The sequence below is a fragment of the Toxoplasma gondii genome, chromosome VIIb, assembly GCF_000006565.2.
Source record: "Toxoplasma gondii ME49 chromosome VIIb, whole genome shotgun sequence".
NCBI lineage: Eukaryota > Apicomplexa > Conoidasida > Eucoccidiorida > Sarcocystidae > Toxoplasma > Toxoplasma gondii.
Window position 1 is genome coordinate 4512803 of NC_031475.1, and position 220380 is coordinate 4733182.

The 220380-nt window shown below is 51.3% G+C and overlaps 33 protein-coding genes across 33 annotated transcripts; 15 read left to right on the forward strand and 18 right to left on the reverse strand.

Moving 5' to 3' along the window:
• Nucleotides 1–1217: 1217 nt before the first annotated feature.
• Nucleotides 1218–6827, reverse strand: TGME49_256100 (tetratricopeptide repeat-containing protein; the record flags this gene model as incomplete). The annotated part of the gene is made up of 2 exons (XM_018781115.1): nt 1218–2658; nt 3231–6827. 2 exons carry the CDS (start codon nt 6825–6827, stop codon nt 1222–1224), a joined length of 5034 nt encoding a protein of 1677 aa, XP_018636950.1. The 3' UTR covers nt 1218–1221.
• Nucleotides 6828–7990: 1163 nt separating this feature from the next.
• On the forward strand, nt 7991–9094 carry TGME49_256090 (glycerophosphodiester phosphodiesterase family protein; the record flags this gene model as incomplete). The annotated part of the gene is made up of 1 exon (XM_002364875.1): nt 7991–9094. The coding sequence occupies one exon, from the start codon at nt 7991–7993 to the stop codon at nt 9092–9094; it is 1104 nt and encodes a 367-aa protein (XP_002364916.1).
• A 3610-nt stretch (nt 9095–12704) lies between these two features.
• Nucleotides 12705–16009, reverse strand: TGME49_256080 (glycosyltransferase, group 2 family protein; the record flags this gene model as incomplete). The annotated part of the gene is made up of 6 exons (XM_002364874.1): nt 12705–12785; nt 13034–13317; nt 13664–13873; nt 14121–14419; nt 14716–14801; nt 15851–16009. 6 exons carry the CDS (start codon nt 16007–16009, stop codon nt 12705–12707), a joined length of 1119 nt encoding a protein of 372 aa, XP_002364915.1.
• A 1078-nt stretch (nt 16010–17087) lies between these two features.
• On the forward strand, nt 17088–23027 carry TGME49_256070 (CMGC kinase; the record flags this gene model as incomplete). The annotated part of the gene is made up of 8 exons (XM_018781114.1): nt 17088–17571; nt 18063–19282; nt 19932–20041; nt 20630–20793; nt 21187–21320; nt 21614–21726; nt 22135–22574; nt 22942–23027. The coding sequence occupies 8 exons, from the start codon at nt 17088–17090 to the stop codon at nt 23025–23027; spliced, it is 2751 nt and encodes a 916-aa protein (XP_018636949.1).
• A 2719-nt stretch (nt 23028–25746) lies between these two features.
• Nucleotides 25747–30422, forward strand: TGME49_256060 (nucleosome assembly protein (nap) protein). Its single transcript, XM_002364872.1, has 3 exons — nt 25747–28212; nt 28573–28728; nt 29594–30422. The coding sequence occupies exons 1-3, from the start codon at nt 26167–26169 to the stop codon at nt 29828–29830; spliced, it is 2439 nt and encodes an 812-aa protein (XP_002364913.1). The 5' UTR covers nt 25747–26166; the 3' UTR covers nt 29831–30422.
• Nucleotides 30423–31809: 1387 nt separating this feature from the next.
• On the forward strand, nt 31810–33729 carry TGME49_256050 (signal recognition particle 14kd protein). Its single transcript, XM_002364871.2, has 3 exons — nt 31810–32576; nt 32735–32859; nt 32960–33729. The coding sequence occupies exons 1-3, from the start codon at nt 32474–32476 to the stop codon at nt 33248–33250; spliced, it is 519 nt and encodes a 172-aa protein (XP_002364912.1). The 5' UTR covers nt 31810–32473; the 3' UTR covers nt 33251–33729.
• A 432-nt stretch (nt 33730–34161) lies between these two features.
• On the reverse strand, nt 34162–38504 carry TGME49_256040 (PA14 domain-containing protein). Its single transcript, XM_002364870.2, has 21 exons — nt 38206–38504; nt 38057–38140; nt 37940–38001; nt 37837–37886; nt 37564–37782; nt 37344–37504; nt 37230–37283; nt 36926–37175; nt 36770–36862; nt 36275–36711; nt 36061–36216; nt 35958–36003; nt 35828–35898; nt 35672–35772; nt 35484–35618; nt 35045–35428; nt 34931–34985; nt 34758–34876; nt 34532–34699; nt 34302–34468; nt 34162–34241 (listed from the first exon to the last, which is right to left on the reverse strand). Exons 1-20 carry the CDS (start codon nt 38423–38425, stop codon nt 34337–34339), a joined length of 2997 nt encoding a protein of 998 aa, XP_002364911.1. The 5' UTR covers nt 38426–38504; the 3' UTR covers nt 34162–34241; nt 34302–34336.
• Nucleotides 38505–39655: 1151 nt separating this feature from the next.
• On the forward strand, nt 39656–40710 carry TGME49_256035 (hypothetical protein; the record flags this gene model as incomplete). The annotated part of the gene is made up of 7 exons (XM_018781113.1): nt 39656–39742; nt 39796–39848; nt 39908–40017; nt 40077–40103; nt 40159–40196; nt 40254–40279; nt 40332–40710. 7 exons carry the CDS (start codon nt 39656–39658, stop codon nt 40351–40353), a joined length of 363 nt encoding a protein of 120 aa, XP_018636948.1. The 3' UTR covers nt 40354–40710.
• A 1520-nt stretch (nt 40711–42230) lies between these two features.
• On the reverse strand, nt 42231–45140 carry TGME49_256030 (hypothetical protein). Its single transcript, XM_002364869.1, has 6 exons — nt 44528–45140; nt 44194–44406; nt 43924–44059; nt 43482–43657; nt 43270–43378; nt 42231–43105 (listed from the first exon to the last, which is right to left on the reverse strand). The coding sequence occupies exons 1-6, from the start codon at nt 44561–44563 to the stop codon at nt 43005–43007; spliced, it is 771 nt and encodes a 256-aa protein (XP_002364910.1). The 5' UTR covers nt 44564–45140; the 3' UTR covers nt 42231–43004.
• A 550-nt stretch (nt 45141–45690) lies between these two features.
• On the forward strand, nt 45691–48733 carry TGME49_256025 (SPEF1 family protein; the record flags this gene model as incomplete). The annotated part of the gene is made up of 8 exons (XM_018781112.1): nt 45691–45742; nt 46007–46129; nt 46307–46367; nt 46487–46536; nt 46676–46785; nt 47523–47608; nt 47766–47858; nt 48490–48733. 6 exons carry the CDS (start codon nt 45691–45693, stop codon nt 47565–47567), a joined length of 441 nt encoding a protein of 146 aa, XP_018636947.1. The 3' UTR covers nt 47568–47608; nt 47766–47858; nt 48490–48733.
• TGME49_256020 (EFHC1, putative) lies at nt 48289–53053 on the reverse strand (the record flags this gene model as incomplete). Its single annotated transcript, XM_018781111.1, has 17 exons — nt 52714–53053; nt 52353–52547; nt 51976–52100; nt 51770–51842; nt 51549–51631; nt 51358–51449; nt 51156–51229; nt 50975–51051; nt 50554–50859; nt 50235–50330; nt 49931–50117; nt 49692–49856; nt 49446–49574; nt 49248–49333; nt 48980–49095; nt 48446–48540; nt 48289–48330 (listed from the first exon to the last, which is right to left on the reverse strand). Exons 1-17 carry the CDS (start codon nt 52999–53001, stop codon nt 48289–48291), a joined length of 2229 nt encoding a protein of 742 aa, XP_018636946.1. The 5' UTR covers nt 53002–53053.
• Nucleotides 53054–54787: 1734 nt separating this feature from the next.
• TGME49_256010 (hypothetical protein) lies at nt 54788–57859 on the reverse strand (the record flags this gene model as incomplete). The annotated part of the gene is made up of 6 exons (XM_018781110.1): nt 54788–55936; nt 56268–56388; nt 56489–56613; nt 56731–56899; nt 57059–57138; nt 57491–57859. The coding sequence occupies 6 exons, from the start codon at nt 57857–57859 to the stop codon at nt 55829–55831; spliced, it is 972 nt and encodes a 323-aa protein (XP_018636945.1). The 3' UTR covers nt 54788–55828.
• Nucleotides 57860–59645: 1786 nt separating this feature from the next.
• Nucleotides 59646–62593, reverse strand: TGME49_256000 (endoplasmic reticulum retention receptor). The gene is made up of 2 exons (XM_002364866.2): nt 62172–62593; nt 59646–61464 (listed from the first exon to the last, which is right to left on the reverse strand). Exon 2 carries the CDS (start codon nt 61079–61081, stop codon nt 60410–60412), a length of 672 nt encoding a protein of 223 aa, XP_002364907.1. The 5' UTR covers nt 61082–61464; nt 62172–62593; the 3' UTR covers nt 59646–60409.
• Nucleotides 62594–63271: 678 nt separating this feature from the next.
• Nucleotides 63272–63733, reverse strand: TGME49_255990 (hypothetical protein; the record flags this gene model as incomplete). Its single annotated transcript, XM_002364865.2, has 1 exon — nt 63272–63733. One exon carries the CDS (start codon nt 63731–63733, stop codon nt 63272–63274), a length of 462 nt encoding a protein of 153 aa, XP_002364906.1.
• Nucleotides 63734–63982: 249 nt separating this feature from the next.
• On the forward strand, nt 63983–71881 carry TGME49_255980 (hypothetical protein; the record flags this gene model as incomplete). Its single annotated transcript, XM_002364864.1, has 12 exons — nt 63983–64261; nt 64749–64996; nt 65740–66139; nt 66485–66613; nt 66937–67161; nt 68016–68125; nt 68791–68883; nt 69311–69428; nt 69958–70116; nt 70598–70666; nt 70893–70991; nt 71390–71881. 12 exons carry the CDS (start codon nt 63983–63985, stop codon nt 71471–71473), a joined length of 2013 nt encoding a protein of 670 aa, XP_002364905.1. The 3' UTR covers nt 71474–71881.
• Nucleotides 71882–75398: 3517 nt separating this feature from the next.
• Nucleotides 75399–90148, forward strand: SET (histone lysine methyltransferase SET/SUV39; the record flags this gene model as incomplete). The annotated part of the gene is made up of 15 exons (XM_018781109.1): nt 75399–76468; nt 77362–77490; nt 78416–78504; nt 78985–79094; nt 79848–79957; nt 80548–81849; nt 82483–82591; nt 83303–83419; nt 84112–84660; nt 85336–85487; nt 86151–86258; nt 86950–87099; nt 87788–87860; nt 88768–88947; nt 89753–90148. The coding sequence occupies 15 exons, from the start codon at nt 75399–75401 to the stop codon at nt 90146–90148; spliced, it is 4644 nt and encodes a 1547-aa protein (XP_018636944.1).
• Nucleotides 90149–91954: 1806 nt separating this feature from the next.
• TGME49_255960 (hypothetical protein) lies at nt 91955–102126 on the reverse strand (the record flags this gene model as incomplete). Its single annotated transcript, XM_002364862.1, has 7 exons — nt 91955–92048; nt 92678–92752; nt 93249–93353; nt 93756–93899; nt 94245–94372; nt 95348–95582; nt 96245–102126. 7 exons carry the CDS (start codon nt 102124–102126, stop codon nt 91955–91957), a joined length of 6663 nt encoding a protein of 2220 aa, XP_002364903.1.
• A 3008-nt stretch (nt 102127–105134) lies between these two features.
• On the forward strand, nt 105135–106282 carry TGME49_255940 (hypothetical protein). The gene has a single exon (XM_002364861.2). The coding sequence runs from the start codon at nt 105188–105190 to the stop codon at nt 106148–106150; it is 963 nt and encodes a 320-aa protein (XP_002364902.1). The 5' UTR covers nt 105135–105187; the 3' UTR covers nt 106151–106282.
• Nucleotides 106283–106398: 116 nt separating this feature from the next.
• TGME49_255930 (hypothetical protein) lies at nt 106399–107924 on the forward strand (the record flags this gene model as incomplete). Its single annotated transcript, XM_002364860.1, has 2 exons — nt 106399–107569; nt 107776–107924. The coding sequence occupies 2 exons, from the start codon at nt 106399–106401 to the stop codon at nt 107922–107924; spliced, it is 1320 nt and encodes a 439-aa protein (XP_002364901.1).
• A 2898-nt stretch (nt 107925–110822) lies between these two features.
• On the forward strand, nt 110823–114575 carry TGME49_255920 (GINS complex subunit Psf3, putative; the record flags this gene model as incomplete). The annotated part of the gene is made up of 5 exons (XM_002364859.1): nt 110823–111470; nt 112151–112246; nt 113206–113399; nt 114195–114337; nt 114520–114575. 5 exons carry the CDS (start codon nt 110823–110825, stop codon nt 114573–114575), a joined length of 1137 nt encoding a protein of 378 aa, XP_002364900.1.
• Nucleotides 114576–116366: 1791 nt separating this feature from the next.
• Nucleotides 116367–120437, reverse strand: TGME49_255910 (PfMNL-2 CISD1 family iron-sulfur protein, putative; the record flags this gene model as incomplete). Its single annotated transcript, XM_002364858.1, has 7 exons — nt 116367–116489; nt 117174–117359; nt 117893–117952; nt 118206–118289; nt 118570–118649; nt 119414–119602; nt 120370–120437. 7 exons carry the CDS (start codon nt 120435–120437, stop codon nt 116461–116463), a joined length of 696 nt encoding a protein of 231 aa, XP_002364899.1. The 3' UTR covers nt 116367–116460.
• A 916-nt stretch (nt 120438–121353) lies between these two features.
• On the reverse strand, nt 121354–124162 carry TGME49_255900 (Bax inhibitor-1, putative). Its single transcript, XM_002364857.1, has 4 exons — nt 123496–124162; nt 123041–123219; nt 122477–122611; nt 121354–122202 (listed from the first exon to the last, which is right to left on the reverse strand). The coding sequence occupies exons 1-4, from the start codon at nt 123757–123759 to the stop codon at nt 122034–122036; spliced, it is 747 nt and encodes a 248-aa protein (XP_002364898.1). The 5' UTR covers nt 123760–124162; the 3' UTR covers nt 121354–122033.
• A 1459-nt stretch (nt 124163–125621) lies between these two features.
• TGME49_255895 (hypothetical protein) lies at nt 125622–127661 on the reverse strand (the record flags this gene model as incomplete). Its single annotated transcript, XM_018781108.1, has 2 exons — nt 125622–126984; nt 127354–127661. 2 exons carry the CDS (start codon nt 127659–127661, stop codon nt 125622–125624), a joined length of 1671 nt encoding a protein of 556 aa, XP_018636943.1.
• A 3204-nt stretch (nt 127662–130865) lies between these two features.
• TGME49_255890 (pyridine nucleotide-disulfide oxidoreductase domain-containing protein) lies at nt 130866–140677 on the reverse strand (the record flags this gene model as incomplete). The annotated part of the gene is made up of 10 exons (XM_002364856.2): nt 130866–130911; nt 131184–131266; nt 131895–132028; nt 132699–132789; nt 133372–133793; nt 134836–134942; nt 135504–135667; nt 136716–136957; nt 137654–137885; nt 139832–140677. The coding sequence occupies 10 exons, from the start codon at nt 140675–140677 to the stop codon at nt 130866–130868; spliced, it is 2367 nt and encodes a 788-aa protein (XP_002364897.2).
• A 1942-nt stretch (nt 140678–142619) lies between these two features.
• TGME49_255880 (hypothetical protein) lies at nt 142620–156158 on the forward strand (the record flags this gene model as incomplete). The annotated part of the gene is made up of 15 exons (XM_002364855.1): nt 142620–142672; nt 143450–143520; nt 144186–144250; nt 145122–145201; nt 146244–146352; nt 146949–146997; nt 147640–147896; nt 148421–148533; nt 149290–149449; nt 149802–150312; nt 151125–151345; nt 152583–152906; nt 153963–154028; nt 154600–154692; nt 155350–156158. The coding sequence occupies 15 exons, from the start codon at nt 142620–142622 to the stop codon at nt 155539–155541; spliced, it is 2364 nt and encodes a 787-aa protein (XP_002364896.1). The 3' UTR covers nt 155542–156158.
• A 1612-nt stretch (nt 156159–157770) lies between these two features.
• On the forward strand, nt 157771–160308 carry TGME49_255870 (WD domain, G-beta repeat-containing protein; the record flags this gene model as incomplete). Its single annotated transcript, XM_002364854.1, has 1 exon — nt 157771–160308. The coding sequence occupies one exon, from the start codon at nt 157771–157773 to the stop codon at nt 160306–160308; it is 2538 nt and encodes an 845-aa protein (XP_002364895.1).
• Nucleotides 160309–163560: 3252 nt separating this feature from the next.
• TGME49_255860 (hypothetical protein) lies at nt 163561–167475 on the reverse strand (the record flags this gene model as incomplete). The annotated part of the gene is made up of 1 exon (XM_002364853.2): nt 163561–167475. The coding sequence occupies one exon, from the start codon at nt 167473–167475 to the stop codon at nt 163561–163563; it is 3915 nt and encodes a 1304-aa protein (XP_002364894.2).
• A 43-nt stretch (nt 167476–167518) lies between these two features.
• Nucleotides 167519–180131, reverse strand: TGME49_255740 (hypothetical protein; the record flags this gene model as incomplete). Its single annotated transcript, XM_018781107.1, has 5 exons — nt 178941–180131; nt 178003–178396; nt 175505–177539; nt 174730–174911; nt 167519–172385 (listed from the first exon to the last, which is right to left on the reverse strand). The coding sequence occupies exons 1-5, from the start codon at nt 179389–179391 to the stop codon at nt 167519–167521; spliced, it is 7929 nt and encodes a 2642-aa protein (XP_018636942.1). The 5' UTR covers nt 179392–180131.
• Nucleotides 180132–183273: 3142 nt separating this feature from the next.
• TGME49_255730 (hypothetical protein) lies at nt 183274–185176 on the forward strand (the record flags this gene model as incomplete). Its single annotated transcript, XM_002364850.2, has 2 exons — nt 183274–184836; nt 184886–185176. 2 exons carry the CDS (start codon nt 183274–183276, stop codon nt 185174–185176), a joined length of 1854 nt encoding a protein of 617 aa, XP_002364891.2.
• Nucleotides 185177–187113: 1937 nt separating this feature from the next.
• Nucleotides 187114–188490, reverse strand: TGME49_255720 (hypothetical protein; the record flags this gene model as incomplete). The annotated part of the gene is made up of 1 exon (XM_002364849.1): nt 187114–188490. The coding sequence occupies one exon, from the start codon at nt 188488–188490 to the stop codon at nt 187114–187116; it is 1377 nt and encodes a 458-aa protein (XP_002364890.1).
• A 307-nt stretch (nt 188491–188797) lies between these two features.
• On the forward strand, nt 188798–191273 carry TGME49_255715 (hypothetical protein; the record flags this gene model as incomplete). Its single annotated transcript, XM_018781106.1, has 5 exons — nt 188798–189326; nt 189519–189751; nt 190270–190321; nt 190599–190643; nt 191115–191273. Exons 1-5 carry the CDS (start codon nt 189300–189302, stop codon nt 191271–191273), a joined length of 516 nt encoding a protein of 171 aa, XP_018636941.1. The 5' UTR covers nt 188798–189299.
• A 674-nt stretch (nt 191274–191947) lies between these two features.
• Nucleotides 191948–197170, reverse strand: TGME49_255710 (ULK kinase; the record flags this gene model as incomplete). Its single annotated transcript, XM_018781105.1, has 13 exons — nt 191948–191971; nt 192423–192519; nt 192955–193036; nt 193275–193338; nt 193557–193622; nt 194056–194170; nt 194406–194527; nt 194749–194769; nt 194950–195010; nt 195524–195612; nt 196021–196079; nt 196446–196576; nt 196896–197170. The coding sequence occupies 13 exons, from the start codon at nt 197168–197170 to the stop codon at nt 191948–191950; spliced, it is 1206 nt and encodes a 401-aa protein (XP_018636940.1).
• Nucleotides 197171–198938: 1768 nt separating this feature from the next.
• Nucleotides 198939–213455, reverse strand: TGME49_255700 (hypothetical protein; the record flags this gene model as incomplete). Its single annotated transcript, XM_018781104.1, has 6 exons — nt 198939–201451; nt 202982–203123; nt 203579–205918; nt 206262–208489; nt 208615–209781; nt 210402–213455. The coding sequence occupies 6 exons, from the start codon at nt 213453–213455 to the stop codon at nt 199292–199294; spliced, it is 11091 nt and encodes a 3696-aa protein (XP_018636939.1). The 3' UTR covers nt 198939–199291.
• Between the last annotated feature and the right edge of the window lie 6925 nt (nt 213456–220380).

Here is a 220380-nt window from a genome sequence, read left to right on the forward strand (position 1 = left end):
TAAGTCACCACGGGACAGCGCTTGCAGCGCTACAAGCGGAAGCCTCGCACGGGTGTTACTAACTTCATGGGCTTGTTGGCGGACAAGGTTCTCTGATAATCACTTTGGCAGTATCCTCTCTGCTGTTAGTTTGTATGGGATACTTAAGCAAATCTATTTGTATGGACGACGATGGATTTGGTAACGCTCTATTTAAATTTAATAGTATACATTTCATTCATGTTATTGTCGGTGCTATCTGGGGGTGGTCCGCTAAGGGTCTGCGTTGCTTTTAATTGCACGCTTGCCAGTAAATTGATAAAAACCAGATACGCAGCACCAATCGGGAACAACTGAAACTAGACTCCCTGTTACACACTATAAAATGAAATTCCTAGGTTTTTTCCTTGCTGCTGCTCAAAACTAGATGTTGAATGCTATCGAATGCACAAGATCCTTCTGAAGTCTATCTAAATGCTAAAGATCAGTATAAAAAAACTACGTTGGGCGGCGTGTAAGTGTCCCTTGACAACTCACGATCTGAAGCTCTGAGTGATAGCACTGTCGCTTAACGGATAAATGTTACGCTAGGGATAACAGACAGGAAAGTCTTTGCTGTTCGCTTTCTACCGGTTCTCCCAGAACGGAACGCAGAAGAGAAACACCACAGTCGGCAAGCTCTGAGTGTATCGTTTTACCGGCCAAACGGGGTCAGTGTCGGGAATGTCGATCGTCAAATATCGACATCAGTCGATAGTAAAACGCACATTCGCAAAGAAACCAGAACAAAACCCATTTGTCTGCCTCGCTACGGAGGTCTCCTCCGACCAGGCCGACGTGAATGCTTTCCCTGACAAAAAACAGTTGGCCTACGAATCTGCACGAACACTCCCCTCGTGCGAATAGTCCTTCTAGCCACGCATCTGATTTATAGTAGATACGCAGTCACTTCTGACCCAGTTTTATTCTGTTCAATTCAAACACAGACGCAGCCATTCGGCACGCTGCAGTGATGGTCTCCACTATGACAGCTAACCCCTTTTTCTGGGAAACACATGATACGAGTGGCTCGGGTGTCCCAACGTCCAGCCGAATGTTGATTTGTCGCATCAAACTGTCGACAGGTATGTTTTCTTCACCTCCAACATTGGGTTGGCCAAATCGCTTTTTCTGACGTTCGTTTGCTGTTTTGACGGATCAGAACCACTGAAAAGAATCCTTTCATCAGTTTGTTTTCGACAGTTAGGACAAAACACCGTTGTCTGGAGTGGGCAGAGCTTCCCTCAAGTTGCGGACCATCTGTGAAATGCGATGGTGCACGCCATAGCATCTGGTCGCGGACGTTTCAGCTGCCAGAGTGAGAAGCGTGGCTTCTGCCATCGCGCCAGCGTTCCCTGCTAAACAGGCACATTTGTACAACTCTACACACACCTCTGGTTGTGCCCAGCCCAATTCGTACCGCAAGGAAAGGACCCACACGGCGCCGAGAAGCGCCTCGAACGCGGCTGCGTGACTTCCCTCCCCATTTGTCAAGTCATTCGCAAAATCCGGCTCGCACTTCGAGGCCTCTTTGTTCGCAGAAGCGGCGCATGGTGCCTTTGTCCATCCGCTCTCTTCCCACGAATTACCGTCGCAGCTAAACGGCGAGTGTGCACACCCGCTCTCAAGCATAGCTCGAAGGTCGAGGACCTCACAGACTTCGTGTGACAGCTGTCCGGTTGTTCTAACAGCGTCAAGCAAAAGCTCATCGAGCAAATGCTGGACTGTGGCTACACTCAACTCTCCACGAACGGTTTGCTCCCTTTTCCTGACCCGTTCGTTCCTCTCTGGAGGCGAAGACCGCGGTTTTCTCGCGAAAAACCGAAGTGCCTTCTGGACAGCAGAGCGTGCCGCAAAAATGCGGCGGAGAATGGCAGATCGCGGCTCCTCAAAAGACCGAGACACTTCTCTTCCTCCCGTCCACATGTGTTTACAGCAGACACACCGCCACACGGGACCTCCGTGGCGACTATCGCATGAAGGCACGGCCACGCAAGAGTGCCCCAGAAGCGCTAAAGTCGCCGAATCCGTACAGCGCGTGAACGAGTCTGTTGCCAATGCATGCACTCTCTCAGGGGACCCCGGAATGTTTTCCCGTGAATATATCGCATTAGCGACTGCTTCCCTGCTTTCCTTGTTGCCTGTCGCAACATTCGTCGCTCTTTTCATGGCCGTGACAAGCGTACGAAGCAGGAAAGGTCCCCCCTTCAACGCGGCTACTCCATGGAAACCTCGTTCTACGTCTGCTAGCGAAAAAGCCGACTGTCGGTGAGAAGCGTGGCCCTGCTGTGGTGAGCCTTGCACGGCCCACATGCGTTTTTGCATTCGCCGATCCTCTCTGTCTAACATCAAGGCACGCACTGCATCTAAAAGAGCGTCCTTTTGAGGTATTCGACCGCCAAGATTCAAATACTTCAGAGATTTCGCTGTTCTTCCGTCAGATTTTGGGAAACCCGTCGCCCAGTCAACGGAGAGTGCTGCTACCTTGGTAACTTTTTCCCAGGTGGCTGGATTGCTGGTGCATCGAGGACAGGGGAGGCCTCCAAAAAAGTCGGGGTGGAGAGGCAGGAAATGGCTGCCACACCCGAGAGCGTTGTCAGAGCCTCCGAACTCCACTACGGCCGGCCACGTTGTGCAAACCTACGAAAACAAAACAAGCAGAGAACAACAGCATCTTGAAATCATCGATTGGCCACTGAAACACGGGATCAGCAGCGCGAAGCGGGCATCAAAGAAACACACAAATTAAAGCCACCAAGACGCATCCAAAGTTCAAAAAGACACACGGAAACTGCACAGACTTCCCAGCAGTAGTATATGTATCCTTATTGGTGGACATTTCGGTCATTTATTGTCAATGCTATCTTGTGACTCCTTCGTCAGAGAACCCCCCCACTTCGTGCCAAAATCTGTGACAAAAAATTACCCTACCACGATGACTATAGTAGGACACAGAAAAGCCTCCGACATTGCAAACTGATTCCCACCGTGTCGAGAAGATGAAGCAGCATTCGTTCGTCTCGGTCGAGTCGTGGGTTGTATTATTTTCTAGGATTTCTAGTGGGGGCACATCGCATGATGACTGTATACACACGGGCACACTTTTCAGCTATGACAACTACGACTGTCACTACATACTCGCGACAGAAACGAAGAAAGTGACTGAGCTCACGATGGACACGTTTTGACACAAGAGTGCCTCACCGACTTACCTTGCACAGACACTGAAACAACGCCTCGGTTCGGAGCAGAGTCTGTCTTTCTTTCCACCCGTTGCGTCCTCGTCCAGCAAGGGGCCCGTAAGACAGCGTGATTTCTATTTTAGAACGGTTCTTCCCGCAGTTGTCTCGATTCGTAGTATTTTCTTCTTTGCAAAGACGAACTTCTATGGGGCACCCGGTAACGAATGGGTCGCTGTGTCTTTGAGTTGAAACTTCTGTTCCACCCCAGTCGCCTTTTATGTGAGACACTTGTTTTTCTTTCGGTTCTCTCCCGCGGGTGCCAAACACCGCAAGCGCGTTAGGAAGGCAGGAGTGATTGAACTGCGAGGCGTAGAGATACAAACCGCGACCGAGGCTCCAATCACTGTCACTCTCGTCCAGCACTAGAGAAAGACCAAAAGAGTTGCTCCAAACAGCCCCATATGCCCGAAGTGCTGCCCTGAGAAGAAGCGTCCCTGTGTCGCCGGTGAAGCAGTCCATCGATCTGTCTTGTCCTTTCTGGATGTCGTCCGAGAATGCCAGCCCCGCCTGTGTCTGTGCCTCTCCGACCCCTCTCGCTTCCGCTGGTCCTCTCATCCCTCCAAAACTCGAAGAGTGACTGAAGAAATACTCTCCAGCAATCCAGACAGCATTGACGACGAAATCACATAAAGTCTCTGGATCGCGTGGCAAATGCCAGGCGAGAGAGTGCATGCGAGAAGCGGCCCACGAACAGCTTGCCAAGGAAGCTTTCTCCGAGGCCGAACACCTGACAGGGGGAACGAGATAGGTCAAGGCTTCGGCTGCTTCCCCTCGACTGGATACGCAGGGCCTAGTGGTAGTTTTCTCACAGCCCCTGGGAGATGCAAATGCATGAATTTCACAGTCCTTACGAGGCATAAAACTCATATAAAACCCCATTATTTGCCTTGCGACATGACGCGTGCTGTCCTCAAGACACCCACCTGCTGTACGGGACACATGCAAATTCATGAAGCTGGCCTGGCCTTCAGAGGACCTTGCCTCGTAGGTAGAAGGATGAGCAGAAGCCTCCACCTCTCTTCTGTTCCCTTTGACCGCGTCTGCACTAGAGATCGCCCCGGCAAGCAAAATGTGTGAAATGTTGGCACTTGAACAGTTCTGTGCCCGTGCAGGGACAAGGAATTCCCGTTTTCCTCCTGCCTTCTCATTTTCTGTTTTTACCGATGAACAGTCACCTTTGAGTGCAGTAGCTTGAAGGATGGTGGACACAACTTTCTCTCGTGCGACGCCAGCTTCTTGGATCAGCACCTGAGACCGTTCTGCCGCAGACTCGGCAACTTCAGCACACATTTCGGTCGAACTGTGCAGTTCATTCTTCTGGCAGGAACTAGCACGACACGCAGCTGCAGGACAATCTTTAGCAGCCCGCATGCCCATTGCTTCACTCCTCCGCGGATCTCTGTATGGAGAACAAGCAGATTCGATGATACTCAGAACGGCCTGCTCTATGCAGTCAAAGATGGCAGTGGATGCACTTTCTACCTGTGCGAAAACACAATCAGGACTGGCAGCAGGCACGTTGTTCCGAGACAAAGCAGCTCTGTGGCTATTAGTTGCATGATCTTTCAAAGAAGCTGTTTCACCATTAGTTGCCCGTGTGTTAGACTCCAGTTGACCAGCAGTTTCCTGTATATTCGAAGCCCCGAAACTCCGGCGACAGGCAACAACATGGTGGGAGAGGTCCCTACACTCGATGCAGCAGAATAAAACCGAGGTGCAGAAGGCACAAGGCGTGGTGAGAGTGACGGCAGAGCAGAGGCGGTTTGGCATCACATCGTCATTGTCATAAAGACAGTCTCCATCGTCAACCTGCCAGCAAGTGTCAGCGAGAGTGAAACAGCCCGCGCAGACGGCTTTCCACCCACAGGAAGACAGTGAGTCGCTGATAAAGTCTTCCCACAGTTGGCCGAGATCCTCGCTCCTCCCTAACGCAAGTAGAGGAGGCAGAGGCGAATTCTCTGACGGCGAACAGTAGGAAGCGACGGGGTATTCGCGCAGGAGCACCTGGGGTTCTGGCGGTGAGATGTTTGAAAAACATGCGTCGGATGTTCCGGTCTGGACCCGCTTCTTGTTAACGGTTCGCTTGGAACAATGTTCACTCGAAAGCGACAGCATGACTCCACGGCCATCTGTCGCCTCATCCCCATTCACACTCAGTTGCGGGTGTAGATACTTCAGATATGGACTGGTTGCCGGCGTCTGTTCCAGCTGCAGTGAGCATGTATCGCCGTCAATGTGAGTGTTCTGCTTTCCTAATGAAGTCAATTTTTCTTGACGACACTCTGAAAGGCTGGCCTCCTCCGAAAGGCTGCCGGACTGTGCCTGACCGTGCCTGGAGTTCCTTTCTCTGTGGCTACTTCGATGGCTTGGCCTGTACTCCTCGAGAATTTCAGATGGTCTCGCATGCATGCATCGGCAAGCCCCAAAAGTCGAGTTGTCGTCTCCTTGGAGACCGGTGGCTACACTGCTCTGCAGTAAAGGTCGGTCCAAGGAGGCAGTTAGTTCGACCGCGGCGCCTTGAGATTCGTCAGGGAGGGTCTCGGAGTTGCGTTTAGTCTCTTCGCGTTCCCGAAGGGCAGCACAGACACTTGACGCGTATGCGGCTTCTTTCTTTAGTTGCGCCACAGCTTCCTCCAGCAGGCGTGCTTGCTGTCGGATCTCTTCCGACAGAGCACGTTCTGGGGACCGAACGCGGGCCTCGCTCCGTCGCGAGCACTGGTCGAGAGCCGCGGGAAGCTGAGCAATCCGAAACTTCAGACCTTTCACGAGAGCCGCGCATGCAGAGGCCCGGCGAAACCACGCTTTGGGATACGAAGAATCGAATCTGATCGCAGCGGTCCCATCGCGCAGCGCGGCCTGTGCGTTTCCCAGTCGGAGGTGAGCTGCGCTTCGGTTTGACAGAACGACGGCTGAATCGCGACAAGAAGCAGGAAGCTGTCCCGCATGCGGTTGTGTCGCGTCGCTCATGTGCGACAGGAAACGGAGGGAAGCAGTGTAAGCGGCAATGGCGAGACGAGGATTTTCCGCACCTAAAAACGTATTTCCAAGGCGTCTCAACGCGGCACTGATAGAGCTGGACTTCCGCAAGAAGTTCCAGCGAATGCACATCTGCGTGTTCATCGGCAGACTTGCAGAAACTGCCGTTTCTAGGACAGACGCCGATAAATGCCGTATCGTTTCTGCATTTGAAACGAGTTGACCTAACTGAGAGTCTAAATGCTTTACTTGTTTGGATTGTTCAGCTAGCGGATCGACAGAGGAACGTGGCGGAACGGTTGCTGGCAACAGCAACGAAGGTGGCAAGCAGGCCAAAAGGAAGACACGCCGGAGCAGAGGTCCTGCCTCTTGCGCTGAAGCAGACAGGAACATGGCAAGGAGGTCTGTGTCGTCATGTTCAGTCGCTTCGCGACGCTTCGACTGATCGATGTGTGTCCCGGGGTTTCGGGAAGATTGACCGTTCGAGTCGCTCTGTTTCAACAGAAACTTCTCGAGAACCGCTCGCAGCTCGACCGCGGTCTCAGGACTGTGGAGCTTCAGGTGTCGGTACAGCTGGGAGACCGGCCCCATCCTGCCTAAGAACTGGAGTTCCTTCAAGCCACACACGGGAGCTTTCCATTGTTTGTCGGGTGATCAGTTGTCACTCCGAGTAACCATCAAAACAGCTAGTCTGTCTGGGTGTCCGCCTTTCTGTCCAGGGGCAAGCGACACCACCGGCGAAGACATGCTCACGGATAGAGATACGTTCTTAGCGCAAATGACAGCATGCAGATGCGCGTGCGAAGAAATTTGGAGTTCTGCTCAGCAGAACACGAAGTCTCACGTCGATACTAGCATCGAGGCGCTGAGAGTCCCGTATGGAGAAAAGGAGTCTCGCAGATTTGACGGGCAAGACGGCATATTGTTGTAGGCGTTTGCCGCATCCCTGTCTCGGTATTACAGGGAAAGCCAGGTTTGATGTTCACCGTCATAGGAAAACAGTCGGCGCCCGATTGTTCTTACTCGGAGAACGATACGAGTACGATGCATGCGGCAGCGCGAACCGCAACCCTCACTGACTGTAATGATTGAGCTGGGTTGTGTCTACCTCTCCTCGGCGTGCCATAAAATACCTCGCTTCCTCAGATTCACTGCTTTCCCGTCTCCGGAAACTTGTCTCCTTGAGAGAACTAACCACCATCGCGTGGTGGCTGTGACGGCTGTGACTGCTGTGACTGTGTACATTCTTTTGGACTTGGTGGATGTATCTCTGCATACCGTAAGAATGCGAGCATATCCTTACTATTGTTAAACTCTATCGTCTTAGTGCTTCTCACTAAGGGGAAGTTATTTCTTCAGTCAGATTTTTCAACCATCAATTCTCACTGTGCATAAGCGGCATTCATGGTCCTGTCGTCTGCTTCTCCCGTGGTCGATCAGTCTGAGCAACTGTCCCAAGGTACGTTTTCCCGAGTTGTCTCTAGCAAGCTCACACCAATAAAATAGGCATTGGTGTGTATGTATATATAAAAAAAGTCTTTTTCTGTCATTCGGTCTCGAAGTATTGCACAGAAAACGGTTGGAGGACATTTCAAGTCTTTTTTTTCCACTTTCACGGGTAGACTCCCATCGTGGATTGTCCTCCAGTTTAGCGTTCCTCGTTCAAACACAAGCCCAGACACAGGAGGATTTTCCAGCGTGTGTTTCTCCCACTTCTTTCCTCCCTTGCGTTTTAAGAGTGTCTGAAGTGAAATATGATGCAAGGAACCATGGATTACTTGCTGTCGACTGCGTCGTCGGTCTCCCCCAAAGTCTTGGTGGGGGCCAGCGCGTGCACTTGCTTCGTCGCCGCGAGCTGGGTCCTCAACCGGTGGCCTGGCCTTCTTTGGCAGACGAAGCGCATTTTCAGCAACCCGCCAAGGAACATCGCGCATAGAGGAGGACAAGCTGAGCGAGCAGAGAACACCATCTTGGCTTTTTCGTACGCCGTAAACGACTGCAAGTGCAGAATGATTGAACTGGACGTCTGGATGACCAAGGACAAAGTGATGGTGGTTGCGCACGACGATAACATTGAACGTGTTACGGGGCAGAACATGCTGATTAGCGAGACCAATTACGCGGATCTTCCTCCCGTGCTCGACTCGGACCACCTGAAGGACTGCCACATGGAGTTTGTGCCTGGTTTCAAGGGTTTCCCCGTGAAATTCTCGCCCCAGCCACTTCCTCGGCTGGAGGATGTTTTTGCTGAGTTTCCAGACACCACTATGAACGTGGATATCAAGGCCGAAGCCGACCCGCAGAGCGTGTCCAAGACGCTGGACCTTGTGCGGAAGTACAACCGCGTAGACAAGACCGTTTTCGGATCTTTCGACCAGCGTACCCTGAAACTCATTCAGGAGTACGAGAAAGACGCAGTCATCTCTATTGGTCCCACTCGCGCGAAGCTTCTGGTCTTCGCCTACTACACAGGCCTGATGCCATTTCTGCCCATCCCGGAGAGAGTGTGGGAGTTCCCCGTCTGCAAGTACTATTTCCTGTCCTGGCTAGGCAAGTCAACAGGGAAGTGGGAAAGCAGGCTGCCCTGGTTCTGTGCTGGTTTTGTCAAAGGATTGTGTTACTTGTATGCTTGGACCTCGTTCAAGCTCATCACCAATCCGAACTTTGTCGCGGCTCTGAAAAGGCGCGGTCTCGTGACCTTTGGATGGGTCGCCAACACTGCGGAAGAATTCAGCGACGGCTACTACCGTGTCGGATGCGACGGGCTGATGACAGACAGACCTGCTCTCCAGGCAGAGTGGCTCTGTAGCGAGGGACTGGACGACACCGCGCCTGCAGAGAAGGACAAAGAACTGTAAACGCCAGCGTGTTCAGGCTGCCGACGCATTCATTGGAAGATTCCTAGGCAAAAAGAACCCCGAGATAGCAGCGCAACTCGAGTCGGCGGTAGTGAACGCGTTCGGACACGCAGCGAAGAGCTTGAGAAAAAGCGGCCTCCTATTTCGTAGTACCATTTGTCCATTCTTTTGGTCTGTTTTCAATTAGGCTGTCAGCTAAATAGGTACGTGGAACCGCAAGAAGTCAGGGGGACACTGCTTGTACTGACGTCTGCTAGATTCCGTATGGTCTCAAAGTGTACGGGCAGATTCGAAGAATAGCAGAATTATTACATGTTCCAAGCGCCTACCCTTTCGGAAGGTGCTTTTTCTCTACGCCTCTGTTTCTTTAGTGCATGCATGTGCGTATACTTTTTATAAAGCTTTTCATCCTGACGATACCGAAGCCATTTCCCAGCGGAAGGTTCTGCGGTCCAGCGTGCCTAAAGAGAGTCCTTTCCCCGGCACGATCACTATTGTAGCAGAGAAGCATGCAGGAGATGGGTGGTCGCCGGGATCCGGGTTTCCGCGGTTCTGCCAAGCATCTACATCCTTTCCGAATTTGTTGGAGAGATGTCTACGTTCATTCGTAGAACCTTCCATGGTTGCGTGCGTGCAGCAGCTGTAACTTTTTTCTCGAACTTTGTTAGGTGGAAAACCGTCGTTTCTGCAGTTTAGAGAGTTTGTCGATGTTAGTTTGTGATAGTGCTGTTCCTCCTACTCCGTGAGCAATCGTTTGAATCTCGTTTCCAGACTAAAACGTGCTGGTGCAATGCGTACAGAGGAAGTTTTCTGCTTTGTGTTCCTCACGTTTTCCGGTGTGTCCAGTGGACTTCTTTCTGCGTTGTGAAGGGCGAGACACCTCGAACGGTTTTCCCAGCAGAGGACGACAGCTTCCAAGTGTCAGTTGAGCTCTGTGCTGGGGAGAGGATCATCGTGTTGTGGGGGGCCCTAACGATTGCTTTGTGCATTTGTGCCGTGAGAACATTTCGCACGGTAATTGGACTGAAAAGTCTTCCTGATGTATCATTATCTGCGTCCGAAAGCAGGCATGGCAGAGTGAAACAACTTCTATGTGGATCTGAGTTTGAGACGGAAGCACTTCTGAGGCACCCCGAGCCCTCGGGAGTCGAGTAACAAGAAAAGGATTTGTTTCTGGGTCGCACTGCAAGCATCGAGGGAATGCGTTTGTGTGATGCCTTACTGATGAAGGCAGACACAAATACGGTAAAAGAGCGAAACATTTTTTCTCCCCGATTCTGCGTACTTGTGGTCATGGCATTGCAAGTCTCGCCGTCCAGCTAGGCAGCGGCACATATCGTGACCATGACCATTCCTGAAAGCATAGAAAAAGGGGAAAAGTTCACAAGTTCAGCAAGAGCAAACGTTAGCAGCTATTGTGGATAAGATACCGTATCACTAAAGAAACTGTCAGCTTGCACGATGGTGAATCATAAACGACAGAGCTTTGGAATCCCATGCATCTCACCAAATCTACACCCCACACCACAAACAGAATAAACTGAAAAACCCCTCTCTCTTGAAAAACAAAGGCTCCCGAGTGGCATCCGTTTGAGCAAAGGCAACTGCGAATTTGGAACGAAAGTTTGGCATTTTCTCTGGCTTAGTTAAGACCCAGGCCCCACTAGGATGGCATTTAAATGGCTGGGGGAACAGGTCAAAAATGTTCCCTGCTCGTGCCCGACCTGGTAGCGGGTGGTATCATCGCAAGGAAACATTGAGGCAGATTTCGTTTCCCAGACAAAAGTCAAACACTGTGAGTTGCCCAGGTTGCGCAGTCTGTAGTTCTCGTACTTCCACCTGAAAAGAGAAGAGTGAGGAGAGTAAAGAACTATTTGGACTTTCTGTTTGTCAGTGTAAATCAACAGTCACGGAACAGCTTTAACATAACCCTATGCCTTGCAGTTTTTTCTGTGAAACGAGGAGCAGTCTCGGTTAGAAGTGTGACTGACGGGTCTCCGCAAACTGGCCGAACAGCCCAATGGTGTCAATGTACACCTACGGTAGCTATCGTGTTTTAGTGGTTTTTTCTTGACTAATGCTTCCGAGCAGGCATGATTACTGGGTGGGGAGCGTTCCGCGACCATTGGAACCGTACTATTTCAAGAGCCGAAGACTCAGATGGGTCATGCACCGTTTTTGCGAGAATGTGCACATTCCCCCTTCGTCGGGCGAGTCAAAATCTCCCAGTAGCCGAAAAGTTACGTAGCATGTATTCCAGTTCAGACTTACACATTGTAATTTTAACACACTCGATTTGTGCAACGCTCGTGACCTCTGGAATATGGAAGCCTGATGGACGTTGTTGCTGTGTACTCACTTCATCGTTAGGTCGCCCTCTTCACAAAAAGCAATCGCGAGGCTGCCGTTCAAGCAAGCTTCGTCGTTTCGGGCCATCTTGACTTGCATTGTTCGAACAAAATACATGAATAGGGTTCCTGCACGACCGCATGCATTCGTAATATCTGCTGTTTGTCCTCCCGGATGAGGATGGCCACCGTCGAGGCACAGAAATGCGTTCTCTCGCAGGAGGAGCGGGCCTGAAGAAGTAGACGGCTAGACAACACAGGAAAGTAGAGCATCATCTGCGCCTTCTGTCTTTCGTGTGTGCGTACGAAAAGCATTTCCTGGTGGTGGGGGAACCTGCAAAGAAACACTAAAGGGAAAAATTATGTTCTCGTCAGGGATGAAGTTGCTCATGTCCAGTGACGACTGTTAGGGAGCTGTTGCGTGATGACTCCATGGCTGCCTGGTGAGTGTTTCTCACACAGGAGTGGATTCCGATGCCGAGGAATCTGAGTACCACGAAACCACACCCGAACCCCGTACTCTGCAACGGTGAACCCAACGTCACACCGCCAGTGTTTTTTAGAATCCAAAATAGACCTAGAATATGTGGAGGCTGCGCACGAATTGTTGAAACGAAGCAAAGTGGGCGCACGGTAGCAGTGACGATGCTCACGGATCTCAAACCAAAAGAAATCACACGCCGCTTGTTTCGCATTACCTTAGTCGTCTGTGCAGCCTTGTAGCTATGCTTGGCCTTCCTAGGGAAACATCTACTTATCCAGTGTCCCATGTTTTTCCAAGTCGTACCCATGAAAGGCACATCCTCACGGAGGCTTCGGACATCGGATTCGGGCCAAACGTTGTCCAGAAACCATTGAAATGATTTGCACCCAAGCCGCTCTCGCAGTTTTATACGGTCGCTGATGTCGCCGAGAGACACGTGAGGCTCTCCTGTGACCCTCCTTATGTAGAATAAAGGACATAGTGACAGTACACAAAGTGTTCATGGGGTGTCGTGTGCAGTTTTCCTGACGCAGCCGTGTCAGGTTCATAGCCGCAGGTGAGGGTGTGGGACGAGCCCGCGTCTTCTCTCGTCCTTGTGTTAGTTTCGCTGAAGACCAGCCGCGAAAGGTAAGGTGGATGGCAGTAGCCTGATTGTCACAGGAGGCCATAATGAGGATCGGTGTTAGCAAGCAGTCGGCGTGACTAGAAACCCTTCAGAGAAGGAACGCTCCCCGTTTACGGTGGAAACTGCCTCTGTTAAGACTGGTATCGTCGACTCCTACCAGGCGAGGTCTCCGTATTCATCCATCCACACAGCCATCGTCCTCACTTTGTTGGCTAGAAGGGAGTATAAGGGTACCTGTATAGACAAGCGCAAACCGTGACTGATGAGGAGACCAGTGTAGTTCCAGCTATCAACGCCAAGTTTTCCTACCAGATAAACACCTCTGCATGGCGGCGGCGAACGAAAAGGCCAAAACGCCTCATTTCACCGGTACTCATTTATGGGCCAGAGCATCTGTTGATGGAGTCGTTTCTGCGCTCCCGACCTAGTGTGATCTCATAATGGCTTATCAGAACACAGAGGATACGTCTGTTCCAGGTTACCGGCTGAGCGTCGGCGCCGCTTCGAAAAAGATGGAAAACTCGGCTACAAGGAGAGCACTCGAGGCGTCCTCCGCACTGCCACTGGCGTAGAGAGAGTTCGATATTCTCGGCCCCCTCAAATCTCATCCCCTCGTCGTACCCCCCGTGCTGGAGGAAATAGTTTTTGTCCGCTGCAAACACACTTCCCATCATTGTCGGGGACGGGCGGTAAGCTCCAGGAGAGTAGGCAAGACGTTCAGGCGACAAAGGAACAAAGCCATGCTCCATCACAGACCAAATCAGCCCTGAAGGTGACACGGTGCGCAAAATGATTGAAAAAGGCTTTTCGTGAGGTCCGAAACCATATATTCAGAGAAACTGTGGTCGAGTCGCAACGAACGAGTGCTGCTATGCTAAAACACTTGCAATCTATGCCAGTAAACGCTCGTACCATCTTAGTCATGCGCTGCTGTGCATGAGGCATACGAGGGAGACTGCTGCTGTGAAACCCATATGATTTCGATGAATCGCCACCTAAGTCATGAAGGCATTCGATGCTCTAGCATGGAATTCATGTGGTCGCCGGAGACTGGGATACAGAGTAGAAGCTTTTAGAATTTTTCTTGGGACGTGAGCTGCAAATCGTCTTACCCAGGGTACAACCAACCCCGCTACTTTTGAATTCCAGGGTTCGGTAGTCGACAGCATCAACTACAGGAAAGACTATGGTCTCCGGATTTGAAGCCACGCGAGCTACCAGTGGCTCAAGCCATTGGTAACCAACCTCCACGTGACTGTCCAATATTACAAATACATGGCTCTTCGCAGCCCGGATACCGGTTGACCGGGCCACAGTCACTCCTGTTAAGCACAGTAGGCAACGCAAACCCAATAACAGTGTTTTTGTTTCATTACACTACAGAAAGGGTAAGCCGGCACTGGTCAATACAGAGCAACATACCAGTGCAATCAACTGCTCATGAGGGATCAACCAGAATATGCTACCTCTTGTACTCTCTCATTTCCTGCATGAGAGACCTCTCAATTCATTCGGTTCCTACAACATCTTTGTGCACGTGAGAACGATGACCTTCTGCCGTCGTCTTACCCTTCCGAGTCTGGTGGCGGAGTAAGCGAACTTTCGGGAGTGTCTTCACGTATTGAGACAGAGACTGCGGTGCATTGTCATCCGTGATGAAAGGAAAAGTGCTTCCGTCGTCGACTAAAATTATTTCCTCTAAGAGCTGTAGCGGCGTCCGATGAAGAATACTGTGCAGTGTTCTATGCAGCGCGGTGGGATACTCGTTGTAGAAGGCTATGATGATAGACGCGGCTGGGAGAAGAGTAAGGTCATATTTTGCCAGTCTGAGCGCAAAGTCATAAGCGATGGGCACTGAGGCTTGGTGCCTCCATAACGGTCTTCAGCCCTCTCTTCCACCGTTTACTTCAGGATCCCGAGCTGTGACTTATTCTTGCGAAGGTCTTTCAAAGTCGGAACGTAAACAGAGTGAGTTGAAAAATGTGTAGTGAATAGAGCATGTCCCGGCTGTATTCTCATGTGAGAAAGGAGCAACGCCGCTTTCTTTCTCGTGCCCATCTCCGTCTGCGGAGAAGATCTGATTTTTCGGCACAAATAGAAGACAACATTATACCGCAAGAAAGTGGAATTTCGCCTCGTGTGAGAGAAGGGTCCGTCAACGTACTTGCACTCCGGTACTCTCCAATCGGGCGCTTCCAAGCTTATTGAAACGGGATTGGGGAGATTGTTCAATTGTTTGAATGAAGCAAACTGTCCGTCTGCATCGAAATCATCGAAATCCTGTTTTCGAAGAACATGCAGTAGAACGCGCTGCGCACCATATGCGAGAGATTTTTTCCAAAAGAGGGACAGAAAAAACGCTCTGTCGTTTCCTTATCGTTTTGCGTTACGAGATTGGTCAGTTTTTTTCCCTGGTTCCTGCAAACCGTTACACCTAGGCCGATTTCGATTTTCCGCTGGAAGAGTGATGTGCTTCGTGTAGGTCTTACGCAGTCAGTTTCGCCTTTCCTTACGGGTGATGAGAGGGGTCTTGCTTGCGACAGAATGCCATCCTCTCCGTCATTCTCCCCCTTTTCCGGATTCTTGGCTGAATTGCCTGCTTGACTTTCCATACGTGCGCCAGGCTGCTGTCTCTGCCGTTCTTTTCGGCGCCTTTCACACAGCGTTCTTCGCATTTTATCTAGCTGGTCGGCCAACGACTGAATTCTAGTAGCTCTAGGATATTCAGTGAGCATAAAAGGGGAAGGGGATAGGCTGTACAGAATGATGGCGACCAGGACTGTTGTGGCCAGCGACAAACACGCCTTCGCAGAGAGGCACGTGTAAACCGGAAGCAGCTTTTCCGATCTACTGTCGATGCGAAGAGCTAAACCTTTGTTGCCGACTAAGGAGGCATCGGACGGAATATGCCTGGTTCCTGCATTCTGCCGTCTCGCTGCCTTTTCGCCACCAATTTGTGCCTCGTCTACCCCCACAGAGGATGTGCTTGCACGTTCCTCCGTACAGTCTTCATTCCTCACTCGGCGACGTGGTCCTTTTGTTTGTCTCATCTTGCTAGATAAGCACCAATTATCGTCCGCCTCTTCTATTGTACGGGAAAATACAGTTCAAAAGTAGTGCTTCTAGTTCCTTACCCTGTGGCAGTTACTCGAGTATGAAAATAGTAAGAGACGACACTCCTATCGTCGTCTCCACACGCAGGCAGAGAAGGCTCCACCTCGTTGCTCCTATGGAACGAGAAAGACCCGGCGCCTCCTCTGAGCTTTTGTGTGCGTAAGAAGCGTTTTCCTTCCTCTAACACTGCACAAGGATGTCACAGCATTTTCACTGCAGCCGGTGTAGTACGGACCTTCTTCTCGCGATGTTGCTTTCCGGAATTGATTTAAGCCTCCTTCTTCGGACACGACTCCGAAACTGAAACAAAGTGCTTCACTTGTTTCATCTTGGTGAATCTTCATCCAGAAATCTGACACTGGCACAGGAATTCGCCACTGGGGAAGAATTTCCCATTAAGCGCGAGACAAAAAGCTACTACAGGTCTAGTGTGCCTCCAGGAAACACGACTGGATTCCTGAGTTGAAATGTTTGGAAGGAAAGTGCGCTCAACGTGTAGCAACAACTATTTTTATCGCGGTTCCGCTGAAGGCAGTGCCTCATCTGAGCCAAAAGATGTTCGTCCTTTTTGTAAAGGAACTTCCGAGGCAAAGCAAAAACTTGTCTCTCCTGCTGCTAAGTTCGTATCCCAGAAGGTTCTTAGGCTCAGTAACTTTCCTTCGAGTTGCTTTCTCGTTCAGGGACCGGAAGAAAAAACACATGCTAATGGTTACCGTAAAGTAGAAGTGGTGACAGCGTTGGGCGCGCGATCCGGGCTACTAGATAGTGCAGTCGTGGGTTAGAACGCGTCCAATATCCCCCGGCAAATTCGAATAATTTGCTTTCATATCAGAGTTGAAATGCTCTGTGAAACTTTGTTTTCGAGCCACTTCGTTCTCCAAAAAATGCGTAACAGAGGACAGCCGAACCAGCAACCGCCTTGTTGAACCCCTGTTAGTGGCATCTTGTCTTTGCATGCGAATCACGGGTGACAATGCGGCTACCGGATCTGTTTCCTCACTTTGTCGGTGGAAGCTGAAGCTCCACACAGAACAGTTGGTGGTGATAGCCCGTGCTGGTGTTGTGTTGCCACGGCAAATCTCGTAGGGTGGACTCTCGTGGCAGTGGCGGAGCAAACTGTTGTTCTTTTCAGAAACTGCCGTTACTTGGCACACACTGTCTTGTCGGACCACCCCGGCCTCCAAGTCGTTTCCTCCCCTCCTCCCTCCAGTCCAGAGTTGCCACCTCTCCCAGCTAGTTTTAGTTTCGTCAAATATTTCTCACATCTTTTGAACCTGTGAGATCTCTTCTGTTTCTGCTTCACCAGGCACTTCCCTCTCCTCCATGGCTGTGTGAAGCCCGTGAACGCGTAGTCGCCTCTTGAAGCGCGACAATCGCGTTCGACCAGTCTGTCTCGTCTTGCCTCACATATCGTGAGTCAAAATGCAAGGAAATGGCTTCGGAGAAGGCGGAAACTCTACTTTACCTTGCTTATCAACTTCCGGAGCGGTTTCAAATCAATGGGAAAGTGCTGCAACTTTACTTTCTGCGCCTCGTCGCGTCTCTCCGTTCCCGTCTACTGAGGATGGCGGCCTTCTTCCCTGCTCTTCAGCGCCACACCTTCACGATGGTGTGGCGCCTGAAAATTATTCTCCGCGAACAGATGACCATCACATCTTGCGGACAACAGACCAGATTCGTCCGGAACCCATGAACTTGTATTCCACCCCTCATTCCTCGTCTCGGGATGGCTACTATTCAGTTCACGTTTCCGGAGGGAAACAGCGAGACTCGTCGACTTCCTCAGGAAAGCCTGAAATCCTTCTCGGTCCAGAGTCCGCTAACCGCGCTGTTTATCGCGCGATCTCACCCCACCCTGACGACGAAAGCTTCGCAAGCAGTCTAGCCAGCCAACGGAGAAAAGCGGGTATGGTACAGCCTCTCGAGCCGCACGAAGAGATCCTTTTTTTGGTATTTTCGCGCATTTGTTTTTCGGAGTACAAAGACGCTGGTGGACAGAGCGTGCGACCAAGCAGACATGCCCCGCGAAAGGCATCCTACTTCCACTCCTGCCTGCAATTGTACCACAAGTCGCTCCTGGTCGCTGCGCGGGTTTCTATAGACTGGGCAGTTCCAGCAAGACATTCCTTCACCTCGACCGCAAGAAGACCGAAATGCTTGGTCGCCTCTATTAGAGCTGGCTGATAGGAACGTTGATTGCCACAGCTTGAGATTTCCTCGAGAGGCCCTTGCCGCCGTGTTTTTTCACATTTCACCTAACGAAGTGCTCTATGCCACAACAGAAAGAACGACAGCCAGTTTGACTGGCAAGCGGTGCGAACCTTAGTGCGCGGAAGTTCTCTGTTGACGACATGTGTGTATTAACACACCTTTTCTGTCTTTTGCTTCTTTTTGCAGCGTTGAGGCGGCGGGACACGCGTCTGAGCGACTTCTGGGACGACGGAAACGACGCTGAGGGTTTCTCAACATCTGCGCGCGTCTCAGACGATCCTGCCTCCGGTGTCGATCCCCAGGGTTCTTCCCACGAGGCCAGAAGCGACACTCCATGGTGTCCCGATCTCGGACCGTCGGCCGCGTGCATGATTCCAGATCGCTTGTTGTCTGCCTCGAGTCTTCCTCTGGCCCCCGTTAGGCGGTCGAATTCGCTTCACAAAACCGGTGCGTCTCGTATAGGAAAACTGCCTGCCGCTCTAGAAGAGCGGTACCGTGTAGTTCGCAAGCTGGGCAGCGGGGTGTACGGCGACGTGTATGTGTGTTCGTTCATCGGAAACGAAAAACGACTCAGCCAAGCAAGCAGTGGAACGTGGGGTAGACGCGAAGAAGCACTTACCGGCTTCATCGGGAGTCGGACCGTAGACGGAACAGTTTGTGGCGGCACTGAATTCGAACTCAGTCGCGGAGCAGAGGGGCGCCCCCTTTTTGCGATCAAGCGCGTGCGACTGCCAACGTCGAAACTGAAGTCCTTGTTCGGCATGGAGCAACAAGTGCTGCGGGAGCTGACGGTGCTTCGCGGTCTGAACCACGTGAACATTCTGAAGCTCGAGGCCTTCTACTTTGAGATGGAACCCTGGGACCGCAGCAGCCTGTTCCGGGCGGCAGTCAAGCGCGTGACTGAGGCTGTGCTTCGCGAAACCCGGCGCTCTGCAAATCCGCGAAACCCTGAATCGCGTCGAGAGAGCAAAGACGGGAGTAAAATCGTGGCTGAGGGCTTGGCGGCTGTCCAGAGCCATCTGGGCGATGCGGCTTCTGCAGATCTCCCCTCTTTCAAAGACGCGATTGCGCGGGCGGATCGTCTCCGCCACTCTGACAAAGAGATTCGCAGGATCCAAGACCAGGCTGTCGCCGCACACGAGGCTGCTCTGAAAAAAAAGTTGAAACCCGATCAACTGCTTCGACCCACTATCTACATGATATTTGAGCTCTGTGACTGTGACCTGGCGAAGTTCATCGACATGCGATACAAAAATTTCCTTGAATTCTGGCGCTTAGCCTCACAAGAAATCCAGATCGGCGAAGGAGGGCTGAGGAGACAGCCGCTGCTGTCCGGCAACGTTCCCAGCGACACGCCGCCACTTCCAGGAGTAACCGAAGCCGAAACTCAGCTTATCGCGTATCAGGTAATTTCCGAGGCACTCCACGGTTTCCAAGGCTGAAATAGTCAATTTCCATTGAATCCACAAAGTGGAGGACGAATGATACGCGATCCAGAACTGTGCAGCACACGTCGATAAGCAGATACCTCCTAGAACGTAGGATACTGAACAAGACTCCAGTTACGAGGTGCGGACAACCTACGGGTGTTCCACTTGAGGGGAAATGTGCAGTGCTTGTTTTGGACTTTTCCTCTTAACTCCGCAGCGGCTGGAGCGTCAATGCTCGACTGGAAAGCGTAGCGTCACTCTGTGCCAGTCACCCCGAAAAGTGGATGTGTTGTGCGAAACGTATTCAAGACAGAAAATAAACGTAACTACGTGTGTAGAAATGAATGCGTACATGCTCGTGTATACATACGAATGCTACTTACGAGTGAGCAGTCCGTACGCGTATATTCAAAGGCGAGTTCGAGGGGACATAACAAATGCTCGGAACTTGGAAGCGAGGAGCTTGAAGACATGCGAATGCAGTGTACTTGGTGGGAGAAGGCAAACACACTCCTCTTCGTGTGTCCTTGTTCCGATTTTTTGCTGACTTTGTCCAGCTGAAGATTCGGCGCCGATTGCACGTGCTCTGCTCGCAATGAGGCTTTTCTCCTTTTTTTCGATGCAGCTTTTCCAAGCTCTCGCTTACTGTCACTCTCACGGTGTGCTGCACCGGGATGTCAAGCCGCAGAACATCCTGATGATGCGCGATGTCGACTCCGAGGGGACGGAGCACTGGTACGACTATTCTCGAAATGTTCGGTTTCTATCTGGCTCCTTCAGCAAGTAGTTGACTGCGCTTACCACGGGGAATTAGAGCAGAATGTCAAGTTCTTTGCGTGGAGCTTTCTGCGAGGTTCCATGTGTCAAGGAGAATGCGGTCCGTGTGTTTCGTGCGGACTAACGTCAGGAAGGAGACTCTCAAAGTTAATTCCATATCTTTTTCGTGTACGTATATGCAACTGTTGGTTTATAGATTATACTCTCGGTCTATAAAAGGTCTCGACGGCGGCTGCATTTTACGTTCCGGAACGCTGCTCACAGGAGCGACGAGGTTCTGGTGTCAAGATTGACAAACGCGATGTGGAGTCCCCATCGGAATGGGGAGTCTGAACGTTTGGTATTGCGGAGTCGTATCAGTATCCTAGGCTCTATAGTGAATTTCTTCATTTTCTTTGACTTATACAGTTCTGGGTCGCGTAGCACTTCTCCAGAGACAATGTCTACTTCGGCTGTGCATGTGAATGCAGATTCACACTGTCCTGCATGCGATCGGTTGAGTTCTTGCGGGTATCTCTGCCCTTGCTTTTCCGCGTACGTTCACAGGGTTGTGAAACTCGGAGACTTCGGCTTGGCGTGCTGTACGCACACTGCAGATCCCAGTAGAACGGGAGAAGTGGTCACGCTGCTATACCGGGCTCCGGAGCTGTTGCTTGGCCGCACAGACTACGGTGGAGCTGTGGATGTCTGGTCTATGGCGATTGTAATCAGTAAGTTGACGGTTTTGAATCTTCTTTGATGGCTCTCAAAACCTGAAAATGGTCCCGGCCTGTTGAATTGTAAACTCCACGGAAACACTAAGGGACTCTTGGCTAAGCGCCATATAGAGACACGCGTGCACTGGCCCTTTTATCGTCCTGAAGGAGGTGTGCTAAAGTGGAAGGCCGGGCAGATGTCGATGAGGGGTCTCAGAGCTGGGCCCTGCAGGACACCTTTTCAGCAACACGTGTAGGTGAAATGGTTAACGTAGAGCGAGAACGTGTTTGTCAGCTAGTTACTTTGCCTCCCTCATTTCGAATCTCGGGTCGCAACCATTCTGGCCTGTGCTATGTAGTAGCGGTCTATATCCCCCAACCACGCTTTCGTGTTTTCTGTCCGTACAGTCGAAATCGTGGTTGGCCACCCGCCTTTCAAGGCCAGAAATGAAGTCGATATGCTCGCGAGAATCGCTCAGTGCGTTGGTAGTTCCAATGCTCAGGAGCTGCGTGAAATTGCTCCGAATCCGGCCGCTCTTGAGGTACGTTTGAAAGGTGCACGAGCAGAGGCCACACTAGAAGACTGAATGAGACACAGATATGCAGGGCGGCAGATTTCATGGTAAACCCGTTTGCTGATTTGACCGTGTTTCCCTTCCGCCACAGCAGCCGCCGCGTGCGCCAGAAGATAGCCGTTGCTGGGGATGCGGAGCAACTTAGGAGCCGCCGGCGAAGGGAGGGTGGACAAAACCTTTGGGTGTTTTATTGTCGATTTCTCTCTTGTAGATTTGTTATTGTTGGCACAATCGTAGGTGTGGGTGTGCTGCGCTCGCAGGCGGCTCTGCCTCTCATTTTGAAGGAGGCCGACCAGCCAAAACTGAAGAGTTTGTTAACTGACCGGTTTGGGCGGCAGCTTCTCAGCGATCAAGGTCTCGATTTGCTCACAAGGTGAGATCTAAATTATCGAGCTCCGTGAAGATTATAGAGGGTAACATTGTATTTCAAAGACGTGGTGCATGCACATACGTCCCGCTTGGTGCCTCGAATTGTGAGAGCTGCGGCGGGGAGAAACAGAAGCCAAGACGCACACAGAACCTCCCAGGCACGTTGGTCCTATCTCAGAGAAACGGCTGTCCGCGTGGTCACATGTTGCCACTCCAGCTGGCTGTAACGATGCATTCAGTCTTCCGAGACCTGTCAACCTCAACAGAGTCTGCCCCTTTCCACGACTGATGTGTTCACCGAAGCAAGCCGCATAAAGACAGGGGCGTGCGCTGTTTTTCTTTGCGTCATGCTTGACAAAACAGCACCCTCAGGACTGAGTGTCAGCCTGCTCTCGGTTCATACTATTTTCAGGCTTTTGGAAGTCAACCCTGCAAAAAGGTTGACTGCGGTCGCCGCGCTACAGCATCCTTGGCTCCAGCCTGTCTTGGATCGGTTCCCGAACAAGGAAGTGTACATCCAGCCCCTGTCGAAGCTGCAACTCCCGACGTCGTTCTTGGCCGTCGACCCCCTGAGTCACAACTTTTACTTTCTGCAGCGGCAGTTAAAGTCGAGGACGGACGCTGCGAGAGAGAAGCAGAGCTCACCCAGAGTGTCTGCGAGTCTGTCCTTTTCCAACAAGTCGCAAAACCAAGCCGAGTTGAAAGTCAGCGACCTCTGTTCGAATGCCTACTCAACTCTTTCCACGAACGATTCGGAGAATAAGAGAACCTGGAATTCGCTTCGTCTCTTGATGCCGTGGGACGAGGCTCCCCTGCCAAGAAATCTCTTCGGCGTTCGACCAAACCCTCATAGTGAGCTTGGTTCTGCTTTGTCATAAAACGTTGTAGACCGATGGTTTTCTCAGCTCACATACATTGCATTTTTCTTTCAGTCCTCTTGATCTTGGAGGAAAAACCAAAGGTATACATCTGCCTCAGACAGAAGAACGTGTTCTCGAGTGGCTGACATCTCGCATTTGTTTTGGCACGCGAGAACAGCCTCATTTATGAGGCAACGCCTGCCCTAATCGGGGCTGGTGCGGACGCCTCCGAGATCTGCAAGGGCGAGAGCAGAATAGAAAAGCTTAGTCGGAGAGCATCAACTTGGCAAATAGCCACAGAAGTGACCGTGCAAAGCAGAAATTACCGTGTGTATTCTTTTTTGATTGCTCTATTGCAGTGCTGACGGAAATCATTCCCACTATGGTCGCGTCGATCTACAGCCGTTGTGGCCTTGGCAAGTCGCGTGCTACGCCGTGTCAGTGAGAGGCCACCTAAAAGCGGAATGCAGCAAAGGTGGACACTGTCACGGTGTCCAAGCGCACGCATCTGAGACAGGAGTTTCTATAAGCTGTTTCTGGGGTGTTTAGATGTGCAACCTGACAAGGCGCCGTCTGACGGGTCGAGACCGTTCATACGACGACTGGGGCTTTTCGCAGCGGATGGTGTCTCCCAGGGGCTACTGGGATCTGCAGCTAGACAGCTAACGCGATCCTCAAGGACGAACGAATTTTTGCATCTACAGCTTACTATAGGCTGGCTGACAGTTGGAATATTCCTCTTGGTACCGTCTTCTCGTGTGTAATTCTTCAATGACCTTCCTCCAATTAAGCAAGACATGGGGCGATAGGCAAGTGAACTTTCTACAGTGGCAGGAACCAAACTAGGGGATGATACGCGCCAAGTCTGGCAGCTTTACTGTTGTGTTGTTCGGCAGAAGCCGGCTCTCACTTAGGACAAGCGCCTGGTGCCTCGGAGCCGCTCTGCTGAGTGCCTACAGGCGTGTTGTCTTAGAGAGAAGCGGGGTTTTCAGTTGGTGAGACACGTGCCAAACCCATATCGCAGCAGTGGACCTACTAATGCGCTGAGTAGATAGCAAGGAGACGTATCTAGTGCTGGCCCTCAAATGTGCTGTAGAGAAAGGCTACTTGTGGCACACCCGCCGCTTACTTCCGGGACTCAACGAGGGGTCTGTTTTAAAAGAACAGAGCTGTGTGTTGTATGTCGTTGACAGCAATGAGGACAGTTCAGCACCGACTGCCAGACTGTCATAAAGACCAATCAGGAGACTCTTAGAAAGAGGCTGCAAATAACCACCTTCAGCGGCGAGTGTAAGGAGAAAAAGTATGCAGGTTGCGTGAGACACACTCACGTATGGCGTGCACCTGCTGTTCGCGTAGCAGCCGAAAGGATTTTCGAGAGATTTCTGCTGGTGGCATGTTTCGTGTTTACTGCGCCAGCGGTCGTGTGATCCTGAGGAGAGGGATGTGAAGAGGTGCACTGCCGCCATGCACATAGTGACTTAATGCGGCTCCCGAAGTTGATGATGCTCGCTTTCCCTATTCAGTCCGTCACCGTGGAGTAGAAGAACTGTGTACACAGTTTTATGAGAGAACACGCAAATAGCGACCGCGTTAAAGTATATGACTGAACGATATGTGGCAATGATAGCATGTGCCGTTCTATCGAACTAATTGTTTGCCTACGTTATTAGAAGCTGGTGAAATCAGCAGGTTCTTTTACATGTATTCGTCGGTAGAACTTGAAAACCCCCCGCCGGCGGCGTGTCTGTCACGTGGAGCGAAATCGACGCATGAGAACGACGGAAGGAGGTTTCTTAAACGGCTGAAGGAGACAACACTGGATCGCACGCAGAGTCCGTTGACAGTTTTAGGTGTCCGCTGCGCTAGGCGCGTTATGCAGTTTCATCTCGGGCACTGAATAGGTACCTCCTTCACATGCACTGATCAAGACATCGTTACTTCAGGCACGTGCGGATGTCGCGTCAAGAGGCTCACGACACGAGAAAAAGTGCGTACTCGAGAGAAATCCTTATGCTCAGCCGAAGCCCCGAGTAGCACCATAAAGACACAGTGCATGTAGATGCATAGTATATATATATATATATAACCCAGATACACACTCCCTTCGAGCGAGCCAAAGCGTTAAATCGCTGTTTCGGAATCACTGTTTAGCTCCTCATTGCTTTCAGTTTTGCTCAGGCATTCATGCAACAGTTTGTACCATGACCTCTATATGTGACTGAGAATGTTCCAAGTTACTAGAAAAAGGAGTGGGACGACGGTTGGAACCACGAATGCGTGTGAGACGTTCTGAAACACTCATCAATCATCCGCACCTACGCAGTAACACAACAGCTCGTCACAACTAGTAATGACTTCTCACACTCGTAAGCCTTGCTGAAACACTGCCTGAACGAATTTGACAGACCCTACCATTCAATCTTAAAAGTAGAGTGACATTGGTTTTCTGCCGAACGGCACAATGCAAGTGGCGAAAGCTGCCTCTAAGGGTCCGACATCAGCAAAATGAACCTAGTAGGAGGGTTTCCTTTTGCATAAACAAGTACTAGCGGGACGGAATTTAGCCCCCGGTTACTCAAGTGATTCGAGTGTTCCACCTGAAAGGGTGGCAGGTGACTTGTCTCAGTCTCGTTTGAATTGTAACAGCTACGCACACAGTCTGCATGATTCCTGTTGCCGCTGATCTGTTTCATAAAATTAGGTATTTCCATCAGTCACGATGCAAACGCTTTCACGCATCTGTCCCCACTCTATCAGTAATGGACACGCTGGTAACATGGAGAGAAACTTCAATTCCTTTCAATACCTATGCATCGGCTGCTGGCGTTGATTCGGGTAGACCTCGTTGCTACGAGATTCACAACAGCACCCGCCAACCAGTTAGAGAAAATTATGCGGAGCCCGGAATCAGTCCCATAGGATGCACGTCGTTTAGTACGCCGTGAAAATACTCTTGTGACTACTGAGAAGACACTGCTTTTGTTGTTAGCGGCATGAAGCTTTTTAGCACCTTGTTTTGCGCGAAACATTACGAAATTCCCGTGTCTTCCGCTGCTCGTCGATTGTAACGCGGCGCACACAAGAGGCTGGCTGGCCGCACGGACCCACCGCAGCGCCCCGAGTCTTGCCCACTCCTGCGTGGCAAAGAACGATCAAGAACCATTTACCGTTGGTGTTTTTTTCAAAGACAAGTTTCTGCGACTGAGTTCGTAGTAACTATCTTCTGTCGGTGCTTCTTTATCCAAAAAACCACATTTGAGGTCCGCGTGGTGGCCTCGGGTGCGTTCACCGCTAAGATGCATGTGACCGATTTTATCTAGCAATGCGCTAGCCGTCCGTCATTTTTGTCACTGTCGATTTTCGACTATCCACTTTTCCGTTTGATGACCTAGTGATTGCTACTTCTCAGCGCTTTCCCCTTCGCTCCGGAAGAGAGGGATTTTCGGAGCAGAGGAGTCGCATACGTGGCACGTAAGTGGACTACAACGCGTAGCAGTTGAGCGCGGTGTCGGGGGTTTGCTACGATGCGCGGAGACGCCGTGTGTGTGTAGGCGTATGTGTGACACCTTGCAGTCAACAGTATGGCACCTGAAGAGAAGAAAGGCTCGCGAAACAAACAATTACGAAAGAAGGGGTCGGGCAAAGTGACCGTCGACGGTGACAAGCTGAGACAGATGACCGAGGCTGAGGACGTCTTTGGATCTACCAATTCACCAACAAAGGATGAGAAGAAAGGGGAAAAAAATGCAGCCAGTCAGCTAGTGGCAGGTGCGTCCTCGGGAACAGAGGCAGCGGCGAAGCCGAGCCGCACTGGTGTTACGTTAGCTAAGACAGTAGAGGCAAATGAGGGCGGGAGAAGGAAGGATGATGAGACTGTACAGGAAAATGGTGATCGCGGCAAGAAGGCGGGTGAGGCTGTGAAGGTGAAAGAGGAGGGCGGTAAGAAGGATGACGATGCTGTGAAAGCAAATGATGATAGTGACAAGAAGGAAGAAGGGGCAACGAAAGCAAAGGATGATAGTGGCAAGAAGGAGGAAGAGGTAACGAAAGCAAAGGATGATAGTGGCAAGAAGGAGGAAGAGGCAACGAAAGCAAAAGATGACAGTGGCAAGAAGGAGGAAGAGGTAACGAAAGCAAAGGATGATAGTGGCAAGAAGGAGGAAGAGGCAACGAAAGCAAATGACGATAGTGGCAAGAAGGAGGAGGAGGTAACGAAAGCAAAGGATGACAGTGGCAAGAAGGAGGAAGAGGTAACGAAAGCAAAGGATGATAGTGGCAAGAAGGAGGAAGAGGTAACGAAAGCAAAGGATGATAGTGGCAAGAAGGAGGAAGAGGCAACGAAAGCAAAGGATGACAGTGGCAAGAAGGAGGAGGAGGTAACGAAAGCAAAGGTTGATAGTGGCAAGAAGGAGGAAGAGGCAACGAAAGCAAATGACGATAGTGGCAAGAAGGAGGAGGAGGTAACGAAAGCAAAGGATGATAGTGGCAAGAAGGAGGAAGAGGCAACGAAAGCAAATGACGATAGTGGAAAGAAGGAGGATGAGACTCTAGAGACACAGGAGAGGTACAAGAACGAAGCAGGTAGGAAGGAAGTTAAGGCAGCTGTATCAGAGGAAGATCGGGCTGCAGGCGCTTCGGAAGAAGCCCGTGAGGCGTACTGTGAGTTGCAGAAGTCCATTTCACAAGCACAGGAAGCGGAAAGCGAATTTCGGGCTACCCCAGAAGGCAAGAGTAAGGAAGAGTCGCTGGTGTGTATGGAAGAAGCGGAGGACGCTCTGAAGGCAGCACGAGACAAGGCGGAACAGAAGTCGATAGCCGAGGTGAAGGCGATCGAAACCGCTGAGACTGCTGCAGCTACGGGAGCCAAGAGAGAACTTGAAGTCGAGGTCGCGAAATCGAGAGCGTCTGCAGCCGACGAGGCACCTGCGTTCCAGATTCGAGTGACTCCTCCGGATTCTTCGAAGAAGAAGGATGAAAATTCAGTACAGGAAGCTCTCTTTGCTGCAATGGCTGCAGTAGGTCTTGGCGTCCCCGGGAGTCAAGAATATGAGAAGACTGCAGAAGAAGAAACCGTTCGTACCGCTGCAGGCGGCAAGGACTCTGCGGACGAAGGGGAATCGTTAGCGCAGAGGAAGGTCGTGGCGATTCTCGAAAAGAATCAGGATCGGGTGAGGCTCATCGAGAGCCAGTTTCAAGAAGCAGTGATTGTTCTGCGAGAGAAGTTTGACAGGCTGATGGAACCGATTTTTGAAGAGCGCGCCGCGATCCTGAGTACGGAGCCAGAGGAAGAGACGCGGGAAAGTGGCGCCGGCGACTTAGCTGGAAGTGATAAGCTGCCAGTTGGCACTCTCGCCTTGCCTGGTTTTTGGCTGCGCACATTCGAACACAACAGCATTCTGTCGTCCATGTTGGGCGTCAGAGACAAACCCCTTCTTCTGTACCTGCGAAACATCAGGCGAGTTCTTAACACGGAAAAGGAAGACGGGTTCTCCTTGGTTTTTGAATTCGATGAAAATCCATTCTTCACGCCGTGCACCCTTACGAAGACCTTCAAAATGAAGCAAGACGAGGGTACATATATTGTTTCGAGGACCGTCGGGACTTCTATCGTTTGGAGGGAAAACATGGTAAGCAGGAAGACACAAGAGCGGGGGGGGGGGGGGCAAGCTGCTCGTGTGTTGTGTTGCTGCTGTCGCGGTAGTTCCGTTGTGTGTTTGGAAGCTCCTCGGGGTGTCTGTAGAATGGCCAGGACATGTATGTAGATATGCCGGTAGAACGTTATCGATAGATATCGCGGGACCAAAGTTTCAGCACACGTTGTTCTGTGACAGTGATAACCGCCATGAATCGCTACCAAAGTGCAGAAGGCTGCCGTAATTCGTAGTCAAAATTTAATTCAGTTCACTCGATAAGACGTCAGGAGAGTGGCTATTTAACACTCGCTCGCGTGTTGATTGTCCCACGTACTGTGTGTTCCTCTGTGACAGGATGTGACGAAAAGCGCGGTTGTTCGCAAGCAACGCAATGTGCGAACAAACAATGTGAGGACCGTTCACGAGGAAAAACATGAAAAGAGCTTTTTTTCATTTTTCTGTGACAGTGTGGTTCCAGAAGACGACGAATTGGAAGCGATGAACGAGGAGGTAAGCAACAGCGGTGGTACGCACAAGGGTATCGTTTGTGTACGGCATGTGCTACAAGCGATTCGCCTGGAAGAGAACATTCCGTGATATGACTGTTTTGTGGAAACATGTATATTGACGCGCTGGAGGAGACAGTGAGGCGAAGATGTAACTGGGTTTATAGCCCTGTTTTAGATCTCTAATTTCCTATTTCTGCCAACGGAAACTGGAAAGAAAAGCCTCGGAGGAGTGTAGTCTGTAATTCGCAACCGTTAGTGGAACACTAAATGTGGCACTATTTAGATTGGTTTACTACGGCAAAGAAATTGGGTTCAGTTGTTTTTCCGCAAACAGAGAAACGCAGAGGTTTTTTGTAGAGTTCCTTCGAATTCACGATGATACGATGCTGCCAGAAGCACACAACCCATGTGTCAGGATTGTCCAGCATATTGAGGAAAAGCGCCGGTTTCTTTTTAACGAAACTCTGCAACTTCCGTTTGTCGATTAAGGGTGCGGTGCGCGTGTCTGCGCGATCTGTTCGGTGTCCGTTTAACGCTTTTTCCTCAAGTTTGATGTCAACCTTCCAGTTGTTTCGGTAACAAAAAGGTGGCGTTCTTGGTGTCACAGAGTGGCCTATGGCATTCCACATATATTTGTACAATGTATTCGGTTACTCGTATGTGGAGAGACTGACAGTATCTAAGGTGTACCGCGGCCCCGGTGTAACTAAGCGGTCAATTTGAAATGCGTCTTCTTTATCTTTGACACTTTAATGTGGGATTTCTGTAGCTTTCAAGGGTAAGGTATACAAGCTATCAAACTGCGGGCGCTAGACCACGCTTCAACTTGAGCTCTTGCGATGTGGTGTGTGTATTATTTTCTGAAGGAGCAAAGTGAGATTTTCGAGAAGCTAAAGTTGGAGTACGACGCCGGTGTTACCTTGAGGGACCTCATAATACCATATGCCCTTGAATGGTACCTAGGATCAGCTGTGGAGACTCTGGGCTATGACGACAACGAAGAACCTGAAACCAGGCAGAGTGCGAAGGCTGACGACGCCTGCCGACGCAAAGATGGCACGCAACAAGAGGAAGGTAGTTTTGCGTCGTGGTTTGGGTTCTAATCAAGCGCATTAGCTCAAGAGTCTTACTTATGAGGGAAGCCGGCTGTCACCAGAAAGCGAGGGTGGTATCTCACTCATGTTTTGTCTGAGGTTTACGCCTTTGAAAAAGAAGTCATGTCTTCGTTCACAGGTGCCTGGTTCAGTTAGCCACAACGCGTGGCCTGTTGACGTGAGTGAAAGTTCGTGGAAATGGAACTAGTATCAGGTGGTTTTTAAGAAACATGTTCGAAGAGTTTCGCGCTATATCCTTTCGGAGGAGGCGCATTCTAGAATAGTCATTGGTTCACTATGATGAAGACTTCTGTGGTTTAAAGGATGCTGGCGTGTGTTCCTTGACTCTATAGTCGTGACTACGCATTCGTTCTGACGTAATCTGGAAGAAAAACAGCGACACTAGCGCCATGGAGATTTTAGAAGCACCCAACAGCCAGTTTCGAGTCTGCACGAGTCAGCAGCAGTCCCGGTCGGTGCGCGGTAGAGTACAAGTTATCCTGGTCAAAATGGCTTTCGATTCCAGCTCTTTCAAATGTTTTCTTGTCTGATGGTGTGAAATCCATGCGATTACCGTAAACAGCTGTCTCCACGGTTTTTTGTATTCGTAATCGACAAAATCCTTAGAGGTTGCTTTACTCTCGCCTCTTGCCGCGACTTGAGGTCACGAGTGGAGCACTGATTTCGTTTATTATTCTACAAGTCCGCTTCAGAGGTGCTCAGCCGCCTATGAGCAAACTGCTAAATATTGAAGTTCTCGAGAGTGCCGACATCTGGAATTTGGAACGGCAATGGAGAGTAGTTCTGTCCCCCGTAGTGTGACTGCCCGAGTCTCTTGTTGTACGTGTGGGCCACAAGTCGCCACTCTTCTATGTGTTGTCATTTATTTTCTATGAGGACAGGAGTTCAGGCATGCCCTTACAAGAAATAGTTGTGAACACAACGGACGTCCACGAGATAGCAAGTAGCTCACTTTCTTGGGTCTTTTGTTTTGCCACATTTAGCCTCCCGCCGCACTTTGAATCGAGTTCCAGGTGTTTCCTACAGAACCATTCCGGACCACAGTGATTTGACTGAGGTTGGCTGACAATGAAGGGGACGAAACACTTTATTTGGTCTGAATCAATACATTTTTTGCTGTGTGTCCCTTGATGCCCGAGACACGCTATAGGAAACTCCCTGAGTTCACCCGAAGTGGACCTCACGGTCAGCCGAAAAGACACCTTGTTTCTCGAGTGCGGGTATAGATTCATCACCTTCACCACTGCGGAATGGAAATTTGTAGCGGGAAACAACAAAGCATGGGGTCGTAACATCCTCTACAGGCCAGGCAACTCTCATCAGTCGCTGTTCGCGCTGAGTGTTCACGGTTTTCCTAAGTGTTACTATGAGACAAGATGGCCCATGAGGTCCGCCATCCGCTCATGTCTTTTGTTTTATTTTGGCGGTGTTCACTGTTCGAGGGTCACTGAAGCGTGTGGTACACTGCACTCAGACATCTAACGCTAGTCCGTGGCTTTTATGGCAGCCCACTCAGGCACATCGACTTCGTCAGGAGAAATCGGTTTAACGTTGGAAAAAGTTGAAAATCCTGCCCTATAAGACCCTCCTGTGAGTGTTGTGAGCTACAAACGTGTCGCCCAGAGTCCTCCAAGAAGCATCCTCATTTCACGGTCATGCTGTTTTGCAACGAGACATGCGCTACACAGAGTGAATTGTTAGAGCTGGGGGGGATCCTCAGGCAAAAGTTGTTCACAAGTTTTACGATAGAACGACTTTATGACCAAACATACATGAAACGGCTGAATAATCCTGTGTTGTCCACGCGGAGAGGTTTATCGCTGAAAGAGACCCTTCAACTCAAATTGCGGGCTTTTTTACTGCGTCGGCATGCCAGCGGTCGCATTTCTTCAATATTGCATGCAGCGGACCCCGCTGCCACGGGTGAACCGCGTCGCGTTTGCATGCTTTTGAGCCGAGAGACAGACGGATATAATGAATTTGCACACGCCAGAGTACAGCAAGTGAACCAACTACGTACTGCATCATAATACAAGCAATAGAACATCTAGTTTTTTGGTTTGACGCAGCACACCCTCGTCGCACCAGATTCCCGTCGCTTGTGTGTACGATGTGAAATCGTCAGTTGCTTTCGAGACGGATTGCCGCCGCTTGGACGTCATTGATCTTTTTCTGTGCCGTGGGTGGAATAGGCTGTTGTGTCGGTGTACAGCCTAGAGAAAGTGTCGAGTTAATTTTGATCATCGACTCGGGACGGCGTCGTTCAAAGGGAGAAATCGGGACCCTGAAGGCTCTGAATTGTGGTGAATGTTAGCAGTACTAAAGGCACTGTGGCTCGCCTGCCTGATACGGTAGTATCTCTTGCAGGCACTGTCCTGACCCAAAGGATTCTGAATAGCAGCAGCTTCTTTCAGCCATCGTCCCGAACTGCCCACCGAGCCTGCAGCCGCATCAATCCGCTTTCTGCCATCCGCGGGTTGTGTGCTTCGGAGGCGCCAACAGAGCAGCCCCGGTTGACGAGGTTTCAATCAAGTCGAATACTCGCATTCAGTAGGTCTAATTTCAGGTGCAAGCTTCCTATGGGCTACCGGCCCTGTTGACGCCGACTTTTGGATCACCATCACGACCAAAATGGTACTTGCTGATAACAATGTGTTTCTTGAAGAGCTCGGTCGTCTGTACGAGCAAAACCGGAAGACAGGCTGTGGATCCGTCTGGGTGACTCTGAAAAGAAGTAAGTCTCTAATATCAAATTTTCTGTCCTGTAAAGGGTTATTTTTATGCAAGTGGATGAAACGATAACTACGGACAGGTCCGTTTCCTTAATGTTGGCCGGAAGCGAAAAGCTCAAGTGACCTCAACTTTTTGGTGTTATGTTCTATGGCACTACAGCGTTTCCTGCTCTGAACGGCGTCCGTGGGTTAAAGCGTAAAAGAGCTCTTCAGGATGAAGAGAAGCTTCAGACTAGTGTATGTCTTATACGGGCTACCAATGGAAGAAAGAAGATTTCAACGCAGGTGAGCATCACTATCTGCTTTTCCGCATAGAATTGTCGGTATTTATATATTCTTGCCTGCGGGAAAAATACTTTTTGGTGTGTCTCATTGCTGTGTCCAGGTTTCCTTAAAAGAAGTCACTCAGTTCAGCAGCGCTCTGATGGGAGTGGTGAGGCTAAACGCAGATGATTTGCGCCCGTCCCAGCGAACGCATCCCACAACAAACTGTCCCGAAGCAAAGTCTAGCGACGTCATTCAGTCACCAGGAAACAAACGAATGAAGACACAACGAAAATGTTCTTCTGGAGAGGCAGGGAAGCAAGCTGTCAACGCAGGGAGCCGGGCTGTGGGTACGGAGAAACGAGAAGACTCTGCATGCGAAGAGCTAGGCAGTGAAAATGTGAGAAAGTAAATCTTTCGTAAATCATCAGGAAGAAGTCACTTGTTTGTACAGTCCGCTTTGTTCTAGTTGTATGTGACGGGGCGCCGCGCCCCTTTCCGAGGACGGTGTCGTTTAATTTATTCATACATATATGTATATATATAGTAAACGTATAAGCATATGCTCTGTATAAATGGTCTACTCACCCCGTGGCTTATGGTGGGTGCATACGTAGCGGAGGATGTGGCTATATCTTTTGCACGTAGCGCCGGTATTCTCATGCCATGCGACATCCCTATCATGTTTGCTGAACGAGTGTGCAGATTACTGGCTGAGCACCTGTGTGGCTTGCTTTGTTTCGAACTTTGATCCTGAAGTGTGGTTAGGGGGAAAGCTAACGTAATCATTCTTCTCAAAAAATGACTGTACGCTGGTTTTGAAACGTTTCTAAGTACGTGATTGTTTTGTTACGAAAGTTCCGGTCCCAACAAATATCCGAGCTCCCTGTCCCGCAATCGGGTTTTCACCCTGACGAATTTCTACGGGCGTTTCCACTTTCTGGAAGACTCTGGAGGTCAAACAACATCTCACAACGCTACAAGTCAAATTCATTGTGCACTGGTCGCCGTATATGCAGCACACGTGGTCTTAATAATTTGAAGCAGCGCCCCGCGGGACTGGAGTCACCATCAGAATGCAGATTTATATTACGGGACAAGAACAACAACAAGGGCCACTCACCCCATCGTCCATCTATTTTATTTTTGTTCTACTTCCACATTTTCAATACTGTGCCACTGGAATGCAGCTACCAATTAAATTATCGGCACAGGGCTCTTCACCCCAATCAAAATGTTTGCTTTTCAACATGGTAGCATGTTATCTGCGGGATAACTTTTGCATGTTTGAAGGAGGTTCGGTAGTGTAAGGGATTGAGGGAAACCAAAGTTGCTTCCATCATACACGTATGTTTATGAGCGTAACGCGAAAGACGTCTCCGCCATTTGTTTGTGTCATATGACTGTAGCCAAGCCCACGTCACAAAGCAGTTTCTATTACGATTACTGGCCAATGTCCTCACCTGTCTCTTTTCCTTAGCTGCTTATTAGAGCCGTTCTACATCTTCTCAATGATCACGTTCATAATCGTTGTTACTGCGTCCTCGCATAACTCCTTCGTGTTGCCGGTGATGTCGCAGAGTGAGGATAGAACAATGATTTTGTCGGTAACGTCCACATCTGCCGTTGCCTGGTGACAGACGTGTCAGGGTTACATTGAACAACTGTTGATAAAAGCTGTGTTGCTACTCACCACGTAGAATCTCCCCTTCTCCAGTTTCACGCCATGTGCCACCGGTGTGCCGTTGACTTGAAGGTAGTTAGTCGCAGCTGTGGGCGAGCACGGATTTCCGAGCTGAACTTCCACTCTATAACGGCCGTTGTCGGGCACGGAAAGAGACCAGAAGTTAGTCCGACAGTCCTAAAGGATATGGCTATCAGTTATTGGAGACAGTATCGCAGAGACAGCAACTACCCACAGCTCCTCTCTTGCATTCGTCGCTTGATGCGGCTGGGGGAAAGAGTATTCCCTCTTTGTTCAAAGGGTTTGAAAATCCTAATTCAGGACATTTTGTCGCCTCAGCAGGCCGCAACCACCCTGAAAAAGAATTGAAGTTCGCAGTGTGGCAACGAAGGTGCAACATTTACCTACCATACACGACACCCTGTTGGCGTCGTTTGACGCTGCCATTATCCAAGAGCCATCCCTGATGACCTTTGCGTTTACGGCTACAGCATCCATACACGTGCGATAATAAGTGCTCACTGATTCAGGGGCACCCGTTCCAAAGGATATTTTATACTTGATTGGAGCACGGGAAAGCAACGATTCGGTGCATGACGTCTTTGAGAACGAAAGGGAAGAGTCGCTGGGGCCGTGGGCATACGACGAAATGCCGTTTTGTGATGATGCGGGGAACGACTTGCGAGGGCCGGTGACTGTGACCAGCATCCGGCAAGCGCTGAATGCACTGCACACTCCAGAATGCAAGGCAGCCTTGCATAGACTGGATTCAGGAGCGTAGACATCAGTTCCATAAACGTATCCCTCCAGACTCAAGGCGCAAGAGCGAGGGCAAACAGCGAAGAATTGTTCTCCCTCCTGAAGTGGTAGCAGCTCTGGAATATCTTCCATCGTGCTGGCACAGTTCTGTGCAAGTAAATTACAGTTTCTGCCATGACCGAAAGTTGAGGCAGGTGCTTACGTCGATGGCGAATTTAGGTGTTTCAGCTTCCGTGTCGAGACCCTCCTCCGGTAGGCTGCACGCTGTCCCAAGAAACTCAAAAGAACCACCGGAGTCCTCTCCATTGACATACATTTGGGAGATAGTCGCCCGGACCTAAAGACCCGTTAAAGCAAGTGGTTGAACAGGCGTACCGCGTTGAGTCTCACATAATTCGTGATGGCCGGCTGTTTAAGCTTGTATGAATTGTGTTCCATGCTTTGCGTGTGAAGTATTCCAAACGTATCTCCTGCCTCATCATCTCCGTCACCTGAAGTCTTCGCCGTGGTTCTACGAATGTGTGCCATGCGGGGGAGCCCGCCTACCGGAGAAGGATAATACTATTTCCGACGGCCACGTTACTGCGTCGCCCCGAGGCTTGAACCGGAAGTGAGTGCTGCAATGTAGGCAGCCTTGCGACAGATGGCAATGGGTTACCACGTAATAGCAATTTACATCTGCACAGGTCGGTTGAATCTGACGACTATATACTCCCCAACGCCTGCAAGTATCCGTGAATGCCGCTTTGTGATGTTGCAGGACAGCCAACTATGCATACCATTTCCTCCGGCGGTACGCCAGACTCCGTTTTTCACATCCATGTTTCTTCCATTCAGGGCAGCCTGACAACCAAATTCTTCTGACAGCTGTGATGATGCCTCACACTCAGCGAACGTGGGACCGCCGACGAGAGACAGCACTTGCTGCTGGCCGCCTGAAAATGGAGTTGCACTGTGATAAAGTAGAATTGTGTAGATGTGTGGGTTCAGTACCACATGATTGGGCGTTCGCCTTCTTTCCTTCGAGAAACAGCAGGAATGGAACCCCTTTGTCGGTGACGTCGAAAGAAATAAGGCCTCCTTCAGGAAAGCTTATTTGCCATATCTTCATTAGACTGCTATCAAGCGCTGAGCTAAGAGGATTCGTTCCGCGGTAAACCGAGAGGTCGTCGCCCGTATCGTGAGCCGTCCACGGCTGCTTTTCTGAAGGTGAGAGTGGCAGAGTTGCTCGGCCGGATGATGCAACATAGACGTCGACGGGCATGTTGGCTGAGAACTCGAAGTAATCCACTGCGGGATCAGAGGGACCGCGTATTGTCTTCATTCCCTGGTACTTCTGTGGAATATCCGCGACAACAAACTGTTCACTGTCAGCAAACGCCTTTTCTCCGCTGTAAAGAAGCGAGATTTGGAACAGCTGTGGATCAAGTCTGACACCAAACAGCCTGTGTGCTTGTGTCTATGCGACAACTCTGTATTAATTCCTACCCGGAGACTTTAACTGGAGAGCTGGGACTAGACGTGAAGAAATATTTGCCTGAAATCACTTCTTTCTTGACTCCTGGCGACTGCCAAGAGAGTCTGGGTGATGGAGGTGTGTTTAGATCCCAAATGCGATGATGGCAAAAGCATAAAAGAACTAACTTTAAAGAGGCGCTATCTGAGTTTTCGTATTTGAAGTGGCAGGTATGTACCAGCTCCACGCGTAGTTTGTATTTCTCTCCGGCCGTCAGCTCCAGAGGGACCGATTCAGTTGTATGACTTCCAGGGTGCCCCGCAACAGCGGTCAGCGGCACAATTTTGTCCCCTATCGCATCAGTCTCAGTTGCAGGGGGCATTCTATCCACTATAATTGGCTGCTGGTTGAGAAATACGCGAACTCCACTGTCCGTCTCTGCAAAGGGCACGTCGCCTTCACGTGAACGAGAGAAGCGGCTCCACTCCTTACCTATGCTGAACGTGAAGTCTCCTGAACGGGGAGCCAGGAGATATCCGTCCCATCCTGAGCAAAAGGTGGTCAAATGTATTGCTAGGTCTCTTTATTAGAAGCAAGTGTGCATACGGATTGAATATTGTTGCGAGGTGAGACCTTCTACCGGCCCAGCACCAGCAAAAACAAAGTCAATTGCACGGTCAATCCTGATGGCTCGGGGAGCACCGCTAAAACGAGCGTTGCCGTAGTAATAACCCTTGATTCCGTCAGGAAAAGGCTCATCTTCATAGCTGTTATACCACATGTGGGATGCCAGTTGATTTGTTGCAGCTCTGTTTCGAAGTTTTACCCTGGAACTGTTTCGCAGTTTTCTGGCTGCGCAAACAATCTTCTTCTGCCTGTTGCGATGTCATTCTGGATGGCAATGATATCCTTTTCAAGAGCACCAATTTTCCCTGAAGCCTCTTCGACTTTCTTCAAACAACTCCGGCTGTGGGACAAGACTTTCTCGATCTTCTCGACTTGGCGCCCGACCGAGTCGTGTCTAGACCCGCAGGTTGCTGAATGCCTTGGGCCGAGGGTTATTTCAGCAGTTCGGCGTTTGGTGTAACTCACGGCTTACCGGTGCAACATATCGTCGACTCGTGAAATGCTTCCATCAAGACGTGCAATCTAAATGACAGTGTGCGTTTCTAAATTCGGGCGCCACGGTCGGTCTCACTTACCATTTTCTCGGCTTCAGTGGCTTTCATCTCGAACGCCTCGCGGGATTTGCTTCTGACTTTGTCTGAGAGACCTTAGTTGCTCGTTTCGCTGCAATTTGGCTCCATGGATCTGCTCACCATAGTTGATCGGCGGAATACACCAGTTCCAGTCCCTTCCTCCTTTCCCCAAAAGTTGCACTTCGACATAGCACCACTCACCCCCTGGTTTTTTATAAAATCAACTGCCGATTTTGTCGGGCTTTGGCGTAAAGAGTCTCTCGACTTGCCGGCTTTTCCGTCTGGAGCTCTGGCCCCTGTGCAGTCTGTGTACGTTTGGTCGTCCTGTACAAAGGCAGCGGCACACAATCTTCCATCAACTGTTCGACGGTGCTGCTTGCGAAACTGAGTTAACTGTTGGAGTGGGCCCAGATTGTACCCCACATCCTGCGCGAGACATTGCTGCCACGGAATAATTGAGGCAGCGAATAGCAAACGGCCGAGCATCATGGATACGTGGAGGTTTAGTCACAGCAGTCTCCTACAATGCATTCCAAGGCGCCTTGCAGTCAAGTCTGGTGTGTGAAGCACCTTCTTCCGATATACAGAGGCACGATGTTGCTCTGTTCACCTTAGGTGATTAATCCCGGTGTCAGTACACTCACGTGCATCTGGGTCCTCAAGTTTAAGCTTCGCATGTTACTTGAAGACTAAGATGTATCGGTATATAATCTACGCCCTTCGTCGTCTTAATGCACTCACACATCTGCTTTAGATTTTCTTTGAAACACATTTCCCTTTCCGCCGTTAGGATGATCTCACAGTAGCAGGATCATCAAGTGTAGGAGGCATGTGACGAGAAGAAGTATCCTAACAGTGTGCATGCGACCTCCTGTGTCCAAGGCTTTTTCACAAACTTCAGCCGCACAACCAGAATGTTTCGTCGCTCGAGTGTAGCTTAGCTGGATTCCACCCCTAATTTCTCAACTGTCTTGTAAACCGGAACGATTGGTTATTCGCGTTAAATGGAGTGCACGCTTAGAGTCGGCATCGTGACCCGATAGTCTTCACTGTCATTCAGCGGACATCGCATATACCGCGCTGCTGTTGATTCACTCTCGCTTGTTGTTTTGTGGCCTACACCGTCGCACGCGTATATTGCAACATCTTGAAGGCCAAGACGTCTGTAGAATGGTTGTCTGCAGTGGGGTCGCTCTCATGTAAGACCGTAACACAGTAGCTGACGTTGATATGAGTGTCATCAACTACTTCGTGCTCACCCAAAAAAAACACGGCAAAGCTTTTTATACCGCATTACTAAGACACAGAGATAGGTTAGCCACAACTATCTTATGGGCAGTTGCATTTGAGCATTTGTTGTAGGTACGACTTGAAACTCAGCGCAGTGTGCTGCCGACATGTCTCGTTTGACATTATCGTAAGACAGTAGCCACAGCGCATTCCGCTGGCAAGATAAGCAGCCAGCGAGCAGGCTGCCATGCATAACGACCAGTCTTATCTGTGCGTATAACCATCACAGGAAAGAGAAAAGATCGCAGGTAGTTCGGCATCGGCAGGCGATGCCGTGCATAGCTGCTGAGGTTGATCACCGACAGCGAGTGACGTGGCGTGTACATACAGAAGAACCTTGTGTGACTGCATGTTCGCTACGTTCATTCTCCCTCGCCCCTGCTTGCATTCCTTCCGTCGAATACTGTGATATATACTGTGGGCTGTACTATGTCCCTTCCAAAAACTATGATGGCAAGCGCCACTCTCACATGGGTGTGCCTCTGTGCTACGGTCGCGGCAGGCAGTCGCTCGAAAGTAAGATTCGTTTTTGAGTAATTCTAGTTTCGTAGAAAATCACTCGAACACAGGACATGCTACCGGCGCTGCTGGGGGACCTTCAGGTCCCTCCTCACCCAGTTTTGTGAGAAAAAATGCCGGACACCAGCTGCTATGGCAAGACGGCAAACACATTTCTTCCAGGAACATTCACATTGAGGAGAGTGCTGACGACCATCTAGACTCACTGCGATTCGGGAAGGAGAAACGCTCTCTCAGACGTTCCCTGGCAGATTTATGGGCTTTCGAGAAAGGTAGATGGATTCGCATTGGCGTTATCATTTGTGTAACATCGTGTGAACGATAATTGAAGATGATGTGAAGGCACTTCAGGAAGTCGGTACGTCACTGTTTCACTGTACGAGATTGATCGTCAGTAATACAGTTTTCTGCAGCGACGGGCGAGAACGAAGCTTTGAACCAGCTAACGCAGGTATGATAATGTTGAATTATTTTCTTGAGTTTTTGCCACTTCAGAGTGTCTCCCTAGATTGCGGCTATGAATGAAGCAGCACTGTAAGATCATCACCAAATTGTTGGAGCTTCCTCACAAACATGGAGTCAGCAGGGGCAGCAGAAGAACTTTTTAAGGCAACTCGTTCAGCATTGATGCGTTCACTTGCCCTACCACATGTCTTTCGGGTTTCGCAAAAAATGGGCATAGTGCCAATCGGGATAGGAGGAGCATTCAACCCGTCTGGTGTCATCGTCACGTGTTACTGCTTGATGGTGGGAGCAATCGATATCTACCACAAGGGTTGCATTTGTTCTGCATGCGGACCAACACTTCTGGGGCTAAAGGAAGAACCATCCTTGTGCAGTTTCTAAAAGCTTCCACGAACCTGTTGCAAAGCAGCGGGTGGTTTTCGAGGTAGGCGCCCCCAGGGTGACCGAGCAAAAACAAAGTGATGTCGAGGGCAGACTGCTTCTGCTTCTTGTTGCATGCTCAACAGTTGTGTTCCTTACTCTCAGCCAACAAAATCCTGATACACTGAAATCCACCGTAAGCGACAGGCGACCTCCATCAACTAGACCAGCCTTAGAAATAGACATTCGTGGATTCTTGGAACCGCAAGAACCTGTGTCTGTTCTGTATTTTGTTGACATTTTCTTAAGATGGTCACCTTTTACGCGGTGTGATCCGCCACATCAACAGCACAGCTTCTGTTCACAATACCAGGTTCGCATGCAGGTTCAATGTTCGTGCTAGTTAATGTACAAAATCATTTAAGCGATGAAACAACTGAAATCCTGACATCCTTCAATATACTTGATTCTTTTGCCGACTACTTCGTGAAAAGAAATAGTGAAACTTGAAAACAACTTGATGGAAACCGTTTGGGATCACGAACGTGTGGAAAAGCGGAGTTCCATGTGTTAGTCGGTTTCGAAAAAGAGAGGACACCATCTCTTCATCTCTCTTTCGATGTCGCGCGTCGTGTCTCCGCACCGGGCGGATGTGCCCGCTTCGGAAAAGCAGAAACCATCCACCGACGATGGCCTCCAGAGATCAGACTCAAAACGCGGTGGCAACTTGACAAACAGCAAAAAGCGGATGCAGCTTGAAGTTAGTATGCTCCCAAGCGCGCGGCAGCCGGGTCGCCTACTCTGTTGTGGAGCTACCTACGGTCTGGGTCTGCAAATATCGTTGACACGGCTGCTGTTTTCGTTTGTTCTTAGCTCCTTGACGAAATCATGAAGGAGGCGCCGGATATGAACAAACTCAGGTATCCTACAAACCACAGCCCACTGCCCCTTCGCACGCTTTCACCTCACGAAAAATACTGCCAATGGAAGTATGCTGATTTTCACGCTTACTCTTTCAGTCTGCAAAAACATCAGCACCTGATTGTTTATCCTCCTCACAAATCAGCTACTTCAGCCACGAAGCGGCGTAGGAGTGCTTTCCCAACTGCCCGCTTTCCTCACTTTGTACATACTACCTTCACGCCTAAGTGGTTGCTAACTGTTGAGATCCCTGACTCTGTTCCTGGTGAGGTCAGGACCGGCTGAAGTGACTTTGATGCGTCGGTTGCTTCCGTCAAGTAGTACTATGACCAAGACATCATCATGATGGCTTCTTCTTGGGCACTGTGTCACGGTTGCCAATTTGAATCATTTCCACCAGCACAGGGTCTTGCATGTTTCAGGATGCTCCAGACTTTTGATGTCGACTACAGCGTCAAAGATCCTCAGAGTGGAATGACCATCCTCCACCACGGTGGGTCGGTGTTGTTCTCTGCGGTTACGGAGGCCATACCAACGAACGAATGAGGCAAATAACTACTGAAGAGCTCGCGGGGGTGCGAGTTTGCTGCCATGTGCGTTTATTCTGATACAGCGGCTTTTTATGGAGAGGTCGACCTATTTCAGCTAGGACTAGACGCAGGTACACTGATCAGCAGATATCAGCTTCAGTCCTTCCCCAACACCGCTACCTATTTACTTGTTCAACGAAGCCGTCGTCTTCGAATGAACGACTGCCCCTAGGTCTTTCAGTTAACGAGACGACGAAGCTTGGACGAACACCACTTCACTTCGCGTGTGCGGGAAATCAGAGGTCGGCAGTAGCCTTCCTTTTGAAGCACGGCGCAGAGGTCAACGCTCAAACGTGCGCAGGGTAAGGCGGTCTCTTCGCACAGACTCTTGACACAGCCATTCTCATCAATGCATCGACAGATAAACAGATTCGCTGACATCTTGCAAGGCTGAACGGGGGGCATGACCAGTTTGCCAATCACCACTTTGGAGGATACAGCATTGACTGCATGCGGCTTCCTTGCAGGTTGACGCCGCTTCATCTAGCAGTCCGAGAGAATGCAACTGCTGCGGTGAGTTGAAGATAAAACCCTCGGCGCCCAGTGCACCATCCTACCAGCTACTAAAGAACCCGTGAGGCATACACACCTGAGGCTGACTTTTCTTGCTCCTCAGATTAAGTCCCTACTTTTTAGCAAAGAAGCAGAAGGCCTTGTTGTAGAGATTGAAATGGAAGACATGGAGAGGAAGACGCCGCTATCCATGGCAACGAACAAGCAGATCAGAGACATGCTACTTCGGTACAAGAGAGGAATTGCGAAGCAGGAGCTGCCTAATGAGTGACACGCTCCCCAGTTTTCTTGAAAAGTAAGCGGATTGGCAGATGCGTGTTTGTCTTGACGAAATATTGTCCATATAAGAGGTGGTAGAGAAATAACTTGATCCAAAAAATGTCGCATCGACGTCCGATGATGAGCCACCGTTACACAACGAAGAACTGGCTCGGAACCTTTGTTTGCGACTTCTGAATCACCCATTCGCTCAGAAATTTCTCGAGTCGATCGTAAGCTGCAGGTGGTTCTCCTGTAACGCAAAAAACAATGGAAGGGAAATCCTTAATGAAAGCACAAATGCAGCAGCAGTGCTGAGTAAGCAATGATTCCGAAAACACCCCGTTGCAGGAGGCTCTCCGCGTTTGATTCATTGGTCAGCTCACGAGAGATTCGCCTCACCTAAACTAGCCTTACCAGAGGTACACAAGTATTTCGCGCCATCAACAATGTCATCAAGATCGGTGATGACACGGAAATTCTGGTCGAAGATTCTTCGGACCGGTCCAGCGATGGGAGTTATTTCCTACAGATATTCAGACAGCCCACAAAAACTTACAGTTTTAGGTTGCTACCACTGCACGGTGACGCTGGAGAACTAACTTTCATCGAACAGTGTGACTCCGCACCTTAGTGATCTGTTGATAAAGAGACTCCATGGATTTGATGTAGGGGCGGACGAAGAAAGGAGTGCCGTCGTCGTGTTTATCGCCGTTGCGGTAAAGCCACATTAATCTAGGAGCTGGAATTTGAACTCCGAACCGCTGGATACCCAAGGTACCGGGGGTGACAACGGGTTTTCGAGCTGCAACCATGCAGATGTCGAAAGCACCAAGCGGCACAAACCGTCGTTAGTACATCAAGGAGTGGTAGCACCAAACACTACTGCCTTTAGACCGTAACAGATTCACAGCCTGGCACACGTTGAGACCATCAAAGTGTTCCTGTCTTGTTTTAGTCGCGTGAAAGTGTTGATAGCACATACGACGCAGCAGCCGGATCGGAAGCACGGAGAGTGCTGCTGACTTTAGTTCTTCATCAGTTTCAATCAGATGCGCAGCTAAGACTTACGTCGCTTAATGACAGAGGAGTAGACTTCGTGGCATCTACTTGGAGACTCCGTCAATCCGTCGTAGGCATATAAGTATTCTCTACCAGCAATTCCTCTACCATTTCCGAACTCGTCAAACCGTTCTCGGTGCGATCCCTGCACGAAACATGAAATGAAAACATCCGAATTGGCTTGGTCAGCTCCTCACAAGAGTTAAGATAACACGTAAAGTCAGCACGGTCGCGCAGTCTGGCCCATCTGCCAGTGATGGGTCTGTCAGCAAGGCTTACCGTGTAGTAGGCCGTGTCGGTTAGCCGTTCAAAAACATTTTTGTGTCCTGTCGCCTTCTTGGCGGGAAGGCATGGCCTCGTGACGAAGGTGGCTTCAGGGAAATCGTATGCACTTGTCCGAAGCGGCGTGACAACCGTAGGCGGACACGGCGGATAGGGCGGAGGAAAGTACTCGCCCGGTCTTTCTGCCTGTCGTGTCGCCATTAGTTCATCCTGTACGACACGGTGAGTCAAAACTAAAGGCATATGCGTGTACGTTTGGTGCAGCGTTTCCATAAATCCTGCTTTAATAATGCTGCGGGTAGTGCTCAGAAGTGCATTATTCTTCTATTACCCGTCGAGCAAGCTTCCATGGGATGCCGCACGCCATTTCCCGGCGATAACCTGAATTGAGTGACCTCTGCCAGGTTTGGCGTGCTTGAAAGCGTGAACTGCGGAGAGTTTTCCTTGGGACCTCCTGCTGATAGGGACGCCTGCGGGTGGTATTTCCTTTCGATATGGACGCTTGCGGACTAAAAAGTCAGTTGGTACGAACCGGCCAAAATGCTCCGTTAGAGGCAAAGTCCAGCTAGCGAGTGTAGCCAACGAATGTTGGGCTGCAGGGGAACAAAGATACGTAGCATCGCAACCCGGACGCAGAGCCACAAGAGGCAGTAGAAATACATGGAAAGGAGTCAGGCTTCCAGGGAGCCACACGGTACCTCAAGGCAGACACGAAATTAACTCATTGTCCTCTGCGGAGTTCGTGTCCCAACCATGCTGGTATCTCTTCCCTATGCTGTCTTGATGCACAAGACAGACTAGCTTGGGGCCGCGGCTGGCAACAGAAAGCACGTTTCTCGGCGTCGCTGCGCTTCCGCTAAAAACACGAACATGGGGATATTACGCTCCAGAGTCAATGTCGGTCAAAACTATGCTTGCATCATTGTACCAGCAACTGCACGGGGGAGCCCCATTATTCGTAACTGCCCGGTCCCTTTCTCGGATTCTCCCGAACAGGCCAGTTACAACCGGCTGCATCTGAGAAAAGAGACAACAGCACGCCAGCGCTCGCACGACTGTTCTAATGGCGCATGCTGGATCGTTCGCTGAATTTGCACAACCAAAAGGCTGTCACAGAGAAATGTGGTTTTCTCTTCCAAGCTTTTTTTGAAACCATTTCTCCTGACAGAGGTAGCGAGTCTGTGGCCGTAGTCATTGACGTGGTCTGGGTCGGCGGCGGCGGTGCTCGTGGTGAACTACAGTTTTTGCGTCGCTCCCGCCCCCCCTCCCCCCCACCCAACTTGATCGTAAATATTTACATTCTGTTTTGCATATTATCCTCGGGTACTCCGAAGGACACAACATACATAGCTGATCGTGTGCGGCCTTCTCGGACCTCGGAGGATAAGGCGTCGCCACAGTTTTTATACGAGTGCGTCGGGCGTCATTTGTTGCCAGTCCGTACATTCTAGATTCAGCGTAGCAGCAGAATCTTTTCGGGCAAACAGGCCAATCATGGCGAGCTCTGCCTCGCTCCATGCTTCTTTTCCCAAGGGAGCATCTAAAAGTATGCTGAGAGGTAGCCTTTCTTAGAAGGAGCTAGTCAGAAATATCGTAGTGCCGGTTGCTCTGAACGACCGTAGTGCCGCTTCGTCAGAACACTTCCACCAACTGTGTTTCACGTAGGTTTCACATGCCCTTGGTTTTCTGTGGGACGAACAGGCGACGGAGACTACGGATCAGTCGATTACGAAATATGAGTTGTATTGCCCCGGAACGCACAACTAGATTTCCCTAGGGTGCCCATGCGAATTTCCTTCTTCCCTGTCAGGTTGCGTCCCTTTGGCTCCGCCGCTTCCGGGAGACGAAGAGTTAGCTGAGTTGTATCACTGGGTGGATACTATTCCTCTCTCCAGGCCGAAACGAAATATCAGCCGCGACTTTTCTGATGGTGGTGAGGTTTCGACCGGAAGACAAAGCTTGCTATCCGGCAGTGCTTCATTTCCTGAGCACTGCGGACGTTGGCGGTGGACTCATAAAGAGGATCAGTTTGCAATCTACCACTGATTGAGTTCCGCATGCTGTTTTACTGTGCCGATGATGACGCCCCCGGTGTGCGCGTCTCTTGCAGTTCTAATGGCCGAGTTGGTGAATTCATGTCTTCCCAAAATGGCTGAGCTGCACAATTACAGGTAACAATCTAATCTGTTGCACACTGATATACTTATGGTACGTAGTAACACTCAGAGAAGGGCCGAACGGCTTTTCGAGGAACGATAAGGCGGGCGGTCACCGTTCAATTTCTGTTCAGCTCGGCAAACTCTATTGACAAGAAGGCGTACAACTGGCAAACATTGAACCGTGAGCTCGCTCGCATGTGCCTGCTGGTTCACGCGGTCCTACCGATATCCCTTGGACTAAAGAGTTGTCTACCGGGAACCCTGCTTACAATTCCTCCGGATGATAGAGGACTGGATGCTCATATCTTTCTGTGTTCCAGGGAAAGTATTTCACCGGCTAGGCATGCGCCTGAATCCAAAAGATATTGACGATATTGTCAATGCCCGGCCTGGAGCAGTGGAAAGGGTTATCTCACTTTTCCGCAAGCAGGTAGACCGCTCAAGGGTAGCACTTCATATATCAGTAGGTGCTGTGTTGTGCGCATGTCAGAGTTGGTAGAATGACGGGTTAATATGGGTTACCGCTCAGGCTGAGATATTCAAGGCACGCTCCGTTAACCAAGAAGTTCTCTCTTCAGGTAGAATCATCACATCTAAATGAAATTCCACCAAGGTCCGCAGCGCCATGGTCCAATGGTTCGTTTCATGTCGCTTGCACTAGGGTGACCAAAGAGCGTGATTTCACGGTACCACAAAACCGGGGATTTATTCGGCAATTCCGTGTATCCAGGGTGAAGGAATCTTCGTTTTCCTGAGTTGGAAGTTGTTGCTTTATGGCTTCCGTATTTGAAGCGGTCCTCTGTGCTTAGAGCCTCCGAGCACTTCTGTGGATGGTGATGGTTGTGTACACATGTAGCATGTGATGCCATACAGAAAGAAAGACGGAACCATCTGAAGGCCTTTGCGATATCTGCGCACATGACACGATATGTGAAATGGGAGTGCACACAGCAAGGGACCGAAAATGTTTATGATCCGATGCATCTCTGCTGCAGACCGCTGATGGGGCACAGCCTCCGCATCGTGAAGCGTGGATTTGTGTGTGATGCTCGAGTGCCCTCTTAGGCACAGAATCCACTCCTAGCGGTCCTCCGAAAAAATATTGGTATTCTTGTCACAACCGAGAAATGATGTTTTGAAAATTGATGCCAACGAGTATGTGTGCAGGTGATGCGGCAAACACTCACACGTACGCAACAACTCATTGCGTGACGGCGCATCGTAACAACCCTGTGCAGATAGAAGAGCTTCTAGTAAGTCAAATCATCACGGTAACTTTAACGTCGAAGATCGATGAAGTACTGATTTTGCTGCCAAGACCTGTGCATGCAGTGACAATGGATTGCATCTTCACCAGGAATTTGCACGAGCGCAATTGAAGACACAGTTCCCTGTTTTGTGGCGCTTCAGATTGAAAAAGAGGAAACCATACGTGAGCTTCAAGAGACCAACGTGATCATGAAGGAAAAAATTCGTCATTTGGAGCAGCTGATCAAACTGAAAGTGAGGGGAGATAAGCAGAACCGTAGGAGATCACACACGTCAGACCCTACCAGGAACGTCAGGTCTACTTTTCTTCGAAATATCTGTGTGGACTGATCAGGACGAAAGGATAGACATGCTCGCACAGGAATTGAGCCAGATGGAGTCGTTGCCCTGATTTTATGCCCGTTCAGTTGCTGACAGCGCCCCCTCCCCGTTGATTTTGGGATTGCACAGAAGACAGGCTCAGTTTCATTTGGAAAACAAGAGGGATTGCATCATCTCTGAAAATGAGACTTTCCTTGACTACATGTTTTTTGGACATTATACGGGCCCCGTGATAGATTAATGTATGGGGGATGACTGTGTGTTGGCGACGGCCCTGTTCACCAAAGTGTCCTCATCATGCCGGTGTGGCTGATGTCAGTCGGGGTTTCCTGAATGTATCCGGTCACCTCTCAGAGGGAAAGTCGTTGTACGATGTGCAGACAGTCTGATTCCAACGAAACAAAGGCATTGACACATGAGAAGCACATGTCTACAAGTGTCGAAGCACTCAACTCTGCGTGCTTGACATTTCTAAGGCGTCTACTGTTAATAGTTCTCACCTGAATAAATTGATTGTAATCAATGTCCTCAAATTCTTTTTCAGGAAACATGTATGCAATGCACCTCTGGACGGTGCTCAGGGGAAACTCGTGACCTAATAGACAACAAAAGATCGTGTCAAGGGGGATGAAACCAATACTGCTGGAAGACTAGTGTTGTTTTTTTCACATATGACTCAGTTTAAATTTCTTGATCTGGTGCACAGAGTGCTTCCCATTGTTGGTAAGGCGACAGGTGGTTCGCGTGGACTTCAAGCATTCGAACAGCCGTCGGAATCGTTTTGGTTTAGGGGAGGCTCCGACGGTCAAAACACTGCAACTCAGTCCCTGCGACTTCCTGTGCAGTTGATCCTAGAAACACTGGCTGCTTTTCCAGTTTTGGGGATTCTTGTCCCCAACAGCTGAGCCGTGCTCTAACAGGGCCGAATCTTTGTTGACATTGCACAGCAGGGAACAGTTTCTCCTCTAGGACACACATAAGCGGTGCCACGTTCGTGTAACCGCTGAGTGCGTGCCGTAAGCGTCACCACACACCTATTGATTTCAGCGCCTCGCAGACTTGGCTCGCTGTGACGGTTTTCCCAACAGTCATGTGACTGAATTCCTTTGCAAGCTTGTTCAAAAGCCGGGGTTGTTGGTAAAACAGGTGCCTGCACGCACGAAACAAGCGTACACACGTCAACGGATGAACTGCGGTCGCGTATAAAGGGATTTTTTTTCGATGTTAAGGTTCATCGCTACGCCGGACTATTCGCTTGTGTCGTCGCTGAAACACGGGTTACAGAGGAGTGTCGGCGCTTACTGAATTTTTCGGACCGCCTTTTTTATTTCACTTGCCTCTTCCAGCCTTTTGACACAGTGGGCCGCGGGATCTGCAGCGCCCCGCGGCTGCAAACATCAGCATGTATGCAGTTTTTCCAGGGTGCGTCTGTTTTCGTCGGCGATATGACAACAGAACACCCCAGGGGACTCAAGCACTGCTAGGAGCCAATTTTCTTACCGACTTCACTGACAGTGGGCAGCAGCCGGACGTGTTGCAAGAACTTTTGAGACACGAATCGCAGAATTCCACGTAGTTGACCTGATGATCGCCGTTAGTATCGAAATACCTTAGCAAGGTGAGAACCTCCTGACAATCACCGCAGCGTTGTCAGGGCGACATTTTTTACCTTCAAGGGCAGAGGAGGAGCGGTAACAGTGGTTCACGTGTTCTAAGGGTCATGAACTTGCTGTCGTACACGCATACCTCGGGAGACAACTCGTATCCCACTTTTGCCAAGCAGCTTTTCAGTTCCTCCACCGTGACAACTCCGTTTTTGTCCTGCGTCGCACCATAAAAATGATTTGTGGAGTCAAAAGATGGAGCTGCCACGTTTACCCGGAAGGGCACTGTTTGATAATTCAGAGACCACTGAGAAAAAATTAATACGACAGCTTCGAAAATCGAGTCAGAGCGGGTGTGAATCTTGAAGCCTAAAGCAGTACCTGGTCGAGTTTTCGAAACATGTCTCGTAGCGTCGTTAGTCTTTCGTCCAGGGAATCTCTCAAACGCTGAAGAATGCGATGTAGATCTGATTGACTGCTGTCAATTTTGCCAGTCGTCATGTAGGTCCTGGTAAACTGATCGGCGTCGACCACTTGAAAGAAGTGCTTATTGATGCACATTTTTTTCCTGAGTGCAGAGTGGAAAAAGGTATCGGTCAGTATGTGCTAAGCCTGCATCGCTTACGACCATTGCTATTTACAATCGTCTTCTCCTCTGGGTGTACAGGTTTTTTCTGTGACTTACCCAACACTGAAATCGCACGGTCTGAGGGTCTGCTGAGTTTGTTCGTGTTTGTACTTCCCCTTCTGCAAGAACTTCCCTCCAGTGACTCCGACATCCCTGAGCTCATCACAGATTTACATTTCTTCATGGTAGCAACTTCCATTAAAGCTCTTCCAACGGAGAAGAAACAGACAACTTCCAGGATATTGCCCCACCACACGTGAGAAGCGGGTAACAACAAGCAATACGAATTTCACTTCTAGACGCTACTATCACTTACTGGCTTCAAGGAAACAGTCTTATCAAGGAGAATTGGCACCCTTCTCTCCCGTCACTTTACCTTTGATGGATTTCAGTAATTGCAACTTCCTCATCCGCCAAGTGGTATTCGATACAGAAAAGCCGCTTTTTCTGACCGGGGGCAAGGGGCTCCAACAAGTGTGCACGGAAACGGAGACACTTGCCATCGAGTTCGTTTGATTTTTTGTACTGCTCAATTCTCTGCTTGGGGACGATGTATTTAACGGACGTCATTGAGTCACTGTCGGTGCCGTATCCAGTTGGAGGTGGCACTGGAGGATCGGGAGGGGGGGGCAGGTCGATGCGCACGTCAATGGCAGGATCCAGCTCGATTTTAAGCTCTCGCCTGAACAGCCACGAGCCACGATTGCTTCTTTGAACGTGCTGTAAAATGGGTTCAAACTGTGAAGGACAGTGAGGGGAAGAGCTACAGTTCGCGGCACGTATGACAGTGCCTCTACCTGAAATATTCTCTGGTGAATCCGTCTGCGTCGTAGATGAAGAAATCAACGTCTAACATTCGCATCATCGATCCGACCTGCCACACAACAAAGAAGAATATCACAGCGCAGCCGCAAAATAAAACACTGAAAAGACAGGTGTAAGTTTTGAGGTAGACGCGACTCCAGTGATCACTCACACCTTGAAATCCGTTATCTGGAAATAGTCTTCTTTCTTGAGCAAAGGATCACAAGGCCCTAGTGGGGCAACCTTGGCTGAAGAGACGACAGCACAGTCGTCAATATGTGGTACTCGAATGATGGCTGCGGAGTGACCAACTGGCCAACCTCGGGTTGGAATATGATTTCTGAGAGTGCGGTTGACTAGACTTGAACGTGCTCACTCTTTGGAAGTTTGCGTCGTCTGAAGTAGACCGGAAAATGTGGTCGAGAGCTGTTGGTTGGGAGGTGCTCACGGATTTCAATCGTATCGTCACTGAAGGTAAATTAAAACGCAGAAGCAAATGCGTCTGTGCTGCTGACATGTCCGTCGGACATTCGACCGCTTGACAAGTGCTGACTTCAAATTGCTTACCAGAGATAAAACAGTATGACCATCAGCCTTCTTTCGAATCGAGAAGACAGCGAATCATCGTACGAGGCGAAAAATCGGCAGACCTGGAAAGCAGACACATCATGGAATTCAGTGACGAGCGGTCATATGTTGCTCAGCAGGTAAAAGAAGGTGGTTTCTGAACTCGCATAACAGATATCTAGTCTTAACAGAGCTTGGCGCTTTGTGAAATCTTGCCGTACCATTCGGTCTTTCTCCATGAATTGTTGCATGTTTTGATTGACGAAACCTCCTCCAAGCATCACTTCGCGGTATCTGGTGAAAAAAAATTGTTCCACATTCCCTTCACGACACCAATTCAAGGTTCGGAATGCCATGCGTTAAACCGCCATTTCAAGAGTGGCCCGGCACAATCACTGTTTATCCTCTGTCATCCTGTAGGCCTTACTGCTTGTCATAAGTCATGGGAACTTTGCACGTCTGAAGTTCCGATAACCGGCGCATCGTGACGAAGCTGTCCCGTGGAATCTCCTCAGGTGGCGGTTGCTCGTTGCCCGAGTTTTTGTACCATTTCTGCAAGCGTTGTCACAGAGATGTTTCACCTTTATTTACCTCATGAGCCAGCATCTTCCACATGCGAATTTTCAATCGATTGCCCCGCTGGGATATCTCTGGTGTGTGCCTCCCTCCTCGGTGGCGATCAGGGTTCCGACCGGCGTCAAATTTCGTTAGTTTCCTGATCAATGCCACAAGACCCTGCGTGAGCCTGCCTGTCTCAGAACTTCTTTGTTATGCTTCTTGGTTCGCTTCCGGGTGCGGCCATACTCTCGTAAACTCGTCACAGTCAGCCATTCGAATAGTTATGCCGTAGATGGTTATCTCTCTCCCAATGCAAAGATCTGCCGGCGAAATGTAGACCATCGGATTGCTAGCATTTTGAATGCGATGCCGCTTGATGAGAGTCCCATGCCGAAGACCACTGTTGTCAATCTGAGGTTCTTCAATTTGGACTGTGTCGTCCTGCAGCATACGTGAACAGCGTGGAGCGCCGCACCGTATCGAGCTCGTTACCCAAATCGGAACCATTACCTGAGCCGTGATGTGTCTGTTCACAATTCCTAAAGTTCTAACACTGATATGTATAGCAAGGGGAAAAGGTTTTGCTACGCTGTTACAGACATTTCACCTCAAGGTAGTAGTATAGGTTGCATCGCCGAACTCGGATGTTTTGCATTTTGTCTTCTTCGACATGTGACTTGAAAAAGCAAAAGAATCGAAGCACTTGGTTTTCCATCAGATCAGCAGCTGGTAGTTCAACTGTGGGCGGCTCATCACAGGTGTAGTGCTCGCGAGTTGTTGCCTTCGGAAGTGTCGATCCGTCTCTCCAAGGGTTTTTGGGCCTGACCAGAGTTCGGCAGAAGATGAACGTGTGGTTATGCGGCGGCTTGCGAGCAAATAGTTTTCCTGTATCCATCCGTTCTTTTTTCCTACAATTAAGCTCTCCTTCTGACGAGCGAGTGTCCGACTGAAGTGCTTTGATACCAGTCAAAGTGAAGAGCACAACGATGTCTTTGAATGTGTAGACTGGCAAGGATTCCCATATTTAACATTGAAGTCCCTTTGAAATGAACTATCCACAGTGGACAAAAACTGGACAGTAGTTTCTGTAAACTCCGTGTGGGAAGAGACGTGAGGGACAGGGGTCGAAGGCTGCTGGACGACTGGGGTTCCCTTCCTACGGATGCTTGCCGAAAAATGCCTCTTACATGCAGTACGCCATAGGTGGATATCTAGGGTAAACGATTCAAATTGAACTCTCCATTCTCGTTTCAGAAGTCAGATACGCGAGAGCATTTCAGTGCACTGTAAGAGGCTTGGGGAAGGTGAGTGCCATTATTTGGCATACCCTATGCAGAAGGCACTTTTTTGAAACAAAGAGAAAAATTGTGTAAATTGGGGCAAAAGCAAGAAGGCGTCCGCCTGTAGCTGGTATCGGCCTTCAAGTCAATATACCGCATTAAGTACATCTCTGCACTGAAACATACACAGACGTACCGTGGCACTGTTACGAGCTTTTGACGCTTGTCTTCCAGGTTTTCTACACACTGTTTGTTTGATAATCCCCATCTCTGGGACTTGCGATAGTTCTGCGTTGTCACAGCCAGGAACACACGTAAGATGGGCTTTCTGTCGGTGAAACAGCATTGGAAAAGGGCGAGGCGGCTACTGGCCGTAGTCATGCCCATGAGCTTTTCTTAAGCCCTTCCGTTTTGTTCCCAAGAACGAAAAAAATTCGAACCCTTTTACCACTTGTCAACTGACTGGAGACGAGACGTGAGCTATTGGCACTTGCATCGTATCGGGCTGGCTCTGTCGCCAATCCTCTACGCCTTACGTCCTTGAACGTGAACGGTTCAAATCCCGGTAGTTTCGGCACGGCTGAGTGATCAATGGGCACCTCGTGCCCCGAAGTTCTTTTTTGCGAATTCATCGTGAAATGTAGGAGAGAAAGGTGCGCAGGGCCCAGGCACACTTGCACGAGAACGAGAAGGTGAGGGTGCAGCCGAAAAAACACTCTTAACACCAACGTTTTTTCTACCAACCGACTCCGCAAGTAGCATCTAGCGGGTCTTGTTCTATATTGTGTTTGATCTCGTTTATCTCTTGCATGTAACAGCAAAAGCTAGAGTAATATCTCAGCCCCGTTATATAGTTCCACCAGAAAGGCCCCACACGATATGCGCCGATTCAGAAGCAAGCCACCATTGTTGTTACCAGCAACTGAAGAAGACAGAGTTGATAAATGCAACTCAAGATAAACAATCGTCCTTGCGTCGCTCCCTGTTGTACCTCTGTTACGAGTCATTTTTGACAAAAGCTGCCCCTCTTTAGTGTTGGCCTTCTCGGTGAGAAGTTGTGTCTTTCTGCATCGTCAGACGAAAAACGCGCAGAAACGGCACAGTCCGTCGTCCATCCGCCGCTGTTGCTTTCAGCTAGCTCTAGTGTTCATTGGAGACGGGTCTTCGTGCGCGTATGGTCACCTGCTGGCAATGCAAGTGAGTGAGCCCTGGTGAAAATGTGTTATTACCTTTCGAGACAGTCTTCCACGGCCTGTACTTGCTGCGGCTTCGTGGGAGTGAGTACGCGGAAAGTATGTGAAGGATCCAAGAATGATGCTGATTGCGTCAGAGATACATGCTGCGGGATACTGAGCTGTTTGCAGAACGGAAAGAATACACGGCTGTGCCCACTGTGTGAGGTCCAGATTAGCGAACGCCTGCTGCTTTTGCACCAGTGCTGTCCGCGGCATGAGGCAGTCGCAAGCAATGAAACCACGAGTACAGTCGTTTTGACAGCACTCGAGAGTTCTACCAAACCAACGAGTACTGGTGATTGATGACAGGAACCCATTCAGGCACTCTTGCCTCAGCAGCTATCGCGGCCATGGGTAATTTCTTTACAGACAAGGGGGGGGACCATCCGCACCTACCGTGAACGATGCACCCTACGGAGAGGTGCTGGCTCCACCTGCTGTTCGTCTGACACACAGTCCCATTCCAATATGTAACTGAATACTGTTACCAGCATTTGCATCAACAGCAAACAGGTTCAGCAGCATGGCAACCATCTCACCCTGTCGGAGTTCTGTGAATTCTGTCGAGAATCAAGAATGCACAACGACAAAGCTGCCCTCTGTGCGCCTGTCACTTTCTGTCCTTGGAGCAACTTCACGTTGGGGTTCCCTACCGAAAATTCCTAGACTAATCCACCAACTAGACCCTGCCAATTTATCGTGTTTCAACAACTGTGTCAGTGGAACTGACGCTATCTTTGGCGGCTTGACTAAGTCCGAACTACGTGACCGGCTTGCCATTTGACAATAGCTGACACCACGAAACGCACCTGGCACACTGCCAGGTGGCAAGCTTCAGGATAGTTGAGGTGAGACTGGCCCGTCATACTCGCACTATTGAACAGCAGGAACGTGGCTCGAAAGTGAGAAGCCTGTCACCTCCTGATGAATGAAACGTAACTGTTAGTCTGGGACCGTGTCCCTCGTCTGAAGGGTTTAGACAGCTCAATCTCCGCCATTGCGGGGTGGCATCGTTCAAAAAACTTCGCAAATAACGGCTGGCGAAACAAACCCATTCCGCGACTGGTCACATGATGCCGCAACTCCACTACCGCTTTTGTTTATCTTTCCACCTGTTATGTTTTCGAGAGTCTGACTGCTTTCAACAGCGGAAGAATCGCCGAACACTCGAGAAAAACGTACAGAGGTCCGACTACGAACTCTGCTCCTAGCTCCTGCCGCGGTCGGCCGCTTGTGAGGTATCAATTTCAAAACCCACTGTCACCTGATCGTTATCCAGCTGTAAATCCTGCAGACGGCAAAATGAATTAGCAACCTGAAAAGAGAACAAAACCACAGAAGCAAAGACACTTTCGCATTCTACTGTGTCTCCACTAAGTGCGACTGCCTCGACAAGAGTGTGACTAACTAAAATGTTTTCATCGAATTACGTGCATTCCGCGAAAAACTGCGCTAGCACACTCCTCAAAGCCACTGAGTTCCCGACTTTCTGCTTCACGACACCGAATAATGGCCACATGCAAAACTCTATCAGCCTCGAAGAAACGATCCCCTCAGTACGGTCGTCCATATTGTCGGGCAAAAATTGACATCGACCAGAGTCCCACAGTACAATCGCTGCGGAACGAGAAAAAGCTTTTTCTTACCTTGAAGTATTCCGAAGTATGCAGACAGAGGGGTCCTCGTTTATACCCTCCTACATACATGTTTATTGGGTAGTGAAAATCCTTCCAGCATTCCGGAATAGAAATTGCAAGTGAAACAAACCTGACGAGATTTACGCATACGACAAAACAACAGTAGCGTATCACGGAATCCGAAAGCACAGAATTGCGTCCTGGTGTCCCCTGACTCCAATAGTACTCACCCTGGCTTTGCAGACTGGTTTCCTGACGGCCAGAACTGCATCTGCACTGAGTTAATTCCTGCAAATGGGAAGCGGCTGGTTCGCAGTGGAGGTGCGCGGTCACGTCTTTGTCGCCATGCCCATTTCTGAAAAATGATGCATTAAACACAGAGATAACTTTGTAAATGAAAAGGTTTTCTAATTCCGCATCCCAATCTCAGTTTGAGGTTGTGTTGTGTCCACGCCTCGAGCAGCAGTCTCACCCGTCGGAAATCTCTTATTGTCCACCACACCGCATATTTCCCAGCAAACACACTGTCCAAGGCCAGAAGACGCTGCACCTGGACTGTACTTTTCGAGTCTGGACCGGTGCCTCCTAGGGAGCTGCCAGTTGACTGAAGCAAATGTGAAGCCGATGGTATTTGCGGGGACCTGAACACGTGACAACCGCCTCACAGAGGAAGATAATTATGACAGAAGAGCCGAGGTCACATCGTATTTGATGCCTACCGCATGGTGACTCCGCATGCTTTCCCAACTGTTATCACCCGACTACAAGAGTACAGAGAACACACATGCATCAAATGGTACCTGTACGTATAGGCAAATGACGTCGTTTCTTGAAACCAATGTCCAAGACGGTCGCCTCTTGGTTGGAGGAAGCAGACAACCTGCACGGACAGCGAATGAGACAACAGCAGATGTCGCCAATGCTTACAGAATCCGAAGCAGGCGCAGGCGCCTTTACACCGCTGGTATGCAACCATACTACTGCACCCAGCATCGGCACTAACCATAACAATCATCGTCCCGCTCCGTAATATAATATCACGAGATACCGGCACCCGACGAAACGAGCTGAGACACTGGCTGGAGCATCAACCAAAAGCACGCAGAAGGTACCAAAGGCCCCTTTTCAGTTCACTTGGGGATACCGAAATTCGTCTTCTGACTCCGCGTGCCCAATTGTGAGCCAAGATGGCGGGAATCGGTGAGCCAAAGGCTACGCACAGCGAAACTCACCTGGGAGCCATTCAGTACGTGGGCCAGAATGAGGGATGCGATGGCAGGAATGTACGCTGGGGACAAATACCTGCACCGCATCATTCTGTGATCAAACGGCGAACAGTTCGAATTCCTTTCCCTACGGTGGCGTAATCCGTGTGACCTCCGATGTCGGGGTAGCCCGTGCTCGACGAGTGTCACAGGGTCAAAAAAACGCTCAGCACTCCTTGTTGCGTCATTTGCCTGCGAAATAAGCAAGGTGCACCCATGTAGGAGAGGTACAGTTTCATGAACGAAAATTATTTGTGAAACTCGCGAGATTTGTGGAATATCCTCCTCTACGAAGGGAACTCCGGAGAGCACATGCAGACAGCTTCCTCTGTGCATGCGAGAATGGCTATCATCATACTGGCGGTGAAATCGCTCCGAAAAACACGACATATCCCATGGCTCGTCCCAAACGGCTCATCCAGAACAGAAAGACGAGACTCGGTGATATAATGGCGGAAGAAAAACGGATTTTCCATCTGGCCACCACGTTCCAAGGAGGTTTGTGCCAGACTCGGGGTCACAACAGCGACCAATCGTTTCAAGACACCGAGTGTGCACGCGGTTTGTTTCTCGACGAGGATCAGTGTCGAGGAACACGATTTCTAAGACTTTCGGCATGCTGACTGAGCCATGGAACAGAGTTTTGGGTTGTTAGGTGTGACAGACTTTGATCGATGGTTCGATCATTTTGAGGTTGAGTACCGCAGCATACGGGGGTCTGGTGTAGCTGAATATCGCTATCCGGACCGTTTTCTCCAGCGAATGGATTCGCACTCAAAAATTTCGGAATTGTTGTATTGACTCGATCTCAGCCCCACTGAGACGGTGACAGCTTTACGAATGCCTATAATTGATTTCCCGCGACCCTGTCGCTGGAGTTTTCAGAGACTGCTCGTCCTGTAGTGAGAGCTTCGGGTTGGTCAGGGTTATCTTCACTTCCTATAGAAACATATGTCCTGCTTAAGGTTGTTGTTTGCTAACGCTTATTTGTGTCATGAAATCGGCTCGTGATCTCTTTGCACGGTTGATCCCATCAGTGAGGAGACTCTGCCACGAGCCACGAGTCCGTGAAGAGCCGTAGCAGTATTCCGTATGAATGATACAGCACCGCCGAGGCAGTTTGAGCTGCACACATGTGCTCAACTACAGTCCGACTAAAACTTTGCTAGGTCCAGGCAAATGGACATGCTTGATGAGACAGACGCTCCAACATGGGAAACAAACCTGCATGTGGTTTCCGGTAGTCCAAGGACGCAGGCTGATTTGTTTAGTCCTCTTATTTCGGCTGCGACTCGGCGCGCTCAAGGTATCGAGGCAGTGAGGAGAAGAAAATGTTTTCAGGACAATTCGTCACCGTGTATCGTTGTTCATTTGGCGCAGGAGGGTTTACGGAAGTATGCACTGAAACCGTAAAAAGCCGGTTCATGTTTCAGCTTGTTGCCGGGGATGGTGGGCGAGGAGAGGGGGAGGGGGAGGAAGGAAAGGAAAGACGGGGGACGCACACTCCATATGCACACGAAGGCCGTTTCCCCCAGATGTTTCACACGCGAATGAAGCGAACACAGTGCAGCACAGACATCAGGGCGGAAACACAAGCAGCGCATCCTAGATTATCGAGGGCGCTGACTTTCGTTTTTCGTCACTCCCTTACCTCAGGGAATCTACGAGAAGCAAGGAAGCATGAACGGAAAAACGTCATTGAGCTAGAGAATTGGTATCGCAGTGTCACATCAGAGGGCGAGGCATCGGAGGCAGTCGAGGCCATCCAGTGGCCGTCAAGCGCACCCGACAAGGAGGCGAATCTTCACCGGGCTCATGCGTTGCGACCTGTGTCGATGTTCGTGGGCTTTTTTTGTTCTTCGAAACATTTGCCTACAAAAGAGAATGCACAGTCTGTCTCCTGCTCACATAATGTCCCGCGTACTCTTCCCCCTAGCGTTGCAGACAAATTCTGTATTGGCAAAGGCACCAGAGGACGCTTCATCCAGGATGCAAGAGAATGACCACCCACGCGAAATGGGGTCGAATTAAAGTTCCGCTACATCCGCCTCTAGCTGATTTACCGCTATGTGCGTAAAGAAAGCTTCTCGATTATCTGTGTCGGGAGTCTGTCTCCCGGTCTCACGGCTTCGTACATACTTGTCTATATTCGCACGTGCAGGCAACTGCTTTCCTGGATGAATTACATACCAAATGACTTCAAAACTGTTAGTGTGAACGTGAGCTCCGTACGGTGTTGATATATTCCGTTATCCAGATTCATTTCCATGGAGATCCGCAGGTGAGCATAGGCACCGTCACTTGAAACGATGTCCTCTACTAGATTCGCTAACAGCGACCGTTCCCTACGTGGCCGCTTTGCTGCCATCTGTATTGAATCTCTCTGCTGCGGACGCCCCGGGAGGCAAATGGAAAATTTTCGTTCGCATCCGCTTTGTTCAGTACAGTTTGTTGCAGGAGAATCCCGAATCACGTCCACGGAAACAGGAGAGAAAGTGCGAAAAAAACAGACTTCCAGTCACTTTAGAAGACGCTTGCGATTCTCTATCAGACAATAGTCGCGAATGACAACAAGGGTGCGCCGTTAGAGAAACGAAGCCAAGAATTAACACATGTCATGCTAGAAGGGTGACTAGGAGAGGCGACTGGTTAACTATCCATTCACAACTGCGAGGAAAGAATAGTTGTCCGAAATTTGCCTGACAGGCCAGCGTGCCCGCAGGCTGAGAATGTACCAAGATACACCAAAGATAATACTGTCAGATGAGCATGAGAGAGGACCACCATCGACCGACACATCCTCCATTTCCCTGTCACGCAACCTTGTTTCCAAGACAGTGACTCAACACTACCTAAAAGCGTCGACTCCATTGTCGTCTTCCCCTCCTACACTTCTGCGTGGACGGGCAACACAAGTTTCTGTCCGTACCACTTGGACAAGGCGTAGTAGTAAAAGAAGTCCACATACAGAGCTGTCTGAATGACTCCTGCGATCCAGCCCACATAGTTCACATACGGGGGAGACTCTGCAAAGTAGCGGTACACCCAGTTCAGGATATACAGGAATCTGTAAGCTCCCAACGCCGCCACGTAGTTGCCGGTCAAATTCTCCACCTCTCGCAGTTGCTGAAGAAGAATTAGCTGGGGCAGAATAGCAACGCACTCAAGCCAAATGCTGAAGGCCCACAGAATCTCTGAAACGGACCAGTCCTCTGCCGTAACCAACGACAGTAGAATGCACGGAGGGATCAGATACTTTTCATAAGGAAAAGAATCTGCGCGTCTGTCATAGGTTTGGGAGATGGGCGGCTTGAACCGAATCAGGTAGACTGTGTACGCTGTTGACGCGATGAAGAACAATTTCATTGCAGTGTTATAAACAGATATGAAGTGGTACAGAAGATCCACATAGCGACTGCAGAAAACTAGCAGATACATCTCCTGCATGCGGCATGAGATCCCGACGCAGTTTTTCGATCGTCGCAGCTTGAGAAGCAGCAAGACGATCGAAAGAAGGTGAAGCATATCACCAGCGAAACGAAAGGCATTCATCGCCATCTTGACTACGAGAACGGTACAAAAATCCTACACGAAGTCGCTGCCTCTCCCACGCAGGTGAACGCGTCCTTCTGGTGCCGTACGCCGCGGAAACTCGCCCACGAAGAAACCCGACGATATGGAGGGACGCTTGGCACCTCGTACCTTTCTGGATAACCCAGATGTTTCCACGACCTCCACGCTTCGTTTCTACCGAGAATGCTCACGATGAGCCTCGTGTTATCCGCGACGGATCTGCTATGCGATGATCAGCATCCTCTTGAAGGGGAAGAACCCACGTGCCCTACAGCTAGACACTCGTCGGGAATACAGTAAGTGGCGCTACGCAGTTTTGACGGCTTTGTGCTCCTGCGTGCTGCTCTTCGTCGAGCTTCGCTACGAACCTGCAAAACCACATTTGAGACAGGGCCAAGTATAAGACGCTTGCAACAGCTTGTAAAAGAAACCCGGCTTGCTCCAAACAGCAAAGAACAGGCTTCGAGTCCTCCCTGCCACTGCTTGTGCTTCGTTGTCCACACTCCACACTCAAAAAGAGAATCCATATTTACCGCTGACACACGGGAAATGTCTCTCGAAGATGGGATTTGCGTTCCTCTTCTACAAAAAGGTACCAGCCGGCTCTAACATCCGATTTACAACCCTCCTGCTAGTCTGCGTCAAACACTGTTTGTTGTCTCTTGATGGTAGCATGTACGTCTCACTGCGAACAAGTTTTCCCTGGTCTCGGTAGCACCACTGCCCCCGAGGCAACGCTTCGGATCTTCCCTAAAACGAACAATATCTCCATTGTGTTCTTCGCCACCTCAGCAGTGCCACCTCGGATTCTCAGGTAAGATGGCGTAGGGTGAAGGAGAGACGCACGATGAAAATGCCACTATATCCTAGACGGCACACAAAAGTGCGACTTTCTCTGCGTTTTTGAGGAAGCCTTCGGGATGCAGAGTGTCCCAGAACCGAATAGCTCGGGTGAGGATCCCAAAGTAACTCGTGCCTCCCGTAACTCTTAACGGCCAGTATCCGTTTTGGTCCACGCGGGCTCCCCTCTACTCCATAACTCAATTGGCGCTTTTCTGCATAACTCGACACTTACTTCGCTGCGGAAAGAAATTCGACAGGCGCAGGCGAACACCAAGAAAAAAGCCTGTCTCGACGGTTAGGAGTGGAAGTGAGGCACCCCATACAACCGTGGATATATACGGAGGTCGGCGATGAAACGCCAGCTCGAATTTCAGGAGGTTCGAAAACAACTTGTCCCCTTGCTTACACTAATTCCTGCGCTTCTACTCACGGAGTCGAAGCCGGCAATCTCATCGTATTCCCTGCTCGAATCCACGAGGAACAAACCCGCCGCCTTCTGTCGTATCGTGGAGCAGGCTGGGAGGCTTGTGGAGGGAGAGTGCACAGAAATGTACGGGATACCGGAACGCAGCCGAGGAGAAACGACTAGGATTCGACACACTGTACAAAAAATACAAATCCCTCCGCGATGAACCGGTCCAGGAAACGAACTCTGGCACCCTTCCCGCGCTCTTCACCCCGAACGCGCACAGTAGCTCCACACTCTGCGTGCCTATACATGCTACCACCTCTCCTCCGGCACGCTCCTCACCCCATTTTTGGACGACTTCGTGCCACCAGCCAGCCTCTTTGTTGAGAAGGGGGAAGACGATCTGAGAAACGGAGCTTTTCAGACAGCCGTTACGCTCTGTAGAATTCGAAATTTGCGCTGACCGCAGAGAAACGCACACTTTCACACAGAATACACGCGTCGACATCACCAAATACGGGATTGCGAACACACATTCAACCCACCACACTGGGGGCGGCCAAGAAAGACGAGACTCCAGCAACTGCTGGCGAAGACTGCTCTAGGTCACAGTCCTGAACATGCAATGTACGAACTGTCTGTAGAACTTCTTTGCAGCTAGCGAATTTGACGGTTGCAGAGGCTTTCCCAGGAAATCCAGTTAACGCCGTTGTTCAAAAACGGAAGAGCAACCACTGAATGAGACCGAATCCCCGTGATCAGGTGCACGCTTTCGAGGCTGTCTGTCTCCTTGCCAAATACGACACACTAATACCCAGGAGGGTTGCCCACAACAAACAGCAAGCTTCGTTTATGGAGCCGGACTTCGTTTCTTTTGCCGTTATCCACTTTAACGTCGGATAGCCATCCCAAAAGAAACTCGCTCACATGCGTACTGGTTTCAGAATCGAGAGGTGACTTTTTCTGGCAACTCCGGCGCTAGTTCGCAAGGTGCTCGTGACTTTCTGGGATTCTCGCACTCGACTGTTTTTTGAGTCATTTCTTAAATGTTCTTTCAATCCCAATCCAATATTAGAAGTCGCTGGTGCTGGCCTTGGGATATGCTGAATCAAAGGGACGACCGTGCGGGCCTTTCCGCTTTGCCTCGTCTCAGTTCGTCGAAAACAACAAGCTTCGACGGTGAGACGGACCGGCCAAAAGTGAAACTCGTGTTTGGTGTTTATCGCCTGGTCAAGATCTTTAAGGAGTTTCTGAACCTTCTTCCGTAGCTGCTGAAGCGCCGCGATGTCTTGCTTGCGGAGCCTCGGTTTTACGACCAGGCTTTCTACCTGCAACACCGCGGAACGAAACTGTGGCGGGCCTTTCCAATTTTGAATTCGCCTCATCTGGATCCCTTATTCCTTCTTGCGTACTGGAGCCGTCTACCAGAAAGGACTGTAGTGGCGTTGTACGAGACTGTGTACACAGGCGCCGTGAAGTGACTCGCCTCTGTGCCATCTTACGGCGATCAGGTGCAGCCTTCGCAGCCGACACAACCTGCCTGAGTGGTTCTTTCTTTGTGATGGGATACGCCGCTTCAGGGAAGAAAGGACGAAATTCGTTGTCGACGGCCTACTCTCCGTCGCTTCTCCAAAATGGCTCTCGAGAAATCGTCGCTCTGTGAACCCTCGAAGAGGGAGGCGTCGACGTCGTTTGTGTTTCTGACGTTTCTGCGCCGGCTCTTCTCCATCGCACTTTTTCGACCGACCACCGAATTGTTCCTGTACATTTTGGATAGCATCATCATTTTGGTTGTATTTACTTACCACTCCGTCCTCTTCACATTCTGGCTTTTCTGCTCACTCTTCAAGCGGAGGAAACGAACCTCGCGGACCACGAACTGTGTCGATGATGCCAGCGCTGATGATGACTCTGTAAGAAAAGCGTGACGATAGCGCAAGGGTGCCGTTGCTAGAATGCCTGGTCTCACAGCGCCTTGATACGACAAACATGGTCACTCCTGAACTGGCTCGGGTACAATGAGAAGTCCAAACCGTAGACAACCCAGGAAAATGGCTTCAACTTGAGTCACTCAATCTTTATTGTCCTGGTGACCTGCAGCGTTTCGAGAGATTTTCACTCGTTTCGACTGCACGGACACCCGAACACCTGGTCGGCAACTGCGAGGAAGTTTGGTTGTCCGCTAGCGAAACCTATGCCTGTATTGCGTGCAGAAGCAAGAGAATTTGGACTGCCGCTACGGCGTGATGACTTCTTCTTCTTCGCCGTTTTGTGGCCGTCTCCGTACGGTTTTTTCCCTCAGGCGTCAGGGGTGAAGACGGCTCTGGATTTCTTCAGCAGAAATGGGCTTCATCTGCATCATCAGTCTGGCATTTCTTTGTTTAGTTGCTTCTTTTTCAGGTATTGAGCGATGACGGGGGAAGCAACGTGGACTCCGAAGACGAATTCCGTCAGGATGTGCCTTCTGTCTCGGCGCTTCCCCGGCGTATGTCCTTCCCGAGTAGCAACCTGGCAGGAGTGCCTTTCCCGGAAGCCACAGGATGTCGCCACCAAATGATTACCATTGCAATGTACTGCAACGAACTTCCTAGTCGAGAGGCACTGATCCATATCTGCCGGAAGCACCTCTTGAAGTACTTTCGCTTCAGGTAAGGATAGAAATCGGAGTTTTCCCGTAGGTTCACTCAGTTCTGGCATAGCGACTTGAAAGCCTAGGATTCCTTTGTAGATCTACACGGAGACGTGAATCCTTTGGACGGCAGAAGCAGAAGTGGCGCGAAAAAAAGCTTTTCTCCGCACGTTGTATTCCATGTTGAATACAGTGACTACAAAAAGCCAAAGTGCTCGCCAATATATATTATCGGATTCGCTGCTTTCACTACCCACGGTCTTTACATGTCTCTTCCTACCAAAGCGCGACATGTGATTGGAGGAATAACCTTCTCTTCTTGTTTCCCTTCCAGACATTCACATTGAGGATAGATGCTGCCGTCGGACTGCACCGACCCTTACCGTAGCTGCTCGAGTTTTTTTCATCTTACGCTGTTCAACGCCGCACACATTTGGACACATTTGCGTCCTGCCTTCCAGTTGTGTGGCACGATGACACCTTGCTTCCCTTCAGAATCCGAATTGGAGTTTATGGTGGGACTAAATTTAGCACTATCCACCGGGTCGGATTCTTGTTGGCCTGACATTTGTTGAGGAACTGGGTGAACGCTTTTCACGCGTGGGGCGGACTGATGATACTCGACGCCTCTGTAGTGTAACCGCTGCTGAGACTGCACTGGTCTCCCACGGTCCACTGTCAACGACCCCGTTTCCCTCCGTGCAGAAATCAACACGTAGACCACACGGAGCGGTTCGTCCCAACTGGTGTCTTGTCTCGCAGAGCAATTCCTGTGGTTGGTCGGTGGTCGTCTGTGTGGCGGGAAGTCCCTGTGGACTTGTCATGGCACATTCGCTCCGCCAGTGTTGCGGATGATGCCGCGCTTCACGCCTGGCTCGAAGATGTCATGGTCAAAGGTTACTCTTCCGACCACCCTCGGTGGGAAGTACATTTAGTTGAGAACCGCAGCTGCTCTAGCGGCGCAAGCGTGATTGCCAAGGGAAAGGGCGAGGCGACTCGTGAAGGTGGAACGGGGCGGGACAGCCGATGCCCTAAGCAAACGGGCAAAAAGGGAGGTGACGGCGAGACTGCGACCAGCCATCACGCAAATTTAATTCCAAGCAGACATTTGATCGCCTTCAGGGTCGACCACTCGATAGGCGACGGCGTGTCGCTCGTTCAGGTGAGAGTAGGAACATCAGGAATTGGCGGACTGCATCTTCGATGCGTTCTCCATCTGTCGCTCAGTTGTTTCGTATTCGTTTTCTACTCATTTCGTGTTAGTTGTCTATCCGATTTTTATTGACTCTCTATTTGCTTTCCACTCATTTGTTGTCTCGTGATTCGCGTTATGCCTGGCGACTTCTGAGCGTTTGTCAGACTTGTGTGTTGCGAGCGCCTTAGACACAGTTGAGTCGCGGCTGAGGCGAAGAGGGGATCTCGAAGAAAGTGGAGACGCCGCCGGTTTTCATTTCTACGGCACTTCCTTCCCGTGCTTTTTCGGGTTGCTTTCCAAATCATCCAACAGGCAGCATCGAAAGTTGTAACGGACGCCGAAGGCGTGCCCCTCTACATGCGCGGAGCTGTGGATGCATTCCGGAAGAACAATGCAGCGGAAACAAGGTTTAGATCCCCCATCAGCTACCTTGTTTACAAGGTGAGGTTCGTTGTCCGTGCGACTGAGAAGCGAGAGGATGAAAGGGATTTTCGTCTCTGCATAACAAATGTGTCGCGTAAGGAGAGGCATGTGCCCCTATCTTTGCGTAGGCCTTTCTTCGATAGGCTGCTTTGTTGACTGATCATGAAAATAGGATGCTACCGAGATGCATAGAGTGCTGGTGGCCTTTATTCGTTTTTGTGATACCTTTTTCTCGTCTTCGTGACTCTTTTTACTCGCCGTTGTGGCACCGTTTTCCATTGTATGCTTCGGTAAATCCGTCAAATCTCCGTACTTTTTTATGTTCCTGTGTCCATCATCAGATCCGAATGGGCATCAGTCGATGGACAACACGTTGGCGTCGGTCGGATGAGTCGGGAACTCCGAGGCCGGAGCGGCATCAGACGCTAAGAGAATTCGCGCATTTCATCTACGCTGTCATCTACTCCTTGAAAGGGCCCCTTAGGGCCTTCGATGCAGAGACACCAGTGTCCCGTCCGCACTCCTTCCGCAAGGAGTTCGGTCCCCGGTGGAACGGAAAGAGCAAGGTAAGGACTGCTGTCTCCATCTCCGTTTTGTTCATTCTCTACTGGTGTCTCGCGCTTCCCAAGGATGCATTCGTAAAACTACTCGATTGGTAACGCACGTAGGAGACGAAGCAAATTTATCAACTCTACACTGTGAATACTACTCTGAGCACGTTGAAAATATTTTTGGAAAGAAAACATTTGGTATGTAATTAATCCACCAGGATTCAGGTAGCTATTGAGGGATATTCACGCGCCCCAAACTGAGGGAGTTTGTAGACAGCTCGGCAGCCTCTTAGTGGAACTTGCGTGGACAGGCGACTGTCACGAAAAACAAAGGTTCTTTTCGATGATTTCCGGACAGCTTGTCAGTGGTTGTTTGTAGTTAAACGGTAGACAACCCACTCGATTGAGTGCTCTCAATTTGATGGTCGTACATGCACGATATAGCGTTTGGATGTAAAAGCAAAGATAGGGTGAGACACAAAGAGGGTGTGCTTCACGGCAGCAGGCATTCCGTCATCTTTCGCTTGAGCGAGGGTCGTGTCACGAGTTGAAAGGAGAATCCGGGATGGGACTTACAGACACGATCGTCGGTGCACTTTGAAGCTTTTTCATTAAGCAAATAGTAGATGAATTGATACAGAGGTGCTTCACATGTGTTTATGGGTTTCCGATTCCCAGAGAGAGACACAGGTGGCTGTATAAGCCAGCCACAGCTGTCCATACACACACGTAGACGCTAACAGAGACGTAGGTTGGGGGGGGGGGGGGCAAGACAGATGTGGGAATCGTTTACTATAAATGGACAGACAGATAAAGGGAGATAGAGCCTTTCGTTTGTTTTGCTCCATGCGTTCCTCCTTTCTACTTAGCTGGCAAAAGCACCGCCGATCTCGCTCGCGTTTGTCAAGGCAATTCGCCAGGCTTCAGGAGTGCCTCTCAACGATGTTTTTCTTGCTGCATTCGCGGGTGCCATCAGAAGGTAAGCCCCATCGTGTCTTCGCACTGAGATTTCCTCTCGAATCTCAGAGAGGAATCTCAGACTAACGGGTGACATACATCGTAGCAAACCACGGGCTTGGATGGAACTGCTTTTGATACCGCAGACTGTGCGAGGAAATACCCTTCATAGTTTTTTTGAAGTGCATTATTTTCGTGTAACATCTTCGAGAGCCGGCCACACACTCTCAGTTTTTGGAAGACATGACAGGACATGTTCGAGGACCAAGCGTTTTCGTGCCGAAAGGAGAAAGCATCTGAGCTATTCTGGACCGGATAGGTGGCAACTCGTAGGATTTTTGTGTTCCTCTATACGTCGAGGACTGGCCAGAAGGAAACAGAGCACTTTGTTTGCTTCTCAGGGCCTATCTGTTCCGAATCGTTTTGAGGCGCGTAGATTATTCTTGTGCGGGTCAGACGTTCTGGTTGTAGGCTGCTCGTCGTAAGCCCTCTAGGGACCGCGTTACCGAGGACGTCAGTATTTCTTTCACATGGCTGTAGCGGATACTGCTCAGGAGATCGAACAATGTTTTCGCAAAGACGGAATTCACGGTTCAGGTCCGTTTCTCTCCACGTTTTCTTGGCTGAAAATCTGACAAGCGATTCTGAACACTTCGTGCAACTGCGTGGCTCTGGGACTCAAAACAGGTACTGCGCCGCACTAGAATTCCACGACTTTGAGCAGGGGGATGCGAACCGGCCTCGTACTTTGAAGGCTCTTCTTGCATGCGCGTTTGCACGGTAAGACTCTCGAAGACTGCGGCGTTTTGAAGAAGAACTAAGTGCACACTATTTGATAAAGAACTTCCACTGTCAAAACCGTTAGAGTTTCAAACATCTTCAAATCACGCAGCGGGAATGCAGCTGACAGCAACAGGGGAGGTTCGGTTCAAACCAGGATGTTTTTTTCCAGGATATAGATCTGCCGAGGCTCTTTGCTACTTGTGGACTTTTACGAGCTGTTACCACTCAATACGATACAAGAAGACTCTGCAGATGCTAGTAAGATCAGTACCATCGTCCTTTGGGGATTGAGGCTTAGTATTTAGGACCACGGCGTGTCTAATGTCTGTACGGGGCAAAAACATGGTACCTGCGACGTTGAAATTGGGGCGCCTTGCGCTTTGTGTGCACAAGCATGCTTGCGACGTGTGTTTTTCTTCTATAGATCTCTGCAGGCATGTGATGATCCAGAATTGGCTCTTCGCAACAGATTTGTTTTGACATCCATTGAACTCGCCGTCGCGCAGGCCACTCCAAAAGAACGCCTGGAAGCCACGCACAAGGTACGCACGAAATGCGTCTCATGCCCAGCTTTCCTGGTCTTTACATGTTTTCCTAGAAGTCTTCTTTTTCCTTGCTTGGCTCCTCATGTTTCTCGACATTTTGAGCGGGCAGAGACGAAGGGCGTTCTTGATTTTCTTTTGCCGTGTGGACAACTGCGAAACAAGTAGACCATTCAGGGTTTGTTAACAGAGAGCCACGTACCATAATCTTGAAAGACAGCAGTTACCGAGAATTTTAACGTAGCATTTAAGTGTACGCGACTTGTGATTGTGAATTTGTTCGACTTTGGTGCAGTGTCGGTTTAGACTCGTCCTCTGCGCGTGTCCTGCGCCAGCCATTTACATCTTCAATCTTCATAAATTGAAATGTGTCGGTTCCTTTCGCACTGTAAGTGCTTGCTCGAACGACTTTGCACTGGAGGCGGGGCTGCGCCGCCAGTTCGGAATGAAGAAAGTAAAGTCAAAACATCTTTTGAGAGTTGCCCAGAACCGACACAGCGCTCTTCGCGTGATGTTTGTCTTTCTTCAGATCACCCAGTGGATGAAAAAGTCCAAGCAGCCTCTCGTTGACTTTGCCTGTCAGAACATCCTCGGCGGATATATTGTGCCAACCGGAATGCGGAAACAAATTGCCGCCGACCTCTTCAACAATCACTCGTTTGTCTTCGCGAATGTGCCCGCGTATCCGGTGCGCAAATCGTTTTTGTGTGGTGTCGATTCCCGGAGAGCCTTGCCGTGCGGCTGAGGCGCCGCGACAAACTATAACTGGAGCACGTTTCCAAACTCTTGGTTTTAGTGGTTTTTGCGCTTTGGAGAAACCTCGACTAGCCGTTGGTGTGCCCATACCCGCGGAATGCGTCGTGATAGAGACACGAATAGAAAGCATGAAGCGGGAAGCACCGAACATATCGCATGCAATAGAGTCTTGGAATCGATATTGCACCGAACAGCAGGCGTGACTTCGGATAGTTTTGTTTTTCGTACAAGCATTTACGTTCCGAGTAACGCTGCCTCCGATTGTCTCGTGGATTGTCTACGTTATGTGCCAGTCGACTTGACAGTTAGGCATTAACTCGTGTGTAATGCATGCGTCGAAAGGCCCGAAGTCACTGCATTTCCCTGGCGTTTCGTTTTTATCGGATGTCAAGCGTGCGCTGTCATGTGCACAGGAACATTTCTATGTTGCAGGAGTCCGCATCGAGGACATCCAGGTGGCTTTCGTCAACTTGTTAACTCAGGTACGCGTCGCTGCCCGTCCTGGTTTCTTCACATAGGAGCGGAGATTTCTGTAGAAGGAAGGCGTGCAGTTCCAGGATCAGTGAAACACACGTATGAACGGTTTCCGATTGCACGAAGAGTGGCGCGTCTTTGTCGACTAGTTTTCAACCTTGACATGGCAACATGTCACCTACACTTGGAGCAAAGTTGTTTCAGTCTACTTTGTCTCCGTTTCCCGTTCCTCAGGTTGAAATTTTGTCGTATGCTAATCGAGTGGCGTTCTCTATGGTCTACGACCCTGATGTGATCAAACAAGCAGATCTTCTACCGCAATTCTTTGTAGAGGTAAGAGGATCTGAGACGTGTATGACACGCGTACGCCATGCAGATGTAGGAGGGTGATTTCGGTGTGTCCCGGGTGAGATGTCTTGTCGATAAACTCGTTGATCGTCAGGCACCAGTAGCGCTGCACAGCTGAATAGCTCTATGCCCTGAATGCGTTTCGTGTTCGCGGTTTCAATCCCAAGTAGACGAGACGGTGTGACCCGCTTTTTTCGGTGAAGAAGTGGCCATGTAGCGTGCACCGCCAGTCGTCGAAAAGATTGTCTGGCAGGGAATAGTTTGTTTTTCGGGCCGCTAAGAGACTCCAGGAAGCAATGGAATAGATATTGTTCAGGCCTGTACATCAAGCTACTAACGCGTTGCATGAACAGTTTTTCTTTCGTCGGTATGCACACTTTCAGGAGCTGTTTGCGCTCGCCAAGGACTTCGAAGTGCCTGTTCCTGTCGAAGACGCTGCCCTCGCGAACTTTGCGAGACAATCGTAAATGTGCCCACCCGTTCTATCCGATTCAAAGAAACAGTTCGCCCATCCCACAGATTTCGTTGTGCATCAAACTGCAGACACCCTAGATTCACCGCCATTTCCTCCCTGCGTCGCTTCTTTCACAGGGAATTGGGTTTTTCTATCCGGACTGCGTTCATGCTGTAGACGCGGCGCCAGGCTCCTTGTGAATGAGCCGTGACGGATGCTCCGATTCTTCTTTTTAGCAAGCCCTATTGTACCGACTCCATCTGCCACTTTTTAAGGAAGCGTCTCGCCGCGGTGGGGAGGGGTTTGTGGAATTGCTGGACTGCGGTTTACGAGCGCTTTTGTCTCACACAGAGGCGAGAATGTAGCTTAGGCGAGGACTGGGAGCGTTTGCTGCTTGGCTAGAATTGAGGAAGACCTAAATGCTAGCACTGCGGCTGCCCCGTATCCCTCGTGCAGTGCCACTTCGTGGAACGGCGCACATTTGGGCGCGGTCGCTTTTACAAAATATGTTGGTGGAGCGTAAAAATACGCGAAGAAATCCACATGGTACTGTTTTACCATCGCCGTAAACAAAACATTTTGACACGTGATAAGCGCGCGTCAGTCTTGACTGTACCTCCGCTGCCCTCCACACGCACGTGCACGGAAAGCATTTTCGTCATCAAATCGTAGGCTGTGCGCATGTAGAAAATTCTGTTTTTACAGCTGGCGTGACTAAACAAGTTTGTTGCACCCTCGTGTGTCTTCCAGGGCCACCACAAGAGGGGGAGCTTCGGTCGCAATGGTCAGATTCAGTGTTCGCCGACGATCAGTTGTGCACCGCTGGCGCAAAGGATAGAACAGCAAATTGTTTTTATCGTGTTGCTTCGTCTCTTTTGTGCGCACACCGCGCGAATTGTTCGATTACGCGGGATCGACTCACTGAAACACGTTTTCCGCCGTTCCTCGGAGTATTTGCAAAGATGTGTTTTTGCCAGCCTAATGCTTTGCTGTGAGGAATCGACAGAAGCCAGACCAGGTTGATGACGCATCACCCTTAGTCGCATTGCGCGACTCCCAGGTTGTCCTGCGATGGGTGAAGTGGTGATATATCTGTAAGAACGACATACATCCCCGGGATGAAAGCTGGTTCAACTGGCCGTTTTTCTTGCGTGCGAAGCATTCCGTGCGCACTGCTGCGTGTCGCCTGGCCAGCCAGTCGAATTCTCGCAGTGCCCACTCCTCAGATTACCATTTGTCCAGGATACATAGATCATATTCTAGACAGCTGGGGATGTACACGTCTTTACTATGAGCCACGATTGGCGAATGCTTGTCTCAATCAGCAGCTCCACCAATGCGGATATTGGGTCCGCTGGTCACTTTTTGTCTTGTACGTGAGTCCACATTTACCGACAGCACATCGCATTATCTCTTTTCCACCATGCACACGAGGCAGTTTCTTGCGGCATAGAAGAAAGGTTTCGCAATGCTGGCGTGGGGCTCTCAGCGAGTCGATCGCAGTTGTCAAGCGGTGCCGTGATCCCTTCTGCTACAGCCACTTGCTCACTCCCTGCAACATAACCACCTTGCTGTTTCACTTGTTCCATCAGTTCTCGCTACCTACAGCGTTCACCAGTAACAGTAGTTTTTTGTAGCCCTTGTATTTTGGGCAGGGTGAATCACTGTAATTGGATTCCTAGAGAAGTAAGGATCATGCTGGTTATGGTTATATATATTAAGCCGGCGAAACAGTGTGATAACGGCTTTTCGTGTGACCACAGCAGAGAAGTGCGCTGTGTGGTCGAACGTAGGGATTCGCACTTATTGACTGTGTAGGAGTGAAGAATTTACCTGTCCCTCAGCTGCTGTAACTCAACCAGCCTACACCTATGTGTTCCTCCGTTCGTTGTCTATGTAAAGAGGATGGATGAGTGTACACATGGTCAGAATCTCTTAATATGTTGCCTATCGCCGTCACCTTGAGGGCTTCTGCATCTCTTACTCTACCCGCCCTGCAACGTAGGGCGGTGTTTGGGCTGGTTTCGTTAGCACGGCGCGGGACTCCTGCTGTCACAGGCAACTCCATAGTCGCTGTTCCGATCGTTATTTTAGGTTGGTTAAATCCTGGATGACCTACAGATGAACAGAAAATTCAATGTGAGAGAGAAGCGACAGATACACGCTGAACTGTGTGGTCTGTTTCACAGCGGAGGAATCCTTTGTTTCTTTTCAGAACACCGTTACATTCAGGAGCATACCGTCACATTCGATGATCTTATTGTTTACACTAGAATAGCTTAATTCGAAGAATCAGAAACATTAAACTACCGAAGAAATTGAATATAACTCCAGCGATGAGAGCCAGATGATCATGGTTTTTTTATGATTGCTGCACACCACCACCCCACTGGAATGGGTAGGAAGGAGACACCAAACCACCGCCGTAAAACACGGGAACAACCTCTAACAGCTCACGCCTCACGTGTATACAAATAGGCCCAGGAAATGCTTTTCGCATGCCTGACCCCACAGGCAAATCATTCTCTCCTTGCGAACGCTTTTCATGAAGTCTTCAAGATACAGAGTCGTCAACCAGTTCTCGAATGGGGTTGAGCGAACAGAGGCCCCGCTTTGAATTCGTGAAAACAAGCGGCACAAGTTTTGTCGCGGCTGCCTTGACTGAAAAATCTCGATTGTTGAAGGAAGTGGGTCAACTTCCAGCGTCTGTGAAACAACCAGTTTGTCAAAACGGTGCGTGCTTAATTCAGGCGGGTTTCATCCCGCCGCTTCCCCAAACGTATACAGCTGTCCTCATTGCTTTTTCATCTGCATACGCTGTTTTGTGCATCTTTGTACCGTTCATGAACAGTCCATCCAGACCTCTATCTCCACAATTCTGTAGTGAATGCAGAGAAAGGACAGTTCCCAAGTTTAGACCTAACTACTCGAATTGGCTATCGAGTCGCTCGGTGCTGTCGGGCCACAGTGTACAGATTCGTCTCTCGTGCCGGCCATTAATAGCCGGGAACTTGCGAGCCGAACGACAGTGCAGGGTAAGGGTAGAATTTTTCTGCATCAACGGTCACGCCTGAATCTCCAATCTGTACCCTTTTGAGAAATTGTTTCTTACTCGTTTCTTCCCGACTTTCAACCTGAAGCATCGACCGCAAATCGAAAAGTGCGAACCACACGACAAGCTTGCATGCAAACAGCTAACGGCAGCCGAGCCAACCCCCAGGAGACATCTGACACTCCCTAGAGACGGTTTCTCTGAAAAATGTGACGTTTTCTTTTGAAGTGACCGCCGATTTCTTTTCATTTGCCGCGCATGCGTGAGCATAAGCACTGCTTTCGGACTCGGTGGACACATACGTGCCTTTGTTTCGCTTCAGTGCGGCCTGTTCCACCGAGCGGACACACACTCACTACATTTGCATTCACTGAAATAACGTCCAACTTGCTGTCTCGCGCGGAAAGCCAGTTTACTTCGCTGGAATCGTAAAAAACTCTTCGGATTCAGTGAGGGGCGGTCTTCTAGACATTTAGGTCATCCTTGGGACTCTTCGAGGCGCCGTCGACGGCACGGCTTCTGTCGACTGCAACCGAATAAAACGCGCATCGACGAACAGCAAAAACACACAAACTGGCAATGCATCAAGAATGCAGTTCACCCCTTGACTCTGAACTCCATCGAGGCGACGGCGCGGCCAGCCGTACCTTGTCTGCCTCGAGGGTCAAGGGTCTAACGAATGGAATGCACCTTTCATTCCCCGAAACTTCCCTGCATGTTCTAGCCGCCTTCAACTGTGTTCCGCCGCGGCTCCGTCGCATGTGAAGCTTTGTTTTACCGCAGTTTGACTCCAGAGCGTGCATCCGAATGCGAATGACGTGCCTCAATCAACTTTCACGTCTACACACGGACGCCTACATGAAGAGTTCCAGCGCGGCAAACCTGGATGGAGCTGTCTGTACAACCCGTGTCGGGACAATGGCCAGCAACGGTTTCTGGTGGACAGGCTGGGAATCTGGAAAATGCACCGAAGTGCCCTAAACATTGCTGGCCGCCGCTCTCGCTTTTACCTCGACCTCGGTTTTCTCAGCCAGTGCACTATGCTGTGAGGACAAATTCCTCAAGAAATCGGGAAACCCCCGGCCACGAATTCACGCTTTGCTACCGCAGCTCCGGCGCTGCATCAAGCGTGAGAAACGCACTCACCAGCACCTGTCGGGCGTGTTTGTACGAGGCTGCATCTCAAAGAAGAGGACCGGTTTTTGCGCGTAAGGCATTTAAATACTCGGACACAGAGAGCCGAGGGAATGCTTTTCCTGCCTGCGTTGCCGAGAAAACTTGCAGACGCTTCTCGCCTTCACGACGCACGGGGGAACAATGCCAGTTTCGTCCAGGAGTCAAAAGACGTCGAGAAGACTCGAAAGAAAACTACAATCGCGTCCTCTCCGCTGCTCTGAGATCCCTTTACGTCGCTGCCCAACAGTCGCCTTCCCCGTACTCACCGTGGAGGAGGCACCTCCCCAGATTCTCCACTTTCGCTTTCTCTGGAAGGGGATTTACGCCATTTTTTTGCCACCCCTCTGACGAATCCTCTGCGATTTATTCGCCTCGCCTTCTCTCGTCAAAGAGCTCGGCCACAGCGTGTGCCTGTTGCCCACCCTTCGTCGAGCCCATTGAGATTCTTGATGACTCCGAGCAAGAGTCGGAAGACGTTGCAGTGCTTATCAGCGACCTAGACAGCGAAGAAGAGAAGGGAAGACTGCACCAGCTCCAACAATGCTTCAAGGAGCGACGCCGTCGAACGAGGCAGCTGCGCGGGGTGGGGAAGAAACTGAGGGCAGAAAAACCGGAGACTGGGGAATCAGGAAAGAGGAAGGCCTCAGATTGTGTTGAGGAAGTCGATGTGAGGCATCTCGACATGGGAACAGGAGTGGAAGACTACGAAGACTTCTTTCAACTGAACGCAGACGAAAAGGCTCTGTGGCTTGCCCTCAAATTCATTCACCTTTATCAACGGTAGGGAAGCGACAGTGCATTCTTGCATCTCTCAGGGCTCTTTCTGCGACTTGTGCTGTCGTGTTCTCCATGGCCGCCTAGAAACCCCTGTCTCTGCCCACCTCGTTGTACATGGATTGGATATCTATCTGTGTCTATATCTTATTCCAATCATGTACTTGTAAGAACGGATAGAACAATCAAGATAAAAATGCAGAGAACACAGACGTGGAGAGACCCATGGAGAGGTTCTGCCTGCACCTCTTCGCTGGGTTGTTCAATTACGCTGTCGTTTCTCAGGCAGCTTCAAGGGTGTAGGGACAGTTGAAAGTTCAGGCTTATTGACTTCGTGGTAACCAGGTGTTGAAGACGTTTCGTAGACAGAGTGCCACTCTCGAAGAGTTGCATTTTTATTCGAAGATTGCTGTCTGTGCCGTCGATAGTCATCACTAGCATTGAGACACAACGACTGCTCAAATGGTTTGATCAGCACCATCGTCCTAAGAGTGACAAGCTCTGAGAGAACTGGGATAGACGTTGAGGTATACTCATAAAGAGGTCAGCTAACAGTGGTGAATTTCGATAACCGACCGATTTTGTATGTCTGCTTGATTCGCTACGCCAAGGACAGGGCGCATCGGGACTACACGCTGCCAAAGCGTTGCGTGTTAGTCCAACTTGCTGGATGTGGAAATTACATGAGTCGTGCACAGAAAAAGCACGCGTGCATGCACGACACAAGATACAGAAAAAAGCGATCGGAACGCTAGAGCAATACCTTAAGTATGTGGAGTGCGAAGGCCTCTCTGCAACTGAGGAACCAGAAAGTTGAAGGAATCGCACGTCCTGTGATGCAGCGAAGTTGTATTCTCTTGAGACCTCTTTTTCGTTCTTTTTTGCTGTTTGTTTGTCAGTTGCGCAGAGAAAGTCGCAACGCCGGGATCGATGAGCCGCGCACTTCGTAAAATGAAAGAAATGGTCGAAAATCTCTTCCCTTCCAATGTCATCGGTCCGGGCTCTCTGCGCGTGATGCCTGGCTTCAGGTCCGTCTCTAAACGCACTCGAACATCCTAGCCGAGCGTCTACGGCACGCGCGTGCTTTCTGTTTTGCCTGTCAAGTTGATTGGAAGCAAGTTATTCAATTTGTTGTGACGCGAATGCCAGTGTTAGTTGATGAATTCCAGTGCATCGACAGTGCCTGGCTGCCTTTTCCTTTTGTCGTTCGCTTGCTTACTTGAGATAGATAAATGCATCTCCGTTGGGTGACCTTAGATGGCCGTAAATTAGCAGCAAAACGTCAATCCAAGAGGCGCACTTTAGGTCTTCCGCGAACGCTCTTTGAATGACGAGAGACCGTGTGGTCAAGGATAAACAGGAGAGACAAAGAAGCGTGCCTCGAAGGGAGGCGTTTCTTGTGTGCGGGCGCTTGCGAGAAACATCACGTGAGCCTCCAGACTTGTGCGTGCATTGTGCTTTTCGCTTGGTGCGAAGAAAGCACACGCCCTCGTGTTTCGCGTCGCGTCCCAGAGCTTGACGATCACGCTTCCACATAGACTACACAGTGAAAACGCGTTTGAAGACTCGTCTTAGACACATCTTCGCGGTGTTGGCCTGGGTGTCATCAACACGTTATCACTACCAATAACGATGGCACTGATTTCATCGTCAAAGCAACACAGAAGAGTCACCAACGCGGCGGCTTCATACGATTCATAACTTGGGAAAATCGTTGTGGGGTATTTGTCGTTGTGTGTGGCTTCCAGAAAATTGAAGAACTGGTAATTATTCAAAATTAAACTGTATTCTTAAATACAGTGGCCTGTGGAGTTACAAGGTTGCATTGTGTAAGTATGGTCATATTATGGTTGTATGGAAAACCTCTGAGATTGCCCGTTTTTATCGCTGGAACTGTCAAGAACGCGCCGATGTGAATACCTTCTGATGCTGCGTCACACTTCTGGTTTCCAGGTGCCTGTACACTGGACAGCTGAGCGCTGTTGGACTGCACTGCTCTTTCAACGATCGAATGTGCATCGGCCATGACGACGAGAGTTTGCGTAAGAGTTTTTCGAAGAAAATCGTCTCGAAAACTCAGTTAACGTCTTTCGAGTGAGCCGAGTTGGCGGATCTGAAACTCGCGCAAAACCATACGAATCGATGCAGATTCCATGTTGGGTTCGGCCTCATGAGCTGACATCGGATGTTCAGTTTTTCGTAGATGGAAACAGGCTCGTAGTTTCTGTTGTTCAAGAAACCTTAAGCATAACCATATCGCATATGTTGTCACTCTCAGTGCGACGATCGCGATCATCCTAGCATCTGAGATGTTGTTTTCCCTCTCTCTTAAACACATGGAAACTGTACTTAGCAGATCGCAGTCTATTAACCGGTAACACAGGCTGCGAAGGGTAGCGTGGTGCCATCGTCTGTCGCAGCACATATGTGACCGGAGGTATCTCTGCTGATAGTATTTACTCATAAAATGTGTAATAAATTTCCATTTGTTGAAAAACCAACTTTTGGCTCGTTTTCTTCAGCCACCGTGACTTCACTGCTGCTCAACGATGACCGTGTAGAGGACTACAATGACATCATTATTGTGTACGGAGAGGAGAACGACGGGAAAGGTTACGGCGCTTATCCAGGCGTAAGTTGGTCTTGCGTGTCTCCTCTGTTGTAATTACAAGCATTTCACACTCAACAAAAGTCCTCTTACACTTTTCAGAAGTTCCGTTTTGACGGAAAGAATCGACGCTTTCGATTTCTTCGACTTATTGTCTGACCATACTTTACTGGGATAAAACACCCTTGTCAACGCCCATATTTCAAAAACGCCAGTTAAATTACTGAACACCAAAATAATAATAGAGTTTTTGTGGAACTCGAAAATAAAACTGGCCCGGGCCATCCATGGGTAGGAAGCTCTGAGCAGCCAGCCAAACAAGGTTCTTGTTTCCAATTTTCTGTGTCACGCCCGGTTCAACAGATCTCTTCAAAACACGAGTTCCAGGATTTGTTTCTTCTTGCGTTTCTTGAAAGTTGAAGGGGGAAAATTCATTCTCCAATTAAGAAGCTTTCGCTACGTCCGGAGTATTGAGTGCAGGATTCAAGGATCATTTTTAAAAATTGTTTTTTCCCCTTGGTTTTTGGGCCGACGAGACCTAAGCACATTGCTTAACCCAGACAACCACCGAATTCAGAACAGATTTTTTGAGTTACGAATACAGAGCCTAACGGTACTCGGCAACATACGCTCGTGGAGTTCTTGCGAAATCGCTTTCCGAACCCCCATGATAGACTGGTGCAAAGAAGCTACAGTATCCTCTGGATAAAGAAGTCCACATTAAGGACATAAAACTCGTAGCCTTTCACTTTTTCCTGCCCGACGTTTGCGCTGCAGGATCAAATGCTGTTCATAGGCGGGACGAACACTCGAAACTACTCTCTGTGGAATGCCTGGAAGCTGGAGTACCCCGTACGCGTGGTTCGAGGCTACAAGTGCAAATCGAAGTACGCTTAAACTCTCAGATCCGTACACGTTTGCTGCAGGGGAAAACGACACGCCAAAGGGGGTTGTGAGAGGCCACAGACATAGAAGAGACGTCTGACAGCGCCTTGCATGTCCCTGTCTCGTGCTGGGGCATGTAGAAGATGCGAGTGCTGCTTCGGTGTTTTGTGTGGATGCGGTTTCCATGTGAACACAGATTTCTCTGACTCTGTGTACTGTGGGGAGACAATGCAGTATATCAGGGTTTATTCCGGCTCGTTGTACATTCAATGGTAGACACTCGAATTCTTCCTAGGTTCGGCGAAGCATCTCAAACGTGATGGCGTCGTCGGCTGTTCGCAAAGCTCGCAGTGTTCTTCGTCCTGATGGTCTGAGAGGAAAACCACGAGGATGGACGTTGAAAGGACGAGAAAACTCAACACCAGCCCGTATAGGTAGTAGAACATAGTCGGTGAGGCCGTGTGTTTACGGCTGCTTGTCAAAGGACAGAGTGCCGACTAGAAGACTTGTTCTGATTCAGAGTGGAGACATCTCTCTGTTGCTCGTGTTTTCCAAACACATGAACTGGAGAATGGGTTTCTTTTCTCTTCAGATACGCGCCCAGCTTCGGCTTCCGCTATGACGGCCTCTACCGGGTCGTGGAAATGCTGGCAGACTCGAACAACTCCCCATGCGCTTTTCATCCTCGATCCCGTTCTCCATTTTCTCCTTCACCTTCTTCGTCTTCTTCGCCGCCTTCTTCTCCTTCATCGTCTTCTCAACTTTGTTCTTCTCCTTCTTCATCGTTTTCCTCTTTTGTTGCTTCCGGTGCGGGGACGCGTTTCTGTCGGCGCAGTGAAGGCGAGTTTGAGGAGAGACGCGTTTCTCGGGAGTGGAATTGCACCGAGAAGGCGACTCGAAGAGAGTGTTTGAGGTCCACAAATACCGAAGCCTACACAGACCCTCAAACTTCAGACGGATGCTCCTCGTTTTCCTCTTCAGTTCTGTCTCCCCTCTCCCACAGGCGCGCTCTCTCAACGCGGAACAGATACGCGCTTCCTGCAAGAACACGACCTGCTCCTCCGTCTCCTGACTCAGACGCGGATCTGTCTCTGTCACGATCAGCTTCTAGGTCTCGTTCCTTCTCCCTGTGTGCGTCTGAGCTTCCCGACCGCGGTGGAAGCCAGGCCGTTTCTCTCTCCCACCTGCACTCCAGACTGCCTCGCGGGTGTGACGAGGAACCAAGGAAACAAACAGACTTGGGCCTGTCCGAGTCGCGGCGGAACTTTTCTCCGACCGAAGGCGAGAAGGCGGGGGATCGAGTCTTCAGAGCTTGTTTTCCATCTCGCGGTCCGTGTCACTACACTCAAGATTCCGCGGAGTTTTCGGTCGTCCGGAGGAGCACCTCCCGTTCGCCTCAGGGAGGAAAACGTCTTCGAAGGCAAAACGTCTTTGCTTCAAATTCGATGTCGCACGCTGTGTCGGAGTCTCCGTCTCCACCTCGTGGGGAACGACGAAGCGCGTCTTCTCCGCGCAGCTCTGCCACACAAGGAAAGACTGCTTCGAGCTGCTCGTTTGCGCTTTCTCCACAGAGTTCGCAGCCGCTAAACGAATGCCGCAGACAGACTTCAGAGTCGCGGAAAAGTCTGGACGTCGAGAGCGAAGTGGAGGCCAGAGAATATCGGAAACACGCGCTTGGTGAGATGGGAGAGAACAACGGATGTGGCCAGGTCTCTCCAGGCGGGGCGGGGTTTTACGCGAAGAGAGAACGGCAACACCTCGACGGACGAAGAGTCTTCAAATTCGTTCTCGTGTCTATACACCGGGACACCTACTTGCCTCCGGAATCCAGAGTGCCAAATCGAGACCTCGCGATCTTCAATCACAAACTTTTTGAGGACGACAAAGGGCTGAAGTGAGAAACGGATGCTTCAGAACGAGAGGAAAATTCGCATGCATGTCACGCACATGCCACTTTGACTTTCCAGAGAAAAGAAAGCTTTGGCGCACAGAAACTGCAATCAAAAACCAGACTGCGACCATACACACGTAGTGACTGGGCTGTGAACGGAGGAACTTCAAAAGACAACCTTTGATAGCACATACGTATCGGTATACGCGTCTCGTGAACGGGGTAGCTGCGACCGCATAAAACTCATATGTGCTTGTATCTATAGAGAGGTGTAGATACGGAGAGATAGATGAATGAATACAGATCCGGAGAAATAAATGAAAAACCTTTTTGTGCGTTTGGGTCTGCTGTAATCAGAAGGTGTATGCTTATGCATGTGTATGTAACAGTCAGATAGGTGTAGACACAAAGTGACTGATGGATAGACAGATAGATGGATAGATAGACGTAGACAGATATGTAGATATAGATAGGCATGCATACATATGTATAGATTGATTGATATAGATGCTGGTGGCGACTTGGAAAGCTGGAGTAGCTGGAATGTGGTAAAGAAGGGACGTACACACTTGTTTTACGTAGGCACTGCGTTTGATCGTTTCCGGTGGCACGGAGGACACTCTGTGTTGTTTCCAGGAAGGTGAAAGCACTTGCCTATTATCAGTCCCGCGCGCACTACAAGATCCAAGAGCAGCTGCAAGCTTCGTTGCCATCTTCTTTGAGTCGCAGCACGAAAGTCGTTCAGGTGAAGAGACCGAGTTCCAAAAAATTCTTAAGGTGCAAAGCCATGAGCAACGCAGAGAGAGAAGGCGGATCAAAAATGTAAATGAAGAAAAACGACGATGGGTGTAACGGACCTGTAGGAGTAGCAATCCGAGTTGTCATAGCTGCGCAAGACGCAAGGGTATCTCGTTCTAAACGGCAGTCTAAAAGTAATGAATCGAAACCGAATTTTATATGAAATCCCATGCTGTCAGATGTGCCACATAATACACTTCCGTTTCAGAGAAATGCTTTTCCCTATATACACAAGTCGACATGCATATATATATATATAAATAAATTTCTATATGCATGCATGTGTATGCTTACATATATGTATATGTGTATACATGCAACCACGAGTTGGTGTGCTTTTGCTGCACTGTTATCCTTGGCTCGAGGCCTCCGGAGCGCATTCGGGTCTTTGTGTAGAAATGGCACGTGTGAACAGATAAAGCACCCCCCATCGTGGCACACGGTGAAAGTCGCGTGCTCTTGTTTAGCGAAACCTCCTTGCTTCTCTTGGCCTCAGATATCCGATTTCCAGTTGGGAACGCTCGAAAGGAATTCGAGTGCCTGGTCGGACCAGAGCATTCGCAGGTCTCCCTGACTGCCTCGCGATCACCGCGTTTCCATTCACTTGAGACGCCGTGGCCAGCTCTGCATGCATGTTCCGGGGAGTTTTTTTTCGCAGGTGTCGAGCGACTTGCCGTTCCGCTTCGCCGTCGCCATTCCGCCAGTGCTGAAGCTCCCCGGCCAGACTCAGTCCATTTTGTCAAACTTCCTTTGCATCATGGCGGCAGCCTACAAGGTGAGGAAGCAGGCGATTCTCAGAATGGGGAGAAGTCCCCAGACAAGAGAACTGGCTCACGACTCTTCCTCGAGAGAAGGCCGATTCCGGGAACCAGGCGTGGTCTCGACACGAGGCGAGAAACGGGACGAAACCGGTGAAATTCGTGGTTTCCGAAGCAACTCCAGAAAGGATATTTCGTGGAAACGCAGTCCATCCAGTTTCAACTGGCTCTCGAGTTCATTTCCAAGGCGCTTGCTTGCTGCGATTTTCGTTCTCTCCTCTTTCTCGCCCTGGGTGATGGCGGATGCTGTGATACAAACCGACGCCTGGGAAACAGAGAGGTGCAGAACGGATTCACTGGATGACGAGCGAATGCGAAAGGCTCGCCTCTCCGCTTCCTCGTCACTGCTTTTGATGTCCATTCCTTTTTTGAGTTGCAGTGAAACGCCGTGCAAGAGTTTCACTAAGACTGCATCGCCAGGAAAAGTCCGTTCTGCTCCCCACATCGTATACATGAGTGGTGCAGACACGAAATAGAGCATCAGACAGCCGAAGAATGGCGTCTCCACGAGCGAGAGACTCTTCCAAAACGCGTTAGGATCTGCGTCAACTTGCACTGCCAAACGGACATTGCCAGCGTCGACCTGAGGTTTGTAGGCTGCAGAACTGCGGGCCGAGTTCCCTGTGTTGTCGACGTTCTATTCTCGCAGATTTACACGGAAATCAAGCTCGCGGTGGATCCTGCTGTGTCCGCAACTCCTTCGGGTGCTCTTCTGGCCGTGTGGAAGTATCAAACAGCTGTCTCGGCCTTCGCCTCTCCACCGCCCCCGCAGGAGTCTTCCTTCTCCGAAGCAAAGCCTTCAGCGAAGTCTCCAATCCAGTCCAGGTTCTTTGCTCCCTCTTTGACTGCGGTCGCGCCGCCTTGCTGGGCTCTCTGCGGCCTTCTGCCGCTGAAACTGCTGCTCACGCATGTCGAGTTGGAGCTTCGAGAGTTGTCGCCAGAAAACAAAGCTAGACTAGTTGAACAGGCTCGCGTAGACTGCAGGCGACACCCGCCGGGATACCTGGAAAGCAAAAGAGACAACGCCCTCCCGTCGTTCAGCAAAACCCAGGAGGACTTCGCAGACCTTCTGGTCAAGCTGAAGAACAAGACACGCGCTCCGGGACGGCACCGGCCTCTCGTGTGGACAGAAGGGAAAACTGAAATTCTCGTCACCTCCGAACTCGCTAAGATCTTCTCGCATCAACTTCTCCCCCAGGTGAGCTTTGAAGTTTGCATGCTTTGATGTGTGAACGAAAAGCTTTCAAGGCTTAATACATTCAAAGTACTTTCCAATGTGATATCTCTCTAGCAATAGTCACTGGGAGTGGCACTGCATGCTGTTGATACACAACCGACGCACTGCCCATCTGTAGGGGGAGTTCGGAAGCCGCTTTCTCGACAGCCAATGCGATTTCCTAGTAGATAAATAGAGACATCGTAGGACCTCGGATGCTCAGTACGATGCTCAGTAGAATTCCTTTTAAGAGATAGACGCAGACAAGTTCTTGCTGATTGCTGTGTATGATTGCTGTACCCCACCACCCACTGGACTGCGTAGGACAGCTCATAGTGTTGGGTTTCAGTACCGCACGACTTCTCAAAATAAAAGCTGCATGTCATCATACGCAGTTTTGCGGATGAAAGTGGAGCATTTAAATCCGTCTCGTATTTTTGATGTCTTCGTTGCAATGACGATGGTACTCCAATTCCTTTCAGGTTCCACTGTAGCGGTATAACGCAAACTCCACTTTCAGCGCTTTGTCTTGCGTGTGTATCGTTCTCCGACGGTTCCTTCCCGAACCTCAGAGTGCCCTTTTGTGATGTATACCAGAGAGTCGAGCTTCCGTCGTCGTCGATGCAGCCTGCATGTGTTGTTTCGTTTTGCGCGCAGTCTGCCACCTGCGGCATCTACTCGAGCATCGAACTGTGTAGTCCTCTCCCTGATTCCTGGTCGCCTTGGGAAGACATTTCTCAAGGAAGAGAGAAGTTTCCAGTTCCAGCCATCAACGACGTCGACGACCTTCCTCCTCCCGTTGACTTCTCGTAGGCGCAAATTCGCTTCTCACTGGGGTCTTCACCCTCTTGATCTCTCCCCGATTCTCCCTGTTGTTCTCTCTCTCTAGTTCTTCCTTTTTTGCTCAGTTTCGTACCCTCTTTAGAGGGAATCGCTGAGGTGTGTTCTAGGGATCTGCCTTATGTGCTTTTCTGTTAAGGTTCGCCCAACTTCTGAGTCGCTCGAGACTGTCTATCGTTTGTTGATGGCTGGTCTCCGCGACTCCTTTTTCTCCCTCGTCTCACTTTTGTGATCTTCCGCGACTCTTTGCGTGCTTGGTTTGGGTCTCGCTTCTTTCGTTATGAGGCTTCCGTGTCTCCCTTCCTCTTTCTCTCCCCATCACATCGTTCCCGTTCACTGTTCACTGTCGCCTTTGTCCTATCGCGGAAGAGACCTCCTCACTGTTTCGTCGATGCTATACAGACAGCAGTGGCAACTTCCCTTGTGGTCTGAGGTCACCGCTGCATGTGAATCGGATCATCTCGAGCGTTTGCCTTCCCGCACTTTCAGATCTTTTTGGTGGGGACGAGGGAACGGCCACCACGGACTTCAGCCTGGCAAGTTTTGATCTGGGGCTCTTGCTCTAGCTCTCTTTTCTGTTTTCACTCAGTGTTTGCGTCTTTTTCAAACATCGTTTCTGTCTCTTCTTGCAGGTACCAAGTCCGGAATGTGTGCTTTTCGCGATTGCCAAACTTCTGCATGTTGTGCCTCTGTGCCGGTTGCGTTCCTCCCGACAAAGACACGTCCACTTGGGAGCGCATGTAAGTGCCTTACGAACCGAGGAAGCCAGAACCTTCCTTGGGCTTATGAGTCGAAAAACGGCAGAAAGAAAGAAGCCGCCCACTTTGCGCCTGACAGACCGAAATTCACTTCGACAGAGATCAAGAGAGAGAGACAGGAAAGGAATGGCACTTTTTGAACCTTCCGAGCAACAACCATAGACATCGACACGAAGAAAGAGAGACGAAAAAAGGAGAAGAAAGCATGCGCGGACTGGTGGCGTTCCGTCAACTGACAACAAGCAAGTTTATAGATCGCCTAGATCTCACTGAGGTATTGTTGTCGCAAGAGGACGCGTGACGCAGTGCTTGAGAGGCTGATCATCTCAGAAAAGGAGAGAGAGAAAGTGAGCAATTTGTTTTAAAAAAACGACTTTTGACGGATTCGCTTACCAGAGCCGAGGGAAACGTCTGGGGTCTGAGAGTCTCAGACAAACGACGGGAGAAAGTTACTGTGGTTTGGAGAACTCGCTACTGTCCACCAACTGATCTAGAATCGCGGCGTCGTTTGTCGTTTATCTAGTGGTTCAGGAATGCTTGTCCAATCTCTTGTGTCTATTTAGATCGAGAAGCGTGGAAGAACAGAATCTGATTTCGCTTCGTCTCCAAAGTCCAGCGCGCAAGAGCGAGAGACAAGCGCGTGTCTGCCCATGTGGTGTGTTGGTGCGAACAGAGAAGTCGAAGGTTACAGTTCGGGTCTAAGAGATCCCGAGACTGGCCGCGTGTATTGCGCCGGGAGCAACTTGTCTTTTATCCAAGAGACAGCGACGCTAGCCGTCTGCACTTCCTACTGCTTATGCGACAAATCCATATGCAGGAACAGGTAAAACGATACTTAGTCGCCAGGAAAACCCCCTTGATAACAATGCATGTATAACTATATACACGTGAATATATTTCTATTTAAACACATATACCAATGTATAAATATGTATATATATATATGTTTATCTATATCCACGTTTACATATATATATATATATATATATGTTGATACGGATGATAGCCATCGGGACAGTTCAGTGGCGGACTCCTGTTTACATCATGAATATGATATTTTCCTCTGTGAGCTTCTTTTGTGGATGCTTTCGTCGAGCGACACGCTTCCGATCATGCAGAGTCCGACGCGGTTAATTGTCAGATCTCCAGTACCTTCGTTCTCGTCAACGAGAGCTGCACGAATCTGAGATGTCTTTATCTTTTTTTTTGATTCGAAACACGCTTCGTTGATGTCTCTGAGATCCTTCATTCCGCCGAGAACAGCGAGTCTATGAAACGTTTGCATGCCTTGTCGCCGCAGAATGTTTTGATCTCCCGAAGAAATGCGGAACTCGACTGTATTCCTGTTCCTTACCTTCGTTTGTTGTGCTCCTCAATGCAGTGGAAGGGAACTCAAGAGTCTCCCACAGACCTCCTGTTCGTGTTGCTGGATGGAGACTCGCCGTGGGTGAGAACTACGACCATCAACAGTCACATGTGTGAGTTTTTCTCTTTTTCTCTCTGTGTTCCAGATACCCGGAAGACTTGGCATACCCTGTCATGGTTGCCAAGACCAAGCTGGCGGGATGGGAACTGCGTACCCAGGTTAGCAACAGCGTCGAGTATTCTCGCGTCTCGCGAGGGCTCTGAATCTCCTTTTTTCGCGGGGCTGTGAACGGAAGACAGGATTTCTTTCGGTTTTTCGTGAGAGCTGACTCGCATGCAGGCGATATATAGATGCCGAGAGGGATCCCCAAGCCGAGGTGGACGACAGCTAGAAACGCGTACCCTCCAACGACTTGTGTTGCCGTGGTGAAAACTCGTATTCCTCGCTGTTTCAAACGGTTTCCGTCGACGCGCGATGCTCAAGTTTCTCAGACGAATCCACGGTTCTGGCTGCGGGCTCTGCCTCTAGCAATCCTAGCCAAGAATACAACAAACATACAAGGCTGGGGGTCACGACGGGGCGTCTATCGATCTAGCAGGCGCGAGTGTGCATTGCTGCCAGAAGGAAGTCGAGGGTTCCATGGAAGGGGCTTCTCGAAAAAAATTCATTAACCGGATTGTCCAATAGAAATCGCGTGTGGAAACGACGTCCGAACATCAAAAAAGAGATTGGCATAAAAAAGTTACCCTTTCCCGAGTTTGCGTTTCGCTCTCTCTGTGGCACTTGGCTTTGCCTGCATGTTACCTTCTTCTCTTTTCCTTTCATGGAAGCAACTGGCCTGTCGGCGAGAGTTCCTTTCCTTCCCGATGACTCCATGACGGGCCTGTAAGGGAACTCCTGTGTGCTTGCGCCTGTGTGCCGACTTAGATTTCTTTCTGTGAAGTCCCTCGCGCGACGTAGTTTGACTCTTTTTGAGAAGTTTGCTAAGTTGACAATATATTAATCAATGAATGGCATGTGCGTGCGTTCGCGGAACGCTCTGGGAGGGGGCGGGCGGGGGGACTTGCCAAGCATCAGTCGATTGTGTAAACGACGTCGCGACTTCGAATTGGCTGCTGTGCTCAGGTGGCAATTCCTTCGGGAGCATTCATAATGCAGTATGTGGGCGAGATGATGTGCCGTGCTACGATGGAAGGTCGAAGTCGACACAACAGCCGAAGAGGATACCACAACTACTGCATGGAAATCGTTCAAGACGAATGGGAGTGGGAAGACAACTGGAAGCTTCCCTGCATCGACTCTCTGGTGAGGATACGCTGGACTGCTAGAGACAATCAAGAGAAGAGGTTTTCACATCCGACGCGTTTGCTGTTCCTCCACATCGCTTCCGTTTTAGGCTGATACGTTTCACTGCTCTCATTCGTATGAACAGCGAGAGAAATCGACCAATCAGGTCCTGGTAGGATGAGCACCATCGTGATGGGAGTGATCATTTCTGCGACAGGTTTAATTCCAAGCTTTTCTGCTGAGTAGGCATTACGAGTTGGACTCATGTTCTGGATCATGAAGGTCGTTCACCAGATCTGCATTCTATCATGTTAACAGAGCATGAAATGAGCGCTTCTGTTTGAACTAGAAGAAACGCGGCTGCTTGTGCGCCACAGAAAGTTCCAGAGAAGCCAACGAAAGAAATTCAAAGTTTCGACCGTCTCCCCCATAGCTGTGTGTGAATTCTGGGTTGTTCCCGCTCCAGCAAAAGCTTTTCTTCGAGCCTAGTTTTCTGTGATTGGTTGGATCAGAAAGGTAACAGCACACAAGCGGAAAAAACGTAGAGGTTCACGAATCCCAGAAACAGCGATTGCTATTGTAGAAACGAAGGGAGTAACATACCAAAGAGCTCTGCGGTTCCCCGTCACTCGCCGAACTCTCGTAGTGTTGCCGCTGTGTAGTGCGCGGTCTTTCGTTTTCGCCCATTTGGCAGTGCACCTTTCCTTTTCCTTGGCTATTAATTGAACGATTTTGAGGAAATGAAAGCTCCCCACATTCCCGTCGTACAAAAGTACGTCGGAGCTCTTTCGGACCGGGATTCTGTGTATGTGTGTGCTTGCAGTTTCTGGGGAATGCAAGTCGGTTCCTAAACCACTCGTGTGAGCCCAACGTGGAGGTCCGGAATATTTGGAGAGGGCCTTTGTTGCCGATTGTCGGCGTGTTTTCTCGACGAAAAATAAACGCCGGCGAGGCCTTGACGTACGCGTACGGATCAGGGTATGAAACGATAAAGTGTTGGTGTGGAACAAAGGCCTGCAAAGGCTACATTGGAGATCGTTTCGGGGCTGAGGGAAAAGAAGAGGGAAAACGTGGGGCGCGCGAGCTCAGACAAAAGTCGCGAAACGCAACACATGCCGGAGCAGAAACGGCATTGGAAACTGCCGATTTCTCAGACGATGAAACTAAGAAAAAAGGAGGGCATCATAGCAGCAGTAAACCAAACTGCAGAGGCAGGTAGGCACAATGCATACAAGGATCACTATTGATATTCTGTTGTCCACTTGTGCATCTAAGCTGAAAGTCTCTTCTAGATGTTGGACGCGGAATTCCCGGCTTAACATGCATTTCCTTTGAACCGCACTTCCCTTTTGCGACCGGCTTTTGTCTCGAGGTTAGAAAAAAACCACAAGTGCTGTCAGAAATGCTTTCAACAAAGCTCGTTTGTGTCAATCTTGTAGGCGTATTCGCTTTTGTCGGCCTCCCTGAATCGCGGCCTGCCCGAAGAAGGAAGGGGATGCCTTTCGGTGTGTACTGTGAACTTCGTTTGGAAAACTGCTCTGGGATGTTTTTTATGTCACGACAATATGCAGAGTATCTCTTTTCGGTTGTCTTGTGGTGGCGAAAAACTATCGAACAGAAAGTGCGCTGCACGGGAGAGCTTTGCGAACCCAAACCATTGTGTGGCCTGCTACGTGTGAACTTTTGAATCATTGTAAGCATTTGAAGCAACGTTTCAGGCGGGGAAACTCGTCGCTTAGGAATCGAGAATCAAAAGGAAAAGCTACTGGGGAGACGTGGAAAGATAGCCTTTTTCCAAGAGCCAGTTAACTCCCAGGCCGAACTCCGGTAGACACTGAAGAAGTCAAATGCCAACGAGTTGGTGGAAAACAGAAGACATCTCAATTTCAAACGCTTCTATTCAACTGTACTCAGTGGGACTTCAAAAGTCAAAACACACATGGGATGAAAAGGCACTTAATAATACAACCAAATTCTATAGGACTGCTCTACTCTACCACACTACTTTTAAGACAGTTTCAAAAGTGCTGGAGTTCAGTGTTCTACGAGTTTAATGTTATTGCACATCGATGATGCTCGCCGATATATATGAATTACTGCTAGCACTGGACTCCGTCAGACACTTTAAAGTGTTGGATGTTCATATCCTATGTCATGTCACTCTTTCGACGTGTCCTGTGTCTATTCGGGGATTTCTGATTCGTTGCCAACAACTCTGCAACAACACAGCAAAATGTGTCGATTACCTCCTGGAAAAGTCGGAACGCAGAAAAAGTCACGCTTGGTTCATAGCCACGCTTACAAAGGAAAGCTAGAAATCATTTTCTGGTCCTTTTGCCCGTCACTGAATTGGTTCACACGTTGAGATCAGTTAAACAGATACCATTTGATTGAAGAGAGTCTAACATGTGACTTCGTTCATGGAAATCAAAAGAACTCTCGTAGTCTCTCACTTGCCTTCCTACTGCTTCTGGTCGGTCACTGGTGGGAGCTGTACTGATCGCGCATATTCATTCTGACAGTCTTATACCGTTCGTTGGCAAGGAAGACTTGTGTATATCTTTATATAGTCTGATATCCAGTGCATTTATATTGAATAACGACCCTTTGTATAGAAGCTGGACAAATCGCCTTCACTCCTTTTGTATTCTCCTTCCTAGTGTTCGCCTGTACGGAAGAGACGGATCGGATTCCCGCGTGTTGTCACTTTGTACCGCAGACGTGGGTTTTTGTTTTTTGATGTCCACTTCGACACACTCCGTTTCTGAAGTCCGAGTAAACAGACAGCTACAGTGTCCCCGTAAGAACGGACACTGTCTTTGTGGACGTTTTTGCCCGTTTGTCTCTTTCTCCGTCCGACAGAAAAACAGCTCAAGAAAGGGAAGAATTCCAGAAAAAGCAGAAACGTGGAAGGGACCCGCCCCACATCATTCTCACATCTTTTTTTTACAGACCCACAGATCCGGTTGAACTGTGGTGAAAGCAGAGGGGACTGTTCTGAACTAAAAAGTGAGAAATTAGTGAACTAGTGGCGACCGAAAGTTTTTGAAAAAGGAATGTGACCTCGCTCTCGACTAGGGCACATCACAGCCCAGCCGAGGATACAGTCGTAAAGGAACCTGCGGGACGCACAAGCAGACAAAACCCACCAGGATCCTCAAAAAGCAAAACAGTAGTACCGTGAGTTCATCGATTGCAACGCATGTCGTTCTTGTGAAAAGGAAGTTAGCTGTTCTGTTTTCACAAGACCTTAAGGACCCAACTCGCCTGACGACATAAAGGCGCTCATACACTCCGAGGACCACCCAATGTTTCTTATCCCTTTTCTTTCGGAAAAATACTTTTAGGAAGATAGTTTTTCTATCGAACTCAAGAGGAACAATACTCTTCCTCTCCCTTCTGACAAACACTTCCTCTCTCCTCCCCTTTACTGCGAAAGACAGCACGCAGCCCTTTTGTAAACTCGCGACAACCTCTGATTCAACTTCACCTGGAGTAACTAGAAAAGCTCCCAATGTCGACATAGTAGGAACTTGGCAACTTTCATCTTAAATGGCGAATTAGATTCGTAGCTCCTGCCTTGGTAACTTGCCGCTGGCAGGGCTCCTTGCATTTAGAGGACAATGTAAAACAGAGAGTGTTCGTGACTCCAGTGGAAGCGCTGTGACACTTGCAAATTGAGCTTGCTTTTAAATAGGGATCTGACGCGAATCGCGGTGCTTTGCACGAATCCCACTTGTGCACTTACTTAGGGGTAACTGGGTTCGTGTGTCTGTCGCCAAGAGTATTTTGGACCTTCAGTTCTCCTCTCTGCTGCAATTTCCTGCATTGAGAAAAACCAAAAAATCCAGAGTTTACTTCAGCACACTTTACTAAGCCTCACATTCGGATGAAGACACACCTCACGAAGTCGCTTGGTTCTATTGAATGTTTCACTCCAGTTCTTGTGCCGTTCTGTGTTCCTTAATCGCTTCTGGGAGTCTGACTGTAGACCGAAAGAAAGCCTAACGATTGGCGTCATTTGCGTTACACCTGCCGCTGACACAGACGACAGGATCAAACCTAAAACCATGGCGTTCTTCTGATTGAGAGGAGGTAAAAGACGTCACACGTTCAGACGGAATTAAAACAGAAATAAGCAACGAGTTTATCCTGAAGACATAATCCCATTTAAGTGTAAATACTCGATGTCTCTAGTTCCATCTTCGTCACAACTACTGTTCTTCTAATCAAGTTGATGATAAAACACGCTTTACTCTCCGAGGTACCCGATTCCACTCCAGCCAAGTGACAATGAATATTTTAAAACGATCGCTTACTGGACTGCGTGAACGATATCTCTCTCGGAGTCGTCGCAGAAAACGACGTAGTCCGTCACTTTGAGTCTCGTCTCGAAGGCACCGTTGCCGAGTTCGATGAGTAGACTGCAGGCATTCACCAAGAGAATGCAGGTGACCAACTCTTGCTAGAAATAAAAAACAAGACGAAATCATACTACGCGAGGCCTCTCAGATGAAACAATCGCCTTTTTTAAAATAAAAAAGGAGACAAGAACATATTGCATATAATCATCCACAAGAAGCATCGATCGAATATTGTTTTTTAAGAAAAAAGACAACTCGTGACCTGAAAGGCAACGCAAAGTCTGTTGTGAATGAAGGCAGAAACTCTGCACAGTCAGCTAGACGCGTGTTCCGAAACTTATTTCCAGCTGAGCCTCGCCAGGATTAGTAGGACTGCGAGAAAAAGAGTTCAAATCCGGTCGTGAGGTCAGGAATCAAAGCAAGAGTTCGAGGACAGGACTATTTCCGGATGTTTGCTCTTACCGGCACAGTCGGTGTTCTTTGCTGTCTCGATCCCCCGACACGTAGAAGCGGTAGTCTCTGAAAAGACCTCCCTCGGCATTTCGCTCGCGCATGTCGGCAGTAAGAAAAGACGAACCAAGTGCAGCGCCGATGGACGCCTCTGATCTGTGAGGAAAAAGGGCACACTGAGACGACATGCAGGTGACTCTGCTCCATTTCTGACTCATGGGGTGGAGCTTGTTCTTGACAAAACGGATAGGAAAAAGGTGCAAGTCCCGAAAGAGAACTTCCAAAAGGAACCAAGGGTCCGAACTGCACAGGAAACAGACTGTCACGCTTGTCGACGCATGCTGCTCTCCACCCTGAGGCTGGACTCCACTGCATGCAGTACAGTCACGACAGTGGCCAGGAAAAACAAAGTCGACCTTTGACCGGGTTAACACGAACACACTCAAGATAGAGAAACAGAGTCACATCTTTATCTTCGGATTAACGGCGAAGAACAATTACTTGGCCACGACTTTGTCCAATTCCACTTTGGCGGGTGTTCCGTCGCTCGGCCAGGCCTTTCGTTTTTCGACTTCGTCCAGTACGCGCCGTTCGATTAAGACAGCGCCTCCCACAAGTCCGCAGAGGAGCTGAAAAGAAGGTCGATAAAACACAAGAACAAATATGCTCATTCAAAGTGAAAATACTAAATGCATTCCCCCAAACGAGCCGTGAAACGAGAAACCCATAAAACGACGCTGTCAAAGTGTAATGCACACGACGCAGAAGCGGCAGCTGCATTCCCATCACTATGAGATCACCTGTGAACATTCTCTACTTCGACAGCTGTAGGGTGACGGACGAGTGTTTTAGTTGATGCCTTAGCACCAAATTATACCAACGAACCACAATAGCTGGACTTGCTACGTTCAACATTTACTTTTTCAGAGTGCCCTTCCGCTGCCTAGATCTGCACAGAGTCGTAAAGATACACCCCGATCGGCGCCTCGCCAGCAGACTTTGTTCGTTTTCTGCCGAAGACAAGCACCGAGGAAAGACTAGCTGTATACGCATCTGTTTGCATATGCTGGCAGCTAACATCCCTGTTAAACACTCTGTTCTTTTGCTCCCTTGGAGAGCGGATACTCCGAGTGGGACTTCTGTTTAAGCTTTGCCTCTCTTGCCCAAAAGGCAAGAAGATGGTCACCTTCCGGTTCTCTTGAAGTCTTTCCACGAGTCACTTGCACAGTAAGAGACGCGAACATAAGCTGGGCTTGGATTTGTAAGTTGAGACCACAGAGGCATCAGCTCTGTCCGTTTCTCTGAGTTCGTTTCCACTGTCCAGAACCCACGTGGGCACTGTCTGTGCATGCGCCGCTGAAGCCGTTCCATTCTCAGAACGTTGAATATTCCTCGATGGTATCCCTGCTGCACATCGTTTTGCTCAGTGTATCGAACGGCGCCCCAGTGGAAGGAAGAGTTGAAGACTTCGTGGTTGAACGAGGCGCCTCCGCCGTCCTGTTTCCAAGACAGTCACTCCGCTTCTCTACTAAGCCGTACTGCGCTCGAGTCTTTCCTTGAATTGTATCTTCCTCGCCGACGCCCCTGATGCTCTGAAAACTCACCTTTGGATTGTAGAAGTCGACCCAAACCTCGCTGGGGTTCGTCCGAAGTTTTTCAGGAGTCCTGTCGTCCTTCTTCCTAAGCGACGGCGGGAGATCCGGCACAACCAGAAAGGCGATGTACGCCCACTCGACAGATCCGCCAGGCTCTCGAATCAAACGAAGGCCGCCGGTTCCCGGCCCGCTGGCTGACACTCGTCCATCAGCGTCCCAAGTGGCTCTCGGCGGCTTCACTTTTCTGAAACAAGGACGGAACATGACGCTTCGTGTCAGAGACTGGCGTCGAAAGACAGAGTGCCTCGCCGCCTGGCGATGCGAGGTTTCGTGGGAAAACACGGGGAAACGGGGACGACAACAAGGATTTCGAAGCTCGCATCTCGAGTGTGAATCTAGAAGAGAGAAACAGACTAGAGGAAGAAGAAAAGAAAAGAGCGAACCTCGGAAAAACGGATGGCTGTATATCCTCCTGGACAGAGTGAACGACGAAGCAGTAAACAAGTGGACACACACAAGAAATTCTTCAGAGAAGAACGAAGCGTTGTCCAGTGCACACGACACAGAAAACGTTTTTTACACAAAAAACCCCTATAGGTGCTCTTGCCTCTTCGATCTCCATCTCTTTCTATGCATGCGTATCCTGTCACCGAATACATCGCACATCAAAACATAAGACTATTCAGCATATACATATATATATATATATATATATATGTATGTATGTATGTATAGGCGTTGTCGTGATTTAAGCAGAGTCTCATTGAAAATGTCTCATTTGTCCGCTCTCTTACCTCCTTCTACGTCTCCTTGACCTTCTGTCTAATACTACGCATACATAAGCACACAGACACATATATATGTATATATTCTCGTCTTCAAACGGTTGTCGTCTGCGTCCCTTACGTGAGGAGAGCTTCGAGTTCGTCTTCCATTTTCCTTGTGGCTTCCTCAGTTTTCCCGACGGCTGTGAAGAGCATTTCTCGGACGTCAATAGGGCCTGCTGTCTCTCCTCGGCGAGCATATCGTTTAAGCGAGTCTGGTCGGCCTTCGTCTTCTCGCTGCCTTGCCCGTTTCTGCTCAGTCGATTTCTCTGCTCGGGCTCTTCGTTTTTTGCGCAAAACGTTCTCCTTTTCCTCGTCGCTGTCTGCAAGGAGGAGCGACTGCCGAGTCCGCTCATCTGTGGGCCCTGTACTCCTGGCGAAAAACATCTCCGTCCTCCCAGACGCTGCGGAAGAGCCCCGAACGTCCTTCGCTTCGTCTCTTTCTCGAATGATCTCTGAGACGCGAGAGTCGCACCTTCTCTTGCGTCTCAAGCTCTCCTCTTTCTCGTTTGTGGAAATCTCGTCGCAAGCAGCCGAGGCCGAACCCCAGAGAGCCTGCAGGAGTCGCGCGTCCCGTTGCGTGGCTGGACCGAGGCCGTGGTCGATCCACTTTCTGGCCACCATCTTTGCACTTAGACGCGCGAGAAGCACCTTCAGGTCTTGTCTGTCGACGAGGAAATACTTGCCCGTTCTCCCGGAAGTCAAGTTCACCTTGGTCGCCTCTCTCCGCTTCTGCGCCCACAGACCTGAAGACACAGACACATCCCCTCTGCTGTCTCGCGAGACCCCCGACTCACAAGGCGTGTGACCGTTCTCAGCTGCCTCCCGCAGAAGGCTTTCAAGCCGCTGACTTCCTGTCTCGGCGTTCGGCGACACACACACGTAGCAGACAGTCCCCAGTGAGGCCCCGACGCGCCGCGGGTCAGTTGGCCCCTGGAGCCGCTCTTCGCGGCCGCGGAGCGGGTGTCTGGGGACCGCGACGAAGAGCCGGCGGAACCCCCAGAAAGGCGCCTTCCTCAGAGTGCCTTTCAGTCTGTGTCGCCACGCCTCGCTTCCCGGTGTCTCGACAGCGAGCGTCTCCATTTCGTCCGCGAGCCACTGAGTCCAGTCACTGCGGCTTTGTTGGATTTCTCGGGACCACCTTTCGACATCGTTCGCGTCTCCGCCTCTCTCGCGCAAGTTCCTCGACTCACCGAAACTGGACTCGCCAGCTGAAGAGGCTAGGAGTCCCAGCTGACACTGAACCAGACGAAGAACTCTGTCTTCAATGTGGAAGTCGAAGGTCGCTGCGAGTTTCGCGAGTTCGAACGCGAAGCCGAGAGGCGCGAGGAAGCAGCTCTTGGCGGGGTTCCAGGGCAGCGAGTCCCCACAGAACTTCCGCAAAAACGTTTGGAGGAGGTTTCGCTTCTCAAACGGCTTCCGCAGACCCACGTACCATTGGTTGCCGGTCGACAGAGCCGCTCCAGGTTTCCCCGGTGTACCGACAACGCAGCGCCAGTTCGAGAAGCAAACTGGGCAGCACGCGTAATTCCACGTCCCCAACGGACCCCCGCCCACGGAGCCGGTGTCGACGCGTTCTAGGCAGCAGGTGCACGCATCTGGAGGCGTCTCAGGGGAGGCGGTGTCTCCTTCGCGACTTTGCGGTCGACCAGGCGAGGACCCAACGGAGTCCGAAGAATCCGGAGAACGAGGTGGCGCAACTAGAAAGACGTACGACTGCGCCTTTGTCCCACAAGCTTGGCACCATTCGCGCAAAGTCACGTCTGGCTCCTCGCAGCTTGGACCGAGCAGCAGCAGCGTCTCTGCATGTGCATGGCGACAGTAGGAAGAGAAACCATCCTCGAACGATCCACACACAGACTCCAGCGTCTCCGCACGGCAGTTGGAAACTGAAGGCGCACATGAAGAGCGACTTGGAGATGCTATCCCTGCAGAAGAGAAAGAAGAGGCAGAAGAAGAAGCAGAAGACGAGGAAGAAGAAGAAGCAGAAGACGAGGAAGAAGGGGAGGCAGAAGAAGAGGCAGAAGAAGAGGAGGCAGAAGAAGAGGCAGAAGAAGAGGCAGAAGAAGAGGAAGAAGAGGAGGCAGAAGAGGAAGACGAAGATGATGGAGACGACGAAGGAGAGGATAAAGAAGATGGAGAGGTTGGCGGCAGTGGAGAGGACCCGCAAGGTGAAGGAAACGGAGAAGCAGAAGATGCAGAGTAGGAGCCGCATGCCAATTGGCTAGATGCTTGTCGTTCCTCACCATCAGGTTTGAAACTTGGATAGACTTTTGATTCTTCTCCTTCTCTCGTTCCTCCCTGGTTCTGCTTTGCGTCTCCGACTTCTGTCTTCACCTGTTCACTCTTGACAAAAGAGCTCAGTTCACCATCGCGACTCTCTTCTCTGGAATCGGTCTCTCCTCTCACCGTGTTGACTTGTGTGGAAGCCGGAAGAGAAAGAGTGACGGAGTCAGAGGAGGAAAGTGCACAAGGGGAAAGAATGTTTTCGTCTGCTACTGGAACGTCACCCTCTGGGACTCTGCCTTCTGCAGTCTGTTGGGCTCTCTCATCTAGTTCGTCTTCAACTTCTTTTTTCACTGACACAGGATAACTGGGGACAGGCGAAACAGAGTCTTCGGCGACCTCGGCGTTATGCCCTGGATGCGTTTTGTTACTTTCGAGAAGTCTGAAAACGTGCTGAACTTCTGGGAAACTCGTTCCGTCTCTCGCAGGCGAAATGAGGGCATTCTTCCCCGAAACACACACAGGCCTTCCTGACCAAGAAGAGGAGGAAGAGGACAGAGACGAGAGAGCGGAGGACGCGAAAAAGCAAGACGATGGCGAAGAAGAGGTTGATGAGGAAGACGAGGAAGATGAGGAAGGTGGGTAAGCAGAGGAAGATGAGAAAGAAGAGGAAGATGAGAAAGAAGAGGAAGATGAGGCCAAGGAACAGTTGGAGTCGGAATGCGACTGTGGACGCGGTCCAGGTCTTCCTGTGTCCTTTGAAGCCGCAGGAGAAAGCTCGCCGTCTTCTGAAGAGAGGCCCGCGGCCAGAGGGGCAAAAGCAGGAGGAGACGAGAGGGAAGACACCGCAGAAGCAGAGGCGTCAGAGACACTGGAAAATTCAAGGGCGGCAGGCAGGCTGCTATCCCCAGAAAAATAAGACGAGAGGTTTCGATCGAACTCAGTTGCTGGTTCTAGGGAGACCCGTTTTGCGAGTCTGGAGCCCCCGAGCTCCCCTTTATTCGCGATCGCACTCTTGTCTCTCACTCCAAGCCTTGTTGCTTCTTCGTTATTCCGAGCTGAGGTGTGGCCTTCGTCCGTGGGATCCATTTCGACTTTGACAGCGATTTTTACGTCGTTTTTAACGGCGTCCTCGGATTTATCTATCGGCTGTTGTAGAAGTTCGCCGAGCCTCTTACAGCAGGTGGAAATTGAACGTTTCCCCGTTCCACCGTCACTCGTGGTCAGTTCCCTCTCTCCGTTACACCCGCTCAATCTTGCTTCTGTCTTCGTCTTCTTCGCGACACGGGCTATGCCTCCTTTGACTTCGTCGAGAACTTCCGAGTCGACGGTAGTCTCCATACTGTCTCCCGTTTGACTGCAAACAAGCTCGTTCTTTTCCCTGTCTCTCTTCGTCTCTCCTCTCTGCTCCTCCTCTTCTCGCTGGTTTGTCTGTCTCTCAGGGTTGGAGTCCCGTTTTCGCTCTTTCTCTCCTGCAACTGGCGAGGACTGTGCGCGTCGAGACGCACGACTTGGAGACGCTTGCGAAGAGAAAAGAAGGCCCCCAGGCTGGGAGGACCACAGACGAAAAGGCTGCGCTCCACCTAGGAAGTTTCTCTCCTGCTTTTGAGCGGAAGGGGGTGTCTCCGTCTGCGTCACCGCTTCTCTGTTCTTTTGTTCGGGGGCTTTAGGACCGAGGGCAAACGCGAGGAGACGAACAGGAAAGACAGCAGATGGGTCGTCACATTGCCACTCAAGGAAGTTCTGAAAAAGAACTTCTCGCTCCCTCCCCGGGCTCTTCGCTGCAGCAACGACGGCGGCTTCTGCCTCCTTCCTCGTTCTAGGAGAAGTGAGTTGAGAGACATGTCCTTTCTCGCTCTTTTCTTCCTCCTCACCCCGCTCTCCTTCCTTGCATCGGTCTGTTGTGCACTTGTCTTCCTTGGCCTCGACTGGACCTTTCCCTGCCTCCGCCACTGAAGGCGACGCATTCGTGTCTTCTTCTGAAGCATTTGTGGAGAGCCCTGGCTTCTCTTGAGCAGCCGACGGGACCGCAGCTTCTTCCCCCCCTCCGCTCCTTTTCTCTTCAACAGAACGCCCTCCAGCGCGTTGAAAGAAGCGTTTTGCGAAGGCGGCTGCCGCGAGGAAGTGACCGCCGCGTCGGGGTTTCGTCACTTGACGCACAGCACTCTCAAAGGAGGAAGCTTGGACGATCGACCGGAGGCGAGGTCGGAAACTTCCAGGTCTCACGAGGCACTCCATGAGAAGCGCAACTCTCCAGGTGACTGGCGGTGTGTCGCTGTTCCTTCTCTGTTTCTCTTTGCATGCAAACACCGTTGGAAAGTGCTCGAAGGCATACGCCCAGCTTGGCGTCACCATGACGCTGCCTTCCCATGCGCTGCGCTCACCGTTCTCGCCTTCGTCGCCTTCGTGGCTTCTCCAGCCCTGAACGCGAGCCGCCGTGCCGGATCCGGGAAGGCAGTCGACGCCGGGACGAGCGCGGAGCTGACCTCGAGCGAAGACGTCGCTGACGAAGGCGCCAAGAGCGCCGTTGTCGGTCGTTTCGTCCTCGTCTGTGTCGGGGGATTCGCCATCTGCGAGGTGTGACGGCGAAGAGCGCGAGCGCGAACGACCCCCAACGCACTCTGAGTTCAGCGGATAGTAGCAAGGGTACCAGTCGCGAAGGTCCGGCAGCCCACAGACAGCGCAGAGGTGAGGCCCGGGTGGCTCTGGGGTCTTGGCCGTGAGAGGGGAGGACAGAACAGCGGTCGAGGAAGACGAAGAAGAAGAGCACGGACTTGGAGACGAAGAAAAAGAGGTAGAGATACACGTGGTTGAAGTGGACGTTTCGTTCGCCGATGACGCATGCGAGGAGGCCACTGCCGCAGCCGAAGACATGTCATTTGTTGTTCCCAGCGCACAAGGCGACGAGGAACGAGAAAGCGAAGAGAGAGAAGAGGACGGACCGCATGCAGGGGAGAGTGCTGAAGTTGAAGGGGCGGGAAGCTGCGACGGCGAGGCTTCTTGAATGCGAGGATGGGAACTGGGGTCACCACCAGAATTCCAAGAGCACATGCACCTCGGTCTGGCGCACAGAGGCGTGAAAGCTAGACAGTCAAAAGGGATAAGATAAGGCAATTTCCAGAGGCCTCGAGACTCAAACGTTCCTGCGCGGATGTTGTCAGGATGGCCATGGCTTCCACTTCCACTCTGACAGGTTTTACCCCCGACCTCAGCCTCGGATGCTTCCCCGGTGCGCTTCCCGCGTTGGGCGCCTGACGAGGAGCTTTTCTGAGACCTCTGCCTTGTCGACGACTTCCGCTTCTCCGTCAAAAACAAGCACTCCTCTTGCTCCAAGTCGAAGGAAATGTAGCGCAGAGGAACTGCGTGAAGCAGCCTGCGCATCACAGACAGACAGCGGCAGGTGCCCCAGGGCTTCCACGCGGAAGCGGCGGTGCGCTCTCGGCGGTTGTTCAAAGAGAGTTTCTGAGAGCGTCGCGACTGTCCAGAAGCACTTGGAAAGGACGGAGGGAATGAGTCCAGCGGATCGGCGCAGACGAGCGATCCAGAGGAGCAGAGATGCGAGACGGTGGAACAGGAAGACTGGGAAACCAAGAGATTCGGGTGGAGGTCCTGGTCGCGACAAAGCAGACAATCGGCTCTCTGAGATAGACTCTCATCGCAAGAGCTGGAAAAAGATGTGTACGGCTCATATGAAGAGCAGGACGGAGATGCAGAGTTCCGGGGACACGGAGTCGACATCCTGGAAACTATAAGGAAACAAACCACTTAAAACTCGCCTGGGGGGCTGGCTTCCCAGCCACACAAAGCGAGAAAGTCGTCGAGATTAACGGCATAGAGGGTTAAGTGGGGAGAGAGAGGATTTCAAAGGGAGAGAAGGGAGACTTCCGTGCAGGACCAACTAATGAGGAAAAGAGGAAAGGGTAGCTCCGTCGTTTTGGCAAAAGCATCTGGGGCCCCGCGCGAACTCCAGGAAAACGCTCTGCTGGGAGGAAACCAAGGAAGGTGTGCAAGGCAAACACTCCCTTTAAAGGAACCCGGAAAACGCTCTGTCTCGATCCTATCGCCTCCTATCGATTCGAGCGGATGGAGGAATTCCGTGTAGAACCGCGCCTAGAAAATTGCAATGCCACCATATACAACGCCATGACAAAGACACCGCGAGGGTTGGAGGTGGGGGGTGCTGCTGCAGCAGCTGTCGTTGGCTTTGAACATCAAACAAAAACTCTTTGTCAAAGAAGAACCGCCTATCAATAAACACGACAGAATGTCACTGAAACACAGAAGAAGAAACCGAGTCTGTTTCAACAAAAAGCGACAAGGAAATGGGCATTCGATCGCAAGCGTTTGCCTTGACCGGTTGAGAGGCGTGGAACTCGACAAAGTGTGCCACACGCTGTCGCATGCGCCCAAATCGACGCCTGTGCTGCAATGGCTGCTTCGTTCTTCGTAATGCCTTCCGTCGAGAACAGGTATACATAATGAAAACGTTTCAGAGTTTTCTTGTCCAATCTCATTCACCTCATGCGCGTCACACGGGTGTCTTTTTAGTGGAACGAAGAAAAGTTTGGTGTCACAAGACGCAGACCACAGGGTTGCCGTTAAATCCCGTGTTCCTCATCCTCTGGCAAGAATCATCAGCACAGAGGTGTTCGGTTTCGCTGTGGCACTTTTTACCCTTGAATACTGAAAAGAGCCTTCTCTCTGATCTCCCAGCCATGTGCAACAGGGCAGTTAATGCTTCCCTGGGCCTAATAAGGATTCGTCCTCCAGCTTACAAATAAACTCCGTACTCAGATGGGCACATGCAAACTAATCTTAAACACACCGCACACAACTGAGAGTATGAGCAAAAACAAAGTAGTTTCCTAACGGGCAACTGGAGGAACAGCGAAGCGACAGGAAGGCGATGTCTCCGGAGTCTTTAAAACTAGAGGTGAAAGCGGGGGGAACTGTATGTGTTAACGCGGAGAGTTACCTGGAGAAACGTTCTCATGTGTGTTGAGACCTTTGTTTTGGCTCTACGGCATTACATATAAACACGCTTCTCTCCGGCTTTCTGCAAGATGCCCGTCTTCTGGGGGTATAACGCCTCCTTTTACACTTTTTTCTGGTGTTCTCTCATTAGTTTTGAACCAGGGGCAACCACTTAGCCGCTGTCCGTCTCGGCGACACCCGATAAACCTGTTCACTCAACTTCGCAAGGCGTTGCTTTTTTACCAAGTAGTCTTAGTGGACACCAGATGTAGTCAACGAACGTTGGGAATGCTGAAAAAAGGTGGAATAGTGTTTCCTAGAAGCTCCGTGCTGAGGTCCTGTGCAAGCACCGTCATAAGAAACTTTAAGCTTCCCGCATAGCAAGGTGCGGGAAGAGGGTGTTTTGAAGGCTACGCATATCAGCTCAAGGATAGCTTCTTACTCATTACAAGCACCGTTCGATGTGCAAATGAGATCCGTATCACCACCGTCGCCTGAACTAGCAATGTATTTAGTGTAGGAAGAAGACGCTCTGTAGCCACAAAAGCATTGTCAAGTCGCCACCTTGTTAATGCAGACTGTTTCTGGTGGCTTTGACTTGTGTGTCGCTACTCTCACCCGTCAGGTTCACCGATTATTTGCCTTCTTCTTCAGGGAAGACGCACCTCCGTTCACCAGTTTGTTCGCATCTGTTCAGTTTAGATGTCTCCTGCGTCTGCCGTATCTGGCGGACTGTTTCCTGGATCTATCGATGTCTCTTGTGCAGTACGCTAAGTGGTGCCATTTCCACACTTTTTTCTCTGCCGACGCCGGAGGCGTGAGTGACCCTCAAAATTCGGTCCCTCACATTGCAAGAGTATCGCAAACAGGGCCGTTCAGAAGAGTACAGATGAATCTCTGGACTATTTTTGAACGTATAGCGACAACAAGGCCTCGCGTGCATGAACACGATCTCGAAGGATGGGGCTTCCTATCCAGTAAGCTAAAACGTACAACATCTGTTGATCCTTCACCAGTCGACGGGCAAAAGGTTTCGACACACGCGAGAGCACATTAGAAGAGGTCCTCACAGTTTTCGGCCTGTTTTTTCACACCTACCGGTTATATCGTCTCTCTGTGTGTACAAGCTGAAAACTCGATATGCTTGCAGCTAAGTGTTGAATAGAACCATCTGAAGCCAAGCTTCTTTCCGTTTGCAGATTGTTTCCAACCCAGCACAGAATCTCTACTGTTCACTGAAGTGTGCCTTTTGCAAAACCTAACCCATGGCATCATCTCGGCCGCTTATGAGAAGTGCACCATCTCGCATGCCGACAGAAAAGTTTCAACCTCTTCAAATTACTCCTTCAGTTTCACGTGGAACTTCGGTATGGAAGCCTGCCACGCTTAAATGTAGTCAGTGTACGGGATTTATTTAGGTGAGACACAAAAAAACAGCCGTCAAGATGGACGGTGCTTAAGGCGGCCAGCTGGTCAAGCCTAAAACCCGAGTGGGGGGGGGGACGAATTGACACGAAATCGCGGGTTATTTTATCTTTGTGATATCGTTTTGCGAAGTAACGAATCCTGCATCAAAGAGTCACTTAGTAGTCGCACCTGTCGGCAAAAGGTTAAGATCGGGACAACGTGTCAGAGACACCAGGCATCGGGACTGCGGGAAAGTTGCACGTGGCAGCGGTACGCTTGCGGGAAGTCCGTTGTGTCTCACGCTGGCGACAAGCGATCGAAAACGCATCTCTGAGCCTCTCCCGCCGCGCGCCGGGATTCGGGAATCGATTTCTTTTCCACAAACTCGTGTTGGGATTTTCCTCCGCAAGAAGCCAGGATGGTGAGTTCCTTGTCAACCCGGGGCACCAGCTCGACGACGACGGCAGGAACTCGAACTGCAGCGACTGTCACTTTACTGCTGGAAGTTTCCGAGTCGGTTTATGACGTGAATTCCGCAACGGAAAACTCTGCGGAAAGGCGTCCGTGCTATTCTGGTGGACAGAGTGTCGAGCAGAGCGGAGAGGCCGTTCAAGAGGAAGCAAGTACGTTCGCCGGCGGCTCTGGGGAAACGAGCGTACCACGGGGAAGGGGGAGCTCTTCCGGAAGTTCTTTCTTCACCCCTGCCATTGTGAGTCAGTTTCGGGGTCTGCGAGTGGCGAGAGGTGTTTTGTCCGAGGTGGAGGATCGAACTGGTCGCGGGGAAGGTCCTGACTCTGAACGGCCGCCGGCACCTGGCAACCTCCAGATTTGCCCGCAAGCGCAGGAGGTTTCGAAAGAGAGAGTTGAGGAGGTGACAGCACAGAGGGAGGAAGAACACAGGGAACGGCCCGACCTCACCAGCGTCGACCAACTTCTGGGTGGTGCGGGAAAGGACGAAAATCGCGTTCTGGACGAAGTCGGAGGCGAGCTGTACTACGAACGCGTGTGTCTGCGTGAATTCGAGTTCGACGTGTCGAGTCGAACTTTCTTCTACCCCTGCCCTTGTGGGGATCTTTTTGAAGTTTCTCTGGAAACCATTCAAGGAAAGGTGCAGGAAATAACGGGCCGACAGAGTGGAGACCTGCGAAGACCTACCCAGTTTGAAAAGAAGTGCGAGGCAGAGTCGACCGGGCGAACTCACGAGAAAGCGGAGTCGTCCGAGGAAACAGGTCGTCTCGGGGATCGAGAACTGGAAGTTGAGGCTTCCTGTCCGTCCTGCTCCTTGAAAGTTCAGGCGTTTTTCACTTTCAACATTCTCCAGGAACTGCTCGAAGAGGCTGGAGAGACGCTGGAATGCATGGAAAACCGTGTGTTGGGGTAGACTCGTGGGTAGTTGCCGACGGGATCCTGCTAGCACCGTGAACGCTCACGTGCCACAAATGTGAAATCAGTGAAAGCTCTTTTATTTCCCTGCGGTCTCAAACTAAGAACTGACTTCCGCCCGTTGACATCAACTTCTTGTTTCTTGAGGAGGCGTTCTTTCGAGGCCCAGTGACATCGTTACAGCCACCACCACACCACTGTTGTCTGTGATCTGAATTGCTCCGGGACGGTCTTTCGCTGATCAAAATGACTTCTTTGAATCGCTCGGCAGAGTCCCCGCTTCCAGAGGAACGCAGTGTTGAGAAACCTCAGACCCCCACACGGACTTTCGCGCGCCAGGAGTCACCACTAACGTCCGGTCTCAGCCGGATGGACCGGAACGATGCGTCCTTTTTCCTTGAAAGGACTCCTCTGCGTGCCTCCTGTTTTTCCTCTTCCTCACCGGCAAATGGGAGTTTCTGCGGACAGTTCGTGCGTCCCGTACAAGGAGAACGAAACGCTCCTCTGTATGTTCGCTTGAAACGACATAGAGAGGAGGATGTTCCACCCTTCCTGTGTCTGCTTCAACATCGAGGAGAGGGAAACGCGCCCGCAGCTAAGCAGCAGAAAGTGAGGGGAGAGTACGAGGGCGCAGCGAAGCACGAGTCGGGACTGCTGCTGTTCCGACATGTCGGGGAGCCTCCAGTGCTTCTCGACGAGAAGCCGAACGCAGGACACAAATCGCAAGACGCCCAAACAGCCAGTGCCGCGCCACATGGAAGTCCGAGGTGCCAGACAACCGGAAAAGAGGAGCTCACGCCGGCAGCGTCTGGGGCCAGCACTGCGCAGGGAGACATCGATACAGCTCTTCTCCAGCGTCTCCGGAAATACCGTGTGGTTCCTTCTGGAAGAGCAAGTGAAGACGGGCATTCGAAGGAAGAAAGCGAGCATCAATCGGCCCTTTCCGGGACGCGCGAGGGGGAGAAGACAGCCGCCAAACGCAGAGCAGGTGCAGTTCAGCACGTACGACTTGCCGATGGCAGAAAAATCCGGCTTTTAGATGTGTGTCCATCAGAGACTGTTGGAGGAACCGAGGATCGGTCTGACTTTACTGACGACTGCGATTTCGAGTGGTATCGTCTGGCAGGTCCAGATGACGCTGTGCATGCAGCGGGGGAAAGAAGCAGTTTGTTCGAGTTTTTGGAGGAAGAGGGCGGAGCTCTCAGTGCCCAAGCCGAGTTGATCAGAAAACTGATTGCCAGTGGCACTTCGGCGAATCTCGCTGACGGCCCGGGAGCGGATGCCGTTGGTTTGATTGAACTGGAAGATGTCGACGAAGAAACGGGAGAAGTTCTGCGAGGCTGTGGCTGGAGCAACGCGTGCCGGTCTGTCGACGTCTTTCTCGGGGAATTCGGAGACATCGATGACCCCGACTCAGGTAAGCAGCCGAGGGAGAATATCCTAGACCGTATTTGCGGAAGAAAGGGATGCGTTTTGAAGTTCTGTGGACTTGCGAGTGGGGAAAGATTCACTGTCTTAGAGGGAACGAAAACGTGGCCAGAAAACGGCTGGGAGAAACGCGGCGAGGAAGCGAATGAGTTGTACAGGGCGCGTATTACAATGTGCTGTGCTCGGTTTCTCCAGACGATCCGGATGCAGCTGAGCTGGACTACCCTGAGGATAGCGACGACGAGAGAGAGAGGCGCTTTGCAGCTCGCGTGCGGCACTTGATAGAAGATTCTGAAGAAGACCGCTTTTCTGAATCAAGTGCATTCAGTTACGACGGCGAGTGAACGGGGGCGGGCGCGTAAAAAGATTGAGACAGACAGACACTAAAGGCTCTAAGGCAATGCAGTGAACGCACAGTGTCATGGTCTGATCTGCCACACAGCGACAGACAACTTGCGACCCGCTAGAGCTCTCCGGTGTTCGCCCCCAAATTGACAGCTCCGAACTTCAGTGAAGATGGAGCCGCTGTCGATGACGAGTGTCCCAGGTATATGCAGATGCGGGTTCTACATTTTCTCCTGCCTAAATCGATTTTGCTCCGGGGGGTCGGCCGAAAAAACCAGCTCAATTGCCTCCAGGTGTTCCACAGCTGTTGTGGACCGTGTGCTCTTTTTGCCACACATATCAATGATTCATTCCTCAACAGTTACCTATCTTCCAGTTACTTCCCTTACATTTGGTCGCAAAAAGGACTCCTTGCACGACGGGGGGGGGTTTAGATGCGCGTGTATATACATATATCTGTGTACGCAGCATTTTTGCGCCGCGTAGAATCGTGCATGTTTTAAGAGAACGAGTACGGCCATGGAACCGATTAAGCATATATATATGAGGTGCATCTAAGTTGGTTTTACAGTGTTGTGTGCCACGACAGTGAAAGCACCTGCTGTGAAATTCTGACAAGCTCACACACGCACGTAGGCGGACAGAGGTGAGGTGCCACTTGAAACGGCAGGTGGCCTCCCTTTCACAAACTAGAGTCTGGAAGTGCTAGGGGAACTACCTGTGTGTCGACAAAGTACAGAATGGTTACAATGGACAAACACTGCCCAGATATGTGGTGAACAAATATATGGTTTTTTCATTCATTCAGAGATGCCAAACCACCCGTGCACGAACCACAGAGAAGAACTTAAGGGAAACTGGCAGGTGCCCTATCTCGGTTTCTGCTCTTGAGCGACGGCTCACATTGACATTCCCCCTGTTGCGGCAGGGTGGGTCATAGCATCAGCTTAGGTGTGCCGCAAGAGGAGCACTGAGACGGGATTGGTTGGACAACCATTCGCGGTTTGTCTGGCGTATCGTGGACTGTTGTGGTCACCGTCATTAACGGGTACGCGATTTAGCGTACTGTTCTGTTGTTTGAAGGCTTGTCGAAGTGAGAGAGCGAGAAAGTTTACTGAACACATCAACACGAGCGTTTTATGGATGACTCTTCATGAGACGCCCATTTGCGTGAGGGAACATGCCTTGGAGCCGTATAGACAAAGCTAGTAATGCTTGCCAAAACTCGTGGAACTTTCAGCTCCCTGCATATTTCGGATCATACTAAAATAGTGGGACCCTGACAGATTTTGTAAAGCTCCATTTCTGAACAGCGGTGAACAATTTGATCTAGCGGTCTCGAAGTGCGGGAAGAGACCGTACTCACTTCACAGTGGCTTATCTGAAGGGGGGGTACTTAGAACACATCCCGTTGCACACCCGGAGAAAAGAACACGAAAGTAGTGTCGAAGATATAACGTTTATGCAAAGAAGTCTTCTTTGGTTTTAAAGTGACTGGCACATCGATACGGGACGTTACGGGCTCTTTTAACTGTAAGCCAACAGGCGCAGTCTTCCGGAGGATCACTGACTCGAACGTTTCAGTCTCGTTCACACACCGTGGCTGTTTCCTCACTGCCAGCTAGTGTTATACGCTCCTTCCGGTGATACCTCTTCCTTATACCAAATGCTCTAAAGTGAAGCGCTTCCTTCAAGTTGGAGACGCCTAGCATTGGGATTTATTTCAGCCAGACCTTTCCGCTAAAATGTTTCGTGGCATGCGATAGCTCCTGCCACGCTGCATGTCTTCTGGTCATCCGCATGTACCCCTGTAGGTGGGTATGAAGGGTGTGAACCAGGTAGTGAGTTAGTTAGCTCCTCGGGTTATATTCTTCTTGCATGTTTCGAATTGACAGACAACGTGTTAGGAGGCCCTTTCCTCCCGAGTTTCAGTGTAGAGGAGAACTCTACGACGTTGTCGGGTTCTTGAGGGGGAAGGAACCGTATTTCGTTGCTGTTGCCAGTGCGAATGCGGCGGCAGTGACGGCCACCACAAGGCTACTCTTCTTTTCCTGCGCATTAAATTTCCTTCCCCGTCCTCCTCTGTCCTCAGTACGGTACACTGATTGCTCGTAGCCCTCCGTTTCACCCGAGGGGTCCTTATATAATTTGTCAACCCTACTCTCTGACTTCCGTCTGTGTGTCGGCGGGTGTACAGACAGCCGAAAAGAAAGTCAATAGGAACGGCACACACCGGCCGGCACTTCCCAAATCCATGACATGACGGTTTGCAGCGCCACGTGTGTAAATATCGTGACACGTGACCAATTGCTTCCACTGTTTCAGTCCCCACTTCTCCAGGCCAACCTCGCTGCAGCCCGCGAACACACGCGGAAGGCGCGTGGACTGCAGAACGGAAGATTCGGTGTTTCGCTGCGGCCACCAGAGGAAGCAGCAGACTTTCATCCACTTTGAGCCCCGTTTCCCGTCTGTTTCCTGCCTCTCTACAGTTCCGGCTTGATGCCTCTCTGCCTCCCCCCCTTGAATGCCCTTGTCGAGTTACCCGTCGGCGTCGTTGTCCCGGAAGCTCACGGTGCACGTGTTTCGCTATGGGTGTTAAGTAGAAATCTTATTCCTGAAACAACTGCACTTCACAGGAGTCAAACTGTTCGAGGTATCTTCCCCATTCCCTTGGGCGGAAGTCTCAGGTCTTGCACGGGAGGCCTGTCGACCTGGATGAACCGTTTTCCTCCGCGCTTCCTTGCGACGCCCGCACTCCCAACTCCACCTGTCTTCCGAATCGTTTTCCCCCACATCCTGCCTCCGTTCTTTTTACCTTGACCCTTTGTTGGCGTCCCCGACAAATCTTCAGGGTAAACGTCCGCCCGTGCTCGTAACCTGCCTCCCTACAGAGACCGATGGCATTCTTTGACCCCTTCCTCAGTAATAGGGACGGGCGCAGAGACAGCAATCTCGGCGCTCCCCTCGACCCCGATGAAGAACCGGCCTCTCTTCCGTCGGCTTCCGCCGCCACTTCGTCTTCGCCCTCTTCCTGTCCAGTCTCGCTGCCCGCTGCGGATGCGGGCGACGCTTCTCACAGCAGTAGTTTCTCCGAAGACAGAGGCGAGAGCAGCTTGGAAGACAGCGCCCCTGCCTTTGACCTGAAGGCTTTCCACCGCCATGTGCGCGACGCGGACAGCTTTGACGAAAGTTCACAAGCTGTGGCACACGCACCCAGCTTGGATGAGAGTCGAGAAAACACATGCCCCTCAAATTTGGCTTCCATTCCTCACCTGCCTTCCTTCGGAGGCGACTTGGACGAGGACCGGGCAGCCGATTCGAGGAAAGGCGAAGCTCGCGCTCGGAAACCCCCGCCACGTTCGCAGGAAGATGATGAACTCAGGAGCGAAAGACGCTCGGCAACGCCCTCTGCTTTTGCCTCCGAAGCGCCTTCGCAGGGAAGCCTTTCACAAGCAGATGCCTCGTGGCTAGACGTTCCAGGTCCTTCGTGGGAGGCTCTGGACCAGGAGGCGAGACGGGAGCCCTTTCGATTCATAGATTTTGAGGTACGTACGCTCGACGCCAGATAGTTTCCCCCTCCTTAAGAAGAGGAATGCGACCAAGAGAGGAGCCCTAAGGAAGTGGGTGCACAAGGCAGCGCTTGTCGGGACCCCTGTAGCCGGACGCAGTTTTCACATTCGAACGTGAACGCATGGGATCTCCTTTTTGTGTTATAATTCATGAGTCAAATATAGCAGCTCCGTGAGGACGTATTTTTTACAGTAAAGATGTTCCGAGTTACTTTGAATTTACTCTATGTGAATCTTTTGGGAGGGATGTCTGTGTAGATATCCGGACGGCGAACAGCCACATTGGTAGAGACCAGCATCAGGGCATGAGCGGAGAGATTCTGGCTTGGGCTGGAATTGCACTCCGTACAGTTCTGTTTACGGGGGTTGTTTCTGAGCTTCTGGAAAAATTGTCCAATTCTGAACAGTGTTATTGTACCATCGACTCAGAGGTGTCCCTTCCTTACCAGCTGGCTTCTCTGGGTGCGAATGTTGAGCGCAGCACTGCCTGACTTTCGTGGTCCTGAAAAAACCTCGAGATTATTGGATCAACTACGTTCTGGCGAGACTGTCTTTCTGCGCAAGCGTCAGTGATATTCGGAAGCATGTTCAGTTGAAACAACCTTCGTAAAAAGCCCGTATTTTTGCGGCTGCTCTGTCTTGTCACGTTTCTACAGGTTGTTCCTTGTACCCCGGTAACGGAATTGCCGTACCTGTCTTCGCTGTGTCCGAACGCTCAGCAAGAGGTAGCGAAGAAGATGCGGCCAGATGTGGTGAGTGTTGAGACAGGATGTCGATTTCTTTCTTTTTGTCGAATTCCACTGATTGCATTCATGGAGCGTGCTCGCCTAGCTAACACGACCCGGTGGTTTGGTAGCAAGGTTTTTTCAGTTTTTTCGTGCCGACAAGGCTGAGAGCAATTACGCTGTGTCTGCCAGCATCGGGGTTTGCTCTCCTGTCAAGCTACTCCGACGTTTGACTTTCCCAATAAGACTCGTACTATTCACTCCGAGGAAAGAAATGCCGTAACTGCTGCCGGGTGGTTGGCGCACGATGCCTCCTCTCCGGCTGTAGGGGTTCTTCAATGCACAGAGCATCTGCCATGATAGTCGACTTTAAGCGCGGTATCTGTACCTGCAGGGTAGATCCATTTGAGCAAAAGTAGAAGATGTTTACGACTATTTGAAAGAAGAATTTCTGTCTCGCTTTTGGGTCTCTCGAGAAGCCAACAATGCTGCTGAAGCTTGGCTTCTCCGCGGCATCCGACCAACCACTTAGCAGGGAGATTTTCTTTGTTTTGCTTGTGTGCCTGTCCACTCTGTTCTCGACTGTGGCTCCAAAACATCCTGAGGAAGGCGGCTTTCTTTGCCGTCTTCTAGATCCTAAAAAAAATGCATGTATGTTTAGTCCGTTTTACTGTCTTACATTTCTTTTCACTCAACTGGAGAGCCGCGTTCTTTCGGGACTGTACTAGGAGGTGAACTGTCGGTTCAGAGCTTTCACGTGTTTGTTTGTCGGATTTGTTTTGTGGTGTTAGGGAAGGTAAAGTTAAGATTACTTGTGGTGTAAGATAAAAGTGCTTGAGCTGCTTGTAATATAATAAAGACAGTGGGTGTTTCCGGGTATCCTTTTTGTAAGATGTGCGTGTTGAGTTTTCCATTAATATCTTTCGCCTGATTTCTCGCACGCAAGTCATCTCAACTTACGACCTGCCTTTTTTTCGGGTCTTCAGCTGCGGCCAGCAGATTCCTTGCAGCTGCCGCTTTACCAAGCGGAGCTTCTAATGGGTCGTGGGAAGATGAAGATAAAGTTTCCCTCCTTCTACGAAATCGCCATCATTGATGCGCTTATCAAGGATCCCCTCACCGTCGACCTCGCTGCTCACTGCCTCTTCTATTTCGATCTCGGCCTCCACCTTTGCTCGCTGTAAGACCCGTTCTCGATCTGATTGTCGTTTACTCCTCAAGAAAGTCGTCGGGTTGAACAGACATTTCATTGATACATTTGAAGACACTGCAGTCCACGTAGTGCATCTAGATGTCCCGTTTGGGACACAACACTCTTCACATATTCATTTACTTTCAACGGAAACCAGAGTTTCTGATCAACAGCTCGCTGCCTGAAAAGTGTGTTTTGCGCGGACGCCCACGTGACTTTCGTACACAAGAGTGGAGGGTTCGCGTATCTTTCTGGAGGCTCTGTGTTGGGGGGCAAACAAGATAAGCTGGTCATCAAGACGAAGAGGTCCTGGATAAAGCGTCGTACGGAAACGGCTGGTCTTTTGTTTTGACCGCACACTGCTGAGTTTCATTGACACGAGATGTGTTCGCACTCAAAATGGATTCAGTGTGCAGGGCGTCCTGGCGCTTAATAACGAATCCGTCTTCCAGTTTTAATAAGCTACATGCTGGGTGAAAACTAGTCATAAACGCGCCGCTAATCACGTCACACAGACGCCTCACGACAAATGTTTTCTTCTCCAAAGGAAGGCTACACAGTCTAAATGGACACGCACTTCCTTTGCATTGAAATGTGAAAGTGTCTATATCGGTGCTCCGATCTCCACCACTCTGACACACGCGAGTCGTCTAGATTCAACGAAGGGGAGTGCGGGCATGTTTTTGGTGTTTTGCGCAGTGGTTTTCGCGCCTTCTCGTAATTTTATGTGCGGCTCTCCACCTTCCTCTTTTACTCTGTCGAGTTTTGTTCGGTTGGTCGCAGGCTGCCCCCTTACGAGTGGCCTGTCCAGCACTTGCAGGAAACCTTGAGGAACGCGCGCCACCGTCGGAGGGTGCACATCATTACGCACCACAAAGTTCTTGAAAAGCAGTTTATTGGGCGCTTGACATTCCCAGAAGTCTGCAGTAAGTGAAGTAGCGATTTCTGCCTCGGTCCTGGTTTGAATCTGCGGTTCGAGGGTAGAAAAGAGTTCCTGACACTGTCACACTTTGAGGGGGTTTGTTGCTTTTCTCGGCTCTGAACTCGCGGGCCGGAAATCATGTCTCACTTTTCTCTTTGGTTTGTCCGTTTGCGTGTTTTCCTTCAGTCCTGAAAGAACTTCAGAAGGATCAAGCAGGTCCGCGAGGCCCATTTGGCGGATGAGCGCCGGTCTGGAAGTTCACTTCCAATTTTAGAGCTTTCTTTGATGCGAACCCTGGCTTTCTTTGCAGACAGGCGATGCTCTGTTTCGCCGGCTCAACGCAGGAGAAAACGTCCTCCGAGATCGCGATGTTGGGCATCATTCTTTAGGGTGCTCCTTTTTTTCGGGGATGTTTCCAGCGCAAGCAGTCACTTTTTTTTGTAGTGCAAGCCGATACTCTCAACGCAGAGTTACGCGTTTGTTCACAGGGCACTACAGAAGAGTGTTCGAGGGGCGAGACACTAGCTGACGCAGATGGCGGCTGCGTTGTCTCTGAAATTCTCCGCGATGTCTGTGATGTCTGCCTCTCTGCCTCATTTTCTGCCCTAACAAACGGGGCCCGACTAGCAATCCCTTTCTCCCTGACACTTGTCTTCAAGAAACTCTGCGATTTTTCTATTGCAGTTTACCGTCCTTATTGAAATTCACCACTTTCAGCTCTCTTAAGCGGTCTCAGGGGAGTGGTGGTCCAGCACTTGGTTGTATGCATCTCATAATTGGAGTCATATTCAGTTCTGGCTGCAGAATTCAAAACCATTGTAGCCTGGGAAGACATACATGCAATGTCTGCTACCTGGGGGGGGGTCCCTCGTGTTCCTGCCGCAGTCGGGGACAAAAACACGTTTAGTGTACCTTGAGACATCGAGGGGGAGATTCCTGTCTCGAAGCCACCTGACAACAGTACCGGAATCTCCAGAAAGCCACTAATTCGGGCACAGAAACAGAAGTAGTTGATTGCATTAGGACACCAGCAGGGTTTATTATAGATAGGGTGAAGTAGTGAAGTTCTCAGAGGGATTAGGTTGCACAGCAAACGGACCGAACAAAAACGCTTTTGTCCCGCGCTACTGAGCTGAAGCGTGTGTACCACTCACTTCCAATATACTTAGGCCATGTACTCTTTTTAGGCATCTCGTTCCTTCAACAGAAACGAGTTCGTCGCCACGGATGGAACGACCTCACTCGAATGGGATCCTTTGGATCCCCTTTTGAGCAGAAACCACAGGGGTTCAGGCCAGTCACAAATCACTTCGAGACAACACCAACTTTCAGTGTGATAATACAGGGTCTCGCTTTGATATCAGAGTTGTTAGTACGGAAGATATGGTAATTTCTTGGCCTTCTTATGCAGTAGATACAATAACATCTTTTGGCCAATTTCTATTGTTGGCTTGGAAGTCGGAGTTTTGCTTGGGTGGTTCGACTTTTTGAGGAGCTTCTCTGTGAACTAGCTTGTTTTCTTCCGGGCAGACAAAAAGGCATCCGCTGCATCCGGAGGGAAACAATAGCTACAGCTAACATCGTTAACTCTGTTGCTCAATGCAGCAGACAAACTACTGCGTTTTCGAGAACGTAGGCTGAGTATTGAGAGCTTGCCTGGCCAACTTGTCAGGGCATTGACAGTCTATGAATTGTTTATTACAGCTGTCCAATTCGTGCAAACATGCAGATGCATTCGTTTTTCCACACAAAGGACAATCTCGGAATAAAAGCGTCCTTAGTGGAAGAGCTGGAAGTCACAAAAGAAATAAAAGTTCGGCGCTGACCTAATCTGACACGCGTACTCAGATGCAATCGGCACAGCGTGCCAGAAAAAACCAGAAAAGAAAAGGTGCAACGGGAAAAACGACCATTTGCGTGTTAATCCCTTTTCGAATTCGCTCCCCTTGTCAGCATGGCCGCCTTTTCCTCATTCTAAGACGCAAAGAGAATCCTGCAGCGAATCTCCGAATGTTCATATCTGCCCCAAAAACCTCCTCTGTCGAATGGTTTTCCGACAGGTCTCCATGTAGTTTGACTTCAAAGGAAGACTTTTTGCCTCCCACTCTGTTCCTCAGAAATTCTAGCTCAAATAAGACCGGCAAAGTGAGCACCTCCTGAAAGCACACAGCCAACAGGGAAATCATTGCTGAACTACACTAAAACAAAAAAGGCTGACCACTGGTTCCCATCCCTTCCAAACACTCATCGGCTGGGACGGTACTTACTACCCACCAGTGCTGCTCCCCGTGTTTTCAGACCAATTTTTTTAGGATGTTCGACAACAGCGGCTAGAACGAAACGGCCTCCAAACAGCTGGCTTCAGAATCACTGAGTCACCTCCAATTCAACCCCAGCTCGTATATCCCACCTGACGGTTAACACAACGAAGTTTTGCTGCATATATATACATTTTTAGTGGACTACAGGGGCGAAACTGTCTGCTGATGTTCTTGACCACCTCATATACGCCATCTGGCCATGAACTATCGTTCCCAGCTGAATCTTGTTCAAAAGCAAGGGATTAGTGTCCCGACACGGAGGTGCTGAGACAATCTGAAGATTGGAGCTCTCGGTATTTTTTGACCTGTTATCGCCCAATTGCCTTATGACTGTTATGCATATTAGAGAAGCAGAGTAACGTAAATCATTTTCCACAATGCTTCGACAAAATGTAGATTTAGATAGTGCGAAAAAGCAGGAACTTCGCACTTGCTTTCGAATCCAGCACCTTTCGCATAACGATTCTTCGAGATAGCGGCGCAGCAATTTCCGATACGACGTTGTTTTCTTCCTCTCACCGGCAAGGACAGAAGCTGAGATGCCGCCGACGAGAGCCGCTAGGCCGGTACGGTCGACTGGAACTGTCCCACTTTCTCTCAGAAAATGTGTCGAAGAAGAGGAATAAGAGTCACCAGGTTGAAACGAAGAAGACGCTCCCACAGATTGGACAGGAGGCGCGGCGCGGATTTCCAGCATTGCAGGTCCTAGAACACAAAGACCGAGAAGGTCGCAACCTGGGAATGTGCCTGCCTAAACACCTGGCAGCCAAGGATTCGCAAAACCCCGAAAGGTGACACGCGCTCTCGAACTAATTCTAACACGGTTATCTCAAGGACCTCTAGGATCACTTCCAGAACTGCGTAGCACGTGGTCACTGCCGGTGGTATACTGTGGATCCTTCAAAGCCGCGTGCAAGAGGATGCCCCAACCAAACAAACCCAGGGATGTGACGCAAAATTCAAGGAAAGCATTCAATGCTTAGAACCAAAACAGCAATTTGTACGGTCATTTTCTTCTGGAGTCAACTCGAAGCCGGACATAAATTGGATTTAGGAGTGTCACGCGGTAGGTGACGCGTGAGACGCAGCAATTGTCGCCTTAGCGCGGAGACATAAAAATCAAATAACTCTACGTCATCACCCGTATATTGCTATGTGTGAGAACACTACCCATCGGTGAAATCCTTTATTCACACTGAAAATCGAGATCGTTCATCCCTTCCGCATGAGCACCTTACCAACGTTTACACCCTGCTTCTGCAGCTTCTGGTGGATGTTGTCGCAGTACGGGAATTTCGCTGCAAAGAGAGACAATCAGGAAATGCCAGAGAAAATATCAGGTGAAAGAAAAGAATCACACGAGACAGGATTAGCGCCCGCTCTTCGCGAATTGTCCCCGATACCCTGGTCGTGCACACACCGCGACAAGACGGGGCGGAACTCGGGTGTAAATACACTGCCAGAAGATAAGACTAGCGAAACATTCGCTGAAAGTCCATCCACTTTTCCAACAGTATCCGGGACATGCGGAGACAAAAGAGCCATACTTACAAGATTTCCAGCACCGACAGATGGAGAATTTCTTTGCTCTCTTCGCGGTGGGGATGACAATCTCCGTGTGGACCGCAGGCAAGCCTGAAAGCAGAAACAGACCAGGAATCCAGTTCGGTTTAGACCTCTCAGCTCCTGGCGACCACTGAGGAACATTCGCATGTGCATAAGCGCGAGATTCGATGTTACTCACTTGCATGCGCACCACGAGTCTTACAAAAAACTGGAGTTTCATAGAACCACGACTGGGTTCCACGACTATGGAAAATTGGAACGTCGGAGAGGTTGTACTACAGAGTACGTACGCAAACACAAAAAACAGTTGTCCCCAGTCAAGGACCGCGACTTCAGCGAAGACCCCTACCTTTTGTGTTCATGTTTTCCCCAGCTCTCCTGAGAATCTCCGTGGTGGCGCGAGGGCACTTCGAGGCCTGACCACCCATCCTGCAAATGGAACTCAGAGGAGTCACTTGTGCAATTTTTTCCAGAGAAAGGCACCGGCATCCTTCCAGCAAAAAGGCGGCGGTTAGTTCCACGTAAACACAGCGCTTTCCATACACTTTCCTTCTGCGCTACTTTTGACATTTCTCAACAGCTCGTTTATGAACCAGGTTTTCGTTGCTGTGGGCAGTCATAGAAGCAGCTGTCCAGAGTTGTCCGGGTAGTTTCTCGTGAACTGGAAACTGCGTGCAGGAAAAGAATATCGAGTGGGCATCAAAGGGGTCACTTTGTAAACAGCGAGCTCCGCTTTCAACTGCAGCATCGCACTGCGGCACTGCGAACTGAAATTTCCTCAGTGCACTTCAGCTGCCGCTTCCTGCTGGACCTCTGAGGAGGAGGGAAGTTATGATGCCGTATTGCCAGAGTTTATTTTTGGAGAGAGCCGAAAAAGGGCCTCGGCGGCCTCCCCCCCCGTCTTCGCAGACAACTAAAATGGCAATCTACATCGTGGCAGTGGAAGAAGAAAGTATGCAGCACGAGACCTCAGGAAGACCCATAGAAAGAGCTCAGATGGAACTACTCCGGAAAAAAAGGTAAAAGAAACTGAGGGTGAGACCGCAGGTGGAATGTGAAAGGCACTCGGCAGAGAAACAGATCTTTGCCTTGTTACTCCAGTGTGTGGACGACACCTCGTATCTGCAATCGATCTGGTTTCTCTCCCAACGCTGTCTCGTTGCAAACGAGAGATATTTTCTGACGAATCTTACTTGAAAAAGTAGACACGAGGTATTCGCACAAGGAGAGATAGCTTGTCAATTACAACGAAGCCGAAGAGTCCGCTGCCGTAGGCTCGAGTCTCGCGCGGAACTTTCGGTACAGAGAAAGAGCAGAGCGAGTTTTTTAACCCACCCGCTATGGAACAGCACCGCAAGAAGAAAGGCGTATCGGTTGTCGGCCTAAAGTGAAGTGTTCAAACACATGCAAATCGAGAGTACATGAACCCTTCGCTCATGCAAAACAAAGCATGCACGCACAGTCGTTCCGGCACGTTGGCGGGTCCGAGAACTTCATCGCTTGGAAAAACGCCGATCGGCAGGTCTAGAGTTTACCTCCCATGGCAGCGTACAACAGTTCACTGAAGACAAATTATGGATTTCACATCCTATGATACTGCGCAACAGGTTCGAGAACGTATGAAAATGGTAGAGTTCACCCTGAAGGAGGCAGCGGCTATGGAACAGGGGTCAACTTGGGTGATGCATTTTCCAGATAAACATTCGCCGTGCATCGCCGACTAGATGGATTCATGTTATCACTCGCGATACAGAGAAAGAAAACTAATACCCAGATGATTGTGTGGTCAGCGCTATCGTCCTGGGTCTAGTCATTTTTGAGACAGGGTAATCTATGAGTTTGACAACGTGTCAGCTTCGTACACGCTAAGGCGATCTAGCCAGACTGATAAATCGAGCATGACGTGACGTACGAATCGTCAGACTGAATGGGACTGTAAAAGCTCATGTCAGAGAAAACAGAAGAACTGCTGCCTTCATGACTGCTCCTCGCTTGTTATTGAAAAAGATTCCATTAGGAACGGTAGTGCACTCAATGCACGATGGTTACAACAGCACCAGAGAACTTTGACCCGATAAACAAAGACCTTGAAGATCAAAGCCAGTAGCCCAGCCCGTCGTACATACCCTTTGCTCATTCATCTGCTCACCTTGCTCTAAAGGTAGACGGAACACGGGCGCGCAGAAACACCACTAGCATTTGCAAGAGTTCATCCATCAAGGGCTGAGCAAGCACATCAAAGTGTCGGCAGTACCCAAGAGACACAAAGCGCAAGTCAGAAAGAGAGCTCTACCTGTTTGTGATGCGACAGCCAAACTTGTGTACTGTCATTCTTCTTTACGGTGTACGACATAACCCTAATTCGCCAATTGTTTTGTCAGCATCAGCCTCATAGTAGCTAAGGACGAACGATGGCACGGGCCGCATCTATCGCAGCACGAAGATGAGTTTTCCAGACCTTTTCTTTGGCACTGAGAAATGTTCTAGGACCGAGCGTGCCGAGGGAAAATCCAAGAGTATCACTCCAGTGCCCTGATGTGTCCGCCTTCCTTTGCCATGAGTCGACTATCTCGCTTGAGGAAGCTATAACTTTCGGTCTCTGTTGGTATTTGCACAAGATTCAGTACTCCCCTCCGGAAGGCTCTGCGTGCCACCACCTAAAGACCGTCATTGGCCCGAACCTGCTCTCCATTTCGTGTTATCACCTATGTACTGCTCATCAAATGCCAACTGGTGTTTCTCCCCTGCCTCCATCACCGCTTCTCTTACTGTCCCTATCCTAGCCATTACTGTTACCATGCCGCGCATCCACTGGAGAAAAGATCCACTCAGCTCGAGAGCAGCGTTGTTCGAGCTGCCAGAGAAAGTGTGACGTCGGAATTTCACTGCGGCGAAAGCATCACAGCTGAAATGTAAAGCCCTCCAGATGCCTCCTTAACAAATACGCGGAGCTACACGCTTTCAAGTGTTTCCGTCACTGCGCAAACCTACGGGTCAACACACTTGTCTCCCGCCCGCCCGTTCGCATCGAATCGGTGTTATTTACGTGGTTTTCCGGTTTTTTCTAAACACGATGGAGAATGAAGAGGTACTTCAGAGCAGGCATGCAGCAAGCCTGGAGACGAAGAAACACTTCAGAGAGACTGTTACAAGGTGCCGGTGCCACGTCGCAGGCAAAGGGAAGTCTCGCAAGACGACGCTAAGGTTTCCGTTGACTCAGTAGACACGTTTTGTCGGCATCACGGTATCCGTTTCGACAAAAGAAAAACTATGACACCCTTAATTCCACCTAATCGCTGCGAACGGGACAGGAAAGCACCATGTGATTCATCTGACGTGACAAGAATGCCACCTGCAGCTCCTTGCAAGCTCCCCTTGAGGCTGTGTTGACAGGGGATCCACGTGAACTTTACGAAGTGACGCCACAGGAGAAAAACCCTTGTGTTCCACACGCAAGCTTTCCAACTCCCCTTCAGCTTAGTTTTCACCGATGTGCGTGCTACAAGCAAAATCCTACGAGTCTGAAAAGCAACGCGCAACTAGTTCCTTGCACTATATTTCCTCGAGAGAAACCGCAGACGTCGCCGGGAGAACTATCTCCGCAGACGCCCTCTTCTGTTGTTCAGTCTCGCAGTCCCCCCTCCCGCGCCCGCCACGAAAAATGCAAAAAGCAAACGCGAGATCCTACACACTTCTTCCTTCTACCTTTGCACCACTCTACACCCAAGGCCGCCTCAGTTCACTTTTTCCGTGCCAACCACTTTCCCGTCTGTTCATTTTCGCGCCTCAGCCTTGACACTCTCCGCTTTCTGTTTACTCCTCGTCACGCTGGCGCTTTCTGCGTTCCTTGTCTGCGAGAATCTGGACAACGCGAATGAAAATGCCAACCAGGTCCACGTAGAACTGAATCGCCTGGACGAGGTAGTCAGACGATCCGCGTCGAGCCATCTCCAGAGTCACTTGCGTGTCGAAGAGTACAAATCTGGAACGTTAGACAACATATACGAGAAGGACATTCTTTTACGCTTCCCCTCAAGACTGGAACTGAGCGCCAAAATGCCACCACCGGACAACATACCACGTCGACACGACAGAGATGGGTTCCTTCACGTGAGCAGACTTCCCTCATGTCGTACAGGGGCTTCAGGCTAAAGGAGCGCCAAGCCTGTCAAAGCTCGCAACAATGTAAGGGCGGCGAAAACTCTCTTCATGCAAGTTCCTCCGAATCTCTGTACGTGAGGTGTTTCTAAACGTACCCGATGTAGAGGAGAAGACCTCCCCAGAGAAGAACATCGTCGGCCAGCTTTGTCCTCCACACAACGGAGAACAGAGAGACGTACGTGAAGAGGGTAAGGCCTGTGCCAAGGATGCTCCCCAGAAAAATGAACTTTCTGTTGAGGAAAAACAGAGAAAGTCGGCAGAACGACAGTCCAGATGTGGGAACAGTTGAAGAGAAACAATGGAGCCAAGACAGCAAGTATGATCTTGTTTTCGAAATAAGTTCTTGTGCCTTCTCGATTCATGCGAAGGCGAGGACTGACCCTGTCACTGGCGCATCCCCAAACGGAAACCCACGAGTTCACGATCCTCACAAAACACACAAACCGGGATCTCGAATTCGAAGATGCCACATTTTATTATTTTTCCTTCCTGTCTGATTCAGCGAAAGGCATCTCTAGTTCCGTGCACCAAGCTTAGCTGCTATCCTCCAGGTTGGCTCCCCTCTCCGGGTTTCATAAGGAAAAGAAACTTCTGTTAAATCGGACGTCTGCACTAAAGGCGCGGTCGCGTGCCCCGTGAGTTGAAAGAAGGAAATGCACCTGTCTTTCGCGACGATAGCTGCGGCAGAGAGCGACGCGAAGATCCCCATGGAAACGAGGAAGGCCGTAGGAATAATCCGAGGGTTCAGAACATTCACGAAATAAAGATAGTCGCCAAGCATCATGCCAGTCGTGAAGCCAAATCCTCCAAAGTAGGCAGCTCTCAAAGGCGTGGTCACCTGCATGCGCCAGACAACCACAAGAAACCCATAAAGTGCTTTCTGTGAACCGTGGCGATGCACCTTGCGCAGGCGAATCATGACTGCATGTGTAGGGAAGCACGGATGAGACTGAAGTCATATGAACTACCCTAGGTACCACAATGTCTCTGCTTATTCGACCTGAGCACCGGACGTAAAAGGGTAGTGAGAGCAACTGCGGGGTCCCTTACGCAGCAGAGAAATGATGCATACCGTCTAGATCTCCGTTTTAGAAAGAGACGTGTATTGGCGTACCTTGCCGGAGTAGACGGCTTCCGTGCTGGATGCCCCCAAACCCCAAACACAGAAGACCTGAACGCCGAGAAGAAGGAAAATGGGGAGCGCCAGAATGCGCTGCTGGACGTACACGCCAACAGCCGTGAGAATGATGTTGGTCATGAGCGCTCCATAGACGCGAGTGAGGTGTTCCTGCTGAATGGGGCTCAGAGGCGCGAAATTGAAGATATGCTTCAAGTTCATAGCGCCCTGGCGCTGATTGTACTGCTCAAACACATTCATTTTCACAACGGGAGGGAACACCTTTTCTCGAAGACCGAGCGAGCGGCAGGGGAATTCTCCGGGGCGCAGACCACCAAAGGAACCGACGGAAAGAAGCAAAAAGAGCGTGTCTACCGGAATCAAAGGGAGTTGCGGCAGTTAGGAATTAGAAGGCCCCGATGATACGAGCAACAACATGGAAAGAAAAGCAGAGCTGATCGAAAAAAAAATCGCTGGCTCCACCGGTCGACAGCTGCCACGGTCAAAAAGGCAACTTAGAGAGCGTGTAGATATGTTTGTGCTCAAGCAGCAATGCGTGCCACAAGTTTTCGTGATAATATGACATTCCATGCGACTTGTGCAGGTCGGTCTGCACAACATGCGAGGAAGACGAACGTGCCAACTGGGAGAAGAAAACCTATGCGTAGTCTGTGCGTGCCCGCCCGCCAGAGTTGCTCGCTTTCCAGTACTGCATGCGCTGGTATATCTGCGCTACGGATGGCAGGCGCTGAATTGACTAGGCACCGAAAGGGAAGTTTGCGTTAAACATAATTCGATAAATCTCCAGCCACTTTCATCCCTGGACCTAATGCGAAGAAATTGTTTCGCTTCTTTTCCGCGTCGCGTCCGTTTAGTCGGTCTCTGGCAGGGAGCCTTCATACTGGTAAGCCACACAACGGGTGACCTTTAGTGCGCAACATCAGTCAACAGGGAACAAATTTTACAGTTTTCCTTGCGCAGCCTTTGAACACAGAAATCGACCATGCAGCCTTCGTGGCGCATGGAGCCAGCGTGGTCGTCCGCACCGGTGAAGGGCCACAACAGAGAAGGTGTGGTCTTATAGCCTACGAGCAAGGCTTCATTGCCGGTATGTTTCCCGATTGCGAGATCCGGTGCACGTAATTGAGATTGAACACGCGTATGCGAGGGAGGTATTCTTTTGTGCTATAGTTCTGTTGGTGTTGCCACAGATCCCTGGAAATCGGAACAGCGTGCTTGAAGTGACTAGTCTGCAACTAGCGGCTAGCGATGGGGTGGGTTCTGTAACTGGAGCAGCGACGTCACAGAACTCGTGTTCGATTCATGCTAGGAAATCCAGTCAGTGTACTAAACGGGCGAGAGTTAGCAGAAGAGCAGAAGGAACATAACGCACTCTCATATGTTGAACTTCCCGTCTAGACTGTCTGAGAACAGCAGTACTCCTATGCTATTCCAGAGTACATAAAGTGACTTTTCATCACCCGTTATTACTCGACGGTATTCAGCGGTGGGGAGCGATACTCCCATAGAGGACACACAAACGCCCACCCCCCCCTTTCTCACCATCAAATCAGCCTGAGCTCCCTGAGAACAGACGCTATTCTGTTGGACCAGTTGCGACTGTAGATTCAGCAGCTCACACTCGAGGTGGACTTCAAAAACTGCTGCATCTCAACGTCACCCTATGCACAGGCATTTATTAGCTGTATGCATCCATTCATGTGCATGTTCCAGAGCATGCGAACTGAAACTTGCAAGAGCGCCTTCGGTCAAAGCAGTAGCAGCTACATGCTTTGAATTAAAGCATGCAACGTTGCCATAAATTTTGCACAATCTTGGTCTACACAAAGTAAGTTCTCGGCATGCTCTTAGCACAGCTGCCTTCTTGTGCTGACGAAGTGACCGATGTCACGACCCACAACTTCGGATCGCACTACATCACGGTAGCCTAATGCCAAACAATACTACCAGCGGTGTCCGGGACGCACCACCACCACCTTACAACCACACTTGCTCGTTTATCCGTATAAGCGTGATGACTCGCTTCTATAGAGTTTGTGATTATTCATTTTACTCTCTGCTGTGGCATCTTCTTTCTGTTGCCTCTTCCGGAGCCACGGTCGTCAACTTTTTTCGTCGGCGTAGTCAGCTAGTGGCTCAGCGGGAGACCACCAGTGACGTTTGGGTTCCCTAGTCTGTTGCGGGAAAGCGTCCAAGTCGCTCGGCTTTCCACGCTCTGCGCAGTCCGACAAAACTTTCCTCAATGTGTTGTGCGACTGAGGACAACTCGCTGTGTGAACACCAAGACATCCTCGTGCCCTTCGGTGTATCTCATCGGCCTCGTCCTGGTCAAAGTAGCTGGACAGCCGATTTCTCTCGACTGGTCCAAAGACATCCATCAGGTGCACGTGGCGACCCCGATGCTCCTTGCAGACAAACGAGCATTCTGTCCGTGGAAACGTCCCCACAACTCGTTGTGTTGCAGGGTGAAGGGCTCCCCATAGGGAAGCCTTCTGCCTCCTATAGAACTTCTGTTGGCCGCGAGAAGCATCGGCAATCCTCGACTGCAATTCGCCAAAATTAGTAGACCTATCCATCCGCCACTCTAGATCTGCATTATCTCCAGTAGCGCGGAGCGACCCCCGATGTGGAGAAAACCTGGTTGAAGGGGACCTGTCTTCGCTGGTGAGACTCCTATGACCAGTGGTCCGTAGGGTTTCATTCCATGGAAAAGTGGTCCAGTCGTCGAGTCCACTCTCGTACAATGGAACACACTCTCTGCTTGCAGGCCTGCCAAAAGCCTGAATTCGCTGTCTTGGGGCTTTCATTGGAGGATACCAGTCATACCTGCCCCAGAACGGCATTGGAATCGGCACACTCTCTTCTGGGTACGACGAACGACATCTGCCACGGTGGCTACCCGCACTCACCGATACGCTGCGAGATGGCAAGATGCCTAGAGTCGCGCCTGCTCGCTTCCTTCTTCTCTCAGGGCTGGGAAAATGGCGGTTCGTCTGTGGCTCATCAAGCGATCCTAGTCTAGAGGAGAGAAGTTGTGCCGCTTCCCGTCCACGATGCCGGGACCGGAGACTTTCCGCCTGTACCAGATCGTGGTACGGCTCGCCCGTGACTTCCTGAAAGGATACCTCGGAAGCTGCAGAGTTTGAACGCCTTCCCCTCCGACACCCGCGAGTGACAGAGAGAAACGAACAGCCAGGATTGAACACGATGGAGTGTGGCCGTTTCTCGGGGGACTCTGCATTACACAGTGGGGACCAGAGCGACTTCTGGCGGCGCTGCTCCTTCAGCAGCAGGGGGGGAGCGGGGTAGGGCGGCGAAGGGGGCATATCGTAGTAAACCGGATCAGCAAGATTGTGATGAGGCCGGAATGAAATTGACGGGGGAAGCGGCTCTAGATCGTGTCGTTTGTACACGACACTCAGTGGCTGTGCGCCTGAGGGCTGGACTTCCAAGAGAGATGCCACACTGAAAAATAAAAGACGCACAACAATAATACAAACGACGTGTATGGCAGAAAAAACACGCCGAATTCGCACCACATTAGACACCGGATCGGACCTTAGTAAACACTGCAGTCGGCCGAGTCTTTAAGTCCGGCAAAGCAAGAAGCGCCCGTGTCTCTGAAACGACGGCACCCACAGCAAACAAAGACACACAAACCTTTGTGGAATATTTCGTTCCCCAGTCCCTGGAATGAACCGCTAGAACTGTTGCCAGCCCCTCTTATATTTGTGATACGGAAACTGGCTGCACCCTTGTTCACCAGCCTTAGGTTCAGACCTTAAAAAACGAATCCTCGCCTCGCGTGCAGTCCCGCAATGTGTCGTTGCCTACGTTTCTCGGATTTCGTCTCTTTCGATGTCACCTCCAGGTTCTGCGTGTGCCAGAGAAAATGTGGAAAGATGTGGCACCCCTCGTGTCGCTCGTTGAGTCCACGTTGCTCGCGATGCTTCACTCTCCAAATATGGTATCGGGTAGAGAATGGATTTGCGATCCATCATGCTTGCTCGCAAGTCTTTCCGCGTCGCGCCCCTCTCTGGTGGATCCCCAGCCCGGGTTTTGAAAAAATTCGGATACAACTGACGCGCCATCAAGGCGTCACGGCCACCTGACGGCCCTATGATAGCGGAGGCTGTTGTCATTTTGATAAAGAGGAGCACGACTGCTAGGGGATGGAAGTCCCCTGTATGAGTGAGAGGCCGACCTTCTCTTGGTGGGGCGCTTTTGCTAGTGCGGCGTTAGTGGTTGCACTGCTGAGCAGCTCAGAATGGTCAATGTGAGCAGAGGACGAACGAGAAACACCCTCTGCAGTCAGGAGTTTGTCCGCGTGCCGGACAGCCACTCCCATAAACGGCTTAACGAAGTCACTTACAGAAACAATCCGCTTGTTCGAAGCGGCTCTGCGGCGAACCGCCGACACACCGCGGGGAGGTGTGAAACAAGAGAGAGGCATATAAGAGCCTGAAATGCTCCACAATACGGGACAGATGACCTACAGCCACTGGCACGGTAGGTGACACAAGAATGTTCATCAACCTGCAACAATCACTCCGCAACAAAGGTACACACCAATGATGGTGAAACCTCGAGAACAACTCACCAAATGCAGAGACTCGCTACAATTCTTGTGTTGTAGTGTTGCACAGACAAACGTGTCTCGCCTCGTGGAGTCACCCCACTGCTGCCACCCGCTTCCTGAACATCCGCCCAGCAAGGGAAGTCGCGAATTACTGAAAAAAAAGTGGACCCCTGGAAAGTGCAAGGAGGAAAAGAGACCTTGGACACACTTGTGAAGGCAGGTGAAGCAAAGATGACGTTTGTTAACAGACGAGAGTATCGTTTACCTACTGCGACCGCGAGACCTCCGATGATTGCCCCAGTTGCCCGGAACAGACTCGCACGATGCTGCAAGGCCCAGGTCAGAGACTTCCGGAAACGGTATGCATACAGGTCCGTTACGCGATTTATCGCTGCGTGTATATTGGAGTAAGTGGTACGCGAAAGACGAAAGCGACAAGCTCCCCACCACGCACTCGTCCACAAATATTAAGTACCAAAAAACAATCCCACTGCGAATTTACAGAGGACACCAGTTGACTCGTGGCGTGTCGATTGGATTTAGGTGTCATTTCAATCGCCAAGCCACGATCACTGTTGCAGAGAACGCGGCACGCAAGTGCGCGGCAGTGTTGTCGCGCGAGCTGCTGCAGGTAGCCAAACCGCATTGTTGGCAAATTTTGTGCCCGACAAACGAGCGATGTCGTTCCGAACAGATTTCCCCGCACGAATATAGACGTAAAATCCTTTATAGTCTTCCCATAGTCTACAGAAATAGAGTGCGGGGAAGGTGAACGGTGGAACTCCACCAGCTCCCGCAACAGTCGTCCGGTTTGCTATTCGATGCGAGCTAGCCAGTGCCATTAATGGAAGGAACCACTGCAACTTGCATGGGAATGCCGTGTTCGGCGATTCTGTCCACCTGTTAAAGGGTCCCAGATGATGGAAAGCTGCTTCTGAAAGATAAAGCTGGAGCATGTGCCGTTGTACGTCGGAACAAAAACTCCACGTCAAGGATGTTTCGGCGCAGTGTACTAAAACACTTCGCTCGTGTCTGATTCCTCCACACTCCGCAGTGACCTCGAGATGACCGCAGGCCCAAAAAAGTCACTATGCCACCGAGGTGGAAAGCCAGTGTTTGTGTACCTTCTTTGGAAAGGGTGACTTGGAAGTGTTAGTTCCGTTGGAGCATGGAGCAGTAAGACAGAGCAAGACCGTACGTTGCGATTCTTCAACTCATGCTGGTGTGGGTGGGGATATGGCCAGTAGGAGCCATTGGTTGCAGGAGTAGTAAGAAGCTGCTAAAACTGGATTCATACACGATTCATACAGTCCACAAATTCGAGACAGGAACCACCTCATTTATAACGACTCTCACCTGCTGGTAGAGGGGGTCATGTGCCCTAACGACTCCGGCAAGTGCAGGCGCTGTGCAATCAGTCACCAGAGGAAGGGAGTGAACCCGTCGGGATTTCCATTGAATGCATTTCCTTTGATTGGTAGGGACCATATTTGGCATAGCGTTATTGGTTTACCACTGATGGAAAGCGTTGTCCTAGGGAACTCTCGGGAGCGAAGGTCCGGTAAGAATACTAGAGCTCAGCGCAGCCTTCAATTGTTGCACAGCAGATGACTCAGGTCTCCTGGGTCTTGCCGGTTACTTATTTCCCGTCCCCGCTAACTCCGTGACTATACCTGCGGAAGGGAAGAGCTTAGGTCGTTTCTTAGGTTGGCTTAAAATAAAAAAGAACTAACCATCAATCCGCCGGAGAGCCTCCGAATGTCAACGAATGCCTTCTCTATACAGGGCTCGTGATTGCGGTTTCTTCAGAAGCATGGCAGTAAACTTTGATTCTGCTGCCGCATGCAACGGCACCTACCCACAAGGGAGTTGCACTGCGCCAGATTGTCGTAAGAACCGATCTACGCGAGGTCTTCTGAACGCGCTATTCAGTGGTTCCCAGATGGACGAGCTACCAACTCATACCGTTGTACTCTAGGACTGTGTTTCAGTCTGGATTGAGTTGCACGTTCTTCTCCACTCCGGCTGGAAAGATATGCCGGCGCTCGCAGAAAAAGGAACACTGTACGACGGCTGCGGTCATCTTCCCTTGGTCATCGAGGGTTTTCTTGGGCAGCATTCCCAACACAGTCCCCGCCCCGGCACTGTTTTTGTTTGCTTCCACATGCGATTGCCAGGGTCGCCTGCACGGAATGCTGTTCGTGAGAGATGATTCATTGATGCACACTGACACGCACTTGCAACACCATCAAGCTGACACCTCACCCTTTTTCATTCACTGTCCACCTACCACCCGCCCTCACGTTCGCGGTGATCCGACGTCAGCTGCTCTATTCGTCCCATCAGGAGCACGGCGTTCCTTCTGCTCCTGTCCCGACAGCTACTTTCTGCGTTAGTATGATAACTGTTTTTCGCTTATTCATTATCAAGACGTTCGCTGCCTGGACCATGCCGATTTCACCACGCTGTAACTGCGGAAAATCCACCTGAACATAGGCCCATGGGGGTTCACACGTTCTCCGTGCTCACTGCGTCAAACTGTTCGTTGCCACAAAGCCACGAAACTCGACGAACACTGCTTCCAGTCTTCTCAAAAAGATTATCCGAACGCTGCAACGGTTCACAGCAACTATTCTGCGAAACCGTATCATGCCCAACATAAGACTCCTGCAAAGGATAGCACTAGGGATGGCTCGACGAGATTCGAAATCTCTTGGAAATGTGGCAGCGAGACGACATTTAAGTAGCCTTTCCTCCGTGTTTTGAGTCAAGCCGGTTCAGACCTGCGTGTTAATGGCTGCTCCACACCAAGGCTGCAACACAGCGCACGAGGCATCCAGCAAAACCACAGATTTCTGCGAAGCTCAGCACCCCTGGCTCCGAGTCACCCCCCCATTTCATTGCTCAGCGGTTTCCAGTGAAAGCACTTGTCCGCTTGTTCGATACCACACCACTGCTTTTTTTCTGCATGCCACATCTTCCGAAGCGAGCTGCCTTCGGCTACAACAGAGAAACGAGGAAGACACACGTTATCCGCCCCGAAAATTAGTTCGTATGTACGGTCATTGCCGAGACTACTGCTTACCGGATAAGCTTCAAGACCTCTGCAACGTCTTTCGCCTTCTGGATGGCCTCTGGTGACACGACAATCGCCGCATCGGCCGCTCGCTACAGGAAAAAAATTTCACCAAGATTATCACTAAATCAACGGTTCTGGGTCTGAAGGTTTGCGAAACCACCTTGGCTACCCAGTCCTTTCCGATCCAGAATTAATACCGATATTTCCGCGAAGAGCAGTAAACTCGCTACATTTTTTTCTCATGTCTAAGCGCTGACACACTAGTGCAATCAGAAAACGTGGCAAAAGGTAGCTCGACACAACCACCCCCAAGGTGATTGACATATTAGTCCAGTGCTCCTCTTTAAGGCTCTTATTTTCCCTGATATGTTTCGCGAGCAAACTGCTGTCTTTTGCGGCGGTTCCATGAACACCTTAAGCGCTCTGGCCGGCACCCTTGTTTTCACGCCGAGGTATGTTGGAAGACTTAGATTCTCAGAAACAAGCAAAGGTAGCGTCCACAAATGCTCGCACCCTGGGCAACACCCTAATGCCAGCAGGAAAAAAGTTCCAGGGTCCGAAAGGTCTAAACGGGCGCTGTCAAATCACGATTTCCTTGCGAATTTTCCCATGTACTGCAGGTTTGAGAGTGCGTTGCATTAGCCGCGTTTTAGCCCTCTACACGAGTGCCTGATTTCAGGTCTCTACAGATGCCCCTGACAAAAACACTCGACTTACTCGAAGCAGTTCTTCTTCGTCGGGTGCGCCTCCTTCAAGAAAAGCTCCCTGAACCGTGTGGTCTGCCTCGATCCACAACGCAACGATTTTCCTGGATATCTGCCGGTCAAAGTCGTTCACCAGCACTGGGGTACCTGATAAGACACGCAGAGGAAACAACCGACAAAAATATGTGCCAGTCAAAGTCGTTTACCAGCACTGGAGGACCCGCGAGGCAAGCAGCCAAAATGAAGAAAACAGAAAGCTGGGAGTTTACCCAAGCGTTTCCCACTGATACTAAGAGACCCGGAGGCTTAACATACAAGACGCCCATGAGACGTGCCAGTTCACGCTCCCCATGACAGAGAAGTTTCTTTTCACGAATTCGTTTTTGACAAAAGGTCAAAGAAACCGGTCATTGACATCACCGGCACCGAAGTGCCTTTTCCCACGAGCCCCTGCCTCGCACGCAGCCTTCAGATACACCTCGAATTCCCCGAACTCTCCCGACCTAACGATTTTAGATTGGTTGGTAAACAATATAAAACCGAGTACTGGTCTACTGGGTTAAAGACTGCCGAGTTGAACTGTGGATGACTTTCAGCGTCCAAGGCAGAACGCCGGAGTGAATACCCAGGAGGATGACTTCCCGTTGATAGGAACGATGTAAGTCCGTAAACCTCTAACCCAAGAACGTTTTTCGGAAAGCCAAGCCCCCCAGGAAGACTCGCCTCCCCTGAAAAGACTGTCTTTCGACTCTTTTGTCACTGAGTCTCTCTGTGTCGTCGAGGGTTCTGGCAGAGGTTTGAGGGGGGTTCGGCGAACCTTTGCTGAAGCCGAAGAATTTCCAGGAGAAATCAAAGATTCGCGAGTAGTAAATCGGCAAGAACTGGTACCCGCCGTCTCTCTCGTGGTTCTAAAGGCACGGCAGGAATAACGCTACGAAAAAGATACAAAGATGCAACACTTCTACAACCTGACATTTGAGATTTGAGATGCCTTAGAAAGGCGGGGAAACCAATCCACTACGCAGGATCCGTTTCTCTTTGAAAACCGAGAAGTGTTGTTCCACAAGCAACATGCATCTTATATGGTAGATGGGCTCCTGTTACTATCAGATACCGACTGCGTTATTGTAGGACACATATTCGCCTTACATGAGATAGTTGTTCCCCAGCAACCTGGTCGTGTCGGCTAGCCACCGAGGGCTGAGGATACACTTCATTGTTCGTCTCCAACCCCCGAATGCAGACCCAGAAAACGATTTTCCTACACAAAAAAGGCTCCCTACACCTGAATGCCCATTTTAACCGCACCCCCAGTCTCCACGCGTGTCACTTGCGTCCACTGAGAGAGATCCCTTCCCGGTCCTAAAATCCAGAGTGAGTTGAAACAGAATCACACACGCACATTGATACATATATATATATATATATATATGCATTCATATGTAAATATATACATATATGAACAACGCTTTGTCTTCTTTTCTACTCACTTCAGCATCCGATTCGTTGGAATCTGAGTCTTTCTGTGGCGTGTCGGTGCGCGGAGGATCTCCGTCTTCGGCGGCTTCCAAAGCAGCTGCACTTTCGGACTCTTCTTGTTCAGCTTCTTGAAGAAGGTCGCAAGCCTCTCCGGCAGTCTTCTTCTCTCTTTCCTCCCTTTGCTCAAGGAATCGCAAATGCTTCGCCAGAAACTGCGCCATGGAACGAGCGTTCCACACATGCTCGTACCGAACGGGTCTCCCCCCGTTCCTGGTCTGGGGAAAAGCCGCGACGTCTCCGAGAGCAAACACTTCTGGGTGCGGCTTCTGCGCAGAAGCCGCAGCGATCTGCACATCGCGAGAGGGGAAAGCCTGCAAGTTTTGATCTACCAGAATCCCTCCTCCCACGCACTCGTCTGCCAACATCAGCTGCCCTGAAAAAAACAGTTGAGACAGGGGACTCAGCCTCTGTTTTGTGAGAAAATAGTGCGCTCTCTCCTCGCCTCGATTCATCGAAACAGACAGTCGACAATGAAAGAACCGCTTGCCAGCGCCAGATACTGGCGCGCAGAACTCGAATGGGGTTGTTTACCGATTGCTGTACAAATATATACGTATATATATGTGTGTGTGTGAATAAATAAAGACACATGGACTCTCGCCATCTTAGTGAGTTAGAAGAGGCACAGGGAAGGACGATGAGCAGCGCAGAAATCAGGGAAGGAGGTGAAGCCACGACGTGATACAACAAAGACGCGCCGGGCGACCAGGCGACCTGAACGGACTTGAAGGAGGTAGGCGACGGAAGCTGAGATAAGGAAATATCTCAGACGAGCAACAGCCAGCGTTCGAGACGACACTCGGTGAGAGTCGGCTGTACATCGATACTTGATCCGGCTGCTAAAAGTCCATCGTAGTTAACTGGATCAGTCTTCTTGCGGGCGGCATTTGCCCCAGTTTTGAGATACAGACGAACCCGCACTCTTTTTGAATGCTGTTAGCTCGAGTTGATGTACAACAGATGCTCTCGTGGTTCCACACTACCTGACCATACGCTGTTGCTATGGATCGTGACGAATGCACGCGAGAGCGGCTTCCGCCAGAACATATCAGATGAAATTTCCTGTGTAAAGTGCCTAGAGAGACGACTTTATTCACATCCACTTTTGAACGAGCCAGTGGACTTCCACTTTCGCTAGTTACACGACACCGAAGACCACTCACTTCCCTTATTTCTCGTCTGAGTCCGGCTACAGACACACACCAACCAAGCTAACACAGTACGGCTGGGATCCGGTAAACAACGGCAGTCGAGATCTGGAAAAACGTTCGAAACTCAAGGAATAGCCTGAGCTCTGTTCAGACACACAGAGTCGCCAATGGCGTTTTTCTGTGTTTCTGAACCCGTCTCGCAGATGCGCCATTTAAATCAAGATTTCCTTCTCAGAGAAAGTTGCTCCCCACATCACGCCTTACAGTTGAGAAAATCCACGACCGGTCGGCTGCCGACTGCCGCCACGACAAAGTCCGCCTGCAGCACGTGGCTAGTTCCATCGCTGAGGGTAACGTGAACTGCCGACACCCTGAAAGTAGACAACACGCTGTTTACGACTCACATGTACATCAAAACGAATCTTACACCACGCCAATCACCTGTGTCAAAGAGTAGCTTAGGATTACACGGTGCTGATCTTAACTATGCTGTTATACGTTACGTCTAAACAGATCCTAGAGTATCCTGAGGACCTCTGTCATAGTGATAACATGCTGTTGAGAGGGTTCCATTCTACACAGATCGTCGTGCCTTACAGAAACTGTCTTTTGACCGTTTCACAAAACTTCTGAGTACATGTGAACGGTTCTAGCAACCCTTCAGGCATATGATTAAATGTAGCATTTCTCTGTGTCTCTGCATGCAGAGCGTGGACGCAATCGTGCCGGACTGTTCCCCTCCACCTATGAGAGACAGCTCAAACACCGTGGCACTCTTGAATCAAAATTCTCTCGCTGGTTCGGAAACTTGCCGTTGAACCACATTATTTGGATTTGAATGCAGCGGCTTACTGCAGCTGCACATGGACCATCTGAAACATCCAGAAAACAAACCGACGAACTTTGGAGGTCTCCGAATCCACATTTCTCACCGGTTGTCATTGTCAACATCGCGAACGAGGTTCTGAACAGACGCGTTCTTGATGATCGTGACCCGCCGTTGCTCGAATTGTTTTTCGTAAAACTCGGAGAGCTCAGGAGAGAAAATCTTTGACAAAAGGCGGGTGCTGCGCGTCACCAAAATCACCTTCAAACCCTGCAAGGAGAAACAGAGACAGCGACGGAAATCAGATTTGCCGCAGCCCACAGAAACACAGTGTCGCGACTCTCTTCTCCCTGCTCGTCCTCACTCTCCACACCCTGTGGCAACGCGGTCTTTCAACACTTCACGGCGAAATTTTGGCGCAGAATACGTTGAACTGTTATCACGCGTCTATTGACAGCTGACGCCCACTTCAGGTGGAGTGGCACGGTCATTCGGCGATCCCGGACTGAGTTTAGCATGGGGGCGTGCACCAGATGTCGTCGTTCAGAGGACCCGGAAACTACAGGATATCGCCGAACCTAGGTCGACTCCACATTTCACAAGGTTCCTCATGCCTGGACTCAGATCGACTCTTTCGGGTCAAAAGGCGTTAGGAGGGGGTCAAGGTCAGAGCTGCGACCGGCCGAGTGTGAAAACAAAAGCGGTGATAAAAAAAAAGTGAGTTTTTTTAATTGCCATTTCTCTCGGTGTGGTCGTGATTCAGTGGACGCAAAGATGCTCAGGATCTCACCGTTGGCCACCTCAATCTCGTACTCAAGAGACATATCGACTTTTAGCAGTTTACATGAACGATACGTAAAATTCAGACCTGCGTTCCCGCACAACAATTGGTCGACAGGATCTCCCTCTGTCCCCCTCAAGCTGGAGCGCACAATAGGGTATTTACTAGATGGCGACTGCCTCTGTGTACCGCCGTACTGAGACGAAGAGTTGAGAGATTCACAGAGACATCTACACCTGGAAAGTCGATGTGCATGTAGAAATCATAATACACCGTGTGCATCGACTTGCTGAAATGGGCTGGACGACAACCTGTATTTGACGAGACCTCTAAACAACGAAGTGTTATCCAAGCCTCCATGGTAAACAGAGTCCCCGGATGCCGAAACAACAGGAGTTTCTACGTAGCATAAGTGTATGTGTAAATCTTTGTGTATGTGTATACGTTCGTGTAAGTCTGTTTATCCGTGTGGACACATGGATAAAGATATCTTCCAAATGGGTACAGAGATGTCCTAATTTCACCTTCCCCTCTTACCAACTGACAAAGAGCTGCTGCAACTTCCGTTCCTGTGAAGCCAGACCCAATGACGACAGCAGAGCCTTTGGAGGCGTCGGCAGTCCCGAGAGACTGGTCCGAGTCCGGAAGAGCTTTGTTCAGTATCGCGGAGGACCTTTCCTTGATTTGTTTGACGAGATCTACCGTATGGATTGCTTCCTTTGCGAATCGAAAAGTAAATATGTTTGAAGGAACGCCTCGAAGACTCCACATGCCCAGGTCTGAACAACGCGCAGGAGATAAAACCGGCATCCTCATGCTTGGCGTTGCTAGTCACCACCCTCGGAGTGTTTAGGGTTTAGGACCGTCATGCTACAAGCGTTAAGCGAGCGAAGTGGCATCCAGACCAACGTGGGAGTTCTGTTGAGTACCAGGAAAGGAGAGCATATTCGACTCCATTAGGCCTGGCGTCTGTTTGGGAGTTGGCCGACGCGGTTTGTCTCTCTTGAGTCTGGAGAAACGACAGACCGACCTACTCGTTCCGGGATTCAAGGTCTCTGTTTGCCGGATCCAAGATCTGTTCTGTTTGCAGGGTTTCGAAAAGAGCACCCCGAGGTCGCGAGAGGCTCCTGCTTCTCCAGGCGTTGTTTCAGGCTCCGACGGCCACCGCGGAACCCATGAGCAGGTTTGCCATGCTCTTCTTTTCAAAAACGAAACCAAATCTCTCTCCAGTGAACCTCAGAGCTTTTAGTGAGTCTAACAAGAGATCGAGAGAGAGAGAGAGCAATGCTGCCATCTAGCGGCCCTAAAAGATACTTGAAAAGACTTCGAAAGTCAGCTGATAAAAGTCCCCAGCTCTATTGTGCCTGAGAGTGTTTCATGGTTGTGAACACCGCCCTGTCACCATTTCTGTCGCGTCACTTTAGAGTCCCCTCGATACCCGTCGCATATTCCTACACTTCCTCGTGTTTTCTTACCGGCAAAGTCGACGGGTCTGAGGCCCGTGGCGACGATCAGTGTGTCGAAGTAGACAGTTCTTTGCGAGTTTTGAAGTGAGGCAGCTCGATTCGCTAAGTCGACGGAAGAAACCGTCTCGTTCAGCAGCACTCGAATACCGCGATCGATGTACCACTGGGCGTCTTGAATGGCTCCACTGATTCCCGCCGCAACATTGAAATTTGGGAAGCTGGTCTTGCCAAGGAGAAAGCCCTGGAAATCAAACGAGAAAAAAGTGGAGCGAGGCGGTAAGAAAACCACAACGTAGACAAAGGCGAATCCGGGTAGTCACAAGTTTGAGTCGCGTTCGGTATCGGGAAAATGAGTTCCGAGAAGATGGCATGAATACACTCGTCGAAGAACTGCCTTTTTTGCAGGTCGCCGGTATCGATGGTGAATGCAGTTCTCGCAGACGGCGTGAAGCGAGTTCACGGAAGACGCATAGCACAACTGTCGAAAAGGCATGCAGCTTAATCTGCTGGGTCCTGGTGTCAACGAAGGAGTGCCGCCTTTGAGACTTCATGCGCCTGCCGGTGGCGAGAAATTGCCTACAAACCGCCGGTTTTTACTGTTAAAACCGTCGTTTTACGCGAGAACCACGTGAGAGAGGAAAGCCGTTGACACACAGTGTGTGTACGATGGTCAGGAACAGATAACGTGATCGACCTGCACTTGGAATCTGCTTGCTTCCTATCTACACCATTTGGAAGCGCGTCAACAAAATACAACAGAAAAACAGTGTTCACGCTCAAAACGGTTTCTGCGTCTAGGAGTACATGACGCTTAACAACGGCCTCGTCCTATAACTTTTGAATGGAAAGGGATCGTTGCCCCCGCTCCACACCTGCCTTCAGGAAGTGGACGAACACTTTGTACGAGTAAGAAGGATCCGAGACAGTAACCTCCAACTAGATACACTCGAACACAGTGGAACGTGGGTCCACTTCACAGAGACCTTCGAGATCCCGTTCAGGACTTAGAGGAGTGCTCTGTTTTTAGACATCCGAGTCCATGTCAATGCGAACACAAACGGCCGTCGAAGACAATGGCACACTCCTGAATGCACGGGTACAAGCCTTGAAGAGGAAGGACTTCTTGAACTGGGGACCCTGTCACACCTAGCATTGCTGAAACTTGACTTTTTCCAAGAGTACCCGCTTCTGCAGGAACTGAAAACGACGGGATGAATGCCAATGCACAAAGTGCATGTGGGATCCGCTCAGAATTTAGCTTGATCAAAACGTCTTTGCCTGGGATCGATGGATAGTCCTCGACTCTACCACATTTCAAACGCGCTGTTCCCAGACAAAAAAGTTGGAAACTCAACAGTCAAGATCCAGGTGGCGACCCTCCACTGTCAATACAGCAACGTCCCACTCTACGCGCATGAGGCTCGAAATCCAGATTCACCTTCGAGTTTCAGTTTTCTGCCAGTACATTTAAGAAAAAAGACTTCGAGGGACCACTCTGGCGCTTTGACATCATTGAGAAGGACCTTGATCACATTTGCTAGTGTTCGATGCCTAGTTGGGAGAAGTAGCAGCGGAGTTGGGATTCACGATGTCGCATGATACAGCAACGTCCATCGTGCTCTTGAATAGTTTAAATCACACCACTCCAGGATTGCATAACTTGAGTTATTTGAATACCGCTTGGATGGCTGTTCACTGCTGAAATGACTCAAAGTCCATTAATTTACGTTAACTTACATTAATACGCACTACTTGGCTCTCCTATACATGTGTTTCCTAGCAAGTGAGGATCCACGTACTGTAGCAGAATAACATTAGCATCGCCGATGCTGGAGGAAAATACCTCTTGACCAGCGCTATAACTCAAGAGCTGATTAAGAAATTTATGCCTTCCATCTTTTCCATATATATATCTATCTACATCAATACGAATTCCAAATATATCTATACACATACACATACATACACTTACCCCCCATGCAAATATGCACGCGTACACAAATACGGATTTCCCAACAGGCACATAAATTTACATGAATACGCAGCTCTAATGTCTACAAAAATGCCGAATTTCGTATCTATTGGTCAGTACACGCATGTGTGTACATCTGAACAATCTGCAGGAATGGGAAGCCATTTGCGCGTTTGAAGATTTCTCTGGCAGAAAGCCCAGACTCTTTCACGTACTTTGGAGAGGGCTGGACGTTCGTAGGGCAGCACACCCTCGGCAGAGACCATGAGGAAGCGGATTTTTCTGCCTTGTTCTTGCTGCGTCAATTTCGGCAGACTCCTAGCGCGTGAGCTCAGCGTCCTGTGAGATGCCGGAGGGTAGGGTGCGACCCGTACAGCGGTTTCCTTGTGTGCACCTGGCATATTCGTACCGCCTTTCTTCGTTTTTCTCCCAGGTCCTGTGGGCTCTGTTGGCGGCCTCTCAGCTCCCCATGTGTGTGACTTTGCCTCTGATTCCCCGACTTCCATTTTAGCTCGATCACAAGTGCCTTCTGTGGTTTTGTCAAGGGACAGGGAGCCTATGTTCTGGGATTCTGGATCCCCGGGAGCCCCCATAGAGCAACTGGCCTCGGGAGACACGTTACCAAGGGCATTTTTATAAAAGCCACCGGCCATGTCCTCTCCAGAGATCGTCGTTCCGCTTTTTTCACCTGATTGTAGCGGGAGAGGCTCAGCAAAATAATGGAAAAAGTACCCTGCAGCGACACCCCCGCCAACGACCAGGTACTGGACTTGGACCGAGTCTCCTTCGGGGGGAAGCAACTGCCGCTCTAGAGCCTCTTCCCCGTTCAAAGTTCCAGAAAGAGAGACCATTTTGGCGGGCGAGACGCTCATCCAGAGAAAAAGAAGGAAAATGGGGACGCGTTGACAGAGCGGGACAGAAAAAGCCGCTTGTGCACGACGGCAGCGAGGCACAGGTGAACGGGTTCGTTGATGAACCCCGACAGAATCCAGCGCGGAAAAAGGGGAAACCCAGGGTGGAAACTCAGAAGCAGTCGTGGAAGAGAAAATTCGGTCTATCATTCCAAAAAGAGGGGAGAAAAAAGGGTCGTTTTCTGTCAAACAAGTCGGGGGGTTCGACTCGCTGTCGTGCCACTGGTAGTGTCCGGATAGAGTGAGTTGCGAGTTGCGGAAGCAGGGAAACGCGAAACAAGTGACCACGCAGACACATGTAAGTTGGAAAGTTAGAAAAATCGGGCTTTGTAGAGAAAAGTAAAGAGCGTTTCGTCACCGGACAAAGGAATGAGACCGTAACAATGGGTCGGATATATCGGCAGCGGTTGGCAGGCTTGAACCCGGTAGCACGGAGTACCCGGACTTGAGTCGGAACGTTCACGAGTGTCGAAGGAGTGTTGTGTACATGTTGGAAAGTCCCTTCAGACCCGGAAAATAGAAGTCCTTCGCACACTATAAACACGATAAGCTTTTTATAGATCTTGAAAGTGCCAATGGCGTTTATCGATGCCAGTCAAGTTTCCGCGTGGCACTCAAGACAAGCGGACTCAGCATATCCGAGTTCATAGGCCGCGTAAAACGCACCCCTGTTCTCCGAGAAACATGCAATTTTTAGAAGTGAGAAAACGTTTTCCGTGAACCACGCAAGAGAAAGCAACACCTTTAGATCTTCCCATGCTTTTCCGGTCGCTTCCCGCCTCGCGAGTGGCAACAAAGGCGTTGTGTGTGTGTGTGTCTCGAAGAGTGTTTTCGGTCCCTTGCACGAATATAAGCCGACGTGACCTAGCAGCAAGCCAACCGAGAATGTGAGTTCTTCTGTCCTGGAAAGCGTGGCAGGCGTGTAGAAAAAGTGGATCTGGAGTCTGTACAGAGTCTGCATCGCGGATTTGCTGATAGGTTCTTTGTTGGCTCATCGTTGTCTCGCACACCGAAAGGCATAATTGCCTCTCTCCAAGGGGAACATCATGCCCCTTTGCGGAGAAAAGAGGTGTCGGCTGTTTTCGCCTTTCTCCTGCATGTCTCTCGACAGTAAGACAACACTCGAGGAGACCTGCAAAGAAGGCCTTTTCCTTGAAGCACAGAGAATCCTTGTTGAGTGCGTTCATTAAAAGAAATTTCGGCTTCGATCGTGGTACCGCAAACCCTCTCTCCAGCACGAAGGCTACGACCTCTCGTCACCTCTCAGAATCGAGAGTGTATAGACATCTTCGACACTACCGGAAGTCCGACCAACTTTTCCCTTTCACTATTGTCTCCGGTGCTTCTTCCTGGTCCTCATTCGGTTTCTCGTGTTCCTGTGTCAGACTCGTCGTTGACGACCGTCTTAATCCAGTTTCTTGTGCAGGCGGCCAGGTCACTTCTGCCTGTTTTTCCGACTACTTCTTTCCACGACCCTTTTAGACTTTGAGTCTACTTTTCACTCTACATATGAGGATTTTATCGCACCGAAACACACAACCTTCGTGCTCCAATTTCGCCTCTTCCGTGGCGCCTCTGCTGAAGCCATCGATCGGGCTGCCAACCTTCCGTATTGTCTTCTTTCCACGTTTTCGCTTTGACGACACAGAACAAATTCTCCCACGCAAGGAATTTTGTTTCCCTTCGTCCTTTTTCTTCTAGAGAAACAGTGCTCTCTGCTCGCCAAGGTGGTGTGCTTTTTCCCCTACTTATCAGCGAAGCCTGTCCCGAACTCGAGCCGCGTTCTGACACGACCTGACCTCAAACGGCGTTTTCTAGAGTAGAATTTTGGTATTTTCTGCGTTTTTCGCCCCTAACTTTCGAGGCTGAATCCACAACCTGCGACGTTCTTCCTCCCCACATCGAGAGAACAGCTTCTGGTACGCGAAGAAAAACCGAGAACTCCGAGAAAGTCCCGAGACGCTTCGAATCGCCTGGTCGCGTGGATGAGGTGTACTTACAGCTCGGGACACTGAAGAGGATGAAGCGAAGGAGGCGGCGGAAGGGGAAAACATTGTGAGGTTGCTTTTTCCCCTCCTTACCCCGCTTCAAGATGATGATCACTACGAATAGGTCGTGTGAAATTCACTTCGTCAACAACACCTCGTAAGCGAAGGAAGTTCGCCTTACTCGCAATCCATTCTCTTCTCTCCATCTCTGTTGATTCGAATGAAATCCGTAATCCATATAGCAAAAAACCTAGACCATGACCCATGCTCCTTTTTGGCTGGGACTCAGAGACTCGCCGTACTTTTTCCGTTTTGAATGTGAGACGGCTTCTACGCGCATGCGCACTCGTGTGTATAGTCTCTAGTTCCACCGGTTAAAACGGTGGATTCTCGGTTCTGGATGTACCTAGTCGTTTCGCTTTTTTGCCTGTCGAACGTATCTCATTCAGCCCCGTCTACCATCCTTCCTGGATTCTGTCTGAATCCGAGACACCATGATCGTCTGGGTGCAACCGCGAGATGCGTAACACATGAAAAATCTCTCTGAATTACTCAAGTGAAGCTCTGCACGACAGGTGGAAACGCATTTCGATAGTGCTCGATTCCACTAGCCCACCGAATTTCCTGTTTGCTTCGAAGCTGCAATCACTGACAATGATGTTGCGTTTTCTTGCAGAGCGCGGTGCTAGAGATAGCGTCAAGGTTCGATTTCAATGAACGGAGTTGCAAGTGATCTCCGCTCCCACAATCTCTCTGTATATACACATATGTATATACGAGCAAATAGATATATATATATATATATATATATATATGTAGGAAGTTAGTGTTGGCCTGTATCCAGGGTGTACTTTGATCGTCGTGAAACAGTGTGTAGAGTGCGTTGGACCTTAGCAAATCTGAAAATGTTTTTTGGTTTTTTTCCTTTTTTCAGCGTTGTTTGGTACCGACACCTACACTCCGTCCACCATGGCTGCTGGCTACAGCCTCCGCTGGAGAGCATTTGTAAGTTTCCATGGTATTTCTCCTCAGTGTCGATTTCCGTTGTCAAACTGTTATTGGAGAACCGTATATTTGCAGTTGTTTTCAAGTTGTCGTTTATGCTTCGACTTCCTCACGCTGACCTGGTTACCACTGTTTCCTTCTTGTCGGCAGCTGTCGTTCTGACAGGACTCTTTCCATGGAGAAGAAGTGAGGTGCTTGTCTGAAGTGACATGCACCTAAATGGAGTCGCCGAGGTAGAGGGGAAGGCGGGGGGATTCTTTGGAGGGAAATCTGTCTTCGTTGCCCTTTTCTTTTCTCTGTCTTCGTCGGTCCATTTGCTTCGGGGGGAACCCATCCGAGTGCTGGATTGAAAGGGCGTTTCCAGACTTGTGTGGCACCCTTTGTCTTTCCAGGCACCTTTTTAAGGACTGGTTTTCAGCACTAAGCGCTTGCCCTTCGCTTATTTTCTTCCGGATTCCTGTCTTTGAGGCTTTGTCTGAGATCTGTCACAAGTCATGCTCTGTTCTGTCCACTCTCACCGTTGTAGATTTCGACTCTCTCTCTCTCCACATTACAAGTGCATTCAAATTCGGATCTGCCCTCTGTTTCGTCTCTTCCAACCCCACCAGTGGCACTTGTGAAACACATTTTTCTTTGCTTCGTTGTTCGTCTCCTGGGCGCCTCAGTTCCAAACCAGACGATGGTCTGTCTGGCAGAATGCACGCGGTCGTTCGGTTCCTTCTCCGGCAAGGTGAGTGACGAGTTCCTGGAGGGCGTCTGGAGAACAGCATTCTACAGAGTCTGACGACACACGCAGTTCCTAACACGGGAACTCGAGACTGAGGAGGGGAAGGAAATTCAAGTGCCTAGAAACAGGTTCGGATTGTAAAAGCAAGTCCAGGCTTGTGCCGAACGCACGCAACGAGTCTGAGCCACAGCGCTCATCGCGTGACAGGAAGATCTCACGCTTTCGGGGGGACTCGCTGACACAGAATGCCGATCCCGATTGCAGCTGAGGTAAAGAGGGAGTCAGGATTGGGATGAGACCCACTCAGCGCTCGAAGCCGCAGAAAGACTTGTTTTTTTTTAGGTCGCTTCTTCGCATCAGGTTTTGTCTGTGTCTTGCTGGAACGTTGAAAAAAGCTTTTACTGAATTTCAAAGGAAATTTAAATCGGTGTCGATACGCTGTGGGGGAGGCGGCAGAGGCAGCAGAAGAAAAGCATATGTAGAACATAACCACTACGGTATAGTAAAAATGGTGTCAAATTCTGAAAGCCGACGCTTTCCGCCGTTCCCAAGCCGTCCGTGGAGTGGTGAGCACAGCAATCGTAGAGAACGGTTTTACCGTAAACTGAGACCTCTCCTGTCGAACTTAGAGAGGATGTTAGCATTTTCGCCTTCAACAGGAAGCCAAGACGTCATTTCCTCTTTTTTTAAAGCGCACCCAGGCGAGCCAGCCGGGGTTTTCGCCGCGTGACACGCTCCGAGTCGACTCGCCTTGTTTCCCTGTTTTCCTGAGAACTGAGTCTCCCTGTCTCGTCGCGTGTGTTAAGTTAGTCGAGTCCTCTTCAAGACAGGATTCGCAAAGGATTGCCATCTTCTCTCCCCGCTGCATGTGCAGATCCAGTACGCCGTGGTCTTGAACGATGTCGAGTACATCGTCAGCTCCGAGTTCGAGGTTCCCATCCTCGGCGACAACAGGTGCGTGCGTGAGGACTCAGCTGCCAGGTTTGCAGTTGCAGTGGTCGTTGAAAAACGACGTTTCGTCAGCCGTGTGGCGCAGAAGAAAAGCGTCCCTTGCTCGGAGGAGTCTCTGCACGGCAGTGGGGTGTTGAGGACGTAGAACTCCAGGTTTTTCATGTTCAACAGAAATTTAGATTCGCCTGTAGACACAGACTTCTGTGACTCGACGTTCTCTGGTGATGGCGTATTTCAACACCTGTTGTGGATTTCTGGACATCCCAGTTTGAGTCTGCAGATCGGTGTCTGACACTGCAGAACAGGACACACATAAACCAAGCAACAGACGGGGCTGTTCGTCTTTTAGTCGGTTGTGTGCAGGAGTCTACTTGCATGAGAATCTGTTTCTTTTCTGAGTCGCATCGATCGCGAGAAAAGGACTCAAGAAGCGCCAGAGTGACCAGAAGTATCGTACGCTCGGAGTCCTCCTCGTGCGCTTTTCGCTTTGTCTTCGCGCGTGACTTTCGATTTGAGAGTGGAGCAAGGCCGGACAAAGAAAGGAAGTTTTTGCCATCCCCTGCGTAGTGGCAGAACACTCCTCGGGCGAGGAGCGGAACGTTTACTCCGAACAACTGTTACCACTCTGGCGTTGCATCCACTTCAGAAACAGCTGATGCATTTGCTAGCCTTCACCTCCTAGTTAGAGAAGGATGCGCGCCGCAGAGAGGAAAACCTTTAGGGTAGGACAGCGCTTGTGGGGGAGGAGGCGCGTCACTTCTTGCGGTCAGGGGAGGTTTCTGACTTTTTGGATACCCCAGAGAAAGGCGAGAGGAAGTCAGGAGAGCGAAAGAAGACGACCGGTAGGGGGGAGAGGTCCTGTCTCCGCAGACGAAGGGACAGACGGCATGTGAGACAGAGCGAAACGAATAAGATGAGATGAATTTCGAAGGACATCGTGCGGGAGGGTGCTCGGCAGCAGAGAGAGACTGTCGGATTCGGTGCATGGTCCGTGTTGGGCGATAGAGAGCCAGGTTCAGAGTTCTTTTCTCTTTTTCACATGCAGGCATGTGAGCGTGATGGGGTGCAACGCGGATCCACGGATAAAGAAGATGCCCGACCCTATGAAACTTTTCGAGCTCTCCTACACGGCCGACACCTTCGTGTACAGCAAGGTAATCCTGTTTTCCTGATTGGTCGTTTGTTTCGAAAGGACCTGTTGCAGAGGGCTTGAGAGCACCGCGCGGGAGGGTGGAACTACGTCGTAAACGCGACTTCAGGCTTTCCATGTTTCCTGGGAGTCCTCAGATTTCTGTTGCGATGACACACTGGTCAGCGTGAACGGCTGAGCTCAGCTTTTCGGCTCCTCATCGTCGTCGCCAGAGTGGCAGACGTAACTCTTTCTGTCAAGAGCACCGCGTTGCTTTCGCAGTGGACTGGGAGGATGGGCGTTGCGCTTCAGAAGGTGGTGGAAACAGGCTTCAGTAGTCTTTTGAATCGGAGGGATGACACTTCACCATGCCCGGCAGAAAGTCGGCTTTCCTAGCTTCCTTCGCAGAGAACCAACTCCCTTCTTGCTCTCCGCTGGGCAAGTTGCTTCTCGCGAAAAATGCAGAATGAAGCTACTCTGCCGCACATAACCGAAGCGTCGGCTGCGGGGAAGCCACATGTGGAACTCAAGGATTTTTAACCTTGGACCGTAAGTCACACAACGTTCTTGCCTCGTTTAAGTCGACTTCCCAAAAATGTCGTGCGTTGCCTGTCGCTGCAGTTCCTGGTCACCGTCAAAGAGACTGCAGAAGGTTCTGTTTTCCTGCAGAGTAAGTCTGGTTTTCCAAGAGACCGCGGAAGAAGCAGATTGAGAGCGAGGAATGATGGAGTGCGAACAAGCGAACTGTGGATCAATAACTTTCAACTGTTTGCAGTTCATGTCGGGAACAGGGCCTGGGGATCGCGAGTCAAACGAGAGTTTTCAAAAAAATGGAACTTCTCTGTTCCACATGTTCTGAATTATATAAAAAGGACTCTTTCGATCCCCAGGAGGAATAGGCAGTCCGGGAGCTGCTGTCGTCGATCATTCCCTCATCTTCTTACACATGCGTGTTCATTTACATACGTCTAGATGGACATACATATGTATCTATATATATGTATATGTGAATGTATATATATGAGTATAGATAATTGCAGAGCTAGGTGTATACATGTATCTCGATGTAATGTTTTTTTCTAAGGCGTCGGAGCTTCCAAGATACACGGATACAACTTTATTCGGTGCAGAGTTTAGAAGAGAACTACGTTTGGAAAAAGAAAGGTGCTCTGTTTCGTGGGTGTATCTCTCGTTAAAGTTTGGAAAGATCTCTCGGCAACTTCAGCTTTCAAAAGACGGTTCTGGAGCCGTCGGCTTCTTGGCGATATCTTGTCCTCATCGAGACTGCGAGGTCCTGGATGTTTTTCCTCAGAATGCCGGGAGGAGCTGGAACAAGCGCTAAAAGAGTTTTACCAAGTTTCCCCTCAAGGTTTAGCTGATCCGCTAGACCTCCCCTCTCGGATTCCAATGCACTTCGTCTGGAATGTGAAGAATGTGGACTGGAAAAAACGCCTGAGGAAGTCACACAGATCCATGTTGATTCGCATCGTCAACTTAACGACGCACCTCCTCGTCCTTGACCATCGCCGAGAAGAAAAGGAGCGTCTTGAGGAGGGAGTTTGGCTAGAAGTAAGGGAGCAGAAAGCATACATACATACATACAAGTAGCTACATTAGCTCTCCAGAGGTATATACATCTACGTCGGTATAAAGATAACTGCAGACGGTGGTGGCCATGTACCGAGACAGATACCGATGTGAAGCGTGTATTTAAATACATGTGAACACTGGATAGATTCAGATACCGCGTCGGATAGCTTTGAGTAATTGTGCGCACTGGAATCGATAGATATGAGTAGATCTGCATGCGAATCTAGAAAGCTGTCAATACAGCTCGATACGGTATGCGAATCTTGACGCGTGGAGTCACTGAGTACAACGGCATGACTTTGCTCTGGCGAGGCGCCAGCAGTGAACTTGTCTTTTTCGAGAGTGCTCTCCTTGAGTTGTCTCTCAAAGTTGCGACGACGACTTTCTTCCTCACAACATCTCCGGGACTTTGGATTTTTCTGTCGCCTTTCTTCCACCTCTTCCCTGTTTTTGTCCCTCCACTGTCGCACTTTTTCCGCTTTCTTCGTGCGTGTCGCCTTCAGTTTCCGAGCGAACAGATTCCTCCTCTGTGTCTGACGGAGTTCGGCTGCCACAGCGATGGATTTCTCTTCGGCACTGGCGGCAGCTGCACCTACCTGATTCCTGGAAGACCAGGGTACGACATGCAAGAGACTTCTAGCAGACAGCGAGAGGTGGATGTACCTTTTGAAACACGATCGGAGATCCTCTGAACTCTGCGTGAAAACAGGTTCTTCGCCTTCTTCACTTGTTGCTCTGTTGTTCACCCTCTTGTCAAGTCGCCGTTGTTTCTCAGACTCCACCCGTGTTTCTCGTTGCGCCCCAGTGAGCCGAACAACGCATCCACCTTCTCACGAGCCGCAGCTTAAAAGCTGCTAGGGTGTGTAACGTTGCGTTTGGTTCGTCGCTAGCCGAATACGAGGCAGGGCCTTGGGTAAGGAGAAATCGTCTAGCAAAAATATCCGCGTTGAAACCTGTCCGGAGTTTTGCGTTTGAACGTAAAGCAGAGTGCTCTGCTATTCTGTTCCATTATGCAACTCTTTTCGTTCCCAGCGCCGTTCTGGCGTCGAAGTTCGTCTCCGTTGCGGGGACAGAGCAGCGAGGAACTTCTTCGTCTCAGTGCCCTGCGAACCAAGCAGGGACATCCGTTCATTGCGTTCGAAACTGCACTGGAGTTTCCATCCTTTCCTCTTCCCTCTCCAAGCACTGGCCTATATGACGGCATGCGTTTTCATATTTAAAGAGCATCCTGAAACGTGATAGACGCGTCTTGGGTGTGTCGAGATACAACAGAGAAGACTTGGGAAGCGTGACATTTTTGTGGCGAGCTGTTCGTGTTTCTCTTGAATCTGTGGGGTTGCGCGCGAATCTCCCTTTTCAAAACGCTTTTCAGGCAATTTGTCTTTTTCTGGGACCAGCCTGGCATGGGCGGTTGCCGCAGTCTCGGAGTCCACACTGGAAAGGCTTTCCGCGTCTTCAAACACACAGAAAACCTGAACGAAGGCACCATCGTTTTCCACGTCATAGATCCGAGTCACCCTCCGTGTGTCCAGGTGAGGAGACCTTGTGCCAAACCCGCTTTCTTCGCACCGATTCCCTGTTAAAACGCGAGTGTTCCTCGATCGCGAAAGGCGATTCTCAGTTGCTCAAGACTCGCGCTGAACACGGAAAGCCATTTCAGAGGAAGATACCGAAGGGCCGATCTAATCTTGGGGCAGTCGGGAGCAACCTACACAGTCCCCGCTTTCTGTCTCTGTTTGCATGCTGAGGTGACCGGTTCCATCCGAAACGAAGGTTGCCGATGTCTTCCAGTCTCGAGTCCTTTTCGGTGTCCGCGTTCCGCTTCTTCTTTTCCTCTGTGCGTGGAACGGCCAGCTCTCTGTGTTTTTCTTGTTCTTTCCCAAGATTGTCCAAGCACGGTCTCTGCATCCCCAGCGTCTTGCGAGTTTCCAGTCTTCTTCGTTTCGCACGTCGGAGTCCCGGAGCGGCTCTTCGGCTCAGCTTATGCCGTCGTCCGCCTCTGCGCGCAGAGAGTTCCTCCGCGACAGCACAGACCTCACGACTTCTCTGGTGGCTTATCTTCGTCGGTCGGCTCTGGAGTCTAGTGGAATCATCTCAGAAAACTTTCCTTCAACTGTCTCCTCCCATTTTGGCCGCTCTCCAAGCTCCTCTGTTTCCACCTCCGCCCCCAGCGTCGTGGGCTCTGACGAGCCGTTGGGATCCAGAGTGGGCGCGGGTCCGTCGGGCTCCAGTGTCTCCGGCGCGGCCGCGGGCTCGGGGACACATGCGTTGGGCACCAGTCCCCAACCCCTGGCGGGGGGGCGGCTGGGACGAGACTCTGGACTCGACGGAGATGAAGGAACCAAGTGGGGAGGCAGCGTGGAAATCAGTCTCGTTAGTCCGCGGGCGTTCTTCTGTAAGTGCTTGTGAATCGAAGGAATCAAATAATATCAAGGCTTCTTACAACACCCAGGAAACCGACTTGGTGGCGCTGGCACGACCCGAGGCTAGAAACTGCCAGTATTCTCTGACCTGTTGTCCCTGGCGCGCCTGGCCATCGTTATACACGTCAGAGATTGAATTATTCAGATTATGCATTTACGTTTCTCTGAATAACGAAAAGTATGTAGTCTATGTTCAGGCTTCTTTGAATAACGAAAAAAGTATGTAGTTTATCGTTACGCTTCTCTAGAAAGCAGAAAGTATATTCAACGTGTTTAGGCCTCTTTAAATAGCGAGAACGCTTTGCATGGTTTTGACAAAAACAAGAGTTTTCAGTGGAACCTCAAAGGCGTTGGTGGTCGCACGAAGCTTCCGTATATCGGTTTAAAGTCTCTCGGAGACTGGTGAGGAGACAGTTCATTTTTTATCTTTGTGTGGTTGGAGTTTCACTGCCTGTCGAACGAAGTTTCTGCCTACACTGAGGAGAGTCGTGGCAGGGCTGTGCCGTCGACTTGCTCTACGAAGAAGCGGCTCCCTTGCGAGGGGAAATGCGAGAGAGGGAAGTTTCGTTGTTTTGTATCTCGAAGCCGTTTGTAATGACAGAAAAACACACGCTTTGCGTCGGGAATTCACTCGTGGTCCTAGGGACGAGGACGCTGCGGTGATTCTTTGAAAAGGGCCTTCGGAATCCAGGTGCAAAGTGGTAAGAAGAAGGACCGAGATCTGCGCTCCAGACCATGTTTCAGGGTGTCTTGTTCTCTCTCGATTCTTTGCCCTTCTCCTCAGGTGCCTTGCAAAGCACAAAGACGCTTCGAGGGGCGTCGCAGCCGAATTCTCTGCTGTACATCCAGTGGCGGATCGGCAGCGAGCTCTTCGAACGCGTTTTCGGTCCTGACGAAAGAGTTTTTCTCCATGGGGGTCTCGTCGGGGGTCTAGAGCGGAACCAGACGGATTTAATTCTGCGAGCAGAGCCAGTCAACTTACGCAGGCTGCCCCCAGGCCTGAAGGTAGGCCACAAAGAGAACAGAACGTGGATCTGGAAAAAAGCGCTTCACGGTAGCTAGTTGACGCACTTGCAGCTGGATTCTAGACGTCGCTGCTTCTAAGGTAGGAGTGGAAACCAAGCGTCAGCGAAAGATACAGACGCACATTTACGAGCTCGAAAGGAGAAATTCGTAGCCTCTGTCGTTTGCGATCGAACCATGACAGTGACCAATGCACAGTTCAGCCCTCTGTTGTGTGAGGCACTTGCTGGTGGTCACGGGGCGAAAAACGTCACGGTTCTAAAGAGGCCGGTCCACATTATCAGAACTGAGGTCCGGGACTTCTCTTCGCCACCTGCTGATTATCTCGTCTAGATTCAAGATGTCGACGTGTCTTCAGTCCGTTTTCTTCGCTTGTTGATTTCGTGACCGCAGTGCCGTCCGTGAGGGGTCTGGGCTGTTGAGGAAGGAACAAAGCAAATCGAAGAGCCTACCACACCAGAGAGAAACGGTGGCAGGGAAGTCCATCTGTCGCCGTCTTGAAAGAACACACCTTCTTTGACAACTAGAAAATCTTATCCATCTCCTAGGGGACAGCATAACGTACAAGTAGTCCTGCTGTTCGTTGACTGTGCTGCCACGAGCACCTAGAAGAGAAGGTCCACTTCTTTGCCTGAGTCTTGGCCCTTTGTCTCGGAGACTTGCCGATGAGAGTGCCATTTCTCAAACGTTCGGTGAAGCACACAGCGAAAGCTTTTCTCTCAAGAGTTACACATACCCTGTTTTGCTAACTCCCAAGATACCGCCGACAATTCGACTGAAGTGCATCCCATCAAGTATACACAGAGAAGCACATCCATTATTGTTTGTGTCTCCACTCTGATGGGGACTGCGTCCCGGGTTCTTATGATCCTCATCACAGGGAGCACAGTACTTTGGGTATCCAGAGCAGCGTCTATTTCTTTTGTTATTTGTAAACGTGTCACAGTTTTGAGGAGTTAGAGCTGCATTTCACGTTCTGTGTGGCCCTTCTCTCCCTCAAGGCAGCTGGTTTCTTTCAGTTTCGTATTCAAAAGCAAAACTGCAAGGCGTAAACATTTTAAAACATCTTTGGAGCGAAACGTATTGCAGAGAAGCCCTGTTAAGTCTCCATGCTTCCATCTTGTCACTCTTCAAACTTAGAGCAGCTTCCTTCTCTCTGTCGTTACTTTGTTGAACAGTTTCCTCGCTGTCGGTCTGTCATTTTTGCGCGCCCCCCCAGGTTGCCGATTTGTACGCTGGGGACTCCGGGGGACTTTCCTCTCTCCTCGCGCGCTCTGTGGGCGCGGGCGGGGCCCCGGGGGCAGTTGGCCCGGGGGCCCCGGGAGTCCCTCCGGTCACGAACGAAGCGGAACTTCTGGAGGTTCTCGTTCGCGGCTTTCGGATTTGTGCAAGCGGCCTGTTGAGAGAAGTTTCAGAGAGAATGGAGGCTGCTTTCGGCGTCGACTGGCTAGCGAAGTGCGACTTGCCTAGGCAGCACATCTGGCGAGATCTCGGCAGCGGCGAGGGCGAACAAATTGACCTCGAGGGGCTTCTCCACATTATGGTAGGCGCGTGCAGGTTTCTCGGATTCTCTCCAGATGTCCTACTTTGCCCAGCTCGCGTATGACACTTGACAGTGAGCTATTGTTTCTAATGGAGTCTTGCGCGGCTGCAATGGAGTAGTGAGCTGGGACATGAAGGTGATGATACAAACTCTCAATATTATCTGACCTGTCAATCCCGAAGAATATAAAGTAATGTGTGCAAAGGTTCTGGTTACCATGAATGAACGTGCATACTATTCGTCTACAACTGATCTAGAAAGTCACATGTCCACCCTTACACACATGTGATGTGTATGTACATGTTTAGTTACAGCGTATACAGTTGATGACCAAAGTGAATATCATGATATGTGTCCAGCCTTTATACAAATGTTGGTTCTTCAAATATGACATGAGGCGCATATCCTAGACATTCTTCGCTCACGGGGTCTGCAGGGTGATAACTGTAGCACGCATCCAGTGGGCACTTTGAGTCGTGCAGAAAGCATTCTCTCGGTGCGGTGGGGGAGGGAGGTGTCTACAAAGGAGCCTCGCTGTTTTCACTTTTCTGCAAACCAGCATAGATGTTGCAGTTGAGCGTCTGTCGGTCGGTGTTGACCAGAAAGCACGAGGTAACGCGATTGACTTGCGGTTGCCCTTTTAGTAAATCTACATCAGCAACGGATATGAGTGAAATGCTAGCACACCGATTCGGGATGGAGTCACTCTTAACACCGCTGACATGCGCGGATTCCCTTTTTGTAGAATCAAAAAGTTGTAACGAGGTGTGCTTCACGAAGCGACTTCTGAACACTTCGCTTTTCCTTTCGAAAAATATTTTCTTCCTCTCGTGATCCGTTCTCAGTTTTACGACACGGGTCTGGCGGCGAGAAGGGAAGTGTTGAAGAACAGGGACGCTTTCCGCAAGTTTAGTTTCTGAAATGTTGGTGATTGAGTTTCAGATGCACAACTGGACGCAGTTCGTGTACGAGTTGTAACCTCTCACTTTCTTATTTTAAGCTTGTGGCAACAGCTAAAACGGCCAGGTGGATGCCGCCTGGGTGTTTTCTTTGCAGACTGCTTTCTGGGACGAAGTTTTCGAGGAGCGTCTGCAAGACCCACAACCTCTTCACGCGATGCAGGCGAGTTGGAGGAAACTTTTCCAGTTTTTTCTTTCTCCAGAATCATTGCGTGTGGTTGTGCAGCTTGTGGGGATCTGCCAACAGGAGAATCTGGGGAGAGAATCAGCTATCAACAGAAGTGCGATTCTGAGGAGGATTGCAGGTGAACGTAGCGATCGAGATCTAAAACGGGAGTTCATCTCGTTGTGCTAACATTAGATCGATCCTGCGGCATATATATATATATATATATATAGGATTCTAGATCTGTGATCGAGACAACTAAGATTTTTATAACTGTGTTTCCATCGTGTACCTTACATAACTCGCGAGCGCTGTGTCTGTGACTCGGCTCCTCTGGCCATGTACTTCTCCCAACTGTCTATGGGCATCTTTCTCTAAGCTTTGACAACAAAAATTGTGTAGGTTACACAACTGGAAGAAGCTTCCTCGTTTGTCCAGAGAAGGGAGGCGAGTGGTCAACAGGCGGAGCCTTTGGGAACGCCCCGGTATCGATTAAAAGCTTTTGAGTGACTTTCTGATTTTAAATTTTTTCTCTTTCCTGGTGAAATGTTCTGTGTTTTATCTGCAGGCCGTTGTCATTTACTGGGCCACACAAGAATTGGCTGTTCTCGACGGTCCTAACGTTTTTTCGTTTTTTGAAACAGCGATCAAGGTTCTTCGGGTGAGTCTCGTTGTAGACCCGAGGATATGGAATAAGACTTCGGTTACGATACACAAACAGCCTAAGGTACTTGCTATTGTCACACGCGCCAGGGTACTATAATGTCTCGCTTTCGGTGTGAGTTCCGCTGGACTGCCTATAGACATAGCTGTCCGTTTGTTCTCCGTCACCGCTGTGTGTGACACGTGCAACTCGCATAGAGATCCCTTTTCTCAAAGGGCAGCAACGGAAGGTGGTATTCTGAACAGGACTCCAGTTCTCAGAGACAACCACGTTCTTTGTGGGCAGTTGCTAACTTCGTGAAGTTCATTAAACAGCTCAGTATGTTGGATCTGAATATCATACAAACTGGGATTAGGTGGACCTTTGACGATGCCCTTAAATCACGAAGCAACCGAGCGTAGCGGCCGTATTTAGCTGTGCCGAGAGACTACAGGCAAGACCAATGGAGCGACTAGGGCACGGGTAGGTGTGTTTGTTTGTGTTTACGTATCTGTACTAGAGTCCGACCATCAAGATAGAGAAGTCTTTCGTAGGCCATGAGCGTATTTGAATCTGTAAAAAAGTGTTCCACTGGAGTCTGAACTTGGCAAATCGTGTTTTGATTTCTCTGCCTGTCAGAGCGCTCTAAAATGCCTTGTTGTTTTTTCTGAGCAGAAATTAGGACAACCCGTGCACGCCAACAAGTTGCAAGATCTGAGTCGGGCACTCGATGGAACAACAAATTCGTTTTCCCCTCCATGTGTCGCGAGCGTTACTAATTCGTCTGTAGAACACCCAACCTCAGTTCCCGTTTCTTCCCTGAAGGAAGGCACGACTGGTAGCACATTCACGGGTGCCGCTGCCTGATCTTGTGGCGCTACAAAGTTACTACAAAGACATGCAGTTTAGTGGTGTCTGATTTCAAGAGATAGGGAAGATGAATGAGGGCCACACAAAGCAGAAACGGCAAGGAGGTAGCACTAAAAAAGGCCTCAGCAGATAGCTCCAGAAGGCACGCGAGAGTGGCTGTAGGTGAGAGCGGCCATTCGATGACCGAGGCTGACGGTGTGGATGGCTTCTGGGGCACATACACGGAAAAGATGACTCTGCGAGACGCCCGGAGCTTTCGCGGCCTCATGGAGATGGTGAAAGTTGCGAACGAGACTGCGGAATTGGCATTTTGACGTTTCCGGTCCTCGGCCATCTCGTGCAGCTGACTGGGGGAGCGGTGCATGCGCTGCGGCAACATTCTTTTGTTGACAGCTGAAAAGAGTGAAATGCAGTACTGTCGTCCCTTTGATGATACGAGGTTAACTTGCACCAGTGCGGATTTTATTTAAAAAGTGCCTCATACTCTGCTCCTGTTGTCAGTGCTTGCTGTGGTTGCAAATTCTTGTAGCAAAAGTAACCTTCTCAGCGTGGCTCTATACGATGGAATGGAACCGGTGAATGCGAACAGATCGAGACGCCTTTTACTTCTTTCCTTTCCAAATGTGGTCGGAAGAAGGCACCGAGATAGCTTTACGCAAGGTGGTAGCTGCTACGACGCATCTGGTGTGGCTGCGCTTGTGTGAGGCACCTTTTCTGGGTCTCTACCTCATCACCTATAAGAGATAAGCAGCTTCTACAGTGCACATCACTGACTGTCGGTAGCGAGGCGAGTCACGATCATGCGCCACAGTCGGCCCTAAAGCTATGCTGTATTCGCATTAAAAATATCCCGATCCGTTTTCGACGCTGGCTCCGCGTGGAGTGTCCCCCAAAACCATGTTACGGTTAATAGTCAGTGCCAGCCACAGTTCCCTTAGAACATGGACACGGAGAGACGTGTCTGTTTGCTTCAAAGGTTTACAGGCACTGAAAGGTTTCATGTCAGTCGAGCAGAGAGCCTTGTGTTGCAGTGCATGTTAGCGGTTGTAGGCTTCACGAGGAACGTGTTTGTGCCCCCGTAAGTTCAGCACCTCTGCGTGAAGAAACGAAGATTCGTTGGTGTCAATTTTGCCTTGTGGGTTGATGAAGCCGTATGGGAAGAGTTACTCATGATGCAGAAATAACCAGGAGGTTGCATCGAAACTCCCGGTTCTCGATGAAGTTGGAAAACAGCGCACGCAGTGATTATTGTTTGAGATTCAAACTTTGGACAGACGAATTGTCATGCGTCAACAATTCACGACTCGAAATGTAGTAAGCACTCTTTACGCCGAAACTCTTCTTAATGAGCCTGTAAGCAAACTCTGTGCTGCTGTCGAGCGCGCAGTACCAAACTTCGTTGCATGCATTAACCGATCGCAAGCATTCGGGTGGTTTTTCCGACTTGCTACGTCGGACGACGGAAACTTTCATTCTCGAGCGACAAATTAATTTTGAATTGCTTAACAGAAACTTGCTGAACAAAATCCAGTGCTGCATACAATGGATGCTTCTCGCGCGAAGTGTGCAGTTGGATGTGCGTTGGATTTTTTTTTTGCATAGGCGACTGTATCACCTAGAAAAGTTGGCCTCATTTGCCAGCTGTTGAAGCGGTGTGAAATGTTATTTGTGCAGTGGCATCGTCCCTAAGGGATCGCAAAGCGATTTGTTCTTTTTTGTGTAGGTGGGAGTCCGTGTCTGCGCTTCCCTTCCTGACGGTATCTCTTTTCTTGGCCTACAGCACGGCAGTAACACAGTTTGCTTACCTACCTACAACTTTTGCATGCTCTAATTTTTGCAGTCGAGTTCTTAAACTTCATGCTGTGTACACGAGAAAACCGCGGGCTTGCGCGTGGATTTCCTCTCAGGGCGCTTCGCTCGTACCACTTGAAGGAAGGGTGCCCTCGTGTGCCCGGACTCAATTTTTTTTCGTGGCGCTCGCCCCCTCATCATCCTCTCCGTCCCATGAACGGCAGACCTTTTGTTTTCTATCCTTCGCTGTTGATTTCCTGTTTACTCTGCTTGTGCGCCACGAGTCATTCAGCTGGTACTGTCCTGTTCGCAATTGAACCATCGTTACCGATTGGAAAGAATCCATCCGCGACTCTGCTTCCGCGAACAAGCACGCTTGTCCAATTGTCTTGAAAACTCCTTGTCGTGCAATCACCTTCTGACGGGTAAGGCACAATGTCTTTTTCTCCAGCCGGCGGAGGGCGACATTTCGCTGCTCCCGTCGTCTACCATCCAGTTCGCAACGCAGCTCCGTCTCAACCGATGTCTTCTTCGACTCTGCCGCCGGAGCAAACTCATGGTCCATCGGGAGGACACTTTAGTGATATAGCTCCGCCATCTTTACTTTCATCCGCCTCCCATGCCCTTCAGTCGTCACTGACAGGGGTGCGTGGTTCACTGTCCTGTGGCAGTGACTTCAACGCTTCGTCTCGAGGGCCTCGGTCACCGCCCCGCAATGTTTTCAAAAGATCTGCTCAGTCGTCCACTACGACTTGTGGCATTTCTGCTTCAGTCTGCTCTGCAGAGTTTCCGACTTCTCAAGATGCGTCTTCTCAACTTGTGATTGGCAAGGGGTATGGCGTTGCGCCAGCGGCAGCCGCACCACTCCCGCTCAACGCCGACGGGGTTGGCCGAAATCCGCCAGGGCCGCTCTGGGCTGGTGACCGGCAGCCCGGGGAAGGTTTTGAGAGAGAGGAAAGAAACGCGTATGAATGGGTGGGAAAAACCGACGAGTTTCCCGAACCGGAGCTCCTTCGCACATTTCGAGACAAGTGCAGCCCGATCAACGGGGTTGCGTTTTCCCCTGACATGCAGTGTATGTACACGTCAAGCGACGACTGTTCGCTGCATATTTACTCGCTTCAAAAAGGCGTTTGCACACGTGTGTTGCACGCAAACAAGTACGGCGTCCACAGCATTCGCATTTTGCCCCACTCTCTCGTCGGCGTTTCTTCGACGTCCGCTTCTTCGCCCTCGTCCGCAGGCGCATCGGGAACACACGGAATTCAGCCTCCGCTGCAGCCCCCGCCCGGCGGCGCTCCTGGAGTCACGTGCCTCTGCCTCTGCGGGACGCGTGCATCAGCGCCAGCTTCCACCGCGAACGCAGCTGGAAACCGTCCAGCTGGTTCCGCTGCAAAAAGTCAAAGTCAAGTTGGGAAGGGAAAGATGGCAGAAGAGAGCGGTCCTGATGCAGCGGGAAGCAGGGCTCCTGTCGCCTCAGGATCCACGGCGTTTGCTGTGAGGTTGTGGGACCTCGCGGAGAACCGGTACCTCCGCACTTTTCCTTTGAATGGCAAAGTGTGTCGGGGGAATGGCCTTTGCCTCCACCCTCAGCGGAACATATTTGCCTGTTGCAGCGAGGACGCTACGGTGCGTCTCTTCGCTCTGGACAAAGAACAGCCCATGTGGTCTCGAGCTGTTAGGACGTCGACGCCTCTCGCTGCGTTTGACAATAGCGGACTCGTCCTGGCTGTCTACGAAGGCGAAGGCCTTGTAACTTTTTTCGACAGCAAGCATCCTTACCTCCCTTTTCTCCGATTTTCCATCGCGCCGGCGCTGCGAGGAGCGTGTCCAGGACAGCCTGGCTCATGGCGAAAGGGACTGTCTGCGGCATGCCGGCGTTGTAGCCTGCCGTTGCGAAGCGGGCAAACAAAGGCGGAAGGCGGCGGCCCACAGGGAGCGGATTCTCAAAAGATGGTCGGGTACTGCCATTGCAGCGATCGCGGGGAGCGAAGCCGTCCGGCACTTGAGGGGGAAGTTGATGTCGAAGAACAACCAACAAGTATGCTGTTCTCGCCCGATGACTCAGAAATTGTGGTAGGTACGAGCGACGAGAGGCTTCTGTTCTTCGACGCAACTACTGGAGAACTGGTGAGGGTTTTGAGTTCTCGAAAGCGAGGCCTGCCGCACATGGGAACAGGTGCTTCGACTGTACAAAGTGTTGGGATGGAAATGGGAAACTCGAGAGAGGTTCGAAGAGAATGCAAGGAGGAACAGGAGTCGGACATTCGCACCCGAGACACGTCGGAGAAAGAGAAAAGCGGTCGTGGGTGCTGGTCAACGCAGTGCAGAACTCTTGGAGAAATCGTGCAAAGACAGCTGGCAGAGCGCGGGGAGTACAAATGTTCGGGGAAAAGACAACGGACGGATGGAAATGAGGAGGAACAGCGAGACCACAAACGCAAGCGTTCATCTGAGGTGGAGGAGAAGCTCGATTCGGTTTGTTCCGTCCAGTCATGTTCTGGGTCGTGCGCAGCTTCGTCTTCTTCGTCTCCACCAGCTTCCAACTATCCGGTGTCAAGATCGAAATCACATGCAGACCCGAATGCCTCTTTCGACGCTTCTTCGCTCTTCAACATTTCTCCTCCACCTTTCGGCTGCTCCTCCTCGTGCCCCGATTGTTCCTCGGTTGTCTCCTCTGCTTCGCCTCTCCCAGGAGAGGCCAGCTCTCGGCCCGTGTTCGTCCCAGCGTTTTCTCCGTGTGGTCGGTTCATCGCGGTGGGGGGCACCGACCGGCGCGTACATATTTTCGATCTTCACGCAAACAGTGGGAAGGGAAGAGAGGCGTTTGCGTTGGGACGCTGCGAAAGTGACCCTCAGTTTGTTTTGTTTAATTCCAAGTTTGATGTGTTTCTCACCGCCGGCCTTAATGCTTCTCTGTGGAAACACCACTTCTGCCGGACACAGACCCCTTCTCTCCTGTACTGCGTATGATATCTCTCCGGGTTCTTGGGCAGGAGGCCGCATGTCAGCAGACACTCTACAGGGATGAAGGAAAGAGTGAGGAGTCCCAACGTGGCCCGTCCCTGCTGTATTCTGTTGTGGTTCCTCTAACCGTAACAGAGGAGGCGTTGCCTCAGGCTGTATCTTTCTGCTAATGCGCGTTTTCCATGTCATCGTGGTCACACAGAGAAGGCGCGTGAAATCGCCTAAGTTAAGGCGGGCACACAGACCGGAAATCACCTAACTTCAGTTCTGTCTTCGTCGCTGAACAGAGACAGTCGAGGATCGGCTCGGCTCGGTCTAAAGAGCATGTGCATCATTCGGACTCCGGTGGCCGAATGGTCGTTCAATTTGAAAGATAGAAACGCCCTCAAAAGTAACAGATCACATAGACCGCTGGGAGGTCGAGTAACACATAGAAAGCGCGGTCAGGCTTTGCTATTTGCCCCGTGTCTTCAATATTCATTTTGCGAGTCGTTCGGGAACCACCAAAGAAGTGAATTTGGGTCAAGCATATCGGACGCCTCACTTGGGAAGGAATTTAGGATGCGAATCTGCATAGAAACAGTAATACCGAAAGGTACAGGCGTTATAACCGACGCAAACAAGCCACAGGTTTGGTGAAATCGAAGGGGGCTAATGGTGAACCGAACCATTTTTAGTTCAGTTCTGAAGGCGCTAGGAAGGTGGCGAAAACATGTACGTTTGAAACGCTCAATAGAGAAAGCGGCGCGCCCGAAGGTCTTTAGCATCCGTAGCATATGTCGGCTGGAAGAGGCGTGTTCGATTTAGGCATGGCAATGCTACTGCGATAATCCTGGTTGGTCACAAAGGCTTGATGATAGCGATGGCAAGACAGCCGCATCTTCTGCAGCACGAGGCAGGCATGCAACTACACACGCGAGTAGCGATACCGGTAGAACATGTACAGACAAGCAAGGTGAAAACGGCTGTATACCCGCATGCTGCCTCAAGGGTGTGGTATCAAGGTCCACAGTAGGTGCTTCCCTGTGAAAGTATACAACGGCTTCACACTAGACAGGACTACTGATGTCTACCACTCTACGTCGACGGTGCTGTTTCCTACTGAACGCAATAGCAGCTGGTAGCGCACAGCTCGGTCGGGAAGGCAGTGGCACATGTGTATATTTCATGAGCGCAAGTGCCTAGGTAGAAAGTTCAGATGTCTCGCTCGACGGTGGCAGTCTTTCCCACCAGCTTCGGGCGTTGGGCTAAGCAATAAAAGTTTTCTCCCTCATTAACTTCTGAGAGAATTACCTGAGACAACCTAGCAACTGTGAGATGCTACCCGGCGCAGATGGAGAACGCTGTCTTGATCTGGTGGGTGCTCGCCAAAAGCGGAAAAGTGAGTTTCTGTCGAGTTGGACCGCAAACGTACAACTCGAAAGTTGACGATCTTCCGATGCAGCAGGCACTAAAAACATCGTTTCGCCAGCATGGTGCATGCACGAGTGACGGCCGCTGAAGAACTGACACAGCGTGGTGATTACAAAGTCATCCTGCATGCTTGAGGGGCTGTGTGCGACAAAGCGAAAATCATGTCATTCATAATAGACTGCGCTACCGTGTGGGTGTGCTTTGGTCTAGCCTGGTGGCTTGTTACCGTGAGGCATCCTTAACATCGTCAACGGCAGCTTCTGCTTAGGTTAGCGGATGGTTTCGCAACCGGCGACATCCCGTTCACAGCAAGAAACAAGGGCGGGCGTCTTCACTTCCCGTAGATTAACGGGTTGTACCTTTCGGCAAGGGAATATTATAATGCATCAGACTTGCCAGCCGCACGTGGCGTTCGATGACGAGAAACGCTATAAAAACGTCCACGGCATGTAACATAGGAAAAAGACGACTACAAGCCACATTCCTACATCATTCGTGACGAATCTCTTTCCACATAGTCCCACAAACCCACATGAGATTTTGTGTTGAGGAACAGCGGAGGACGACACAAACACGAAACCGATTAAGCACACAAATGACGCAGTCTCGCTATAATCAACGCAACTGGCGGTATATCCCTAGGGCGTCAAGCGTTGGAATCTCAGACTGATGATCGGCCCCGCAGATTCCTGCACATCGCCATAAAACCATAAAGATCGTGTCCCGTACGATAGAAATATTACAGCGGAGGCATCAACTGGTGACGTCCGTGATCTGAAACACAGAAACATCTGTGGCGAATAATTCAGTGAGCCCGGAAAGTCGCCCAGTAGTTATTGTTTGGTTTCAGTGATAACCAGCGGTCCCTCCAGCTGACATCCAGTGAAATTCCAATTCCTTATTCGCGCATCGATGAAAGGTGCGGATTTTCGTATCAGTCGCCGAGGTCAGCTTGTAGTTTCGCGAAACAGCCGTCCGGCATTCCTGTGCGATGCACCCGAGTCTCGGGATTCACCTTTCGGAGCCAGTGTGTGCTTGAGGGGACTTTGTCGGAGGGCTGAGCAAGTCCGCCGATGGGCACAACCGCGTTCTGTCAGTACAACACGATTTTTCCTTCCCGAACACGAAAGCGGCCGACACCAGAGTCTCCTTGTCGCACAGAAATGCTGGCGCATGGATACGCCGACTGGGCGACCGGACAAAGAACAGACGAAACGGATCGACTGGCAGGATTTTATATGGCCGAGCTGCTTGTCTGACGAAAGAGATATGGCGGAACAATATATTCGCCGTGTCGACAGGCCAACGTTCCTGGAACGTTTGAGAAAGGCAAAAAATAATCCGTTTCCGTTTGCCGTAGACGCATGCTTGCCAAGGCTTCGATGTACTGCTGTATTTTGTTAATGTATAAGAGCGTGTGCACCTGCAGCAGGGTATATCCAGACGCATCCATCGAACTCACAGAACTTGCGGGGTTTGCTTTTACCCACTCGCGTCAGATCTCCACAACTTTGCCGACCTGTTCCCAGTCTTCATCAGTTGCTTTGATGAGTCCCTCCTCGTCGCTCGACCGCTGCTGCTCATCTACCGAACGAGTCCTCTCGCGATTGAAATTCGCTCTCTTCAGCGTTCAAAGCCACTGGGACGCTTTGCTGATATTCGAGAGATGCTAGAGGCCTTCTGATTCCACTTTTCAGATGTCCAAACGCCCAAACACTGGTTTCGTCACCATCAAGTAGCGGGATAAAAGTAACGCCGGTGAGGATCAAAATCAACGCAAACGCTACAGCGCAGACGGCAGTCGTACAAAGACGCGACCACAGCGGCGAAAACACACCCACCTTGTTAACGAGCGTCAAGCGAATCCCTAGTCGTCCCAGCCACTGGTACCCCTTCGCCATTAGCGTTTGCTACAACGGAGCTCGTCTCATCTGCCGGCCGCTGCTCCACCTTGGTGGTTTCAACACCGGAGATCGCCTCACCCACTGGTGAACCCTCGAGACGAGATTCTTCAACACCGGAGCTCGTCTCACCTGTCGGCCCTTGCTCCGCGTCCGCGGAATCAACAGCGGAAATCGTCTCGCCCAACGCTGTACCCTCCACACTCGCCTCTTCTACACCGGAACTCGTCTCATCTGCCGGCCTTTGCTCCACCTTGGTGGTTTCAACACCGGAGATCGCCTCACCCACTGGTGAACCCTCGAGACGAGATTCTTCAACACCGGAGCTCGTCTCACCTGTCGGCCCTTGCTCCGGGTCCGCGGAATCAACAGCGGAAATCGTCTCGCCCAACGCTGTACCCTCCACACTCGCCTCTTCTACACCGGAGCTCGTCTCATCTGCCGGCCTTTGCTCCACCTTGGTGGTTTCAACACCGGAGATCGCCTCACCCACTGGTGAACCCTCGAGACGAGATTCTTCAACACCGGAGCTCGTCTCTCCTGTCGGCCGTTGCTCCGCGTTGGTGGAATCAACAACGGAAATCGTCTCACCTAACGCTGTGCCCTCCACACTCGCCTCGTCTACACCGGAGCTCGTCTCATCTGCCGGCCCTTGCTCCGCGTCCGCGGAATCAACAGCGGAAATCGTCTCGCCCAACGCTGTACCCTCCACACTCGCCTCTTCTACACCGGAGCTCGTCTCATCTGCCGGCCTTTGCTCCACCTTGGTGGTTTCAACACCGGAGATCGCCTCACCCACTGGTGAACCCTCGAGACGAGATTCTTCAACACCGGAGCTCGTCTCTCCTGTCGGCCCTTGCTCCGCGTTGGTGGAATCAACAGCGGAAATCGTCTCGCCCAACGCTGTACCCTCCACACTCGCCTCTTCTACACCGGAACTCGTCTCATCTGCCGGCCGCTGCTCCACCTTGGTGGTTTCAACACCGGAGATCGCCTCACCCATTGGTGAACCCTCGAGACGAGATTTTTCAACACCGGAGCTCGTCTCTCCTGCCGGCCCTTGTTCCGCGTCCGCGGAATCAACAGCGGAAATCGTCTCGCCCAACGCTGTACCCTCCACACTCGCCTCTTCTACACCGGAACTCGTCTCATCTGCCGGCCTTTGCTCCACCTTGGTGGTTTCAACACCGGAGCTCGGCTCACTCATTGGTGAACTCTCGACACGAGATTCTTCAACACCGGAGCTCGTCTCACCTGTCGGCCCTTGCTCCGCGTCCGCGGAATCAACAGCGGAAATCGTCTCGCCCAACGCTGTACCCTCCACACTCGCCTCTTCTACACCGGAGCTCGTCTCATCTGCCGGCCGCTGCTCCACCTTGGTGGTTTCAACACCGGAGATCGCCTCACCCATTGGTGAACCCTCGAGACGAGATTCTTCAACACCGGAGCTCGTCTCTCCTGTCGGCCGTTGCTCCGCGTTGGTGGAATCAACAACGGAAATCGTCTCACCTAACGCTGTGCCCTCCACACTCGCCTCTTCTACACCGGAACTCGTCTCATCTGCCGGCCTTTGCTCCACCTTGGTGGTTTCAACACCGGAGATCGCCTCACCCATTGGTGAACCCTCGAGACGAGATTCTTCAACACCGGAGCTCGTCTCTCCTGTCGGCCCTTGCTCCGCGTCCGCGGAATCAACAGCGGAAATCGTCTCGCCCAACGCTGTACCCTCCACACTCGCCTCTTCTACACCGGAGCTCGTCTCATCTGCCGGCCTTTGCTCCACCTTGGTGGTTTCAACACCGGAGATCGCCTCACCCATTGGCGAACCCTCGAGACGAGATTCTTCAACACCGGAGCTCGAATCATCTGCCGGCCCTTGCTCCGCGTCCGCGGAATCAACAGCGGAAATCGTCTCGCCTAACGCTGTACCCTCCACACTCGCCTCTTCTACACCGGAGCTCGTCTCATCTGCCGGCCGCTGCTCCACCTTGGTGGTTTCAACACCGGAGATCGCCTCGCCCAACGCTGTACCCTCGACACTCGCCTCTTCTACACCGGAACTCGTCTCATCTGCCGGCCGCTGCTCCACCTTGGTGGTTCCAACACCGGAGCTCGGCTCACTCATTGGTGAACCCTCGAGACGAGATTTTTCAACACCGGAGCTCGTCTCACCTGTCGGCTCTTGCTCCGCGTCCGCGGAATCAACAGCGGAAATCGTCTCGCCTAACGCTGTACCCTCCACACTCGCCTCTTCTACACCGGAGCTCGTCTCATCTGCCGGCCGCTGCTCCACCTTGGTGGTTTCAACACCGGAGATCGCCTCGCCCAACGCTGTACCCTCGACACTCGCCTCTTCTACACCGGAACTCGTCTCATCTGCCGGCCGCTGCTCCACCTTGGTGGTTCCAACACCGGAGCTCGGCTCACTCATTGGTGAACCCTCGAGACGAGATTCTTCAACACCGGAGCTCGTCTCACCTGTCGGCTCTTGCTCCGCGTTGGTGGAATCAACAGCGGAAATCGTCTCGCCCAACGCTGTACCCTCCACACTCGCCTCTTCTACACCGGAACTCGTCTCATCTGCCGCCCGCTGCTCCACCTTGGTGGTTTCAACACCGGAGATGGCCTCACCCATTGGTGAACCCTCGAGACGAGATTCTTCAACACCGGAGCTCGTCTCTCCTGCCGGCCCTTGTTCCGCGTCCGCGGAATCAACAGCGGAAATCGTCTCGCCTAACGCTGTACCCTCCACACTCGCCTCTTCTACACCGGAGCTCGTCTCAGCTGCCGGCCTTTGCTCCACCTTGGTGGTTTCAACACCGGAGATCGCCTCACCCACTGGTGAACCCTCGAGACGAGATTCTTCAACACCGGAGCTCGACTCATCTGCCGGCCGTTGCTCCGCGTTGGTGGAATCGACAGCGGAAATCGTCTCGCCCAACGCTGTACCCTCCACACTCGCCTCTTCTACACCGGAACTCGTCTCATCTGCCGGCCTTTGCTCCACCTTGGTGGTTTCAACACCGGAGATCGCCTCACCCACTGGTGAACCCTCGAGACGAGATTCTTCAACACCGGAGCTCGACTCATCTGCCGGCTCTTGCTCCGCGTCCGCGGAATCGACAGCGGAAATCGTCTCGCCTAACGCTGTACCCTCCACACTCGCCTCTTCTACACCGGAGCTCGTCTCATCTGCCGGCCGCTGCTCCACCTTGGTGGTTTCAACACCGGAGATCGCCTCACCCATTGGTGAACCCTCGAGACGAGATTCTTCAACACCGGAGCTCGTCTCATCTGCCGGCCCTTGCTCCGCGTTGGCGGAATCAACAGCGGAAATCGTCTCGCCTAACGCTGTACCCTCCACACTCGCCTCTTCTACACCGGAGCTCGTCTCATCTGCCGGCCTTTGCTCCACCTTGGTGGTTTCAACACCGGAGATCGCCTCACCCACTGGTGAACCCTCGAGACGAGATTCTTCAACACCGGAGCTCGACTCATCTGCCGGCCCTTGCTCCGCGTTGGTGGAATCGACAGCGGAAATCGTCTCGCCCAACGCTGTACCCTCCACACTCGCCTCTTCTACACCGGAACTCGTCTCATCTGCCGGCCTTTGCTCCACCTTGGTGGTTTCAACACCGGAGATCGCCTCACCCACTGGTGAACCCTCGAGACGAGATTCTTCAACACCGGAGCTCGACTCATCTGCCGGCTCTTGCTCCGCGTCCGCGGAATCGACAGCGGAAATCGTCTCGCCTAACGCTGTACCCTCCACACTCGCCTCTTCTACACCGGAGCTCGTCTCATCTGCCGGCCGCTGCTCCACCTTGGTGGTTCCAACACCGGAGCTCGGCTCACTCATTGGTGAACCCTCGAGACGAGATTCTTCAACACCGGAGCTCGTCTCACCTGTCGGCTCTTTGCTCCGCGTTGGTGGAATCAACAGCGGAAATGGTCTCGCCCAACGCTGTACCCTCCACACTCGCCTCTTCTACACCGGAGCTCGTCTCATCTGCCGCCCGCTGCTCCACCTTGGTGGTTTCAACACCGGAGATCGCCTCACCCATTGGTGAACCCTCGAGACGAGATTCTTCAACACCGGAGCTCGACTCATCTGCCGGCTCTTGCTCCGCGTCCGCGGAATCGACAGCGGAAATCGTCTCGCCTAACGCTGTACCCTCCACACTCGCCTCTTCTACACCGGAGCTCGTCTCATCTGCCGGCCGCTGCTCCACCTTGGTGGTTTCAACACCGGAGATCGCCTCACCCACTGGTGAACCCTCGAGACGAGATTCTTCAACACCGGAGCTCGAATCATCTGCCGGCCGTTGCTCCGCGTTGGTGGAATCAACAGCGGAAATGGTCTCGCCCAACGCTGTACCCTCCACACTCGCCTCTTCTACACCGGAGCTCGTCTCATCTGCCGGCCTTTGCTCCACCTTGGTGGTTTCAACACCGGAGATCGCCTCACCCACTGGTGAACCCTCGAGACGAGATTCTTCAACACCGGAGCTCGTCTCTCCTGTCGGCCGTTGCTCCGCGTTGGTGGAATCAACAACGGAAATCGTCTCACCTAACGCTGTGCCCTCCACACTCGCCTCTTCTACACCGGAGCTCGTCTCATCTGCCGGCCTTTGCTCCACCTTGGTGGTTTCAACACCGGAGATCGCCTCACCCATTGGTGAACCCTCGAGACGAGATTCTTCAACACCGGAGCTCGTCTCACCTGCCGGCCCTTGCTCCGCGTCCGCGGAATCAACAGCGGAAATCGTCTCGCCCAACGCTGTACCCTCCACACTCGCCTCTTCTACACCGGAGCTCGTCTCATCTGCCGGCCCTTGCTCCACCTTGGTGGTTTCAACACCGGAGATCGCCTCACCCATTGGTGAACCCTCGAGACGAGATTCTTCAACACCGGAGCTCGTCTCACCTGCCGGCCCTTGCTCCGCGTCCGCGGAATCAACAGCGGAAATCGTCTCGCCCAACGCTGTACCCTCCACACTCGCCTCTTCTACACCGGAGCTCGTCTCATCTGCCGGCCGCTGCTCCACCTTGGTGGTTTCAACACCGGAGATCGCCTCACCCATTGGTGAACCCTCGAGACGAGATTCTTCAACACCGGAGCTCGAATCATCTGCCGGCCGTTGCTCCGCGTTGGTGGAATCAACAGCGGAAATGGTCTCGCCCAACGCTGTACCCTCCACACTCGCCTCTTCTACACCGGAGCTCGTCTCATCTGCCGGCCTTTGCTCCACCTTGGTGGTTTCAACACCGGAGATCGCCTCACCCACTGGTGAACCCTCGAGACTCGATGCTTCAACACCGGAGCTCGTCTCTCCTGTCGGCCTTTGCTCCGCGTTGGTGGAATCGACAGCGGAAATCGTCTCGCCCAACGCTGTACCCTCCACACTCGCCTCTTCTACACCGGAGCTCGTCTCATCTGCCGGCCGCTGCTCCACCTTGGTGGTTTCAACACCGGAGATCGCCTCACCCACTGGTGAACCCTCGAGACTCGATGCTTCAACACCGGAGCTCGTCTCTCCTGTCGGCCTTTGCTCCGCGTTGGTGGAATCGACAGCGGAAATCGTCTCGCCCAACGCTGTACCCTCCACACTCGCCTCTTCTACACCGGAGCTCGTCTCATCTGCCGGCCTTTGCTCCACCTTGGTGGTTTCAACACCGGAGATCGCCTCACCCATTGGTGAACCCTCGAGACGAGATTCTTCAACACCGGAGCTCGTCTCTCCTGCCGGCCCTTGTTCCGCGTCCGCGGAATCAACAGCGGAAATCGTCTCGCCTAACGCTGTACCCTCCACACTCGCCTCTTCTACACCGGAGCTCGTCTCATCTGCCGGCCTTTGCTCCACCTTGGTGGTTTCAACACCGGAGATCGCCTCACCCACTGGTGAACCCTCGAGACGAGATTCTTCAACACCGGAGCTCGAATCATCTGCCGGCCCTTGCTCCGCGTCCGCGGAATCGACAGCGGAAATCGTCTCGCCCAACGCTGTACCCTCCACACTCGCCTCTTCTACACCGGAGCTCGTCTCATCTGCCGGCCGCTGCTCCACCTTGGTGGTTTCAACACCGGAGATCGCCTCACCCACTGGTGAACCCTCGAGACGAGATTCTTCAACACCGGAGCTCGAATCATGTGCCGGCCCTTGCTCCGCGTTGGTGGAATCGACAGCGGAAATCGTCTCGCCCAACGCTGTACCCTCCACACTCGCCTCTTCTACACCGGAGCTCGTCTCATCTGCCGGCCGCTGCTCCACCTTGGTGGTTTCAACACCGGAGATCGCCTCACCCACTGGTGAACCCTCGAGACGAGATTCTTCAACACCGGAGCTCGTCTCTACTGCCGGCCCTTGCTCCGCGTCCGCGGAATCAACAGCGGAAATCGTCTCGCCCAACGCTGTACCCTCCACACTCGCCTCTTCTACACCGGAGCTCGTCTCATCTGCCGGCCTTTGCTCCACCTTGGTGGTTTCAACACCGGAGATCGCCTCACCCACTGGTGAACCCTCGAGACGAGATTCTTCAACACCGGAGCTCGAATCATCTGCCGGCCGTTGCTCCGCGTTGGTGGAATCGACAGCGGAAATCGTCTCGCCCAACGCTGTACCCTCCACACTCGCCTCTTCTACACCGGAACTCGTCTCATCTGCCGGCCTTTGCTCCACCTTGGTGGTTTCAACACCGGAGATCGCCTCACCCATTGGTGAACCCTCGAGACGAGATTCTTCAACACCGGAGCTCGTCTCTCCTGTCGGCCCTTGCTCCGCGTTGGTGGAATCAACAGCGGAAATGGTCTCGCCCAACGCTGTACCCTCCACACTCGCCTCTTCTACACCGGAGCTCGTCTCATCTGCCGGCCTTTGCTCCACCTTGGTGGTTTTAATACCGGAGATCGCCTCACCCACTGGTGAACCCTCGAGACGAGATTCTTCAACACCGGAGCTCGTCTCTCCTGTCGGCCCTTGCTCCGCGTCCGCGGAGTCAACAGCGGAAATCGTCTCGCCCAACGCTGTACCCTCCACACTCGCCTCTTCTACACCGGAACTCGTCTCATCTGCCGGCCTTTGCTCCACCTTGGTGGTTTCAACACCGGAGATCGCCTCACCCATTGGTGAACCCTCGACACTCGCCTCTTCTACACCGGAGCTCGTCTCATCTGCCGGCCTTTGCTCCACCTTGGTGGTTTCAACACCGGAGATCGCCTCGCCAAACGCTGTACCCTCCACACTCGCCTCTTCTACACCGGAACTCGTCTCATCTGCCGGCCTTTGCTCCACCTTGGTGGTTTCAACACCGGAGATCGCCTCACCCATTGGTGAACCCTCGAGACTCGATGCTTCAACACCGGAGCTCGGTTCAACTGCTGGCGTTCCCTCCGCCTTGGTGGTTTCAACACCGGAGATCGCCTCGCCAAACGCTGTACCCTCCACACTCGCCTCTTCTACACCGGAACTCGTCTCATCTGCCGGCCTTTGCTCCACCTTGGTGGTTTCAACACCGGAGATCGCCTCACCCATTGGTGAACCCTCGAGACTCGATGCTTCAACACCGGAGCTCGGTTCAACTGCTGGCGTTCCCTCCGCCTTGGCGGCGTCAACAGCGGAGATTAACTCACTGACTGATGTACCCTCGAGAGTAGATTCTTCTACGCTGGAGCTCGTCTCACAGGCCGGCCATTGCTCGACCTTGGTGGCGTCAACAGCGGAGATAAAGTCACTTGCTAGTGAACCCTTGGGACTGGCGTTTCCTACACCGGAGCGCGGCTCACCTTCCAGCCGTTGCTCCACCTTTGTGGCGTCTGTGGCGCCAACATTCCAGATCATCTCACCTGCTGGTGCACTCTCGATATTGGCCTCTTCTACACCGGAGCTCGTTTCACCTGCCGGCGGTTGCTCGGCGTTGGTGGCATGTGCGGCGTCAACACGGGAGGTAAACTCACTTATTGGTGCACCCTCGAAACTCGCGTTGTCCAAAGCGGTGCTGGTCTCACCCATTGGTGAACCCTGGAGACTGCCGGCGTGCATATCGGAACCTTTCTCATTTACTGGTGCTCTCTCGAGATTGTCGACCACAAAAGTTTTAGAAGATGGGGAAGACAAGTAAAGAGTGAGGGCAACCGCCAATGCCGCTGCAGCCGTCAGAGCACCAGCCACAGCTACCCTCTGGGCTGCGGTTTTGGACCAACTGGAGGAAGTTGGATCGCCGGCAGAAGCGCCGATCTCACCCACCAACTCAGAGGTAAATTCCGTAGTTTGAGATGCCTCGTCTTGAAAGGTCTTTTTTCTGCTGTCTCCGACTGTCGCCACAATTTTTGTCGCCTTGTAGAACGCCGTGAGCTGCGCCAAAAGAACAATTGCATGAAGGGCCTGCGCGCCGGGGGACCCTAAATTTAGACCCAGAAACGCACGACCAGCTTGACGAGTCACGGACTGTCTTCGTCGGCGGTCGGGGTTTTGTATTGCTTCATGCGTCCCTGCGTCTTGAGCATCTCCATGGTGGCTTAAGCTTCCGGGCGCTGACCTTCGAGGTCTGCGTCTTTGACTGACCGCATCGTCGGGAGGTTGGTGTTTCTTCTCATCGCCTAAAGCGTTCAATGTGGTGGTTCCACTCCGTGGTGCATCAGTTCGGTCCACGTCACTTCCTGCACCTTCCTTGAAAACAGGCTGCGTACCAGTGCTACTGTGGAGAGGTCTCTCTTCGTGGATGGCCCCGACCTCATCTCGTGCCGCCGCACATGCTCTGAAAAACGCAAGACTGAAAAGCACGAGAAAAGCCGGTGAGACTACCTTCTTCAGCCGTACGATACTCATCTTTTCGATGTCAACTTTGACACCAGGTGGTCGACCGACGGCAGGAAAAGACAGGACCGCGAAACGGGTATTCTGTGTCGTTAATGTAGAAAACTGTCAAACATCTCCAGCCACTGGTCTTTCAAGAGCGAAAAAGTACTTCCATGATACTTCAAGGCGGTCGAGGAAACCAGCCTGGAGGCTAGGCTCCGCAGCAAAAGGCGATGCCTGCAGAAGGTCCCTGCGTAAGTTGCAGAGGAAACCTTCCGTCTCCTAAGCGACCGTTAAAGGGGTCCGATACAAATGGCACGCGTTGCTTTTCATACTCAGGTGACACTGGCGTATAAGACAAATGATGTTCGAAATCTCAGGGCTCGCAAATGCATTACCGTCCCCGGCAAGCATTACCATCGGCGTGGCGGTGAGCCTGGCCACCTGCCGACCACACACCCAGGAAAAGCCACCACCATAGAGACATAGTCAGAATTTCTCTAAATGACACGAGAACAACCCTCACACCGACGATCCGCGGCACGAACAAAACGGAAAAAAAGTGAGATCAAAAGATCCCACTAGGACCACCATGGGTCACCACCCCAAACCATCTAGTGGAGGGCTGGTGCTCCGCTGGCAAGGGCGCGAAACGTCGGGCAAGACTGATCCTTCAGACCGACATCCTCACAGCAATGAAACTGTATTTCCGTGGATGCGATCACAAGAGCTAAATTGCTTTTGACACTGATACACTTGGAAGTGGCAGATATCATGTCACCTGATGAGTGCGAGAGGGATTCTCTATTAGAACCGTGCCACCACATTCAACCCATTTTTTTAAAGGACGAACCCCCACTCTGCCCGCGCCGTTGTCGTTTGGTTCAGTTGGGCAATGAAAATTGAGAAGTTCGAAAACGCGCGGTGCTCCTAGCAAGTGGGACATCGGGAGACCTGCAAGTGGAGGTGGGCATCGTGCCTATTTCAGTAGCTAACTCCAGCATTTTTAGTCGTCTCAAGCAGTCTTCTGGGGTAGTGGACAGCTGTCATGAAGGTCTTCGTTGTCTGTATCTCATAATTAGAGTCAAAAATGGGATGTGCTCGTTCTCTCTTGGTTTCACCCCACAGCAGTACGTTTCTACTGGTGGCAGTGCCAGTTGTGAGTGTTAGTTGAGAGGCCTTTCATATTCACACCAGCAGCTAAAATAGTATGTGGGTACTAGACTCGTTTTTCTCACAAATGCTAAGTAGCATAGTCACACTCTACACGGTCAGCAAGCCTGAATAACGCTTCTTCTCGGCCGCTATGCCCTGTTGCTGGAACTGCTCCTTCCGGGTAGTGAAGACAAATCGCTCTAAAGCTTAAGGAAGAAGAGGCCACCCACCCGAAGATTTCCCTATGTTCTGAGCTTGTACACCATAAACCCCAGATGACATTTGAAAACGAGGCTCGCTGCTATATAAAAAGTCGCAGGCATTCAGTACGCGCGCATCACCCTGCAGGTCTCGGCCTTCACGAGCCCTGCATAACAAAAACTCAGTCACGGAGATGTCTCCTTCTAAAGGGTTGCGAGTGGAAGAGACGTCACGGGACTTTCCGAAGTTCAGAGACCGCTAATTCACCTCATAATTGAAACAATACGTGACTCCTAAAGGCTTGACGCAGTTGTCGAACACTCGTACACTCTTAGGCGTGACGTCGCGGCCGCTGTGCAGCGTATGAGAAGTAAAAGCAAGCAGTGAAATGTCGTCTGTCCCGTATCCGTCGAAAATGCATTGTGAAAGCAGAAATGCCTTACGATTTAACGAGTTTTTGCGTCCCTGACACCAAGTTACTCACACCCGGAGATAAAACAGATCATGCATCCGTCAACGGATTCACCAAAACATCGAGACTTTGTTCCAGCCACCACCAGGCAGCTTCCTCGTTCAAACTGGCCCCCGTTCTGCGCTCTGCCTTGGTAAACAAGAACGAAGATTGGGTTCGCTCAGCCGGTTTTGCGTTCCTTTCATCGAGGCTTTCGCCTCGTACGACAGAACTTTGCGCCTGTTCTGCAGCTGTACCGGGAAAGACATAGTTGCCTCCCCTTGCTACAGCACCCTCGGACGCCATCCGCCCACCTGCAGTGAACCCTTGCGGTCCGTGTTGCTCGCCACTTGCGTCACTGAGACTAAACAATGTTTTCCCCTGATTTTCTCCGCTTTTCATCTTTTGAGGTTTAGACGTCGCTTCAAACACAGCTTCCAAAATGAACTCTCGCAGTCCTTCGTCGTCACCCGACGAGTCACGTCGATTGCTAAGCCATTCTTTGACCGACTTTATGTTGGGTCGCATGCTTTTCGCGTGCGAATCTGGCTTTTCCTCATGGAACCTGTCTGTGCCGTTATCGGACAGACCGTCTAAGTCCGGAGAGGACGCAGTCCAACAACGACACTGCAGTGCCGTCAGTACAACTGCCAGAAAGGTTCGGCAGCAGGAAGGCTGCAGAGGTGGAGCTGCCTGGAAAACAAAGGACGAATTCGCAGACCACACACGCTGGGCGCTGACTCAAAAGGACACCACGTATTCGTTGTTAAAAACCCCACGGAATATGAGATTTTGTCATCGATCGTCACGCACCGCTCATCTAGCGCAAAGCAGGCCGTGCTGCCTTCCCAGGCACCATGTCCGACGTACCGGCTGTTGGCCTCGAGATCCTAACAACGTAGTTCTGAATCCTATTGAGGCGTCCGTGTCTAAATCTGAAACGTTAGGCCTCTCAAAGTCACCTCCGCAAAAAGATATGATATCTTAAGAAGGCCACAACCATCGGCTGTCCCCATTCCTCCCCTGGTTCCTCATGTCCAGCCTAACGACATACTGACCGTGGTTTGTGTGCATACATTTTACCGCGCATTCTATCCTGTGTTTGCCTTTTTTCCAAACTAGACAGTGCATACACGATCATTAACACTACACGATACAGATTATAGTGTTGCACATGTGTATTCACTCTTGAACCAATCTTGGCAACTAAAGTCTCATTGGCGCCTGTGCTAGAAACGTTCGTCCTCCGCAACGTTCAGCAATGCGGATGATACATTTTGTCTCACTCTCTGAATGCGGAAAGTGCTGCAGAGATCCACAATTTGTCGCCTATATTGGGCAACAAGATTTGTGGGTAGAACTCGAATTAACACTTGGACCAGCTGCTCGACACGTTGAATGTCTTCGGCTGTGGCCGCTGCAACGTCGCTCGTGTTGTCAGGAGCCTCCGGTCCCGCTGCTGCCCCGCCGGACGGGTCGAAGGAAGAAAGCGCCCGTTCGCCTCCGAGTTTCCGAGAGAAACCTTTCAGTCCGTGACACTGAATCAAAAACTCCCGGGTTTCGTTCCTACTCCAGTTGCCGAGCAGATCCCAGACCACCGAGAGATCCGAGAGCCGTCCGTACGCCTCCTGGACCTGAGCTTGAATGCTCTGCTTGCCCCGCGAGGGAGCTTTTCGAGAGCCTCTCCGTTCTGGCTGCTCTGCCGTTTTGTTTCTCTCGGACGGCAACGCGAGCTTCGCTGTCCCGCACTCTCCCGGACTATGGTCTTCCTGCTGAGAGCAGCAAACTGAACCGCGGGCGGTTCTGTGGTCAGGAGACGAGCAGTCGAACGAGCAAGTGTCCCCGTCTTCTTCATCTGTGAGATCCAGGAACTCATTGAGGTCTTTGGCAAGACCCCAGTCATCGGGTGCGAAACCTTCTTCCCACTCTTGTCCCTCTTCGTTGGAGTCGATATCGCTCTCCCGCCTCTCTGCCTCGGAAGCGCCGCCTGCAACAAAAGCGCGCCTTTCCGCATTCAATTCCATCGTCTCCTTAGGCAGTTCACACGAGGTGCTAGGCGAACACCTTGGAGCCTTGGTGTGTGCTGCAACATGGCTCTTGCTTCCGCTCCTGCCGAAAATGCCCTCTGGGTCAGGCTGCTCTTCCTCCCAAGATTTGAATTTCTCGCTGTGGCCTTTCGTGGGAAGGCCCTGAGGATTTGTTTCCGAGGGCGGGAGTGTTTCCCCAGCTGCGCTGTTCGCAGGGACATCCGTTGCGCTCCCGACATCTGCATAATCAAAGCAAAGCACCGGATCCACTGGACCGGCAGCTCGGTGCTGGCACCACTGCAAATTCAAGAGACCTGTCTGCGTTAGCCTGCCCTCTTTGTCGTCGAGGAGACGTTCCGTCGAATGAGGCTTCTCGGCACTTTGACCTGACGAAGAAATCCCCAGGTCTGTAGCGACGTCAGATGCGCTTGTGGGTACCCCAGGGTCCCCTAGAGATGACAGAGCCCCACGGGAGGAGAAGTTCGAACTGTCGTCTCTCTTCCTCGCATCCGCCTCCTCAAAGTCTTCGTCTGACTCTTCCCTCGAGCTGTTTTCGTCCTCATCTTCAACAGTAACCTTTATGACATGCGCCGGTTTCTGTGGGGGCCGAGATTGTCCTTTCTCGGTCTCTCGCTCCTGCCTCTTCGTTTCTCGAAGACCGCGGACTTGCTGATGCTGGTCGCCCTCCTGCATCCCTTCCTTCTGGTCCCCAACCAGATCCTTTCGCTTGTCTCCTTCCAGTCCACGGACCGTTCCGAAATCTCCCTTCTTCTCTGCCAGCTCTGTACACGAAGAACGCTCACAGATCATCGAAGACGTTCTGTCTCCTCCAGGAAGGTGCTCTGGCGAAACCCGCACGAATGTCGCAGAGTCTTCCTGGTTTTCGACGCACTCCGTTCGCTCCCTGGGACTCTGCGCAGCACCGGGATTTTCTCCGCTCGCGAAAAGACGGCTTTCCGACGAAGCGTGGTCGCTCTGAAGGCCTTTCGAGTCCCTCTGTTGCCCACACTGTGTGGAGTGGAGGAGAGACGGCAAAGACGTGGAACCGAGGGCAAGGGAACCCACAGCAGGGTCCGCCACATCTCGCCAGCCGTCTCTCTTGCATCGGCTAGAGACGCGCGAGACCCACTGTTGGACAAAAAGGCGCGTGTACAGCTGCTCTTCTCTCTGAAGCCCTTGGAGCTCCTTCTGGCGGTAGTAGCACTCTTTGCTGCAGAAAAGAAGGAGGTCGTCCTCGTCTGCGACGCGAATCAACTTGTGGTCCAGTTTCCATCGTCGCACCAAAGACAGCCGCCTGACAGCGCATGAAGAGGAGAGCGAAAACAGTAAAGGACCGGCAGCCAAAACCTGGCGACTCGCGACGCGTTCGCGTGCAACACACAACTGCACCACGGCACCTGAGTCATCAACTCTCACTGGTCATCGAGCTGGGATGGAGCTCGCATTTTCAGTGGACCTGCACGCGCGCAGCCCCTTGGCCCTCGCTAATGTGCAGCCGAGCAAACAGATCCTGAGGGTGCGCGGATGACCGGGGTAGGGCAGAAGACTTTGAACAGAGCGGAACCTCAAAGGGAGAGAGAGCGAAAACGAGGCAAGAAGTGGGAAACTTAGGTGAAAAAGGAGATGCACGGAACCAGCGAAGAAGCGCAACGTCCAGCCACAACCGGACTAAATCCCCACGCAACAGCCACAAGCCTCGAGCCACCCCTCGCAAGAGTGACGTCTCCGCAACTTTCGAAAGCGATTCTGGTTCCTACCCGCGCTTCTGGGCGCCTGTGGGCATCTGTTGACTGCAAAGGAAAAATCCGCATTTCCCGAGAGACTCGCGCTCCAGCGCCACGTCGCTGAGTTCTTCGGGCTTCAGAAAGCCAACGACGCTGCGCAGAAGGAAAGTCGTCTCCTCTTCTCCCTCATGTCCTAGCACCTCCACCTCGCCTGCTTCTGGCTGCCGTTCGATTTCGAGGAACGCGGTCTTCCTGCAGATCTCGGGGGTTCTACCCTGCACAGCGGTCGCCTCGTTTCTGCCGCGTTCTCCACTTCTCGTCCCTTCATCGGAGACAGTTCCCGGTGGGCCGATGTTGTGGAGAATGAGGCGGCACTGAACCAGATACCGGGCGCTGTCGCAAGCCTTCTGAAACCGGACCTGTTGTTCTGTCGAACAACAGAGAAAAACATAAAAAAACGTATCTCACACCCCGTTCGCCGTCACAAGCAAAGGCGTCCTCTGTGAAAATCGAACAGACCTTACGCTTTGCCAACACACCACGGAAATCGATGGCTTTCGCAACCACGGCCTCTGCCAAGCACCCTCGGCAACAGTCTATCGGCATTAGCGCAAAGCGAAATGTGGACCAGTCGTGAATCAGAGAAAGTGCACTCCCGTTGTCTGGAGAGAGATGTGCAAGCAGAGACTTGTGGGGAGATGTTATCGTGCCTCTCGGTTCGGAAGTAAACTCCTGCAGGTTAGTGTCAGGAACAGATTACACAAGGACAAGTGGATGGCTGGCGCGAGCAACGGTGGAAAAAAGAGTGAAAAAACAGAACCCGCAAGTGCACGTCCGGCCACTTGAAACACAGTCTACGACGCAAGAACAAAGGTGGGGCTGCGGGGCATATCAGGACAATTGGTGAGAGATCTGGAGTCTTTGACAACATTTTTCTCTGTCTTGTCGTTCGCGAGGCAAAACCGCCCTACCGATTAAACGCCGTTGCTCCTCGAGTGCTCTCTCTTTGTCTCTTTTTCCGTCCCCTTCGGCCTCTCTTCTCTGGTCAGAGCGTGAAGGAATTTCGTGGAGGGTGTTCCCTTGCAAATTGAAAGTTGCGCTTTTGCCTTCCTTGTGCCTTGCCGCGGCTGCGGGTCGCTCGCGCTCTTCATCCCCGAGTTTCCCCAGCTTCGCGCCGTGTCGGAAACGCGAAGTAGCAGGAGGTTTCGCGACGCCTTTTCCATCACCTGGCTGGTGAGAAAGAACAGGGAAATGCCGGATCTCTTGAGAGCTGCCTCTCGAGTTTGGCGCAGCCTCCTGTTCTTGCGACTCCGGGAGGGGATGCGAAATGACAGACGCAGAAGAGAAACTCTCCGGATCCAAGTGAATCACGTCTCTCGAAGTCTGCCACTCGCGAGAAACAGCCTCTTTTCTGCCCTCCATTTGGCGCCAAGCGAGCGTTGGATGGACCTTCTAGGAAAAACGCAACGGACGACACCCGAAGCAAGAGCCGCTGCGCCGACAACACTCAGAAATTCATGCTGCCCCTGTCTGTGCACTGACTGCCTACAGTTTCACACCGAATTTAGATACGCGAACGAAAGAGACGGATGTAAAGACCATTCGCAATGGAAAAGCGGTTGCTGCTTTTGGAGACGAACGCAACGCACTAGATCTCGAAATGTCAGAAGCAAGAATACCAACGCGGTCGGGGCATTCTGCGATCCCTGCACAGGCCTGCTGCGTGGCCTCCAGTCACGCAAGGGGCAAAGCTGAAACGAGAAATCCAACTCCGTGACTGATGAACTTTTCCGCCAAGGCACTTTTCACTAAGGCACAAAATTCGGCTTTCAAAGGTTTCACCAATAAAGGCGCGATCGAGTAAGGCGGGGGAAGCCATTGACCGAGAATGTCTGACGTGCGTCACGCGGGGAAAAATGCCAATGAATCCGCATGGAGTACACTGCAGCACCTTTTGCTGTGGAAATCTGTTGTCAGAAAGCTCGAAAACGGGAAAAAGGAACGAAACAATCTGTTCTTAACCTGGGCCTTCTGGCGCCTTTGAGTGGCATGGAGCAAGCGAGAGCTACAACGAAAAACGCGTTTGAAAGCGAGACTTCTTGACGGATGGTCCTTTGACTCTTGGAAACTCGAGACCTTCTGGGCAAAATCATAATCGAAGATCGCGACTCATCAGGCGGTTTCATGAATCGGAAACCGGGAGAAAAACTTTAACGGGGCTGTGGTAAGCTAGAACCGAACGCACGCGATATGTCCATGAGGAGCTTCAGATGGAAAGCTGGTTATCACAGCAGCGGATCGCATGCGAGACAAAGGCATTAAAAGAGGCGTAGGGCTGCGGAAAAGCCGTCCAGTGATTCGGTCGTCTCTTGCTGTCGAAAACTGGCTGAGCTCGCGACGGCACTCTGCATGTTTGTCGTGCATGCGACTTCGAAGTCAGCATGCTTGATTTTTTCCTAGGCCCCGGATGGCTGGCGGCAACTGTCTCGAATAATGTCTACTGTCACTCTAGAAAAAGCGGGTATTGAAGTTAGTGCCGAAGTGTTTTTTCCCTCCAAGTCTCTCTATGTACTGCGACAGCGTCCGGAAGGCTGCTTCTGTGAAGCTTCCGGATAAATTTGAACGCTCTCACACAGCACCGACATGACCACAAGCTGCTGGGTACGTAATTAACAAGCCAACGGAGCAAAGGGTACGCGTAGAGGAAACGTGAAACGTATCGGCCGGCATCGAAGAGGAAAGAAATGAATCAGTAGGCACAGTTTGACGAGCAATCGTTGTCCTCACTGCTACACAGTTGCAACAGGTATTTGATGCCCGGAGACAGCACGTTGTCGAGGAATTGGAATGCACGTAGATACAGCGCAAATTCCGAATGCACATGTCTGCCATTGCATCACGCATCTGCTCGAAACCTAAAGTAGGGTGCATAGATAATCTTCAGCTGTGTCTATTCTCTTGTATGTGGTTGAGGACGGATGAATGCTCTGCCGGACGTTATTAACACCGTTCATCGAGTGCTAGAGGCATGTATGGATGCTGCCAGATGTCTGAGAGAAACACTCCTTTCCGCTGCGTACATCGGAACTCTGGAAGTATGAAAAGAGCCGCACACCTTCCAACAGGGGCACGAAGTCCTCTCACCGCAATGAAACACGACAACTGAACCACCCCGGTCCTTGACAACCGTTCGGTTTGGTTCAGTGAATGATGCTCCCGCTTGTGGCTGCTGGATGTTTCCCGATTACCCCTTGATAAATGAAGCAAACTTATCTCATTGTTCAAGAAATCACTCCAGTTCCCTTTGTTCCAGACACAGTTGTAGCTAGTGTCACAATGCCGCTGTCGTACTAGGTGAATATTTTCAGTCCGCAAAAGCAGTACCGCGTTCGTCACCCACAGTTTCAGTATGTGGCTTTGCACGGCATTGACCCCATTCTAGCGGCAAACAAGGCATTAGCTCATGTAGCCCGCGGCCCGTTTGTTTTTCGTATTTCGTGCGGCCCAGCGGCCCAGGTATCGGGTAAGAACAGATCTAATCTACATGATCTACAGATCCTCGGCAGACAGGTGTCAGCAACACGAAACAAGTAACGCTTGAAAAGATGTCTCTCAAAGCCTCCCTTAGCTGACAGAAAGTCGCGAAGACGCATGAGTGGGTGGAGCAAAAATATTGGAGAACTCGTACCTGTTCTACACATTACAACGGGACGGGGTTCGAACCCCGTTGTCAGCTAACCACCTGTCGCCATTTTTCCCATAGCAGGTCCGTACCTCCGGGAAGGCTTTCTGGTGGAAGATGTATTGTTGCAAGGGTGGGAGACATCCCTTCAGCTCTAGAAAAGCCACTTTTCCGTTTTTCGCCTTTTCCTGAGCGCTACGGACACACAATTGCTAGGCAGTGACGTGGCTGCAGATCCTCTGCGGACAAGCAGCCAAGCGCTTCCCAGAGTTACCAGCCACTAATGGTGAGCTTTTCATAGTTGCGGAAGTGCAGAACAAGAAATCAGTTTCCACCATGTCGTAGAAAGCCTTTCTATTTCTCCTTGAGGGGCCCCGATAAATGCGCATGCAGCCAATGCGAAAAGCCTCTGTGCCGCCAAACACCAGTCTCCGTCTCCAGGCGCCCCATCTCCCAACCAATATTTGTCTTGGTCGCCCTTTAGACATTCAGCACTAACTGCAACAGCCGCTACTTGGTTTTGCTGTAACCTAATCTTGCTTCGCCAGTTTACACTGCCTGGGCTCTTGCTAGTGGCAGCCGTAAGCTCGTTACACATGTCCTGCACGTTGATTTCCTCGCTCATCCATCCTTGTTTTGTGACTGATTGCCTACCCATCGCCAACAGCAGACTGTGGGCTGAGAGTTATATTATGCCGAGGCGATATGTTTCTGGATAGTGGGTGTGCACACACTTGGTTATCATTCAAGATGCATCCCTTGTGTGTTTTTCCACCAAGCAGGAATCTCAGTGCTCTTGGAGTGTTGTAGGTGTTCTTCATGATACTTGCATCACTTGTGAGCCGTGCCTATGTACGAAATAGACATAGCTGCCTGTCAATGCAAAAACCCCTCTTCATGTGTCTTGGCAGAAGTTAATTACCTCATTTACAGCTGCGGACAGAGCTGGGGCATATGCTCGGCACCTGCAGTTCCTTCTTGATTGGGTGTAGAAATTTTTCTCCCTAGTGTCTGGTTGAGGCAACCACGTATTAGGGCCACTTATCTGGCTGGTAACTGCTAGCCTTGTCCCCTCGCTTGCTCGGGGGGCCGAGTACCGATGACTTTTGTGAAGCTGGAAGCCTCTCTCGGTAGTACAATCTTCCGGACCGCTCCACGTATTTTGGGTTTGTTAACGTAGGTGCCATGCCACCGACAAAGCCCCTTTCAAGCAAAAGTCAGTCACCATGGGAGACCCTTCTCCCGTCGGGCAGGCCGTCAGACGCAGCTCCGCCGATTTGCGCTCTTCGGGTCATCCTTTGCAAGAAACGACCGAAGGAGAAACAAGAGAAGCAACTGCTAAGCAGCGGTCTCCCACCTCTAGGCCGACAGCGTCTTTTACTGGCCGAGGACGGAATACATCAAGCATTAAATGGGCCGGAGAGCAGGGATGCGCAGCCCGAGTCAGGAAGGCTCGGGTGAAGAGATCCGCGGCATCTTCCGGTAGAAGCGACCCGGGAACTCGTGGAAAGTTCCTTTCTCCTGCTGCCAGAGACAGGCACGTTTATTCCAATCTCTCATTCTCTCTCGGTAATCAAACCGAGTCTCTTATTAGCGGTGGTACTGCAACCGTGGTCAAAAGCATGCATCCCGCGGACGTGGCTTACCCTGCATATCAAAAGTATGTGACGGACCTATACTCTCATTTCGGTACTCTCGTGGTCGGCCGTTTATCCGAATCCTCCGACCATCGGCCAGAGAGAAACACACGCGTGGCATTCTCGCAGGATGTACCATCTGTAGCTTTAAATAAAGTTCACTGCACACAAACCCCCATGTCTTCTGGCGCGCATCCTACTCGGTCGCCGTCTCCAGCGAATGAAACGAAACATTGCGGCCAGAGTGGCACCGAACAAAGACAAACAAAGCAAAATGGAGCTGTCGGCTGTGCCGTTCGCTCAGCAAGCTATGTACGAGGCCGCAGATCCTCTCGTCGAAATAGCGTCAAACTCTGTTCCGTGAAGACCTTCCTGGATTTGTCGACATATTCAGTCGGCAGAGTACAGATTGGAAAAAAGGCGCCTGAGCCCGGCCCGCTCCTCCTCCTCTTCCTCTTCTACTCCCGTCTGCATGAGCACCTGGTGAACGACAGCTGGCGGTCTTCGAAGCGGATCAGCTCCTTCTTTTCTAGTCCGTATTCATTAACGGAAGGCAAAATTACGATCAGAGACGCTAAGAAAATGGCGTTCGATCTGCTGCTCCACAAGCCGCCGTTCGCACTGTCAATTCGCCATGTAGAAGAAGTGTGGGCCTCAGTCGCGCCCCGCCAGGCGCACCTCAACCATGATCCGTTCTTAGCAGCGTTGAATCTAGCCGAGTTCATTGCATTCTTTGCTGGACTAGGAGTTCTTGCTGTGACCCGGGCCTCGATCCCTGGAGTAGCATCATACTTCGGCAAGCTTCGCCACTTCATGCGCAGGTTCTCCAGCGCGAGGGAGGTGAAGAATCTGTTACTCAATGCGTACAGGGACACGCACATCCCCGCTCTTGCTAAGTACCCACTCAATACGAAAACGGAACTGCCTACGAGGGACCTACTTCTCGCTCTCCCTCAGGGCGATGTGCGCGCAATACCAAGTCTGACTCCAGATCCCGCCGCGTATGGGTGGCTTCTAGAGAAGTTTGTTTTCGCGAGAGCCAAGCCTGTATGGCACAGCTTCCAGGGGGCGTTCTTGGACATGGGAATCCAGCGGCACATTCCTTCTTCAGAGCAGCATGACGTTACACAACGCCCGTACCATCTCGCGTTGGTGGACACAGTTGCGGCCAGCAAAAAGCACCGTTTTGGAGTGCAAATTCGGAATCTCAGTCACTCTCCCGTGACTGTTCAACTGTTTCTACGTAATCTTGACCCAGTGGAAACCACTATAAAGCCTAAGACAGTCATAGTTCCCGGTCAGAAAGTGATGGTGACGGTGACCGTCAATTGCAGTCACTCGCCAGGAGAAAGGTTTGGGCTTCTTGTCTTGCGGCTCATGGCTGGAAAGGAATTGGAGCAGGTTGTTAAAATCCCGGTTTATGTAAATATCGCTGACGAAACCATCCTTAATTCTGGTGATACGACCCCGTTACCTCTGCACTCAGCCAGTGACGCCGTATCGGCTCTAGGAGCGCAACGGCACGTGGCTTTCACGTCGCTCACTGGGGTAAAGACCCTTCTTTCTCGACCCTGGCGAGACCTGAATAGTATCGCAGCATCTGCCCCTGCTGGCAATTCGCCATGGGGCAAAGGAACTGAGAAAGGCGATTCAGTACAACCTGCTGAAGCGAGCCGTGCAGCAGCTCAAGAAGAAAGGGATGCTCGTGGTCGGCCTCGCAGTGCTCTGGGAGGCAGTCCCGTTGGCGAAAGTGACACGAGTGCGATTGCCGGCACCTACAAACGGAGAGATGCAAGCACCAGCCCCAGCAGCAACTCAGATGTCTCCGATACTTCTGATGGGACAGAGCAAGCGCCCCTCAAATCTCGTCGCTCTATTCGGGAGCTAACAACGCGACAGTGTCTAACAGTGCAAAGAGAGCAGTATCTCCAGCAGTTGCGCAATGTTCTGCCTGCAGCAGTCATACAAAAGCAGATGACATTGGCACTGCCTTCTGGCTGTGCAAAAGATGCTCCGTACATGTTTCAGAAAACGCAACCTCGGCGAGAATCTGCGACCCAGAAAAAAGTTACGCTAGCGAGCCTGCAGCACGAGACAGCACGCACGCATGACTGCAAATGGCGCCACAAACATCACTGTTCCCGTGGATTAAAATGTGTCAGAAGTCACTCCGGCGATTCCCGAACAACTGAGAAGGCTCCGTGCGCCCTACCCTCAGCAAAACGCAGCGCTGCCCAACCAATCCGCAAGTCTCAACCGCTTCACTCCTTGCCGTCGTCTCGTGATCACGAAGCGAATCATCGTCCTCCACATCTTCAGCAGCAGCAAAGAAAAGTGCCTCTCCCTGTCCCTCATAAAAAGAAATCTTCGTTCCTGTCGCCCCAGTCTGTGGACAGCCCCAGGTCTTCGTCCACCGAATCCTCCGGTTGTGAACGTGCTATCCACGGAGATCGATGCGGAATTCCTTCGGTTCAAAGCGACTTTGAGGTATTCAGAGGCAGTGTACAGACAAAAAAACGCTGGTATTCGGCAACTCACGCCTTTGACGAAAGGAATGATTCGGTTTTATCAACTGCAACTGATAGCTTCAGGTTAGATGGCAAACCCCAATCTGTAGAAGGCGTGTCACGGCTATCGGCGGGACGCGGCTGCACGTCACTGCGTGGAAAGTCCGTTGGTTGCTCCGGTGGCCGAGACGAAACTGTTCAGCGGAGCTCTTGCATTCAAGAGAGCCCACGCAATGACGGCAGCAGGCGCTTTACTCTTACGCCTCACAGTAAGAGTCGCCAGTATCAGGGAGCGACGCTTCTTCTTCACACGCTCCAAGGCACGGATACTCTCCCAGCATCGACCAGTTCTAGTAACGCGGCTTCTGCACGAAGAGTGAAAAAAGCGACGGCTGTGCGTTGCTCTAACATTTCTGGAGAATCGTTTTCTCGGACGGTTTTTGCTGCCGCTGAAAAGAGACTGGAGGAGCTGCGAATGCAGGGTTCGATCTACGCCCCAACTGGCTGACACTCCGCTGAAGTGTGTACGATGGAGCATCGCCTCTGCGACATCTTCTTGTCACTTGTCACCATGTTCAAGTGTTGCAGTGTACTCCTCCATGAATACCCTAACAGGCAGCCATTTTTACCCTTTCTCCTGCAAAACTGAAACGTCGTGTTGCCCACGGTGCCGTGTCGAACCAACGACGGAAACTGTCGATGGATAATGCACGTATCATGAGTTGCTGGCCAACTACGGCGTATCTGGTGAAACCCAGCAAGTGTGGTTCTCATGACAGAGAAGTCATAAGTCATCAATGTCTGCGGGCTGTCACCGTCGCGCTCAGGTCTGTAAGAAACGCCTGCATACAAAAGATCACAAGACATGGAGTCTAGCACACATAAAACAGTGGACTTCGAGAAAATTAGAGGTGATACTATACGGAAGGATCCAAGACGTGCATGCATCAGTACTGATGAGGTGTATGCCCTTGGCATTTCAAAACCCTCACACATCCTGATGAGCTACAACCTGGGTCCGTCCCAGATCAGTGCCCTGCAGGCGTAACCAGTCGAACGCACCTTGCGAGTCTTCGCCAGAAAATTCGCGTTCGAGCGGTACGTCGCGGGTGGGAAGCATGAATGAATGTGACAAATGTAGGGGGCCAAGGCAAGACTTTCGCTCATCTCCATCCTAGAAGTGCCTCGTTCGCATTATTTTCTCTCTTCCCTGTCACGCGCGAGCGATCGCCTCCACACAAGTCTTTTCACAGAACACCTCGAAAAATGCAGACGCTAGTAATGGCACATGCACGTCGTCGACCCCAGCTGGGTTTCTTCAGTCTTCTTCCTTGACGCGGTCCAGCTGGATGTACAGCGGAGGTTCTCGTGATTCCAGCTCCACAAGCGCCAGCACTGCCGCCTTCTTTGCTGCTGTGGCGAGCCGATGCATTCGCACCAGTGATACGGGATAAAGCGCAGAGAACTCCAAGGTTTTTTGACATTCTTCCAGCGGTCTGAAAACGTCGGTAGCTCGTGGGTCCTCTGCTGTGTCCACCGAACGGTGGAGAACCGGGTTGTGTTCCGTAGCCGTATCGAGGAGCATACGCGAAGGACAAGAATCTGGAGGGTTCAGTCTGCGCAGGAACCGTCCTCTGTTAGAGCGCGAACAGCGCATGCACTCTTGAGAATTACATCTCTTCTCGGGAGCCACTACAACGAACACGAGAGCTGCCGCATGACACAGAGATGGAGAGAGTGGGTACAGCAGCCAGTCGCCGCCATATGCAAGGCCGTCCCGAACGAAGAAGCCTTTTCGATGCAAATCGACGAAAACACGAGACCGAGCAGCCTCTGCCTTCCTCACGCGTACACTCGACCCACCCATGGAGATGATAGGCGAAGGATTTAAAGCAGGAAGGGACAGTACAAAGACGGGGAGAGCCTCGCTTGAGCACTTCCAGGGGCAGACGCGACCTGGTTGCGTCAACCAAGCCCCTACCTCCTTTCCCGACACCAAACAGTTGTATTTCTGTTCAGAGGCAGTCAGGTCTGCCCCGCTGTTCGCAGCATCCCTGTGACCGGAACATGTATGGTTCTGCCGCTCCACCTCCCCACCGAGTAGAACACGAGACTGGCTAGCAGAAAGAAGAAAAATCTCCCTTTCCAACTTGAAAATGTTTGTCTTTCTCCTTCCATCTGGCCCTAGACGATGTTGACCATCACAGCCGCCCCCCTGTTGAAGCCGCGGTCTCTTCCTCGTTTTCTCTACCAATGGCTTAAACTGGATAGCTAGCAACCGATGCGTTTCCAAAGCGTCACGTAGACGACGCGAATAAAATAGGAGACTCATGTTGAACTCCGACTCGGAAGAGGACAGAACGATAGGGTTCCGCGACTGCGCAAGGTTGACTGGGGAAGGATCCTGCGACGAAGAATGGCCTTCTTTCCTGGCGTCATCGTTATCAGGACTCTCCAAAAGGACTTCAGTTCCACTTTCACCTTCCGGGACAAAAAAGCGCAGACACTGGGCACAAACGAAACCCCCGTAGCCACGCATCGCCAAATGGGTTTCGTCAAGTCCGAGGGGGAACGGGGGTCGCGGTGCCTCCTCGCGGCTAGGGCCAAACGGGGCGAACTCTGGTTCCTGATCGAGGGTGAAAAAAGCATTCTCTTTCCTCGTCATTTTGTCGACGAAGTCCTTCTCAGCTGCCATTCACACCAAGATCCTTGGAACGCGCTCAGCGTCACAAAACAATCGCTGGCGCAGACGCCGCGATGAAGAAAGTTGAAAGTTCTGATGCACCACAATCGAGCAAAGAGAGATGTTTGAGTAGGGAAGGGGAAACAAGTTATTCATTTTTCTCACAATAAGGGTATTTTTCGTTGTCTCCCAAACCATATCTGCGCAGAGACCGCCGCCTCTCGATTGCATGTGCATGCGCGTCTGTCCTGTATTAGATGCATACACGTTACTATTGTCGATGTCGAGTAGCTCGTTTTAGCTTCATGTCCACAGCGCTAAGTACAAGACTTGTGGGACAAGTAAGAAGTACGGAGATTCGCCGTACTCGTAGGAGAAAGTTGAGTTTTCTGTTTCCTTGTTTTTCCAACATTCAGGCGCAAATGACCTCAAGCGTTGTGGCGCTGGTCGTTTAGGCCGTTGTCTGTCATGGTAGAATGTGACTTGAGGCGTCTACGATATCGTCGGCGATTGTGCGGTACTTTCTCTTTCGTTTTCCTGATATCTACCTTTCTATTACACGCTGCAGCTGGTCTGGTGTTAGCCATGTTGCAGGGGAATGCTGTACGTTTTGAAGCGGTGACACACTGGATCTGTCAGGCGGCCTGTTGACAGGACAGCTCGCGCCGTTGCATGCAGAAGCCTGCATCGGGCACTCGGTAGTGAAATGAGAGCATTTCGTCAGGCAATAATCGATTTCTTACTCGCAGGAATTGCAGGTCTTGGCCGGATTTGAATTCACAGCTGGTTCCTCCTCGGTTTCGCTCGCCACTGCATCTACGATGGGTTGGATTACCAGTACCCTCAAGGTCCGCTGCCGCGCAAGAAATTCCACACAGAGCCGCTGCAGAGGGTGCACCTCTAAAGAAATTCAGAGCAGACTGAGATTCCATTGCCTTAACTTTCTGCTGGTCACGATGAACGCGTGAAGGGTGTACACATACTTGGAGAGAAATGACGATGGCATCGTTCTGGATCTTTTTCCTGTCTTTTCGTTTCAGGACCTCCGACAATACTGGGACGCCGTACTACCGTCTGACGCCAGCTGTTACACTCGTTGTCGCCACTTCCTCACTGAAGCGTCACTCGATTCCCCAGCACCTCCCCCCGGCACATTTGCAGGTTGTTCGACGTCGTCTCGTGCCTGGTGGTCCGAGCTCCGTCCCGGTCGATCCAACTATACTGCAGGCACTTTCTGCAACAACGGTTGTGGCGGCCTAAACACTGACAACGTGTAAGCGGGGTGGGGGTAAGCTGTGTGGAAGAAGGGCAAGAACTACGGAGATTTAGGATCTGTTCGCGGAGTGAGATGCTGCTTGGGTCACCTGCCCAAGGCGGAACTCTGGACTGGTTACCCAGCGAACTGTGCTCTCATTAATAAGAGTCGTAATATACCTCGCCAGCAGTACCCACCACGTTATAGCTGAAGCTAAACTCTCTGTTACGCATTGCAAAGTGAGGCTCCTAGGTTTATATAAATTACCTTTTTCTGGTGAGTACGGACTACGAGTTGGACGACTGAGTTAGATCTGGAAAGTCTTTGTTTACCGGATCCAAGTTTTTTCGTGCTGTGGCTTCAGTGGAGGGTGTCGCGGAGTGGAAGCAGTTGAGAAAAAGTTTTTACCCGCTTGACGCCACAGGTTGAATCAAGGAGTCCCTTCTTTACAGCTTGTGCCGATATACCTCGCAGGTTTTACGATGTTTTGAGCCCGCCACTTTTTTCTGGTACACTTGTGTTGTGTGACTTCACAGCGTTTCCTGCCGAGAGAGCTGCAAGGCGTTCTGCTTCGGTGACGTCGTTGAGGTGACTGGCGAACCTAGGTGCCACTTCTGAAGTTTGCAGGTTCTCAGGTGGTTGGTATTTCACCTTTTCACCTCTCGTGGGAACGTGATGAGGCTCGCGCCACGAAACTGCTTCAGCACCAGGTCTCGAGAATGCAGACTGCCCACCGTCGTCTGAAGTGCCGTTCGTGATCTGTGGTTCAATCAAGTGGAGTTGCGCTAGAAGTCATGTAGCTCTTTTCTTTCGCACCACTGATCCGGAAAGACCGGAGGCCTTTTCTGTGTGTGCCACTTCTCAGGCAAAAGGCTCCGGTGCGGACCGTGGCTTTTGGGAGCAAGCACCTGTAAGTGGATATGACGGCAAATATGTTCATGCATCATCCCCGGAGAGTTGAAGCAAGTTGGCAGTTGGTGAGGTGGTGCGAATCGAATGCAAAGCAATTTGGTGCGGGATGCGGGTGCACATAGACACGGTTCCCTGGCCCCTGGCAAAAGTTTCTTTGACTGGCACAGACTCAGCGCAGAAGTTTAAGAAGTGCGCCAGCAGTGCCTCGTGTTCTATGCGTGTTGATCTCGGATCGCATGGTCGTGGGACCGCCTCAGTGCTCTGACACGGGTTGCCTCTGAGCCCCCGTGAGATTTGAGAAAGCGTAGGTCGCACGTCAGAAACTGGATTAAATGCCCTTTCTTGGTTGGTTTTGGCCTCTGCTGGCAGTTATCTCAACCAAGAGATCGTCTGTGGCACATTTTACTAAATGGGGTCTTCGGACAGCAATCTCGTTCGCAGGGCCACCGATCGTGCTGCATTTTTTCAGGCCGATCCAGAAGTCCGCAAGATCTGCGTAGAGGCTTGCACATTCGGCTGTAATGCTCGAGAAGAACTAGGGCTTTTCCCCGGCAACGCAGGGACTACACATGCAAGCAACAAAGAAGCAAAATCCAGCAAGACAGGGAATAACGACGTGCATTCATGAATACGGGTTCCTCCAGCGGAGTAAAAATTCGTGTGGTAGATGGCAGGTTCGATTCTAGGTACCGTCCACTTGCTGCAAAGTAGCGATCTCGAACATACCCTGATACGGGGCTGACGGTGTCTTCGTTCAGGATCAACGCATGTCAAGAAGCATCTTGTCCCCGAGATTTAAGATCAACAGAATTCGGACTGCTTTTCTTTGAAGTGCGACCAAATAATGGCATCGGATGAAAGCGCGAACGCACGCAGTTTATTGGTTCGTTCATAACACCATGGATTGGATACAGTTTTCAGGCTTTTGTTCAGGTCAGTTGTTTGTTACAGACAAAGCCACAAGTTCCCTCTTGCTAAGGGGTGACCCTTCTAGTACATGGCGTCCGCTGATATTCGGGAGGGTGCACGCAGAGGTATTGTGCCCCCGTCCTACAAAATTTGCAAGTCGTCACCAACTCATGTTCCATTATCCAGCGTGCCGGTGGTCACAGTAGAGGGCTTAATACCAAAAGTAAGGCGCTGCAAGTTTGCTTCCATCATAGGCGTTGCACATGCAGCTGGGTTCTATCCGCAGCGCACTCCTGCAACCAGCAGCTTTCGTAAAAAATCAGATGAAAGTCCGCGTGCTGGGCCCCAGGCCTTGAAATGATGAGAGGAAGCCAAATAGCCGACAACCGTTTCTCAGTTGGAATACCGTGAGTGTCCCTGAAAGAATAAACCCAGAACAACCGAGCAGTCTGACAGTTGACAGGAAATCAAGCACTTCCTTATCAAGCGCAGAAAACGGCCACTTAGCCTCAGTAAACGAGGTTTCACAAGAGATTTCAAACGCAAAGCAGTCTCACGAGTGGGAGTACCAACTGTATTCCTCCTGACGGGGAACTGATGTGGCTTCACAGGCAATATGACTGCAACTCTATAATCTGTGAAGTTTTCGTGGAGCATCCACTAGTATTTGAAGCCTTGCTGCTGAGAGAGCGTTCTCTTGCTGAAAGGGACACCAATTCCTCTACTGTTGGCGAGCTGTCTTTTTGCTCGCCGAATTAGAAGACTCCATCGGCACTCCTATGTAGCACCGGTGACACGCTGGTGTGGGACATTGGTGTTATTTGCCATTGATGCGAAGAACGGAGGGTTTTTCTTCCTTGAAGCTTACTTTCCTGGAGGCAGTAACCGTCATGCGCTGGAGCTCTGCGAGCTGCCTGCGAACGCCATCGTCCATTGGAGCAAGCCTTCCCTCAGCGGCTCTCTTGCTGAGGACATGCAAAGGAAGGAACTCTATTGCAGACTTGCTGGAGGTTCAGCAAGAGCTTTTGGGAATTTTGTCATTCTGGCACCAACAGTCTGTGAGCACAGGGTACCGCAGAAAGGACATTTCTGCCTCACGCTGGTTCATCACTTCAAGGCGATAAAACCTGTATTCCTGGTTGTCTTGAAATTACTGTTCATTATCCGACAAAATTAAAGGGCATATGCCTCAGTTTCTTGCAATCTGTAGTTAGAGAATAGTACGACACGAAAACTTGAGGCGTGCTCCTACCCTTGCAAAAAGAATACCGGAACTCCACGGCGTGCGAAAGCTAACAAAAACAACTATTGCCATCTACGCATAGGTGCTGGAGTCATTCTTTTGGCGTCTCATTCTGTATGGGACGTTTATCCGACGAAACCCGGAGTTTTCAACGTACTAAGCCAAATATCGTATTTCTGGATGTATCTGGTAGTCGGCGAGGTAGGCCGCGGGGGCAAGTAACCAAGGATGTTGCATCGCTGCGTTGAGTTGCACACATGAAACCCACACGTGAACTCAAAAACGATGTTGATGTCCATCGTGTTATCCATTGCGACACCCATTCCCTTTTTCACCGAAGTATGAACCTGAAAGGTGACCGTCCAGGTCACGGCCCTGTCACTCCAGGGATTTTAGCGTAGCTGAATGATACCTTAGAGTTTAAGGTCATCAACTTTCACTTCTCTTTTTTGCGAGGTACACTTAAACATGGCTCACCTTCAAGAGCATTTGGTCTCTTCGCAGGATTGTGTTGCAGGAGATCTTGAAGAAAGCTCTGCGCCTGCAAGCAAACCATAGCAACGCCAAGCACCGCACATTTGTTCTCTGTCCCCACTGGATGAGTTCATTACCGGTGTTATCCTCTGCATAGAAGGAAACGCAGGTGGAAGGCGTGTCTAAAGAACAAAAGCAAGTTCAGGCTGCCTGTCCTGGTTCGATGCACTTCCAACCTTGACAGACATTCGAATTTAGCAGACGACGGATAACCCCCGCACCTACCAAAAGCGACGGAGGCTGGAGTCCTGGATTGTTTGGATATGGGACTGTTCCCGCAGAAACTTCTTGCTGCAGCGTAAACGCAAATCACTAACCGATGCTCTCTCCTGGGAATAGCCTTCCGCTTTGCCGCGGAACTGACACGGACCGAGTTGAGTAACATCGTAAATCTCTCTACAACAACCGCGTCAATCTGTATGCTTTTCCCTCAGTGTGTCCGCCAGTGTTAGCTTCCTGCTCCTATTGTGTACCTCTTAAGTCGGTGAACATAAGACATCTCCACAGTAGTGTCATGGAAGGGCCATACCTCACTGGAGGCCGACGAAAGCAGCGGGGAACACTGGCAGAGACCATTGTGTACAGCACACCCTCAGGCAGGCAGAGGCAGAGCCTTAAAGAACGCTTGCGCAAAAGGATTGTGGTGTCCTTTTCTGTGGGTCGCCTGTTCCCTCAAATTCAAACAAAATAGTTTGCTCCAGGACTGGTGCACATGGTTTCTCACTCGGATTTCATGGAATGTTGACTTCGAGTGAACCCCAAATGGATGGGTACCATAAAGCATGGCGTAGACCACAATCCCCAAGCTCCAAAGGTCACATTTCTCGTCGTATGCTTGCCTACGCAGGAAATACATCATCCACATAACTCAAATTGTTAGAACAGTCGCCAGAGGCGACTGTTTCCTGGGACGTTCGCGGAAGGTCGCGGCGCGGACGTGTGTGTGCGTCTCCGCCCGTTATTCCTCAGCGACAAATAAGGTATTGCAATGAGCACGAGGAAAGCTGCATCACGAAAAACTCGATCACCCGGCGACATTGGTAGCGAAGCACCAAGCCAACCCGTGTCTCTTACTCAAAGACTTCCGGCGCGATATACCTCGGACTGCCGCAGATAATGGTATATTTTGTCCCGGGTTCGAATTGCAAAGCTAGCCCAAAATCGATCAAGACTAAGGGTGAATCATCGTCGTTCGTCTGTTTATAGCATAGCACATAACATCCAGAAACCTGTGTCCTCTACTAGGATGAGGAAACGGTGTTGCTTTGAGACCTAGATGCCGCCCAGAAGTCCTCGTGTAGCTGCGCAGTACTGCCTCTTTGCGGAAAACAAGCGAACCACATCATCTGCAGCCACCAGCACCAACAGGAGCAGTGCTGGTCGCTCACATATGGCAAATTACAGAATGTCGACTCACCAGGAACAAGAAATTGTCGGCCTGAGCCACAAAAACAATAGTGGAGAAACTGACGGTCTCGAGATGTGAAGTTGGTTTGTATGGGTCACTCGCGTCGGAACAGTATGTCTTTCATACCGTGACTGGAATAGTGCCATTTCCTTCTCGTTTTCTGGAGCTCAAGAGCTGTGGCAACTTCAGATACACCACATTTCTCCTCACCTTCAGATCCCTGTGCATGATCCCTCGCTCGTGACAATGATGAATAGCTTCCAGCATTTGCCTGCGAACAGAAAAACTCGACCGGCGGACCATATCATTGTCTGATGCCACTGAGAATTCATTCGCGTGGAAGGAATATATCAAGCTCCAGATCGACCCGATTCTGAGTGGAATTTTCTCTGTTTCGTTGTTGTCCAAAAGCAAATTCAACCGTCCGACGTGTTTTCAACGCTCCTTGTACGTGGTCCCCGACAGCTTCGAACAAGACAGTGGGAAAAAATTGGTCGAGCAAATCTACGTTTGCCCTTTACGCAGGTCGCTTCCTTTTCAACGAAACAAAGTCGTCGGGCGTATGCAAGTATGCATTTAGATAGGCCTTTTCTGCTGAACTGTGTCTTCTATTGCGACGAACACCGCGCAACGGCATACAACTATACATAACTCACGAAGCGGCTGTGACCGACAGGCTACGCAGTGAAGAAGGGCTGCACCAGCGAGACGGTGCTTCACGGCAAACTGGCCCTAGTTGATGAAGCAGAGTGGATCATCAACGTAGCTGATCGGCATTCTTTACCTCACATAGTTGACGACGTGCTCCTCGGTAACGACAGCCATCTTCTTCAGTCTCTTTAGCAGATCGCCTCCACTGCACAACTCGAGTATCTGCGGATCAACGCCAAAATGGGGTCACCACTCAACTGTTGTCTTTTAAGATGGGAACAACGAGATTCCTAGGAGAGGTTAAATTAAACAGATACCATTTTTTTCGATGCCGGCACGTTGACATTTCTAGAAAATACATACGTAGATATACTGTAAAGCGGTACCTCTGCCAATGCAACCAGCAAGCAACCAGAAAAAACACGTAGAGAGCGAAATCTTCTTGAGCACCTCAACGAAATGAAAGTCTATCTTTAGCATACCTGAGCCCAAAAAAGGCTGCTACTCAGGATACTACGGTAAACACGGCGCTCCACTGTTCTTGAAGCATGAAATGACACTGAGAACACCAAGCATGGGCACTGTGCCCCCCATTGTTTGATTGAGAACAGGATCAGCAGCGGACCTTACTGCGTAACAGAAGGAATCATCCTCGAAAAAGTCGTAGTACCGAAGAATGTTCCGATGGTCTGTCGCAGCCGTTCACACACCAACAACCTGTTTCACATATGAAGAAGCCACGCCATATGCCTTCATTTGTAGAGAGGCACACTGTCGTTGCTCGTGTTTCGTCCTCCTTTCGTGACCGTCCAAGCTCTACCTACTTACCGGGATCACGCTCAGAAGCAAACTAGCTGTGCCCTCACACGTCCAGCAACTGAAATGACTAATCCAGTGCGATACTACAGTTTACCCTTCTCTGGATCAAGGCAAAGAATGCCTAGGCTGAAAGTGAAAGTGTGCAGGGGTGTACCGGCATCCGATCTAGTAGTAATGACAAATGTATCACGCCAGGAGTGCCTACAGTAGTTTATTGAATACGGGTTTTGGCTCACGTAGTGACCGTAGACAATCAATTTCCCGATAAAACATTGTTTTCGTATCCACATTCTTGACCGTTGTCTTTTGTACGATTTTAACAGCAAAATCTATTCCCGACAATCGGTGCCGGCCGGTAACGACGATCCTGAAGTGGATTAGCAAAAGAAAGAGAGGCAGCCCGCATGAGGGGGTACGGATTGTCTGGAAGAGGATGAGGACAGTCCATTCCCCTGCAATTCGAGGCCTTCTTCCGGAGGAGAAAAAAGGACGCTTGCGGAAGCTGCTCTCAAACGGTCATGTGCGTTATTACGTACAGCATGCACTTTTTCGGCAGGCCACCTTTCACTCGTGCTTCTCATCGGAGCAGCGTTCCCTTTCGATTGTAAATTTGATGCCTATCCGAGTGTTGGGTGACGAACACCACTGAATTCGAGTGTCGGCCTGGCGTGCTGAACTGCGCTCACCCAAAAGTACCTCGTCCAAGAAGGCGAAGTTTCAAGTCGTAGAAACGCCGAATGTTGGTTTCCGAGAAGCGGAGTCCTGTGGACTTCCAAGGGAATTTTCCGGTGCGAAGATGCTGACCGATTTCAGACGGTCCAGGATTTGTTTCCTCATAAGCTTCAGCGGCGGTGCTTCGTCTCAGCCGTGAAAATAGGGAGCTGGCTTTGTTGGTCCCCTCCTGGAGTCTCTCTCGTGAAGTTGTCCCATCCCCGTTGATCTTCGTGTCTCGGTTTCCCATCCTGCCGAAGCCACATTGCCACCCTTTTGTTTTTTCTGGCGATTCTCACCGTGAGACTCTTGCCGCTGCACGGCAAACTATAGTGAAGGGAGGGGCAGCAGCCTCGAAGCTGTATGAAGAGCCGGCGCTCGACCTATTTCGCGGTCCCAATCACAAAAAGTGTCAGAGTACAGTTCACTTACGAATGCACCAGGAAAAGCCGGCAATGGGATGGGGAAAATGGCAAAGAATACAACAGCCCTTGCTGACGTGAATATCGATGTACACCTAAAGTTTTGTAAAGTGCCTCTGCAGCGTCGCCCGTCGAGCTGGCCTTACGAACTGGCTTGGTACCGCGTTTCGTTGGAAAAAAATCGACCTCTTGGACCATCTGTTACTAACTCAAAAACGAGGGAATAAGCATGCACCAGGAGAAGGGCAGCAGATGCGTTTGTTCCCCATGCCTACCAGCTCAGCTAGCCAGAACAAGTATCTTTCCTTGTCTCGCAGGTCAATACTGCAGACAAAGTGATCTTGCACTCTCTCCTTACAGATTGATCCGGTGGGTCTTCCCCTCGTTCTCTTTCATGACTTCAAAAAAGGAGCAAGACTGCTCAAATGGAAATAAGTTGATATCACAGACGACTCAAGCTTCCCGTGAACTTCACAAACTCGACGTTGGCCCAGGCTCAAAACAGTGGCCAGCACTGTTCGCTGCCCGTTCAAAACATTCAAGAACTTGAAAAAGCTAGGCATCTCGTGCCAAGTGGTCCCGCCAGGGTCCTCAGCAAGCAGTGCATTTCTTATTTTGTCCATCGACTTTCTGGGTGATTCGCGACGTCCTTTGCTCTGTTCGAGTTCACGAAGTCTGTGTTAGAGCAGAACAGTTCCAGGATTTTCGGGACCTCAGAGAAATCGCGTCGCCGAATCACTGAACTGGCTCGTGTTATTGGAAATACATGAATACAGAAGTATTTGGATAAATGACCGAATAAATGTCATGAAGAACAGCATCAACACGAGTAGCCGACGACGGCTACCGGCTTCAGAGTACAAGCTGTGGTTGATAGGTGTGAGAAACAGCCACGGAGGTTGTAGTGTCTGTGCGCTGGGAAGGGAGCGAAGATATACTTTGTGTTGCGGGACTAGCTCGATGAATCATCAGTCTTGATGTGACAACTGGCTCGCACTGCCAATTCGCTCCGTTCTTTTTTTCTGCAATCTTTACCATTAGTGGATATTTTTGGTCTGATCCCAAGTAGGCAGTGAGCTGAACAGATACAAGGAACTTTGACAAGCACGACTAAAATTACATAAACGACAGACAGTGCGATTTGAGATCGGTCGGTGCAGAGGATCCAGCCAAAACCTTATTAACCGAGTCAAATACTGCAGGGTTGAACAGTGAGTTTGATAGTTTCAGTTCCTAGGACAGAGCACGGGGTCGGATACCCAGGGAACTGTGTCCTCATATTCAAGAATCATACTCCAAGTCACCAGGCATGTTCCAGCGGCGGTGGCGCCCGTGTTTACTAAACATCCCTCCACGATGAAAGAGCACCCGCAGAATATGCTAGCAAATATCGTTAAGGTACGATGTTAATAGATAGCATCTGAACAGTAAAGATGGGGATATGCTCACAAATGCGGTGCGAGGACTCGGTCGCCAGAGGACTTTATTCCTCAGCTCAGAGAAGCAGATTGGCGATGGATGCGAAGCAGCGAAAGCATCTGCCGATTTCGACGTTATCAGCAATGCAGTTGTCACTCTACTGAGCGGACAGAAAGTGCGATGTTTTTTCTTGAAAAGACTTCTCAGTCGGCAAGCCCCTTTAGACATTTCACGGGACTATCCACGGCCACACTCAGTCTTCAGAAGCACTCTATTCCTGCGCTTGTCTTTGCCGCCTCGGCCATCAATATTTAGAAATAGGTACTTGGGATGCACACAAAGGACGGCCATATGCACGCTTCCCGATTGGATACGCACGACAGGCATCACGTAGACGTATGTACACTGAGATAAAACTAAATATGAACTTACACGCATGTATGTCCAAACACGCTTCGAAGACAGGCGCGTTTCCTGGACAAACGAGCCTCGATTCACAGGTCTCTGAGCCGCTATCCGGGAGCCGATTCTCAGAATTCGTTTTCTAGCTCGGCTGTATAGTAGCAATCCTCGTTTTCTGTCGCGTATCTGCCTCTTAGTCGGTCTTCCCTCTGTAGTCTTCTGTCTTGTCGGGTGTGTTCTGTCTCGACAAGCCTGTCGACAGCACAGTGTATCTCGACGTCGGCTCTCACGTCTTCTTCTATTCGTCCTAGCTCTTCTCTCCATTTACCTCGTGCACTGCGTAGGCTCTGTCTTTCTGCGGCCACCGCAGCAAAAGAGGCAAATGAACGCGTCGCTCTCTCCCCGCCTTCCCGACTCTCTGCTTGCTCCGCAAAGCGTGCGTCCTCGTCTCCCCCACTCTCGCACCACGCGTCTTCACCCGCGTTTCCCCTGCCTTCCTCTCGAATCTGTCGCGCGTCCACAGCAGGACAGAGACTCCGTTTTGCACTGCTTGCCTGCTCGCCGCTGCGAGGTCCACCGCGATTTCCTCGTCTTCTGTCCCCGACTCCTTCCGCGAAGCTCGGTCGCCTCCTCTCCTCGGCAACCTGTTGGAAGTACCCTGCCCATGCGCTCTCTTCTTCCCGGGTCGTCCAGCTGCGCGGGGAGTCCATGACGCCCGACTCTTCGAGAGATAACAGAGAGAGCCTGTCGTCCCTGTCTCTGCCCTCTTCCGTTCGCGCGGTCTGTGAGGCGCCCCGCGTCTTCTGCTGCACCTGCATACTCGCCTGCCCTCTGTCTCTCCCGGCCGCGCGAGCTGCTCCTCGCGGAGTGAGAGAAACCGAACTCGAAGAGGATACCAGCGCTGCGAGCGTCACACCCACCGCCTCTGTGCCGCTGCCCGTACCGCGTTTCGCCACCAGGCATGCACCCGGGCCTCTGCGCCTCTCCTCGCTCTCCGTGTCTGCGCCTGACTCCTCCGTCTTCTGCGAGTCCAAGAACTTCGCCAGAAGCGCAGAGTTGCTTTCTCTGCCCAGGTGTCGCGGAGTCACGATTCGCCGCTCGTGAGACGCAACGGGCTGCGCACCGCACGCTCGCGGCTCGACCTTCTGCAGCATGAGGGAAAGCGACGTCCGTACCGCCACCCGCGACGCCGGCGTTCCGGACCAGACACCGTCGAGACCGGTGTCTGTCGCGACATTTGCCTTGCTGCGGATCTCCAGCAGCTCCTTCCGCGGCGTCTCCAGCTTCTCAGCCTGCCTCGCCGACGGCGTACACGCACCTGCGCAGGACACCGCTCGCGGCGACTTCGCTCCACGTCCGCAGTCTCTTAGAGTCAGCATGTCTGCAGCTCTGTTTCCAGAGCCCAGCATCTTGTCTCGGGGGCTGTCTCCACGCAGAGACCTGTCCGGCTCGCCGAGGTCGCTTGTCTCCCTTTGCAGAGCGTCTCCCTCTGAAAACCTGGACTCCAGTCTCACGCGCTCAACACTGGAGACAGCAGAGCTGGCCGTTCCGTTTTCCGACAGCTCCCTCTGCGTCTCAACAACAGGTACCGCTTTCTCTCGCTCTCCTCCCTTGCCGTCTTCCACGTACGACGAGCAACGTGTGGTGTCGTAGGACTCTGAGCGCACCAGCGCGGACTGCCTCAAAAGTGGAGGAGACCTCCGCGTCGGATCAAACTCTTCCAGTTCTTCTCTTTCTTCCAGTAAACCGTCTCGAGACAAGAGCCGCTCTTCTTCGAACCGCGAAGCGCCGCGATGTACAGACGCCCCCCTGTCAGCCGCCGTCGCCACCCCTCCGCCACCTGCGTCTTCTCGCACCTCGTCAAGAAGCGCGTTGTTTCCAGGAAACTCCGGAGTTCTCTTTCCTGCGGCGAATTGTCCCCGTTCCTTATCCCAGGCGACTCTCTGTTCGGCGCCTTCGCGTCGCCGCTCTTCGCTGACACCTTGCTTGCAGAATCTCTCGCCTTCCGGACCGAGAAGCCGAGCCGCCTCGCGGGCTGCCGCCAACGCTGCCTGCCCTTCCGTGAGCACAACGACGCCATCTTGAAGGACGAGAGGACCTTGCGACAAGATCTCACTCACTTCAGCAGAGAGGGAAGAAGACGGCACAGAGGGGATCGAGAAGGCACGCAGATCTGCATCGGAGGACGCGCCGACGGTCTCGGCCTGGGAAGCCTGGAGACGCCGCAACTCTTCTTGCTGTCTCCTGATGAACAGACGCAGACGCTGATCTCGACGAGCAAAGAGGTCCTGAGAAAGAAAAATGAAACAAACGATGAAGCGTGAGAGAAAGAGACTTGGACGAAAAAAAAGAAGTGTACACGTGAGAGAGAATGTGCTTCGTCACGCAGAGAAAGCGCAGGAAACTGCGATCCAGATACTTTCGTTCTTCGTCCATTTCGTCTTTTTCTCCGTTGCCGCGGGACCTCTCCACGTTTTTCAAGTGTCTATACCCTCCTCGTGCCATCGTCAAAGGGTGGCCTACAAGACGTCTGTTTTCTTCTTGTTTCTGCTTGGCTTCCTCGATTCTGCGAAACAATCGATTCTTGTCGCGAATCCTCTTCCGAGCCAGACGAACGGCGTTCTCGACAACCGTTGGCAGCAACTGTCTCTCTCTCGGTCTCTCGCCCGTTCCTCTCTGTTTCTCTTTCGTCTCTGCTTCTTCCTTCTCATTCGCCTCTTTGCTCTCCTCTGACTTCTCTTCTTCTCTCGTCTCCTCTGTCTGCTCCCCTTCCTTCTCTCTCCGTCTTCCTGTCTTCTCAGCTTCTGCCTTCCATCGTCTCTCGGCTGAGGAAACTCCCCCGACGTTTCTGTTGCTTCTCGGCACCGAGAAAGATGAGAAAGATGAGAAAGAAGATCGAGAAGGTCGAGACTCCGCATACACCGCAGCTCCTTGCCAGGAAGAAGCGTTGCGGAGATACGACTCAGAACACTCAATACGAATGGAGGGACATGCGCATAAAGCAAGCTGAAGAGCTGGCTTCGACAGATCTTCCATCTCAGGCGAGATATCATCCAAATTCGCAAGTGGAGACAACGAAACGAGTGCCTCTTCTGTTTGTTTTGTATCTCTCCCATTTCTTCTCTCTCGAGTTCGCCCTTGCATGCGTGCATCTTCGTCCACGGTTTCTGCTTCTCTCTGAATCTCCAATGTTTCTTCTTCCTCGCTGTCTCCCTCTTCTCTCGTTATCTCCCAGCCTTCCCCATTTTTCGCTCTTCTGACGCCCGCGTTCTCTCTCTCGTCCTGCGATCCTTCCGCGGAAAGCCTCGAGAAGGCTTGAGAGACAGATGAAAACGGTCTCTCGGCCGTCAAGGAAGACAAAGAATTCAGTCTTGATAAGGCAGAAGAAGACAGCGTCGTGCTCGTGGTTGCAGGTCCATTATTCGTAACCTCTTCTCTCTTCTCTCTTGTTCCCTAAATGGAGAGAGGAACACCCGTGCCGCACAGGCGGATGCGACAGATACGAAAGAAGACAGACGAAGACGCGCAAGAGAGCGAAACAAGAGATGCAGACGAAGGAAAGGGAGAAACGAAGGAGATCGAGACGGAGACACGAAAGACACAGAAATGGAGACCCGCGAGACGATGCAGACCCAGAAGTGAACGAGACGAAGATGGCGAGAAATCAAAGTAGGAAGACAAAAGAAGACACTTCAAAAAATCAGTCATGAGGGAAATGAAGACGCGAAAGAAGACGTCCAAAAAGGGTAAAAAGACGCCCGAGAGAAGAAGAGAGACCAGAGAAAGGAGGGGAAAGACGTAATGACCAAGAAGCCTACCTTGTTTGTCTCCTTCGATTCACTCCTCTCTTCTTCCTGTTTTCCCTCGGAAGACGGATAACTCTCCACTTTCGAAGGAGGTCGAACGCTCGCTTCTGTCTCTCGCTGCACGACCCGAGGCTGAAGATCGCCCCTTCTCTTTCTGGGAACAACAGAAAGAAGCGAAGCGAGAAAAAAGATTCTTTCCTGCTTCCCCTTCCAACGAATGGAAATGGTTTTTTCTTTTCACCTTCTTCACGATGTGCCTCGTCCTCCTTCTGAGACAGAGGAGACTGCGAGGGGGGGAACCTAACAGTAACAGAGCTCAATTGACGACAGAGGACCTCTCTTCTCTTTCTCTCGCGTTCTTCTTCGCGTTCCACGCGCTCTGGCTTCTACGCTTTTAACTCTACTCGCGACAGGAGAGAAACGGTGAAACAAGGACTTTCACAAGAAGCTCATGAACAACCATGGATGCCGCCCCGAGATGCCTTGCAGTGGACGCCCCCCGCCAGACGTAACGTGTGAGCTGGGCGCCGAACGTCGGGAAAAACAGTTCGTCGCCTATCCTCCACTCTCGCGAACGCGTTTTTCGTTTCTACAAAAACAGGCACTTGCCTCGCTTGTTCTCTCTGTTTGGCTGCGAGCGCCAACACCTTCGCCCGCCGCTGTCGAATCTCTTGCTTGCCATCAAAAATCTGCAAGCAAGAGGAAGACGAAGAGGAGGACGAAGAGGAAGCAGAAGAGGAAGCAGAAGAGGAAGCTGAAGACGAAGAGGAGAAAGAAGAGGAAGCAGAAGAGGAAACAGTCGACGAAGAGGAGGAAGAAGAGGAAGCAGAAGAGGAAGCTGAAGACGAAGAGGAGGAAGATGAAGAGGAAGCAGAAGAGGAGGAAGATGAAGAGGAAGCAGAAGAGGAGGACGACAACGAAGAGGCCGTCTGGCCTCTGTGGGTGATCCCTGTGGCTTTGCTTTCTAGTTTCCGTTCGACTCCGGTGTGTGTGTATCCTCTGTCTCCTTTTTTCTCGCTTTCTCGCTTCACCCCACCTCTCCTGGCCTCCGGAGAAGCGTGAAGCCTGCGTTTCTGTTCGGCCGCCTTCTGTTCGCCTTGAAGACTTTGTCTCTTTTCTCGCGACTCGAGAGTCCTGAGGCGGGAGGTAAACGTCGTTGCCGCACTGGGTCCGCGAGCGCGGCTCTGCTCTCTCTTCTTTGCCTCTGAACGTTTCTCCAGTTGCCATGAGACGCCACGAGACTCTTCCGCCTGTTTCTCTTCCTTCTCCTCCCTTCCATCGTCCACTTTCTCTTTCTCCACCTTCTCTTTCTCCACTTTCTCTTTCTCCACTTGCTCTTTCTCCACCTTCTCTTCCTCGACTTTCTCCGCGTCTTTCCTTGTGGCTGGCTCTCCAGGGCCAGACGCGGGTGTCGGTCTCTTCTTCAGTGTCGAGGGAGAGAAGGAAGAATCCCTGTGGTTCGTCTGTTCATCCTCGCGAGGACTTTTCGGAGAGAAGGCGCTGTCGGCTTTGCTGCTTCTCTCCGGGTCTTCTTCCACTGTTTCTCCCTCCGCATGTTCGCCTCGAGGCCGCTCAGGTCGTCGTCGGACTGCTTCCCTGCCCTCGAACGCCTGCATTTCTGCCTCGAGTTCTTCTTGAAAGCAGATCGAGACATCTTCGCGCGCTCTGAGAGACACGAGGTGGAGACTGGGGTCGCGAGAGGGACAGTTGCCCCCAGAGACGGGTGTCTCCTCTGGAGTCTCCTGGAGACGAACTCTCCCCGACGGCGACATTCTGCGCGGTCGAGAAGGGAAACGCGAAGGCATCAACTCGTCCTCTCTTGCGCTTCCCTTCTGCTGTTGCCTCACGCTTTGGAGAACTTTCTGCGGACTTTCTTGCGCAAGGTCGAAAAACGATTTAAGTCCAGAAAAGAGCATGCCCACACTCTTCCTCGGACCTTCCCCGCCGCGACTCGCTTCGCAAGGCTCGGCAGCCTCAACAGGAGGCGCAGGCGCCTCTGCTGTCCCTTGCTTGTCTCCGCAGAAACGAGAGGGTGAGTCGACTTTCTTCTCGCCTGCTGCCTGTGTCTCTCTTGCGCGAGAGTCTTGTCGACTTCGTCCTCTCTCAGACTTCTTCTCGCCGCTGCCTTCTCTCACTGAAATGCGCTCTCCCTGCTTCGCCTCTCGAGACATGTTGCGAGCAACGGAGGCTCCCATGCGCGAGGAAGACCTCCCTCTCGACGAGGATCTTTGTCTCACCGTTTCCTGCTTGGTCCCCGTGTGTCTGTCTCCAGCGGCGCTCTCTTTCGGCGCTCCTCTCTCACCTGCTTCTCTTGCTGTTGGGGGGTTCCCTTGCTCGCTCTCTTTGGGCGAGAAGAGTCCTGCGGTTAATTCGCGGATCGATGGAGTTGAGAACCATGGCCTGTTCCCGCCGCTTCTTTCCGGCAGAGCTGGAAGCGCCAAAGCGAAGTCTGGACTGCCTCCCTCCTGCTCCCCTGTTTCTCCGTTCGCAGGAAACGGACCTTGACCCTCTTGACTCTGGCTGCGCAGTCCCCTGGGGCGCGCGCCATTCCGCTCTGCCTCACGGAGTACGTCTGTTGCTCTCTGATCTCGACCTTTTTCATCTTTCTCTGGAAGCTCCACCTGCCTCAGAGATTGCTGGCGACATCTCCTCCTCAGCTCTGCATTGAGCACCTGCTTTCGGTTCGCGAGTGAGGCCAGGAGGGTGCACAGCTCGCTTCTCCGGGCCTCCGTCTCTTTCAGCTCTTTCGCGATCTTCCGTCTCCTCTCTCGCAGCAGAGACACGCTCCTCGCGACGGCAGGCGCCACTACGCTGGGCGCGGCGGTCGACAAGGAGGAGGAGAAGAAGAAGCGCGCAAGCTGTGGGGCATTGAGAGAAGAGAACTCTTCTTCGCACTGACGGAGTGCATCGCGTTTTTCGTAGACTCGACGGTCGATCTCCTCCAAGCGCCTGAAAAGGCAAAGATTCGACAGAAAGGGGGAAGACGGTGTCTCAACCTCGGGCAGATACTGCTGGCTCTCGAAACAACGGAACAGAGTCGTGAAAGAGAAATCCCCTCACAAGAGTATCTGAGTTTCTTCCATGCGAACAGGAGAGAGAAAGAGAGAGAGACAGGGACGAATAGGGATGAGAACGGAGACACCCTCGGTTCGGCAGACACACACACTTTGAGGTTAACATACGCCTATTTCTGGAGTCTCTTCGAGAAAACAATGTCCAGAGGAGGAATTCACGAACCGAAGAGATGCGAGAATCAGAGTTCGAATTCAACTCGTCTCCTTTTTTGTCTCACCCAGACAAACGCGCCTGCTGAAGGGCGACGGCATGGGCGTCCTCTCGCAGCCTGCGATCTCGCATGTTTCCGGTCTCGTTTGCTGCGCGGTCTCGCAGTTCGGTGTCCGTCTCCAAAGTGTCTCCGACTGTCTCCTCGCCCAGAGACCGCGACCGGGCAACCGTGCCGCGGCTCCGGTGCTCTTTCTCCGGCTCCAGTGTCGGCCATGTTTCTGGGGTCGAAGCGCTTGCGGCTGCGCTTCCTCTCAGCTGCCAGGCCGCCTCCAGGCTCGCTTTGTCCTGCTTGTTCTCTCGCTTCCGACTCTCAACCGCAAGAGAGCTTCCATTCCGTCCGCACTGCTCGTCCTTTCTTTCGTAATGGCACACCTGCGGCTTGCGTGCAATCTCATTCTCGTCTGCCCTTTCCTCCTCCTCGTTGTCGCCTTCGATCCTTCTCCTCAAACCGGAGAACGTTGCTCTGAAACTCATCCCCTCCACCTCTCCAGACTCCACTCGCTCCTCCGGACTTCCCCCCAACCGGCACTCCGCTTCTTCCTCTTCAGTGAAGAAGCCGGCTGAGCTTGCCCTCCTCGTCTCACCTTCCGAAAAGTCTTCTGAAAAGGCTTCCGGCATGGTTTCTTCTGGAAACGCGTCTCCTCTTTCTCCGCCGAGACACGCGTCTCTCGAGAGATCCGCCCGTTTCTCGAGCTCGCTTCTTCTCGCCTCAGCATACGCTGAACGAAGCGCCTTGTGTCTCGACTTTCGCGCGACCTCTCTGTCTCGCCGTGCTCTCTCCTCTTCATCGAAGTTCCTTCCGCGCGCTCTGCCCGACTCCTCGCGCAACGGCTCACCCTCGCATCGCGTCCGAGCCGCTACACCTGCAGGCAGTCCGTCCGCGCCTGTCTCGCCCGGAGATAAAATCGAGTTTCCTCGCGCCACCAACTCGAGGTTTCTTCTCCTGGATTCGCGCTGACGCGCTCGCAGCTCGAGCCGGCGCCCAACAGGCGGCAGCGAAGAGCAGAGGAGCTGTCTCCGTTTCCCTCGCGCGTCCTGCTCGCCTGTCTTCTCCGCGAGTCGTTGATGCCCCAAACAACGCGCAGTGTGGGGAGAAGACACCTGGTCGGAGAAGGCCGGCAGACGGGGGACAGGCTTCAGAGGTTTCTGGAGTCCTCGCGACCTGCCCTCCCGCGCCTCTCTTCTCTGCGGCACAGTTTCACGGACTTCTCTCCAGAGTGCAGCTGCGTCGCCAGACGAGAGCGAGAAGTCGTCTTCGGCAAAGGCCGAGAGAGTCGAGACTCTCGACGGCCCTGGGAAGTCCTCAGACGACGGCAGCGCGAGGAAACGCTTCAAGCCGACTGGGTCGAGAAGCGTTGGATCCAAAAGCCTCTCGAGTTTCGAAAACGCGCCTTCCTCCGAAGACCTCACATGGACTCTGCGCTTCGCCACAGTGCAGGATGGTGAGAGTTCTCCACCTTTCGCGTCTCCTGGACTCTGCGCCGGGTCCTGAGACTCGAGGAAAGGATCGGGAACGGAGGCACCGGAAGCCAGATAAGGAAACTGGATCTGAGAACTCGCGGTTTCCTTCCGACAGGCGCGCCTCTCGCCTGTTCGCTCTTGACATCTTTCCTCTCGCGGGTCCTCCAGAGCGCGAAGAAACTCCTCCCAGTGCTGCTCTCCGACGCTCGGCTCACGCTCGCCGGCTCCATGCTTCTCCTCTCCTCTCCGCGCGTCGCTGCCGCGTCCTTCCTCTCTACCCTGCCTGTCTGTCGAAACACCCTGTTCTGGCGTCTCTTCTTTGCGCCGCGAGTCTTCTGTCTCCACTCGCACCGCTTCGACTGCGAGGGCCTCCGGATCCTCCAGATACCCCGGTGGCAACAGAGAGGCGAGACACGAAGAGAGAGAAGCAGAAGAGAGAGAAGAAGAGAGAGAAGAGGAGGCCGAAGACGAAGACGAAGAAAGAGAAGGACAGAGGAGATGCGGAGCAGAGGCGCGAAGAAAGGCGAGACACACTGCAGCTGGACGTCGAGCCTCGAGAGCGAAGGAGAGAAGAAGTAGAGATGCAGCAGACTCTGTCGTCAGACCAAGCTGGTCTCGAAAGTGTAACGGAAAAGAAGAAAACGGAAATCCCTTCTCAGAGGCTTCCTCTCCAGTTGCTCTTGCATTTGAGGCAGAAACGAAGGCAGACCTCGAAGCCACAAGAGCTGGGCCTTCTTCCTCGCTTCCTCTCTCTTCTCCTCGGAGATACATCAACTGTGAACATATCGCAGCGCGCACAAAGACGTTGAAATATTTAATATATAATATATATATATTAATGTATATATTAATGTATATGAATGCATGCATTCATGTCTGCCTATGTGAGTGCTGTTTACCTCGATGAGAGCGTCCCTGAGTCTGTCGAGTTGCTGCGTGTCTCTGACGCAAGTTTTGACGACTTTTTTGATGAATTTTTGCTGGCTCTCAACATGCGCTGCAGAGACGGAGAAGGCCGTCTGCTCAGGCGGGCGCGCCTCGGCCTGTCTCTGGGGGCTGTCTCCTCGCGTTGTCTCTCCACTCGTCTCGAGTTTTTTCCGGTCTGCCTGCGCCGAGCCTCTCACACCGAAGCGCCAGGAGAGTGCAGGCATCTCTCGCTTTTCCAAGGAGACAGTCTCTCTGGCCCTCCTCTCGAGCGCGCGAGTCACCTTTTGAGAAAGGACGAGGTCGGCGGCCCATTTCTCCATGCAGCAAGAAGCCGCGAGAAAAGAGTCGACGCTCTGCTGCAGAACCACGAGTTTCTGGAAGACGCGGCGCTCCGCTCTCGCGGGCACTGACGGAAGAAAGGAAGACGAGAAAGACGAGAAAGAAGAGAAAGAAGGTGAGGAAGAAGACGAGAAAGAAGACGAGAAAGACGGGGATGGCGAGGGGTCCGACACTCCCGAGAGATGCGGAGGAGAAACTTCCGGAGTTTCGCTCGCGAGCCATTTTTGCCGACCAAAGCGAGAGACTTGGAGTTCCTGAATCATGTTCACCATCTGTAGGTACAGCTGAGAGACCTCGCCAAGGAGACTCAAGAGACCCTGTTGACCAGCGTCCGCCTCGTGCTTGGTTGCCTCGCTTTTCCGTGAACTGAGACACTCCGGAGCCTCCCGCGAGAGAAAGGACGCGTCTCCAGATGCGTCTTCCTCTCTCCCATCGTCAGTCCCCTCTGCTCTATCTGCTCCGTTTTCTGCGCTTTTTCCTTCTTCCTGCATGCGCGGTGTCGCTGCATCTCGTTCTTCCCGGACTCGAGAAAGTGATCGAGTAGGCAGCAGAGAGCGTGAGCAACAAGCGAGACGGTGTCGCATGTCGTAGAGGCGGTCGCGGAGCAGAGAAAAGGCCGCAAGACGCTCCTCGAGAAAGGTCGAAGAAAGGGGATTCGGAGGCGAGACAGCACTTGCATGCGCCATCGCAGCAGCCGGGAAGAGCGAGGAGAAAAAAGACGAAGACGACAGATGCGCCAACTGGAAAAACTGGAACCAGGTCCGCGGCATGAACGCTTGAAGCAGCGCCTGCAGATTTGGCTGAAGAGAAATCAGGAAACCACGCAAAGGAAAAAAGAAATGCATTTCGGTGCAAGAGCCGTTCAGTGAAACCGAAAGAAAGGCGAGACACCTCTCACAGCAGAAGAGAGAAAGGAAGAAAAATTCTGTATAGGTGAAGAGGAAAACGATAAACTCGAGTCACACGGGAGCGGGGATAGAGAAGGATCTTACGAAACATTCGCACTGAAAGATGATATCTCTACCCAGAACGGAAAGATGAAATTAAACTCTTCCTTCTCTCAGTCTCACCGCCCCCTCGCGTATCTCGTTTCTTGAAAAAGGACCTTCCCGAGTTTCTCGATAATCTCGGGTGCTTTTGAAACCGTCGCCTGTCTCCTTTCATCTCCTCCATCCCGATTGCCCCTACTTGCCTCTCGCGTCTGTCTCACTTCCCCCCTCCTTCCTTTTTCTTTTTCCCTTGCTTCTATTTTTACCTTGCCTCTGTTCTTCACTGTTCCTCTCTACGAAGCTGCACCTCTGATCTGCTCCTGTCCTCTTTTTCCTACCTTTCTTTGGTTCTCTACATTCCTTTTCTTCCCTGTGGGTTCCCTCTGCTCCACACTGTTTTTCTCTCTCCACTTTCGTCGATCGCCCCTCACCTGCGTGAGTCGGTCGCACTGTCCCCACCGGTGTTCGAGGACTTCTCTCCACCCGAGGACGAGCATTCCGGCTTCTTCTTCTTCCGTTTCCTCAGGGTCCCTCTCCTCCGCGTGTACCCGAATATAAGCCGACACCCGGAGAAGGGTGGAGAAAGACGGCGAGACGAAGACGCTGGGGACGCAGATGAGGCGGCCCTTCTCGTCCCGGAGCCCTTCGGCCTCGGCGAAGACGTTTTTCTCTTCCGGTTCTTCCTCGCTTTCTACCTCACTCAAGGACGAACACAGGGAGCTTTGAGAAGCAGCGAGGGTGACTCCGAGCTCGTTCGTTTTTTCTTCTTCTCTCTGGCGCCGGTGCCTTGCTTCCCAGGTCTCCGCGACGTGCACGCGCTGCTCCTTCGCATACATTTGCCTCTGCTTTTCTCTCGCGCGCTGCTCTCGAAGACGAGTCTTTCTCGCCTGTGCGCCCCCACTGTTCATCTCAGCGCGGAACGCGCGGTGCGCCCTCGCCTTCACTGTGAGGAGTGAAGCCTTGCAGGTGGCGGTGGGGAGGAACTCGACTCTGCAGACGTCGAAACTCGAAGTCTTCTCCCCGCGAGAGGAGACTGCATGCAGCGGATTCAACGACAGGAGACAAGAGACAGGCAGAGACTGGTGGAGCGGCAGAGAAGCCGGGAAGAAAGCACCCGCAGCGGCTGAAGCGGAGAGAGAAGTCGCCTCGGAACTCGGAGTCGGACAGGAGGCGCGGAATGAAGCTGAGAACAGAGAACCGTTGGAGACGCAGGACCGAGGAAGAGACGCAGAAGGCACAGACACCTCCCGTCCTCCAAAGGGACATGCCTCAGACCAAGACGGAGAAGAAGAAGAAGGAGAAGAAGAAGGAGAAGGAGCAGAAGGAGAAGGAGCAGAAGGAGAAGGAGGAGACGGGAGAGGTGACATTTGCGCCCTTTGCGTTCCAGGCGGGAAGAACCGAGAAGAACACAGAGAGGCAGTGAGCGCGGCGTTTTGCTCGGAGAATTCAGCGTGAGAGTTTCCTGCGCGCGTGCCTTTTCGGTCGGTCTTCTCCAGAGGCCGAGAAGAGAGAGAAGACAAAGAACTTGAGCGATAAATCTCGCCGCGATTCAGCGCGACACACGAAACAAACAAACCCCGAGACTCTCCGCCAGCGAGAAATGGTTGCGCGTGCGTTTCTCGCAGCTCTGAGGCTCGTACGCAGTTCGCTGGTTCTGGCTGCTCTCCCGGCTTCTTCCCGGGAGACAGAAGAGACTCCTTTTCTCCACTGTTGGGCTCCTGACTGCGGCGAGTCTTTAGAGAGAGAGAAGCGACGGATGGACGCTGCGAAGAGGAGTTCGGAGACAAGGGTGAACGCGGATCGTTCAGAAGCAGCGAAGACAGAGCAGAGGGCTGTTGAGGCAGAGGGGAAGAGCCGTGAGAAGAAACAGGGGAGGAAACACAAGGAAGGAGAGGAGAAGCAGATTTCCTGCCGGGGAGGAGACAGCCAATCTCGTTTCTCTGCCTGTCCTGCGTGCTCTCAACCGAGACAGGAGAAGATGCAGCCACAGTCTGCTCCTCCAGAAACGCCGCATTCCGTAAAGTTCCCTCTCCACTCTCGGTTCCTCTCCCCCCGGCGAGACACGTTGGAGGCACTTCACGCATGCGCGTCTCTTCCTCCTGTTCCTCGTCGTCTCCCCTTTCCTCTCCACTCTCTTCTTCTCTGTCTTTCGGGTGATGTTCTGTTTCGAGGTCCTCTTGGCGGCGAAAGGGATTGACCTCAAAGGCGGGGGAGAGACGGAGACTCGGACAGCCGAAGGCCGGCGCCGCGGTGTCTGCATACTCCAGGGTCGCCCAGTCGGAAGGCGCCGCGACCACAGCCGCGAGGCGAGAAGAAAGGCAGGCGAGGGAAGGCAAGGGCAACCGCGCGGAACTCGAGAACGACGGCTGGAAAGAAGAGGAAGGAAGGCGAGACACCGATTCGGACAAGGATGCAGTTTCTCCTCGATTCGGAGACGAAGGCGAAGTCGCTTCGTAGCGCGACGCAGACACCTGGCTGCCCTCTCCTGGGTTTGGAGTCACGGAAGGACGGACAGCAGAAACAGGCGAGGGAGCTGACAAATCACTTGGTCCCGAAGGATCATTGAGTGACGAGAGGTGACAGGAGTCTACGAACTTCATTTCGTTTGCAAGACACGATTCGAACGCCTCAAAGACGCTCGGTTCTGAGGCTTTTCCAGGCTCAGCAGCTCCAGTCTCCCTTTCGTCTTCACTCCGGAAAGATGCGCCCCAGCCATCTTGTTCGCTGCTTCCCTCGGCGCATGCGTCTCCCGCTTCCGAATGCGCCCGTGGCTCGCGGCCTGTAGCTTCTGTCTCTGTAGCTTCTCCCTCGTCTTTGAAGCGCTCTGCCTCAGTGGAAGCCTCGTCTGCTTCTCCCTCCCTTCCATCATTTTCTGCTTCTCCGGCAGGTACAGGAGAGCTCTGCTCTCCAGCGGAGGAAGAAAAGCGAGTCGAGCCCCCGTTGGCCGTCGTCACAGACGAGCAGAAGCGCTGCTCCTTCTCCGCGTTCACGGCGTAAGGATCAGCTTCCCTCTTCGCACACTGTTGCTCCGAAACCTCAGGCTTCGTTTCGTTCTCAACTCGGAATCCACGCGATACCTCGACCTCGGACTGGTTCCTTTCTCCCTCGTCCTCGAGTCTCGAGTTCGCTTCCTTCTTCGTCTCGCAGACGAACTTTCCCCGTTCTCTCTCGCGCCGTTGGGCGACGAGCAGAGAATGTTGTTGCTGGAGCAGGCGATGGACGTTCCGGAGGTTCTCGCGCTGCTGAAGCAGGTAAGCGACTTCTTCTCTCGCTTTCCGCCTTCTCTCTTCGTCGCACTGAGGCGACAAAGATCCCTCTTCCTCTGGGAGGCTCTGCTCGTCGTTCGGCGTCGTGGGTCCTCTCTCGCCTTCTTCACTCTCTCTCTCATTTTCTCTTTCACCTTCACCCTCGCTTTCTCTTTCGAGAACTGTCCTCTTGGTCTCCGTTGGAGGACAGAGGGGCGAGATACCCGGTTCGGAGTTCATGTTTGTCGAGCTCCTCAAAACGTACCGGAGTGGTTCCCTGCCCTTTTAAAAAAATTGGCGTTTCTTGGTCCCCGACTTTCCTTGCAGACGAAGAAACAGTTGTCTCAGAAACACCAGTCCTCGTCTGTACGCTTTAATCATGGGATGCTTATCCTCGTCTGTCGAAAAGCCGCAAGCCAACAGAAGCGTGAAGACTCGAGAATGCGCGGCGGTGGCTGAAGAAGCTGCAGGCGAGGCACTGGAAGCAAAGAGATCAAGAAAATCACAAGTGGAAGGAAGCCAAAGGCGTTGTTGTTCTTCGCAGAAGAAAACTGGCCTATCTCCGAGAGAGAGAGGGGAAGGGACAATGACTGCCGGGTTGCTCAGAACGGTAAGAGCCTACGGGCAGCGGAAAAGCCATTTTGACCAGAAGCGCCTTGTCTCAGGAGTGGACGGAACCGTTCCAGTGAGTGTCGGCGAGAGAGATTTAAAGAGACACGAGAAAGAACGACAGAGAGCTCGAGGGAAACGAATCAACAACAATAGAGAAGCGAAAGGGGGGACCTACCAAACACCCTGCAGCTGCCTCGCTTCGATAGAGGGGAAATGCGCGGATACGCGCTTCTCTATCGCTTGTTTTTCCCGAGCTCTGGCCGATTTTTTTGAGAACAGAATCAGAGAAAACCTTTTGTTTGAGAAGAAATGCCAGGCGTATCGAAGCCAACCTCCTCCCGCAAAGACACTCGTGGTCAAGACACGAAAAGAACCGCGCACAGCCTCCAGGGAAGGCGGCGCTATTCGACTCGGGAAAAGTGAGTTGGGCATGGAAAGTTCGCAGAAGAGCTGCGCCACTTCTTGTTCGAGAAAAACCGCGTTGGAAAGACAGAAACACAGGGTCCGAACAAAGTTCCGGCGGCAAAAATCGAGGAAACGCCGCGAGCTCTCTGCCGTCGGCAGCTGTTCGTCGCGAGTCCTCCGAGAGCCGGTACGGTCCCGACTAGAACGGATTGCGAAGACACACAGAACCTTCTTTCGGAAATGAAGACGATTTGTTTGAGCTTGTACACGCAATCTGTGTGCAGCGTCGCAAGATGTTGAGCGTGCAAAGCTGCCTTGCCAGAAAAAACTATCTGCGAGAGGGTTATGTCTGTCGAGGGACGAGAAGCTGCGAAGGACAGATCGTGGAGTACTTGGAAAAAAACGCGACAGAAAAAGAACAGAGGAGCCAACAGAAGCGAAGCATGAAAAGACAGTTGTTTTTTTGTCGTTTTAGCTTGTCTCTTCAACGTCCTCCTGCTCATCAATCGCAGCACTCGATTTGGATGTAGTTAGACGAGCTGCTGTCGCGAGAGCTACAGACAGGAAAAGATGGACGCGCGAGGGAGGTGGGTGGGGTTAACTCTTTCTGACCTGAGAAAAGCTGTCTTTCTATGATTTAAATACGTGCGCAGCCCGGCGCCGAAGTCACGAAGTCGTACCGCATCCTTACTATTTGCAGAGAGAGATTTGCCTGCCTTTTGGCGGCGGTGAACTCGTGAAACCGTCCCCGACCTAATGCCATGGTGCGTTTTGTGTGAGAGCGGAACGAGGGAGACAGAGCAGTGAGAACACTTACCAGAATGCGAAAATACTCCAGATCTTCTAAGAACGAACCCAGTCAGAAGTAACGGGTGAAAAGAGAGCAGAAATAACGGGTTTCGGTGACAAAGACGTAGATCACACGCACACCGTGCCCAACTTTCAGAGTTGACAGTCTGCCACAGGCGTCCTCCCGGCGTATCGCTTTCGAAACTTTTTCGCAAATTCGTTGTATATCTCGAGATTCACTCAATGAAATGATCCTCTAGCACAACCCTTGCCCGGTTACTGTCAAGTCTTCTAACACGGAAAGGCGGAATGTCCCGGTTGGTTTCTTGGGGGGGGCTGCGCTTGCTAAGCGTATCCAGCAACCCTAGCGACACTGCTCGACTGTCATGTTACAGAGTTTGGTACAGTAAATACCGTTAGACAACACCAGAACGCTGTATTTGTGTCGGATATGTTCCGGAACATGAGAATTTGCCCGAGTCTACGTGTGTCTGTTAGTCTACAAATTTCCTTTAGCGCCGAATACGGAGTGCGCCGTCCTTCGTCGGAACTCCAAATCAGACGAGAATCCGTTTAAAGCTTCGAGTTCAGAGAAATCAACGCAATCTGGACGTCTGGGTTCGACACAGTCTGTGTCTACTTCACTGTAAACCTCCGAGGGCACTAACCTCGTTAGTGTGTGTGAAAAACGCTTGTGTAGCGCCGGCGGGGATGTCAAACAATCGTGTTGTTCAGACAGACAGATGCGTCGGATTTGCACGCTTTAGACTTGCACTGATGTTTCGGGATCGATGTGAGTGGAAATGAAAAACGGGGGGAATCGAAACGTGGTGCTGTTGTCACACTCCCTCCAGGTAGCTAGCCACGATATGCATTGGCTGCTTGGCGTCTCAACCGTTTGCCAGCGGCAGTTTCCCAAGAAATAGAGAATGTGTGCAGTATGAGCGTCACTTTCCCTCAACAAGTAGCGCAGGGACTACAGAATCGCCTCCAGAATACGATTCGCGTGGCACTTGAATCAAGAGAAATAGGCGAAATTCGAACACGGGTAGAACACGTGAGAAGAGCGCTGCAGCTCGAGAGCTGCAACCACAGGGGCGTTGCGTTCTAAATAAAGATCAAAAAACAGAAGGAAGAGTGGACCCAGCAGTCGTAGAAGCTTTTGGACGGCTATGATTTGTAGAGGAAGTGCGAGCAACCGCAGGGGAGTTCCCCGGTCTCGGCTGCGTTGGAACGCTGGCGGCGAAACAGCTATCGGGACGGGTGCGAAGGTCCCCGGGGGCATAGAGATGGGCGGGAGGCCTTCTTCCCGGGTCGAGGCAACTGAAGACGCCGGATGAGAGGTCCCTTTCCTTCGCTGTCGTGGCCGTCGATGCTCGGAGCTGTTTTTTCGTGGAAGCGATAGAAAGAGTTGTGAAAAAGCGATTTTGCTTGCCCCTCGACGCAGTGAAAATCCCGTTTCCCGGTGTCGAGGCCCGGCTTTTGGTCTGCGCAATCTTCAATGTGTAACAACGCAAGGAGGGCCAACAGAGCCTGCCGGAGTTGCTGGCTCTAACTTGACAAATCTGCACAAAACGAATCGTAGACTCGACTGGAGCCTCCAGTGGTAGATCTCTGGTTGTGAATTTCCGTCTGCTTTTTGGGAGGCAACTCTACGGGCAAGTTCACACGGCGTCTGCAGCATCACTACTAGCACCTGAAACTCAGAAAACCCAGATCCAACCGTTTTGCTGGCTTCCGCTTCCTGCGGACGCGGTTTTCTCCCATTTTCTTCACCGCTGGTTCCTCGTTTCGCGCGTGGCTTTCCTCTCTAGCAAATCTGATCGATCGTTTTATAGGGACCTGTTGTTTCCCGCTGCGCCTTCTCCGGATTCCTCTCCTATCTGTAACATTCTTCCCGAGTCCGATTCTGAAGCCGTGTGTCTGCTACTACCCTTCTCGACCGTATTAGTTCCTACGTCTCGCGTATCACGTTCCCTCTCCGTCGTCGAGGGATTCTGGGATCTTCATTGGCAACACTCAAGTCAGAGGACGACGGTCCCAGCGCGCCTGCAGGTTTTCCTCGTGTCTTTCAAGTTTTCTGAAAACCGTCCAGGATGTCCGAAAAGCAGTTTTTCAGTGCTGCAGAACTTGCGCTGGACGACGGGTATCCGACGGAGGCGCCGTCCACGGAATCCTCTGACGACGAGGACTTCGTCGTCACTTGGAACGAACGCCGGGGGACTTTGGAAGCACCGCCTCGCCGCGGCGGCCGCGTTCCGCCCAAAAGGCTGAGGTGTGTATCCGTGTTTGAGAAAGACGAGAAAAGGCGCAAGCGAAACGGATGTTGTGAAGAGCCGGCGAGTGACTTCCTTTACCTGGACCTGCGGGGCGGCGGCGGCCGACGTCCGGCTGGCCGGCCCTTCGATGACATGGAAGATCACCCCGGCATGTATTCAGCGAGAAACCCTGAGAAATGTCAAAGGGTCCGCCAAACCACGTGCGAGTGCTGTGACTTGGCTGTTGTCGACGAGACAGCCGCGTGCATTGCGTGGAGATGCGGCTGTGAGCCTGCGTCCAATCTCTCTCACGGAAACGAGTGTTCTGTCTGCAGCTCCCTCGATCTTTCCGACGTACCCCTGCTCGCTTAAAGAATGGCAGATAGAGGAAACGCGACTGGCTGCTCATGCGTGAGTCTCTTTTTTTCCGCTGGGACTTATGCGGAGCATCGCGCCGCCGGAGACTGAGCGAGCGAAGGGAAGGCCTTTCGATGAGGTCTTCTCCGTCCAACTTTGACTTCCAGATCACCTTTTTAGATGGTTGAAGCAGGGAACCCGCTCTTGGCGAACTAGCGCTAACCATGTGTAGACCACCAGGTGGGAGGCGAAAGCCAATGCTGTGCGCAGTGAAGACGCGTAGAAAGGCATGCAGGGAAACTGGTGGTGCCACTGTGAGGTGAATCGAACACACAGGAAAAGGTAATTTGATGAGAGCGGATGAGCTGGCGTACGTGGAACGGGCGAGCGAAAAAGCTGGAGCAGCAGCAACAATGACGTAGCAGGTTTTTTCTCTGAATGTGTTTCACGCAGTTGTTTTTAACCGGACGAGGTCTCTGGAAATATACACGTTTCGTCTGCGAACTACGTTTGGTATCTGCATATCGGGTCAGGAACGAATGCGAGGGCTGGACAGGAGACACTTTTGAGGTGTGCGCTGCGTTTTTAAGGCTGTACCTGTTTTTTCTTCGAATGTGCGGTTATACAAAACACAAACTCTTCTCTGATGCACGATCTTTTACAGACCTGCGCTTAGTAGCGGCAGTTCGAGACAGATCTCCCCATGCCGCTCCGCGCTTGCGTAGGTGCCTCTCCGACTCTTGTTTTACAAGCCTGCCGTGTTTGAGATACGTTCTCAGGCATCCGTGACACTCTGAACAAACAGCAAAGAGTCGTCACCCCTCACAATGGGAAACGGCCGGGCACGTTTCACACCAAACAGACCGGCAGTTTTCCTGCCCTCCACGTGCAGTTGCCAGACATCATCTATGGACCAAAATGCCATCTGCAAGTCCAAGACAGCACTGCGGACACAGTGTGCGCGCTCAAGGTAGCCTGGATGCAGAACAACCCTCCACACAATTGTTCATTCCTCTCAAATACGATACGGTACTGCAGAAGTCCGTTGTGTTTCCAATGGAGCTATAACACTTACTCGGGGATCGTCCTGGTACTTCTTCTTCATCGTGAAGTGCCCCGGACACAACGATCGGTGCGGCCACCAGACATGTAGGGATTCGCCTCTCGGCAAGTATTGCGGCAACATATCGAAAAAAATACGTAGCGCTTCAATCGCGTCAGACTTTGCCGCTCCTTCTTTTAGTTTCAGAGGCGAACCAGGTGCTTCTATCGATAGCCAAGGACCTCACAAAAGTAACCAAGCGGATAACCGAATGTTTCAAGAGTTCGCCCCCGTTGAAAGGCCAGAAGAACCCCTGACTCAATCTCGGGAAAAGTGGATGCATGCCTATCCTCTCGAAATCTTCATTTTTTCAGCTAAAAAGAGTAAGGCGTCTGTCCTGGTAGAGTTACTTGGAAAGCACCAGCGTCCAAGCAAAAGGACCGGCCCCGGTATACGGGGATCAAGACGCTGCTCGCTCTGTTTTGGTGTGAGGCGTATGAGAAACTCGCTAACAGAATCAGAGGAGACTAACCAGTTACTACTTTCGTTTTCTAAGGCGTCTAGCACTCGATTCAGGGATATAGCGTTGCTTGTACTTCCTGTGTAGAACTTCCGGCAAAAGAAAGGAGCCGCCGGGCGGTAGGTTCCGTGACGCCGTTCAACCTGGTAAGATAGGCAAGAGATCTGCGATAGGAAGAGAAAAGCCTTCGGAGAAAAGAGCGAAAACTGGATACTGAAAAAACGGCAACATTCGCGGCTTTGATATGCACTCTGTCACTCCAATGAGTCATACGCCCACATCCGTGTGTGCGCATGTAAGAGTGTCTAAGTTCACCCAGAAACCTACGTACGTGAATGCAGCGAAGAATGCAATCCAACACTTGTATACGCGCGCATAAATTGACCAATAAATGTAAACATATGTATATAGATATATATATAAATGTGGATGCGAATAGCCGCTCTTCTGCTGCGTTGCCAGAGATACGCAGTTTTGATTGTGGCTCGCTTCCCTGTCATGCAACCTGCCGCGCGTTCGCCTGAGCACAGATTGCCGTCGCCTAACGCTGCGAGGACATCCCGAACAGATGCTCTGTTGCAGGCCGAGACAGCGACTTGCGTTTCCTCACTACGAAGAACGTAGAACCAAGGAAAAGTGCTACCTTGACGAGAGAGAGGCAATGTGTAAAAATGATTTCGTTTTAGATTGCATCGCTTAGACGTTTTCGCCACAATCGTTTGAAGGTCTGTATCTTTTTTCTCTGGGTGCTACAGTCACAGACGAGTCACCGAAGATCGCTCTCTGCAAATCCATAGATCGAGTCTGGAAGACGCCAGGGAAACCTCGTGATTGTTGACGAGTCACCCACTGCTCACGTATCAGCAATCAAACACTCAACGCAGGAGTCTCAAATCACAGTCTCTGTCTCTCTAACCTCTGTATAGTGAATGCATGTGTATCCCTGTCTCTCGAACTGCCGCACCTACGTATGCACTGCCAGAGTTCTGCATCAAAACAAAGCAGAGTTATGCATTTTGAGAATAAACTAAAGGTGAGACTGTCGATTTAAGTGCCATAAAGATTGAGAGGAATATCGTATCTCAATGCCTCAAAGGGCTCCTATGAACGAGCAAATTGCGGTGAATCTCTCTCTGGGCACAGAGATCACTGTGGCTCTGCCGCGTGAGAAGGAATCATCCC

Bases quoted from the DNA above. Each gene is read 5' to 3' on its own strand.
- TGME49_256060 (XM_002364872.1), top strand. From the start codon at position 26,167: ATGGCACCTGAAGAGAAGAAAGGCTCGCGAAACAAACAATTACGAAAG. The intron at 28,213-28,572 runs GTAAGCAGGAAG...CCTCTGTGACAG, and splicing joins TCGTTTGGAGGGAAAACATG to GATGTGACGAAAAGCGCGGT. The intron at 28,729-29,593 runs GTAAGCAACAGC...TATTTTCTGAAG, and splicing joins TGGAAGCGATGAACGAGGAG to GAGCAAAGTGAGATTTTCGA.
- TGME49_256050 (XM_002364871.2), top strand. From the start codon at position 32,474: ATGGTACTTGCTGATAACAATGTGTTTCTTGAAGAGCTCGGTCGTCTG. The intron at 32,577-32,734 runs GTAAGTCTCTAA...ATGGCACTACAG, and splicing joins CTGGGTGACTCTGAAAAGAA to CGTTTCCTGCTCTGAACGGC. The intron at 32,860-32,959 runs GTGAGCATCACT...TGCTGTGTCCAG, and splicing joins GAAAGAAGATTTCAACGCAG to GTTTCCTTAAAAGAAGTCAC.
- TGME49_256040 (XM_002364870.2), bottom strand. From the start codon at position 38,425: ATGATGCTCGGCCGTTTGCTATTCGCTGCCTCAATTATTCCGTGGCAG. The intron at 38,141-38,205 runs GCAAGTCGAGAG...ATAAAAAACCAG, and splicing joins AGCTCCAGACGGAAAAGCCG to GGGGTGAGTGGTGCTATGTC. The intron at 35,899-35,957 runs GTAAATTGCTAT...CCTACATTGCAG, and splicing joins TTCAACCGACCTGTGCAGAT to CACTCACTTCCGGTTCAAGC.
- TGME49_256030 (XM_002364869.1), bottom strand. From the start codon at position 44,563: ATGGCGTGCGGCATCCCATGGAAGCTTGCTCGACGG. The intron at 44,407-44,527 runs GTAATAGAAGAA...CGTGTCGTACAG, and splicing joins CATGGAAGCTTGCTCGACGG to GATGAACTAATGGCGACACG. The intron at 43,106-43,269 runs GTAAGGCTAGTT...TTTGCGTTACAG, and splicing joins GAAATACTTGTGTACCTCTG to GAGAACCACCTGCAGCTTAC.
- TGME49_256000 (XM_002364866.2), bottom strand. From the start codon at position 61,081: ATGGCGATGAATGCCTTTCGTTTCGCTGGTGATATGCTTCACCTTCTT.
- TGME49_255940 (XM_002364861.2), top strand. From the start codon at position 105,188: ATGGTGAGTTCCTTGTCAACCCGGGGCACCAGCTCGACGACGACGGCA.
- TGME49_255900 (XM_002364857.1), bottom strand. From the start codon at position 123,759: ATGAATGTGTTTGAGCAGTACAATCAGCGCCAGGGCGCTATGAACTTG. The intron at 123,220-123,495 runs GTACGCCAATAC...TGGCGCATGCAG, and splicing joins AAGCCGTCTACTCCGGCAAG to GTGACCACGCCTTTGAGAGC. The intron at 122,612-123,040 runs GTGCATTTCCTT...TTTCCTCAACAG, and splicing joins GCTATCGTCGCGAAAGACAG to AAAGTTCATTTTTCTGGGGA.